Source organism: Homo sapiens, chromosome 5 (assembly GCF_000001405.40).
Source record: "Homo sapiens chromosome 5, GRCh38.p14 Primary Assembly".
NCBI lineage: Eukaryota > Metazoa > Chordata > Mammalia > Primates > Hominidae > Homo > Homo sapiens.
The window spans coordinates 173,589,208-173,828,234 of record NC_000005.10 but is presented as its reverse complement, the minus strand read 5'-3'; the positions used below and the strand labels follow the sequence as shown (position 1 = coordinate 173,828,234).

Here is a 239,027-nt window from a genome sequence, read left to right as displayed (position 1 = left end):
TCCAGGCATTGCACCCACACGGGACAGTGACAAACTCTCTTCATGTACTTCTTTACTTTGATCTGAAGCTCCCCAGGAGACTTCTTCTGACACTTTTTTAGATGAGACCATATCATGTGGCCGCTCTAGCTGCAAGGGAAGCTGATGAAGCACACATCTTGCTTTTCTTCTGTTAAGGTAAGGCTGGTGAGGGAGAAGTGGATTGCAAATGCCTGCTGAGTGGCTGAGCAACATTGGCTGCTACATCCCTAACAAACATCCCGTCCCTCTATCACACCAATCTGCTCAGTGTTCCCCCAAAACAGCATAGAATTTCAGGCCTCTCTATCATTTTATATGATGGTTTTCTCTGCCTATAATGCCCTTCCTTCCCTTCTTCATCTGGTAAACCCCTACTTAACTTCTAAGTTTCAACTCGGAGATGCCTTTGTTGAATATCACCTACATTCTCAAGTGTGTGTTAGATGGACCTCTGCTCTCTGGACAGAAAGTGTCCCTTTCCCACCTTCTGTATCCTATTGTCAAGCATATAACCATATAAAACAGGTGTTCATTAAATGTTCATTGAATAAATGAAGTTAATAGTCACTACCTTGCAGTCATTATGAAGTTGAAAATGAAATAAGAAATAATAGACATTTTAATAATAATCGACATACTATTAATAACTTCAACTCACATTAACTGTGTACTTAGCTAAGTGTCAGCCACTGGTCCAAACATCTAAAACGCCTAACTCATCAGATCCTAACAAAAACCCTATGAAGTAAGCCAATTTGTTGGCATGAGCTAGGTTTTGCTGAAGTAAATACCAAAGGTTTATTTCTCACTCCTGCTCAATATTCTTTGTGAGCTGAGGGGATCTCTTTTCACTGTAATTGCTTGAGAATCCAAGCTGGCCATCCTGTAGTTGCAACACTCAAATCACCTGGCCTGCCTCCTTGGTCAACATGGCAAGGTAGAGAGTGTGGAGAACCCATACCAGCTCTGAATGCTTCTATCTAGAAGTGATGTACACCACTTCCCCTTATATTTCCTGGTCAGGGCAAGTCACATAGTCCAAGTTCACAGTCCATGCCCAAGTTCAAAAGATTATGTGTGCTGAAAAAGTTGTTGGTGAGCTCTAGTGTATCTACCACATAGGTGCTCTTATCAGCTTTACTTAACAGATGAAGAAACTGAAGAAGAAAATGAGGGTGAAACCATTTGCCCAAGGTCACATAGCTAGTAAGGGGTTAATGCGGAATTCAAATTTGGCCTTTGTGAATTAGGGCAGAGGTCATCAAACTCTGTAAAGGGTAGGAGAGTGAATATTTTAGGTTTTGCAAGCCATATGGTCTTCGTCACAGCTACTCAACTCTACTGTTATAGCACAAAAACAGCCACAGATGATATGTATATGAGCGGGTATGGCTATGTTCCAATAAAACTTTATTTACAGAAGTATGGGGTGGGCCAGGTTTGGCCAGTGGGCCATGGTTTGCTGACGCCTGAGTGACAGTCCTTGCTCATGACCTCAAGGTTACCTTGAACTCTGCAAATTGTGAGATAATGAACCAATGTGAGTTCTTACATCCATTTTCCACCAAATATCAGCTACAACATGACCTCCCTAGCTGCTCAGAGTTAAATGATTTCACAGACTTTAATGGGTCACTGAGCTTTCATCTAGCCAAGGTTAAGGGTAACCAGCTTCTCTTTGGGGCCTGGTTAATTATTACCGTGCAAGTTTAAAGGGAATGACAGACAGGTAATTTTCTTACTAAAAATGACAACAGGAACCATACCAAGAACCAAGCAAGCCACTCTTAAACCCCCATTAGCTGGTGGGGTCATTTCTAATGGCACATTCACCGACGGGACAATCGTTCTGCTGGCCTATGCTAACCAGCAATTGAAATCAATGGGAGGCTCTGGGCACCAAAGCGGGTTTTTTTCTGGGCCACCTAACCCAGACCTTGTTTTTCCAGCTGACACTCTGCCTGTGTCAGCTAATTCCTGCTTTGGAAAATGCATTCCAGGGCTAATAAGGACTTTAAAGTCACACTATTTTCTCACCATGTTATTAAAACCCAAACGGCTTTGCTTATTCCTAACATGACCAGGAGGTTCTCTGGCTAGCTTAGAAATTGCCCGAATGTCACAGAAGCTGGGGTTTCAATTGGGAAGACAAATCATGAGGTTTATTTATTGATTTTATTAAATTAAGAATTTGTTTTTAAATTATTCAAGTGCTGTAATAGCAAAGCAGTGAGTTAGGTGCCATAAGAGAATCACATGAAGACCACGATTGGACTAGAAGGCTGACATGTTTGAAAATCTGCAAGGCAGCGTTCACCTGCACCACTTACTTACTTGTGGTAGGAAGCTGGGCAAACCTCTTCACTTCACTGAGCCTCAGTTTCCCCACGTGTGAAATGGCAACAATGAGACCAATTTCACGGTGTTGTCATTGATGGTGGCAACGTGTAAGTGCCCCTGAGGCCATTCCTGAATTGCAGCTAGCATGGAAGCAGGAAGGTCGTAGGTCTGGCCAAGCCAGAAATAGCTGAGAACTGGCTCCGGAAAACTGGCAGAATCAAACCCAAGCTGTGCTCCCCAGTGCTAATTGGGAATTCATCAGGAGAAACAATGACCAGCCAGAATAATTAGGAGAATGAGCTAATGGAACCTGCCCACCCCAAGCTTTGTTCATCCTAGGATGGCAACCAGTCCTCCCCCAGGCTGGTCCACAGCTGTCTCGAGGGAGGAGGGCTGTGTGGGGGCAGAGGCAGAGTGTGCCTCATTTCAGCATGCCTATCTTTATCTCCACCATCAGTTCTCACGAATGCTGCGCTGAGCTCACCAGACGGGGCAGCCGGGGCCAATCATCCAAGGCTTAGGGAGACCTGTGGATGCTGGCAGCAAGGCAGGGCCATAAGATGCAGACTAGAGCCAGGCGTTTCCCGGGCCCCTGCTCCTCAGTGGTGCAGCCACAAGCAGAATTTTCAGAAGCATGGATGGGATTTCCGACTTCATCTAGACTTCACATCCGCTTTGTTCAGAAAAGAAAACTCAGGCCCGGAGACGGATAGTTAGTGATTTGCCAAAGGTCGTGTAGACATCAGTATTGCTGCCATCCCAGGAGCCAGACTCAAATCTCCTTACTGACCTGTCTATCTCAACACCCTTTAGAAAGAGAGCCACCAACACTGGAGTTGGAGAGGCTAGGGGTTTGTTTGAACAGAGAAGGGATAGTGTGAGGTCAAGGATGCAAATTTCTAAAATTCTGAGCTGGGTTAAAAGAAAAATCTTTCTCTACTGTGGTAATATCCACATTGGAACAAGGGACCCTCCTCTCATCCCTTCATCACCAGACTATATTCAAGTCACGTATCCCCACCCAGAGGGAAAGGTTAGCTGCAGATGAAGAAGATGGAGCACAAACACTATTATTGCCTGATTCACTTTGTGGAAAATTTTCTAATCCTGGCCCTGCCATTTCCTGGCTGCGTGTCCTTGGGTAAGTTACTTCTCTGCTCTGAGCTCTGATTTCCCCACCTGCCAAACTGGGGTAGTGGTAGAATTGAGAATCTTTTGTAAGCTGTAATTTGTTAGATGAATGGAAGGTTTTGACCAAGGGGATTTTACATGTAAAGCAGACTGAGGCAGAGAATTTTTAGTTCATAGCAGGTGCCCCTGTTCCCTAAAAGAAGGCAAAGAAAAATAATGCCAGGCAGCTACCCCGCAGAGCCTGGAACCTCCTTCCTGTTTTAACAACCTCCCTGTAAACAGTCCAGGGGGTGATAAAGTCTCCTTCACTGAAATTCTGTGGTAAATTGCATTCCAGGCAGACTCACCAATCATTAGCCATGCGATCTTGTTTATCCTGCCCCAGCCTGGAATTTGGCCTCTTACAAAATCCCAGCTACAAAAGGAAAACAGGTTGGACCAAAACTGCTTAGTGAGTAAAGGAAGGCTTCCAAGAGGAAGGCTGGGGGATGTTTACTAAACAGATGCCAGGCCCAGGCCCACGCACCAGACCCTGGCCTGAAAGTTCCAGCTGACCTTCCTGTTGACATTGATTTGAAAGTTTGTGGTATGATCTGGCCCCCAGAGAGGATAGCTCCCAAACTTGGGTAATTGACTAGGCTCTGCCAAAAGTCAGGTCTCCGCTGCCAGTCATGGCCACATTGCCTTCCATTTGCCCAATGGAGGGATTAACATTTGTCGGGTACCTTGTATGGGGTGGGGATTGTGCAGTTCTCATCATTTCCCTCAGAAGTTTTGACAGAAGCATAACTTGAGTCTCTTCTGATCTATTGAGTCATTTGCCCAAGGTCATAGGGCCGGGAGGGTGAAATAGACAGGGGTGGCTGCTGTTTGTGTCGGCCGACACATTTCCTCCCCTCTCCACTTCTTAGGATAGCAGACCAAGATAGCCTGTCCACAGAGGCTGGGTGCAAGACCCAGGCTGATCCAATCCTAAGACCATATCCTCCTGGCAAAATCAGAGAGGAGCGTGCGACCAAGATGGGCCATTCAGATGCTGTTTCAAACATTTAACGTATGTAACTACATTTATGCCTCACGCAATGGACTGAATATTTCTGTCTCCCCAGATTTGTATGTTAAAATCCTAACCTCCAATGTGGTGATATTTGGAGATGGGTCCTTTGGGAGACAACTGAGTCATGAGAGTGGATCCCTCATGGAAGAGATTAGTGCCCTTATAAGAGGGACTCCAGAGAGCTCTCTTTCCTCTTTCCACCCTGCAATGACACAATAACAATCTGCAGCCTGCAGCAGGGCCCTGGAGCCAAACCATGCTGGCACCCTGACCTCAGGCTCCCAACCTCCAGAACTGTGAGAAATAAAGTTCTCTGGTTTATGGTACCTATTAGGTTGGTACAAAAGTAATTGCAGTTTTTGCCATTAGTTGTTTTTTTTGTTTGTTTGTGTGTTTGGTTTGTTTTGTTTTTCTTTTTTTTTTTTTTTTGTGAGATGGAGTCTCGCTCTGTCACCCAGGCTGGAGTGCAGTGGCATGATCTCGGCTCACTGCAAGCTCCGCCTCCTGGGTTCATGCCATTCTCCTGCCTCAGCCTCCCGAGTAGCTGGGACCACAGGCACCTGCCACCACGCCTGGCTAATTTTTCGTATTTTTAGTAGAGACGGGGTTTCACCGTGTTAGCCAGGATGGTCTCGATCTCCTGACCTCATGATCCGCCCACCTCGGCCTCCCAGAGTGCTGGGATTACAGGCGTGAGCCACTGCACCCTGCTTGCCATTAGTTTCAATCACAAGAACTGTAATTACTTTTGCATCAACCGTATAGTTATTGCAGCCCAAACTAAGATACCTCTTAGCAACCCAATGATATAGATCCTTACTGTACAGACAAACAGAGTTGTTATGTAACTTACTGGAGCTCACACAGCTAGTTAGTGGGAAGGCTAAGATTCAAACTCCAGAGCCCACACTCTTAGCCACTAGGCTAGCCTGAGCCTAGTGACTGTCCTCTTTCTGTTCCACCACAAAGCTTCTTGTGGCTTTGTTTTTCGTGAGAACGTCTAGTCCCTCCCCAACTCTGCTTTGAGGTGTTATTTAAACAATGTAATCGGGCCAATCTGCTTCTCATAATGCCTGACTCATTCTCTGTCTTCTACAGTGTCAAGTCCAAGTAGCATGTCTACTGTTGGGTCTGTGCTGCCTCCCCTCAATGGCTCACCCACACCCCCACACACATACACACCCACACACACACACCTGCTGACAGATCAGGCCACTGATGATTTCTGGAAAATGTCAGCTTCCTAGGGTGGCATCGTCCATACATATAATGCAAGTCACGTATGTAATTTTACATTTTCTAGCAGCTACATTAAAAAAGTAAAAAGAGGCCAGGCGCACCTGTAATCCTAGCACTTTGGGAGGCTGCGGCAGGCGGATCACGAGGTCAGGAGTTCGAGACCAGCCTGACCAACATGGTGAAACCTCATCTCTACTAAAAATACAAAAATTATCTGGGCATGGTGGCACGCGCCTGTAATCTCAGCTACTCAGGAGGATGAGGCAAGAGGATTGCTTGAACCCGGGAGGCGGAGGTTGCAGTGAGCCGAGATCACACTATTGCACTCCAGCCTGAGCAACAGAGCAAGACTCCATCTCAAAAAAAAAAAAAAAAGTAAAAAGAAACTGGTAAAATCCCTTTAGTAGCATATTAAATATATGTAAAATATTGACATTTCAACATGTAATCAACAGAAAACAAATTAGGAGTGAGTTTCTTGTTTTTGTTCTAAATTTTAGCAATCTGGCATATATCTTAAACTTATGGGCCATCTCAAATTGGAGTAGCTGCATGTTCCTAGTGGCTGCAGTACTGGACTGTGCAATTCACCAAATTTTTTAGGTCAGAGTACATCTAGGAAATGACCATACTTGTATGGTGTCCCAGGGTAAATAGTCGAGCCTGTTAGGGGCCAGAGGCAACAGGCCAGATGCCCCAAGTTCCCATCGCCCCACTTTCTTCACTGTTCCAAAAGAAACCCCCCTTAAGGGCTGGACATTCAGAGGCTTTATGCATATTAGGAAAAGGCATCCTGTCTGGGGATTTCAGTCCCACTACTCTTGAAGCTGAAGCTGGATGCCCTCGTTTTGTGCACAGCATGTACAACTACCTTCAGGCGTCTGCTGAGGGATGAGGGATCCATTTCTGGGCGCACATGTATCTAGCCATGGTAGCACAGGCCGGGAAGCTCTGTGCTGGAAATTCTGAGTTTGTGTGTGTGTGTGTGTGTGTGTGTGTGTGTGTGTGTGTGTTACCTTTCTTCCTTCTCTTTACTCTCCTTTTCTGCCTTCTGTCGAGCACAGCCTGCCTGTGACCTCACAGCAATAAGTTAGGCCAGTGGTTTTCAAAGTGCAGTTCCCAGAATAGTAACAGCAGCATCACCTGGTTCCTGTTAGAAATGCAAATTCTCAGGCCCCACCCTAGACCTACTGAATCAGAAACTCTGGGGGTGGGGCCCAGAGCTCTGTGTTTGACGAGCCCTCCCTGTGATCCTGATGCTGTCTACACAGAATAGAAATACTGTGATAATAACACCACCACCACCTGCCTTTCACTGAGTGCTTTCTGTGAACACTTACTAAATGACTATGACCCTCATAGCCAGTCTGATGAGGGTGCCATAACTTGCCCCATGTTACAGAAGGGAAACTGAGGTGTGGAGGCCAGTGGTTCGAACAGACCCCACAGCTGGTGTATGACAGTGCAGACACAGGATTTGAATTGAGTTATCTTTACTGGAGCACCCATGGTTGCAACTGTTTGGCTATGCAGCTTCTTTTTCTACTTCAGCCCAACTGATGGCTTGAAGTCTTTGGCTTGGAAATATTCTGTCCTAATCTCTCATTCGTTCATTCATTTATTCTGGATTGAGCTCCTAATCTGTGCCAGGTCCCATATTAGGCACTGGAGCTGCAAAGATAACTAGGACTTGGTCGTTACTCATAAGAAGCTTATAGAATAGTTAATTTGGGTCTTGGGAAGGCAAAACAAACCAAGAACAGTCCGGATTAAGATGAATTGGGGTCAATTGAATAATTGGAAATTTGGCAGTCATAGTGGTAATTTCTTAGTGGGAAACACATGTGCTTGGATTTTTCGGGATAGTATTGGTTATGACTCAACCCCTCCCCTTTCTCATGTAACCATTTCTTCCTCATTGATTGCTCTGGAAGCAGAAATTTTATTTTATTGCTTTAGATAATAACTTGGCCTCACTTTATTTGTCAGCTGAGTTCTAATGGTGCAAAGTGGAATGATTTTCCTGGACCCACTTTTTAGGGGTATGGATGTTGTGACACTTTGGGAAACTGGAAGTGATTCTATATGACAGTTTTGTAGGTCAGAATATACATGCAACCTGGAAGTCCACTGGGACTTCTCTGCTCCTTGGAGATAGATAAACATTATATCTGTTAGAAATGCCTTTGGATGCAAGTAACTAAAAACAAGGCCCAGTAGTTTATTCTTATTTATAACAAAAAGTCCAGAATGAACAGACGATAGCCTTGGTTCAGCAGCTTGTTAATGCCGGGGCCAGTAACTCTGATTCCCTTGGCCTCTCCCCTCATGCTTGTCTCTCAGAATCACAAGATGCCCTCATAGAACCAGACATCACATCTGTGTTCAAGGCAGGATGAAGCTGTGGGGAAAGTGTTGTTATAGACAGGTTTTCTTTCTTTCTTTTATTTTTGCTGGGTGCTATAGTTTGAATGTGTCTTCCAAATTTCATGTGCTGGAAACTTAATCCCTAAATTCATATGTTGATTAGAGACGGGGCTTTTGGGAGGAAACTAGGACTAGATAAGGTCATTAGGGTGGGGCCCCCATGATGGGACTGGTGGCTTTATAAGAAGAGGAAGAGAGACCTGAACATACACGCAGTCTCTTGCCCTCTCTCCATGTGATGCCTCCTGCCACATTTTGACTCAGAACAAGGCCCTCCCCAGGGCCCATGCCATGCTCTTGGACTTCCCATCCTCCAGAACTGTGAGCTACATACATTTCTTTTCTTTATAATTTACTCAGTATGTGGTATTCTGTTATAGCAAGAGAAAATGAACTAAGACACCACGTAAGCAAAGCTTTCCCAAAGCCCCCACAATAGGCTTCCTCTTAAGTCCTATTGGTCAAAACTGTGTCATGTGGCCTTAAGGGATGCTGGAAGAATATTTGTCACAATTGGCTCAGACTCATAGTGATTTATCACTGCAGCTGGGCATGGTTCTGTGAGCAAGAAAAAGGGGAGAATGGACAATCTGTAGGAGACTAAGAGTGTGTACTACAATCACCATCTCCACTATGGTTGTCTTCTTTTTGCCATGCTAGCAAACAATGCTTTTGCCATGTGCTGGCCGCGATAATAATTGTTTTGTAGGTGTTTCCTCATCTAATTCTCAGAACAATCGTAGAGATTGTTCTTAGAGATAAAGGAGGGAGATTAAGAAAGGCCACGTGATCTGCCCAATATCACTCAGCTACTAAGTGGAAAAACTGGGATTTGGATCCAGGCTGTATGTTGCCAGAGCCCACATTTTATTATTATTGTTTTTTTGAAATGGAGTCTTGCTCTGTTGCCAGGCTGGAGTGCACTGGTGCAATTTCGGCTCACTGCAAACTCCGCCTCCCGGGTTCAAGAGATTCTCCTGCCTCAGCCTCTCGAGTAGCTGGGACTACAGGCGCATGCCACCACACCCGGCTAATTTTTGTATTTTTAGTAGAGAAGGGGTTTCACCTTGTTGCCCAGGATGGTCTTGATCTCCTGACCTTGTAATCCACCCACCTTGGCTTCCCAAAGTGCTGGGATTACAGGCGTGAGCCACCGTGCCCAGCCCAGAGCCCACATTACTTACTGCTTCAAGAGACTGTCCCCAGAGAGATGGGCATCTCTGGGCTGGAGCAACCCAGGGTTACAGGCTTGAAAGCCACAGCCCCTTTCCATCCTTTTTTGTGATTTCTCCAGGGCCATGTCCTCAAGGTCCCCAGTGTCTCCGGCTTTTCCATGCTGATCTGATGCCTATTTTAGATCCATGTGGGCTGGAAACTGAGGCTTCATTATTAGTTTTTACAAGTTATCAACTGACAACAAGCAGTTGGTTGGCTGAGTAGCTTTTACTGAACATTTGGAGGGACCAAGAAAGGAGGATCACCTCAGAGTACACAGCCTTCCGCCATCTTGCTGACTCATATTGTCTTTTCCCTTCCAATCTCTGTTACTTCCTCCCTCCTTTCCAGAATTCCTCAGGAATTACAAATTCTTTTCCTTCTGTGATGCCGAGTATTTGGGCATCTTCTCCCAAATGTGCGTAGCAGGAAGTAGCGGTTGGCGTCAGCATGGATGGGAGCTTATAAGACCAGGAGTCCTCTGTATTATTCCTGGTGTCCATTCTGCTGTGGACTTCCTGTCCTAGTCTGAGGGTGACTGGTCTCAACTGGCCTTTGGGACATCATGTGGTCACCCATCACTGAAATCCATGGTCCCAATCATTGGCTTCTGGTTCTAAAGTCTACTCACCATCAGCCCTCCTCAGTGTCTGAATGTCCCTCATGGGGAGCCTGGGAACTTGCAGAAAACTTGCATACTGTCTGCTGCCTAAGGCTCATTTATCCAGCAGTTTCCTTCTGAAAAGGCTGTATGTTGTCCCTGCACCTGCTGGACATGGCCTTGTCCACACTCCCTTTCAGCCATGCAGCCTGCTTTCCAGGTCCAGGGGAACTGCCACAAGCTGCCCACCTCCCCCACCCCGTCCCATGTTCTCAGAATCCTCTTCCCACCTGGATGTTTCCACCATACCTCCTCCAGGCTCCTCCCTGATCTAGGAAAAACAGCTTCACATATGGCTGGTCTCTTCATCCCCCACCACCATCTTCTCTGCAGAACAGTCTCAGGGGAGCAGAAGGACCACAGCTGCCCTTCCTCCCCTCTTCTCAGCCCAACACTTCCTCTAAGTGGAACGCTCTTCTCTACCCTAAGGTGGCCTTCATCCTGCCCGCTTCCCTGAGTCCTTGACAGACAGGCTGCAGGTGAATAACAACAGCAACAAACCCAACAAGTTGCCAATCAATGATGGGAGATCCGCAAATGTGATTCTTGTTTTAGTTCGTTTTCCAAACCCTTCAAAGTGCTCAGCAGAATAAAGGGTCCCTATTTAACAGTCGCCACCCTTCTGAAAAGCCAGTAAGGGTTAGAAAAGACAATTTTTTTTCCCTGTTACGTGCATTCAGTGGTGATGATTCTGGTGTTAATTATTGATTTAGTCAGTCATGGAAGAGAGGTAAAATACAAGCAAAGCAATTAAGAAATGCAACTAGTGTCAGCATGTAGGTCTCCTCTTCCTGCATCTTAGTGAGACAAACCCCTCCCAAATCCACTACCTGCAGTCACAATTTCCTGCACTCTCTTGCCCTTATATCCATCCAAGAAATTCATTTTATTCAGTTTTCCCTGCCAAACAACTCATCAAGGAAATGGAAATTAAAACAACATTGAAGTACCAGTTTTACCTGTTCTGACAAAATACATAAAATTATGGTAATATCCAGTGTGTGAACCCTTTGACAACAACTCGGCAGTGAGCTGTGGGAGCTATTAAAAAATGTTCATACCCTTTGACCTAGAATTTATCTTGCAGAAATAATCCCTGAAAGAAAAAACTGTCACATGCATGTTCATTGTAGCAATATCTGTAATAGCTCTAAATTGGTAACCTCAAAATCAAATGACAGGGAAAAGGTGAAGGAAAATACAGTACTTCGAAGCAGTGTGATATTATGCAGTCATTAAAAATGACGGGAAGATTATGTAGCAACATCAGAAGTGCTTGTAATTTGATGTTCAGTGTGAAAAAGCAGAATACCAAATTGTGTCTCTGCAAGTTCTCCCAACCGCTCACAGCCTGTGTTAACCAAATCCTGACCCGTTTGCTCTTTCCTTTCTATCTTCCTGGCCCAACTCAGTTCAGGCCCCATCGCTGCCAGCACACATGTGATGGGAGTCCTTCGTATACCACACACTCACTGTCCGCTTATGTCCCCACCTCTGGCCCTAGATGATGCATTTTTGGAGGACAGGCACTCTGTCTTATCCTCTGCTCTCTGACACATGATAAAGACTTGCTAAACGTTTGTTGAATTACAGGATCAATGGAAATAATTTTGGCTACTGTTTATTAAGCACCTACTATGCAGCGGGCACTGTCTTTGGCATTTTCCATATATTATGCCACATTATTTTATTCTGAAATAATCCTATGAAGTAGATACTATTATTACAGCCCTTGTACAAATGAAAACTGAAGTTCAGAGACATTTGTATAACCTAGGCCATGCATTTGTTAAGGTAGAGGGACAAGATTTGAATCCGAGTCTGTCTGACTTCAGAGCCAGTGATCTGCTCATTTCAAGATATATAAATGTGTGAGTATGTGTGTGTGTGTGTGTATCTGCCTATGATGATACAAACAGGAGGAAAACATGGAAAAATAAAAAAGGATGATTTATTTGGCTGGTGAGGAGTGAGATGGTGGGTGGGTGAGTTTTTTCCTGTTTTGTATTGCTTGAAATGTTAAGGTGTGTTGAAAAGAAAGGGATCCACTGAAGTTCCAAGTCCTTCTGAGGTTGTCTCCGGTAGACTGAACATCTTAAAGGGAGGCAAACCATGTTGGTCAGCTAACTCCCTTTCTGTCTCCTTTTCAGGGCCCAGGGGACATTCTGTTCCAGAGACACAATCATATGCAAGACCTGGGCCTGGGGAGCAGAAAGTATCTGCTGCAGCGTAGCTTGCTGCGGAGCCAGCCTGGCCCACCTGGCCCGTGGCACAGGGGCAATTATTTTCTCCCCACTCCTGCCATTCTGCTCTCACTGCCTTTAGGGGAAGTTGCACAGTTGTTGTTCCAGGTCCCACCTCACTGCCGGGGTGTGTGTGCCGGGTTGAGGCAGGGATGCGTGCAGGAGTGGACGGAAGCATAAACCATGGCCACCATAGCAGTGGAAATCCTAACATTTAGAAGGCAGATATTATCTCTAAATGAATTGAGACCAAATTCAAAGGAGATATTCATCACACTGGTTTAAGCTTGTGTCACATTCCTGTATCACTCTGGCTGTGCGTTACGAATTAATACTTTCAATAAATCCTGTAATTATCTTGTGAATAGTGCATAATTATGGTGCTTTGTATTTTTTTCAGTGTTGAAAGCATACATTTGGTAAATGGAAATATTTAAAATATAGCTCAATTTTTCTAAATTTTGTTTCAGCATGTCTTCATTTGAAATATATATACTCAAATAAACTACAAAAAAATTGAAGTGGCCCAGGTCCCTTTCACTCTCTGAGAAATCCAGGCCCCTGATGTCCGAACATGTGTGGGACAGAGGCAAGCTCTTCTGTCTCACTGCATTTTGGAGTATTCAATGTGCTTGGAGAAAGAACCTATTATTTATATTAAAAACAAACTAAATGGGGAAAAATCAGGAAATAAGATGAAAAGAGCAAAATCTGTATTTTAAAAAGGGCACCGGGGAACTTGCATTTTAAAATGAAAATTACACGCATTCATTTATACCTGCTTCTTCCTCAAACCGCACTAAAATGACAATGATAATGGAAAAAGAAAGGTTTAAGTTTACAAAGACAAGGACAATAGGAGATTAGGCAGGTCAATTACTCTTTTACTAAAAAAATTTTAGTGTGTGCGTGTGTGTGTGTGTGTGTGTGTGTGTGTGTGTGTGGTGGAGGAGTGGGCTTAAATAACATTTATTTCTTGCAGCTCTGGAAGCCAGAGGCCCAAGATCAAGATGTAGGCAGGGTTGGTTCGTTTTGAGGCCTCTCTCCTTGGTTTGCAGATGGCCACCTTCTCGCTGTCCCCTCTTATGGCCTGTCCTCTGTGTGTGAGCATTCCTGGTGCTTCTCTGTGTCTAAATTTCCTCTTCTTATAAGAACACCAGTCAAAGTGGATTAGGGCCTACCCTAACAACCTCATTTTAACTTAATTACCTCTGTAAAGGCTCTATTTCCAAATATAGTCACATTCTGAGGTAGTAGGGTTTGAGGTTTCAATATATGAATTTGGCAAGGGGTGTGGGATACACAAAATTTAGCCCCCAACACAAGCCTACCCTGAACCAGTGACGGCAGAATGTGCTGATTGACATACACAGTCCCGCTCTGAAGCTAAGGGCGGGTGAGAGCCCTCCAATAACATAGAAATAAATGTTATTTAAGGCACACACACACACACACACACACACACACACACACACAGGTTGTGTGGGGTGGAGAGAACACTGGGTCCTACTGGGATGGAGGAAGGGAGAAATGGGACACTGGAGAGTCATCCAACAATGGCTGAAATAACTATTGCAGACTCAAAGCTGACCCAGGGAACCCATAGCAGTTCTCTAAAAGCAGCAGAAACAAGGTACAAAATGAGTCTTCTACCTAGGAATGCAGGTGAAGGAGCTGTGGGGGATAATGAAAAGGGTGGGGCTTCCATCAAATGAAGAAAGGTTTACCTGGCAGAAAAATTTCTCTCCTCTACTTACTGTCTCTTCCAAGTTGAATCTTCTTCCTTTTTTTTCCTGTTAAATTTTTTTTTCTCCTGTTTAAACTGTTATTTTTAGCTTGAGGGTACATGTGCAGGTTTGTTGCATGGGTATATTGCATGATGCTGAGGTTTGGGATACGAATTGTCTCATTAGCCAAGTTGTAAGCATAGGACCCAACAGTTAATTTTTCAGCCTTCGACCCCTCCCTCCTTGCACTATCAAGTAGTCCCCACTGTCTATTGTTCTCATCTTTATCCCCATGAATACCTAACGTTTAGCTCCCACTTATAAGTGAAAACATGCGGTATTTGGTTTTCTGTTTCTGTGTTAATTCCCTTAGGATAATGGCTCCAGCTGCACCCATGTTGCTGCAAAGGACATGATTTCATTCTTTTTATGGCTGTGTAGTACCCCACGGTGTATATGTGCCACATTTTCTTTATCCAGTCCACTGTTGATGGACAGTAGGGTTGATTTTATGTTTTTGCTATTGTGAGAAGTGCTGTGATGAACATGTGAGTGAATGTGTCTTTTTGATAGAATGATTTGTTTCCTTTGGATATATACCCAGTAATGGGATTGCTGGGTCAAATGGTAGTTCTAAGTTCTTTGAGAAATCTCTAAATTGCTTTCCACAATGGCTAAGCTAATTTACATTCCCACCAACAATGTGTAAGCATTCCCTTTTTCCACAGCCTCACCAACATCTGTTGTTTTTTGACTTTTTATTAATAGCCATTCTGACTGGTGTGAGTATCTCATTGTGGTTTAGATTTGCATTTCTCTGATGATTAGTGATGTAGAATATTTTTTTCTGTTTATTGGCCACTTGTATGTCTTCTTTTGAGAAGTGTCTGGTTATGTCTTTTGCCCATTTTTAATGAGGTTGTTTGGTTTTTTTCCTGTTAAATGGTTCAAGTTCCTTGTAGATTCTGGATATCAGCCCTTTGTCAGATGCAAAGTTTGTAAATATTTTCTTCTACTCTGTAGGTTGTCTGTTTCTTCTGTGGATAGCTTCTTTTGCTGTGCAGAAGCTCTTTAGTTTAATTAGGTCCCACTTGTCAAATTGTTGTTTTTGTTGCAATTGCTTTTGAGGACTTAGTCATAAATTATTTCCCAAGACCAATGCCTAGAATGGTATTTCCTGGGTTTTTCCCTAGGATTCTTGTAGTTTGAGGTCTTACATTTAAATCTTTAACCCATCTTGAGTTAATTTTTGTATATAGTGAAAGGTAGTGCTCCAGTTTTATTCTTCTGCATATGGCTAGCCAGCTGTCCCAGCACCATTTATTGAGTAGGAAGTCCTTTTCCCATTGCTTATTTTTGTCAACTTATTCAAGGATCAGATGGCTGTAAGTGTGAGGCTTCTTTTCTAGGTTCTCTATTCTGTTCCATGTGGTCTATGTGTCTGTTTTTGTACCAGTACCATGCTGTTTTGGTTACTGTAGCCTTATAGTATAGTTTGAAGTAGGGTAACGTGATGCCTCTGGCTTTGGTCTTTTTGCTTACGTAGCTCTGTCTATTCAGGTTCTCTTTTGGTTCCGTTTGAATTTTAAAATAATTTTTTCCAATTCTGTGAAAAATGACATTGGTAGTTCAATAAAGATAGCGTTGAATCTGTAGATTGCTTTGGACAGTATGGGCCATTTTAACAATATTGATTCTTTCAATCCACGAGCATGGCTGTTTTTTTTTAATTTGTTTGTGTCATCTATGATTTCTTTCAGCAGTGTTTTGTAGTTCTCCTTGCAGACCTTTCACCTTTTTGGTAAGGTGTATTCTTAGGTATTTTATTTTTTGTATGTGGCTATTTTAAATTAGATTGTGTTCTTGATTTGGCTCTCAGCTTGAACATTATTGGTGTATAGAAATACTACAAATTTTTGTACATTGATTTTAACCTGAAACTTTACTGAAGCCATCAATTAATTTTTAGAAAAATGAAAGCAGATGGGTGAATACTAATTCCTTTGGCAACTGGAGAAAGCACATAAGAGAGAAAGCAGAGGACCCTGAAACATCTCAGGAATTAGAGATATCAGGTGGCTCTGTGGTAGGGTGAGGAGTAGAACTGAAAACAGTAAGAGTCATTAAAGCAAAAGATAGCACCATCAATGTATTACTCCATCCTCACATTGCCATAAAGAAATACCTGAGACTGGGTAATTTATAAAGGAAAGAGGTCGAATTGGCTCATGGTTCTGCAGGCTGTATAGGAAGCATGGTAGCAACTGCTTGGCTTCTGGGGAGGCCTCAGGAAACTTAAAATCATGGCAGAAGGCAAATGGGGAGCCAGCACTTCATGTGGCCGGAGCAGGAGGAAGAAAGAGAAGCCAGGGAGGTGCTACACACTTTTGAAACAACTAGATTTTATGATAACTCACTCATTCACTATCACGAGAATGGCACTGAAAGGATGATGCTAAACCATTCATGAGGACTCCGCCCCCATGATCCAATCACCTCCCACCAGGCCCCACCTCCCATATTGGGGATTACAGTTGGACATGAGATTTGGATGGGTACACAGTTCCAGACCATATCATTCACTATCACTACTAGTGTCATCAACAGCACCACCACAACCAACACCACCTCCACCACCACTGTCACCACTACCACTTCCAACACCATCACCAACCACTATCACCACCTTCACCATCACCACCACCACCACCATCACCACCACCACCACCATGACCATCATCACCTCCATCACTATCACCACTGCCACCACTACCATCACCATCACCACCTCCACCACCATTACCACCACCACCATCATCACAATGACTATTGCCACCTCCATCACTATCACCACTGCCACTGCCACCATCACCATCACCACCTCCATCACTATCACCACTGCCACCACTACCATCACCATCACCACTGCCACCACTACCATCACCATCACCACCTCCACCACCATTACCACAACAACCACCACCACAATGACCATTGTCACCTCCATCACTATCACCACTGCCACTGCCACCATCACCACCACCACCTCCTCCACCATCACCACCACCATCTCCACCACCATAACCACCACCACCACCATCACCATCACCACCTCCACCACCATTACCACCACAATGATCACCACCATGACCATCGCCACCTCCATCACTATCACCACTGCCACCACCATCACCATCTTCACCACCATTACCATCACCACCACAACCACCACCATGACCATCGCCACCTCCATCACTATCACCATTGCCACTACCACCATCACCATCACCACCTCCACCACCGTTACCACCACCACCACCATGACCATCGCCACCTCCACCACCATTACCACCACCACCACCATGACCATTGCCACCTCCATCACTATCACCACTGCCACTGCCACCGTCACCATCACCACCTCCACCACCTTTACTACCACCACCACAACCACCGCCATGACCATCATCACCTCCATCACTATCACCACTGCCACCACCACCATCACCATCTGTTGATAGTGCCTCCACCACCATTACCACCACAACTATCACCACCATCATTACCACCACCATCATCACTTCTACACTGCTACTACCAGCATCACCACACCATCACCATCATCACCCTCACTTCTTCCCCAAATAGTGAATCCAAGAAAATGTTCCTCCTCTATCATAATAAAATACTGGATGCTTTTATTTGGTGGACGATAAACCAGAAAAGACACGGGGCTTCACTCAGGACAGGGGCAAAAGTCTATTTTAGAGGGGTATTAAATGAAAGTTTCATATTGAATAGTGAGACCCACACTGGCTCCCAGAGTAATAGTTCCCAAGCAGCAGACTGGAGAAGCGCTTTCTAGGGAAGTTGACCAACCTAAGAGCAAAATCACTAACTTTTCATCCAATAGTAAAGCTCATCAGTCAACAAGATTATTCATGAGCTTCTAAACAGCTTTTTGGCTCTTAGATACGAACATCAGCCACAGTCACTGGGCAATCAAACAAAGCCTCTGGAACAAAACAGAGAAAAAGGAGCCCAAAGGTGATAGAGACATTACTGGGAGCAGAAGAAAACTGTGAACAATGGCTAAGAAGAACAATAACAGTATTAAGCTCAGAAAGAGTGGATATTACAGAGGCCAGGCATGGTGGCTCACGCCTGTAATCCCAGCACTTTGGGAGGCCAGGGCAGACGGATCACTTGAGGTCAGAGTTTGAGACAGCCTGGCCAACATGGTGAAACCCTGTCTCTACTAAAAATACAAAAAAATTAACCGGGCGTGATGGCTCATGCCTGTAATCCCAGCTACTCAGGAGGCTGAGGCACGAGAATCGCTTGAACCTGGGAAGTGGAGGTTACAGTGAGCCAAGATCGTGCCACTGCACTCCAGCCTGGGTGACAGAGTGAGACTCCCTCTCAAAAAAAAAAAAAAAAAAAAAAAAAAAAGAAAGAAGAAAGAAAGGAAGGAAGGAAGGAAGGAAGAAAAAATTACATCCCTAAGATTAGACTAAGAGGCTATAAAAATGAAAGGTCAGAGAATAAGAAAGAGCTCTTGTGAAAAGAAAGAATAAAACAGAGAAATTCTAAAGTGCTTTGACCCTTCCAGAATCTAGGGAGGGTAACACATTGGAAAATTAAGCAACCAGATTGGAGAGCAGAGAACCTCATTCCCATCAATATGTGGCAAAGAGATACATTTGAAAACCAGTGGGTTTAGCTATCAGATTTGGTCCTGGCATTTGTTGATACTTAATCTCCAAAACAGTCCTGCTAGATATAGATTAATATCTTCATTTTATACACAGACTCTCAAAAAGGTATGTATTAGATTGAACCACATGAAATAGTTTTGTACGTCAGAGATGGTTGAGTGCCTGCAATTTCAATGATTCAACCTAATATACGGCTCAAGGTCACACTGCAACTTTTTTGGCCAAAGATATGAAATGTTAAAAGATAAGTCATTATCATCTGGGGCCTTGAACATGCTGTTTTCATGTGTCATTCTTTTTTTTTTTCTCTTTTTTTTGAGACAGAGTCTCACTCTGTCGCTGAGGCTGGAGTGCAGGGGTGCGATCTCGGCTCACTGCAGCCTTGACATCCCAGGCTCAGGCGATCCTCCCACCTCAGCCTCTGGAGTAGCTGAGAGTACAAGCACATGCCGGTATGCCTGGCTAATTTTTGTAAATTTTTTTTTTTTTGGAGAGAGGGGGTTTTGCCATGTTGCTCAGGCTGGTCTCAAACTCCTGGGCTCAAGCAATTCTCCCACCTCACCCTCCCAAAGTGCTGGCATTACAGGCATGAGCCACCGCGCCCAACCTTCATGTATTATTCTTGAATCTAAAAGGAAAAAAGAATATGTATTTTTGTAGTGATTGCTGGAGCCCTCTTTCCTAGGTTGGCTGTGGTCAGTTTGCAGCACAGTCCTAATGTTAATGGTGAGTGTGTGGGGAGGCGGGGGAGGTTGCGGGGCGGGGATGGGTGTGGGTGTATGTTTTCAGTGAAGAAATCAAATTATTGTGTCACCCAAAGTTGCAAGGAGCCTGAGCATACATATTGGTGAGAGTGTGGGTTGGAAACAGGAATCTCGTTGCTGGATCTTTCTGCCAGGCTGACTGTGTAAGTAGGTGTAGTGCTTCACAGAAAAGCAGAACTCCTTAGGTTCCAGGCGCCAAGGAACTTCATTTCTCCTTATGACTGTCCTCACAAACCGCCAGCTGGACTCGGACTCCCTGACCCCTGGGACAAAAACCTTTGAGGGGTAGAAACTCAGCCACAATTTCTCTGATCATTCATCTTAAACAATAAGTCCTCTAGGGAGGCCAGCGAGGCTATGGAGGGAGCCTTGTGTGGTGCAGCAAGTGGGGCCAGGGGACAACTGATGGTTTAGCATTTGCAGATGAGTTCCCTATGAGCATGTGTAGTCCAAGTACACACTCCACATGCAGAAACACGCAAATGTGCATGCATGCACCATGCCCTTATGTAGAGATCATGTGTACAACTGCAGAGATCATTTCCACACACCATGCACACAGGTGCATATCTATGCATTTACATCCCAGCCTCATATTCTCTCCACAGGCACAAAGACTCATACACCAGCACCTTCTTCCAATATATCACACCTACCAAGCACATACTTGCATATGTAGTACATTGATATAGCAATATACCCACAGAAAACATTTCTGTGGTAATTTTGCAAAGATCCCAAGAAGCTGAAAACAAACATTAGGTGGCATATTCTCTGTCCATTCTAAAGTGAGGAGCTTGGGCTCTCACCAGCTTGAGAATCCTGGCATAGCCAGGCCATGTGGAGTAGCGGGCACGCTGTGAGGGACAAGAGATTACAGCGAGCTCAGAAGCAGAGCAAGGTATTTATCTTCCCCCTCCCCATTGAGTAGAACTAGAACAAGGATTTGATTTTGCCTTAAATCAAAAAGCCTCTCTTTTGGTTTTGCCTCTTAGCTGAATGCAAGGGGGAAAAGCGGGAGAGATTCCTGCCAAGATTATCGCATTTGTGAATCGAGGTTACTTCCCCCTCATCTTTGCACATGGGCCACATGAGCAGCCCATGTGAGTCTTAAGTAGCTGCCATGTGACCCACTCATTCTCGTGTCTGCGGTGTTACAGGGCAATTAGAACGATCGCATCAAGGTCACTTTGTGTGTATGTGTGCGTGTGCGTGCGCGCATGTGTGTGTATGTGTGTTTGGGCCCTCGGAGAGGACAATCAGGTGTGTGAATGAATGTCACTGGAATATGTCTTGGAGTCCAGTGGTCCATTTCCGTGGCAACGCAAAACGAAAGCCTGGGAATCAGGGAAATGCTGCCAGTTGCTATGGTCAAGGCCTGGCTCACTATAGGGGAGGAAGGAAAATCCCAGCTCAAGTGGGGAGGTTTGCGGAGAGGTTTGTTCTCTGCTTGTAAAGAACATGCTGTTCTTTCTGCTGCGTGTGACCGGCAAATCCAGTGTCTGGGGGACCAGCATTTGCACTTCTACTGACCTTTTCTCAGAGGATCCAGGACCCCACCCCGGTACCCTGGACAAACCCAGCCCTGTTAGTAAAGGTGCTAGCTGAAGGGTCTAGTTGCTGGGCAGGCTCTTCAGGAGATCGCTAAAGAAATGGGGAAAAGATCTACTTCTGCAGTTTGGGCCAATGCCATGCAATTACCCAGTAAATCCACCCAGCACAGTTGATTGTGAGGCAATTGCAACAGCAATGCCCTTTCCTCTAGGAAAGATGCAACACGGAGAGTCTCGGCCATTCATTGACTCTTACAGCTGGAAAACTCACGCAGGTCACAGCCTCTTTGCAGACGTGCACACTGATTCACTGGATACATATTTACTGAAGATCTACCATGTGCTTGGCACTGGGCTCTTGAGAAACATCAGTGCAAGAGTCAGGCAAGGTCCCTGACCCCATAGAGCTGACATTTTAGGGAGTCAATAGACAATGTAAAAGAACAGTCAGTGAGACGTATAGTGTATCAGATGGTGATAGACAAGTATAGCAAGGTAAAGGGTAGAAAAGGAGGTAGATCAGTGGAGGGATATGACTCCTCATAGAGGGGGCACAAAGATCTCTCCAATAATACGGTCTGTGAGTAGAGATCTGCACAAATGGAGGAAGCATACCATGGTTATATCAGCAGGAAGAGGGGCCCTGGAGAGGGAGTGCAAAGGCCCTGGGGCAAGAGCCTGCAAGCATATGCAAACAACTGCAGGAAGGCGGAGAAGCTGGAGCAGGGTGAGCCAATGGGACCATGGTAGCAGTTAAAGTCTCAGATATGACAGTGCCAGAGTATGTGGACTTACAGGCACTGCAAGGACTTTGCTTTCACCCTGAGTGAAAAATGAGGCCATAGGATGTTTTGATGGGAGAAAGGATATGATCTTCAGTTTTTAAAGGATCACTCCGTTTGCTGTGTCAGGAATACATTGTTGAGAAGGGGGTTCAAGATAAATGCAAGGAGATCACTGACAAGTCAATAACAGTAATCCAGGCAAAGGGTTTTGGGCTTGGAATGAGATGATAGCAGTGGAATGAAGTGGGTAGATTCTGAAGGCTGAACAGATGGGATTTACCGATAGCTCAAATGGGGGACATGAGAGAAAGAGAGAAGGTAAGGATGATTCCCAGATTTTTGGTCTAAACAATTGGAAGTGGAGTTGTCGTTTACTGAGATAGGATTCTTTTTAGATGTACTAAATTGGATGTCTTCTATTTGTTTATTAAAATGTTGAGTTAGACATTCAAGTGGAAGCATCAAGGAGAGAGTGGATATATAATGGTCTGGATTTCAGGGGAGAGGTGCAAGGTGGAGAGCTGTATTATGTATGTATCTATGGTATTAATGTATGCATTAATGGGATGTGGAGCCATGAGTCTGGCTGAGGCCTCCTACGGAGTACGTACAGATAGAAAAGGGAAGAGAAGGAATCACTGGGTCCCAAGCACATTAGCATTGACGGGTCAGGAAGCTGAGGAGGACCAGCAAAGGAGATTGAGACGTTGAGGGTGGGGAGGTACAAGGAGAACCAAGAGAGAGTCCTGTCCCTGAAGCCAGGTGAAGAAAAGGTTTCAGGAAGAAAAGAAGGAACAACTGCAACAAAGGCCACCGACAGTCAAGATGGGACTCCTGGATTCAGCACTGGAGAGGCCCAACAATAGCTCCCAACACAAAGCCTCCTTTGAAGAGTGAGTGCTGTTACCTTTTTAAACATTTGTTTCATTCATTTATTTCAACCGATGTTTATTGAGCATTCAGGATAATACAAGCAAAGATATAACATTTGTTAAGTACATACCACGTATCAGGCACTGGATTTTACATTAGTATCGCATGCAAGACTCAGGTTCACCCCAAGAGACTGGTAACGTTGTTCTTTCCATTTACATCAGAGTTCAGGTTGTAACCCAGGCCTCTCTTCTCAAAAGTCCAGATTCTTTTTCTTTTTTAAAATTGTAGTTTAAAAAAAAACACATAACATGAAATTCACCATCATAACCATTTTTGAGTGTACAGCTCAGTGGTGTTAAGTGTACCCGCATTGTTGTGCGACCCACTTCCAGAACTCTTACATCTTGCAAAACTGAGACATATGTATGAAACAACTCTCCACGTCCCCTCGCCCAGCCCTGGCAACCACCATTCTACTTTCTGTCTCTTTGAGTTTGACTACTTATATAAGTGGAATCATACAACATTTGTCTTTTTGTGACTGACTTATCGTAGTACCCTCAATTGTCTTTTTGTGACTGACTTATCATAGTACCCGAGATTGCACTACACTTAGCGTAGTGCCCTCAATTTTCATCCACATTGCAGCACGTTATCAGAATTTTCTTCCTTTTTAAGGCTAAATAATATTCCATCGTATGGATATACCACATGTTGTTTATCGACTCATCTGTCAATAGACACTTGGGTTGCTTCCTCCTTCTGGCTATTGTGAAGAGTGTTGCTATGATCATTTGTGTACAAGTATCTGTTTGAGTCCTTTCTTTCAATTATTTTGGATATACAGTCAATCCTTGGTATCCATAGTTTCTGCATTCGTGGATTCAACCAACTGTGGATGTAAAATATTCAGGAAAAAAGTGTGTCTGTACTGAACATGAGCAGACACTTTTCCTTGTGATTATTCCCTAAACAATATAACAACTATTTATACAGAACTTATATTTATTAGGTATTATAACTAATCTAGAGATGATCTAAAGTATACAGGAGAGGTTGGGCATGGTGGCTCACACCTGTAATCCCAGCACTTTGGGATGCCTAGGCGGGCAGATCACCTGAGGTCAGGAGTTCCAGACCAGCAACATGACAAAACCTCATCTCTACTAAAAATACAAAAAAAAAAAAAAAAAAAAATTAGCTTGGCACGGTAGCATGTTCCTGTAATCCCAGCTACTCGGGAGGCTGAGGAACGAGAATTGCTTGAACCTGGGAGGCGAAGGTTGCAGTGAGCCGACATTGCACCACTGCACTCCAGCCTGGGTCACAGAGCAAGACTCCATCTTAAAAAAAAAAAATAGTAAAAAGAGTATACCGGAGAATGTGCCTAGGTTATAAGCAAATACCAAACCATTTTATATCAGGACTTGAGCATCCTTGAATTTTGGTATCTGAAAGAGAGTCTAGAACCAATATCCTACAGATCAATACCAAGGGATGACTATATACTGAAGTCTGGATTTTATTTATTTATTTATTTTGAGACAGGATCTCACTCTGTCACCCAGGCTGCAGTGCAGTGGTGTGATCTTGGCTAACTGCAGCTTCAACCCCCTGGGGCCCAAGTGATCCTGCCACCTCAGCCTCCCAAGTTGCTGGGACTATAGACACATGCCAACATGCTTGGCTAATATTTAATTTTTTGTGGAGATGGGGTCTCCCTATGTTACCCTGGCTGGTCTCAAACTCCTAGGCTCAAGCAATACTCCCTCCTAGCCCTCCCAAAGTGCTGGGATGACAGGTGTGAGCCACTGCACCTGGCCAAGTCTGGATTCTTAATCTGTCCACTATTAACACAACGATAGCCAAGGGAGGGGTGGTCCCACCTAAATAGAGCACCTCTGGCAGGAAACACAGACACCGAACAGGTAACTCCAGGAATTCTGAGTGCTATCCACAAAAATGAAGGTGTAGAGTCACCACAGACAGGAATGCCTACTGTGTGACTTGAAGGAGAAGAGAATGATGAAGAAGATCCAAACACTGCCCGCAAAATTCTCCCAGAGTATTAAATGGTAGCCAACCTCACTAATCAAAGGGACTTACAAGTTTAGATGGGAAGGTCTTATGATCTTAATGTGCCTGGGGCAGATGGAGTAAATATTTTAGATCTAGAATAGTAAAATAATGATGATGATAATGATGATAACTATCCTTTACTGAGAGTTTATCCTGAGCTGGATACAGTGTTAAAAGCTTAAGACGCATTATCCTGTTGAACCCTTACAATGACCTTGCAATGTAAGAACCGTTATTATCCTCCTTTTACAGATGGAGAAACTGAGACTGAGGGAGGTGAGCTCCTTCATTCAAGGCGTGCCGCTGGCATCAGAGTTGGGGTTGAGCCAGCTCTGCTGACCCTCAGGCCAATGCCCTTGGAAACCACCACCCTGCCCACCCTTGGCCCCTGCCCACAGACCCCTGCGCCAGTGTCTCCCATGGCAAGCTGAGTGAATGAGGCTTAGGTCCAAGGGGCAGCATGGGCCACGCCCCATTCCCCAACAGGGCAGAGCCTTTGCCATGCACAGCCACAGTGGATTTCAACACTCTGATTTCCTCATCTTCCTTTCCCAACGTGTGACCTGCTGATCCAACATGTGACCAGGCAGGGGCAAATGGGCTGAGATATGAGAAGGGGACAGGCCTCACCTCTTTCCTGGACTCCCACACTCACCTCCCCACAGCTCCCGTGGATTCCAGTGTCTTCCCTGGCAATCTCTGCTCCACAGCAGCTCGAGGGAGCTTGTATTTTATTTTATTTTTATTTTTATTTTTTTGAGACAGAGTCTCACTCTCTCTCTCAGGCTGGAGTGCAGTGGCGCGATCTCAGCTCACTGCAAGCTCCGCCTCCCGGGTTCAAGCGATTCTCCTGCCTCAGCCTCCCGAGTAGCTAGGATTACAGGCATGAGCCACCATACCCTGCTAATTTTTTAAATTTTAGTAGAGATGGGGTTTTGCCATGTTGGCCAGCCTGCTCTCGAACTCCTGGCCTCAAGTGATCCGCCTGCCTTGGCCTCCCAAAGTGCTGGGATTACAGGCGTGAGCCACCATGCCTGGCCTGAAGGAGCTTTTAAAAGTGTCAGTTTGATTATGTCACCCCGCAGCTACATTTTTTTGTAATTTGTCTGCTGCTTAGAATAAGAGTCACACTCCCTGCTCTGGCCTCGAGGCCCCACATGCAACTGCCTCCCCCCAACCTAGCTCTCCTGCCTGACCTCTCTCCACTCTGCTCCAATGTCCCTTCCCAATGAGGCCTTCCACAGCCATCTCAGGTGCATTCACTCACTCTCCATCTCCACCCAGTTACTCTCTAGCACATAACCTTTTTTTAAAAAAAGTCATTTTTTTAGCTGGGCACGGTGGCTCATGCCTGTAATCCCAGCACTTTGGGAGGCTGAGGCGGGTGGATCACAAGTTCAGGAGTTCGAGCCCAGCCTGGACAACATGGTGAAACCCCCATCTCTACTAAAAATACAAAATTAGCCAGGCATGGTGGCGGGCACCTGTAGTCCCAGCTACTCGGGAGGCTGAGGCAGAAGAATTGCTTGAACCCAGGAGGCAGAGGTTGCAGTGAGCCGAGATCATGCCACTGCACTCCAGCTTAAGCAACAAAGGGAGAACCCATCTCAAAAAAAAAAAAGTCATTTTTTTGGTGGTAAAGCATACATATATAAAATGTATCTTTTTAGCCACTTTTAAGTATATGCTTCAGTGGCAGTAAGTTCATTCCCATTGTTGTGTGACCATCACCACCATTTGTCTCCAGTCGTTTTATTCATGCCAAAGAGAAACTCTATACTCATTGAACAATAATTCTCCGGCCCCTGGTAACTTCTACTCTACTTTCTATCTCTGTGAATTTGACTACTCTGGGAATCTCATATAAGTGGAATTACACGGTTTGTGTCCTTTTGTCACTGGCTTATTTCCCTTAGCATAGTATCCTCAAAGTCCATGCATGTTGTAGCATGTGTCAGAATTTCCTTTCTTATTAAAGGTGAATGTAGATACCCACATTTTGTGCATCCATTCATCTGCTGATGAACAGGAAGGTTGTTTCCAACTTTGGGCTGTTGTGAATAGTGCTGTACGCAGCTGTGAACAAGTGTCGGGTGTTGCACAAGCTTTTGTATTGTGTCTCTAACACACCACTGCTTGAAATGATTTTGCTCATTGCTTTGTTTGCTGACTTGTTTTCTGTCTCCCTCCGGTCATCTCCTTGGATACAGGAGCCTTGCCTGTTTGGCATTCGATTGTCATCACAGGCCCATAACGGTGTCCTGCTTATGCTAGGTGCTCAACAAATATTTCCTTTTTTTTAATCGAGACAGAATCTCACTCTGTTGCCCAGGCTGGAATGCAGTGGTGCGATCTCGGCTCATTGCAACCTCTGTCTCTTGGGTTCAAGTGATTCTCCTGCCGTAGCCTCCTGAATAGCTGGGACTACAGGTGTGCACCACCATGCCCGGCTAAGTTTTGTATTTTTTGTAGCACTGGCATTTTGCCATGTTGACCAGGCTGGTCTTGAACTCCTGACCTCAGGTGATCCGTCCAGCTCGGCCTCCCAAAGTGCTGGGATTATAGGCATGAGCCACTGCACCCGGCCTCAATAAACATTTTTGAATGAAGGATGAATAACACTGCAGATGGCCCAGCCTGTTGGGCACAGGCCTAATCACCACTTCTAAGTGAGTACGTGTCTGAAACACTAAAATGCTCACAGGCATTCACAGGCAGCATTTTAAAAATTTCATTTATTTGTCAAATTTAATATAACATTTCCAAGAGTAACATGTACCCTGTGGTCCATGGAAACGAAAGGTGTGTGTGCAATCAACAAAACCACAGGGACTGAGAGAGCAAGGTTAAATGTAGGAATCCAAGGAGTATTCCACCGATCCGCCAGAGCGTGTCTGTGCTGCTTAAGTCAGATAAGGCGAAGGTTTGGAATGTCCTGAGACAAGGGAGTGGTATTCGCCTCCCTCATAAAAACTCACCACCATGTTTTGGGCACATGTTCTTTGCCAGTGTCTGATTATCTGGGACTGCTGTGAATAGGAAGATCGTTTCAGGGGAGAAAGCAGCCCCTTAAGCACCAATGAAACAACAGCATCATCATGCCCAAAACTCTTTCCTCAGCATAGCAGTGTCAGAAATAGCAGCCAGGACTCCTGCATTCAGCCTGCTTTGCCACCCTTGGTTGGGACTGGATGGGTGTTGCTTGTCCTTTTTGCTATTCATGGCTTCTTGCTTTTTCTGAGCCAACCAAGGTCCAATCTCCCGTATATCCTTTTCCTCGCATGTGTGTATGTGAAAGTGTGTGAGACAGAGTGCCTGTGTGTATGTATGAGTGTGTGAGTATGTGTGAGACTGTGAAGGGATGTGGGGTGGAAGGGTGTATAGAAGTGTATATATGGGCTGGGCGCGGTGGCTGACGCCTGTAATCCCAGCACTTTGGGAGGCTGAGGTGGGTGGATTATCTGAGGTCGGAAGTACGAGACCAGCCTGACCAACATGGAGAAACCCCGTCTCTACTAAAAATACAAAAAAATTAGCTGGACGTGGTGGCACATGCCTGTAATCCCAGCTACTTGGTGGGCTGAGGCGGGAGAATCGCTTGAACAGGGGAGGCGAGGTTGTGGTGAGCCAAGATCATGCCTTTGCACTCCAGCCTGGGCAAGAAGAGTGAAACTCTGTCTCAAAAATAAATAATTAGTTAATTAATTAATTAATTAAAAAATAAGTGTATATATGTACATGTGTGTGGATGTGTGTGTGTGTGTGTGTGTGTGTTTTAACTGCAGTGACATTGGATAAGTCACTTAAACTCTTTGAGCCTCTTTTTTGTTGTTCATAAAAACAGACAAATGAAAAAAGCTCCTCCCTGCCCGGGGATGTGTGAACTCAGTGGGTAACATCTGTGGGCATTCCACATGGTGCTGGGCACATGGCAAGTGTTAATAAATGATACCTGTCACTTTCAGACTCTCTATCACGCAATCTCCTGACCAAGAATCTAGCTGTCAGTCACCTCTTAAGCTACATAAACTACACTCTGCTTTTATTCAGCTGGGGGTAGAGTGCAAAGAGGGGATATTTGTTGAAGGAATGGAAGAGACAGTTTTCTATGCTGACAGCATATCAGAGTGGCACATTTTCTCACTTCACTTTGTGTTTTATGTCCATTTTCTCACTGGATCCTCACTTCAGCCCTGTGTAGTTGCTTTAGTGATAACCAGTTTACAGATGGGAAGCTTGAGGCTCAGAGAACAACAGATCACACATCCAGCAAGTAGCAGAGCAGGCATTTGACTCCAGACCTGGGCACTTCAAAGCCACCGTTCCCTCTACTCTCCAACACTGAAGGATGGCTCTGGAGTCAGCCAAAATGCCTGCTGGGGAGGTTGTGTGCCAGGCAGGGGACACAGGATAACCAAAGGCCAGGAGAAGAGAGAAATAATATGTATGTGATTCTGGAGCCCAAGGAGAATGTGAGGAGAGAAAGGGTGAGGCTTGAATTTAGGGTGAGGTTGAATTTTGCAGAGCCTTGAAGTCTGCATTGAGACGTTTAGGATTTATTTCAACAGAGAACCTAGACCAGATTTGAGTTTAAGCAAAGTGATTTTGACACATCCAATAAAAATGATCATAGAGCTACCCCCAAGGAAGAATCCTGGAGAAATAGCAGTGGCCTGGGCTGGGGCAGCTCTCGGAGAAGCTGGCTGGGAAAGCCACCACCCGCCAGGATCCTGCTGGAGCCTCATGCTGACCACCCGGCTCTAGGGCCCAGTTGCTCCCTCTCCATCTCTCACTGCTCGGAGCAAATGGATCTTGTGCTGCAGGCAATAACTTCAGGAACCCACTCAAATGTCAGTGGGGGATCTATGTTCCATGGCCACAGGGGCCTTCTGGAAAAGAGAGGTTTCCAGAAGCAGTGGGTACTGTGGCCAGTAGGAACACCCTAGCTGATTGCCATGATGACCAGTGGGGTGTTGCCTTTCCTTTCTGTGCTCCTATACTCCCTCTTCCTTCCTCCAGTACAAACTAGCCCCATGCTACTAGAAGGTACTCAATGACAGGCTGCCTCCTCTGGCTTTGAGTAAAAGCCTGAACTTGAGTTATTATGCTGCAGGGGAGGGAGAGAGCCAAGTGCCTTTGAGTGCAGTGAGACAGAGGGAGACTGACCAGGACTGGGTGGGGGTGGAAACTTCAGTGACCAATGGAAATGGCTGAGTGGCACATTTAATTCAGGGAGGCTAGACCCTGGCACAGCAGTACAATAGATGCCTACCTATAGGGGCCCCCACAGAAGGGATGAGGAGAAGATCAGCAGTAGCCAAGTCTGCAAGGTTGGACTGAAGACTGATTTCAGGTGGGAGCTTCACAGATGGTGCATTGCCCTGAAGAAGAGGGGTCCTGGGCCAGGCGCGGGTGGCTCACGCCTGTAATCCCACCACTTTGGGAGGCTCAGGAGGGGGATCACTTGAGCTCAGGAGTTCATGACCAGCTTGGCCGACATGGCGAAACCCTGTCTCTACTAAAAAATACAAAAATTAGCTGGGTGTGGTGGCACACACCTGTAGTCCCAAGCTACTCCACTTTGGATTTTATGTCCACTTTGTCACTGGATCCTCACAAGAGGCAACAGAATCCCTTGAACCTGGGAGGCAGAGGTTGCAGTGACCTGAGATGGCACCACTGCACCCAGCCTGGGTGGCAGAGTGAGACTCTGTCTCAAAAAAATATAAAATAAGAGAGGTCCCCCCCATCTCATCTCACAACTGAGATCAATTTTTCAGCTACCTCAGCAAGAACGTGGAGTCGGGGTCAGATTTAATTAGACCTCAAGGAAATAAAATAATGTAACATTTCTTATGCAGTCAAGTTTATGGAGTAGGATGCATATCCCAGGATCTTAATTAATAGGACACAGACATCGTCATAACAGTGAGGTCTTTATCAGGGACTATCTGGTTGCTAGAAATGACCTTTTACTAAGAAAAGTTTACATAAATGGGAACTAGCCATCAAGATTCAAAGCAATCTCACAACTGAGGCTGCAGAAAGTGGGCGGGGCTTCCAGAGAGCTAAAGTGTCCTCCCCATGTCTCGCTGGGGCTCCTGGGGTGCTGCCCTGCTTCTCTCCAATCACATGCTCCATCACTGTCTCTGCAGATCCACATTGTCTGTAGGTTTTTTCTTCTTCCTTTTCCAGAAGTTCAGCCCACCTGGGATTTTAATGTACAGGGCTCAGATCTGGTCCAGCCCTCAGCCACCTCTGGGGGAGGCAGGAAAGTCAAGTGATAAAGACCCAGGTCATATTCTGTCTATGGAACTTTGTTACTGCAGGTGCCAGTGGAGTAGCATTGCAGCCAAATTGCAGCAATGCAGACAAACTACATCCACATCCCTCCTTTCCCCACCGATCTATCCCGTGTGTCCATGTTGCTGAGAAGAGGCCCGTGCTGAAAACGTCAACCAACAGATGCTAACGGTAGATATAGGCTCAAAAGATCTCAGGGAATGTCCTTCCCAATATATAAAACCCATGTTCACTTCACGCCTTAAATTCTTTATCTGCTGTGTCAGTTCCAAGAAATGTTTTGTTTCAGAGTTAGTAGAACTTATTTGGAATTTCCTATTGGAATTTCAGTCCATGGTATATAGTATTTACATAAACAAAATAATATAGGTTCCTCTAGAGATACCTTACAATTATTTTTAGTATATACTATATATACTAAAAATGGAAATATTTAGCTTCTGGTATATTTTTAGTATATATAATATGTACTATACTCAACTATACTAAATATGTACATTAATATATACTAAGCTATACTAAAATATTCTAAAAGCTAAATATTTTGATTTTTACTTTAAACTTTTTTCTTGGAGAATTGGGATGCATCGTAACCAGCTACATGCCATAATCTGACAAACATGGTCCTTCATTAAACTTGATTTCCTCATCTATAAAATGGGTATACAAACAGAGCTTACTTTGCAGGGTTGATGTGAGAACGAAATAAAGCTCAGCAAACACTAGTCTTTCTTCTTCTTATAACCTTGCATCGAAGGGCTAACACTATCTAATTGATCCAGAGCCTGGATCTCTTGGTTTAAATTCTCCAAAGGATTCATCTGATTGGCTGTGAAGTGTGTCTCTCCAGGTTCAGGAATATTCCAGAGCCAGGTTGGAGGAGAAGGATCACGTGAAGCAAGCATGAGCGCACAAGCTAACCTTGCGGCTGGTGGGGAGGGTGATTGCTGAGAAGCCAGGATAGGCAGGACTGCCACGGCAGATGCAGAATTGACAATAAGAAGATTCTAGAGTCCTAGAGCTGGAAAGGCAATTGAGACCATCTGGCCCAGTCTCTCCAGTTTTCCATGTTTAGAAACCAAGGCTCTGAGAAACATAGTGACCTACTTGAGTATTGACCTACACAGTGAATCAGAGGCAGGAGCTCTGCTCTTCCCACCCTGCATCCTATCTAAAGGGGCAGGAGGACTGCCAGGCAGGGAGGCCAGCCCATCACTCACCCTCCTACCTCACCATCTCAGAGCTCTGAGTTAGCTGGTGTTGCAGCCTCCTCCTGTCAACACCCTGGAATCCAGGCTGCAGGAAGTGCTCAGTCTCCTGGCCTTCTGCTGCCCAGCCCTGGCCACCTGTACAACCAGGTTCCACCCATTCCTTCCAGCTAAGCAGGTTTGATGGCCACATGCATGCCTCCCTCCATACGTTTGCTCAGGTAGTTCCCTTACCTGGAATGCCCACCTTCCACTCCCCACCCTCCTGAGTTCCACAGACTCTGCTGGAGGCCACACCCTCTGAGAGGTCTTCCCTGACGCATATCCCTACCCTACTCCAACCTAACAATTTCTGTGTCTTTTTCTCTCTCTGCACTGTCAACTGCCACCTGCCCCATCCAGGGGGCACATAGTCACATATTGCCTGCCAATTTTAATTCAATTATAAGTTCTCTGTTGAGGTTCAAAACCTTGTCTCAATCATTGCAACAACAAAGCACCCAGTGCTGTGCTGGGTGCCTGGAAGGTGGTCAGTAAACATTCGTTGAAGGAGTGAGTGAATGGAGTGAGTGAACAAAGTGAGCGATTGAGTAATTGATTGTCAGTTGGGAACTGGACCAGCAGGAGCCTTCCTGCTCCAGGATGTCCCCGGAAGGGTGGTGAGGTCCCTGCTTAGAGCAGTCCCGGCAAGTCGTTCACAGGGGCTGAATGCAAGCTCCGTATCACCTGCTGCTCACCACAGCTCACAACAGCCCCGTTATGAGGACACTGAGGCTCAAAGATGAAAGTGATTTGCCGGGGGCCGCCGGGGCAATGTGCACCTGAATGGGGATCAGGCTGACTCCTTGACTTGGGCTCTGACCACCTACCCCATGCACAGATGCAAATGAGCAGGACACACTCTTGACCTTCAGGAGCACCTGGGGTGGGGGTTGTGGGGCTGGCAGAGTGTGGCTGGAGGCCAGCCCTGAAGAAACCATTGAAACCCAGGGGCCCACACACCCCTGGGAAGGAAGCAAAACCAGGGGCAAGTGACCTCTCTCTCGGCATAGCAAAGTCTCTGGGTTCCCTTTGACCTTCAAAACCTCCCTATAATACAGGCAGGACGAGGGTCATTAAATCTGATTCACAGGATGGCAAAATGAGGGTCAGAGAAGTTGGCGGGTGGCCTTGGGAGCCACTCACAAAGACTAGATGGGGAACCAACTTTCCCAGCCTCCTTCCTAACCACCCTTCTCCCCACTGTCCTGTGGGGGAAACCCTGTGCCAGAGGGTCAGTCAACACTTGGTTCCCAAACACACTCTTCGTTATCCAGCTGCCTGGCCTCTGTTACCCTTGCCTGAATGCCCTTTCCCCACCCCAAACTCCGCTACTGCAGGGCCCAGCCCAGATCTCACCTCCTCTCCAAACTTTCCCAGGTCTCCTCTGAGCGAATTGCTCCATCGACCTCAAAGTCTTTCTCTCTATATCATACTATGATTTAGTACCTTTTAAAATAGGAACACAAGTGCCTGGCACAATGCCTGGCCCATCGTAGAGCCCGAGGCAGTATTCTCTGGAATGAAGTGGTACTCAGCAAAGTTTGGTGTAAAGAACGTGTGAATGAGTGAATGAACAAATCAATGGGTCTCTTGCCTACATTTCACTGCTGTTAAGGGGATTCATTTCCATGAAGTAACCTCCAAAGCTCCCAGCACAGAGCTGGGCACAGAGTGGGTGGCTAGTCAGTGCTCGCTGGCATGAGTTGGTTTGAGGCAATGCTGTCTTCTAGGCCACACCTAGCCTAGACTTCCTGACTGGGCCAAATGCCAGCATGAAGGCCCCAGTAGGCATAGCGCCGGGGAGCTGCCTACGGATCTCCCAAAAGGAGCAAAGTCTGCGGCCCTGCCCACCTGCCCACCCTGTCCTGCTAGCTCAGGTGCAGTCCATATTGCCCCAGCCTCCTTCCTGGGCATGCAGTCTGGGGAAGAAAAAGGAGGAGGAAAAATCAGGTTAAACCATATGGCAAAGCTGTTCTTTTAATCAGCAGTCATGGAGCCCTGGAGCGGGGGCCAGGAGACATGGTTGTGAAGCAGGCCACAACAGCTAGTGGACAGGGGCAAAGGCCCTGGCGTCTTCAGGATCTGGGTTCAAATCCTAGCCTGTGGGCTTCAGCTGTCGTGATGCCGGACAAAGCCCACTCCCTCTCTGAGGCTCGGATTCCTCACCTGTAAAATGCAATAACAGTAACTTGCCACATGCTGGTCTGCAGACAAAAACTGACTTGGGATAGGTTCTTACCCTATGCAACATAAACTAATGACAAATTACTGTATCTCCATATGTATGTGTATATATGTCAACATAATAGGTCACGAATTGCCCTCCCTTAAGAAGGATTGGCCCTTATTCTGTGATTATATTCTTTCTTTATTATTATTCTATTTTTATTACAGAAACAGGGTCTCACTCTATTGCCCAGACTGGAGTGCAGTGGCATAATCACAGCTCACTGCAGCCTTGAACTCCTGAGCTCAAGCGATCCTCCCACCTCAGCCTGTAGCTGGGACCATAGGCACACACCGCCATGCCTGGCTAATTTATGCTTTTTAGCGACAGTCTTGAACTCCTGGCCTCAAGCAATCCTCCTGCCTCGGCCTCCCAGTGCTGGGATTGTAGGCATGTGCCACCTCACCTGGTCCCTTCTTTGATGATTATTTTTTCAGTGGAAAGGACTAAGGGCCTTTGAGCTGTTGTTCCCTCTGCCTAGAGTCCTCCCCCACCCACCCCCACCCACAAGACTCACTGCCTCACTAGCTTCAGAACTTAACTCACACGTCTCCTTTTCAAGGACACCTTCCCTGATCACCCTATTGGAAATTGCCATCCACCCACAGTGTGCCTTTCCCCCTTGCCTGACCTGTTTTTCCTCCATAGCACTTAGCCCATCTGACCTATGATTTAGTTCCTGCTTGGGCCACTGTCTGACTCTTCCCAAGAGGGCAGGGATTTTTGTCTGTCTTGTTCACAGCTGTATCCCAAGGCTTGAAAGAATGCCTGGCACAGAGCAGACCCTCGATAAGTATTTGTCAACTGAATAAATAATTGAGTGGATATTTGCTTTATAATGTCTTTCCATGGCAAAATAAAAAGTGAGCAGCCCTATGTCACCTCCCAAAATTGAGGTCTTGGAAAGGAGAGGATTTCACTGGTCTATGAGGTCCTTACATTACTGAGAAAATGGAGGTAAAAAAAATGCAACATGGACAGGCGCGATGGCTCACGCCTGCAATCCCAGCACTTTGGGAGGCCAAGGCGTGTGGCTCACAAGGTCAGGAGATCGAAACCATCCTGGCCAACAGGGTGAAACCCCACCTCTATTAAAAATACAAAAAAAGAAAAAAAAAACTAGCTGGGCATGGTGCTGCACACCTGTAGTCCCAGCTACTGGGGAGGCTGAGGCAGGAGAATCATTTGAACCTGGGAGGTAGAGGTTGCAGTGAGCCAAGATCGCACCATTGCATTCCAGCCTGGTGACAGAGCGAGACTTGATCTAAAAAAAAAAAAAAAAAAAAAGCAACACGTATTATGGCACCTGGAAAAACTCACTGAACAGTAATAATTATTCTCCTCCTCCTCTGGTCCCCTTCCTCTCCCCACATTCAGTGTAAGGCCTTATCTGTGTCCAAACACTGCAGAACTTACGGGCCCATACACCAGCTTTTCCCTGCACTAAGCCAGCAGCCCTCTGTCCTCTCATTTTGCTTCATTCATTGATTTTCTTTAAAGATCCTGATGACAGACCTGGCTTGGGAGAGCCAGCCAGATCTGTGAATGGGTCTGATGGAGGCCTGTCCTGCCTGGAAGACCTGGACACTGGTATAGGTGAGCCTGGTCAGGACTCCACAGCGTTCATGATCCCAGGTCACAGGTGAAAGAAATAAAAGGTTTGCATGCGTTTGCTTGCTTTTCAGTTCCAGGCCTGCTGCTGAGGGAAGTCCAGGTGTCAAATACTAAGGCTAACTGTAGCCCTGGAGGTGCTGGCACCAGGCAGAAAGGTTTTACAAAGCTGATGACCCATATCCACTGGCCTTAGGAAGGACAGGACCAGCTTTAGGACCCTGGGCCAGAGCCAGAAGGAAGCACAGAGACTAAATTGGTTGACTCTGGGAAAGACTAAGGGCCAGAAACGTTGTGGGCCTTACTTCAGATCTCACTTGGAAATAGCAAAATAAAAAAGCTGATTTCCTGCCGGGTGTGGTGGCTCACATCTATAATGCCAGCACTTTGGGAGGCTGAGGCAGGCAGGTCATTGCAGGTGAGGCATTCAAGACCAGCCTGTCCAGCACGGTGAAAGCTCGTCTCTACTAAAAGTACAAAAAAAAAAAATTAGCAGGGTGTGGTGGCGTGCACCTGTAATCCCAGCTACTCAGGAGGCTGAGGCAGGAGAATCATTTGAATCCAGAGGCAGAGGTTGCAGCGAGCCAAGATTTTGCCACTGCACTCAGCCTGGGTGACAGAGCTAGACTCAGTCTCAAAAAATAAATAAATAAATAAATTAATTAATTAATTAATTAATTAAAACCCTAATATTCTTGCATCTCCAATTCCCTGTCCAGCACTCTCTGATCAGGGTAAGAGGGGCTCCAGCCCTGGGCCCTGCATTTTAGAAGGTCTTGCTTAGACACTGCCCCTCCCTGCGAGTGAGGAGTCTTGGGGAACAAAGGGCTGTGCCCAGTTGGAACTCACATGCCTCCCTTCCAGAGGACGCTCTGGATTCCCAGGACCCTGGGGTTCCCCGTCCAAATGACCATGCCCACTTCTGAGGCCTCCTGGACCTCTCCCATTTTCCCTAGTGTGAACCACATGGCCAGTGGGTGCTCCAGCCCTGAAGGCTGGACAAAGGGCAGCTGCTTTGTGGGACCCGGGTAGAGCTTGGCCACGTGGGCCGAGTGCCCGGTTTCTGTTTTTCTCCCGGTGCAGGAAAACATGAAGAACGGGGAAAGTAGCTGCCGCATGCCAATGTGAAACTCCGAGGAGTCTAGCCATTCTGATCTGGCCTTCCAGGTCATTAGGAGGCTCTGCCATCGTGTGAGGAGGTATGCTATATTTTATCTAGCAGTTTGTTAGCTTGCTTTAAAACTTTTAATACTTAGACATTTGGTTTGTGACCCTGCCAGGGAAAGCCTGCTGTCTGGAGAGCACACTGGTCTCCAGCGTGGGGAGAGAGAGCACTTTCGGGCTTTGCTGAGGAGGGTCTTCAGAAAAAAGAGTAAGTTGGCATCTCCTCGCACAGGTGCTTGGCTTGCCAGACCTAGGGGCATTCTCACATCACCTTTTCAGCTGAGGAAACTGAAAGTCCCAAGGTCACGCAGCTGGGAATATATGACCAAACGGCCTTCACCTTCCCCTAAATGATGTTTCAAATGACAAAATAAGGGGACAAGGAGAGATGGTTTTGTCTTTCTTCTGGGGGCGCCTTCAGCACCTGCAGGCTTTCCTTCCTGCGCATCTGCCTGGCCACTTTGTCCAGCCAGCCCAGGTGTGCAGGGGCTGCGTGTCTTTCCACCTGGCGGCTGCAACAGTCCAAACCTCCACTGTTGATTTGACTTCCTAGAAACGAGCCTGATTTGGGGGCTCTGGGGTGAGAATGCAGGAAATATTGGGATGTGGTTTCCCAGAAAGTCACACATCCCTTTAGCTTTCCCAGAAAGTGCCGAGTCCTTGCTAAGACGATTTCCTATGGAGGGAGACACTGGGTCTGCATGAGTTTCTGTTTAATTGTTTTAGAGAAAATGATCTGGACCAGAGGGAATGAGTCTGGACCAGACCTCGACACTGCCCCAATGAAAGAACTTGAGAACACTGGTCCCGTCTTCCCCTCTAATCTCCCCTCTTTCCATCGCCTCTCCCGGTGCCCTGGGCTCCACTTACAGGCCCCTGAGCAACCACTGCATTTTTGCACATGCTGCTTCCACCCAGGATGGATGGCTTTTCCCTCCTTTCTTCACCCCACCAGCTTTCTCCTTCAGGTGCCAGCTTAGTCCCTGGCTCCTTGGGTCCCTCCCACTTGTCCCCCGGCTGTAGCTTTCATGCCTCCTCTGTACTTCCCAAGCTCTAGAGTGTCCTTCTATAAACAGACTCTGTGTACCGTACTGTGGGCTGATTGCTACCTGTCTGTCTCTTGTCATTGCTGGCAAGCAATTTGGGGTAGTGATTACGTTTTATTCACCTCTCTGTTCCAGTGTGCAGCTCGGACATGGAGGGCAGAAGGTGCTCAGGAAGGATCTTCTGCATGCAGGAGCCTCCTCTCTCGAAGGGTGTTCTCCAATCATGAGCTTATTTGCTGTTTACATGCCCGAGGAGGACTGACCTTAGCAGCTATGATGACCTCATTTATCACTGTGGATAAGCACTTGGCCAGGGTCTCAGCCAGCACCCCAGGCCCAGCCTCCTGGTTTACTCATTTCTGGGGGTGGTGGCATCTGCCCACTGTCCTGAACTTTCCTCTGCTTGGGTAGGGACAGGGAGCCCCAGCAGCACTTGTTCCAGGATGACCCAGCAAATTGCAAGGTGGCATTTGGCCTTTTCCTCAGCAATTGCCAGACTTTGTCCCAGGGTGAGGAGGAAGCCAATGGAAGAGCTGGGGTGAGGAGATCAAAGACCTTTCCAGAGATTCAGGCAGGGGCCCAAACCAAGGGCATTTCCAGGCGGGCACTGGGACCAGCCCCAGGGACACGCCAACGCACTGCTGGGGCCAAGGGGAAAGGTTGGTTTCAAAACCACATGTGCGGCAGCCTCACCACTGAGTCATGCTTGTGAGGCCTGCTGGAGACCAAAGACAGGGGCTACAAGCTCAAAACCGCCTGGTTAGTGCTGACTCTATTGATTTCCTGGCCTTCCACTTCCAAACCTTCCTTGGATGGCTAAACTCCTTCTGGAAGACACACCTGTTTTTTATATTTGCCTGGTATACCTCACTTCTTTGAGTGACAGCACCCCAGAGATCCCCTTCTCCACTCTCACTCTTTGTAGTTAAGGTGAGGTTGGATTCTCTCCTCTCTGCACCCCTCAACCCCCCTACCCCCAGCACTAAGGACCCAGGCTCAGCCAATCAGAATATCTCTCATGCCCATCATGGGCTCTAGGATGGGAGCATGATGGAAGAGTGGCCATTGAGGATCAGTTCCAAGACTTTTGTGAGAAATGCGGGGGAAGAGACCCTCTCTTTTCCTATAGGGATTGCTCACTGTGCAAATATGCCAGCCTGGAACAGCTGGGGCCTCCATGTGCACAGTGGAGAATCAGAGAATCAGGTCACCCCACAGGAAAGCAGGACCATAATGGGGTACTAGGCAGAGACCTAGCCTCCTGGCCATGCACCTCTGAGCTGTGTGGACTGATTCTTTTTTGCTTAAGCATGCTTTTGTTTTCATTTCATTTATTTATTTATTTTCAGACACAGTCTTGCTCTGTTGTCCAGGCTGGACTGCAGTGGTGTGATTTCAATCTCAGCTCACTGCAACCTCTGCCTCCCCGGTTCAAGTGAGTCTTCTGCCTCAGCCTCCTGAGTAGCTGAAACTACAGGCATGTGCCACCACGCCAGGCTAATTTTTGTATTTTTAGTAGAGATAGGGTTTCACCATATTGGCCAGGCTGGTCTTGAACTCCTGACCTTGTGATCCACCCGCCTCAGCCTCCCAAAGTGCTGGGATTACAGGTGTGAGCCACCGCGCCCGGTGAAGCATGCTTTCAAGTGGGGTTTCTGTCAATTGCAAACAGAAGATTTCTGACTAATATTCCCTGGATAATATTTATTCTACCTTCCTCTCCATTCTTACTCTCTGCCATAGCTTAAGCCTCATCATCCACTTCCACATCTCCTACCTTAGATGATTTTAGCAGACTACCAACTCAGAATTACAATGGAATCACTGCAGTAGATGACTAACTGCTATTTGCATGCATGTTTTATTTGTGAATGTGACCTTACAAATCGATTTTCATGTCTCACTGATGAAGGCACCAAGCGTCAGGGAGACAAGGGACTTGTGTGCAGCCAGTAAGTAGCAGAGCTAAAATTTGAGCTCAGATCGTCTGACTCCAAAATGCATGCTCTTTCTCCACAGCTCACTGTCATGTCTTGCTTCTTTCAACTCTAGGTACTGCCAACAAGAAGGCCCAATCAAGATCCTCCCACAACAAGAGCAGATTGTGAGGTAAGAACACTTTGATCCCTTGGGAACACAGAGCCATGAGTGTGGCCAGACTCTCTCAAATATCTTAGACTTCATGGCTATAAGGCACAAATTCTAGTTTTGGTTTATCCTTTTCCTCCTGCCCTCATCTGCCCTCCACTCAATTTCCAAGCTCATCTTTAATTTTGTTGCCATGATCTCATGGGCCAGGCTTGGGTGACATGCCCATCACTGAGCAATCTCTCAGGTCAGGGGATGCGCTGTCCAATGGGGTTGTCTTGGGTCATATGCCCTGCCGTGCATTTCGGTCAGTCCTATTCAAGCCAGATGGATGGAAAGTGGGGAAGATGGTTCTCCAGAAGCAAATAAGGTGCTGTTACCAGGAAGGGTGGCCACTCCTTCTCACTCCCTTGCCTAAGACCTCAGCCACCCAAAGCAACAATCGTCTATTTGGTTCTATAGCGTGGCAAGCTCTATGCTGAGCACTGGAAGGACAAAGAGAGATTGGGCACAGACTTCTCACTGATCCAGGTGATGAAGAGCTCACATCTGAGAGGATGTGACCATGGATGACCCACCAGAATGTCATGGGATCCAGCTACAGCCAAGGAAGCACAGAGCACCGTGGGAGCGATTTATTGTGCTTGGGGATGGGGAAGGGGACATGGGAGGAGCCATATTGAGAAAGTAGCATGGGTACTTGGCTTCACAGAGTGTGGCAGCTTTCATCAGGAAGTGATGGTGGGGGAACAGCGTCTCTGGCGGAGGGAAGCAGCAGGTGCAGAGGTGCAGAGGTGTGAGGAGTCTGTCACATTCTGGGAAGGGAGTATGGTTGGGTGACAATGCAAGACAGAGAAAGCAAGGAGGGAAGGAGGGGCCTAGCCTGAGGAATAAAGAATAATAAAAGCAGGAAAACAATTGCTGAGAGTTTGGATACCTTTTTCTGGCCTTTCATCTAAGCTTTGCTAGCCAGCCAAGAGAAAGCTGGCACTTCCCCTCCCCGAGCTTCCCTCGAAAGAGGAAGGGTTAATTCAGAACAAGACAAAGAAATGTCTGGGGACCTAAGTGTGAAAAGGAGAGACAGAGTCAGCCTGAAACCTGAAACTTGAGCAAGTGAAGGGGGCTGGAGAGGAGAAGAGCAAGCCAAGGAAGGGACCAGTCAGTAGCTGAATCCAATAAAAACTGCCACGTCTAGCCCTGCACTGGGCCTTGGGGCTATGGAGACAATAAGACAGGGCTCCTGGCCCTATGGCTCACAGGCTGCCTGGAGAGGCGCACAAAGACCCAGGCAAAGACAAAAGAGTGGGCTGCGTTCAGTGGCAGCAGAAGGCCAAGGGGCTTAGGGAGCACCAGGAGCATCTGCTCCAACACAGGGTCTAGGAAAAGCCTTCCTAGAAGACGGGACATTGGAGCTGGGCCTTAAAAAATGAATTGGAGTTTGCTACTTAGACACTGAGGAGCTCTTAATTCCCTGTATCCCACCTTGCACTGTGACTGACCACACTGTACTGCCGGCCTACGTCTCTCCTTTCTGCTGAGCTCCATTGGGTGGAAACTGCAGCTGGCTGGTTCATTGAGTTATCTCCCATGCCTAAAAGGGCACCTGACATATAGAAGATGCTCAATTAATGCATGTGAGAGAACAGCCTGTGCAAAGGCCCAGCAGAGGGTGTAGACATGGAGCTTGGTACAAGGTGGGTGGAGCAGGTAGTGTCCAGGGCAGGAATGACCGTTTGCCTATCTGAGTAGTTTGGATTTTATCTTCTGAAAGGGGAGGAAGGTGATCAAATCTGCATTCATTCATTTATTTGACAAACACTTATCAAACACCTGCTATGAGCCAGGTATTGTATTAGGCCTTACAGATAACATGGGAACAAGACCAACTCCTTCTCCACGTGGAGCTTACATTCTCATGGGAAAATAGAGACCAACTTGTGAGCAATTCAAAAATCATACCTTGTCAGCCAGTGATGAAGTACTAGGTAGAAAAATAAAGACTGGTAAGAAGCTAAAGTGATGGTGGAAGACAAGGGAGGCTCAGTGGTAGGTGGGAGTGTCTCAGATAGCATTGTCAGCTGCAGGGAACAGAAAACCTGCTCACAGCCGCCCAACATGTAGCAGGTTATTTATATCTTGCAACAGGAAGCCCGAGAGGTAAGTAGTCCCAGGCTGGCTGGAGACTCCGTGGTGATATGAAGAAACCAGGCTCCTCCTTCCTGGTCCACCTCCTCAGCGTTATCTCTGATGCTTTAACTCTTTTTTCTTTGAAATTGACAAATAATAATTATACATATTCATGGGGTACATAGTGATGTTTTGGTACATATAATATATAGTGATCAGATCAGGGTAATTAGCATATCCATCGTCTCAAACCTTTATCATATCTTTGTGTTGGGAGCATTCAATATCCTCCATCTAGCTATTTGAAACTATATACTATATTATATATTAACTATAGTCATCCTGCAATGCTATAGAACACTACAACTTCTTCGTCCTATCTAGCCATCTAGTAATTTTGTATCCTTTAACAAATCTCTATCCTTTCCTTCTCCCTATTTTTTAATGAAGAGAATGAAACCGTGTATGTTATATTTAAAAGTATATAATTGAAAACACTGAAGTTGATATCTTGCTGACATGTGAATTTCTCCATCCAGAAATATTCAGAAAAGCCTGATGCTCACAAAAATAACCAGCATGAGCCTTCTGGTGTGAAAAATAGGGGAAAGGGGCCAAAGCCACATCTGGGTGGATGTGATGTGTGATTGGATGGCACCTGATAGGTATATGTGTGTGCGTGCTTGTGTGTGTGTGTGTGTGTGCACACATCCATGCAAGGTGACTGATTCCTATACTAAACTAATTCAGTGGAAGCAAGCCAGAAACGACCATGAGAATATAGCTCCCATCTCTACTCATCTCCCACAGAGAAACATGGAAACGTTTTAGGAAGAGCATCTGGCTTCCTAAAGCTCATAGAATGGGAGCCGTGGGACAAGTCAACAGCTGCTGAGACATGGTTCTCAAAAGGATTGCTCTGGGACAGTGGGGAAGATGGATTTGGAAAGCAAAGTCTATAGGCAGGGAAATAAAACAGGCCTGGAAGAGATGGGGAAGCCTGGACTAGGGCAGGTGATGGGGATGAAGAAGAGGGGGCAGCTTTGAGAATGATGGGGGGAGAATGCTGGAACAGTGGCAGCTGAACAAACATAGAAGTGAAGGATGGCCACGGGGGTAATGGGACCCAAATGCAGCAGCAAGACTTGGCAAAGCTGCTTCTAGTCACCGATAATGTCAGGCTCTCCGTCAGAGAGTTGCTTCTAAGAGGCAAGCCCCAAGAGTTCTCCAAGGAGTCCCTGCAGGGGCCTGAACTTCTTTTGTTGGTGATGCCAGCCAGTGATGGAATCCAAATACTCAGTACTCGGCACTCATTACTGCCTTGGGAGCCAATGGCACATTTGTTAAAAAATAAAAACACATAGCAGCAGCTCTTTGGGGAGTTTGGGGAAAGGCATATCAAGCAACCTGGGTCGCTGGACACTTGAGTGAATGGGTCATGGTTAGTGGAGACTCCTTTGGGAGGTGGTGTAAATCACTCTAAAAAACTTAGGGCTATGACTATACCTTAGCAAGAAAGGGAGGTGGATTAGTTCCAGAAAGGTTTCTTTCCCATGCCTGCCTGCCTTTCTTTCTTTCCTTTCTTTCCTTTCTCTCTCTCTTCCTTCCTTCCTTCCTTCCTCTCTTTCTTTCTTTCTTTTTCTTTCTTTCCTTCCTTCCTTCCTTCCTTCCTTCCTTCCTTCCTTCCTTCCTTCCTTCCTTCCTTCCTTCCTTCTTTCTTTCTTTCTTTCTTTCTTTCTTTCTTTCTTTCTTTCTTTCTTTCTTTCTTTCTTTCTTTCTTTGACAGTGTCTTGCTCTGTCATCCAGGCTGAAGTGCAGTGGCATGAACATGGCTAACTGTAGCCTTGACATCCTGGGCTCAAGGGATCCTCCCGCTCCAGGCTCCCATGTAACTGGGACCACAGACATGCACCACCACATCTGGCTAATTTTTTTATTTTTTTGCAGAGACAGGGTCTTGCTTTGTTGCCCAGGCAGGTCTTGAACTCCTTGGCTCAAGCGATACTCCCACCTCAGCCTCTCAAATTGCTGAGATAACAGGCATGAGCCTCTGTGCCTCACTGCATTTATTTTTCTTTAATGTAGCTAGTTAAACTGGTTTCAACTGATCAAATATCCACCCTTCCTGGGCCAGGCACTGTTCTCAGTCCTGGGGAACAAAACAGGCAAAAATCTTTCCTCTCAGAATTTAGATTTCTAGTAGGAGGAGACACCCCAAATCAAAAATAAACACTGTAGTCTATTTATGGTATGCTGGTTCCTTTTGTTTTTCTGTGTTAAGCAGGGCTCTTAGAACATATTAGAGCTAAATGTTGTGCACATACATTCTTTATTACATAATAAAGCATGTAATAAATAAGGATTTACACTTATAAATTATTCTACTTGTTTCTTCTTTAACCACAAAATCAAAAGGAGATTTGGCCTATGACACATGCCAGTCAATCAGTAATAGGCAACCTTTTGGGCTTCTGTTGCTCCTATATTTTTCATTCAAGCATTTGAGAGAATTCAAGATGGATGCATTGAGGGCTCAGAAGCGAAATGTGCAAAGATCAGTCCATTGACAAACAAGACCCAGGGATCTCAAATCATAGACTCAGGTGGTACACATTCTCCACTACCTGCCTGAAACTACCTGTTCTATGCTCCAGACAAAGCTGGTTGTCATGGGTACACATGCATACGTCTCATGGAAAAGATATCATGAAGTGTACAGCTTTCTGTAGGTGACAAAGCATTTTTGCGTTTGTTATCTGACTCCACACTCCACATAAGGTTGCCAGATTTAACAAATAAAGTCATGAGACACACAGTTAAATTTGAGCAATATTTGGGACATGCGTACTGAAAAAAATCATCATTTATCTGACATTCAAATGTAACTGGACTTTCTGTATTTTATCTGGCAACCCTAACTCTACAACCCTCAGAAGTAGACAATATTAGCGTCCCCATTTGATCACTGAGGCTGAGAAAGTAAATTGCCTAAAGTCAATAAAGGATCAAAGGGTGAAAGAACTGCCCCTTTGCCCATTCACTGGTTGCTGGGAGAATGATCACTCCTGGATCTCATCTTCAGGCATCAGATGTGCTGGGGCCAAGTGTGGGGATCTCAGGGCAAGGAGGGAGGGGAGAAATGGAGGGACTGGCCATCATGAGTAGTGGACTACAAAGACTTCATAACAGAGGGCAGGGGCAGGGAGGTGTTGATGCTTTGTTGCAACTTAGTTTTGGTTTGCTTACTTTACCAGGGCCTGGGCACCCCAGCCAACAGGCTGGAAATGCAGGAAGCCATCTGGAGCCATGTGCTGAGTCACAGGGCCCAGAGAAAAACAAGAACATCGTGACGTCAGAGCAGGGGTGGGGAGAAATCTCCCTCGAGATCTCCGTGGGCACCGGAAATAGAAACTGCTCCCTTTGAAGCATCTATTAGAAGATCCAAGTCTCTAACAGATCACCATGAGATTTCAATTCAGTTCCTATTAAGCACCAACTGAACGCATGTGAGAATGTCAGGGAATCAGTTGGTGAAGAGGCAACCGTTTTAATTTAATTTTATTTATTTGAACAGAGTAAGCCTCTGTTCAATCCTGACTCATCTTCTTTCTTCTCTTACTACCCATTTGCCCTTGAGCAGTTCACTTAAACTTTCTGACCCCATTTCCTCTTCAGTAATAATAATTCTTGTCTCATTGAGATAGTGTGAGGGCTTAAAGGGAATTACATTTTTCAAAAGCATCTTGCACAGATCTGGCACAGTCAGTGGTAGGTCTTCTTAGCATAAGGATATAAAAAGATCTTTCTGTAAGGTTGGTGTGGGGATTAAATTGGATGACATATCTTTACTTTCAAGCAAGCTCTGGACTGAGCTCTTACTAAGGTTTCAGCTAAGGAGAGAGATTTCTTTCCTCCTCTCTAGACACTGGGGTAACTGGTTCTGGTCCCCCAGTGTTCTGGTTAGTAGAACTAAATACGTACACGCACAATGAATGTTTACACAACATCCGCTCATTCCATTCCACAAATATTTCTTTTAACATTGTACACATTACTGGCTCAGCCTTTGTAGAGGTCTAGAAAAACAAAATTAGGATGAATATCCCCATTTTGTTGCTGTTTTTTGTTTTTGTTTTTGTTTTTTAAGACGGAGTTTCACTCTGTCACCGAGGCTGAAGTGCAGTGGTGCCATCTCGGCTCACTGCAAGCTCCACGTCTCGGGTTCAAGCAATTCTCCTGCCTCAGCCTCCCAAATAGCTGGGACCACAGGGGCACACCATCTCGGGTGGCTAATTTTTTGTATTTTAGTAGAGACGATGTTTCACCATGTTGCCAAAGCTAATCACGAACTCCTGAGCTTAGGCAATCTGCCCGCCTCAGCCTCCCAAAGTGCTGGGATTGCAGGCATGAGCCACCGCTCCCGGCCTGCTGCTGATTTTTTAATAATCATTCTGTGGGAGGCACTATGCTAAGTATTTTGCATGCATCGAATTCTTGGAGCAATCTTTTCAAATTCGTGCTATAGTAACCCCCATTTTATAGATGGAGCAACTGAGGCTCAGTAGAGTTGACTGTGCTGCCCAAATGCACAGAACTAGTGGGTGGCAGAGTTGAGGCTCAATCCCAGCCCTGATTATCTCAAAGGTTCTGACTGTCACACTATGCGTGAGCTCCCAGAGAGAGAAAAACACTCAGTTGAAAATTTAGAGTTACTCATGCACAAAGGTATATAAACAACACAAAGTGGTTAGATGGGCAAATGCTGACGGAGAGGCTGGTAATCAGAGTTATGGGCAGTTCTGGGCTGGGAGATCTCCCTGAGAGCTGTACTATGAAAAGGGGCTTTCTAGAAGGTGAAAGTTTAGGTGGGGAGTAAAGCTAGACCTTGAAAAATGATGTGGAACAGGTAACAAAGCAAAGGCACGTTGAGCAGAGGCCCAGATGGTTTGGCCAAATATGGGCTGAGCTTAGTGAAGGTCAGGTAACCAAGGCAAGGTGTGCTTTGGAGAACAAAAGGAGGAAGGTTGAGCTGGCACAGTCTGGCTGGCTGGTATTAGCTTCTTGAATGATAAGCTCTTCAGCCTGGCTGGGGTGACTTCTAACTTCGGAACATCACTGCTTAGGGGATTCCTGTGTATCACACATTGGGCCTGAGCAGCAGAGCTAGGAGTTGTTCCTGTTATTGGAAAGGGAGGAAGTTTCTGCAGAGTAAGTGGGCATGATCTGTCTTGCTGGAGGGCCTCAACCTTTACTCTCCTGGGTAAGAGGAGACAATGATATTTCCATGGTCTTCAGAGCATTCTGCTGAGAAGCCCACAAGCTAAGGGCCATTACAGCAAACTCAGAGATGATACAACCTTTCTGCAGACCATGGTAATATATATGAAGAGGATTAAAACGATGTAACCCTTTGTTCCCTCAATTTTACTGCTAGGAATTAATCCAAGGGAAGTGGTCATGGAGAGATGAGAAAATGTGTGTATGGACAAAGATGGTCACTGTAGAATGTAGTATTAACTTACAAACACAAGAATCAGAAATGTCCCACCTAGTCAGTAATGGGGGCTTAGTTAAAAATTATGATCCAGGCCGGGTGCAGTGGCTCATGGCTGTAATCCCAGCACTTTTGGAGGCTGAGGCAGGCAGATCACCTGAGGTCAGGAATTCGAGCCAATATGGTGAAACCCCGTCTCTACAAAAATTAGCCTGGCATGATGGTGTGTGCCTATAATCCCAGCTATTCAGGAGGCTGAGGCACAAGAATCACTTGAACCTGGGAGGCAGAGGTTGCAGTGAGCAGAGATCGTGCCACTGCACTCCAGCCTGGGTGATAGAGTGAGATTCAGTCTCAAAAAAAAAAAAAAAAAGAAAAGAAAAGAAATTTTGATCCACCCATACAAGGGAATGCTACACTTCCATTCAAAGTCAAGGTGGTCACACCATAGCAGGGAAAAATCAGTTATAAAAACATTAAATATAGTATGATCCTAGCTCACAAGTACATTAATCCAATTCATTCACTTATTAACTATGTAATGAAGATGTGCTGTATGCCAAGCACCATTCTGGGTACTGGGAATATGGACAGGAACAAGCTCAGGGTGGGAAGTTGTTTAGGGAAAGACAGGTAATACATATATGGACTTAAGAATACACAAGATAATTTCTGAGCATGGCACACAATGCCATGAAGAAAGGCATGCAAGATGGACTAGTTTAGTGTGCGTGAAGATGGAGGGACTATCCAAGGAGGTGACATTTCGGCCATGACTTGCACGCTGAAAAAAAAAAAATCCAGTCATGATTTCCAGAGTCATGAAATCCAGAGCATTTCAGGCAAAGAGGCGAAGGCCTTGAGGGGAAATGCCATTGGTGTATTAGGAGGGAAAAAGAAAGAGAAATAATGTGTGAGTAGAGAGAGAAGAGGTAGGAGAGGCAAGCAGGGCCAGATCACACAGACTGAAAGTCAAGGTGAAGTGTTGATAAGGAGTGTGGATTTCCTTCCAAGTGCTGTAGAAAGCTACCGGGTTCTATGTAGGCAATCATCATACAGTTGACCTTCAAACAACACAGGTTTGAACTGCACAGGTCCACTTACAGGTGACTTTTCTTCCACCTCTGCCACCCCTGAGAGAGCAGGACCAACCACTCCTTTTCCTCCTCCTCAGCCTACTCGAGTTGATGATGACAAGGGTGAAGACCTTTATGCTGAGTCACTTCTGCGTAGTGAACGTAAATATACTTTCTCTTCCTTATGATTTTCTCAATAACATTTTCTTTACTCTAGCTTCCTTTATTGTAAGAATACAGTATACAATACATATAACATACAAAATATGTTAATTGACTGTTTATGTTCTCAGCAAGGCTTGCAGTCAACAGTAGGCTATCTGTAGTGTTTTGGGGAGTCAAAAGTTGTATGCAGATTTTCAACTCTGAGGGGGGTCAACACCCCAACTTCCATATCGTTCAGGGTTCAACTCTCTTTATGTATCCGGAAGGAAATACACCAACAGGTTAGTAGAGATTATTAACAAGTAGTGGGGTAATAAACCGTGTTTAAAAATCTGTGTGCTATTCTGTAACTCCTGAACTTTTGTAATTAGAAACAAACAGTAATTTCCATTTTTAAAGAACTCACCAGAGAGCAACATCGACAGATGACAACCATCACCTGGAGCTCCAGTTTGAAGAGGCTTTTCCCTGAGCAATCTCTTTTGATTTTCACGATAACCCTGTGAGTGAAGCCAGACCATTGTCATTAAGACCTCCATTTTGGAGGTGAGGCAATTGAGGCCGGGAGTTGCAAAGAGGCTGAGGCAGGAAATGACAAAACTGGGACAGGAATCAAGGTTCCACAACACTGGTCTAAGCTTCCTGATTTTGTGGCCCAGCCAGGCTAATGGCTGAGTCTGCATCAAATTCACCCAGAGACCCCAGGGCCCTAACAGGAAGTCTACAAGGTTACTCTCCTGCTTCGGGGAGGGCAGGGATGGACCTAGAGCCCCCAGCTGCCGATGACTGGAACAAAAAGAGGGTCTTTCCCACATAGTAGATGCTCAACAAACATTTGTTGAATTAATGCAATAGCTTGCTTTTGGGGGAAATGCCACCTTGGGGAGGATGGTTTTGCTGACTTTACAATTTAGTAGCTGTGCATCCTCCTCTGTCACTCCCCTCCACAAAGTTGGAGTGTAGGCTCTGGAGCCGGAATGTCTGGGCTTGAATCTGCCTCTACCACTGACCACCAGCTGTGACCTACCCTTTCCACCTCAGTTTTCTGATCTGTAAAGTGGGAGTAATAATGATGGTCTCCTTGGGTTACTGTTTGGATTAAATGAATGAATGAAGGCTTTGAAGAGATGTTGGCATACAGTGTGTGCTCCATAAGCGTCAGAGGTTACTAGCATCAGCATGAAAGGGCTGTTGAAAGGGTGAGGTGAGGCTCCTGGCAGCACAGGCAGAGCTGAGCAGGGTCTCAATGGGTGATGGCTACCGCGGCTGTCCTTCTACCCCCATGACTCCCCTTGCTGGTGCCTCAGTGGTTATTCACAGGAAACATACAGAAATGCACTGCACATCATTTTTTAGAGAAGGGACACCCCTATCCACCAGAAGGGTCCTTTGCCAAGTCAAATAATAGACCTGTACTCTCTCATCTCAGGAGGTTTCTGTCTGTTCAAGGTCACGTGAAGAATTTCCTGGCACTTTCCAGTGTCTCTGACTCTAATTCATTTAAAGAGCCACCTTTTAAATTTCAGGCTTGACATTTGCTTAATAACATGTGTGGAGCCTGCTCTGGTGAGCGGCCCCAGGGTCACCAGCCCATCCCTCTGTCCTCCACTCCTGCTTTCAAACTTCAATGGTTTAAGGTCTACCGATAATTTTGCTATCACTGCATATCATGTGGTCTAGTCTTTCCCTCATTATTTTTCCTCAACTTGTCTCCCATTTAAAACTTAAAATACATTTCTTCAAAAGGAAAACTTACTACCATAGATGGAAAGCCAATCCCACCTGCTACAAATAGAAGCTATCCAGAAAAAGATATACCACGAAAATAAAATGATATTATGAAACTCTAGAATATTTAATTCTAGAGGAATAGGGTTGCCTGTGGAAGACTCTGGGCTTGAGGCCTGTTTGATTCCCATTTGAAAGGGAGATTTGGAGAGGTGTTAAAGTTTGAGGGAGGCGTTAAAGACCTATTAGTACCAAAGTGAGATTTTCTTCTTGGTGTAATGACAAGGATTGAAAGAGAATTTTCACAGGAGAAAAACTCTCTTACCACAGGATGCAATCTATTTGTTTCCCTGTCTTTTCACTTTCCCCTACTCCCCAGGGGCAAGGGGCTCCCTATTGTATGATTCAGTTCTTTATTGAGAAGAGTTAAAGAGAGAGCAGCCCAGCCCCAGCTTCTTGCTTATTATATCATGCAAATAAGATTCTTTCCCTGCTTTGAAATGAGGGAGCCGAATTAGAGAGATGTTCTTCTCAGAGGATCTCCAGGCCCTGAAAGTCTGCGAGGCCCCATCCAAAAGTTCATTTGGCTGCTGTCTTGGTCATTCCAGGCTGCCATAGCAGAATACCATAGACTGGGTGGCTTATAAACTACAGAAATTTATTCCTCGCAGTTTTGGAGGCTGGAAGTTGAAGATCAGTCACTGGCAGTTTGGAATCTGACGAGGGTCTGCTTTGTGGTTCACAGACAGCTCCTTCTTGCTGTGCCCTCACATGGCAGAAGAGGCCAGGCAGCTCTCTGGGGTCTCTTTCTAAGGGCACTAATCTCATCAATGGGGCTCCACCCTCATGACCTAATCACCTCCCAAAGGCCTCCCTACTAATACCATTGCCTGGGGGTTCACTTTCAATATAAGACTGGGTTGGGGGCAGGCAGACAAAAACACTGTCGATAGCACCTGCACATAAACGTGTTCTCATCCGCTCAGCAACAGAGTTGAAACCTATCAAGAGGATGGCCCCGTGGCATGGGTTGTGTAGCTGAATCTTCCTAAGGAGTAAAGACGTAGGATCCATCACATACCCACAAATAAATTCACGTTTCCTGGGGGTGGATTTTCTGCTTGTTGAACTGAGCAGATGGCTGTGCTTGAGACGAAAAAGGAAGTTGCTAAACCCTCTCTCTGCCCAGTGCAGAATTTGGAAAGAAACAACCAAATAACCCGCTCACTTCAGGTTCTGTCCCCTGTTTCAGTAGCCCCTGCGGATTCCTCCTGCAGTGGTTTCCTTATCAGAGTCCCTGGGAGGCGCTGCCAATGCATCATTCCTAAATTACTATGTTTTCATATCTCCTCCCTTCTCCTAAATCAGAGGGGACCTGCCTCATCTGGGTGCTGCATGCTGGTTTCTTAGCCTGATGCTCAAGACCTCATGCAGTGTGATTTCAACCTACAATCCTATGGCAGCCCTGGCTGCTGGGATTTCCTTCCTTGAATCTTCTGCTTCTGACAAGCTGGTTACCTGGCACACAGCAGGCATGAAGAAATGTTTTTGCATGAAAGAATATGCCTTCTGCTGTGCTGCAGTTTGCCTCCGTTCATCTCAACATATATTCCTTGAGTGACCGGGACAACTGGTGCTTGAAGACTTCCTATATGCCAGACACTGGTAGGGTGGGCACTGCTCCAATTTGCCCTGGACTTTCCTGATTTTAGCCCTGGAAGCCATGTCTCAGAAATCCCCCACCCCACCCCAGGCAAATTGGGACAGTTGGTCTTCCTAATAAATTGGGCTCCATGCATTCTATTTTCATGGGACTTCCAACATAGAGTAGATGACATTAAACAAATTATCCCACAAAGAAATGCATAATTATAAACCATGGCAGGTGCAGAGGAGAAGTCAACCCTGAGCTGGGCACTGTGGATATGAAGAGAAAAAGACACAGTCAGGCCTTGGCAAAGCATCCTGCTTGTAACTAGGAGAGAGAGGGACACACAGCTTATTTAATGTAAAGTGGTGAGCACAGTGAATCAGAAACCTACACTCTCTTATCCCTGTTCACATTATACTGTTTCTATTTTAATTGGGGTTTCAAACATTGGAAACCCACTCTGGTGAATTAAATAGAGGTGTATTGAAAGGGCTTTGGAAGGAAAAGCTGAAAAATAGGCCTTGGAAGAGAGAGAAACAATTGCTTCTTAGGGAGTTGAGATAGTCAAAAAATTATGCCAGAACAAAAGAACATGCTTTGTTCCACTTCCATTAGAAAAACTGACTCTAGCCATTCAATGCCCTTGGGTTTCTCTGGCCAATATCCTGATTCCAGGAAGAAAGTATATGGTGGCCAAGCTTGGGTCTCATGCCAGCCCCTTGGCCAGTCTAGCAGGGCACCATAATTAGAAATTCCACCAAAACCGCGTGCAGCTGGGCATGGGGACAGGCAGTTGCTATGGGCAATGGAGGGGCGGGAGCTGGGAAGGTGAAGGCCACAGCTGCCTGCTCTCTCCTCTTCAAAAAGGGGCCCAGACATTGCCTTCTCCAGCATCTTTTTCACCATGGCCACTGCCCTTGGAGTGCCTCTCTGCTTGCTTTTGGTCCAGAATATTCTGTTACCATGGATAGCATCAGGCTGACAGCTGTTGTGTCTTATCCAGCCACCCGACTATTATCACCTTGGAGCATGTGCTGTGTCCTTGGGCACAGCTAGTACAATGCCTGGCACAGCAAAGGGACTCCATGAATGTTGCTGAGTACTTTCTGGAGAGTTTCACAGAGCAAGTGGCCATGATGATCCTGCCATCCTTCCCTGGCCCATTGCCCTCCAGCCAAACCAGCCTTCTTCCTGGATCTCAAACACTTTGAGCAGCTTTGCAGCCCGCCTGGCTATTCCTTCATCCCATGTTGTCCGCTTTGCCAGTCTCGTGACTCAGGGGTTCTCAACTGGAGGTGGTTTTGCCCTCCAGGGGAACACCTGGCAATGTCTGGGGGCATTTTTTGGTTGTCACCCTGGAAAATGGGATGCTACTGGCATCTCGTGGGTAAAGGCCAAGGATGCGGCTAAACATCTTATAATGCATAGGCCAACCCCCCAACAAAGAGTTATGGGATCCACAATGTCCACAGTGCCAAGGTCGGGAAAGCCTACAGCAAGCCTCAATCCCCTCAGCCCAGAGACCCTCCCGTTCAGGAAGGCTTCCCTGAGCATCGCCCGTTTCTTTCTCTCTTTTTTTTTTCTTCTTTGAGACAGAGTCTCACTCTGTCACCCAGGCTGGAGTGCAGTGGCGCAATCTCGGATCACTGCAAGCTCCGCCTCCTGGGTTCACGCCATTCTCCTGCCTCAGCCTCCCGAGTAGCTGGGACTACAGGCGCCCGCCACCACGTCCGGCTAATTTTTTTTGTACTTTTAGTACAGACGGGGTTTCACCGTGTTAGCCAGGATGGTCTCAATCTCCTGACCTCGTGATCCACCCACCTTGGCCTCCCAAAGTGCTGGGATTACAGGCTTGAGCCACCGCACCCGGCCTCATGCCCCCCACTGTATTTCCTTCATGACACCTTGTCACAGCCTAAAATGATCCTGCCTGCTTGTTCAGTTGCTGACTTGGTGCCTGTCTTGTGGACTAGATCGGTCCTATGAGAGCGACCCCCATGGGCCTTGCTCGTGGGGCGCTCCCCTGCATGGAGAGTGGCACATGGCATATGGCAGGCTGCTCAGTAAAACGTGTTGCAGGAATGTTGAATAAAGAAATATGACCTCAACTTTTCTTTTACTTTACTTTTTTATTTTTTGAGACAAGGTCTCACTATCCACCAGGCTGGAGTACAGTGGTGCAATCATAGCTCACTGCAGCCTCAACCTCCTGGGCTCAAGCGATCTTCCTGTCTCAGCCTCCTGAGTAGTTGGGACTACAGGTGTGCACTACCATGCCTGGCTAATTTAAAAATATATATATATATTTGTAGAGACAGGGTCTCTGAGTCTTTCTATGTTCCCCAGGCTAGTCTTGAACTCCTGGGCTCAAGCAATCCTCCTATCTCAGCCTCCCAAAGTGCTGGAGTTACAGGCATGAGCCATTGTGCCCAGCCTCAACTTTTCAAAGATCAGCAGTCAGAGAGCTCCGCTGTGAAGTCCAGCTTCTTTCAGGCTGGCTATCTTTGTGTGTCTGTGTTCATTTCCGCAGCCAGTTCACATTCAGTCTCTGTTGTTGGCTGGCTGTGTGGGCCTTTGGCAAATTTCTGAAGCCTCCCAGGCCTCAGTCTCTGCATCTCTAAAGTGGGGCTATTATGATCAGCCCCTTCATCACAGAGATGTAGTGGGAAGTAAATAAATGAATCTACAGCACTTAAGAAAATGCCTGACTCAGAAAGGCCTCTGTAAACGTCATCTATCAGCAGCAGCATCATGTTTTGGCTGGGGCAGGCAGTGGGGGCGACAGAACGAGCTCTGGGGCCCTACCAGAAGATTAGGGGATGAACGCAGCTTGCAAGGCCAAAGCTGTCCCCATTTGGTTTTGCCAGCTCTTGCTCATCCATGAAATAAACCGGATGAAGCCTTCATCCAGCCCTTGTTTTGAGAAGGAGGCAAGCAGAGAGCGTGGATTTAATGTGGCAGATGGTGCTGTCCTTGAATTATGAAACCAAAGGAGGAAATTAAAGTGCTCCATTGCAACAGATATGGGCCAGCCGGGGCAGAAGGCAGGAGGTGGGGCAGAAAGGAGGGCAGGAAGGAGGTGCTGTATCAACTGGGCAATGGCTATTTTCAAGGGTAGCTGGAGTCCTAAGATAATAGAATTCCGTAGCCCCATATAATTTTAGAATCTTCATCTTACATAGGCAAATGAGGCTCAGAGAGGGAAAGTGACTGTGAAGGTCACACAGCCAGTTAGTGGCAGAGCAACTCACACGTCCTGATTCCTTGAACAGTATTATTTTCTGCTGCCCCAAGCCAAGGCCAGTGGCAGACCCTGTCTCAGGGCTTCCTGATTTTGGGCAGCTCTGCTTTTCAGAGGACTTCTCTGGACAGGCACCCAGTGTCCAAAGAGAACCCAGGGTCAGGCAGCACAATCCCAGGGGCTTCTCTGCAGCTGCTCTCCTCCCAGCACACAGGGAGATACCAGCCACCGTCCCGGAGCCATTCGGCCTGGGTCTGAAGCCCAGCAACCCGAGGTAAGTTTTTTACTGTCCTGGAACGTCAGTTTCCTTATCCGTAAAACTGGAAAAATAATAGGCTCTTCCTTATGGAGTTGCTGTGAGAATTTGATGAGCCATCATCACATACAGTTTTCGGTCCTCAGCTTGGCACATAGTAAATGTTCAATAAAAATGTTAGTTCTCTTTGCAGCCCAGAATCGACTTCAGAGTCTAACGGCCCCCTAGGCTGTAAGCCCCTCAAGGCAGCTGTGTATGGCACAGCTTTTGTTCTCTGTGCCTTGTACAGCACCTGCCACCTGCTAGGGGCTCGGGAAATGGCGGTGGCCAATGCCAGGTCCCCTCGAAGACACCCATTTCTCAGTGGGCACCGTGGAGCACCGGGAAATGCTGCCAGCGATGCATGTGACTCTGTCACTCGTTTAGACTTTAATCCTAAACGGATAAAGCAACCTTTCCGTCCAACGGTGAACCAGCCTCGTGATGAGGGCTGTGTTTGTTTTTCCAGCCTTCCTCTGTAGCAAGGCGCCTTTCCCCAACGACACCGTAGGCTATTTGCATTTAAATTGGTTTTCTCTCATTATAGAAATCTCTTAGGTCAGCTGGAGTTTCCATTTTCCTCCCAGTCAGTTTGGAGCCTCCATTTCTCGCTTGAGGGTCCCTCGTGCTTTCCTCCCTCTCCCTGGCAGTGAGATGTGATCACGTATTCTCACTGTGGAGACCAGATATCCTGAGAAAGGCGTCTGCGTCCCATACGAGCTTGGAGTGTGTCTCACAGGAGAAGGGGGAGGGGAGGGAGGCGGGGAACGGAATATCCTGGCCCCTGCAGTTGCGGGAGGAGACCCCGTGGTCCTTCAGCTTCAGGATTTAGAACTCATTTTCTCATTTATTCCAGAAACATCTACGAAGCATATTGCTGGGTGCTTGGAATGCGGAGATAAATAAAACACACTTGCTGCCTTCTAGGAGCTCCCTGTCTAGTGGAAGAGACAGAAAAGCAAAATTTAAAAAATATATATGTTCAAATAATTGCTTTAATATGGGTCAGAATATATTCCAGCCAGACTAGAGGCTTTCAGATAATGTTCATCATAAACTAGAGTCTCTCTCTCTCTCTCCCCTCTCTCTCTCCCCCCTCCCCTCTCTCTCTCCTCTCTCTCTGTCTCCCCTCTCTCTCTCTCTCCCCTCTCTCTCTCTCTCCTCTCTCTCTCCCCTCTCTCTCTCCCCTGTCTCTCACACACGCACACATCACTGTACATACATGCACACACACGCACACACAGGTGTGCATACATACTAGCTAACATGGTTATAGCACTGCTTAAGTAAACAGGTAGTCTTGTAAGATATATAGATATAGATATAGATATAGATATAGATATAGATATAGATATGCACACACACATACATACACACACATATTCACACATTCACATATGTATGATATAAATTATATGCTTATATATTAATGTAATATACATTATTCACTTAATCTTCATGAGAAACTATGAAGAAAGTACTGTCATTATCATTGTTTTACAGATGAGGAACTTGAGACACAGAGAGATTAAGTCACTTACCAAGGTCATTGCTAATATTAGGTTGGTGCAAAAGTAATGGCGGTTTTTGCCATTACTTTTTAAAATGGCTAAAACCGCCATTACTTTTGCACCGTCCTATAACTATAGAGCCAGACTGGAACCCAGGCAGTCTGGCTTCAGAGCCAGTGTTCTTCATCCTATGCTAGAACCACACAATAAAGAGTGATGTGCTCTTGCATTTTCTCATCTAGCTCAACTTTCAAAAGGTGCTGGCCAAGATCCATGACCCCAATTTTCTGACCCATTTATGGGCTGTGAGCCATGGTTTGTGGAGACTAAAGTGAACCCTGGAAGGAGTGCTCAAGTCCTCCCAGAGAATCAGGAAGAGTGTCACAGGGAGGAGATGCTTGTGTTGGGGCTTCAAGGATGACTTGGAATTTGGCAGATGAAGAAGAAGAAGGGCAGAATAATTCATGAAGAACAAGCATATGCCAATCCCCAAAGTATGAGCAAGCATGGAGGCCTAGGGTCTAGGGATCCCCCATTGTAGAGCAGTGCTCAGGTGTGGTGGAGGCCGAGCAGGTGGTGAGACATGAGACTGGCAAAGACCAGATCACAACAGGCCTTGAATGTCACACGCAAAAGCATGGGCTTTTCCTGAGGGCAGTGGGCATGAATGAATTTGAGCAGGAGAGGGACATGGCCAGTTAGGAAGATCACTGTAGCTCTAGGGTGGATGGCCGCCTGGACAGGGAGAAACTCAAGGCTAGGAGACAGTGTAATCAATAAACCTGGCCAATGGTTGCAAAGGCTGTCAGTCATTGGGCATAATCAACAGGGTTTGGGGTTTTTGCCCAGCACACCAGTGTGTGACATGGAGCTTCATCTACCCAGAGGGATGTCTTTGTCTCATTCACCCACAGACACTTTACAGGATGGTGGTGGTCCTGACTTGTGCTAGTCAATGGGAGTTGGGACAGGGCTGAACTGAGCAGTGGTATTTGAGGAAGCGATGGGAGATTAGTCGCATGAGATAGAATGAGGCAAAGTAATCTGGTGGCCAACCAGCGTCAGGGCTGAGGGAGAGCAGAGAGGTGGGAATGGTGCTCAGGTTTCTGTCTTGCTCAACGAAATAAACCTTTAATCCTTTACTTTTACACAAGGGGTTGGCAAACTTTTTCTATAAAGAGCCAGATGGAAAATACTTTAGGCTTTTCAAGCTCTGTGGTCTCTGTCATAGCGACTCCACACTGCCATTTTATTGCTAAAGCAGCCACAGACAACACATAAATGAACTGTGTTCTAACAAAACTTTATTTAACAAAACAGGCAAGGGGCCAGATTTGGCCCTAGGGCTGTCATTTGTTGACCCCTGTACTATACCATGAGGTAAGCAAAGTGCCAAGTAGACTGCCAACTAGGTGTGCCAGGTTGCTATTAAGTGAGAGAAAGGCAAGAACCCTTCTCAGACACAGAGGAACTATCTATCTCTCCTTGAGGGTGCTTCATGATCATAAAAAGATCCATCTGAAATTGTAGAGTAATTCCAACATCTAGCCCTGGGAAACCAGCTCTGGCAGGATGGAGGCAGGGTGTCTAGCCAGACGCTCAGTCTCTGTTACAGTCAGAGTGGAGGTCCTGGTCTGATACTACCATTGGGTACAAATGCAACACAATAGTAACACTAGCAAAACTTCATTAAATATTCTTTCTACACCAGCAACTGATCTCATTTAATTCCAACAAAAACCAGCAGGGCAAGTAGGTACTATTACACATCCCCGTTTTACAGATGATTAGACTGAGGCCCAAAGAGGCTCAATACCTCACCCACATCATATGGCTAGCAAGTGGCAGAACTGAGGCTTGCAACTCAGGCAGTCCAATCCCAGAGCCTGACTTGCCAACCACTCTCCAAAACGGAGGCCGTCAAGCCACATGGATGCCCACTGCCATCACGGCAAACCCACATGCTAGACCTGACACTCAGGCTGAAGCTACTCAAGGACTTGGGAACCTTTTGTCCTCTGGCCTGCGTGGTGCAGTTGTTGAAAACAAGCAGATGCAGGGAGACAGACCCATCTGCTTCAAAACCAACATCAGCAGCCACAGAGGAGGCACAGCTCTCTGAAATCTCTTCTATTAAGCCAAATGGTTGTCAGAATTAGTTCGGATGAACTGAATATATTTATATGTGAAGGTATTGCTGGAGGGTGTGGGGGCAGAAAACGAATGATCTCTGTGTGCTTGCTCTGCAAACATCCACCGAGGACTGCTGGATACCCTGTCCCTGACCTCCTGGAGGGCACCCTCTGGGAGGCGGCCAGGCACAGAAGCAGACGGTTCAAATGCCCTGGACGTCATGCACAGTGGGGTGAATGCAGGGTGCACTGGGGACACAGAGCAGGGATATCTGCCTTAGCCTGGGCACAGGAACCTGGATCCAAGCCCAGATTGGCTGAAGGGTCGAGTGGCAGCCAAGGATATTCCAGGCAGGGGGAACAGCATCTTCAAAGACAAGGGGGATTTGAGGTTTTGCTGAAGGTGAAGACGTCATGTAGAAAGGATCCAGTTGGAGAGACTGGGGACAGGTACTAGGGAAGTCTGCCACCCAGCCAGCTGGCCTGGACCACTGTAGGCCAGAGGCCACCTTGTTCTCAGCTCCTCTCTGCAACTAGAACAGCCTCTGAGTTCTAGATGAAACGCAAGGTGCTTGCCAAGAATGCGGTAATGCCAAGAACACTCTGCTGAGGTTGCATCTTGAAATAGTAAAAACGAGAGATAGTAAATCACTGCTGTCACACTATGCATTCATTATACCTGCGCTTGCAGAGGTTTAATTTGCTACACTCACTGAAAGTGTGAAAGTGGGCAGACATTAATATTGCTGTCAGCCCCTTTGTAGTATTAAAAATGTTAACAGCTCCCGTTTTAGGGGCCCTCACATTGGCCAGCACATTGCCTTAGTGCTTTATATATGATGCTATCCTATTTAACAGAGGGACAATCTGAGGCTCAGAGAGGTCCAGGAACTTGCTCAGTGTCGTATGTTGAGGAAAGGAAGAAGTCAGGGCCCAAACCCACATCTCCCTGACATCTGCGCCCAGGGTCCTCCCTCTGGGCCCCCTTGCCTTGACATCCTATGATTTAAGGACTTTGTGGATTTCTGAAAACGTTTTCATCTATTGTTATATTTGCCCCTCCAAGGAACCTTCTCATAAGGTAAGGAATCTTGGCTCAGAGAGCTAAACTGTCTTCTCCAAGGTCACACAGCTTTTGAAGGGGCAGACTGGAGACTTGAACCGAGCTCTCACCACTGCAAAGCCAAAGCTGTCTCTTTACCATGGCTCCCAAGTTCACAGCAAAGAAAATGGACAGCTAACATTCCATGCAGCTATGATTTTTTTTTTTGTTCTTTTTTTTTTGAGACAGTCTTGCTCTGTCGCCCAGGCTGGAGTGCAGTGGCGCTATCTCGGCTCACTGCAAGCTCCGCCTCCCGGGGTCACACCGTTCTCCTGCCTCAGCCTCCCGAGTAGCTGGGACTACAGGCGCCCGCCACTACGCCCAGCTAATTTTTTTTGTATTTTTAGTAGAGACGGGGTTTCACCGTTTTAGCCAGGATGGTCTCGATCTCATGACCTCGTGATCTGCCCGCCTCGGCCTCCCAAAGTGCTGGGATTACAGGCATGAGCCACCCGGCCGCAGCTATGATTCTTTAAAAAAAAAAAACCCACACTCGTGTTCTCTTGATCTTTGGCAGGTATTCGTTAAGCAATCAAAAGACAAATACCTAGGAGAGCGGAATGTGCAGGTCACAGCCAGAATGACATCATAAGGAGCAGACTGTGCCAAGTACATTTCATTTCCTCTGACAGGATGGCAGGCTGGGAGATAAAGCCCAAGCCACTGACGTTGTCAGTTCCCTTTGTTCTGAAGGACAAGCTAGATCAGCTCCACAGAAACGACTGAGGACAGAAAAGGAGACAAGTCATGCCACACACCCACAGAGGCACACCCACATAGACCTTCACAGACACACCAACACACACTCACAGGCACAGAGAGACACGCAGACAGGTAGACACACTGAAAGACATATCAAAAGGCACACGTGTATAGAAACACACAAAACACCCACACATCCCCAGAGACACACGTGCAGACTCACAGATACACACACACAAATACACACACACAGTCATGCAAACACACCTGCCTCTCTTCCATGTGTAGTCATGCAAATACACAGACAGGCGCATATACACAGACATTTTACACACTCACAGAAATGGGTGCAGACACACACACACACACAGACACACATACATGCATATATCCACATCACCCCTTGCTGCCTACTCAAACCCCCTCCTCAGTAGTCCCGGAATTATATTCTTCCCACATTGGAGACTTGGGAAAAGGAATACCTCTGGTATTTGTGCATTTTCTTGCCCCTTTCTTGCCTGATGTCTTTATCTCAAAGCTTTGGCAGTCAGCGAGGGAGGAGCTGCCTATACTACTTATTTGTAGTTTTTTGAATGTCTGTCTCCCTTGCCAGCCTGGGAGCCTAGCACAGTGTCTGTCAAGCACGTAGTAGGTGCTCAGCAAATATCTGTGAAATGAATGAATCAAACAAGTCTATATCCTTGGTGTTTAGCACAAGACTTGGCGCAAAATATGTGCTCAACTGAAGTGTGTCAAAAAAAGTAATACATGATTACGTATTATGTATGATTATGAACCACGTTCTGTTATATGCCAGGCACCTCTATGACTTCATTTTATCCTCTCCAGACCAAGAAATAGACACCAATTTCTAGACTAGGAAAATGAGACCCAAGGAAGTTAAATAAGTTACCCAAGTTTCCCAGATTCCTGGGGAAGCCATTCAAAGCCAGGCCTCTGATTGCTAAACTGACACTCAAAACAACAACTGTAGACTCTACGAAGAAATGGATGAATGAATTTTTCCCTGTGTGACACAACTCAGTGATGACCTCCACAGCCGGCTGTGACTTATCCAGGTGTGAGGTAACTCTGGAGAATGAACCGTCACGTTGTCTTCAATCCCAGGGTGACGGCTCAGTCTCCAGCCTCTGTCTGGAACCTTCCATGGGATTGTATTTTGAACATATTACATTACATTTACAGATACATATAGTGGATATCCATAGATCTATATCTATATATAGATATAGATATCCAAAAGCTGCTGATGTTTGCATTTCTGCGTGCTTCCTCTCAGCTTACACACACGCACACGCACAAAGCACATATATATTATATATATGTTTGTGTATTATATTACTATATATCTGAACATTTGTCGTTTGAGGCCCATTCTAGCCCCAGATGTTTTTCTTCTATGTTTGTGTAAACCACACAGCCCCACCCAGAATCTGTCAAATATTTTCATTTCCTTTGCCTTGGTACAATCCGTGGGTTTAAAACTCAACCAACCTGTAGGCCAATTAAGCTACTTTGCATAACAGCTGCTTTTGGCAGTGATGGATGGTGCCTGGTTGAGCATCTTGCGAATCCCGAAAGGCTCCTACCTCTGTATTATCTGCATGCCTGAGACCTGCTCAGATTCCCCTCTTTGGCCCCCTCACCCCCACAGTTTCCCTGAAAAAAGGAGGGCTGTGCAGAGAACCTTTGCCTCTGTCTGGGACAGGCAGAATATGGATAGAGACACAGAGCACAGAGGTCAGACTCTTTCCCCACAAAGGAAAATAAAAATGTCCGGCGGTAGTGGCCTCCTGGTAGGCAGGGGGCCAGGGCAGGCGGTGGTGACTCATCAACACCAGGCGGCCTGACTCAAGGCAGAGCAAGAGAGTGTCTCCGGCTCCTGTAATGAGCTCCACACTTACTCATAGCTTTGCCAGGCTAAGCACGGAGACATCTGAGGGCAAGGGAGGCTCTATTTCTGATAGCTTGACCCCAAAGATGACGTAGGTTGTTGTCTATCACTTTCTTTAAAAAAATCACTCTGTTGTGGCCAGGCACAGTGGCTCACGTGTGTAATCCCAGCACTTTGGGAGGCCGAGGCGGACAGATCACCTGAGGTCAGGAGTTTGAGACCAGCCTGACCAACATGGAGAAACCCCGTCTCTACTAAAAATACAAAAATTAGCCGCGTTTGGTGGTGGGTGCCTGTAATCCCAGCTACTCAGGAGGCTGAGGCAGGAGAATTGCTTGAACCTGGGAGACAGACATTGTGGTAAGCCGAGATCATGCCACTGCACTCCAGCCTGGGCAACAAGAGTGAAAGTCCATCTCCAAAAAAAAAAAATCACTCTGTCGCTTCCCAGTTGCACACTCTATTCACTGGGGAGCCCTGCGTGAACAGAGCAGAGTTTTAAACACTGCTTTAAAAGCAGTGGCCAAGTAGCCCATATTTTCCCTACCTTAGCCACCTCAAATGCCTCTCCCCACCAGCAGCTACCTGAAATTCCCCATTAGGAGTTCACTTCATGAGACTGAACTTAGCCCTCTCCTGGGGTTGTTCTTTAAACTATACCCTCATGAGGAGTGAGATGAGATGGAGGGAAAGGGTGGTAGCAAAATAAAGGAGAGAGCTACTGCTGGCCCAAGCCAGACACGACAAAATCATCTTCTGGACACCCACCATCCCTAAATCTCATTTTCAGAGATACTGCAAGGGACAGAAAGAGGACGTGACCTCCTGAACATTCACAGAAAGGCTAGATTCAAATGCAGGTGTATGTGGCCCCAATATACTCTTTCCACATATCCCTGCTGACTCCCGAATGCTTTACGGTCCTACGAAAAGACTGCAAGACACCACACTGTGTCTGCATCGGGATTACAGATAAGAGTCCACTCAAGTGTCAAAGCTAATACGCTGGTAGGACCCAGAAAAATGTAATGCTTCAGGGAACACTGGTCTATTTCATGGAAATATTGAAATTTAGAATACACCACCCATCTTGCTAGCAAGGTGACCAAAAGCCCGCAGCAAAGGATGGCAGAGCAGAAGGAAAGAAAGAACGTGGGTCTCCTGATGGGATAGTGAGCTGCTGACTCCAGCCCTGGAACTCTCTTCTTCAGCGAGTCTTAATGCCTTATTTATCTGGGCCACTGTCAGCTGCACTTTTTTTTTCCTCTCTGTTGAAAACATCCTAATTGACTACCACCCATGGCAACTATGGCAAAGTACTAGAGTTCCACAGCTGCCTCTTGCATGTACTTCCAATCTGGGCTTTTCTGCTCCAGAACCTTCTGCTAAGGTTCAGAACTGCAACACTGAGAGGTTTCTTATCCACGGGATCCTGACTCCTTCCTGGACTTCAGACTAAACCAACCCTCTCCTCCTCCCCAACCCTTTTTTTTTTTCCAGACACGGTTTCGCTCTGTCACCCAGGCACCCAGCCTGGAGTGCAATGGTGCAATCAGGGCTCACAGCAACCTCGACCTCCCGGCCTCAGGCGATCCTTCCGAGTAGCTGTGACCACAGGGGTGTGCCACCATGCCTGGCTAATTTTTAAAAAAAAAAATAGTTATATAGATGGTTAGAAGTAATTTTGTCCAGGTTGGTCTCAAACTCCTGGGCTCAAACAATTTTCCTACCTCAGCCTCCCAAAGTGTGGAGATTACAGGCTTGAGCCACTCCATCTGAACCTCAACCTCTATTTCTTTGGGTGTCCGTCCTGTCAACTTGGCAAATGGCACCATTAGAGGGCTTGGAGTTGCCCTGGTTACCCACATCCCCTCAGATACCCAGTCTTGCCAGCCCTACCCTCCAATCTGGGAATTTATCCCCTGCACGTCCCATCCATCTTCCCAGTGCAAGCTTCAGGTTGCCTTGCCGGTATGGCTGTCCCAGGCTCCTCACTAATACCCTATCTCCAGCCCATCCTCTACCCTGGCCCAGGAAGAAAACACTTTCTAAACACAAAGCCTGCCATATCACCACATGCTTAAAACTTCTCCCATGAGTCTACATTTCCTGAAGATAAAATCCAAATGCCTCAGCCTGACATCCAAGACGTCTTGTTACCTGATTCCTACCCACTTCTCTCCAACCTTATCTGCAGCCATTCCTGGAGACACAACCTGTGTTCCCTTCAAAGAGACACACCCACACCACTGACTGTTCAGAGGCTGTCTTCCTACCACCCCCCCGCAACCTTCGGACGTACTCCTATCTCTGCTGAACTCCCCTTTCCTTGATTCTATAACTCCAGTCCATCCTTCAAGCTCAGTCCTGGGCTCCCAGAGGGTCAGCCTGCACGGAGTGCCTCCTCTGGCATCTCTTATCACACTATGCCTGTCAATCTGTTTACAAGACTGACCTCCACTTTTCCTCATTAGGCTGCAACTTCTGAGGACTGATGCTAGGTCTTTATTTTGTTTTATTTTTATTTATTTATTTATTTTTTGAGATGGAGTCTCGCTCTATCACCCAGGGTGGAGTGCAGTGGTGCAATCTCGGCTCACTGCAATCTCTGCCTCCTGGGTTCAAGCAATTCTCCTGCCTCAGCCTCCCAAGTAGCTACAGGCATGCACCATCACACCAAGCTAATTTCCGTACTTTTTATAGAGACAGGATTTTACCATGTTGGCCAGGCTGGTCCCGAACTCCTGGCTTCAGGTGATCTGCCCACCTCGGCCTCCCAAAATGCTGGGATGAACCAGTGTGTCCAGCCTTGGTGCTGAGTGTTTTACTGTTTTTGTCTTTAGCACCCAGAACAGTGACTGACCCATGGCAAGAGCTAGTAAATGCATATTGGATGGATGTGAGGGGCAGATAGTGTTAAGAAGGTCTGTGGTTTCCTCTGGCTTTTTATTTTCCTGCCTTGGCCTTCCCTGCTTGAAGTCAGTTGAGGCTGTTCCCTGTGACAGCAGAAAGGAGACAAAAATGAGTCTTCGTTGGCTTTTCAGCTTTGAAGATGAGTTTCTCAGGAGATTGGAAAAAAATCATGGCTTAGCCAAAAAATGCTGGAGGAGGACATCATGAGCAAAGGCTCTCCCTGGGGGCCTGTGGACCAAGAGAACATTCCCAGGCTGATGTGGAAAGGTTATCACAGCAGGAGTGCTGAGACTGTCAGTGTCCTCGAGAAACTGATCTTTGTGCTCTGCTCTCTCGGCCAGGTGTCAGGGCAAAGACAAAAGTCCCTAGAGGCATGGCCCATGAAATCTCACAGCAGAAAGGAAGAGGGGGTGCCTAGGGATGAGGGAAGCGCCAAAGGAAGTGGCCACATAGTACATCTAGGAGACTCGGGGCTTACCTGCCTCATGGATCCTATGAGAAACAAGAGATAGAACAGTGATGACTGTGAGCCCCAGAATGTCACAGAAGCACAGAGTCACCTGACTGGAGACAGGTTGCAGACGGGAGCAAGGGACAGCTCCATGGTGGCCTGCATTGACCCATGACCCAGAATGATAAATGCCAGGGACAGGTGGCATGGGAGAGCAGGTGGCCATCCTTCTATCACCTTTGTATAACACGCAGAAATGCAATCTCTGGGAAAAGGAGGGGCAGATCAGCTGAGACTGATTTGTTACCTACCTGGGCTGAGTGGAGGCTCAAAATAGGAACTGAACTCAATTATGATAGAGATATTTCTATCTACCCCACACCTGAGTTTATGGACTGAAAATTATACCTTCTACAAGCACAGGACTGAACTCAGATGATAAAAAACAACATGCCCCAAACACACACATATTCAGAGCTGGGGCCTGGCCTGAAATAAGGTCCATCTCTTTCCTCCATTCTGACTGCCGGGGCAGTGCAGCATGACATGCCAAGAATCCGTGAACTAGATCCAAAGCCTCTCTGGTTGAGGATGACAACTACAGCTGAAGGTCCAAACACAGTTAACCATACAAGGAACGAGAGTTGAACAGTCAGGGCCCAGACTTCTGTTTGAAGGCAACCTTTTGGGGCTACCCAGTACTGAGTAGGGCTTCAGGCACCCCTCCTTCCTGTGACTCAGAAGCAGGGTGTCCAAGAAAGTCTTCTTGGAAAAAATGAGTTTGGGGATGAACTTTGAAAATGAGTAGAACTATGAAGGGAGAGAGGGAAGAGTCACCAGGAAAACAGAACTACACAAGCAAAGGCCCCACGGGAGGAGGAGTTGGGCTTGCTCATGGAAGGAAACAGGCCCCATGTCTGGAGCCTGGGAGTGGAGGTGGGTGGATGAGGCAGGACCTCGCTTGGCACTTCCAAAAGCCAATTGGCACCTCCCTGCCCCGAGTGATCCCTTCTTCTGATGTTCATGCCCATGTGGAATCCCCTCACTTGAGTTTGGGCTGGACCTAGTGACTTGCTTCTGATGAATGGAATAAAATAGAGAAGGATGCCCCTTCTGGGGTTTCGTTATAAAAGACTTCCATCTTGCTCCCATTCTCTGTCTTCCGTTCTCACTAGCTCATTCTGATGAAGCAAGCTGCCACGCTGTGAGCTGCACTATGGAAAGGCCCATGCTGCATGGCACTGAGGAGGCTCCAGCCAGCAGCCGATGAGGAGCTGGATCCTGCCAGCCGCCACGTGAGTGAGCTGGGAAGCAGATCCAACCCCATATCAGCACTGAGATGGTCACAGCCCCACGGACAGCCTGCTTGCAGCCTTGTGAGGGACCTTGAGCCTGAGGACCCAGCTAAGCCACACCCAGCTTCTCAACCCAGAGAAACAGTGAGATGATAAACTGAGCTGGCTTTTAAGCCACTAAGTTTTGGGGTAATTTGTGACACCGTAATGGATAATTAGTACAGCCAGTAACATAGGCAGATATGAGACAGTGCAAAATATTTTAGATTTTAGTGGTTATCCTTTGGGTTTTAGAGTTCTCCAGGTAGGTTCTCAACCTGGTACCCACATGTAATCCATCTGAGCTTCTGGTTCTGAACCTTCCTGATGCGTAAAATCTATGTATCATCTGAAGTTGGATGAAAACCGATGTTGCTTTATTAACATCGAGGTGGTAGGTGGGCAATGGGAGGTTGAAAACGTCGGGGACTAACCTCAACTGACAACCTATTGGACTCTGGCCCTTGCAGGATATTTTGCTGAGCGTTCAAGTATCTCACTGATCCTTAAGGGTATCCATGAATCCTGAGATGTGCAGTTAAGTAACTCACCCAGGAATAGCCAGCCAGCCAGAGGTGTGGCCAGGACCTTCCTGCAGCTCTGCCTCTGAGACCACCTGTATGCCACAGGGTTCTGACCTTACTCTCACCAGTGGCCCTTTCCAGAAACAGCTGGTCCACTGAGTGAGGACTGACGGTGGAGAAGGCAGAAAACCTGAGATACTTTATTGTTCCTGGGGAAATATGCCCAGGAAACCTTTCCAGGGAAGTTGAAGAAGCTGCATGTTGGCTATGGCAGAGGTGACATTCTGCCATTGCTCTCTACTAACAGAACCCCTATTATTACTGGGAGCGTCTACCTGCCCCATAAATTTCCCAGCCCCTCTTGCCATAGAGGGTACCCAATAAGATGTAAGTTGAAGTCATTGGGAGAAGCTTCCGGTAAAGATTTTTTAAAGTGCTGACTCATCTGAGAGGTGCCTCCTCTTGCACTGCTTGCCCCTTCTTGGTGCCAGGAATGTGGACATAATGGCTGGAGCTGCAGTAGCGTTTCATGACCATGCAGTGACCTTGACAGAGGAAGCCACTCTCTAAGGGTAGCAGAGCACAAAGATAGAGCCTTGTCTTCTTGGAAGGGATGACTGAGGAGCCATCATTCTAGCCTTTGACTTTTTGCATCAGGATTTATTTTATATGAGAGAAAAGAAAGTAAACTCTTTTGTTGTTTAAGCCACTGTTATCTGGGTTTTCTGTTACAGGTATCTGGTACCAGCCCTGAGTGATATACTTGCATTCTTAGTAAGGTGTTTAAGCAGGATTTGGGGATTTCATTTTTAAATGGCCAGGATCCCAGACTCTCAGAAAAAAAGTTCCCCTTCTCCCTCTCTTAGTTAAATAATTATTAGAGTGCTCTCCAGAATACAGGGACACTGAAATTTCCTGAGCACCTGCTCAAGGAAAAACCATACCCCACGCACTGTGCTCAAGTTGTATTCTTTGTACTTGCCTCACAGTGAATTTGTGAGATGGGATCACCAACCCATTTTATGGACGAGGAAATGGAAGTTGGACAGACTATACCACTGTTCAGGGAGACACAGCTAGAATCTGAACCCAGACCTCTCTGACTCCATGGCCCAGACTTTCTCTGTCTCCTGGGTCTAGAACTCTGTGTTCCGGTTTGGGCAGAAGGTGGGGCCAGTTGGACCATTCAGAGGGCCCTGGCTCAGGGTGCCATCCCTACCCCCAGATCTTCCACCTGCAGCCACAGGCAGAAGTCTTCTCCACTGCAAGGTGATAAAGCAGACAGCCCAGCTGGCCGTCCTCTCCTCACTCGCTGCCATCCTATTTAGTGGCCATCTGGCTTTCATCTCTGTGATTCTCGGACTGTCCCTCCTCGAGGTCCCTCTTAAAGAGGCAGACACACTGGCTTCAGTAAAGGACCTCCACTCCCAAGCCAATGCATCCCCAGCCTTTACCAGGACAAGCCTAACAAAGAAAAGGCCACACAACAGGGGTTTCTGGTAGCAACACAAGTCTATTTCAAACCTCGGATTAGAGTATCCGAAAGAATTACCTGTTCCAAGCAAACACGTTCCCACCCTCTGGCAGAAATGCGGTTGGAGCAGCCTGACGCCACGGCAGACTCCAAATACTCTCCACTGAAGCTTGCTTTATCCTGTTTGAAACTCCTCTGTCTGTCCCCAGAGAGTCTGGAAATACACTCTTTCTAGGAGCTGATGGAAAATTAACCCACATTATGAGAGAGCTAGTTGATGCTGCATTGGGGACAGGAAGGTCCATTTGAAAGGGGGAAAAAACAACAACAAAAAAAAAACATGTTCTTTGTAACCAGGACAAGGCTAACCATGCCTCCTCTCTATTGGTCCAAATCTATGCCAGCCTCCCACTGGCATCTGCGGGTGTGCTGAGAGCAAGCTATGGATTTCTATAGAGATTGTCACCATGGTACTAGGTATCTTATTCTGTTATGTCAAGAGGAAAAATAATCAAAAGGTCAAAGGAAGAAAATCTGCCAGAGGGCTTTTCTGTCTACAAATATTTATTAATGCTTTGGTGTGTTCCCGGCATCACATTAGATGCTAGCAATAGCAAGATAGGCCCAGAGAACTCACCTGTATTGCAAATCCACCGTGCGGCTATAACACAAGCCTAGCCACTGTTTATCCGTGATCCCATTTCTCTCTCATGGCAGCATTGAAAGGGCAACAGCATAATCCCTATTTTCTCAATTGGGGGATAAAATGAAGTGTAAGTGACTGCCCAGGTGCATCTAGAATTTGGGATGAAGGGTGTGGTCTGGACCAGGCCATCTCACTTGGAAATAGACAGTATGTGCGGTGGGGATTTGGAATATAAATGAATGAAAGGTCTAAGATGTGAGACAAGGGAGCCCACAAGGGTGTTGAGCACCTGCACCTAGCCACAGGGAGACTCTCTTGCCTCCCATTGGCTTGAGAGGCAGGAAAGGAAACTGCATTACCAGAGTCAGGTGGGGGCTGCAGTGGAGGAAGGGGCCTGGGCTTGGAGCAGGTGAGGGTTGGGCAGAGAATGGACAGTGGGTGAGATGGGAAATCAGGAGTCGTCGGCACAGATACGCTTCCTGACCAAGCTTGGGTCATGGTCCCCACCCTGGTGTTGAAGGCCTGGGACAGGGGATGCACCCCTGTAGTCATTAATCAGTTATCACTGCACTAATTCTGGGAAACAACTACAAAACTCAGTGGCTTATGCTAACAAGCCTTTCTATTTCTTACTCATGAATCTGAGAAAAAGTTGTGTCCCTGCTGGGAGGGACTGGGCTTGACTCTAGACTAATGTTGGGTTTGGGTCTGTACCGTGTCCCTCTCATCCTGTATAGACCAGGACACATGTTTTTCTCACCGGATAATAGGGGCACAGAAGACCAAATCACACAAACACATTTAGAGCCTCTGCTCAGCTCGCAAACACTCATGTGCCACCGGTTCACAAGAGTCACATGGCCAAGCTCGACTTCAGTCCCTTGGAGAGACAAATTCTCCCCTTCAATGGAGAGATACTGAAAAGTCATGTGATGAAGGGCATGGATGTCTAATTCTCTTAAAGGGGAATGAAGAATCGAAAGCAATATTCCAATCTATTCTATTCCCCAAAGTAAATAAAATGTTAACCCCAAACAAGAAATAAACGTAGGTTGAAAACCACCAATGCCCACCACAATGGTTTTGCGTAATACCCACTCGGACAAGTTGAAGAAGTTTGGTGGCAGGGGGCGGGAGTGAAGATATTTTCACTGGATTCTTTCTTGTCCTTGGGTCAAGACATGAAAAGTGCTGGTCAGTGCGACCATAGAGACTGGGATGGGGCAGGTCTCTGATGGAGACTTCAGGAGTCTGAACACAACACTGTCCCATTTGTGACATTTATGAATGCCATGATGATGAAATTCAGAGAAATGATGAAGTTGGGGATCATACCCCAACTCTGGGTCCTGAAACATTTGGAACTCCAACATATTATGAATGTCACGTCTGAGAAACTGAATCCAAACTCACTATTTTCACAGTGGTTGTTATCGGTCCTGCCCATTGGGCTTCAAAACCTGACCACATGGGCAAAAAGATTGGGAGATTTTGCTTAGTTCTGTGATCCTAATTATAGCCCTTCTCTGAACCTCAGTTGACTCATTTGCAAAATGGGACTAATAAGACCTGCTTCAGAGACATATGGAGACAACTCAAAGCAACACTGTGTGTGAACTAAGCTTGGAACCCATGAGGTGCTCAATGCATGTTGGTGCCTAGGCACCCTCCCCTTTGAAGCACGCCCATAACTGGTGGTTCCAGAGGACTCAAAGATCATGTTTTGTAGGGTGTGCCCAACAGAAAAGCTGATGAAGCAAGCACTCACTATTGGAGATGGGAAGCCTGCTCATTCCCGCACTTTAGCCCTCATTGGAAGTGGCCCATTCGACTTCAGGCATACTGCTTAAAGGGACACTTTGACAAAGGGTAGCAGGTTCAGCAAGAGCCACAGGAGAAAAAAAAAAAGGAACTCAACATCCTTTCTAATAAAAAAAAGTTGGAAGAGCAGAGGAGCATTAGGAAAGACAGAAATATAATGCCAAATATTTGCCAGAGTGACTTCTATTTTGAGAATATAGAACACTATCAGATGCAAATGGCAGGCTGGGGATTTTAGCTCAAAGTAGGGAAGGAATTTGCACCCATAACAGTTGCCTGAGTTTAGAACACACGGCCTTATCATGGGGCTTGGGTCAGACATATCTAGTTCAAATCCTGCCCTAGCTCCTCACTCCTCAGACAGCCTTGGGGCAAACATGTCTACTTCTCTAGGCTTCAGTCCAGACCAGAGTTTTGATCACATTAAAAGCTAAGAAAGGGGCAACAGACGACAAAGATTCTTGGATTTGGCCTTCCAATCATTCCCCCAACCCCCAGAACCAGAGACAAGGCAGAAGCCATAGGAGGGGAAATACTGATCCTCCTGGTGCCAGAGGACACGGAACAATGGGAAGGTCATGGTTTATCGCCTGCACCTTGCAAGATGGCAGGTTCACAAGAGAGAGTGAAGGAGAAGGCAGCATTTGCCTGGTTCACGCCATCTCTCCAGGACCAAGCACAAGACCTGACATAATGGCAGCCCTTGATCAATATTGGAAAGCAAGAAAGAAGGCAGGAGGGAAGGGAAGGGAAGGGAAGGGGAGAGAAGGGGAGGGGATGGGAGGCATTCTATGTGCTAAGCCCTCCACTTTACAGAATCTAACCTTCCCAAGTACCTGGTAAATCAGGAATTATTATCCCTTATTTTCCCAATATGTGGAAATTGGGCTTAGCAATTTACCTTTTGCAATTTATGTGACCTTGCGATTTGCCTTTTGCAATTTATGTAACCTCTCTGTGCCTCAGTTTCCTCATCTGAAAAATAGGAGGGATAATAATAACATATTTTGGCTCATAGACTTGTCATGTGAGTGCCTTGTCTGAGACACGATGAACTCAGATTCAATTAAGTTATTATTATCACATTGCAAAAGGCAGCTTTGGGACTCAAGACCTGGTCTTTCTGATTGAAAGATTCTTTTTACCTTACCATGCACTTCTGCAAACAAACATTTAAAAGAGTCTACACTGTAATCAATGCCCAATATATAAATTAATTTCCATTTAGTTTCCTTCTCCCAAGTTGAGGCCTGAGCACAATTTTGATAAGCTACAGATTTATAAATTACTCAGAGCTGGATTTACTGGGGAAGGGTGGTGAAAATGTGGCACAGGGCAGAGGAGGAGAAGTAATTCCTATAAAGTAGTGTCAAAGCAATAAATGCAGATCGTGGGATTCATGGTGATGACAGCTCATCGGCTTCCATGAATATTTGATCAGGTTGGGTTGCAGGAGTGTGGCCTGGAATTTCCAGGCAGGCTGTGACTTGGGCTTATAAATAGTGAACATGCAGGAATGAAACGGACTCCCAAACCTGAGTATCCCTCCCACCAGAAATTTGTGCTGCGTCAACTGGGGGAAGGTGGTGGGTCAACTAGAGGGACCAAGGGGCGAGGAGGAAGAGGGGAGCTGCTAATCACCCACCATCACCCCACGCCTCTACCCTGCTCCCTCCAGTGCCCCCAAATGACCAGTGGTTCCCCTGGCACTGATCTGAGATGGCGCCATTAACAAGGGCCAGAAGCCATTTAGTCTGCGTTGGAATAGCTGGGATAGTGTGAGCCAATCTCCAAGCCCCAGGCTGTTTTCCAGCCCTCTCAGGAGCAGCTCAGGTTTCTGGCCCAGTGAATGGCGCAAGCTGGGGCCTCTCTAAGCAGATCCGGTTACGCTCCCGCACTGCCTGCCGAAGCCAGGGACACTCCGTTAGAGGAGATCAGACTCTGGCTTGTTGGTGACCCTGAAGTGAGGGCCTATCAGCCCTAACCATCTCCACTGCTGCATCCAGGCTTATGACTGTGACCTGAACCTTTGCTTAAGGGGGAGACCATGGACGCAGGAAAATTTGGTTTTCCAAATTTCCAAATCCTAGATCTGCCACTTTCTAGCTCAGGGACTTCAGCAATCCTTTAGCCTCTCTGAGTTTCAGTTTTCTCATCCTTAGTGTAGGGATAATATAAGTATCCAGCTTGTGCCTTTATCAGGAGATATAAGTGAGATGGGCCATGCAAAAATTATTTTGCTCAGTGCTTAGCTCATACTACGTGCTTCATAAATATTAGCTACTTTTATATTTTGTTATCATTGCTGCTGCTAAGAGTATGTTTCTAGGAAACAGAATTTTGTGCCACATTGGCCAAGGTAATCTTTTTTAGACTCAAATGGAAAAATGAGATCTTGTAGTGTCCAACTATTTCTTAGGGACAGACTGCAGCCCAGATAAGCAACTTCCTCCAGGTCACACAGTTAGCTGGGGGCAAAGCTGAGCCTGAAACCAGGCCATGTGAGCCACATTCTCCTCCTCCTCCTTGTTGTACACTATCCAGTGTACAAAATGTTTTCGCATTTATCTGTCTCCATCATGCCATGCCGCAGCAACACACATGCAGAACAAAGAGAACTGGGCCCGTGCAGCCTTGTCTGCCTCACTCACAGTGCATTCTGGGAAACTCCTCCAAGCCCTGGGAAGCCTTGTCAATTAGCATCCTTCTGGCAGGCTTTTTAACGTCCAAAGGAAATCAGCATAGTCAATCTCTTCAGGATTTTAGTTTGAACTTTAATTTCAGCCCCAAGCCTCAACAATATCTCTGTTCTTTGCTCCCTCCATTTCATTTTTTTTTTTTTAAGACAGGGTCTCAGTCTGTCTCCCAGGCTGGAGTGCAGGGGCGCAATCACAGCTCACTTCAGCCTCTGCCTTCTGGGCTCAAGTGATCCTCCCATCTCTGCTTCCCGAGTAGCAGGGACTACAGGTATGTGCCACAATGCTTGGCTAATTTTTGTATTTTTTGTGGAGACGGGGTTTCACCATGTTGCCCAGGCTGGTCTTGAACTCCTGAGCTCAAGTGATCCACTCGCCTTGGCTTCCCAAAGTGTTGGAATTACAGGCGTGAGCCACTGTGCCAGATCTTACTCCCTCCATTTCAAAGGAGAGCTGGAGAAATGAATCTATCCCTGGGTGTGTGTGTATCTGTGTCTGTGTCTGTGTGTGTATGTAAAAATTAAAGCAAATGCTCATGGCACAGGATGTTTCCCCTCCCAAGGAAGAGCAAAGGAAAACCTGGGCTGTAAAACTTGCGCTCTAGGCACCAACCTTGCTGCTACAATTTGGAAGTCACCTGTGTTGTTATGAATTTTAAAATAAACCTGAACTGAATTGTAATTCAGACAAAACAGTGTTTTGCCTAAAAACAAAACCCTAAAACTGTAAGCCACGAGACACACGGGGGGTCAGGGTCAGGATGCAGGAGACACAGACTTCAAACCCAGACAGACTTGATTTCAAGTCTCAGCTCTACCATGCACTGGCCATGAGGACTTGAAAATACCACTGAGCATCTCTGGGTCTCTGTCTTCTCATCTGTAAAATAGGGACAGTATCAACCACCTCATAGGCTCCTTGTCAGACATAAAATGAGAGGATGTATAGAAAGTACCTGATATAGGAAATGTGCAGTCAATAAGAGCTGTCATTAAGTGTGACTGTCACCATGGCATGACTTCCCCCAGTGACATTTCTGGCAGAATTCCTAGATGGTTCTGCTGTGGCGGGGAGGCCTGAGAAAGCACTGACCCCTTCTACCCATTTTTTCAAATGAGGAAACTGAGGTCCAGAGAGGTGATTTAGAAGGGAACTAGGAAAATTAAAAGCTGGAAACGTCATGGAAAGTCTGTTCTTGAGCTGTTTCAGGGCAGTCCTGCTGACTCAAGGGGCTAGGGAGGGACGGAGAGTGGAGTCAAATTTTTGAGACTTATTTACAAGACCAGGGCCCACAGCCTGGACCGCAGTGATGTCAGTGCCACAGCCAACTGCACCACCTGCTCCACCAGAGGATCGGGGGCAGAACCAGCCAGGGGGTGGTGGTCCCTTCTTCAAGGCTGTGGGTTGACTGGCTGGTCACCGCAAGGTGCCCTTAGGTCAGGTTTCTTGCATAAAATGGGGATAACGTCTCCCCCTCAGACTCATTGTAAAGACAAATGCTACATGGGATGAAAGGGTTGCTAACCTCATCTGTGTTCTGGGCTGGGCTGAGTGTTTCTCACACGGTCACTCATTTGGTTCCCCGGTCCCCCCCAGGAGGGAGGAACCTTCACTTCCCCTTATTGCACAGATATAGAAACTGAGGCTTGGAAGGTGTAACCCACTCAAGGTCACACAACTACTAAGTGGAAGGAAGAATGGGGTCTTGGCCTCTGCCTGTCAGGATGCAGATGTCTGTGATGCTGTTCTGGACATGCCCAGTGGGTCCTCCGTGAGTGGCCTCCACAACCAGCAGAGAGTCATAGAGCAAGGCAGGTAGAACAGCTAGCTCTGCTCCCCCGAGATGGAAAGGAAGGCCACCTCAAGGCAGCTTCTAGGACCTAGACTGTTTCAGTGACAGTAGATCATGCTCTCTAACACCTCTGCATGGGATGGGAGGGCTGGGGGAATGGAAGGGCAGGTTTCGTGCCTCCTGTGCTAGCTTGCTCCAGCTGCCACGACAAAATACCACAGTCTGGGATGCTTAAACCACAGACATCTATTGCCTCCTAGTTCCGGAGACTAGAAACCCAAGATCAAGATGTCAGCAGGGTTGGTTTCTCTTGAGGCCTCTCTCCTTGGTGTGCCGATGCCATCTTCATTCACTTGGTCTTCCCTCTGTGTGTGTCTGTGTCCTAATTTCCTCTTCTTGTAAGGACACCATTCATACCAGAGGAGGGCACACCCTAATGGCTCCATTTAACTTCTTACCCTCTTTCTTTCTGCCTGGGTGCCGTGGCTCGTGCCTGTAATCCCAGCACTTTGGGACACCAAGGTGGGTGGATTACTTGAGGCCAGGAGTTCAAGACAAGCCTGGCCAACATGGTGAAACCCCATTTCTACTAAAAATTACAAAAAAAAAAAAAAAATAGCTGGGTGTGGTGGTGCCCACCTGTAATCCCAGCTACTCAGGAGGCTGAGCATGAGAATCACTTGAACCTGGAAGGCAGAGGTTGCAGTGAGCTGAGATGGTGCCACTGCACTCCAGACTGAGTGACAGAGCGAGACTTTGTCTAAAAAAAAAAAAAATGCTCTCTGTAAATGTGGTCACATTTTGAGGTACTAGGGGTAGGACATCAACATATGAATTTGAGGCCAGGGGGACCCAGTTCAGCCATGACACCTCCCTTTACTGTGAGGGGTCAACGTGCCTTTCTGGGTCCACCCACTGTGGCCTATGGAATCTTTCACAGCCTCTCAGCAGCACAGTCCTCGGAGCCACAGCCTGGCCTCCTTGGGTCTCCGGCCAGAGAAGGCTCTGCTCAAGTGTCATCTCCTCAAAGAGGCCTTCACTGACCATCCTGTCTAAACAAGAGCTCCCCTCCCCTAGCCACACAAATTCTCTTCACAGCCTCTATCATCGCCTGGACTTGGGTGTGTTATTTGCTGGCTTACATATTATCCCTCTCCCTACTAAAATGTTAGCTCCCTGAAGACAGAAATTTTATTTTGTCCTAGCTGTACTCCCAGCATTGAAAAAGTCACCGGAGCCATGGGTTGGAGGGAAGGGGCGGGAAGCGGGGAGGGCTGAATAGGTGGATCACAGGGAATAGTGGCATCATGCATATCACGATGCCTTTGTGCAAAGCCATAGAATGTACAACACAAAAAGGGAACCGTAATGTAAACTAGAGGCTTTAGTTAATAAAAATGTATCAGTATTGGCTCATCAGTTGTAACAAATATAGCACACCCATGCAAGATGTTAATAACAGGTGGTAACGGGATTGGGGGGCTTTGGAAGTAGATGAGAACTCTGTATTTTCCACTCATTTTTCTATAAACCTCAAACTGCTAAAAAAAAAAATGAAGTCTACTAATTTCTTCTTTTTTTTTTTTTTGAGATGGAGTCTTGCTCTGTCACCCAGGCTGGAGTGCAGTGGCACAATCTCTGCTCACTGCAAGCTCCACCTCCCGGGTTCATGCCATTCTCCTGCCTCAGCCTCCCGAGTAGCTGGGACTACAGGCGCCCGCCATCATGCCCAGCTAATTTTTGTATTTTTAGTAGAGACAGGGTTTCACCGTGTTAGCCAGGATGGTCTCGATCTCCTGACCTGGTGATCCGCCCGCCTCAGCCTCCCAAAGTGCTGGGATTACAGGCGTGAGCCACCGTGCCCGGCCGAAGTCTACTAATTTCTTAAACAGCACGTAGTACATAGTAGGTACACAGTAAATATTTGCTGATGACTGAAGGATTCAAATCATCAGCCTCAATTTATGGAGGTTTATGCCATGCCCCACATGGTACTGCAAAAAACCCAAGTGAGGTACAAGGCATAGACCCTCCAAAGAGTGACAGAACTCACAGGAAAAAAACACAAGGTCAATGGCAATTAGGTCAATGATAATTAAAACACAAGGTCAGTGGTAAACACAATGTGAGTGGTGATTAATTCATTCTGAGGCTCCTGTAAATTGCCTGCAGGGAGGCTGTGCTACTGGCCACCTGCAGACAGTACCCCAGCCCCCACCTGAGGCTGTGGGAATGCCTTGTAGTCAACAAAGCGAGAGTGACCCCCAACCACTGAGGATTGCCTGGGTAGGGTATTCCATGGCGTGAGCCACATGACTTCTCAGAGGTCCCCAGCAGGCTGGAGCCCAGCTAGCCTTGGCAATTACCTGTCCATCACACACCATCCCATGGTTTTACTCTGTTCCCTGTGTCACTTCCCTAGTCTCTCACCAAGATGCCTGGGGTCACCTTCCAAATAAAAACCTTGCCCCAAATCATTGTCTCAGTGTCTGCTTCCTGAGGGACCTAAACTAAAACACTACCCACTGTAAAAGGCGGTACAGAGAAGGCTCTCCATAAGGGGTAATCACTGTTATCATGTTACTAATAGCAACAGTAATAACGAGCATCATAATGATGAAATAACTGAGACCCCAAGAGGGAGGGTCTCTTGCCCTAGTTCACTTCAGAAGGTAGATGGCATAGGGGTTTCTAATCTAGTCTGTCTGACTTCAACATCTGTGAGATCCCACACACCCACACACCTATGCACTCTGAGTTGAAATGCCTGCTGCAGATTCCCAGGGCTCCCAAGGAGCTGCTCTTGGGGGTTAGATGATAAGGATGGCTGGAGTAATCCCAGAGAGCTTCCTGGAGGAGTTGGCATGGAGTCTCAAGAGAAGAACACAGATTCTGGAGTCAGGCTCAGATTTGTGATTGGGTTCTATGTCCCTGAGCAAGTCACTTTAACTACTTGGAGCCTCAGTAATCCCATTGGAAATGGGAATAATGGGGCCCAGCTCACACAATTGTTATGAAGAGTAAATGTATTGGTGAAGAGAACAGGTTTTAGACTGAGAGAGCTCTGAGTTGGGATCCCGGTACTGTCACTGACAAGCTTAGAAAAGTCTTTTTTTTTTTTTTTTTTTTTTGAGATGGACTCTCACTCTCTCGCCCAGGCTGGAGCACAGCGGCACGATCTCGGCTCACTACAAGCTCTGCCTCCTGGGTTCACACCATTCTCCTGCCTCAGCCTCCCAAGAAGCTGGGACTACAGGCGCCCGCCACCACGCTGGGCTAATTTTTTGTATTTTTAGTAGAGACAAGGTTTCACCATGTTGACCAGGATGGTCTCAATCTCCTGACCTGGTGATCCGCCTGCCTCGGCCTCCCAAAGTGCTGGGATTACAGGCATTAGCCACCGCACCCCGCCTAGAAAATACTCTTAATCACTCTAAGCCAAAGTTCTTTCATTTGTAAAATGGAAATAATATTAGTTCCTACCAGTAGAATTATAGTGAGAATTAAATAAGATAGCACATGTAAATCCCTTAACATGGTGTATGAAATACAGTCAATGCTCACTAAATGTTTGGTACTTTTCATCAAGATGTTAGCGGCAATGGAGTAAATTGTACAAACTATTTTGGATATAATGTGGCACATCAAATTAAAACTGAACACACCTATGGCCCAGTGATTCCACTTTTAGGGGTTTATCCTATGGATATATCAAGATACATGTGTGAGAATGCTGACTGGAATACTGTTTGTAACAGCAAAACACTGGAAACAACTCAACTGCCTCAGTAGTGAGGGAACTGGTTACATCAATGGCAGCAATACCCACAAAGAAATGCCACGTAGTTGTCAAAGGAGAAATGCAGATTCATGAGTGGGATGTACAGAAAGATGTCCAAGGTATACTGATAAGTAAAAAGGCAAGTGATAAAAGAGGTGTATATATTAACCTGTCTCTTTAAAACTTTTTTTTTGAGACAAGCTCTCACTCTGTCACCCAGGCTGGAGTGCAGTAGCTCAGTCACAGTTCACTGCAACCTCCTCCTCCCAGGCTCAAGTCATCCTCCCAAGCAGCTGGGACTACAGGTGTCTACCACCACACTTTACTAGTTTTTTGTATTTTTAGTAGAGATAGGGTTTCACCATGTTGCTGAGGCGGGTCTCAAACTCCTGGGCTCAAAGAGATCCTGTAATCCCACAGTGCTGGGATTACAGGGGTGAGCCACTGAGCCTGGCCTTGTCTTTTTGTTGTCGTTGTTTGGTTTTGTTTTTTAAAGGCATACACATGTGCTTAGAAGTATTCTAAAAATATTCTCAAGGAAGTGTGAACCCAAAGTATCTGAGACAGTCTTAATCAGTTTAGAAAGTTTACTTTGCCAAGGTTAAGGACGCACCCATGACATAGCCTCAGGAGGTCCTGAGGCCAAAAATTGTTTGGCCCCAAGGTAGTTGAGATACAGCTTGCTTTTATATGTTTTAGGAAGACATGAAACATCAATCAATATGTGTAAGATGTACATTGGTTTGGTCCAGAAAGGTGGAGGGGGTGGTTTCCAGGTCATAGGTAGACAAGAGACAAATAGTCGCATTCTTTTGAGTCTTTAATCAGCCTTTCACTGAATACACAATTTACATGCGGTGGTGGGGGGCGGGGGCGTAGAAGAATAGTCACTTATGCCTTAGTCTGGCTCAGTGAATCAGCATTTTTACATAAACAATAGGGCAGAGGAAGCAATCGGATAGGCATTTGCTTCAGGTGAGCAGAGGGATGACTTTCTGTCCCACATCTGTGAAGATCAGCTGTTGGTTTACATTGCCAGGGTGAAATTCAACAGAACTAATTTAGGGTGAAGATCTTGAGGCCCACAAGGAATTTCCTTGTGGGAAAATTGTGAGGAAGGTAAGTAGCTTTTAAAAATCTTTGTAGCTATCTTCTTCAGGAAGGAAATGGGTGGTGGGTTTGCCCAACATGGTTTCCAGCTTGACTTTTCCCTTTGGCCTAGTGATTTTGGGGTCCCAAGATTTATTTCCCTTTCACAAAATGATTAACAGTGATTATTCTAGAGCAGTGGTTTTGCAGGGGCGATTTTTGCCTCCTACGGGACATTTGGCAATGTCTGGAGTCATTTTCTTGGTTGTCACGGGGCGGGGAGGGGGGTGCCACTGGCATTGAGTGGCTAGAGGCCAGGAATGCTTCTAAACATTCTACAGTGCACAGGTCAGCCCACGACAAAAAAAAGAAAAAAGTTTGGCCCAAGATGTCAATAGTGCTGAGGCTGAGGAATCGCTGAGAGGTTTAAGAGGTTGAGCGCTCTCAAATGTGGGGAAGAAGACTTATTTTTCATATAATGCTTCTCTGATGCTTGCATTACATTAATAGCAACAGCTACAAAATCTGCCCACTCTTAGCTATGAGCTAATGCGTGTAAGATGCCAGCATATAGTAGGTGCTCACAAGGTGTTCCTTTCTTGCTGCGCTCTGGCTTTCACATCTGCAGAAATGGGTGTGCCAACACCTGCTCTGGGGGTGGCTGCAAGGCTCATTTTAGGCTACAGTTCAGGCCCTGACCACCTGGCTCTGGGTGCAGCTGTTAAAAGCGTCACCAACCTGCCCGGGGGCAGCTTCCCATATCCCTTCCTCTGCCACTGGTTATTCTGCTGAAGTTCAAGGGCCCCCAGCTGCTTCTCAAAGCAGGAACACTTCTGCAAAACACATCCTGAATTTGAATAGCCATGTTGCTGTGTCTCTGACAGACAGGGCTGCCAGATAAAATTCAGGACATCCAGTTAAATGTCTCATGCAATATTTGGTATATACTTATACTAAAGAATTATTCATTATCTGGAATTCAAATTAAATTGAATCCATATGTATATAGCTGTTGTTGTTGCTGTTTTAATCTGGCAGCTCTACTGTCCAAGCAAGGTAGAGATGAACTGTGTGCTCTTTTCCAAGGAGCTAATCTCATCAGATAGAGATTTTGCTTTTGTTCCATCAAAAGTCTTGCTCACTTACCAAGGGAGCTTGGATCCTGCTGGGAGACTAAGATGGTCACTGCCTCTGACAATTTCGTAAAAATCTCAGGCTCCTGGGGCTTATTCAGGCAAGTTGGGAGGGACGTTTCTGAAACACGTTTGGCCCGGTCATTACGGAGGAGGAGGGATTGAGAGCAGAAAGCAGAAGCGAATGGAATTCAGGCCTCAGGATGCCTCCCCGGCATAGGCCCCATCAGAAGCCCTATTGTATGTTTGTAAGTTCAGAGGCTCCTTCTTAAAGAGGCGCTACACACTGTATGAGCCCCAGGGTCCACCAAGTCTGGGGTCTGGTCCTGGCTGAGAGGGCAGTGCACTGAAGCTGTTTATCCAGTACCTGCTACGTGCCCAGCCATGAGCACACTCCTGGGCCAGCATCCTGGGCTAGGGCTCACTGTGGGTATTCTACAAAGGGGGAAACCAAGGCTCGGAGTGGTGGAGTAACTCCCCCAATGCCACCCAGCTGGGAAGTGGCAGAAAAAAAAAAAAAAAGGATTTGAACCTGGGTTGAGTTTCCTCTTTGCTGGGAACAGCACCTCAGGGCCCTGGTTCCTTGGGGCCGGTTGAAAGGAGAGAGTTGCCTCCCTGAGGGTCTCTGCTGGGTGTAAGCACTGCAGGAAGGGGCTGTCTCCTTAGGGGAAGTTAGGGCCCTAGCCAGGGCCAGAGCAGGAGTAGGTTCTGGGAGGACAACTGAAAGTTTCAGAATTATGCTCAACATCTAAAAATATCAAGCACCGATTTCATGGCAGGCAAAGTTGCTAAGAGACTTCACAAGCATCATCTCATTTAACCTCCCGGCAACCTTGTGACAGTTTGATCATGTGCTGCGTTTTGCAGATGAGAGAACTGAGGCCCAAAGAAATGCTGCATGTACCCAAAAGCACCCGGTGGGTAAGGAGAACAAGGATTTGAAGCCAGGCCTTCTGAGAGAGGGGAGGCAGGAGAGAGGCAGCACTGGACTCCCACGCGGGGCAGTTCGGGGACTGTTGGATTAGTCTCCTGTTACTGCTGTAAAAGATTACTATAAGCTTAGTGGCTGAAAACAACACAAATTTATTACCTTCCAGTTCTGAAGGTCAGAAGTCCAAAATAGGTCTCACTGGGCTAAAACCAGTGTGTCAGCAGGATTGCATTCCTCCTGGAGGCTTTAGGGGAGAAGCCATAGCTTTGTTTTTCCCAGTTTCTAGAAGCCACCTATATACCCTGGTTCACGACCCTTCCCTCCACTCCAAAGCCAGCAGCATAACATCTTCCAGACTCTCTCTGACTCACTTTCGGCCTCCCGTCTCCATTTTTTAAGGACCCTAGCGATTACCCTGGGCTCAGCCAAATAATGCAGAATAATCTCTCCATCATGAGATCCTTGACTTCATATCTTAAAGTCTCTTTTGCTATGTAAGGCAACATAGTCACAGATTGTGTGGATTGGGACATGGATGGCTTTGGAGGGGCCATTGTTCTGGCTATCACAGTGCTGCCTTGGCCTTCGTTGGGCTTTGCCTCTGTTCTGGGAGTGAGGGGTGAAGTCATAGAGCTGGAGGAGGGGGTAGGAATGGGGCTGGGCTGGTGGTTGAAGAGCGGCAGTGAAACAATGATCCTTGATGTGGGACCACGGGCATGGGGGTCACAGGATGGCCTCCCTGAGACGTCTCCAGCCAAGAATCTGAGGAGAACACTCTGGGCACTGCCATATTCCAAGGGGCATGGAACCATGCCAGGGGCCACATGGCTGGGCTCAGCACCTCTCAGAACTGTCGCCCAGGTCTGCATCATTGGGTGGGACTAGGGAGGGACTCAGACAGAAGGACATGTGGAGTGGCCCAGCGGTTCACAGCCAGTTATGCTAGAATAGTATAACCCTTTCACCCAGAAGTTCTATTCCTATGAGTTTATCCTGCAAATAGATCTACCCCTGCATGAAGTGATATATGCAAACTTAATTACAAGATTATTTATAAATTAGAAATAACCTAACTGTCCATCAGTAGGGGACTATCCTGGTGGTACAATCATAGAGTGGAGTTCTACGTTGTCATCAAGAAGGCTCTTTACATATCACCATGAAAAAAATCTCAGAGAAAAATACGGATCAGGATACTATGTTGAGCATGCTACAATTAGTGCAAAACTGGACAAAAGGAAGAATGTATTATATATAAAATTTATATTTGCATAAAACATCACTGCAAGATGACGCATGAAACTGAAAGCATTGGCTGCCTTGAGGGAGGAGGAGGAGTGTGTGCCTGAGAGACAGGGTGGAAGGGAGGTTTGTCATGATTGACTCGTTTCACTTTTCAAATGTGGAACAATATGAGTATGTTCCCTACTAATAAATGAATGGTTAAAGTGTTTTAAAGAATCCTTTGAAATCATATGTTCAAAGAAATACTCAATTGTCTAAGTTGGAAGAAACTGTGAGCCAAGCTACCCCTGAGTGATGGTCTTGAGCATGAGTTCTGCCCGTGACCCTCTTTAAGAGCCAGGGAATTTTTCCTTTTTTTAATTTTTTTTATTTTTTTTGAGACATGGTCTTGCTCTGTTGCCCAATGGAGCAAGCTCTGTTGCAGTGGAGTGGTGCAATCACAGCTCACTGCATCCTTGACCTCCTGGGCTCAAGCCATCCTCCCACCTCAGCTTCCTGAGTAGTTGGGACCACAGGCACGGGGCACCACACCTGGCTAATTAAGGGCCAGGGAATCTTGTTGCCCAACATAGTCACTTCCCTCCCACCATTCCCCACTCCTACACCCAGGGCCAGACAGCTGAGCATGTGGCGGTGCCCCGGTTCACCTTGTTAGTATTCCTCCAGACTTTGGCACACAATGATCCATCTATCTGGGGTACCCTCCCACCTGCTTCTTGCACTGCTTTCAGCAATGGCCATGCTCTCCTTGTCTGCCTGAGCACGCAGCTGAATTGCATCTTCTAGGCTCCCTTGCAGTTAGGTGTGGTCAAAAGTTAGGGCTTTTAGGAGGTCACTGAGGTTAAATAAGGTCATAAGGGTGGGGCTTTAATGCAGTACAAGTTGTGGCTTTATAAGAAGAGGAAGATCTCCCTCTCCCTCTCCCTCTCCCCTTCTCCCTCCCCCTCCTCCTCCTCCTCCCCTTCCTCCTCCTCCTCCCCCTCTCCCCCTCTCCCCCTGTCCCCCTATCCCCCTGTCCCCCTGTCCCCCTGTCCCCCTGTCCCCCTGTCTCCCTGTCTCCCTCTCCCTCCCTCTCTCTCAGCATTATTTTTATTTTCATTACCATCATCATGTTTATTGGCTTAGTATATATTTTTTGGCCACCCAACATCCCTCCTGTTCCTTCCCTTTCCCCAGGAGAAGCTGATCCAGGTATCCATTCTCTCTTCCTCCATGCTGCCCTGGGCCCTGGGGAAGCTGATTTTTCCACCTTAGCTCAAGCAGTGCCTTCGGTTAGTCAAGGGTCCTTCCCACCCCTGCAGCAGTGATTGGGTCTGTCTCCTTGTTGCCTCTTCCTGGTTCCTCCTCATTCCCTGACTCTGCAGGTCGCAGAGTCTGGCAGTGCTCAGTCTCTGACCTCTTTGCTTCTGTAGCTGTATTCTCTCCCCAGGCCGTCACTGCCAGATCCTTCGATTTAAATCCCATCCTTATCAGAGGTTCTCAACTCTGGCTGTACGATGGAACCACTTGGTGAGCTTGTAAAATTCTCAGTGCCCCACTGCACCCCACCGGTTCTATCAGACTCTGAGGACTCAAGCATCCACAGTTTTGAAAGCTCCCCCGTGAATCCACAGAAGCCAGGCTTGGGAAGTGCCGCTGGAGGCAGGGGCAGAAGACCTGGAGGTCAGGAGGACCTCGGTTTGGGTAGCGGCAGTGGATGTGTGAGCAGCCGTGCTTTCTGGGTATGTTTGAAGGTAGGGTGAGCATGGTCTTCTAAAGAATCAGATGTCAGGTGTTAAAGCAACAGAGGAACCGAGGATAACACTAAGGTTTTGGCCTGAGGAACTGGACAGAGGACACCACAGGAAGAGCAGGCTTGGGGAGGGGTCAGAAATCAGATTGAGGTTCAGTTAATTTGGAGACGATTATGATGATGATTTGACATCCAAATGGAGACCCTAAGTTGGAAGCCGACATCAAAATATGGACATCAAGGGAGAGTCACGAGTCGAGAGTCAGAGATAAGGATTTGGGAGTCCTCGGCACACAGACCCACGCCTCTCAACCTCATCTGCACATAGACTCTCCTGTGTCTTTTAAAAATCCTGATTCCCAGGCCCTATCCCTGACTGATGACATCAGAACCTCTGTGGGTGGGCCCCGGGCATCTGTATTTTCTAAAAGCTCTCCAGGTGATTCCACTGCGCAGCCAAGATTAAACACCTCTGTTTTAAAGCCTAAATGAGATTGGGACATTTCTCCATTCAAAATCCTCCATGGGCCTCCTATCTAAGTCGAAGTAGAGGCCGGGTGTGGTGGTTCACACCTGTAATCCCAGCACTTTGGGGGGCCAAGACGGACAGGTCACCTGAGGTCAGGAGTTTGAGACCAGCCTGGCCAACATGGTGAAACCCTGTCTCTACTAAAAATACAAAAATTAGCCGGGCAGGTAGCAGGCACCTGTAATCCCAGCTACTCAGGATGCTGAGGCACGAGAATCACTTGAACCTGGGAGGTGGAGGTTGCAGTGAGCTGAGACGGTGCTACTGCACTCCAGCCGGGGCGACAAGAGCAAAACTCCGTCTCAAAAAACAAAACAACTACAATAAACAAAGTAGAAGCCAGAATCCTCACCACAGACCTCAAGGGCCATAGCTCCTGCCCCCACTTACTCCCTGACCCGGCCTCAAGGGCCATAGCTCCTGCCCCCACTTACCTCCCTGACCCCTCTCCTACAGTATCCCCCTCCCTCATTCTGCTTTAGTCATCTGGCTTCCTTGTTGTTTGTGAAACATACCAAGCATACTTCTGCCTCAGGGCCTTTGCACTGCTGTTGCCACTGCCTGGAATGCCCTTCCCCTCGATGCCCTCATGACTGACTCCCTCACCTCCCTCGGTCTCTGCTTAGACCACTCTAGTTAACATGGCTACTTCCCCAACGTGCACTCGCCTTCTCCCTTCCCTGCTGTATTTTTCTCCCTAGCACTGATCACATCTAACAGTATTGCATATTTTACTCATTTGTTTTTTGTCTGTATCCTCCTGCTAGTTCTAATATGTCAATTTTTAGAACTTTCTTCTATTTTGTTCATAGCTATGCTGCCTATAGCAGGTACTTAATAAATATTTGTTGAAAGGAGAAATATGTTAACCCAGTCCTTGCCAATAAGAACCACAAGGGCTGACTTAGGAATGGGCACGAGACCCAATTTAGGCAACGGAGATGCAAGGGAGGCTGACTGGAGACTTCTAGGAAAGCCTGGAAGAGACGGTGTGTAGATGTGTAGCTGCAATGCCACAACCACTGCTGCCTTGTGGGGTGAGGGATTCGGGTCGGGGTCAGTGCTGGCGGCACCCCAGCAGGGTGGAACTGAAGGAGAGGGGACACCAGACTCGGCCAGTCCCCAGCTTACCACTTCTTTGTTGTTTATGCCAATCAGAGACTTTTTGCTTTTGTTTCTGTTTGTTTTCATTTTTAAGATTGTCTGGGAGGTGGTTGTAGCATTTTTTTTTTTTGAGACAGAGTCTTGCTCTGTCACCAAGATGGAGTGCAGTGGCGCAATCTCGGCTCACTGAACCTCCGCCTCCTGGGTTCAAGTGATTCTCCTGCCTCAGCCTCCCAAGTAGCTGGGACTACAGGCGCATGCAGCTAATGTGTGTGTGTGTGTGTTTGTGTTTTGTAGTTTTAGTAGAGACGGAATTTCACCAGGTTGGCCAGGATGGTCTCGATCTCTTGACCTCGTGATCCGCCCACCTCGGCCTCCCAAAGTGCTGGGATTACAGGCGTGAGCCAGCATGCCCGGCCAGTCATAGCCCTTTTAAACAAATTAAAACTCTCCAAGTATGACCTGACTTTTTCTCCGGACACAAAAAGGATTCCTTTCTGAGGGCAGCACTCCCTTTAGGGCTGCAGCTCTGGAAGCCAAAGCATCAAGGAGTGAGTCCCAGTTTTGCCATCAACTTGCAAGTCTGCTTCCCAAGGGAGGCCTCAGTTTCCCCGTTCTTGAAGGAGAAAAGCCTGAATGTCTCCTCCCAACTGGGAGAGTCTATGATGATCCCTGATGTTTTGGGATTCTGTTCCTTATTTCAGCTTCACACTGCTCACAGAGTAGGCAACAGGACCATGCTTGCCAAATGAACTATCTGACCAAGAAAACCAAATCAAAGTGGTCCCACCCTTCTCTCCAGCACACCATGACGGGATGTAGCTATAGCTCAGCGTAGGGTGGCAATGCAGGAGCAGTAAAGGGAGGTGTTGGAGGGGTCTCAACTGAAGAAGACACTGGATGGCCTGAGAGGGAGGTTGAAGGTGGCATCGCTTTTCATGTGAGTTCATTGCTCACTTAACAAGCACCTACCAGGTGCCCGCTGTGGTGGGCCAGCACCCTCAGCAGGTGCTGGAGCCATGGGCTCTGATGTTAGTGTTGAGTCCTTATGGAGTGCCAGCACTTTCTATGCATTGTCTCACTCCCTCTTCACAATATCCCCATGGGGTAGCTACCGATATAGTCTGTTTGGTACTAAGGAAATTGGGGCCCAGAGAGGGTAAGAAAAGTGCTCTGTCTACTGAGTGAGAAAGTGTCACAGCTGAGATTTGAACCCAGGTCATCAACTCCTGACTCCCGAGCCATGCTCTTAACTACTTCCCAATGGCTCCTGCTACAGGAATTTGACCCTGTCCATTCACTGGACATAGGCATGCCCAGTTTCTGGACATCGACTCTGGCCCTGTGCTGGCAACTGAGGGTACAGCCAAAAATTGGACCCTCCAGAGCCCATGGAGGGGCTCCAAGGTCTCAGCACAAGACCCAGCTGTCGAGATGCACGTGAGAAAACCCATAGCCTATTGGCCTGGTACCACACACAGAGGCCTGTTCCCACTTAGGTTCAGAGAGTTTGGCCCACTCATCCATCCATCCGTCCATCCATCCATCCATCCACTTACTTATTCATAGCTCACTCATTCACTTAACAAACATTCACTCAACCCCTGTGGCCCACTCTGTACTAGGCTCTGTGCTAAGACTTGGGGATAAACCTAACTAAGAGAGACCGGGTCATTGACTCACAACTGAGGGTATAAAGGAGAGTCAGGCAGTAAACACAGAAGAAGATGAGATGGTTCAGGGTGGGGTGAGTGCTGGGAGGTCAATAAAATCAGGCGGAGAAGTAGAGAGTGACTGAAGAGAGACCAGGAATGAGAGAGGCAATTTAGGTGGGGTGGTTAAAGGAGGTCCCTAAGGAGATGACTTACAATGTGGCCAGAATGAGGAGAAAGGGCCAGCCCAGGGGAGAAGCGAGCACAAAGCCTGCACGGTTCAGAAGAATTGGAGTGTGCTAGGAGGTGATAGAAGGCCTCTTTGGACTGGGAGCAAGTGGCCTCTGTGATGCTGGGGTGTGGTCAGGTCCAGACCTGCACACCCTGTATCTACAACTGATGCTCACTCCAGCAGCCAGTGCCTGGCTCCTTCCGCAGGGGCCTCTCTTGGAAACATTCCAGCTCATAGCCGTGACTGTGGTTGAGGCCCTTCCTTCTCCAGGGTGGGGCTGGCAGGTGTCACCAGTCTCTGCCGTCATGGGTCAAGGAGTGGGGCCTTCCTGAAAGGGCGTCAGCCGTGACTGACCTTAGCTTGGCCTCTACATTCTTCAGACCGTGGGTTTCTTCCCCCAGCCCCAGGGGTGGGGGCTTTCTGAAGCCTTCTGTGCTGCAGCAGAGAGAGGCTAAGAGACTGGCCTGAGGTCGCTCAGCAGGTCCGGGGGACAGATGGGTCTAGAATTCCTCCTTTTTTGTCTCCAGTTTCTTTCCATGATCCTCCATCCTAGGTGGTCTCTCTCTAGGCAGAATATAGCCTTCCTTATTCCTGAACGTTTAACCCAGCCTGGGCTTGAATAAAGCAATATGTGGGGAAAAGGGCACAGTTTCCTTGGACCTGTGCTTTTCTTATATCAGTGTTTAATGTTCCCTATAATCATCCATTTGTCCATTTATTTGTTTCCAGCAGTCATATATTCATTCAACTCAAGAATCACAAAACATCCACGCTGTGAATTACCAGGAAGAACAAGTAGAGGCCTTATCTTTCATGATCTCACAGCCTAGCCAAGGGCTCAGGGTACATCAAGGATTGCCGGTGCAGGGTGTGGGGGCAGGGCGGAGGGCAGTGGGAACAGTTACAATAGTTACCATGCAATGACTGGATTGCATCAAAAGCAAAAGCAAATTATGTTGGAGTACAGATGACAAAGTAACCAGCTGCTCGGGTAGTCAGGGAAGGCTTCACAGAGGAAGGGACATTTGAGCTGGGTCTTGGAGAATCAATAGGAGTTTGCTAAACAAATCATTCAGGATATTGATATTCTGGGTAGAGGGACCTGCATGGGCAAAAGCACAGCCAAATGCTGGAAAGGAAACAGGATGGAACCCGGCTAAAGAAGGTAACAGCTGGGCTGGGCGCGGTGGCTCACGCCTGTAATCCCAACACTTTGGGAGGCCGAGGCGGGCGGATCATGAGGTCAGGAGATCGAGACCACGGTGAAACCCCGTCTCTACTAAAAATACAAAAAATTAGCTGGGCGCAGTGGCGGGCGCCTGTAGTCCCAGCTACTCGGGAGGCTGAGGCAGGAGAATGGCGTGAACCCGGAAGGCGGAGCTTGCAGTGAGCGGAGATCGCACCACAGCACTCCCACCTGGGCGACAGAACGAGACTCCGTCTCAAAAAAAAAAAAAAAAAGAAGATAACAGCTATCATGTATTATTTGGAGTGATTAGTGTATCCAAGTGTTTTGCATCTACTTAATCATCATAACAAGCTTCTGAAGTGTCATTTGCGCCATTTTTACAGGTAGAGAATTTGAGGCCCAGAACAGGGAAGTCACTTGTCAAAGGTCACACAGCTAGTAAGAGGCAAAGCCAGGATTCAGGCCAGGTCTGCCTGACACTTGTATCCTTCACTCCTCCCTCTCAGGCTGAGATGTCAGGGTGAGGACAGTTATGTCAGGAAACCCCAAGAAGACCTAACTTGTTTCAGAATCTGCAGTGCAGTGGCCTGGCAGCCTAGCAGAAGACGCTGCAGAGTTCTCTTTCTGGATCCCTTCCTTGCCCTCCCTGCCGGGACTAAGTCTGTGTTCTGTCACCTGCCTCTCCATCCATCCATGTCCTGCAGGTCTTGTCTCAGCTGACCCCAAGTGAAAGAGGGTCACAGGAAGAACAGACATCACCTCATTTCCAAGGATGGCTCTGTGCACGGAGATGAGGTCTCGCCAGCAAATAAAGGGGCCTCTGCAGAGGCAGAAGAGCCAGGGGTGCTGACAGGCACATTCTCCAAAGCCAAGCGACAGTCTAATTACAGGCCGGCTCTGTAATGAGAAGCGCAGGCTGGTTGGGGCAATCCGGCACGGCTCATGGCTCACGGCTCTGAGGCAAAGAGGGGCAGTCAGCATCCAGGCCGGCAGGAGGGCCCTGGGGAGAGACCACCAGCTCAGCTGTCTCCAGACCACACACGTGCTGACTCTGGAGAGGGTGAAGGGGAGATGAGAGAGAACCAGGCTGAATACTGGTCGTGGACCAGGTGCTAAGCTGGGACTTTTACCTCCATCTCTCATGTAATCCCCCAACAGCCAGGAGAAACAGGTGTAATTTGCTGTTTCGTAGAGGAGAAAATGGAGGCTCCCAGAAGTGAAGCAAATTTCTCAAAGCTCATGCACCTGAGAATGGTGACGTGGGCTTCCGACTAAGGTGTGAGGGAAACTAAAAGCCTGTTTTCTTCCCGGGGGAAATAAAGGAAGAGGCGGTTCCATTCTGGAGCTGAGAGAGACCATGAGGAACAGGAAGAAACAGGCTTGGCTGTGGCCCAACCAGGTGCGCGCCCCCACCACCAAAAAAAATATGTGAGTGAGACAGGAACGTGAGGCATCATTTTGGATATTAAAGCACAGAGTGACATCAGAAACCTGAGTAACCTGGGAACATCAGGGGTACAAATTTGGGCTCCTGACTTTACCTTTCTTTCTTTGCGCACCTTTGCGTTTCTTTGGGGTATAAATCCCTAGGGAAGTGAACCGCCTCTAGGCCCCCATGCCAGGCTATGTCTCAGATCACCTCCCTCTGACAATCCTCGGAAAACTTCTCCCCCACACACCTGCCTCCCCAGAACATCCAGGTGGTTCTTTGGGAAGAGAGCCATGCTTTTTCAGCTGGGCCTCGGGTCCTTATTTGGAAGGGATTGCGGTGGGCAGGGGCTTGGATGCAGCTGTGTGGGCCGAGGAGCTATGACAAAAGTCCTTGAGCAACTGCTGGGGCCCTCATGGCACAGAAAAAGCTGCCACCACAGCAGGGTAAGCATTCTCAGCCCCTCTCAGCGTCACCTGCTTCTCTTCTGATTCACCTCGGGGCCTGCCCGGGTGTGTGGATGCAGCTGCCTCTTCCGCGCTCATGTCACGACCTCCACTCCAAGCTCTGGCTGGAATCTGGGTCTCCCCACCCTGTGGGACCCCTCGTATCATGTTTTGGCCGTGCTTGGGAACTCAGGAGGGGGTTTCCTGCTTGCAAAATGCCCACGCATAACAGGACAGCCCTGTGTCTGATACAGCTGAGCAAAGTCTGGGACACGACAGAACAGGTGTCACATCCTGGCTTTGCCACCAGAGCCTCAGTTTATGTAAATTGGGGAAGATCTCCACCCTCACACTTGTTCACAGCAGAGCTGTGGAGCCGTGTAAGACCTCAGGCCCTGCCGTGATGCTTCTTCCCTCCCAAGCCCGGCTCCGGCGCCTGCCAGCAGTGCCGCCTTGGCACCACCTTCTTGGCCCTCGCCAAGCCTCAGCTTCCTCATTTATGAAGTGGGCATAGTGGTCCTATCTATTTCACAGGATGCTGGTAAAGATCAAACGAGCTGATCCAAGTGTCCCCTGAAGTGCTACACCAGCCATTTAGCAACCTCGCCATGCGCCACCTGCATGCAGCCTGGAGTGGCAAAGGCCCTGAAGACGCTGAAGCTGTTGACCTTTTCCTCTTTTTCAGGAACATGGTCCCTGGGAGTCATTTTCTTTCATCATCCACAAATAAGAAAAGACGTTGTTACATTAGCTCCAAGATAGCTCTTTCCACAATGGGAAATTTCTGCTGACAGTCACTAAGGAAACACAGGCCCACCGGGTGGGGCTCTCGGCCAGCATCTTGAAGGCGGGTACAGGAAGCAACTCACTAGTGACTTTGAGTGTCACCTAGCAGGTCACCACTGCCTCAGGAGTGGCTGGCAAGGGCAGCGCAGGCCTCCACCTCCACGGAGGGGGCTCCATCCATTGTACCAGCAGGTTGGCTGCAGGATGGCACCCCTGGGAAAACAGGGTAGTCTTGAGGGCCAGGAGAAGGTTGGCATTAGAGGAGACTGGGATGGGCCCCAGATATTTTGTTCTCAGAGGCTCCGACTCCATCTGGTCAGCTCCATGGCCACTCTTGCCTCACTGTGGAGGCAGAAGCAGCTGGCATTGCCATGGTAACCAGGCAGCACCAACTTCCAACTCACCTCTGAATTTTCTATGACAACGAACATGTTTGCAAAGTGAGAGCCATGAGCAGAAAATTATGCCAGGGAGCTGTGGGGAGCTGATAAGGAAGGGTGGTCAAATTTCCTACCTCCTTGATTAACGAAGAATGCAGAAAAAAGGCACAGGACTACCCCAAATTCAGGCCTGAAAGAAACGTTAGCTACACTTCCCCGTGTTGGGTTAGAGAGTACAGTAACTACTGTTCCCTTTACACATAAATGCTATAAGCAACTGTGACCTCTCAGGCTCTGGTGCAGATGCTGGGACGAGGAGCTAAGGAGATGAAAAGACAGACGGGACCTGGTTATCAGTGAGATGAAAGTCCCTGGAACCCAGATCGGAGAGGGCTTCATGGGAAGGAGGGCTTCACAGATTTAAAAAATTCAGGCTGGGCGCAGTGGCTCACGCCTGTAATCCCAGCACTTTGGGAAGCCGAGGTGGGTGGATCACCTGAGGTCAGGAGTTTGAGACCAGCCTGGCCAACATGCTGAAACCCCAGTCTACGAAAAATACAAAAATTAGCTGGGTGTGGTGGTGCGTGCCTGTAATCCCAGCTACTCTGGAGGCAGAGGTTGCAGTAAGCCAAGATTGCACCACTGCACTCCAACCTGGGCAACAAGAGGGAAACTCCATCTCAAAAAAAAAAGAAAAGAAAAGAAAAGAAAATTCAGATTCCCAGAAGATGCAAAGGGCATTCCCTATGTGCCTGGCAACAGGAAGGTAATTCCACATCTATCCCACACCCATCTCATGATGGGCCTGGTCTCTCCTCACCACTGTAGAGTCAGCCACATAATTATTTTAACATCTCTAGTATCCACATTAATAAAAGTAGGCAGAAACAGGTACAATGAACTTTAATCATACATTTTATTTCATATAATGCATTCAAAATATTATTTCAACATGGAATCAATATAAAAGTGATTGCTGTGATTTTTTTCTTTTTTGAGACATGGTCTTACTCAGTCACCTAGGCTAGAGTGCAGTGGTGCGATCTCAGCTTACTGTAGCCTCTACATGAGGATCAGGTGATCCTCCCACCTCAGCCTCCTGAGTAGCTAAGACCATAGGTGCCTGCCACCACACCCAGTTAATTTTTGTATTTTTTGTAGAGACAGGGTTTCAACATATTGCCCAGGCTGGTCTCAAACTCCTGGGCTCAAGCGATCCAACAGCCTTAGCCTCCCAAAGTGCTGGGATTACAGGTGTGAGCCACCACGCCCGGCCTACTGTGATGTTTTATGTTCCTTTTCCTTTCTAAGTCTCAGAAATCTGCTGTGTCTTTTACCTTGATAGCACCTCTCAAAATGGACTTGCACATTTCAAGTGCTCCATGGCCACATGTGGCCAGTGGCTACCATACTAGATGTTGTGGTTCTGGATGCTGAAGGTGGAGGTGTGGCTACGTGATATACTTTGCCTTGGGTTGGAGAGCTTGTCCACTTCAGAGCTGAGAATCCAAGCCAGGACTGTGCCATGGGAAGGGGTCCAAGCAGCAGGTGTGGTCCTGGGAACAGGGAATCTGCTGCAACAGCTCTGCTCAACCTCTGCGGACATTTTGGGCCAGGTCATTCTTTGTTGTGGGCGGCTGTCCTGTGCATTGTAGAATGTTTACAGCATCCTCAGTCCCTGCGCACTAAAGGCCATTAGCAGTCCCTGAATTGTGACAGCCAAAAATGTCCCCAGACGTTGCCAATCTGCACTGCAGATTCTGGAGTTGCCAGGCCCCATAATTGCGTGAGCCGATTCCTTAAGGCAAATCTCTTTCGAATACATGCACCCCCTATCAGCTCTATTTCTCTGGAGAGCCCTGATTAATACAACAGATTTTCATTAGCTACTTTTTGAAGAAGTAGGAGAAAGATAAGTTAGGTTTTCTGTAAGTGCCAGGAAGAAACACAGTGTTTAAAGAAGGAAAGTCACAAGCGGAAACAGCATTTGGTAAGGAATCATCTCATGATCAGATACTGGAGATGCTGGAATGCCGGCCAGGGTGGGAGACAGCTTTAAGTAAGACCAGGTTGAGGCATGGAGTGGGCCGGGGCAGGTCCCAGCTGGACTGGGTGAGGTGACGGGCCTGTGGGGAGCTGAAGGTCTGAATGTTAGTGCAGTGGTAGCTAGGACCAGCTGGACTTGACTGCAGATGTGTGGGAGGGCAGGAGATGGAAGCAGAGTCAGTCAGCTCAGCAGCTAGGCTGGGCCCTGGGGAATATGAGCAGGAGCAGGTGACAGGAGAGATGAGAAGGTTCTGACAAACAATGATCAATTCTTAATGGGGACCCTGCTTGATTGTACTTAGTTGCTGGGCACCTGAGCAAGAATAGGCCGGGTGCACTGAGGAACGTGGCACCTGAAATAAAGCAGGCCGGTGGCGGGGGCGGAGGGTCCCGGAAGCTCTGAGGCAGATGAGCTCTCCGAGGAGAAGAGCAGAGAGGCCTGCGCTGGATGCCTGGGGCACCGCCCCTGGGAAGCAAAGGATAAGAAGCCAGTGAGGGAAAAGAAGAGGCTTGACCGGCAGTGCCAGGAAGGCCCCACCAAGCAGCAGAGGCTCTTCCTTGAGACCCTTCCTCTGCTCAGGAGCCTACGGGGTGCAGTAAACTGAGTCTGGGCTCCCGCGTACCCCACCATGTGACCATGTGACCTTGGTTGATCGCCTCCCTAAGCTGCAGCTTTTCATCTGCAACTTGTAGGTAGTAATTGCCACCCCGCAGTTACTGCAAAGATCGGATGAGGTTATAATTGCTAACCCTGAGGCACTTAATAGGTGCTTAATAAACCTCTTGGCCTGTTGGTAGCTGTCTGGTCATAGCAGGTGTCCCATCCTGACCTGTGTGCAAGGAAGAGCATGCTGGCCTCTCCTGCTCTAAAACACTATTGTCAGTCACTCCCTGGGGGCAGAGCGTATGCCCTAACTCTAACAGCCCTCTCGGGAGGGACTGGTGTTATCATCCCTACTTGACAGATGAGGAAACTGAGGCTCAGAGACTTACCCAAATGTCCACAGCTGGTAAGTGCTACAGCTGAGTTTCCAATCCAGGCTGCTGGACTTGACAGCCTGCGTGGCTCTGCTCAGCCACCCTATGCTGTTCTGCCACTAGACTCTGAGCTCCTTGAGGACAGGGATGGCCTCACTCAGAATCTCACCCTGCGCCAGACATAGCAGTCAGGACAAAAGCTCTGCAGAGAATTCTGGCAGTGCATTGACACAGAGCAGGACCAGGCTCCTCCTCTGGGCCTTCAATGCCTCTTCTTTTCATGGCAGAGGCTCTGGGGGTCAAACAGTCATTATGCCCAGAAAAACAATGATCAGGATGGTTTGATAGAGGGGAGGCAGAGAGCACTGCGGTGGATAGATCATAGGCTCTGGAGACAGATGCTGGGGTCTGAATGTTGAACCCATCACTTCCTAATTAGGGGGCTTGGAGCAAATTACCTTACCTCTGTGTGCCCAGTTAGCTCAGATATAGAACAGATCATGAAAATGCCAACAGCCAGGACTGTTGTGCAGGTTAAATGGGATCATATAAGTAAAGCCTGCTCCACAGTGAGTGCTGAATAAATGTGATTCATTTGGAGATCAAGTAGGGAAGACTAAAATGAAAGATAACACTTGCCACTTATCAGACATCTGAGATGTTTCCAGTAATTTCTCTGCATTCATTCCAATAACCCTCACCACCTGCCCGGGAGGCAGGGGTTATTATACCATGTGGCTGACAGATGGGGAAGTTAGGGTCAGAGATGGCATGAAGTGTCCGAGGTCACACAACTGAATAACAAAGCCAAGACCACGTTTTGTTTTTTGCCTGAGAATGCCACGCCCACTCCTGCCCTCAACAGCTCCTGGAATGCTAAGGAGGAACACAGACCTGCTGGCCAGGCTACATGGTTGGGAACTCACGATTGGAGGGAGAGGAGGAGGGTAGGGGAGTAGAAACTCTCAAGGGTTGGACCTGGGAGAAGGGTTTTTGAAGTGCTCTATGTGTGCCATTCCTATCCCGGTTTCACAGGTGAAGAATGTGAGGCTCGGCCACTTGGAGGGCCCTGCCCAAGGTCACAGAGCCAGTAGGCGCCCAGTGGGGATTCAAGTGAGATCTGACTCTGAACTGCCTGAACGTGAGGTCTCACCTCCGCCCAGGGCACCCCGGAGTAGGAGTGGCAGGTGGATGGGGAGTGGGCTGGGGAGGTTACTGTCTTCATCCACAAGCATCCAAGGAAGTGCCTAGAGCATTCAGAGGACAAGGATGCTGCTAAGTGGATTTCTGGATCCCACGTGGATTGTGATAAGCATTAGCTCCCTCCCAGGCGAGGACAGGGGCTCCGGACAGAGCCAGGATACACTAAGCCCATGGGCCTGTGGAGAGACCCCGCACGCTGATTGGAGCTGCACTCTTCCGTTTCAGTTCTAACCACACTGTTTTCTGCCTGGCATGCCAGTTCCTAGAAGAAGGAGCTCCATCTCTGTCTGTATCCCTGGCAATTCCTACACCGACATGTAGTATTTGAACTCACATCACGTCCTCTGCTCCACACACCCACCTTTTCACTCACTATCCCCACACCCTTTGTTTTTCCTCAAAGAACATGTCCCTACTTGACACCAGGTGTTTATTTACCCATTAGTTGGTTGTCTACGTCTATCCCCTATGCGAGAATGGGAGCTGCAGGCTGAGAGACAGCCTGTCTGTTTTATATGTGGAATTCACCTAGGAGAATTCCTGGCACATGGGAGGGGCTCCATAAATACCTGCCGAGTAAATGAATGAATAGTAGGTGCTCAGTATGGTTTTCCAAAATCAGTGATTGAGCAGACACTGTATGTTAGGCAGTTGCACATGTTACTGCATTTAATTCTCATGCTCAGCTTTGAAGGGAAGAACTATCTGTCTTTTACAGATCGGATGAGAGAAGAGAAGTGACTTCCCCATGGTCACATGTCTAGTTGGCAATGGAAGTGGGATTCAAGTCCAGTTCCACCTGACTTCAAAGCTTATTCCTGTTTGACTTCACCCTGCTGCCTCTAAGATAAAGGGGAGATCAGGAGAGCAGAATGGTTGCTTCCCCAGAGGAACATGTGGTCTCATTTTCTGCTTAGGGATAGCTCACAGGATTCATGAAGTGGTCACCAGAGGATAAGGACCAACCAGGTTAACGTGAAGAAAACACCCAGCTGCAGCTGTTTAATGAGCAACTCGAAGCTGTGGATAAGGTAACTGACCTCATTGGAAGGCCTAGGAACAGCCCTGCTGCTTTCAGCTCTTGGTTTTACAGGGGCTCGGAGAGGTGAGGTGACTTGCCCAAGGCCACACAGCTAGCTCCTAGAAGAGCTATGTGGAGATCTGATCTAGCTCTGCTTGGCTCCAAAGCCTGTTTTCTCCCAAGCCGTTTCATGGATGCATTGACAGGTCCCAGGGCCAAATTGCAAAGCCATCTCACAGGCGCCGGGTCTCATCCCACTACCACAGGATTCTGCTGTCAGATCCTTGGCAGCGAATGTCTTTCTTTTTTTCTTTCGACTTTTATTTTAGATTCAGGTTGTACATGTGCAAGTTTGTTACCTGGGAATATTGTGTGAAGCTGAGGTTGGGGGTACAAATGATCCTGTCACCCAGGTACTAAGCATAGTATACCCAACAGTTAGTTTTTCAGCCCTTGCTCCTCTCCGTCCCTCCCCACTGTAGTAGTCCCCAGTGCATAGTGTTCCCATCTTTATGACCATGAGTAGTCAATGTTTAGCTCCCACTTATAAGTGAGAACATGTGGTATTTGTTTTTCTGCTCCTGTGTTATTTTGCCTACAATAATGGCCTCCAGCTTCATCCACGTTGCTGCAGAGAACATAATTTTGTTCTTTTCTATGGCTGCATAGTATTCCATGGTATAGATGTAACATATTTTCTTTATCCAGTCCACTGTTTATGGCCACTTAGATTGATTTCTTGTCTTTGCTATTGTGAATAGCGCTGGGATGAACAGGGGAGTGCATGTGCCTTTTTGGTAGGTCTATTTGTTTTCCTTTGGCTATTTACCCACTAATGGAGTTGCTGGGTCAAATGGTAATTCTGTCTCAAGCTCTTTGAGAAATCTCCAAACTGCTTTCTACAGTGGCTGAACCAACTTATGTTCCTACCAGCAGCGTACAAGCATTCCATTTGCACCACAGCCTCATCAGTATCTGTGGTTTTTTGACATTTTAGTAATAGCCCTTCAGACTGGTGTGAAATGGTGACTCGCTGTAGTTTTGATTTGCATTTTTTTTTATGATTAATGATGTGCGGCATTTTTTCATAGTTTTTTTTTTTTTCGGCCACTTGTATGTCTTCTTATGGGAAATGTCTGTCCATGTCTTTTGCCCACTTTTTGATATTTGGTTTTTGCTTGTTGAATGGTTTAAGCCCATTGTCAAATGGCTAGTTTGCAAGTATTTCCCCCATTCTATAGGCTGTCTCTTCACTTTGTTGATACTTTCTTTTACTGTGCAGAAGCTCCTTAGGTTAATTAGGTTCCATTTGTCAATTGTTGTTTTTGTTGCAATAAATTATTAATTTATTATCATAAATTATTTCCCAAGGCTGATGTCCAGAATGGTGTTTTCCAGGTTTTTTTCTAGGATTCTTTTTTTTTTTTTTTTTTTTTTTTTGAGACGGTCTCACTCTGTCTTCCAGGCTGGAGTGAAGTGGTGCAATCTCAGCTCACTTCAACATCTACCTCCCAGGCTCATGATCCTTCCACTTCAGCCTCCTGAGTAGCTGGGACCACAGGCATGCACCATCACACTTGGCTAAGTTTTTGGTTTTTTTATAGAGGCAGGGTCTCCCTGTGTTGCCCAGGTTGGTCTCAAACTCCTGAACTCAAGTGATCCTCCTGCCTTGGCCTTCCAAAGTACTAGGATTACAGATGTGAGCCACTATGCCCAGTGTTTCTAGGGTTCTTATAGTTTGAGGTCTAACATTTAAATTTTTAATCTACTCTGAGTTAATTGTTGTATATGGTGAAAGGTAGGGATCCAGTTTAATTCTCCTGCATATGGCTAGCCAGCTATCCCAGCATCACTTATTGAATAGGAAGTCCTTTCCCCATTGCTTATTTTTGTCAGCTTTGTCAAAGATCAGATGACTGTAGGTGTGAGGCTTTATTTCTGGTCTATGTGCCTGTTTTTGTACCAGTACCATGCTGTTTTAGTTTCTGTAGCTTTATAGTATAGTTTGAGGTCAAATAATGTGATGTCCCTGGCTTTGTTCTTTTCACTTAGGATTGTTTTGGCTTTGGCTATTTGAGCTCTTTTTTGGTTTCACATGAATTTTAGAATAGATTTTTTCTAATTCTGTGAATAATATGTTGGTAGTTTGATAGGAATAACATTGAATCTGTAGATTGCTTTGGGCAGAATGGCCATTTCAATGACATTGATTCTTCCCATCTATGAACATGGAATATTTTTCCATTTGTCTGTGTTATCTGTGATTTCTTTCAGCAGTTTTGTAGTTCTCCTTGTAGAGATATTTTACCTCCTTGGTTAGCTGTATTCTCAGGTAGTGTGTGTGTGTGTGTCTGTATGTGTGTGTGTGTGTGTGTGTGTGTGTACTGTAAGTGAAATAAATGCTATTGCATTCTTGATTTGGCTCTGAGCTTGATCATTATTGGTGTATAGAAATGCTACTGATTTTTGTGCATAGATTTTATATTCTGAAACTTTACTGAACTCATTTAACAGTTCCAGGAGCCTTTTGCTGGAGTCTTTAGGGTTTTCTAGTTATAGAATCATATGGCCTGCAAAGAGAGATAGACTGACTTCCCCTTTTCCCATTTGGATTCCTATTATTTCTTTCTCCTGCCTGATTGCTCCTTGGCATCTAATTTCCACTTCAGTGTGGATCTTCTCAGCCTTCTTTGAGTTTTAATAAGTGTCTCTAGAAACTGAAACACCTTGTGGGTCTGATCAAATAAACCTCTGAAGAAAATTCCAACATTTGGGCCCAAAGATTGGGTGCAGTTGATAACCATGACCCTGTCTTCCCAGCATCACTTCCTTTTCCTGGAACTTACTCTGCCCCCACTCCAAACACTACCTCTGGCTGAAGACACCATGTCTCATATGATCCTGCTCCCTCATCACTATTGATTGGTCCAATACAAACTGAGCCAATCATGGTATTTCCTACCTCGAGGACAGTTTTGATTGGTCCAATTCAGACCAATCAGAGACTTCCTGTGATACTGGCATATAAGAAATGCACACATTTGTTCTTCCTCCTCAGTTTCTGGCACAGAGCTCCCAAAACCCTTGTAATTTTCCAAGTGATAGGGGTGACAGGAGCATCTTTTGTTATAATATTTAGTCTTAGTCCCTGGTTCCTGACACATGAGCTTCTAAGACCTTTGGAATCTCCAAAGCAGTAAGAGTATCTTTTTGTATGCTAATGAGCTGGGATCTCTAAGGAGCCTCAGGATGGGGCTGGTCACCAGAAAGACCAAGGCAGGACTGGAGGGTTGGAACTTTCAGCCCCACCTTCCAACCTCGGGGAAGGGGAGAGAGGCTGGAGACTGAGCTAATCACCATTGGTCAATAATTTAATCAAGCATGCCTACCTAATGAAACCTCCATAAAATCCCTGGATGATGGGGCTCAGAGAGCTTCCAGGTCAGTGAACACATGGGGACACTGGGTGGAAGGGGTGCACCTGGAGAGGGCATAAAGCTCTGTGCCCCTTCCCTCCTACCTTGTCCTACATATGCCTTCCTTCCAGCTGTTCCTGAGTTGTACCCTTTATAGTAACCCGGTAATAATAAGCAAAGTGCCTTCCTGAGTTCTGTGCGCTATTGTAGCAAATCATCAAACCTGGGGATGGAACCTCTGATGTATAGCCAGTTGGTCAGAATTATAGGAGGCCCAGGACTTGTGAATGGCATCAGAAGTGGGGTCAGTCTTGTGGCACTGAGCCCTTAACTTGTGGCATCTGATGCTAACTCCAGGTAGATACTGTCAGAATTGAGTTAAATTGTAGGACATCCAGTTGGTATGAGAATATTGGAAATGGGTTGTTGGTGTGGATAAAACTTACATGTCTGGTGTAAGAAGTATTCTGTAATTAGAAATAGGTTGTACTTTCCCTAGGAATTTTTGAGTGGGAACTGAGGGAGGGGGAATGTTTCTCCCTGGTGATAGAATGTGTAAGATGTTCAACTTAAAAACCAAGAGATAACTAATTATCAGAGAGAAATTTGAGAGTTGAGACAGTCTGCCACAGGACCTTTAAATCATCTCAAACAGGCATCACCTTCCTAACTTCCTTGACTTGGGAAACCAACCATCCTGGGGCCACTCAGTCCCTGTGGCATCTATATGGCTCATTATCCATGCCCCCAGAGCACAGAGGCAGTCCGGAGCCATGGCTGAGGTGCAAGATCTAGAATCAGGATGCTTGGGCAACAGTCCCAGCCCTGTTACCTATGGTGTGTGATGCTAGACAAATCATTTACCTTCTCTTTGACTCAGTTTCCTTATCTGAAAACAAGAAGGATTATAATGGCTTCTTTCTATAAACTTGTGAGCATTAAAAGAGAGAAGATACTAGAAGGTGCCCAGTAATAGTAGGTGCTATGATGATGATGATGATGATGATTATTATTATTATTATTATTATTATTATTTGAGACAGAGTCTCTCTCTCTTGCCCAGGCTAGAGTGCAGTGGCGCCATCTCGGCTCACTGCAAGCTCCGCCTCCCGGGTTCACACTATTCTCCTGCCTCAGCCTCCCAAGTAGCTGGGACTACAGGCGCCCGCCACCACACCTGGCTGATTTTTTGTATTTTTAGTAGAGACAAGGTTTCACCGTGTTAGCCAGGATGGTCTCGATCTCCTGCCTGCCTTGGCTTCCCAAAGTGCTAGGATTACAGGTGTGAGCCACCACGCCTGGCCCGTAGGTGCTATTATTAATTGCAAACATAGTAAATTTTCTTTGTCCCTGTGGACACACTCTTTGGTGCCACAGCCTGCTGTACTAGGGTATTTCTCCATGGAAATGTGGACCACCTAGATGCCAGCCTCACTTTGGCCCCACAATGTCCTCTGAAGGCTCTACCCGCAACCCCTTCCTAGTCCAAGCCTCCCCCAGCTGGGCCTAGCATGGCGAAACCCAGAATTCCTGGCTGAGCCCAGAATCCTCCTGTTATCTGAAATCCGCCCGCAGAGAAGCCCCTCCCAGCCAGGCTGCTCACACCTCTCTCCAAGATGCCTGGCACACGCATGCACCAGCACACACAGCCTCCTGTGCACATGCACACGCATGCAGGCAAACCCCACCCCCTCACAGGCACACTCCTCTTTATAGACACAAATTAATATGTTCAACAATTATATTCATACCCTTGAATTTAGACCTCATACTTCCACTCATATGCACCATACTCTCCTTCATTGAGCACATGGATACAGGATTATCCATAAATGCAAGTGTCACAGCCACGCACTCACGCATGCCCACGCACATGTGCTCGTGTGCGTGTGTGCACACATACACACACACACCTGCACATGATTCTGATGTGGGACAGAAGTTGACTTTCCTTGGGAAGGACTGGTAGCCCAGACTGTGCAGTCAGGAGGGCAGGAGGAAGTTAGCCAATGGGCAGTGGGCTGGGTAGCGGAGGATACCCTGGCGGGAACTGAAAGGTACTTCCGTGGTGGACAGAGGTGGTTCTGTTTCTTAGTTACTCTGAGAGTACCTTTTGCTGAGTGCTCCCTCCTGGCCAGCCCTGTGCTCAGGGGCTTTAGTCAAAAGACCTTCTTGGGGAGGACTTCCCCAGCATCCCAACACGAGCTTGCAAACCCCCCACGTTACCCACACAGAATCACATGAATGTCCCCTCGCCCTCAGCTTGCCTTTCCCTCCCAGCACTTATCAGCCCTAAAACACCGATGCTGTTACCTTAAAAAGGTTGTTTCCATTGTTCATTCCTTCCCTCTAGAATATACTGCTTCCTAAAAGCAGGGCTTTTTTTTTTCTCTGATATGTTCCCTGCTTAATTTCCAATACTACAATGCCTGGTTCATAGCAGGCAATCAAGAAACAAGTGGTTTTAGGAATATCTTGTTTCATACTCTGTACAGCACCCTGAGGTAGGTGCAGTTCAGAGCCTAGTCTTACAGAGAGCAGAGGCTCAGAGAGGGTAAATGACATACCCACAGGCACACAGCTCCCAAGTCACCACCAGGTTCTGACGCAGGCAGGTTAGCTCCAGAACCTGGGCTATCAGGGCCATGGTCTACCTCACCAGCGTATGAGAACAGGGAAGTTCACTACCCTTATCTGGACTCGGTTGCTCATCGGCAAAATTCAGTTCGACGCTATATTCTTTCATGTTTCATCCAGCCGGGGGATGGTGTGATTTCACGCTTCACGGGAGTAAAGGACTTGATGCTTGCCAAAGCATTTCCAAATAGCTTACCTCATTTCATTCCTACAACCCAGGCTTTCCCAAAGGTTCCTTTTGGCAAGGAGCCTTCCTGAGCCTCAGGAAGGTGAATACCTGGCCTGAGGTCCCATCCTCGGGAGGGGTGGGGCCACCCTTGAGCAACTGAGTGTCCCCAGGGCCCTGGGTTGCCAGAATGGCATAGACTTCTTCCAGCCCCCTCTGTCCAGGGACAAGTTTGGTTTGCTTCCCCAGAGAATTATCAATGCTTGCTACCTTCTCTTCTCTCTCCTGTCTTTCATTCAACTTATTAATAATATCAATGAGTATCAATATCAATGAATATCAATATCACCTACTAGATGCCAGGCACATCACTGGCCACTAGGGCTGCAGCTCATCTCTGTCTCCATAAGCTTGCATTCCAGGGGAGGTGCAAACACAGCCTGATGTGGTGAGTGGGCTGATGGCAGAAGTTCGGGAAACATTAGGGGTGCATGGGTATGGCCCCCAAGGGTCCAGGAAGGCTTCTTTCCCCAAGGAGGAGGTGATGCCTGAACTGAGACTAGCAGATTTGTAGGAATAAATTAAGCGACAGTTGGGGAGGGTGTCCCTGGCCGAGGCCCAGAGGTCAGCAAGCCAGGCCATCGGGAAAACTCACCCCACCCACCTATCCACTCTGGGACTCAACCCTGCACAGTCAGTGCCTCTGGAAGCCACCGACTGTTGTCGGAAGGGAGCTCCTTCCAGTACCATCGAAGGGCTGGCTGCTGCTGGAGCTTCTCTGGGCCCTTCCAGCTTCCCTGCTGCCTGGCCTACCTCCTCCATCTCCAGGGAAGCAGGATTCATTCTAGGCCTGATTTATTAGCCTCATCCTGGAGTCATCCCAGATGCTGTCGCTGGTCTCATTTACTGACCTGCCTGAGGGTGGAGGAAGGAAATTCATTAGGCCTGCAGAGCCCATGGCCAGGCCCATCTGTCTGGGCATCTGCCTCCCCTCCCCTCCCCTCCCCTCTGTTCTGCTCTCTTCTTCCTTTCTCTCCCCTCCCCTCTTATTCTCCCCCCGCCCCACAAAGGAAGGAAGCTCTGTGCCTGAGTCTTCGCTCGGGATTACCAAGGCAGTGACACTACAGAGCCAGGTCCCCAGGGGAGGATCCTGACCAAGGAGGAAGGGAGGCACAGAGGTCTGGAGAAACTCCTGTGCAGCCTCCAGCACTGCACCCTGAGGCTCCCCCAGCCTCCTGCCAGATCCAGGAAACACACATTCTCCATCTGGGGATTTGGAAAGCTCTCTCCCGGGTACAGCAGACCTGCCTGTTTTTATGCAAAAGGTGTCTTCCTGGGCAAGTTGTAAGAAAATAAGATCTCCTGAAATAGATTGCTACCTTTAAAACAGAAGGCAAGAGGCAGCCTCGGAGGCATTTTCATTCCCGACACAGGGCCAGCAAGGCGATGTGAGGGAACAGAGGGCTCAATGCTTTTTATTTTCATATGTTTTAAGGATATAAAAATATATATAAACTTATAATTAGCATATCTAACCCTTGATCACACAAGATAAAATTGCTTTGAATAAAGCTAAAATAGGTACTTACGTTTCTAGAAGCAGATCAATTTAAAGAAAAGCGTAAGGAGAGTTGCAGAAGAGAGTTACAGAGGAGAGTTACAGAAGATACACAGTGGTTGACAAAGACACTAGAGTTTAGGACACATTACTCTGAAAGAGTAGGTCAGCGAACGCATTGCCAAGGTTAAACTTCTTGTGAGATGAAGCAAACCTTGATTTCAGCAGCGCATCTCACGGAGGGAAGCTGCAACCCCGGGTACCTTGCCAAGCCGGCACCTGCTCCCCTCAGCCTGCAGAACAGAAGCCATCCAAAACAGATCGCATGTGTGCAGTGACCCCGGAGGTTTAAACAAACATGGCCTCAGGCCTCAGTAAATGTTTAGCCTTAGTGACTGGCTGGCAGGGGGGTGAGGCCTGAGGCCCTCTGTCCCTGACAGCTGGCACTGTGGGGGCAGGCTGGGGCGGTGAGGGTGGGGAGTGAGGGCCTGGGTCAAGCTCCTCGCCCTGTGCTCATCTTTTCTGACCTAAGGAGAGGCTGACATTCTTGGAGGCTGAAAGAACACATGGAGAGCAGTGTTTTTCCAGCTTCTGTGTTGGTAAGAGCCTGGAGTCTCTCTCTCTGTCTCTCTCTCTCTCTCTCTCTCTCTCTCTATCACACACACACACACACACACACACACACACACACAGAGCAATCACTGCACCCAGCCACCTCTATATACATGTACACAAAGCCACACAGTTTACACAGTCACAGGTATTTAAGTACACACTATTCACACACAAATACATATATAGACACACATGTACAGTCCGTCCAAAATATATGTACATAAAAGCACACTATTACACCTTCATATGTGCACACACACACACACCCAGACTCACTTCATACACACATAGATACAACAGCCACAGCTCCCCATCACCTACACACACACACACACACCTGGACACCCAGCTCTAATATAATCAGATAGAGATATGCATGCAGACAAATTTGCCTGTATAGTCAAACACATAGGCAAATAGAGAACGAGACACCACATGAACAAAGGCAAACCTACACACAAAGACACAGAGCACACTTACGCATATATCTATAGACCCACCATGGCACATATGGGTAAGTGCACACAGGCAAACTCACACACACGAGCATGCACAGGCAGAGAACACAAATGTACACTCCCAGGTGTCATAAAGAACAGCCCAGCTTCGGCTTGGGAACGTCACATCAGACAATAGGAACGGCTGCACCGCGCGTTTCCTCGGCTGCCAGCTTCCCAGCCACAGAGGATGCCTCACCTGCTATGTCAGCTCCCCTCTGCCCCACCTCACAAGAAGCTCAGAAGCTGAGGAGTCACAGAGAGACCTCCCTACTGTGTCAGAGGTAGGTAGGCACGACCAAGATCACATCCAGGCCGTTCCCACCCACCAACTCTTTGTCATGAGGTTTGTATCAGATGCCCTGTCTGCTGCTACAGCACAGAGCCAGCTGGCCTACAAAGACCATTCGGTGTAGTGAAGTCAAGCAGACCTGAGGTCAGGTGCCGCCTCTGCCCTCCACAGCTGTGGACCGTGAGCAAGTCACTTCACCTCTCCGAGTCTCAGTATCCTCACCTGTAAAGTGGGTGTAATAATAACACCTAGCTCAAAGAAGAGTGTGAAGGTTAAATTAGTCCTGCATGTGCTGACCACTTAGCACAGCTCCCGTCGTGCCGGAAGCACCCTATAAACCAGGCATTTGTGAGAAACACGGCACTATGGACATTTTGAGCTGGATAATTTTTCGTTGTGGGAAATTAGCAGCTTCCCTGGCCATTACCTGCTAGATGTCATTAGCACCCCCTTCCGAGTTGTGACAATCAAAAGTGTCTCCAGACATTGCCAAGTGTCCCCTGGGGAGGGGGGCGTGGCACAAGAGCTGCCCCGCTGAGGGTCACTGCTATGCATGTTGACTTTTATTATTGCTGTTGGCATCATCATTGCTAATACACTGGCTATGAGATGCTCAGAACAAAAAGGGAACCGGAAGCTGGAATGAGGATAAGCTCTGGGTGGCTCCCGTAGTCATTTCCTGCCTCTTTCCTCCTCCCTCCCGCTTTCGCCACCTTTGCTGCTGAAGCCACCTTGCAGGGCCAGGCCTGGCCTTGTGAGCAGCTGGAGGGAAGAGAGTTGAGGCACCCGCGCACGTTACTGTGGGAATGGAACTGAAATGGCTTCCCATGGGTGGGTAGTCTGGCCAGGCGCAATTCTGCACCTGGAAACTGGGCCTCCTGGGAAGTTAGGATGGACCCCACTTCTGGGCAATCTTGGGTGGGGCTGCGGGGGAAGGGGGCTGGGGAAATCAGGAGCAAAGAAAGCTCAGGACAGCAAAAGGGCAGAATACGTGACATGTTGAAATAACCTAGCCTCATCTATTAAAATACAAAATGCATGTATCTTTTGACAAAGGGATCCCTTACGTGGGAATCTGTCCTATAGAACAACAATCATTTATACGATTTGTAAGTACAAGGTGTTACTGCAGTACTGTTCATAGTGGCAAAAATCTAAAAGCCACCTTTGCTTGTCTGTCAGCTGGGGAATAATTGAATAAATTGTGGGTCACCCACACAACAGAATATTTTGCACCTGTTAAAAAAAGTTTTCTACATATGCAGTTATCTGGATTAATGTCCAGCACATAATTGTTAAATGAGAAAAACAAGATACAGAATACTGTAGGATCCCACTTTTTTGGTAAAAATCAACTAAGAAGCCCTATTTTTTGTATGTGTCTGAATATGAGGACAACTAATATTAGTTGCTGGAAAGAAAGGTAGAATGAGATGAATATGGAGAGATTACTTTTCATATATGTGTGTGTATAAATGCATAGACCTATGTGATTATCATATGTTTTATGCATTGTTATGAGTGCAAGCTACTTCACTAATTTCTGCAGAGGAATTTAATAAGGAGTTGTTATTTTTTTTTCTTTGAAAGAGAGTCTTGCTGTCACCCAGGCTAGAGTGCAGTGGTGCAATCTAGGCTCACTGCAACCTCCGCCTCCCGGGTTCAAGAGATTCTCATGCCTCAGCCTCCTGAGTAGCTGGGATTACAGGCACACACCACCACATCCGGCTTATTTTCTGTATTTTTCATAGAGACAGAGTTTCACCATATTGGCCAGGCTGGTCTCGAACTCCTGATCTCAGGTGATCCACCAGCCTCAGCCTCCCAAAGTGCTAGGATCACAGGTGTGAGCAACCGCGCCTGGCCAAGGACTGTTTTTAAATGAAAAGGAAAGAACTCATTCCTGAACCCATCTCTCACAGCGAGGTTTTAAAGCATGGTGTGGACTCCTTCACTCGTAAATAGGTTCAGCAATTCTATCTTGAGAATCTGCTATGTGGTGGGCACAGCTCTGAGCACAGTTAACCCAACAGGTGAAAAGATGCATCCCTACCCCAAAGCACTCACCTTCTGGTGGAAACACAGAGAACAGAGGAACACATCCATGTATAAGGCATTGGGAGGTCATGTTTACAAGAAAAACAGAGCAGGGTGAGGTACAGCCAGGAGTGGTGGCCTGTCTTCTGGACAGGGTGGTCAGAGAAGATCTTGGGCACAGACCTGAACAGACTGAGGGATGGAGGAGCCTGGGGAAGGAAAATCCAGGGAAGGGTGACCCTCCAGAGGGCCTCTGAGGGTGAATGTGCAGAGGCAGAACGTGCCTGAAACGCTGAGCAACCAGGAGGTCCGTGCAGGAGCTTGTGTTATTTTGGTGCAGGAGCTGGTGTTATTTCGGTGCAGGAGCTGGTGTTATTTCAGCATAGGAAGGACTTTGAATGTCATTCTAGGGGATTTGTCTTAGAAAAACAGGTTTCATCATTCCTGGACTTGTTCAAGACTGCGGTCAGCCCAGGCTATATCCTGGAGGGTCTGAGCAGAGGTTCAGCAGAGGTCCTGGTGGGCTCCAGGCAGGAACTGAAGGTGCTGAGCAAGACCTTGGTCATTCGTGCGAATGAAAGCCACAGTGGGGTACCCCAGAGGTTTGAGCAAACATGGTTTAAACCTCTGCAGAAATTAACGAAGTCACGTACACTCATAACAATGCATAAAACATATGATAATTACATAGACTTATGCACTTATCCACACACATATATGAAAAGTAATCTTTCCGTATTCGTCTCATTCCACCTTTCTTCCCAGTTGGATGTGGTAGAACAGACACTGCTGGTGGGAGAATCCTTGTGGAGCGAGCCCTTTGGCAACAGTTGGTGATTCCTAGTCAAGCTGAACATGCGCACACACTGGGATCTACCACTGCACTCCTAGGTGTGTCCCCTCCAGGAACTGTAGCATTCCAGTGCCAGGAGACCCACACAGCCTGCGCACAGCAAGATCATTCAAGATAGCAAAACCAGGAACAGCCCAAATGTCTACAGAGAGTAGAATGTGTGAGAAAACTGGGCTACCTTCCTCCGGGGCAGTACGATGCAAGCAGTGGCAATGAATAAGTGGCTGCTGCAGGCACGGGCTTGGGTGAATCCCAGATCCTCACGTGAATATAGGAAGCAAGTCACAGAGCACAGAGAGTATGATTCCATTTGCACAAAGTCCAAAACCAGACAAAATAGCTAGACTTTGTTTAGAAATCCATAAATAGGTCATAAAAGTATACAGAGAAACAAGGGAGTAATTGACACAAAATTTTTTAAAAAGTGTTGTAGACTGTAATTTTTTAAGTGAAAATGGTTGATATTTCATTGTATGACTCATTTAAACAGAAGCCAAAATGGATGAATGTCTTTTACTTTGTCGTTGTTAAGTAGGTGATGAAGGTGAAATTGTCAGTGGATGACATTAATCCTTCTCTCTCCACCGTTTTCCATAGGATTGTAGGTTTAAAGCAAAAGAGTGTTCCGTGGGATTTTCCATGGGATTGTAAGTTTAAAGCAAGAAAGTCAATACTGATGATGCCTTGAAATAAGTTATACAATTATACCCATTTCAGAGATGAGCAGAATGGGGCTCAAAGAGGTGACAGCACTTACTCAAGGTTACCCGGGATTCAGATCCACATTGGTAGGACTCCAAAGCCAGAAAGAACTTGACATATTTGAGGAACTGAAAAGAGGGCAGGGGTGGCGGGAGCACAGTGTGTGAGGGATAGCAGAAGGATTTGTAGGTCATGGAGGGAAGCTTGCAACGTTATTAATGGTGCCCTAGGGAGTCACCAAAGGGTTTTTAAGCAGAGGAGAGACAGGGCCAGATCTGCATTGTATAAAAACTTCTCTAGCTGCTGTGTCACAAAGATACTGGAAAGGGGCAAGGTGAAGGAGGAGACCAGCAGAGCAGCCACGGCCGGGACAGTGCAGAGGAGGGAAGATGACACAGCTGTGAGACATTTTGGGGTGAGTCACAGAATTTGGCAATGGACTGAATTTGAGACTTGAGGTAAAAGAAGAGGTCAAGAATGACGCCAGATTTTTGACTTCAACAGCTGAGTAGAAAGAGGCGACATTTGAAATAACTGAAGGAACGGCAGTCTGTGGGGACACAGGCCTGGGTGCTCAGAGTGGCACACTTTAATGCAAATGGCCTTCTGCTTTCTGCTCCAGTCCCCGCACTTAAGGAAGGAACAGCCACTGAGCTGTATGAACAGCCACCCCTGCCCTCCAACAGAGGCCCTGTTCTTGACATGCTCGTGCACCTCACTTTTCTCCTGGGGTGAGTTCTTTCCTCTGCTCTTCTGCTGACTGACACCTAGTCGGCCAGTCCAGGCCTGTCTGAAGCCTTGGGTGAGACCCCTGGTGCATCTCATGTTGTTGATTCCTCTGGCCTTTTGCTAAGTCCTCTACTCCTCTGCCTTTTATAAGGTCGAAGGGAACTCTAAAAAATCTATACTGGCCCATCAGCTGCAAAAATTAACTGTTTGGATCTCTTAGAATTTGGGTGGTACATGAAGAGCAATAGAAAACACTCCCCTTTCCTGGAGCATTACCTGAATTATTTAATAAGTTGCTTTCACTGGAGTCAATATAGTACCTAAGTCAAAGGCCTTTGAAGTCAGACAGGTGTGAGTTGGAATCCAGCCTCTGCAACATCAATAGCTGTGCGATCCTGGGCAAGGGACTTAGAGTGAGTAACACAGGGTCTGGCAGATAGGAGGACCTCAATCAACAGAAGGTGGTAGTGATCTGGGAAAATTGTAAAAGAAGAGACTTTTGGCTGGAAGAGCCAAGATCTTGCCGCCATTATATAGGTGGAGGAACGGAGGCCTGGAAACATTACAGGGTTTGCTCAAGGACCCACATTAGAGGTGGAACTCTACCAGGAGTTAACGCCACAAATGACTCCCAGCCCTGTTCTCTCTCCAGACCCCCTGGGGAAAAGCCGCAGACATGAGTGAAGGCAGCAGGACCTGTGTGACGTGGGTTTTCAGTTGATTGCAAGGTTGCTGGGGAGCAGAGGGACCCACTGCAGTCCCACAGGCTGGATGGTTTTGTTTTATTACACAGGGTAAAATCTGAACTAGCTGCTACTATTTACATATCAGGAGGTTTCCTGAAAAAATCAAAATTTCTGAATTTTTTTGAAAAATCAGAAAACATGGCCACCCAGCCCTGTATTCCTACAGGGTGGCAGTAGTGGGAGCTGACCTGCTGCTGTGCCCTTGTGGATCTGTGCTCTCCAGTTTGCCACAGTCCCTATCCCTCTCTATTGTCTCCTGGACACTATAGCCTGGTGTCACCTGCAGCTGGCTATCATGCTTGAGCTATTGTGTTTTGAATATGTGGTCCACTTTCCTCATTTGTGTGACCTGCTCTGTCCACAAAGACATGCACTTGCGATTCTGGCCTTAGAGTGTCTCCTTAAAAAAATGTTTTAGAACATAAAGATATATACATTCTCCAATCCATTGCTGCCCTATTAGCTATTGTTGTGGAACCCTGAGTCATTTCTCTCAAAATTCTCCTGGCAAATATGTTCCCTCTGAAATCTTCCTCCCCACATCCATTTGGAAATAGAAACTCCTGCCCACGGCTGTAGTGGTCCCTTTCTCTGCATCCTCCACTATTCCTCTTCTTTTGGATCTTGCCAAGGGTTATGGTCTGCAGTTTTCCATGCCTTTTCCTTTCCCCACCCTACCCCCCTCGCCTGCTCGCAGGGCCACTCCTTCTCTCCACATCGTGGAAACCTGGCCCTATGCTCTGCCTCGCTGCAGCTCTGCATGGCTGGCCCTCCTTTCTGCATCCGGTGGGCAAGAGGAACCAAAAACAGACATTTACAGGGAGCGGGGGATGGGGACAGGTCAGGTTTCTTGAGTTTCTTGGAGCAGGAATGTCAGTCACCAACCCTGTACCCTTACGATTCGCTCTGGACAGTGGCATACTAAATCTGTACTTGCCTCCCTTTCACTTTCAGAGATGAATAAACAAGCATGTCCTGCCTAAGATGTTTGGGGCCTCTCCTCTTTGACTTTCTATTCTACTGCCTCTGTTTAGACCTGTGCCAACTTGCAAACTTGCCATGGCCTCCCATCCAGCCTCCCTGCTTCCAACTCGCCCTCTCCTGTCCCTCTTCCACCCTGCCTCAAGCTTGATCAGGTCTCCCATCTGCGTGAATCCCATCAAGAGCTCCCTATTACCTTCAGAGGGAAGCCCAGGCCCTTGGCCAACCAGGCAGGGCTCACCTAACTTCCCAGCCTCATTGCTCATTTCTCCCCACCAGCACTGGCACTCAGTCTCGAAAGCCAGGAAGCTCTCACCCGGTTTTTCTCCTTGCCCTCATTTTTTTTCTCTATCAGAAAAACTTCTCTCATCAGGATGGAGTTGGGGAGGGGGCTACTCCCACTGATCCTTCAGGAATCAGTTTAAACACCACCTCCTCCCCACCCTTTGTCTGACTGCTTGTCTCCACCAAAGCGTTTAGATTGTTTTGTTTCTCCTCTGCTCACACCTCTGCTGTGGCCTGCCTGGTTGCACAGTTTACAGATCTGTCTCCCCCAGACTCTGAGGCCTCAGGCAGAGACCCTCTGGCTCATCTCTGTGTCCTCAGAACATGGCCCAGGATCTGGCATGACGACAGCCTAATACAAGCTTGAGGAATTGAGTGATGCAGTACTGAATTTCAGCAAAGACATAGAGAGGTTGTTCATAAAAGGCTGTCCTTGGGTTTTTTGAAATATGTTTCCTGCTTCATAGAAGCAAGGACCATTCTTCAAGAAGATGACCATGGGCCTCTCTCCACCCTTGTCAACCACAAGGCCCTTTCTATTCCTTTCACAGGAATAGGTCCTTCTGTCACGGGGCACAGGACCCTTGACCGCAAAATGACGTGAGTTACCACTGACTATTTTCTGGGTCTTGATCTTGTGACTCCAAATGGATGGTAAGCTCCTTAAGGGAAAGTCTATGATATTCATCCAACCACCCATCCATCCTTTCATCCACCCAACCATCCATCCATCTGACCATCATCCATCCATCCATCCATCCATCTATCCATCTTCTATCCATCTGTCTACTCACCCATCCACCCATCCATTCAATTATTCATCCATCCCTCTTCCATCCATTCACCCATCTTCCATCCATCTGTCCACCCATCCATTCCACCATTTATCCATCCAACCACCATCTATTCATCCAACCACTCGTCTATTCATCCCTCTGACCATCCAACCATCCATCGATTTGTTCAATTATTTTATCAAGCATCTACACTGCACCACACACCCTAATGGGTGTTGGGGAGAAAATGGAGAGTAAAATCAGATGGGACCTCTGACCTCAGTGCGGCTGACCATCAGTCCGGTAGAGGAGACACGTAAACTGACAATTATAAATAAACACAATGTGTCAACTCTGACAAGTGCTGTGAGGGAGAAATCAGCAGTACTGAGAAAGCCTTTATGGTCCTGGTGTGAGAGGTGGGATGAGCCCAACACAGCAACAACAGCAAGACCATGGGGGAGTGTGGTGCAGATGGGCAGGTGTACAGAGCATGCAGGCCATGTCTGCCAGCCCTCTCTTTGTGCATTAGCAACAGTAAAACGGGGCTTGTGTTTGGGCAGATTATACCACTGGTCTTGCATCCCAAATGTCTCTTTGTTCACTCGTTTATACAAACATGCTCAATAATATTTATGCATTTTTACTGTGACATCATTTTCTTATATAATAAAAGTGCCTATTTATATACCGTATATGTATATATATAATACACAGATGCACACACACAAGCACACATGCACAGAGCTTCTTGACAGTCAGTCCCTCATAAGGTAGTCCACTGAAGTGCAGTCATCACCATCCTCAGACCTCATGATTATATAACTAGAGCACCTTATATTTTTATATTTTATTATGTATTTAATAATCACATAACTCTTTAGTGAATGCCAATTAATTAGGAGAATGACATGCCTTCTCTCTGCTCCTCATAATATCCCCCTTAGATAGGTTTTATCTCCCCACTTACAAGATGTGGAGACTGGGCCGGGCACGGTGACTCACGCCTGTAATCCCAGCACTTTGGGAGGATGAGGCGGGTGGATCACATGAGATCAGGAGTTTGAGACCATCCTGGCCAACATGACAAAACCGTCTCCTCTAAAAATACCAAAATTAGCTGGGACTGGTGGCACGTTCCTTTAATCCCAGCTACTCGGGAGGTTGAGGCAGGAGAATTGCTTGAACCCAGGAGGCAGAGGTTGTAGTGAGCCAAGATCGTGCCACTGCACTCCAGCCTTGGTGACAGAGCAAGACTCTGTCTCAAAAAACAAACAAACACACAAAAACAAAAAAACAGAAAAAAACAGACTTGGAGACTGAGGCTCTGAGATGTGAAGTCACTTGCAGACAGGTCAGACAGCCAGGTCAGGTCAGACAGCCAGAAGCTGGGGAAGGCAGCGCTGGAGCTAGGTCTGTGTGACACCTCCTCCATCTATCCTGCCCCCTCTCTAGCATTTTAGGACCCAAAGGGACCTAAGAGAGTGCTCAGACAGCTGGCTGCGTTAGGAGCTACCTGTGGCTGCTGAAGAAGAGTTTGCGTCAATTTAAAGAAAGAGCCATTCAAGGAATGAGGACCATGACCTTGGCTGCACTGACCAGCTGGGCTCTGGAGACTCAGTGAGGCTGCCCAGCCACCAACAGGCCCTGCACAATAGATCCACGGACCCAGCAGTCAGAGGTGACCCTAGGGGTCACTGGCCCGTGGCTAAGGAGGAGGAGCACAGACCTGCGACCCCCTTTTCCCATGGACCACCCAGGGAGGCTGAGCGGGGACTCTGAGCTCAGATGGACAACCTCAGAGCCACTGGGAATTTGCCTGAGGCCACTGGGGCCAGGGTTAAATCCATATGAAGCAGCGCGGGCTGTGCACCTGCCATTTTCTAGGCTCTGTCACATGCATCTTTCTGCCAAATCTCATGGTGATCCTTCAAGAATAGTACTATTAATCTCCCCATTGACAGAGGGAGAAAGGGAGGCTCAGAGACGTTAAGTGTCTCACCAAAGCTCACACAGCTTCCAAGCAATAGAACTTTACTCAGTACTCAGTACAGGTTAACATTTATTCATTCACTCGATAACCATTTGCAGCACAGCTACCATATGCCAGGCAGTGTTCTAGGCACTTAGAATACATAGATGAGCAAAACAGGCAAAACCTTTCCCTCAGGGCGTTACCATTTGAGTGCCACCATGCCACGGCTGGTACAGTTGCTATTGAGACAAACAAAATAAGACCCAGTTTTTGCCTTTGGGGAGTAGGTAGTCTAGTGGAGGAGGCACATACACAGAAAATTCCAAAGTACTGTGGAAATCTCAGGGTACTTTGATAGGGATTACCAGAGGAGCTGTGAGAATAAAGGCTGGATATCAGGGAAGGCTTCCTGGAAGAGGTGTTGCCTGAAATGAGCCTGGAAGGATCACTTAGGGACAGAAAAGTCATTCCGTGTAGAATTCATGGTGAGTGACAGAGCCTAAACCCAGTCTCTTTTGCATGCTGAGCACTGAGACCCAGACGCTGGTGCTCAGACCTGATGACTTATTTTCCCAGGTACAGCTTGAGCAAAGACACAGAAGCAGAAGGCAGGTTTTTGGTTCCATGAACTCTACATCTGGCTACATACAAATGGTGAAGAGGAACAGGGAGAAACATGGTTGAAAAGAACAGGCTTGGACTTCAGGAAGCAGTAAAATGAGCGAATGCCATTTATGGTTACAAAGATAACTCAGCTGGGGGCCAAACAGAGACTGAAATGGAGTGGGTGAGGATGGAGGCCGGGAGGAGATGGCTGCAGAGGTCCCAGCAATGACAGTGGTTGTGGGAAGGGGCAACCCCAAGTCTTGTGCTCCCAACTGCAAATCCAGTGCTTTTTCTAAAAAAATATTTAAATAATTTATTTATTTTTGAGATGGAGTCTCGCTCTGTCACCCAGGCTGGAGTGCAGTGACACAATGTCGGCTCGTGCAACCTCTGCCCCCCGGGTTCAAGCGATTCTCCTGCCTCAGCCTCCCAAGTAGCTGGGATTACAGACGCACGCCTCCACGCCTGGCTAATTTTTTATATTTTTGGTAGAGATGGGGTTTCACCATGTTGCCCAGGCTGGTCTCGAACTCCTGACTTCAAGTGATCCACCCACCTCGGCCTCCCAAAGTACTAGGATGACAGGCGTGAGCCACTGTGCCCAGCCTTATTTTTTTTTTTAATTTATATTTTCAGAGGCAAACGATCCTTGCTCATTAAAAAAAGGAAATAGAAATTCAAAACAAAAATGCCTGTATCTGATGGGAAAGATGAGCCCAATGTTCTTTTTTAAAAAACCTTTATTATGAAATATTTCAACTGAACATATGCAGTTTATATTGTTATAAAGCATAACAAGCAATCAAACAGCTGTGAACCCACCACTCCATGTCAGAACTAGAACTTCCCAAAGCAGTCGGAGCTGAGGTGAGATCCACTCTGATGCCCTTCCCCAACTCCACGCCACCCCCCAAGACCTGACCACCTGATTACTCTGGGATTTCATTTTTGTCTCGTTCCCTTGCTTTGCTTTATGTCTTTACCAAATGTGAATGTGTGCCTAAACAATACAGTGCTCGATTTGCTTGTGTTTAAGCTTTATTACAAATATAACTTTGATCCTTCTGCTACTTGCAATTCTAAATTTGATATTACGAGTCTCAGCCTCATCGGCGTTGATGCGTGTGACCGACATTGATTCACTCTCACCAGTACGTGGTGTGTTCCGTTGCATGCATGCACCCCTGCTGGGGTATCCATTCTCCTGTTGGTGGACCTTTGGGTGGTATTAGTTGCTGGTCATCTCCATGGTGCTGTCCTCTTGCAGGTCTCCAGGACACATGTGCATGAGTTCCTCTAGGAAACCACGGTGTACAACTGCTGGGTTGCAGGCCCAGGGTTCTTTCCACTTCTCTATCCTCCCAAGTAGGGTCCAGCTGGCCTTAGTGCTGCCATGCTGAGAGCTCTGGGAGGGGCAACCCAGGGCAGACAGGCCCAGGCCAGCCACCCTGCCCCAGGCATTTCCCAGGACTCATCAGGCACCCAGCGGCCCCTCAGCAGTGAGCAATACCAGAAATCTGCCAGCTGGCTACTAACTGGGTCACAAGAGAGTACTGCTGTCTCACTCAGGGTGCGTTCCATTTCCTTCAGCACTTGCGCCAAGTAAGGCTGTGTTCACAGGCCACAAGACCCAAGGGAGATGGAAATCAGCTCACAGATGCTGAGCTGACTGCACACCAGGCAGTGTGCAAAGCACCTTACACATATAACTCACTTAATCCTCATCCCTGACTGCACGAGGTGGGCACTATTATTAACCCCACTTTACAGATAAGAAACTGAGGCGCAGGAAGTTGAAAATTTTGCCCAGACCAACACGTACAACTTCAAATCCAGACAGCCTGGCCGCTCTGCTCCTACTACTCTGCTACCCCATCTCTCAAGAGGGGAAAAGGACTAGCTCCTTGCCCAATCCTGAGGTTGTCAGCATTCTTTTACTGGCAAGGAAAACAAATGGAACTTCAATGAATATATGTAGAAAGAAAGACTTATTAGCTGACAAAAATCAATAGAGAAAAGACAGGTTAGAAGCAGATCTCAGGGCCCACTGGGTCCAGGGAGGCGAAAGCGCCCCTCCTTCTCCGTCTTCCTCCTCCACGTCTCTCTTTGTGCTGTTTTCATTCTTTCCTATTGCAAAAGGGCCTCCTCCCCTGGGCAGGTAGGTGGCTGCCTGCAACTCTCACCTCACCTTCTCACAGATCTGCCTATTTCTATTTTAAAATACAAACAAACCAAAAGCCAGAGAAGGTTCCTGACAGGCCCAGGAAAGGATGTGATTAGCTTAGTCTGGGCCACCTGCCCATTTTTTATGGACTAAATGTTTGTGTGTCTCCAAATTGGTATGTGGAAGCCCTACCCCCAGTGTGACAGTATTAGGAAGTGGGGCCTCTGAAAGGTCATTAGGTTTCAATGAGGTCATGAGGGTGGGGGGATCCATGATGGAATTAGTGCCGTTATAAGAAAAGGAAGAGACACCAGAGTTTTCTCTCCACCATGTGAGGTTACAGCAAGAAGGCAGCTGTCTGCAAGCCTGAAGAGAGCCCTTACCAGGAGCCAAATCTGCCAGCACCCTGATCTTGGACTTCCAGAACTGTGAGAAATAAATTCCTGTTCCTGAAGCCACTCAGTCCGTGGGATTCTATTAGCAGTCGGGACTGACTTGGACACTGTTCCTGGAGCAACGCTAGTGGCCTGGGGAAGCTGGGCCCTGGGACTGGTGCAGGGAGGGCCACAGTCCCAGCCTATAGCAGCTGAAGCTGCATTTGTCCCCAGGAAGAGGACATCACAGACACAACCCCAGAGGCAGTGGGAGGGGGCATGATTGATTGGGAGCAAGGCAACAGTCTAACAGGGCCCATCTGTGCCCAGGAGTGGGAGAAGCTCCTGGCCATGAAGAGAGCCCTCACCAGAGGCCAAACCTACTAGGACCTTGATCTTGGACTTCCAGCCTCCTCCCTGGAAACACGTGACAGCACATATGGGTGGTCTCCCTTCTTGAGCGAGGCCTGAGTCTTCACCCAGGATCCAACTAGACTGAAAAGAACTGTCTCCCTAACAGCACTCCATCAGCATTCAGAGAAAAGAGATTTCCACCTGGTGTTTTTAACCAACACAACCTCCTTCTACACCCTAACCCATAGAGGGCCCTGGGACCAGTATAAGAAGTGTGGGTGTTAAGCTGGGACTGCTAGAAGGAGCAGCAGCCCCATGGGAGCAGGGCAGGAGGGTCCCCTCTTGACCTGCTGACTGCAAACACTGCAGCCGGAGAGACACTCACTCAGGCCACGGTGGGGAGGCCCAGGGGAGGCACGTGTCCTCATTCTGCTAAGGCGATAGGGCTCGGGCACAGGACAGGCGATTTGACATCAGAAAATCCTGCAGGGGCTGGCCTGGCCTCTAGATGCACGTCCTCCCCTTCAGACCCACCCCACACTCACCCAGCCCTGGGCTCCGGCCACTCCATGGAGCCCGTGGCAAAGGCCTGATGTGTCCTCAGTGAATCCAGGTCAGAGAGCGGTCGAGCAGCAACTTGGGGAGCCAAGTGGATGAAAATCTGGACAAGAGAACAAAGCCAACCTGTTGGCCAAGGAAACTCAATCCGATTATACCCCAGAGCCCCCCGTGGCTGGGAGCAGCCGTGTGACAGAGAAGAAAGGGTGCTTTCATGGGCCCGGCCCTGCCTGCTGGCAAATGGGCCCCACGAGTGCCCTGCCCCTTCTCCAGCGGCCCCACGGGATTGTCTGGGTGTGGGGAAGGAACCCCTCCATTGAGTCTCAGAGGAGACAGGATGGGGGAGACCGGCATCAGGATAAGCCTTGGCCAATGAATACCTTCAAAGTTAAGGCTCTGGAGATTTAAAAAAAAAAAAAAAAAAAAAAAGCCTGTGCGCGTTTGTCCTGGAAATTGGCTCATGGACAGATTAAATTTAGGAGTAACTGGGGCAGATATGCAGGGAAGCATGTTTCCTTAATGAGCCTGTCTTTATTTAACTGCTTAATCATTTACTGGGCCAAAAAATCTGGAGGTGACTCCGAAAGTCACGACGGTTAAGACAGTGACGGATTGAGCCCTTGTCAGGCCATTTCAGGGCCTGGCTCTGGTGACATCAATTCCCTGCTCCTGTCCTTGTCACCCCTGATGGGGCAAGGAGGGGCTACACTCACCGCCAGGATAACCCCAGCGTGGGTTATCAGCCATTTGGTTCCAGAACAGTTTTGCTTTGCCATTTCATTGTCCTCAAAGGGAGGCTCCTGGGATGGGCAATGTTGATTTGGGTGAGGCTTCCTCTTCTTGCCCTGACACCTCCTTCCTCCAGCCTCCTTCATTGCCTCTACTTCACTTCTCATTCACTCATTCATTCATTCATTCATTTGTTCAACTGTTTACACTAACATATGCCATGCACTGTGAGAAAGCCCAGGAGACACAGTGTGGCAAAGCCCGACGTAGCGGTTGCCCTCGTGAAGCTGCTTACGGTCCCGTGGGGAAGGCCGATTTTAATCAAGTAATTCCAAATTCGATCTTTACAACTGCAATAAATGCACTGAAGAAAAAGTGAAGAAAACTGGGCCCAGGGTAGAAGGAGGGGGGTGATGCGTAGCCGGAGCAAGGGGCAATTTTAAGGCAGAAAAACAATTCTGTATGGTACCGTAATGATGGGTGTGGAGACAACGCATTTGCCAAAACCCGTAGAACTGTCTAACACAGAGAAGGAAGCCTAAAGTAAACTATGAACTGGAGCTAATAATAGTGTATCAATATGGGTTCACCCATTGTAACAAATGTACCACACCAATGCAAGAGGTTAGCAATGGGGCAGACAACTGGGATAGTGGGCGGAGGGGATATACTGAAAGTTTCTGTATTTTCTGCAAACCTAAAACTGCTCTAAAAAATAAGGTCTACTTTTTTAAAAAGTGAAGAGAGCTATGAGATGATATTAAGGAACTTATCTACACTTGCGGGTCTGCAGAGGTGCTACTCGAAACCAGACTTGGATTGACCTTCATCTGGCCATGGCTGCAGGGTCTGCCTGCAGGTCTCCTTTCCTCTGCAGGGTGTGGGGACCCACTGTTTCGTGAGTGCCTGTCACCTGCAGCTCATCACCGGGCACTGCCCACCTGTTCCATTTGTGATGTGGGGGTGATCTTCTGGGGGTATACTAGAACTAAGATAAGGAAGGCGAGGGGAAGCAAAAGGGTATAGCTCGGAACAACAGAGCCAGCATCAAAACATAATTTCATATTTTTGGAAGACAAAAAAAACCCTTTCATTTCATAATACAAATTGTGGGAAAGTTGGACAAAGTGTTCTTGGCTGGTAAATGTGCATGAAATACTTATCAGTGGGGCGGTATAGAAAGGTGGAGTCTTCCACAAGGAAGGCAGAGATGTCTGTGTTTAGCAAAAGGGACATGGGCTAGAAAAGTTTGGAAACACTGCACCATCTCACGTGAACTCACTGCCACATGGTGAGCAAGATAACAGAGTCTTCGCTTTCCAGAAGGGTCAACCAAGGCTCAAAAAGTTTATGTCACATGCTCATGTCACACAACTAATACATTGCAGGGGCAGAATTGGAACTCCAACTAGACACACAAATGTAATATCCATCACTGCTGACAGGGTCGTGTAGAGGGCTCTAGTGGACATTAGGGGCATTCTTTGGGGGACTTAAATTCATGGACAGAGTGTCAACTGGGGATTGGGTTCTGGGCTCGTCACCCTCTGCCTTGATAGCATGTGTGGGACAATGGCAGGGAGTCCCCCGTGGCAGACAGTCCTTCAGGAGAGAGAGGAACCTGTGATCTTGATGCAGTCTAGACGCTGGGGGCACCAGCCTAGGAAGTAGAGTAAAAGCCTCATTCGTCTGGACATCACTAACGCTGTGGGACACTGTTACCCTGAGCTGGGCTGAGCTGAAGTCCAGGCTGCTCCTAGGTGCTAAGAAAGGGCTATAGAGCAAGTGATAGAATAAGATGGGTGAGAGAACACCTAACCAATTTCAGCTAACTCTGCAAGTGTTTTGGATATTTGCATCTAAAAGAAAACTAGGTGTGATCAGACACAGCGGCTCCCGCCTGTAATCCCAGCACTTTGGGAGGCTGAGGTTGGAGGATGGCTTGAGGCCAGGAGTTCAGTGGGCATGATCACACCACTGCACTCTAGTCTTAGTGACAGAGCAAGCCCCTGTCTCAAAAGTCAATCAATCAATCAGTGTAGGAGCAAATAAAATCATGTAGTGGATGATTTCAAATGCATGTTCCCCTCTTTCTCCAAAAAGCAGATCCAAGGGGACTTCCACTAGGCTATGTGTCATGAGCAGTGTTAGGACATGAAAACAATAAGCATGACAACACAGTGGGACTTGGTGCAGTCCCATTGGGATCTTTGCCATGGTGGACATGTCCCCATCTGCACTGTCCAATAGAGTAGCCACTCTCCAGATGTGGCTACCGAATACCTGTGATGTGGCTACTGTGCAGAAGGAACTGTGCTTAATTTAACTTAATTATCTGCTGAAAGTAAATAGCCACAGGTCTAAACTGGCTACTGCTTCAGACAACACAGACTTAGATGGCTCCCTGAGGTGGTGTGACTTCTCTCCCTGTTTAATTCAAATTCTTCCTCTGAAGGCTGCAGCCTAGCAGCAGCTCACCTCCATGGGATGGCCCACCGTCCCAGAGGCTTGCATGCCTCCTGGATTGGCACAAAAGCCTGGGAGGGAGGCCCATGAGAATACCTGTGGCCCAGAGAAGAAAGGGACTTGCCCCAGGTCTCGCAGCTCTGAGGGGGCAGAATGGGACTCAGAGGTGAGGCCCCTGAGGCCCGTGTTTTCACCTATGCCCTTGTGCTCCAAGCTACCTGGCAGAAGAGGCATTTATTTCTCCAGGTCAGCAAGCAAGACTGGCTGGCTTAGGATGGCCCTTCTGGCTACTGAGAGCTATAAGAAATAAACATTTGCTACCAACAAACAAATATAAATACATACATATGTATATGCACGCGTGTGCGTGTGCGTGTGTGTGCGTGTGTGTGTGTGTATCAAGCACCAGGCCCTGGGGCCACCACACTGCAGAGAATAGTCAGGCTCCCTCCTGCCCCGTCTGGAGCTTCCAGCCCAGTGAGCACACCACAGGCACCCAGCTGCCTGAGCTGTGAGGATGGGGCTTTGGAGACAAGGGGACAAGCCAGGAGTCCTTGAGTCCCTAGTATCTGATTCCCAAAAGGCACTCTGCACTTAAAAAAAAAATGAGAAAAGAAGGAAGAAAATAAATGAGTTTCAACTGACAAATAGGCTTGGGAATCACTGAAAACAATATTTCTCCTCCAGGAGTCTGACAAATGCTCCTTAGCATCTTAAAGAAAGGGACAGGGAGGAGAGAGGCAGTCGGAGGAGTGGACAGAGGCCTGGATTTAGCCTGTGTCACTCCAAGTCCTTGCTCTGTCCCACTTACCAGCTGGGTGACTTTTGGGAGGAGCCTCTCCAAGAGTAAGTCTGTGCATCTGTGAAACAGGAATGACGTGAGTACTACGTCTTTTATACGCCAGGGTGTAGGTCTGCGCCCGGTCTTGGGTGATGCTCAGTGAATTACCAAGTCTCTTTTTCTTTCACCTGGTTGGGAAGTGGAGGGCAAGGAGGGGAGGGGAATAAAGGGAGGTTGAACAATGATTATCTCTCTGGCCAGCCTGGGCAGACCTTGACCATTAGGTAAGGAACGGGGACCTCTAATTAGCAGTCACCTGCCTCCTTGCAGAGCATGCAGTATCCTGGACAGCGGAACTGAGCAAAGCCCATGCACTCGGCCCCAAACCTCCCAGCTCTTCACCTGCCCAGGGTTCTATCCCAGCTTGGTGTCCTTGCCTGCAAGCACAGGGTAGCTTCACAGCGAGACCTGGCCTGCCCTGCAAGTCCACACAACAGGAGCCCACCATGGCCCAAGCCATGCCGGCCACACCAAGTCCTGCAGGAGAATGTGAGCGACCTCCCGGGACCATGAGGCAAGCCGTTAGGAACGAGCATTGACACACCCTCCAGTTTTCTGGCAGAGGCAAAATTAAAATGTAACACCACCTCCCCGAGGCCACCTCTTTGGATGGTAAATCAGGAAACCTGGGCTGAGTTCTAGTTTTACAAACTTTCTGGCTGTGGACACAGTCACCTCCTTTCACATCCTATGTCCTAGGTAAAAGACACTAGGAAAGCAAATTCACCTATCCAAGCTTCCATTTCCTCATCAGAAAAATGAAAGTGAAAGGCCGGGCGCGGTGGCTCACGCCTGTAATCCCAACACTTCGGGAGGCCGAGGCGGGCGGATCACGAGGTCAGGAGATCGAGACCATCCTGGCTAACACGGTGAAACCCCGTCTCTACTAAAAATACAAAAAAATTAGCCAGGCGTGGTGGCAGGTGCCTGTAGTCCCAGCTACTCGGGAGGCTGAAGCAGGAGAATGGCGTGAACCTGGGAGGCAGAGCTTGCAGTGAGCCAGGATCGCGCCACTGCACTCCAGCATGGGCGACAGAGCGAGACTCTGTCAAAAAAAAAAAAAAAAGATGAAAGTGAGGATACCTACCTCTCCTATTTGGGCAGTACTGGACTTACAGTAAGGATCGGCTAGGCTGGTGGTCTTCAAAGTGTGATCCCGGGACCAGCAGCACCAGCATCACTTGGGAACTTGTTAGAAATGCAAATTCCTGGGTCCCACCTCAGACCTGCTGAATCAGTAACTCTGGGGGTGGGACCCAGCAATTTATGCCTTAATGAGACCACCAGGGATTTCTGACACTTGCTGAAGCTTGCCAAGCACTGCATTAAGTGGTAGCTGTCTGGGGGTTGTTGATATTCTCAAAAACCCTGCAAGCTGAGTCTGACTATAGCAAGGCTTGTGGTCAGACAAACAAGGGAGAAGTCCTGTTATCTCCACTTTTCGCCAGTGGCCTCAGGCAAGCTGGTTGGTCTCTCTGAGGCTCAGCTTTCTCATCCTCCAAATGGGAGTAATACTTGACTGACAGATTGCCCTAAAGCACCTCAGCTTATGTAAAGCCCTGATCTGGGCGCCTGGAACATTAGAACTGCTTGCTAACTAGAAGTTACTATTATTGCTGTTGTGGTTATTGTTTTCTTCTTAAACCATCAGGTGCCAGAGGTTTTTGTTTCTTTTTTTTTTTTTTTTTTTTTTTGAGACAAGGTCTTGCTCTGTCACCCAGGCTGGAGTGCAGTGGAGCAATCTCGGCTCACTGCAAGCTCCGCCTTCCAGGTTCACGCCATTCTCCTGCCTCAGCCTCCCGAGTAGCTGGGACTACAGGCACCCGCCACTACGCCCCGCTAATTTTGTTTGTATTTTTAGTAGAGACGTGGTTTCACCGTGTTAGCCAGGATGGTCTCGACTCCTGACTTCGTGATCCGCCTGCCTCGGCCTCCCAAAGTACTGGGATTACAGGCATGAGCGACAGCGCCCAGCGCCAGAGATTTTTGTTTCTAAAAATGGTCAAGTTTCTCTGGCATAAATCTCCGCTCATACTGCCATCATACCCCAAAGAAAGTCCCCAAAAGGACTGGCAAGTAAATTGCCAAAGGGCCCTCTGCTACCCATCATATGGTGGGCTTTCCAAGTTTGAATAAGGCAGAGGATTTCAATTACCCAGGATTACAAAGGAGGGCCTCGGATGCACCATATGGCCCAGGCCTGGCCGCCCATCGTCCTGCATGATCGGAGACTCTCGTGTGAGATATTAACATAATATCCCTTCCAAAAGCGATTACAGAGTTGCAGGCAGCAGAATGTCATTTGGTGGCCGTGGCCCGCTCTCATCAGCAGCGATGACTAAACAAACTAATCAAATCAGCACAAATTTGCACACAAGCCCAGCCGCTGGGCCTGGATATCATTTCGGTGAAGGCATAATTCTGCCTAGGATGACTTGACTAATGGGCTCCCGGTGGGCAGCCAGGCCAGCCTGCAGGGCGAGGGCGGCAGCACCCACAGGCAGCCACAGCCAGGGGCCCGGAAGGTACAGAGGCTGTGGGAGCAAACAGCAAACAGAGGGGGAGGAGAGGCAGGGAAGACACCTGTGCATTCATCACTCCAGTCTCAGTATGGGTGTATGAGCACGCGCGCACGCGCGTGTGTGTGTGTGTGTGTGTGTGTGTGTGTGTGTGTGTGGCCGCCCCATGCACCTCCCCTAGCTTCCTGAGAACACTGGCTCCAGAGCTGCTTTGTTTCAAGCCTCAGTTCTGTATTTTACTGAGTGTCCTTGAGCAAGATACTAAACATCTCTGAGCTCAGTGTCCTCATTCATAAAAATGGGGATAGTGTTTGATCTTAATTATTGAGGCTGCTATGAGGATTCAATAAAATAATATAAATAAAGTCCATCACGCAGTGTCTAATGCAAGGAGTATTCAGTGAATGGCAATTGTTACAACTATTATTACTGTTCAACAGTCTTCACCATGGACCTTCCACGGGTCAGGCCCAGGTCCTGGGAATGTCAAATTAAGGAAGGCCCTGTACTTGCCTCAAGGTGTGCACAATAAAATGGGGTGATGGACCCATAACCAGATAGTCACGCTATCCTGTGGGAAGTGCTGTGGGAGTCGCAGGGGGCTGAGAGCAAAGCGGGGGTGCCTTCACCCTGGGGCCCCAGGAAATGGTACTAGAGAAAGTGAGGCTACAGGTGAGTTCTGGACACTGAGTGGAATTTCCATAGCAGCCTGGCCAGGAAGTGGGAGTCCCGTGAGAGGGCAGACAGGTGCCTGCTGTGAGGGATGGAAACTGGGGGCGTTTACCTTCCTGCTTACACGCCAGCAGGCCATCTGCCGAAAGACTGAGGGCTTCTCAAGTATGAGGCAAGATCAGAACTTGCAGCAATGTCTGAAGAGGCTGGGATAAAGAGGACACATTTCCAGGTGTGTAAATGACAGAGGGTGCAGAGGGAGGCATTGCAGGTCCTCAGGAAGAAAAAGGTAGTAGGGGAGGTGTCCGCTGGCAGCCTGGAGGACTGGCTTCCTGCACGTTTCGGGGCAAACCCCGCCCTGTCTCTACACTCCATTTGCAGAGTGGAGGGCCAGCAGGCTCAATGCCTCCCACCTGCACTGACTTTCCTTCTATTCCACAACATTGCCACAGCCTAGGAAGCCTGCAGCATTCATGACTTAATACTTGTCTCCCAAACAGCAACCTCTTAAAACCTAAATCACTAACCTAAAGGAGGTCTTTATAATGTTACTGTCATTAATGAGCTGGGACCATTTGCCACTGATAGAAGGTAACAGTAGAAGTAAAATGAAAACTGAATGAGGAAGGTTACAGGCTTTAGTTAGAGGCTGGTCCTTCCTAAACACTTGGAGGGTGGGTGAAAGGAGACTGGCAAGTGTTAGGGGACGTGTTAAAGAAACGCCAGCACCCAGGTGAGACCCTTCTCCCTGCGTGATCACAGGCTTGAAGGAGAACTGAAGAGGGACTGCAATCCTCACTGCTTAACATGTTATTTAGAACCAGGCTTATGCACCATCTCCCTGTCCTCGCAGACCCCAAGTAATCACCCCCATCTATTGCCCCCCCTACACACACACTTTGGGAAATGCTGGTCCCAATAATCTGGATAAGCTATAAGCCCTTCGATGCTGTGAATTCAACACTTCGGAATAGGTAGGAGTGACTGGATGTGAACCACCAGGTCACTGCACCTGTCCTCCTCTCTGAGCCCCTCCCTAGTCCTACCCAATGAATGCAGACCTGGTGCCACTCCTAGGAGGTGCTGAGCCCAGCCATGGGGCCCTGGTATGGTTCCATAGATGGCAGTGCTCAGTGTGGTCTCCTCAGATTCTTGCCTGGAGGCATCTCAGGAAGGCCATCCCGCGACCCTCTCATGGTCCTACATCAGGGATATCTGTTTCCATGGCCTCCCTTCACCCACCAGCCCAGCTCAACCCCTACCTGCAACTCTAGCCCTGTGACTTCCTTCACCCCTCACTCCCAAAATGGAGGCGAAGCTCACCAAAGGCCAAGGCTGCCCTGACTACCCAGCTCCAACTGGTTGCCTCATCCGACTCCCCAGCTGCCTCCCTTTTCTCCAAAGACCTGGCTTCAAATTCTACCTCTGCTACTTGCCTGCTGGGATCTTGGACCACTTGCTTCACCTCTCTGAAACTCAGTCTCCTCATCTGCATCTTTGTCTCATCAGCTACAATGTAACTGATCTCATGAGTTTTTATTTTTTGAGAATCAAGTGAAATGATATAGGCAAACTCACTGAAATGCTGCTCAAGGGACTGAACAAATGAATGAGTGAATAATTGAATGAATGAATGAACCTAGGAGGCTTCTAATAGATGAAGAACTGGATGCAAAGTCTAGAGACCAGGGTTCAAGCCCCAGTCCAGAACTTTTCCTTCCTGAGCTTTAGTTTCCCTAACTGCCAGCAAAAAGATTAAATTTAGATGACCACAGAGATTGTTTCCAACTTTAAATGCTAAACTATGATTCAGGGTGTGAGACCAGCAAGCATACTTTTGCGAGCCCTTGCACAAAACCCAAAGCACAGGCTACACCTATAATTTCTCCAAAGCTGGGAGGCATAGGCAGGAAGGTGGCTGGCTGAAGAGTCAAGGCCAGATGAAAAAGCAGTCTCCCTTTTGCAGCAGAGTTGGCAAATGTTTAATAGCACAGGTAAAAATCACAGCCCTGCCATTTCCTAGCTGTGCAATTATCTGAAGAAAGTAATGTGAGTTGCGGGCCTCAGTTTTCCTCATCAGGATAATGGGCATAATTTTACCGTCCTCCCTGGCATGTTATGAGGATGGAAAGACAGTGTTGACTCTTACCACTTGCTCATTCTTGCTTCCTACATGTAGCAAACTCTCAACAAATGGTAATATGCTTACTTTTAACATTTTAAATGACCGTTATCCTGTTATAAGCAACAACCTTCACATTGAATACAACGGTCTAAAACTAAAGGCAGGAAGGGCCCTTTAGTGATGGCAAAGGAGTTTGGAGTTGCTCTGTTCTTCCACATCCTCCCCCCCACCACACACCTGGTCACCTGACGCAGCCAAACCTGCATAGGCCCAGAGGGATGGCAGAGGCGACCCTGCTGAGAGAGGAGCCCGGTCTTAGGGATGGACAGTGGCCCCATCCAGCTCCTGCCCCTTCTCAGTCCAGCTGAGCACACTCTGCCCTGGGGCCCTGGAGGCTGGTGTGGAGACCCCCAGCCCTCACCCTTCACACACTCACATCCCTGACACCTCTCAGGCCCACGTCACAACCTCAATAGACAGAAATTGAACATGCGCAGGCAGATGTGTGTGTTGGTGAGCACACAGCGGGCTGAGAGGTTACCAATATCAGAGGGAAGATGAGACCCTGAGTCTGAATCCTGCTGCCACCAACTCTGCAACCAGTGCAAATGACTCCACCCCTCCGGGCCTCAGTTTCCTCCTCTGTAAATGAGGAATTGTTGTAAGAATGAAGTTAAAAACCATTCAGGGAGCCCAATTAGCACAGAGTCCAGGTCACAGTTCACACTCCATCGATCCCGTCTTTTTAAAAACATTTTTAAGGGATCGCAGGTATATTTCCCTTCCCTACCTCACAGGTGGAAACCTGGGATTAGTAAAGTAGAAATCAGGAAGGAAACGTCAGCTCTTAACAGCTCCCTGGCTTTCTGAGCGAGGAAGCAGTACAACAACTTGTGAAATGGGGTTAAAGCAGGGCCCTTTCACCCTGACTGCAAATTTGAGTCGCCTGGGAAGGTTTGGAAAACCCAGTGCGGGGGCCACATCCCTGGCCAGCTACTTCAGACCCCCTGGGGTGGCAGTGGTGGAGGATTATGTTAGCCTCCCCAGGGACTTTCAGTGTGGAGCCAGGCTTGAGAACCAAAGGTTTAGATCCAAAGGATGAGCTTGGGTTCAGACCAGGCCAGCCCAGGTTGAATCCTGGCTCTATTCCTTATCAGTGTGGTCCTGTACGAGCCACTCAATGCACTCGAGTCTTGGTGCTTTAATTTGTGCAAAAAAAATGGGAATGATATAGAGATTCAGTGAGACATCCGGTGAAAGCGTGAGGCCAGGCATATATTAAGCACTCAATAAATGAGAGCCTCCTACCCTATGGGGCCTTCCAACCAATTTATATGTACAACAGATAGGACATTTAGTGAAGGCAAATGCAGCCGCAAACCATTACAAGACCATTACATTTACCTATGTATTTATTTATTTTTATTTGCTTGTTGATGTTTGTTAAACCCTACTTTGTTGTATTAATAGAAAAAAATGTAAGACTGCCAGGTATGTCTGCATTACAAATATCTATCCTGAAGTTATTCAAAATAGCACCTTTCGCTAGCAGATGTGACTGCCTCTGGTTTGGTTCCCCATTATTGAAAGGGACATCTAGCCGGGCACAGTGGCTCATGCCTGAATCCCAGGACTTTGGGAGTCCAAGGCGGGCAGATCACCAGAGGTTGGGAGTTCGAGACCAGCCTGACCAATATGGAGAAACCACGTCTCTACTAAATATACTAAATTAGTGGGATGTGGTGGCGCACGCCTGTAATCCCAGCTACTTGGGAGGCTGAGGCAAGAGAATTGCTTGAACCCAGGAGGCAGAGGTTGCGGTAAGCCAAGATTGTGCCTTTGCACTCCAGACTAGTCAACAAGAGCAAAACTCCATCTCAAAAAAAAAAAAAAAAAGAAAGAAAGAAAGAAAGGGACATCTCTTTGAGCTATGCAGTGGAGCTGGGTGCTAATGAAGTCAGGCGGGCCTGATCCCCGGTGACAGCTGCTCCTTCCCATGTTCTCAGATGGGCCCTCATGCCCACCAGCCATTTGCTTGGTATTGGGAGGAGCTGCTTTGGGACCCTGCAAACCTGTCCTGGTTACAGAGACAATCACAGCTCACAGGCCACCAGTGCCTGGTGCAGGGTGGCTGGCAGAATGTTCCAGAAAGGACAGTGCATGGAGGAGGACTCAGGAGAGCCAGGTTCCAGGCTTGACACTGGTGAAGCTCACTGGCTATGTGGCTCAAGCAGCTCCTTCTGCCTCTCTGAACCTCAGTGTCCCCTCCTCTCTAAAATGGGGATGGCCAAGACTGCCTGCCTACTCCACCCAGTCCTCATGCGGTTTCAGGGTGAAAAGGGTGGAGGGCACTGGATTTGTTTGCTGTGGCTGCTGTGACAAACTACCACAAACTGGGTAGCTTCAAACAACCATTTCTTATCGAAGCATTCCAGAGACCAGAAGTCCAAAGTCAAAGTGTGGGCGGGGCTGCACTCCCTTTGCAGGCTCCGGGGGAAAATCCTTCCTTCCTCCTCCAGCTTCTGGTGCTTGTTAGCATCCCTTGGCTTGTGGCTGCATCTCTCCAATCCCTGTCTCCAGTCATTATCTCTGCTTCTCCTGTCAGGCTTCTCCTCTCTGCGTGTATTGTAAGGACACTTGTCATTGGATTTAGGGACCACACAGATAATCCAAGATGACTGCATCTCAAGATCCTTAACTTAATTACGTCTGCAAAGACCCCTTTTCCAAATGAGGTCACATCCATGAGTTCCTGAGATCTGGATGTGGGCATATCTTTTTTTCCAGTGGCAGGGAGCAGCGTCAACACTCAGCCCGCTGCAAGCAGCTCATAAGTCATTTTAGTGAACATGAACTGCATCCTGTTGCTAGGGGCAGTAGATTTGAGAGTGCATGCCAGCCTGATGGGTTGGTGATGGTGTCCTGGAGAGTAAGAGCACATGATAAAGGAGCAGCTGGTATCTGCCAGGCAGTGCACTGAGTACTTTGACAATTTATCTCATTTTATCTTCACAGCAAGATACATTTATCTTCCCCTTCCTCAGATGGGGAAACTACCTGAGGCTCAGAAGCACGAAGTGACTTGGCCGAGGTCACTCTCACAGTAAGAAGTGGAGCTGGCATTTGAACCCAGGCAGGCTGTGATTTCACAGGCCATGCTCATAAACACTGCTATCCACTGCCTCCCACAGATACAAGCGGGCCTGAGGTTGGCAGGGAAAGAGGCCACAACTAAGGACCACATGTGGCAGGAGGCCTCGTAGGTCATATCCGTGCGTAGTTACAACAATAATGGTAACTAATGTTAATAATCACAATAATAATCACAGCTAATGATGATGACACTAACATTACATGTGGTGTTGTGATCATGGGATCTTCCTACAGCCAGACACCGTGCTGTGTGCTTTTAGTGTATTATCTCATTTAATCTCACTAGCACTGCGAGGAGGAACCTACTGTTATCCCCATTTACAGGCTGGCCCAAAAATCCATGGACTGTAATATGACAACTCACAAAAACAAAGAACTCACAGGGAGAAGAGAACAGGGTGGAGAAGCCACAAAGCTGGGGCAAATTACTAAAAAGAAATGTGTTTCAGAATGTCCTGGTTTTCAGCTTGGCCCTTGCCCCCTCACTGAGTAAGACTGCAGTACCTTGCTGTCTGCATCTCATTTCCAGAGAGGGCTCAAGGAAGCCCCAAGTCCAGTCTGCCCAGAACCGAGCATGTCATCTCCCCCGCCAAGACGCTCCAACCGCCGCAATCCTTGTCCATCAGGCATCCAGGCCAGAAACTCTGGCTGCCCCCACCTCCCCAATGGTCCCCATCAAGTAGGTAACATCCTGCTGATTTTAACTCCTGTGCAGCCCTCAAATGCACAACTGCCTCCCATTCCTGCACAGTGCCCCAGTTCAGGCCTTCACCACCTTGTTCCTGGGCCACTGCCCAAGTCTCCCCCGACTGCTGTCTGGACTTCTAATACTTTTCCAACTCCCCACTCATTAAATCCATCCCCCTCTCATTAGCTGGTGTGAATTGAGGAAAACTGAGTTCCAGCCATGTCATCCTCATACTCATGACCCTTCCAGGCCTGCAGGACCTAGTTCAAACTCCTTAACTGCATGTACAGTACATGCCATTATCACCTGCCACTTCCTCCCTTTTCATCCTTATCTTCCACCCCTCCTTCAATCATGACTCAGCTCCCCAGCACTGACCTGGTTGTAGCTCCCCATCTACAATGTGCTGTTTGCACCTCAGGGCCTTTGCACAGGCAGGTCTCCCTGAGGAAATGCCATTCCCACCTTCCTGGTCTCTCTGTCCCATTTTCCAGCTTGCATACTCTTTGAGGGCAGGGACTGTGTCTGTCTTGTTCACAGTTTTATCCATAGTCTCAGGATAAAGCCTGGGTCATACATAGGAGGGGATTTTTTTTGTTTTTCTTTTCCTTTTTTTTTTTTTTTTTTTTTGGTTTTTTGTTTTTTTGAGACACAGGCTTAGGCTGTCACCCAGGCTGGAGTAAAGTGGGGTGATCTCGGCTCACTGCAACCTCCGCCTCCCGGGTTCAAGCGATTCTCCTGCCTCAGCTTCCCGAGTAGTTGGGACTACAGGCGTGCACCACCAAGCCCAGCTCATTTTTGTATTTTTAGTAGAGACAAGTTTCACCATGTTGGCCAGGCTGGCCTGGAACTCCTGACCTCAAGTGATCCACCTGCCTCGGCCTCCCAAAGTGCCGGGATTACAGGCAGGGGCCACAGCGCCTGGCCTTTGGGTTTTTTTTTTTAATGTTTTAATTAATTGCCAATATTTCAATGTTGGGTGATTTCATAAAAATTCAAATTCAGGCTTCTCTTGAAGATATTGGGATCTGGCAACCCTGAGCCTGGTCCCTGAATGACAAGAATGGGCTGGGTTGGAGTAGCTGCTGCCGCTTCCACCAGGTCACTGGCTGTCCAGTCCTCACTGGCCCACCCAGCCCACTTCGTTCATCTTTGTCACCTGCCTGGCCCTTCTGGTGTTTGAATTTTCAGGTGTCGGGCACATCGAATTTAGCTATGAAATCCTTCACTTATGCACATACTTATTTGGTCTCCGATATGTGGCATGCCACATATCGGAGGCCAAATAAGCTGACACTTACATCAGATTAAACCTGCTTTTCTTAGCAAAGAGAGAAACAAGATCAGTCACAAAGAGTCATTTATGCCCACGAGATTTTAAAAAGCACAAGCTGTCCAAAGTCAGCGCAGGCATCCTCATAATGAGGACAGAGGGACGGGTCCTCCAAAGCAGCGCTTCTCCAACTTTAATGTGTGCAGGAGTCACCTGCGGCGTCTGCTAAACTGCAGGTTCACATGCAGTGGGTCTGGGACAGGGTGTGAGACCATGTTTCTAACCATCTCCCAGGTGAGGACAATACTGCTGGTCCCTGGACACACTTTCAGTAGCAAGGCTCTGTGACATCCCTGCAACAAACTAGAGGGTCCTAACCCCCGGATACCTCGGCCATCTCCTGGAGGCAGTGCCACCACCCCTCCTGCCTGGACAGAATGTGTTGTAGGTCATTCAGGTATTCTTGGAATCCACCTCTGGTGTCACCACTGGTGCTGAAGGTAGGAAGCCCTGTGCTTGGAATTCCCAGCTGCTTCACTGTGGTCCAGGACAGGGAAGCATGGGAAGCAAGGGACACACAGCAAGTGGAGTGGGGTGACGGTGGGGGTGAGGGTGGGGGTGATGAGTAGGGTGGGATGAGGTTGGGTGGGGCGAGAGTGGTGTGAGGATGGGTGGGGTGGCAGGGCCCAGCAATTTATGCCTCTACAGGTGCCCTTCCCATTCCCCACTCCCTACCACCCTTGAGTCCCAAAGTGGGTTGTCTCACGGGGTCTGAGATGCTCCCAGAGGGACCAGAAGACCTGGGATCGAATCAACCTTAGTCACAAACCCCAAATTGCAAGTGTGTCGTTTTGAGCAGCCTTCACAGGCAAGCTCATGTTCCCGGCCTGCATATTATTTTTCCAGGCGGCGGGAGGGAAACCCTTTGCCCTCCCACATCACGGATCTCAGAGGAAGCAGAAAGAAATTGACACAGGCAGAATGGGTCTCAGGGGCTTCTCACCCTGAGCCTGTAAACAGGAAGTGCAGCTATACTCTCAGGAACACCCTGGTGTTTGCCGGTTTGTTTTGCAGCCTTTGGGCCCATTCAGATAAACAGAGGAGAGGATTGCCAGAAACTCACTGAGCCCTTCATGGCACTCCCTATCTCGGCAAGGTTTGGTGATACCAAGGCTGCTGGCCAAAGATTTGCATGGGGGGAGGGACGGGGCCCGTGCTATTGGCTGCAGGGAGGGTCCCACCTTCCCCAAAGTCCCCTTCTGCCATGCCCTGAAAGAAATATTTCTCGGGGCCATCAAGGGTGGAGAAGCCAACCTGTCCCTGGTGGCTGCAGCTGGCATAAAGCCGGCTGCAGCAGCGGGCAGGAGGAAACAGGAGATGGGGTGCCAGGCCCATATCAGGCTGCCTGCTCTTGGCTTTCATTATTGTCCTATGTTTTCAAAGTACCAGCTCCGGAGGGGGCAGGAGAGGGTAGAGTTTTGAGACTTGTTCGGCCTAGGTATACATAAACAGCAGCAGACAAAATGTCCTTTATCAGCTATTTCCCAGGAAACAGGGAGAAAATTCTTCTCAGCTCCAGATGATTAAAGAAGAGACTCACCCTTCTGGGAGACAGCCCTCTCTTTTTCCCTCTCCCCTTTGCGGAACACTAAGGCACTGTTCCGGATACCCACCAGGAGGGTCCCTGTTGGAGAGGAGGCAGCCACAGGGCTGGAGGAGGAGGTCAGCTGCTAAGGGGACCAGTTCACTGCCAGCCGGGGCACAGAAATTCTTTCCCAGGAAAGGGGATGTTACGTAGCCTGCTGGGTAAACTGGAAATTATTAACCAGGGGATGAGTAGAATCAAAAGGTTTTGAAAACTGGTTATTGGCTCTACTGGGAGTTGCAAGCATGCTAGGGAAAAAAATATCACAAACCTATTTGGAATTTTTTTTCCCCCTGAACCAGGAAGAGGCGTTTGTAATAATTCTGTCAAGTGAAGCTCTCCAGTGTTCTTTCCTGCTGGTATGTCAACGGTGGTTTTGTTATTTCTTCACACAGATGGCCAAGGAAACAATGTATTTTTCTTTTCTTTCTTCCTGGTTTTTCCCCCCGCAAAAGAATTTGAGTCTTTCTAAGCTGGCCATTTCTTATTTTTTTCCTATTTCTGATTTAGATAAAATGGTGACTTCAAAGGGCCTTTGAGACCACTTACATCACAGTAGAGTTTGAGGTTCCCTCTCATCATAAAAATAAAATAGGTGCCACCTCCCACCATGGTCAGTGAGTGTCTGGATCTGCGTGGGTGCCTCACAGCAGGGCTTCTCCAAGGCATGATGTGTGTGCAGACCACTTAGGGATCATTAGAAGAGCCTGACTCAGCAGTTCAGGGCCCTCGGTGTCGGCATTTCTGACCACTCCCATGGGGTGCCCATGCTGCTGGTTTCTGGACCACTCATTGAGAAGGAGGGCTTCTTCCCCCAATCTCATCTAATCAACCCTCATCTCTAGTTGGCAGGATTGAATTTATTTAAAGAAGCTGAGGGATTTCCCCTTTGAAAGAGAGGCAGACAGGCCTTAAGCAATCTTTTTTTTAATTTTTATTTTTTATGAGATGGAGTTTTGCTCTTACTGCCCAGGCTGGAGTGCAATGGTGCAATCTCGGCTCACTGCAACCTCTGCATCCCGGGTTCAAGAGATTGTCCTGCCTCAGCCTCCAGAGTAGCTGGGATTGCAGGCATGTGCCACCACGCCTGGCTAATTTTTGTATTTTTAGTGGAGACAGGGTTTCACCATGTTGGCCAGGCTGGTCTCAAATTCCTGACCTCAAGTGATCCACCCACCTCGGCCTCCCAAAGTGCTGGGATTACAGGTGTGAGCCACCGTGCCTGGCCGGCCTAAGCAACATTGAATCTGCCTTTGGAACAGGCGGTGCTGACATGGCACAGTGAGCAGATGTAAGTAAGATACCTGTGGGTACAACACGCCCGGGCTCGAGACATCCTCCCTGAGCTGCGAAAGAGGGGCATATAGACTTTGGGTTTTGGAGGCAGAAAGGTAAAAGTTCAAATCCCAGCTCTCCTACTTACTAGCTGGATGGCCCTGGGTAAGTCATGTCACCTCTGTGAGCCTTAGTAAATGGGGCTGTAAAATGGGGGTAAACTCTACCCCCGAGGGTTATGGTAAAGAGCAAATGAGAAAACACACATAGAGCACCTTGCATCTGCCCAGCGCCTCATATCTGCACAATAAATGGTAACTTTTCATTTACCCAGCAAAGTCAATGAATACCTACTAATTTCCTGGTCTGTTCTCCACACTAGACATATAAAGGGAAAAAACAGATATGGTGGTCAGAATAATGCGCCCCAAAGATGTCCATGTCTTAATCCCTGGAATTAGTGAATATGTAATCTTACATGGCAAAAGGGATTGTGAGATGCGATTAAGGCTAAGGACCTTGGAATAGGGAGATTATTCTGGATTATGCAAGTGGGTCCAATGTAATCATGTGGGGATGAAGGCAAAGAAACTTTCCCGGCTATGGTCAGAGAGAGATGCAATGGCTTGGAGGACGGAGCAAAAAGCCACGAGCCAAGAAATGTAGGCAGCCTCTAGAAGCTGAAAAAAGAAAAAAAAAAAAAGATTCTTCCCTAGAAGCTTCCAGAAAGGAATGCAACTTACACCTGTGTTGCACTTCCAACCTACACAACTATAAGATAATATATCTGTATTGTTTTGGCTGGGGGCGCGGTGGCGCATGCCTGTAATCCCAGCACTTTGGGAGGCTGAGGCAGGTGGATCACCTTAGGTCGGGAGTTTGAGACCAGACTGACCAACATAGAGAAACCCCGTCTCTACTAAAAATACAATTAGCCAGGCATGATGGGGCATGCCTGTAATCCCAGCTACTCAAGAGGCTGAGGTAGGAGAATCGCTTGAACCCAGGAGGTAGAGAGCTTGCAGTGAGCTGAGATTTCGCCATTGCACTCCAGCCTGAGCAACAGGAGTGAAACTCCACTTCAAAAAAAAAAATTATGTGTGTATATATATATATATATGTATGTATTGTTTCAAGCCACAAAATTTGCATTACTTTGTTACAGCAGCAACAGAAAACATCCAACTGACACGATTTCTGCTCTCACAAAACTCACACATCTGATGTGGATAGATGAACTAATTGGGTAAATGAATAAGTGAGCAAGGAAAGATGGAGTTACACACCATGAACACATGCAGTGATGTGACGGGAAATGAGTTTTGGGGACTGGGTGCCCAAAAGTCCTCTCTGAGGAGCTGGTGTTTCTGCCAAACCTCAGTAACAAGCAAGACCAAGGCAGGAAAAAAACAGACCCATGCAGAGGGCTCGGCAAGTACAGGGTCAGTAGTAGGAACAAGCTGGGTGTATTTTCCCATGGAACAGTGGCCAGTGACGGGGGAGTGGCATGTGAAGTTGGAAAGGCCTGTAATGGGCCAGACCAGGAAGGAGCTGGATTCTAAGTGTGATTTCTATTCTTCTGGTGTATCACCGAGCACATGCTGTATGTCAGAGAGAGTCACCGAGACCTAGCAGAGCAGCAGAGACGTGGCATATTGGCTTGCCTGAGTGCTTTGCCATAACAAAGCGCCCTAGACTGGGTGGCTTAAACAACAGAAATGTATTGGGGTTTTTATCCCAATACATTTTATTCCAAATGTAATATCAAGGTATCCGCAGTGTTGGTTTCTCCTGAGGCTTCGCTTTGGCTTGTAGATAGATGGCTGTCTTCTTCCGGTGTCTTTATGTGCTCTTCCTTCTGTGCGTGTCTGTGTCCCATCTCCTCTTCTTATAAAGACATCACTCACGACTGGGTGTCGTGGCTCACGCCTATAATCACAACATGTTGAGAGGCCAAGGTGGGATAATTGCTTGAGCCCAGCAGTTCAAGACCAGCATGGGCAACATAGAGAGACCTCATCCCTATAAAAAATAAAAAATAAAAAGTAGCCGGGTGTGGTGGCATGCACCTGTAGTCCCAGCTACTCCAGAGGCTGAGGTGGGAGGATTACTTGAGCCTGGGAAGTGGAGGCTGCAGTCAGCCATGATTACCGCCACTGCACTCCAGCCTGGGTGACAGAGTGCGACCCTGTCTCAAAAAAAAAAAAAAAAGACATCAGTTATATTGCTCATTAGGGCTCACCCATATGACCCCATTTTACCTTAATCACCTCGATAAAGTCCCTGTCTCCAAACACAGTCCCATTCTGAGACACTAGGGGTTGGGTCTTGAACATGTGAATCTGGGGGAGATACAATTCAGCCCTTAACGTCTGGAAGTGTTGGTTCCTAATGATGGTGGGGATTGCACGGCCAAGACCCGTCTTTAGAAAACTGTGTTTGAAGGAGTCCCCCTTCACGAACCACTTGACTGGGGTGGAGGAGGCCTCCCAGAGGGCAGAGATTTGGATGTTCTTTTGAGAAGATGGTGCTTGGTTAAGCACAGAACCGAGCAACAAGAAGCCTGGGGGTGTGCCAGTCTGGGGCAGAATGTAATTGTTCTACAGAGGGAGGGAGAGAGGAGACACCAAGGTTGCGTGATGCCATGCCCAGGACTGCTCAGTGGAAAGGAGAAATGAGAATCAGCAGCATGGCTAACGGTAAGGTTTTTTTTTTTTTTTTTTTTTTGAGACGGAGTCTCGCTCTGTTGTCCAGGCTGGAGTGCAGTGGTGCGAACTCAGCTCACTGCAAGCTCCGCCTCCCGGGTTCACGCCATTCTCCTGGTTCAACCTCCTGAGTAGCTGGGACTACAGGCGCCCACCACCGTGCCCGGCTAATTTTTTGTTTTTAGTAGAGACGGGGTTTCACCATGTTAGCCAGGATGGTCTCGATCTCCTGACCTCGTGATCCGCCTGCCTCGGCCTCCCAAAGTGTTGGGATTACAGGCGTGAGCCACCACGCCCGGCTGGCTAACGGTAATCTTTAAGCAACTTACTGTGCTATAAGAGCTTCTCTTCTTGCTTCCCCATGAGACCATCAGTAAATTCCACATTCTGTGAGCAAACTATTTGGAAAAGCTCAAAGGAGAAGATGGGGAGATCCCGATGTACAGTTTACATTTACAATGCTGTACACAATATAGAATATGGACATATCGTGTCCAGAGTTGGCTCCTGCCGGTGGGTTGGTGGTCTCACTGACTTCAAGAATGAAGCCACGGACCTTCGCGATGAGTGTTACAGCTCTTAAAGGTGGCACAGACCCAAACAGTGAGCAGCAGCAAGATTTATTGTGAAAAGCGAAAGAACAAGGATTCCACAATGTGGAAGGTGACCCGAACAGATTGCCACTGCTGGCTGGGGGGTGGCCAGCTTTTATTCTGCTATTTGTCCCCTCCCTTGTTCTGTTTCTGTCCTATCAGAATGCCTTTTTTTCAATCCTCCCTGCAATTGGCTACTTTTAGGATCCTGCTGATCAGTGCATTTTACAAAGAACTGATTGGTGCATTTTACAATCCTCTTGCTAGCTACAGAGCGCTGATTGGTGCGTTTTTACAGAGTGCTGATTGGTGCATTTTACAATCCCCTTGCTAGCTACAGAGCGCTGATTGTTGCATTTTACAATCCTAGCTTCAGAGTGTTGATTGGTGCATTTTACAATCCTCTTGTAAGACACAAAAGTTCTCCAAGTCCCCACTCGACCCAGAAAGTCTAGCTGGCTTCACCTCTCAATATTATGTAGGACCTCCTAACATTTGTATAGTGTATGACAGTGGGTTTCAAACTTTTAATAACAGAACATTTGGTCCATATTAAATTTTATGCCAACCTAAGTAGAGCAGCTGCCCGTCTTCCCCCATCAAGACTTTTCTGAATTTACTGAGGCTTCAAAGGCACAGTTTCAAAAGACTGGAGCACTGAATACTTCTATAATTTTCTAAGCAGTAAAGGGACCCTGGATGAGAGTGGGATGGGACCTCTCCAGAATCGCTCCTGATACCACTTCAAACACTGTGTCCAATCCCCAAACTGTCCCCACTAGAAGAGCAGGGGACACATGCACTTTGAAAACGATCAATATATTGTGGTTTTAAATAAAAACCCGGCTGGACGCAGTGGCTCATGCCTGTAATCCCAGCACTTTGGGAGGCCGAGGCGGGCGGATCGCCTGAGGTCAGGAGTTTGAGACCAGCCAGGCCAACATGGCAAAACTCCGTCTCTACTAAAAATACAAAAATTAGCTGGGCATTGTGCATGCCTGCAGTCCCAGCAACTCGGGAGGCTGAAGCAGGAGAATCGCTTGAACCTGGGAGGCAGAGGTTGCAGTGAGCCAAGACTGTGCCAATGCACTCCAGTCTGGGTGACAGAGTGAGACTCCATCTCAAAAAAAAAAAAAAAAGGAAAAGAAAAAGAAAAGTATATAGTGATTAAATAAAAATCCTGTCACAAAGAGGATTGGGGAATGTCCATTGTCCTCAAGCTTGAGTGAGGTTGAGACATGGTATGTCCCTATGGCAGGGAGCCTGAATCCTGCCTGGCTCTAGCATCTGCTGTCATCTTGAAGTTCAATTGAATAAGAATACTGCAACTTCTGGGCTATTTTTCCAAAAGTTGGAAAATGTTGGCATTACTGAATCCACCCTGGCTAAAGTTAAGAAAAACTGTGTCCCAGCTTGCTGGGCCCAGTCACCTGGGCTCTCTGGCTAATGGTGCCAAATCCACGGTGTAATCTAGCCCTTTGTGAGAATTTAGAGTGACTGTCTCACAAAGTGCTTTTCACGGTTCATCTGCTTAGCGAGGATCTAGCTATTAGCTATTCACCCCTTGCTAGAAATATAGAATATGACATTCAGTATAAAATCCATGACAAAGAAGAAAGGCCCATGTCCCTTGCTAGAACAAAATGATTTAATCCACCAAAATTTCTTTCAGGGAATGCACTTGAGGAGTTAGAACAAATATTTGGGGAGCAAGTGGGTAGGGCTATGGATGGCGAGGGCTGCTACTATACAACCTAAGAATACACTGTCTCCTGAAGTTATGCAACTCGTGGGTACTGGGAGACCCCGATGGCATACATTGATAACAAGTGTGGCTCCTATGTTGCCTTCTGGCAAGGTCAGCCCTGTTTCCTAGAGGGCCCAGTTTTGGAGAAGCCCCAGTAATTTACTTAAATAAAAACCCACCTGGGCACAGTGGCTCATGCCTGTAATCCCAGCACTTTGGGAGGCTGAGGTGGGCAGATCGCCTGAGGTCAGGAGTTTGAGACCAGCCTGGCCAACATGGCGAAACTCCATCTCTACTAAAAATACAAAAATTAGCTGGTCGTGGTGGTGCATGCCTGCAGTCTCAGTAACTCGGGAGGTACTGGGAGACCAATTATTGTACTGATCATTATCAGTACAATATCAAATCAGTATCCGTACCTTGTAGGGAGCAGTATTTCTTTGCACAACTCAAGGGAAGAAGGGCAGATAGAAGAACACTACTTGGTGGTTGCATGAGATTCTTTAAGATTTTGATGTGAACTGTAGGATCAGACCCCACCCTGTGATCACAGAGATCTTCTGAAAAATCTACAGGTCTACAGGAATGCATCTTTTTTTGTTTTTGTTTGTTTGTTTTTTGGTTTGTTTTTTGGTGAGTAGCAACAAGGAGGCTGAGTTCCAAGTCCAGACCGAACCTGCATCAGGGAGGAGGGACATCTGGTTTACATCAGTGATGACTCTTTTTCATTCATTTATTGAGCACCTACTGTATACAGGCAGTGATGGAGGAACAGGGAGCATACCTATTCTAAATAGATAAGTCCACATTGTTGTGTGTGATAAAATACACATAACTTAAAAGTTACCATCTTAACTACTTTTAAGTGTACAGTTCAGTGGCATTAAATACATTCATATTGTTGTGCAGCCATCCCCGTTGTTCATCTCCAGAACTTTCTCATCTTGCAAAACTGAAACTCTACCCATTAAACAAAAACTCCCCCTTGCTCTCCACCCTCGCAACCACCATTCTGTTTCCTGTCTCCTTGAATTTGACTGCTCTAGGAACCTCATTTAAGTGGAATCATACAATCTTTGTCCTTTTGTGTCTGGCTGATTTCACTTAACATAATGTCCTCAAGGTTCATCCATGTTGGAGGAACACAGATCTGAACATGGATCTGAACATGGATGATCAGAATTTCCTTGCTTTTAAAGGCTGAATAAAATTCCCTTGAATGGATAGACCCCATTTCATTTATCCATTCATCTGTCTATGGATACTTGGTTTGTTTCTACCTGTTGGTTGTTGTGAATAATGCTGCCGTGATCATGGATGTATACAGATTATCTCTTCAAGACCCTGCTTTCAATTCTTTTGTCTATAAACTCGAAGTGCAATTGCTGAATCACATGGTAATTCTGTTTAAATTGTTGAAGAATGGCAAGATTATTTTCCACAGTGGCTGTACCATTTTACATTCCCACCAATAGTGCACGTGGGTTCCAATCTCTCCACATCCTTTTTATATTTATTTATGTATTCATTTATTTATTTATTATTTTTGAGACAGAGTTTCGCTCTGTCACCCAGGCTGGAGTGCAGTGGCATGATCTCAGCTCACTGCAAGCTCCACCTCCCAGGTTCACACCATGCTCCTGCCTCAGCCTCCTGAGTAGCTGGGACTACAGGCACCCGCCACCACGCCTGGCTAATTTTCTTTTTTTTTTTTTTTTTTTTTTTTTTTTTGTATTTTTAGTAGAGACAGGGTTTCACCATGTTAGCCAGGATGGTCTCCATCTCCTGACCTCGTGATCTGCCCGTCTCAGCCTCCCAAAATGCTGGGATTACAGACATGAGCCACCACGCCTGGCTCTCCACATCCTTTTTAATGCTTTTTAAACAATAGTAGCCATCCTAATGGACAGAGTTTTGATTTGCCTTGCTCTAATGATTAATGATGTTAAGCATCTTTTCCTGTGCTTATTGGCCATTTGTGTATCTTTTCTGGAGAATTGTCTATTCAAGGCCTTTGCCCATTTGTAATTGGGTTGTTTGAGGGTTTTTGTTGTTGTTGAGTTGACAAGTTTGAATTTTTGAGTCCTTGTAAGACCTACTTAATTTTTCTGGCCTTTGACTACCAAGATCCTAAGACAAGCCCCATTGACAAAATAAATAATCGATGACAATGACTTCCACACGTCACAAAATGCGTAGTATTTCTAAATCTTCCAGACTTATCATGCTTAGACCCTGTTCGGAACAACTTTCCGCTTCTGAGAAGAAACTGGGAATATCTAAGGCCCAAGCATACGGCTTATATTCCTCTCATCTAAACAGTTCTCATCTGGGTAGCTTTCATTTAGCCTTCATTTTGCAGAGGGTGGAAATACCCTTCACCCAGTTCCAAAACTGCAGCTGCTGATGTGTGAAAAAACCCCCAGAGTCACATGTCCCACAGGCAGCTGCCCTTTGACTTGAGTGTTTCTATGCAGAAACACTTTTCCTTGAAAACAAGGGAGATTGCATGATAAGTATTGAGAAAAATTTCTCTCTCCTGGTACCCCAAAGCAAAATTGAATTGGTGCAGGATTTAGGTTGTTTATTCTTAAGAATATGTTTTTTCTCACTCTAATACTTGCAAATTGGAGTCTACAGGGCAGTTATACAATAGTATACCTAAATGTGTGGTTTTTTAGCTCCAAGACATTGGTATGGTCCTTTGCACAAGGCCTGCACACTGTCTTCTGACCTGTATGCACAGCATATTGTAGAATGCATGTTGTGTTGTGTACTGTGCATTGCATTAAACAGCTGATCATCAGGGCCACAGTGTGCCAGTCATGTTGCTAAGCATTTCACATGTATTGTAAATAGTAACCAGGAAGAATCAAGAGCAGGAATCCCAACTCTGACCACTACTAGCCTTGAGATACTACCAAGCTACTGAAGTCTCAGTTTCTTTATCTGAAAAATGAAAATAATATTGAGAGGTGAAGCCAGCTGGACTTCTGGGTTGGGTGGGGACTTGAAGAACTTTTCTGTCTTACAAGAGGTTTGTAAAATGTGCCAATCAGTGCTCTGTAAAAACGCACCAATCAGGGCTCTGTGGCTAGCTAGAGGTTTGTAAAATGAGCCAATCAGCACTCTGTAAAAATGCACCAATCGGCGCTCTGTGGCTAGCTAGAGGTTTGTAAAATGGGCCAATCAGCACACTGTAAGATGGACCAATCAGTGCTCTGTAAAATGGACCAATCAGCACTCTGTAAAATGGACCAATCAGCAGGACATGGGCGGGGACAAATAAGAGAATAAATGCTGGCCACCGCAGCAGTGGCAACCCGTTGGGGTCCCTTTCCACTCTGTGAAAACTTTGTTCTTTCACTCTTCATAGTAAATTTGCTGCTGCTCACTCTTTCGGTCTTCACCACTCTTAAGAGCTGTAACACTCACCACGAGGGTCCGCGGCTTCATTCTTGTAAGTCAGTGAGACCATGAACCCACTGGAAGGAACAAACTTTGGACACAATATTATCATGTTTCATCTATTCTAAGATGCGTAATTTTTCACATTTTAGCAGATCTGGAACCACAGCATGTCACACAATCAACAGTTTTAGATTTAATAAAAAATAGTATAAACTGTTCAAGATGTTGTTATGAAAATTAAAGGAGATCCCACGTATAAAATGCGGAGCACTGGCTCTGAGGCATGGTAGTCCTGAAATGCGTATTAGCAGATACAACTTAATCTGTGTCTTCCCACTCCAGACACCCCCATAGCCGTCGAATGGACATCTCAACCTGCCCCAAGCAGGACCCTGATTTCTGTGCCCCACTCCTACCCTTGCCCAGTTTTTTCCTTCCTCGTGTACAGCTCTACCTTACACCAGCTGCTCCAGGCCAAATATCTAGGAGTCCTCTCTGAGTCCTCTTTCCTCGTTCTGAGATAAAATTCATCCCAAACCCTGTCAGCACCGTCTTCAAAATCTATCCAGAACCTGACCGTTTCTCACCACCCCCTCGACTGCCAGAGTCACCATCACCTGTTACCTTTTCATGACATCAGTCTCTTCACTCAGCTCCTGTGAATGCCGCTTCCCTCCTGGCTGTGCCCCTCCCTTCTCAGATACTCCATCCACACAGCAGGCAGAAGGATTCTTTAAAACCCAAGTCCCTCACCTCCTCAGAGCCCTCTCATAGCCTCTATCCCACTGACAACACCATCCTCGTCTCCCCACCTGCAGAGTGCTGCATGACCTGGTGTCATGAATTGAATTGTGTCCCACCAAAGTCATATGTTGAGGCCTTACTCCCAAGATGACTGTATTTGGAGATGGGGTCTTTAAGTAGATAATTAAGGTTAAGTGAGGTCATGAGGTGGGTCCCTAATCTGATGGGATTGGTGTTCTTTTAAGAAGAGGTGGCTGGACGTGGTGACTCACACCTGTAATTCCAGCACTTTGGGAGGCCAAGGCAGGAGGATCACTTGAGGCCTGGATTTCAAGACCAGCCTGGGAAAGATAGCAAGACCTGGTCTTTACAAAAAAAAAAAAATTAAATTATAAATTAAAAAGAAGAAGAAATAGCAAAGCACTCTCCTCCTGCTTATACAGAGGAAAAGCCGTATGGGAACACAGCTAGAAGGTGGCTGTCTGTAAGCTGAGGAGAGAGACCTCACCAGAAACCAACCCCACCAGCACCTTGATCTTGGATTTCAAGTCTGCAGAGCTGTGAGAAAACAAGTATCTGTTGTTAAAGCCATGCAGTCTGCAGTAGTCTGTTATGGCAGCCTGTACTGACCAATACATGGCCCCTCCTGACCTCACCTGCCCTTCCCAAGACTCTTTTCCTCTGGCAACGTGTTCCTCTGAACACACACTTACACACTGGTCTCATTGCTGTTTCCTGAAGCTGCTAAGCTCATTCCTGCCTTACAGCATTTGTGATTGCTGTTCCCTCTGCCTGGAATGTTCTTCTGTCTTGTTTTTGCTGAGCTCACTTCCTCACCACCTTCAGGTTTCTACCTGGTGTCACCTAAGAAGGCATCTCAATTCATCCTAAGTAAGACTTTCCTTTCTGGATCACCTTGCACCCCCAATCTTGTTTTATTTTTCTCCACAACACTGATGTAATAATATGTACTCATTTGTTTATTGTCTCTCTCTCTGTGACCAGAATAAAACCTCCTCCCAGAATAAAAGCTCCAAGATGATCAGTCTCAGATCTCTCCTTGAGAAGATCAGAGACTGATCATCTTGCTCCCTGCTGTATCTCAGCACCCAAACGATGCCTGGCACATAATAGGATTGCAACATATATATGTTGAATGACTAAGTGAATGAATTAGTATGTATCATGCTTGCTTTGTAGACATATGAGTATATGTATGTATGTATACATATATGTAACATGTGTATGTATTTACACACATATATTCATCTATATATTTGTATCTATATCAACACCTGCACCTGCCTATAAAGCAGGACATGTTCATTTGTAAAGAGGATACAGACCAAGATTTTATTTCTGATTCTATATGGATGGAGGAATTCTAGTGGCAAAATGATGTTGTGTTTGAAAACCAAAAGCCCAAGGTCACACAGCTTCCGGTCCATCAGAGGCCAATTTCCTTATCACACTAGATTGGCTCTTGAAAATCTCACTATAAATTATGAGGAAGAAAGAAATTCAAACCAAAGAATAGTAGAGCTAAAGGGTTATTTGAGATTCTCTAGTTCAGTCAACAAAAAGTGTGCTAATCCTCTCCCATCTCACACCCTTGGCAGACATCACTAATGGATTATGGCACTTTCCACCATTGAACTTCTGAGTCGTCTTTAGCATAATGCCTCAGGCTGACTTAGCTGCTCAAATGAAGTGATTTGTCATCCCAAATCTAACCCACCCCAATCAGTTTTTGGATTGACAGTCTGAGGCCCAGAGAGGAGCATTCATTTGTCCCAAATTGCACAGCATGCCAGAACCAAGACCTGGGTCACCCAAAGCTGACCTGGCTTGTGTTCCTATGGTGCAACATTAAGCTGGAAGGGAACTTAGAGGTCATGTTCAATATAAAATCACATAGAAGGTTATTATTTCTAAATGATCTTTCATTACTTCTGATTACTTCTAAAAATTTTAATCACTTGCTGCCAAAAGTTAACTTACCAGTAAAATGAGCTACAGGAATCAGACCAATTCTGGCTACCAGCAAGATGCTAAATAGAACCAATTGTAGTCAAGAGACCAAGAAGAAATTCCTGCCTTTTGAGATCAAGGAAAGCAAAAGACAGTTCAGCAAAAATAGAGAGTGAGAACCTTGAATGGTGAAAAGTGAGGACGGATCAACACGTTTTTCAAACCCGTGCAGGCTGCAGAAGACACTATTGCCTTCCTCCCAAGAGCCATCCTCCACTTTTATCTCTGCTAACAGAAACCTAGTCATATTCTGATCTCCACTCCTCAGGCAAGGTAACTATTCCTAGCTCAAGACTAAATCCCAGTTGTCCAAGCCGAACATGCAATCTCATTCCCCCTGACAACGATGAATACAAAACTGCATGTGATCTGATTTTGACCACAGTCCTGCTAAAGGACTCTGGGAAAAACTGCTCACTCTTAAAATGAGAAACACAAAAATGCCAGTCTCTTTTTGCCTTTGAACATTAGTACATTTGAGTGTGATGACTGGGCTATGGCAACCATCCTGGCACCATGAGGAGAACAACTTGAGGCAGGACTGACAGGCCCAGGACCCCAGAAAGGAAGGACAGTAGAAGAAACCTGGATGCTTGGAAATGTGGAGAACCCCAGGAGACACCCTGCCTTGGGTCATAGATCTTTCTTCTTCTTTAAACCATTTGGCATTGGGGTTTCTCTTACCTGCTACCTAAAGCATACCAACTGGTACATGAGATACCTCCCATTGCTTCCTAGAGACTGAAACAGGCTTAGTCAAAGCTCCAGGCCTTTCCCAACTCCCAGACATTGCACCCTCACTTTCCCAGTTGTCTAAGGACAGAACAGACCCTTATATCTGAGGGCACCTGGGGAAGCTCCACCATGACCCACATGTATTCCAGGTGCCTGAAATACCACCCTTAGTGAGGTATTGTTCTGTTTAGATATGCAAATCGTCCTGGGGGTAGATTAAGTCCCCTAAGTGAGAAAGAACTAATTGCATCTCTTTCTTCTTCCAAGAAACTTTGGCAGACTGTTATTACAGGAGAAACAGATGCCGAGATGGGAGTTAATGCACAGGGGTTTCATGAAGGCAAATGCCTGTGAGAGAAAATGGGTGGAAGGGAGGGTAGAGAGAGCAGTCAGGCCATGTGATGCAAGACCCTGAGTGGAGGACAGAGGGAAGGAAGATTGGGTAGAAGCATTCTAGGCAGTTGTGCCAACTTGATAGGCTTGGCAGTGCCTTCCTTGAGCCAAGGTCTAGTAACAGCAGAGTTCCGTGTCTGCCAGTGATAGCTCCCCTTCAATTCCTGCCAGGCAGTCCTGGGTAGGAGGAGCCTCTGGGAGGTGTGGCCTCTGCACAGACACAGCTGGAAAAAATGGGCTCCTGGGACAGAGGGGAAGGAGACTTGGGGTGGGAGATACCTCCGCAGGGGGTCATGTCTGTGTGATGGTCACGCTCTGCTCCATCCAGGCACTCACTCAGTAAACCTCTTTCAGTGAAGCCAGCTTAGACCAGCAATTCTTCACATGGTGGTCATGTCAATGGCTGTCGTTGCTGACGAATGGAAACTAGAGAATGGGCTAGGTCACTTGAGAACATTAATGTGTCAGGCCAGGTTGGCACAGGAGAAAGCTGAGCTCATGAGGCAGAGGCTCCAGGAGCCACATGTGCCTGGGGATTAGTGCTACTCTGGACTTTACAGGCCATGCCGTTTGGGGCAGTTTGAGGCCATTTTCTCTGGTTCTCACTGGCCAGGAAGAACCCCACCCAATCTCTGAGTTACTCATTGTAAGCCTGGTTGCTGCATCAGAGATTCAAAACACTGGGCCTTAGGTGAGAGTGCAGTTGCCTTCTCACATATTAGTGCAGGTGCAGGTCTGGGACGGGGACCCAGGCTCTTGCCCTCTTGTTGCTCTGCCTTCCCCAGAGTGCTGCGAAAGAATACCGTCCACAGAAAATTATTGATGAGATGATGCCTTGGCAGCCCATGTATGTGCCAGGCACTGTTCTCAATACTTTATAAGTATCAAGCCTTTAACCCTCAAAATCTCTCAGAGTAGATAATATCCTAATTTTACAGAAATTGAAGCCAAAGAAGTCGAGTTGCCAGCTCCACAATCTATGCTGGCGACAACCACGCCTGCTAGCCAGAAGGAAGGGGGGCGGGGGTGTGCAGACAAATGGAACCCTCCTTCCCTTTAAGGACTGAGACAGATACCATGAGTCAGGTGGCCATGCTTGGTTTCCAGGGTGGCTGAGAGATGTAGTCTTTAGCTGGGCAGGCATGTGCAAAGTGCCCAGCTAAATTACTACTCTGCCTGGAATGGCTCTTCCAATCATTTACACCATCATTCATGATTTACCAGGCCATGATTTAGGCTAACATTATCCAAGATTCAGTTCACCTGCACTGGGAAGATACTCCCAACTCCACCCTTGGCTGGGTTAAATGCCCCACTTAGGGCTTCCATTAGCCCCTGGGATGCCTTCTATGTCACTCTTATTATATGTTATTAGAAGATCCTCTCTGGTCCCAATAGGCCTACAGACATGGTTTGTTTGGCCCACACAGTGTTTAAAGAAAAAAAAAATAGAAATAAAAACCACACGCGCACACACACACACACACACACACACACACACAAGCAATTCCAAACATATGGCTTCCCCTTAAAAATCATAAGGCACAATACAGGACAGTCAACTGAGACTGAATAGCTCCCCAGTCCCTGTACAGAGGACACATGCACTTCGTTCTCACAGTCCCCACCGCTCCCTAATGTCCCACACCCTCCCTAATTCATTCATTCATGTTGCCTGCCTGACCCTGGTAGGTAGTAGCCATTGCAACTCCATTGGACCATGGGTTTTTGGGGGGCAAAGTGTGCTTCAGCTGGATGTGCCTTGCACTTGGCACACAGCAGGTGCTCAGAAATGTTTATGGAGTGTGTGAATAGGTTTGCTGAAACTTTCAGGATTAAATTGCATTGCAGCACAGACATACATTCCACCCACACCCTTCCCAACCGTCACCCCAAAGAAATCTATATTTAATTGGGTTTGCAAAATCAGAGCCTCCAAGCAACTTCACACTAGAGATCCTTTCTAAACGGCAGAAATGCGACAGCTTCGCCCTGTGTGCTTGAGCCTATTCATAGCTCGGGTGTGTTTCCTGGGCAGCTGCATTGTTCTTAGTGGGAGAGCAGCAGAGGCAACCTTCTAAGTCCGACTCCCCCTCTGCCTCTCCCAACCCTCCCTCATGCCCTTCCACACTTCTCTTTCTCTGTCCAGCTTGCCTGCCCGCTGTCTATTCTGTTGGATGGTTATTTATTTATCGTCAGCACTAATCAGAGGGTGGGGAGGGGAAATAGGAGCTCTTGCCGATGCGAAAGTGCTTCGCCAGGGTCCCCAGGGAGAATCCTGTGCGGTGTGCAGCGCCAGAGGTCACTGTCACCTTGGCCTTGAGGTGGCCTGTTTACCAAAGTGAAATGAAGATATCAGTCAGATGTCAGGTAAATGCTAATGGCCAGCTCCTGGGCAGAGAGCTGGCACAGGATTGGCCGGGCTGGGTGAACCCTTCCTTTCCAATTCTGCAGCACAAAGGCCCCAGTGACTTAGCAACTCCGATAAGAGGTCAATGGGCAAATGTCAGTCCTTGATTGAATGCACCTCTTGGCCTGGTTTCAGGAGCCCCAGGGCTGCCTCTCTGCATTTCCCTCGGCTCTCCCCACTCCTATGCAACTGGAGGAAGGTGAAGCATTTGTTGGAAAGCCCTCCCATCCACCCTTTCCCTATCTCTGGCAGGAAAGAAAGCCTATCCCTTCATGTCCCAAGGTCCGAAAGCACAATGAAAACCGGCATCATTATCCTTCAGCCGTGAATGGGAAAAGCAGGATGTTGACTATGGGTCGTCACCTAGGAGGACGGATGAGACTGGATTCAGTCGCAGAAAAGGACAGGAAACAGTCGCTGCCTTGTTTATCACTGTGTGATAGATAGCATCCCGGGGCCACCTCTCCACGCAGGGCCTCATTAGGAAGTCAGCACCTGAAACAGGAACCTCCGCATCACATGGTCCAAGATGAAACAGGGCCTGTTAGCTCGGTCTCCCAGGACTGTGGATCCTTTTTGCATTCCTTCTATTGTTTTTCCAATGTGGGGGCTTGGCACTGGGCACAGTGAGGGTCTCACACCTCTGCTGGTTCTCACCAACAGGAAGCATCTCCCACATTGACATCTTCAAGCAGCCCCTCCCCAAGCCCCTCGAAGTCACTTAGTCTTCATTCTCATCTAGTCTTTTCTGCAAACTCTCCTGCTCCTCAGTCAACGCTCTTTTATTCTTCTTTAGACTTTTTCTCTGCATCCTCCTGCCCCTGCCAGCATAACAATTGAAAGAACTGTCAAATCTTCTCAAATAAATTTTTCTGCATTTTTTTGCTTCTTCTCATATTTAACCTTGTTGATATTTTAATTTTTTTCAGCTTGTAAAAGATTAGAAATCAGAAAGAATTTAAGAAGTTTGTATAGTATACAACACCACGTGCAATAAAATGGGCACAACTTGTCTCCCTTTTATACTATGTAGCTACTGATCACTTTGGACTGCTACGAAATACATAGGACATCAATATGTAACATATTAGCTGTATGTTGATTTCTATAGACAGCGAGGCACCTGACCTTTGGTCTGGAATGCATCTTAAAAATCGGACGTGGATTGTATTACTTTGTCTTGCTGCACAGTTGTTCACCACAAACTGTCACAGGTGCCCCTCACAGCCTTTTTGGTACTCCAGTGGGGGCCTGCTCTGATTAGACGCTGTGCTCAAGGCCATTCTCACTGACTTGCTATTGCAGGGCTGCGAATGCTCGAGAAATCAGACTCTTACACACAGGTGAGTTTCTGGGATCTGGTTAGTAAACCATACCTTCAAGTAAACCACCATAGCCTCCACCATATTCAGAATAAGCAAAACCCTAGAAATGTTGACTTGAAGAAGGATGTCCTGTCCCTTTGGTGACAAGTTGCCTTGTCACAGGAAGATAAAAATGGCTTCATTTGCCCATTTGCCACAGTAGCTCTGATGATCAACCCTGCTTCCTGTCTTGTGCTCCCTTCAATGGATTCTCCATGCACAAAGCAGAGTGATCCTCTTAAAATACAAATCAGGTCAGCTGTCTCTCCCCTGCTTCCAAAAATTCTGCAAAATATTTAGCATCTCAGTCAAACTCCTTCCTACGATAGTGCCTATCACTCTGACTTCATCTCATGGCATCTTCTCCCCCTCGCTCATCACGCTGGAACCACTTTGGCTTCCTCACTGTTCCAAAGACATGCCAAGCTGGCTTTCTGCTCAGTGGGGTTGTAGTTGCTGTTCTCTCTGTGTGGGATGCTCTTCCCTCAGATTTCTGCATGGCTGGCTCTTTCTCATCAGGTCTCACCTCAAATGTCACCTCCTCCGAGAAGCCCTCTGATCTCTCACATCACTCAGTCTCATTTTCATCACATCCCTTATCATTACCCAATATCTTTCTGTTCATTTCATCATGTACTTCCCCTACCACCCGCCGCTGTGAGAAGATAAGCTCCGTGAGAGCAGCAGCATGGTCTGGGGTCCCATAAACGGGCTCCTCCAAGTCCGGATCCATCTCCAGGCGGCTTCCAGTCCAGAGTTCTAGGCACAGCACCAGCCAGCTTCTTGAACGAGTGTTGGCATTTCTTTCTCAGTGGCTTTGAAATCAGACGTCAGCCCCCAACCTCGTGACTCAGCCGGCAGCATGTGAGAAGGCTGGCTTGGGGACACAAAGTCCTTCGATCTTTAGAGAGATAGCAGCCCTCCTGGGAACGGGGCCACAGATGAAGGCTGAGCATGAAGCCTGGGCACTGGCCTGCCACTGGAAGCTGACCCTCTGCTGGACCATGCCAACTCTTGACATTTCCCAAACTAGGCAATGGCCCAGGCTTTTGAAAGCCAGTATCGCCTAGCTATGGAATCGCCATGCAGATAGTGCTCAGGGAATGAAATTAAATTTCCCTTTTCAGAACAAAGACAAACACACTCCTCTCACCCATCCTACGAGAGCTGGGCCGGGAGCGCCTGCCTCCGTGCCAGGATTCAAAGCCCACGGGCTCTCCTGCTTGCTTCAGCAGTTCCTGGCAAGTGCAACGGAGTTCTCCCGCTTTAAAATCTAATTGCCTGCCCACGCCCGTGAATCCCATCTCCAAAGGCAAGAAAAAAAAAAATTTTAAAAAAAAGTTGGTGGGGGTGGGAGGGGCCGGGGTTCTCACACATTCAGCCCAGATGAGCCCATTTAAGCTTTTGACATTATGCCTTTTGGGGAGGCCGATTCAAAATAAAACCAGCCCGAGAAGCTCCTGTTTTAAACAGAAAGATCCATAAATGCAGCTTCTGTCAGTAATGAGAAAAATGGAAATCACAAGCAAAACCAGAAAACTCATTCCCCCAGAATCTTAATGATCTCCAGAATAATTGTGCTGGTCTCTCAAATCAAGGAGTGGACGGTGACAGCCCTGGGTTTTCACATGAGGGTCAGATGGGTTCATGTTTTTTTAATTGGGCTCATTTCTAAGCAATGTGCTTGTCATGATGCCTTAATCCCTTCCCTGTGCCCAGCAAAAATGCTTTCTCTCTCCTTGTCTCCCTCAAACAAATGCAGCTTCTCAACAGGGAAATGAGCTTCCCTGTCTTGCAAACAGATTTCTTATCATATGACTGATCCACTGTGGGTGAACTTGCATTTCTCTTGCATAAGAAAGCAATTTCCTGAAGAGAGAAAGGGGGGAAAATCAAACCGCTTACCTCTCCTTGTTTTCCATATTAGCATCCTTAGCTGAAGCTCCTGAAGATAATGGGAAAGAAACGACTTTATTTCAGAGGATGAATATCAATCTTTCAGATAGCAGTGGGATGTTTAGGGCTCTCTAAGAGGCAGCCAGGTTTTCCTGCATTTGTTTTATTTGGCAGGACTCACAAGAAGGAACAAATTCTTTGACAATTTCAAAGTTTCTCCAGACAAACTGCTACCTTCTGATAAAATCTAGCAGGCTAAAGTTCAACAATGACAAACAAATTAGAAAATTCTGCCATTATAGCGGAATATAAATTGGCAGGTTCATTTAGGAGGCTTAAAACAAAGAATGAGATCTTAAAAGTAATAAAAAATAATAATGAGCTTTGGGATTAAAAAAAAAGAAAGAAAAGGGTAATTTCTCAAGTGTGCGCAGAGGTGTGAAAAGTGACAGCAGCCATCAGTTAAATAAAGAAGCACCAGTGATTTGGCAGACAGTAACCATAGCACACAGTCTCAGGGGGGGCCTCAGACCTGTCTTGGCCATTTCACTTCTCTTGTAGGTTCTGGCTTTCAGCTTCGTTGCACCAAGAGAGGGTGGTGAGCCCAGCACAGGCCCAGCATGAGGATCAGCCCTGAGAGTGGGCTGGGGGTGGGGTCAGAAAAAGAGGAAAGAAGGAGGGAAGGAGAAGGGAAGGAAGAAACTACTGTTTTACCTGCGTTGGTTGATTCAATTTGAGAAATGCTTGTTGTACACCCACTATGTGCCAGCTGAGGCCAGAGGCCAGGAGAAAATGGTGAGCAAAGCAGGAACCCAGCTCAGCCCTTTTGGAGCTCCTGGAGAGGATGACTTTAACCACATGCTATGGTTTGAGTGTGTCCCTTCTGAAACTCATGTTGAAATCTGATCCCCAATATGGCAGTGTTGGGAGAGGGGCCCTAGTGGGAGGTATCTGGGTCATGGGACACCACTGTCATGAATAGATTAATGCCGTCTCTCAGGAGGGAATTCTGACTCTTGTGGGAATGAATTAGTTCCCAAAAAAGAGGGTTTTTTTTAAGTGAGCGCAGACTCTCATGCATGTCTTTTTGCACATGCCTTCTTACCTTTCTGCTTCTCCACCACCTTGTGACCCAGCATGAGGCCCTCACTGGAAGTGGAGTATATACCAGTGCCATGCTCTTGGACTTCCCAGCCACCAGAATCATTAGCCAAGTAAACTTGTTTTCTTTATAAATTATCCAGCCTCCGATATTTTGTTATAGCGACACTAAACAGACAAAGGCACTAGACAAACACACAAATAAATGTAAGGTGGTCATCTTGCTGAGTGCTACCAGGGAGTGCATGAGCACGTGGCTCTGTGCACAGGAATAACCAGGAGAAAAGACCAGGTGTGGTGGCCAAGACAGCATCCCTAGAGCACAGGGAGGTTGGAGCCAAACGTTCATTATGTTTGAGTGCTTTTCTATGCCAGGTCCTGGCTAAGTATTTTATAATCATTATCTTATTCACTTCTTGCATTAGCCCAATGGGACAAATGCTCTTATAACCCCATTACAGATGAGTACCTTAGGCTCAAAGAGGTAATATTGCTTGCCTGAAGTCACAGAGCTGTGGAGGACTCAGACTCAAAGGCAGGCAGCCCTGTCTCAGAGCCCAGGGCCCTGACCACCACAGCAGACGCTGCCCTCCCAGGAAGGGTGGGCATGGCAAGACCAGCCTTCCATCTCCAAACCTTCCTGCCCTTGCCTCCTCCTCTCTCAGGCAAACACACACATGCACACACTCACACTTATATGTGCTCTTACACACTCTTTCAAAAACTCTCACACTCTCTCCCACTCACAATACTCTCAATCACTTACAGTTTCACACTCACACACTCTCAAGCTCACACACTCTTTCTCACACACACTTCCTACCCTCCTGTTCCCAGAAGCCAAGGTGACTGCCCCTGAGGCTGCCGTAAGCCTTACCATCTCCTTCCCTCCCAGTGGCAATGCTCCTTCCAGCCTAGTGTGGTTCAGATTGCAAGCAAAGCGAGGTGTGGGCTCCCACCAGCAATACACAGAGGAATACTCCTCTGTGTAGCCCAGAGGAGGGGGAAACTGACCCAGACCTTGGAGCATGAACAGGTCCTTGTCCAGAAAGCTGAGAATGGCTTTCCAGGCAGAGAATGCTGCCCATGGAAAAGTGTCTGGGAGATGCGGATGCCATCTGTGCTGGCTCAGATGCACCCCTGCCCACCACAGCACCCCCTCAATAGCTGCTTCCCCTGCAGCATTCCCCACTTCAGCAGAGGCACCACCAGCCACCCCATGGCACACAAACCATGGACATGGGCAGCCCCCTGGCAGCTGCTTACTTACTAACCAGACTGTCACCAACTCCTCCTAAACACAGTCTGAGTCTGCCCACGTCTCTGCCACCCCGTCGTTCCAGCACCCACCCTCTCCCCCTAGATGACTGTCAGCCTCTTAACACTTCCCCGACTCACCATTGTACACCCACCACCCTCCAACATGCTGTCACACAGCAGTCAGGGTGGCCTTCCGTTCTGCTAATCGGACTGCAGGGCCCCCTATCTAAAACTAGTCCCTAAGGCTAAGTTCCAACAGCTGCCCTCACAACCCCCTTCTCCCCTGGACTAGGTCAGATGCCCTGGTTTACTCTCCATGACGTACGGTTCTTTTCCTCTGTAATGCTTGGCAATGTTCTCACCTAAACACTTAAATGTCTGTGATTATTTGGTTTGAGACTTGGAGCTGCAGGAGGGCAGACACTGCCTCCACCCTTTCCTAAGTTCCCTGTACATAGCAGGCCTGCAAGAAGACTTTGTGAGTGTGTGGATGGATGCTGACGCCCTTGGAGGTATGGGGGAGATGGGGCCTGGAGCAGGTGGAAGGGGAAGAGACAGATTCCTGGGGAGTCTCCATCGCTGTGCTAAGGCATGGGAAGAAAGGGGGGACATGAGGGATAGCATTGGCAGTCTCCCTGGGACTGGTATGGTGGCTTGCCCTTCCTGGACACAGCCAGCTGGGTTTAAACTCACTGCAAGGCCCCTCTCTCTCTCCAGCAGGTTTGAGTTGCTGGTGAAATAAGTGGGTCAAGGGAAGTTACGATGTTTGGGAGATGCTGGCATCTGCTACCAAGAGCCTACCACCTACAGCCAGGCAGTACCTCTGTGCTGCCCATGTGCTGAGCTGCCCAAGGATGCTCAAGGCTCAGGCGAGCCCTGGACACTGGCAAGGAGGCCAGCACTTTCCTGGGTCTCTGGAAGGCCCAGGGAGACAGCTAGGGAAGATGCCTCAGAGGGTGGCACTCCTTCCAGGCGTAGGATAGATGGTAAAAAGCACTATACAACACCCACAGCATTTCTGCAGCCACCACAGAAGTGCAATATTGGTTTCTAACATTTAAAAATCAGAACACCACAGCAAAGTCTAAATTTCTGGCTTCTCTTGAAAAACTAGAAGATTCCAGCCAGGTGTGGTGGCTCACACCTATAATCCCAGCACTTTGGGAGGCTGAGGTGGGCGGATCACTTAAGCTCAGGAGTTGGAGACTAGCCTGGGCAGCATGGTGAAACCCTGTCTCTACAAAAAAATACAAAAATTAGCTAAGTGTGGGAGCTCATGCCTGTGGTCCCAACTACTTAGGAGGCTGAGGCAGGTGGATCATGGTTGCAGTGAGCCGTGATGGTGCCACTGTACTCCAGCCCAGGCAACAGAGCAAGACTTGTCTCAAAAAAAGAAAATAAAAGAGTTTTAGAAATGTTTTCCAGTTCTGTGAAGAATGAAGGTGGTATTTTGACGGGAATTGCATTGAATTTGTAGATTGCTTTTGGCAGTATGGTTGTTTTCACAATATTGATCCTACCCATCCATGAGCATGGGATGTCATCTGTGATTTTTTTCAGCAGTGTTTTGTAGATTTTTTTCTAGAGGTCTTTCACCTCCTTGGTTAGGTATATTTCTAAGTGTTTTATTTATTTATTTATTTATTTATTTATTTATTTATTGCAGCTATTGTAAAAGGAGTTGTGTTCTTGATTTAATTTTCAGAGTAACCACTGTTGGTGCACAGGAGAGCCACTGATTTGTGTACTTTAATTTTGTGTCCTAAAACTTTGCTGAATTATTTTATCAGTTCTAGGAGCTTTCTGGAGGAGTCTTGAGGGTTTTCTAGCTATACAGTCATATCATCAGCACACAGTGACAGTTTGACTTTGTCTTTACCAGTTTGGATGCCCTTTATTTCTTTCTCTTGTCTGATTGCTTTGGCTGGGACTTCCACTACTATGTTGAATAGAAGTGGTGAGAGTGGACATCCTTGTCTTGTTCCAGTTCTCAGATGGAATGCTTTCAGCTTTCCCCCATTCAGTATTATGTTGGCTATGGGTTAGATGGTTTTTATTACATTAAGGTATGTCCCTTGTATACAGATTTTGGTGAGAGTTTTAATCATAAAGGGATGCTGGATTTATCCAGAATCTACAATGAACTCAAATAAATTAGCAAGGTATCGGCTGGGTCGAGGAAACCGAGGCTCAGAAGGGCCTAACACTTGGCCATGTTGGTCTGTGCTGTGTTGATGTGGACAGGTTGGAGCTGTGTTGTTCAGAATCCCATTCCCCAGTACAGCTCTGGGTCTGAGCTGGCCAAAAGAGGCATGAGAATCCAGAGGTGGGGGAGCAGCAGCCTTCACTCTCAGGCCAGCCTCATTGGATGTGGTGGCAGCAGGTTGCAGAGACGCCAGTGGGTTTCCATGGGCCTTTGCCTCCTTCTGCCCTGTGTCCAGCCCAGATGCTCAGTGGCAGAAGCTTCCTGGATTCTCCTCCTTCAACTTCCCCACGTGGCTTCCAGATCGACTGGCCCTTGTCCCCTCGGACCATCCACTCTGTAATCCAGACCTTCCTTCTCCCACACTGTGAAAGGTCAAATTCCAATAACAAGTCCCTTATTCCACTCATTCTAGTGGCCTCTTCCCTCATTGAACCCTCACTTATACCTTGCTTAAGGCACAGCTATTAACAGACAGAACCTAAGTTTTCTTTACCGCAGTTTCCACCCAGTCTGTCGGACTGGTAAGCCTATACTCTTCCCATGGCGTTCTCTAAGAGTCGATGAACCCAGAGTGACTGGGCAGCCAGGTGCTTAGTGCTGTGGCAGAGTGCAGATGACACTGAATTAAGAGAAGCCAACCATGCCCTCAGGGAGCTTTTGTCTGTTTAGAGACAGAAGATGAACAGACACCACACTTTGAAAACATACATATGTCAGGGTCTCTCCTAGCAGAGACAATGCCAATTAAGACGGTTTAATTCCGTAATGCCGATACCTGGCATTCAATGATTATTTATTAACCTTTGCCAGAACCTTTGTTACTTATACAAAGTTTTGGCCCTTCCCTCTTACCATGGCAGTGCCTTTAAGAACTTCTGTCCCCAAGGCCCACGGCAGTGGCCTCTGAGGGCAACCGTGACTTAATTTAAATCTGGAGTTTTAAACAACGTTAAGTGATGCCCCACAGGAGTGGCCTAATGTCTGTGATGCTCTGGCTTTTTGCTGAACCAGGTTCCTCTGGTCAATGGGCCCATTTGGAGCTCACTCCATTTCCCACCAGGCCTGTTTCTGGGGTCATCTTGTTATGAGGATGGGACAGGTAGCATGAGGTTCAGCCTTCCAAATGTAGGGCTAGTCACTACTTGCAATTGGGGAGAGCCTCCACTTCCTTGGGGAACCCTGACTCCACAGCTCCTAGCTACAATTTGCCTCCCCAAAGGGTGACCAAATGAACGCCTTGCCAGGAGGCAACATCCATTCTGTGATTTCAGCAAGCATCTTTCTCTGGAGCTTACAGAACTGGCCCTTTAAGGCCAATGGGCTGCCTCCCGGGCGGGGTGGATGTAGGGGGCAGGGAAGAGGAAGAGACTTCTCTGCTGCCTGGGAGAGGGAGCGGAAGCCGTTGTGATACCATGGCAACGCTGAACACTCCAAAATGGATTTGTCTAATTTGCAGGTTAATAATCAGGGAAACAGAAGGGCAACTTTCTGTGAGCTGCTCATGGATCCCTGAAGGCTGCTGCAGAAGAGAAATGGGCTAGGTGGGTTGAGGCCTGGCAAAACGGTCCCACCCACTGGGAGATGCAGAAACTGAAGCTCGGTGAGAGGACTGGACCAGCCCAAAGTCACCCAGTATGTCAGCAGTAGCTCCAGTCAGCAGGTCAATGGTTCATTTGTTCATTCAGCAAAAAATATTTACTAAGCACCTACTATGTACCAGGCACTATTCTACCAGCTAGGGGTAAAGAGTGAAGGGTTAACTGGTGTTACAGCAAACTTACAACCTGAACATTAATTTCAGGAATTACTGCAAACATCCATGAAGCCTTTACTCAGCACCAAGCTCAGTGCCAGCAAATGCAGTGCACCTTCCACTAGATACCCCATGAGACCCCTGCAGCAGACACTGTTCTTATTCCCGTCGCATTCGCGGAAAAACCGAGGCCCAAGGAGGATCAGGTGCTTGCCAAGGTCGCACACTGAGTCCCTCCGAATCAAGGGGCCATAAGGTGCCCTCATTCTGCCACATCTCTGCCCCCACACTGGGCTGGAGTGACTGAACTTGGGGCAGAGAGAACCTGGGAAAGTAAACCCCATGGTGCTGGATCCCTGAGGGCTCTGAGACAGGTGAAGTTGGCAAAGAGTGCTGGAAACACAGGACCCCAGGGCAACAGGCCCCACTGCCGCAGAGCCCACTCAGGTCATTCATATAGTGGGATGCAGGCGGGCTCTGTAGTCAGAAGGATCTAGGTAAAAAGTGAGTGACGTGACCCCTGAGCCTCAGTTTTCCTGTCTGTACAATGGGGATGATATGGTGGTGTGAGATTCAGAGGATCAGTGCCCATGAAGGTGCCCGGTTCAATGCTGGCTGAGTTGAGAGTTAGCAGTCACTAACCGGAAGCTTGAAGACATCATGTGTAAAAGGGCACAGAGGCCTGGCAGGACCCATTCCACAGGTACTCTCTGTTCTGACTTGCTGATGTGTCACATTATACACCCCCTTCCTTCTCCTGAAAAAGCAGGGGCGGCCAACGGTTGCAAGGAGTCAAATACAGCCCTGGCTTGGTTTCCACTGGCCAGGGGCTAGGATTTATGAAATGTACACAATGAAATGTACACAATGACCACAGCACTTATTCCCATCACTGTTACCTTTCCAGACTGAATCACTGATTGGTGACACTTCACTTCTGGTGGCCCCTACAGTTTACCCACTACTAACACATATGTTTGTTCACTAATCCCAGGACCTGAGCTTTAGAGTTGAAAGATCCTAGGGCGAGGGAGGGTGGCAATGAATCGTCTCACCTAGTAGTTACCAAGCCTGGATGCGCACCGGATTCACCCGGGAGCTTTTTAGACACGAACGTGAGAACAGTTTTCTTTTGCATGCACACTGTAGAACTTTCCAGCTGTACCAAATAGCATTCAGTAAGTAGTCCCCCAGTGTCTTCCCCAGAAGCAGCCACTGTTTCTTTCTTACTGTCAAGGGGACAATCCATGTATGTGTAGGGGAATGCATTCAGTGCAAGCACGGACAGCCACTGTACACGCCTTCTGTTGCCTGTTCTCATTTATCAGTGCATCTTAGTTGTATATATCAATATATCAGAACATGAAGATCCAACTGGTTTCTTCTTAATGCTGCACAGTATTCCTTTGCTCAGCATTGGTCTCTCACTGATGGACGTGGATGGACTTTCCAATCCTATGCTGATACGGTTTGGCTGTGTCCGAACCCAAATCTCATCTTGAATTGTAGCTCCCATAATTCCACCATGTTGTAGCAGGGACCTGGTGGGAGATAATTGAATCATGAGGGCAATTTCCCCCATACTATTCTCATGGTAGTGAATAAGTCTCACGAGATCTGATGGTTTTTTAAGGGGAAACCCCTTTCACTTGTCTCTCTCTCTCATTCTGTCTCTTGACTGCTGCCATTAAGACGTGCCTTTCGCCTTCCTCCATGATTGTGAGGCTTCCCCAGCCATATGGAACTGTGAGTTCATTAAACCTCTTTTTCTTTATAATTTACCCATTTTCAGGTATGTCTTTATCAGCAGCATGAGAATGGACTAATACATACACTAAGTCAAACAAGACAGCAGTAAGTTTCCTGGTACATACATTCCTTTACGCACAAAACTTAGCGTAATTTTATGTGTGTGCTAAAGGATATTGTATTAGGGAGGCTTAAGGTGACAGATTCCTGGGCCCTCTCAAATACATTCTGATTCCATTGGCCTGGGGTGATGCCCAGGAATCTGAATTTTGAAAAGCACCCACATAATTTGGATGGGCCCCCATGCCTGGAATCTCCTGGCTCATCTAGTGAAAGAGAAGTGCATGTCCTACAAAGCTGAGTGGACTGTGCCAGGCTCCCGACTCCTAGGTCCAGCCCAGTCCATGGCAGCACCTGGAGAAGGCTCTGTGTGGCCACCACCAGTGCCCCTACATGTGTGCCTGGCTCCTGCCAAGGAACCATGATCATTAGCCAAGTGACCCTGGAGCCTGGCTAATCATGTCCCTTCCCACTTCATGTAATTTTATTGTTTTTAATAACACACAAGGCTGGGCGCGGTGGCTCACGCCTGTAATCCCAGCACTTTGGGAGGCTGAGGCGGGCACATCACGAGGTCAGGAGATCGAGACCATCCTGGCTAACATGGTGAAACCCCGTCTCTACTAAAAACAAAAAATTAGCTAGGCGTGGTGGCAGGTGCCTGTAGTCCCAGCTACTCAGGAGGCTGAGGCTGGAGAATGGCATGAACCCGGGAGGCGGAGCTTGCAGTGAGCCGAGATTGTGCCACTGCACTCCAGCCTGGGCGACGTACGAGACTCCGTGTCAAAAAAAAAAAAAAAAAAAAAAAAACTAAATAACACACAAGAGGTCAGTAAGAGTGGCCGCCCCTGGGGAGAAGAACTGGGCACGTGGGAATCGGGGTAAGGAAGAAGACTTTTCCATGCTGAACATGGGTGTTATTACCTTAAAAAAAAAAAAAACTGCTGCATAAAAAATATAAATAACAATGGAATCACTGGGTCTAGCTTGTTCTCTAACCACATGATCTTGAGCAAGTCGCACACACTCTCTGAGCCTCAGTTGGGGGCAGCTACGACATTGGGGGGTCCCATCAAGTGCTGAATGAGTGAATGGAGGTGAGACCCTGGGCAGAGCCCTCAAAAGCCATGCCAGCTGCAGCCCTAGGCAGAGAGAAGCTGGCAAGGCTTTTCTCATTGTGCAAAAGGGCAGAACACAGAGAAACAAAGGCCAACTTGAGGATGGCCATAAAGTCAGGACAATAGGGACGAGGCCTCTCTGAGGGCCTCTGTAGCTGCTGTAAGCCTGCCTCTGTCTCCCTGGGGAGGTCTCTGCCTTGGGGCCTGGACCTGGTGAGTAAAGTCATTCCGTGGGATGTTTTCTGCTCTCTCACTGTGGCCTGGGATGGCACCCTCAGATCCCTTGGGGGCAGAGAATGACACCCCTCCAGACTGTCTCAGAGGCCTGGCAGGCAGAGCCAGCCCAAGCTCCAGGTGGGACTGGAACCGGGTGCATCTGCCCGTGGCCGACCAGGCCTGGGAAAAGAGAAGCCGCCTGCCTCTCAACACAGACTTTCTCCGACCGCCCTCCCCTGGGAAGCAGCGATGACAAAAGCAAAGAGAAGAGGAGCAAAAGCCCACTGGGAGGCGGAAGATGGGCCAGGAGTCCCCAGTGAATTATCTTAACTATGGAAAAAAATTGGAACATTTTGCAACCATTTATGGAGTTTATAGTGAAACAAAAATTGCTTTTGTTCTACGAGAACAAAGACAGATGGGTTCGTTTTCCCTGTTGGGGCCCTAAACTGGGATGGTTCTCTTGAAAGAAAGTAAAAAAGTGAGGTTCTTTGGGTCAGATTTGGCATGTAGATGTCTTCCCCAACCCCCTTCCTCTCAATTCAGACTAACTGGGGACTTAGAATACTTGGTGCTTTTGAAATATTGAAGGATCTGGTAGCCTTAGGCCAACCTACAGCCCTGGCAGCCCTGGGCAGGGCCTTGGTAGTGGTTGGCTTTCTAGAAGGGGCAGCTCTCTCCTGTTTGCCACAGTCCCCCGCCTCCCCAATTGCATCGCATGCAGACTGTGTCTCTCATGCTCACATTACTGTTCTAGCTCAGAAAGATTCAATACATACCCAGTATCTGAAATACATTTTGGTGATTTTGCTAAAGCAATAATAGGTCTGCCTTTCTATTGCTCCTTTCTACCATTTGCTGTTGGCAAACAAGTGTCCCAAGTGCATCCTGGCTAGAAGTCTGAAGCTGTACTGTTTCAAAACTATGATCTGAAGAAAGCTACTTCCCGTTTCTGAGTCTCTATTTCCATAGAATTGATAAGAAAATGATATTTTTAAAATTATTATTTAAGTTCATAATTATGATGTTTTGTGGTTTTGTCAATTGACTGGGTTTGCACCACATGGTGCCAGTGGAGGCCTTGGGAAAGTTGGAAAGTCCAAATGTCCTGGGTCACTTGGCTGGCGGTTGGCTCTGGCTGCCAGCTGGGAGCTCAGCTGGAGCTGTCACGTGGGAGCCTGGCTTCTCCTCCTTGCCTCTCCACGTGGCTGCTTGTGCTTCCTCATAACATGGCACTGAGGGATGTTCCAAGAGCGAAAGACAGAAGCTGCATCTCTCCCAAGGCCCAGCCTCAGAAGTTACCCAATTCTACGTCCATCATAGTCTATTGCTCATAACGGGTGTGAGGGCCTGCCCCAAGGATTCCAGAGGAGGACAAATGGACTCTACCTCTTGATATGCCATGGCAGAGGAGTCTCCTCACAAAAGAGCATGTGAGGTCGGGGATATTTTTGCAACCACTTTGGAAACACGATGTTGCACAAATGGACTTCCACAGTGCCTAATGCACATGAGACCCTCGACTGTTAGTTTCATTCATTCCTTCCACACACAAGTCAGATTTGGCATGTAGATGTCTTCCCCACCCACCTTCCTCCCAAAACTGGGGACTTAGAATACTTGGTGCTTTTGAAATATTGAAGGATCTGGTAGCCTTGGGCCAATCTACATCCCTGTCAGCCCTAGGCAGGGCCTTGGAAGGGGCTGCCTTGTACACCTGTTGCATGCCAGGTCTTACACTAGGCTCTAGGAAGATGGAATTGGTTTTAACCATCATGGAACTCACAGTTCTGGGTGGGAAACTGGCAAGTAAAGCAGGAATTACAACACAACATGGTAATTGTTTTGCAAAAGGAATGCCCTGGAACTAGCACCTGGACCCACGCTGGGCCAGCAAGAATTAGCTTGGGAGATCCACTGGCCCTATTGGGAAATAAAAGTTCTTTCTCACAGGGGTGTTAGGCTGGCAGCAGGATGCCTGGAGCTGCTGAAGGCAGGCTTGCCATCATGTGGGATCTACCAGAGCCCATCTTGCCATGGCTGGGGAGGGCTTGCCTGCAGATGAAACCAACGCAGAGGAATGCAGAGCCACAAGATGGAGGTGAGACTCCTGAGAACACCTTTGGGGCCTCTGAATCCAACTGTTCCTGGACTTTGCCTTTGGACTTTTTGGTTCTATGTGTCAAGCAGGTTTGTTTTTTCCTGGAGTAATTTAGGTTAAGGTTTCCCTTGCTTCTTACCAAAAGGAATCATGACCCCCAGCTCTTAAGGAACTCATAATCTAGTAGAGGGGACTCACGTGCAAGCAAACAATAATGCTTCAATGTTGTAAGGACTGTAAGGAAGAAATGTGCGTGCAGTTTTATGAAGAAAGCATTTGGGTTAATTTTCTTGGATGCAGGAAAAGAAGTTCTAGAATGTTTCCCCCACATACCTATCACAGAGCTGGTCACACCAACAGATGCTCTGTGTGTATGAGTGGAAGAAAAGGCAGAGTCTTATGACAAAACTAGTAGAGACCAGGCGATCCCATGTGAAATCATATCCCCTTCCTAACTTTCTAAATTCAGGGGTTTAGAATTGGCTGCCCTGGTGTCCATGTGACAGTAACAGAATCTCCTTAGCAGAAGCAGAGTCTTTTAATAGACCTCCAGAGGTTAATGGGCCTGACATATCTTTGACATTTATTGGATTTTACGAGCTAGTGGATCTGACTCAGAAAGCCGATCAGATGTTCCAAATCGATGGCCCCTTTGGGGTGCTGTCTTCGCACAGAGCCATAATGAGGTGACCTTGGATGCCTGAGTCCGGAAAGAACAGAAAGAGGATGTCAGAATCGTAGAAATTGCTAAACTGATCAAGGCCTACACAGTGCCTTCAGGCTCGCTCCTGGCCCCGAGATGCTTTGCCCACGGATTCTGTAACTGTACGTTCCTCTTGCCTCACCGTGCCCGAACAGTTACAATCATTAGTCTCTGAAAAAAAAAAAAAATTCCTTCCCTTATTCAACAGATATTCATGGAAAAGCTTCATCGTAATGTCACTTAATAAATGAACATTTCCTGGCACAGGGAACTCCAAGAAGATTGTAGGATGTCCCTTGTCCTCTACCAGCTTAAGAGTCTTGCAGGGGAGACTTCAAGACACCCAAATTCTATTAGTGCCCGCGATGGGGCTGGCAGAGAGAACCATAAAGAGAACAGAGGCAGTGGAATTGAAAGCAAGCTTGCCCTCTGGATGTTAGGGAAGCTTCCCAAAGTAGGGGGCATTTTTGTTGAGTTCTGAAAGTCAAGTAGAAGCTGTCCAGACAGGGGAGAAGAAAAATGACACCTAGGTGGGATGAAGGGTTTACGACATATACAAAAGTGTAGAGATGCAGAGATGCTGTTATTGGAAGATGCAGAGTAAGTGTCACAGAAGACAAATATAAGGGCTGGAAAGAATAGAAAAGGATACTCTCATACATTGCTACCAGGGGTGGGAATTTACTATGGAGCATTTTGGGAAGTGATTTGGCAATATCTATTCACTTTTAAAATACACATGACATTTAACCCAGAAATTCCACCTTGGTTTGCTTGTTTGTTTGTTTTTTGAGAAAGAGTCTCACTCTATTGCCCAAGCTGGAGTGCAGTGGTGTGATCTCAGCCCACTACAACCTCTGCGTCCCGGGTTCAAGTGATTCTCCTGCCTCAGCCTCCCGAGTAGCTGGGATTACAGGCACCCGCCACCAGGCCTGGCTAATTTTTTGTATTTTTTAGTAGAGACAGGGTTTCACTATGTTGGCCAGGATGGTCTTGAACTCCTGACCTCAAGTGATCTGCCAGCCTCGGCCTCCCAAAATGCTAGGATTACAGTCATGAGCCACCATACCCGGCCCAGAAATCTTGCCTTTGGAGCTCAAGCCTGTAGATATTAAAAACAAAAGCAAAAAGCACTAGTATCAAAAGCTTATATTATACTTAAGCTGATATTTATTGTAGCATTGATCATTGTGGGAAGATAAAAAAGAAACCACCTGAAGATCTGCTGACAAGGGATTGGTTAAATAAAATGTGGCATATTCATATCTTGGAATTCCATGGAGCTATTAAAAAGGCAGAGAGAGTAGTCTCTCTAGCCACTGGTCTATAAGAATAAGTCTGGTACATCACGGAAGCTCTCTTCTTCAACATAATGGGGATAAGAGTCAATTAAAAGTCATAAAAAAGACACATTGCTTTAAAGCTTAAAAACCTCTGAGTTGTTTGCCATTCTTTGGATGTAAGGCCCAAGTCTTTTTACTGGACATTTGCTGCTAATTGGTATTCCATGTTACCTTTCTTGCACAAACCATTTCTATAATATGTAATCTACAATTTTCTGTTCTGTTTTCTTTAAAGTGGGGTGAGAATTTAAAGGCAGTGGTAAAGCAATCTGCATATAGAACACCACTAGATTTTTATGATATCCCCTCTTGTGTTAAATTGTGAAATATTGCCAGAGCTTCCTCCCATGCCAGTAGGCATAAGCTTTTGTGATGTGGTGTTGCTGCTCCTCCTATCAAGAGGTGAAGCTTATTTCCCATCCCTCAAAGTGAGGATGACCTTGTGACTTGCTTTGGCCAACAGAAAATGAGGTCAGGCTAGAGCTTAAGAGAACTTGCTCTTTTCTGGTTTGGGCCCTGTTGGACTGCTGCCCTGAGGCCACCATGTGAGGAAGCCCAGCTAGTTCAGGATAAAAGGCAATGTGAGGGGTCAGTGGATGGCCAGCATCAACTGCCAGACAGATGGAGAAGGTCATCTCGGACTTTCCAGCCCAGTCAGCTCCAGCTGAATGCAGCCTTGTGAGAGAGTCCAGGCAAAACCAGCAGCCCATGAAATTATGAGAAATAATAGACCATTATTGTTCCAAGCCACTATGTTTTGGGGTGGTTTGTTATACAGCAAAAGGTAACTGATATACCCCAGATCTTTATTGTCAACTGGGTAGCAAATGTTTTTAGAAAGCAACATTGAGCAAATATTTCCGGGGCATTTAACTTGATTTTCATAGAAACGTGATGGTCTTCGTTTTCTGCTCTAATTGCACTGATTTATAAAGTATTTGATGAAAGTATAGAATTACAGTTATAATCCCAGTGGTATAAACAGGCTTAAGGACCAATACAACCTGACTCTGATGAGCCCAGAAGTCACCTGGTGGGAGCAGAAGGATGCAAACATACCAGAAAGCAGCCAAAGCTTGTTAGCACCATGGGTGTCCAGGAGCATCAGAGGAATGGAGAGCACTGGGGAATCCAGCCACTCTCTGTAATAGAGGTTGGTAAAGAGAGCTTTTACCCTGTTGTTAAGAAAGAAAATTAGCTACAGAGAAATTCACTTGGTAGGATCCAACTGTAGAAAAACAAAACCAACATGTCTGTTCATGTTAGTATGACAACACGGAGAATGATCTAGAAGGATACATGCCAGACTTGTCATGGCTACCTCAGGGCTAAGAGTGGGAATAAAGAGGGAAAGGAGACATGGGGCAAAAGCACTGTAGCAAAATGCAAAATGTACATGGCTTTAAGTAAAAACAAATAGAAAGTAAAATCAATGAAAGATGATGGGATAGTAGGCAGTTCTGAGCTTGAATTTTCTTTCTTTAGTAGTTTTTATAATAAAGAGCAGAGGAAAAAAAACTACACTCTCAGATATATGCCATAGTATCTTGTGATTTTTATGCCAATGACATATTGTTATAATCCACCAAAAATAATTTCCCTCTGCCCTATATCTGCATATTCATTAGTTGGTATATTTTCTATAATATTTAGCACTTTCTAACTGGCTTTATTTGCATATATTTTTATATTTTGTTATTTGATTATAAGGTACTTGAGGGTACAAAATGGTACCTTACATAACTGGGCATCTTCAAAGTGCCTTGTTCATAATAGGCGATCAATAAATGTTTCTTAGATGAAAGGGGAAAGAAAACCTCACTCTGATGGCAGTTGACTAGGGAGAGATCCAGGAGGTAGTCAATTCAATCTCCGGAAGAGCTCGCAGCAAGTGCATTAGTCAGGGCACAGCAAATGACAACAGAGCCAGACTCTCACCTGCTTTTTAAGCAATGAGGAAATACATTTTCTCACATAGCCTGATGTCCGGAGGCAGGAGAGCTGCAGTTCCCAGCAACTCACCCAGATTCAAAGTGCCCCAGAGAAGATGAGAAGTACTTTCTTTCCGTGTTATTTTCTTAGAAATATGGAAACCTGGTGGAGACTCATATAAAAATGGTGGATAGGAGGCAAGACTAACTTGCAGCTCCCATTCGGATGGACAGAGTAGCAGGTGGAAACTCACGTGAACTTTCGCTCTAAGAACTACCAAGGGAACATACCAGGAAAGCCAAGAGAATGAGAATCCACAGACCCTTTAAAGGAGGTGGATTGCCACCGCGGGCTGCGTGGAACTGCCAAGGAACTGTGAGTCTGCTTGTTTTCTCGGCTGGGAGGCTTGTAGCCTGGGGCAAGTTCTCAGCCCTGCTCACCCGCTGCCTGTAAATAAATCCTGTGCTGTTGGGGGTGCATGGTGAGAGTGGCCTTTCAGGCTGTGGGCTGCATGGGAGCTGGGTGAAGCCTGTGGCTGCCAGCTTTCCCCCAATTCCCTGGTAACCTGTGTGACACAGCAGAGGCAGACATAGTCCCCTGGGAACATAAATCCACTGGCCTGGGAATCACACCCCCATCCCCCACAGCAGCTGCAGCAAGCCTGGCCCAATGAGAGGCTGAGCTCAGACATGCCTAACCCTTCCCTCACTTGGTGGTCTTTCTCTACCTGCCCTGATAGCTAAAGACAAAGGACATAATCTCCTGGGAGCTCTATGGCCCCGCCCACTACCTGACCGTAGGGCAGTCTTGTATCTTTCCTCTACTACTGTAGCTGATGAGCTCTTGAAAATGTCACCTCCTGGCCAGAGGCCAACCAACTCAAAACCAGTGCACTAAACAAAAATACAACCCAGGGCCCTCAGAGTCGACTTCACTCCCCTGCTACCTCCACTGGAGCAGGTTCTGCTATCCACAGCTGAGAGACCTGAAGACGGTTCACATCACAGGACTCTGTGCAAACACCTCCAGTACCAGCCCAGAGCCTGGTGGCCCTGCTGGTTGGCTAGATCCAGAAAAGAAATAACCCTCATTGCATTTCAGCTCTCAGGGAGCCCTATCCTTGGGAGAAGGGGAGAGCACCAAATCAAGGGAGCACCCCATGGGACAAAAGAATCTGAACAGCAGCCCTTGAGTCCCAGATCTTTCCTTTGACATAATCTACCCAAATGAGGAGGAACCAGAAAAACAATTCTGGTAATATGACAAAACAAGGTTCTTTAGCACTCCCAAAAGATCACATTAGCTCACCAGCAATGGATCCAAACCAAGACAAAAATCTCTGATTTGCCAGAAAAACAATTCAGGAGGTCTACTATTAAGCTACTCAAGGAAGCACCAGAAAAAGCTGAAGTCCAACTTAAAGAAATAATAATAAAAAAAGATACAGGATATGAATGGAAACATCTCCAGTGAAATAGATAGCATAAATTTTAAAAATTCACAACCTCTGGAAATAAAGGATACACTTAGAGAAATGAGAAATGCACTGGAGAGTCTCAGCAATAGATTGAACAAGTAGAAGAAAGAACTTCAGAGCTCGAAGACAAGCCTTTCAAATTGACCCAATCCAACAAAGAAAAATAAATTTTAAAAAATTAACAAAGCCTCCAGGAAGTTTGGGATTATGTTTAAAAGACCAAACCTAAGAATAATTGGTGTTCCCAAGGAAGAAGAGAAATCTAAAAGTTTAGAAAACATATTAGAGGGAATAGTCAAGGAAAACTTTCCCAGCTCTGCTAGAGATCTAGACATCCAAATACAAGAAGATCAAAGAACACCTGGGAAATTTGTCATAAAAAGATCATTACCTTGGCACATAGTCATCAGATTATCTAAAGTCAAGACAAACAAAAGAATCTTAAGAGCTGTGAGGTGAAAGCATCAGGTAACCTATAAAGGAAAACCTATCAGATTAACAGCAGATTTCACAGCAGAAACCCTGCAAGCTAGAATGGGATTGGGGTTCTGTATTTACCCTCCTTAAACAAAACAATTATCAGCCAAGAATTTTGTATCCAGTCCTATGTTTGCCCTCCTTAAACAAAACAATTATCAGCCAAGAATTTTGTATCCAGCAAAACTAGGCTTCATAAATGAAGGAAAGATAATCTTTCAGACAAACAAATGCTGAGAGAATTTGCCACTACCAAGCCAACACTATAAGAAATGCTAAAAGGAGCTCTAAATCTTGAAACGAATCCTCGAAATACACAAAAATAGAATGTTCTTAAGGCATAAATCTCACAGGATCTATTAAAACACACACACACACACACACACACAATGAAAAAAAAAAACACAAGGCATTTAGGTAACAAATACCACAATGAATAGAATAGTACCTCACATGTCAATACTAACATTGAATGTAAATGGCCTAGATGCTTCACTTTAAAGATACAGAATAGCAGAATGGGTAAGAATTCATCAACCAAGTATCTGCTGTCTTCAAGAGACTCACCTGACACATAAGGACTCATATAAACTTAAGGCAAATGGGTGAGAAAAGATATCCCATGCAAATGGATACCAAAAGTGAGCAGGAGTAGCTATTCTTATATCAGACAAAACAAACTTTATAGTAACAGTTAAAAAAAGACAAAGAGGGACATTATATAACGATAAAAGAACTAGTCCGACAGGAAAATATCACAATCCTAAATATATGTTCACCTAACACTGCAGCTCCCAAATTTATAAAACAATTACTACTAGACCTAAGAAATGATATAGATGGCAACACAATAAAAGTGGGGGACTTCAGTACTCCACTGACAGCACTAGACAGAGCATCAAGACAGAAGGTAAACCAAGAAACAACGGACATAAACTATACCCTAGAACAAATGGACTTAACAGATATTTACAGAACATTCTACCTAACAACTGCAGAATATACCTTCTATTCAGCAGCACATGGAACATTCTCCAAGACAGACCATATGACAGGCCACAAAACAAGTCTCAACAAATTTAAGAAAATCAAAATTATATCAAGTGTGCTCTCAGACCACAGTGGAATAAAATTGAAAATCAACTCAAAAAGGAACCCTCAAAACCATGCAAATACATGGAAATTAAATAACTTGTTCCTGAATGATCATTGGGTCAGCAATGAAATCAAGATGGATATTTAAAAATTCTTTGAACTGAAAAATAATAGTAAGCCTATCAAAACCTCTGGGATACAGTAAAAGCAGTGCTAAGAAGAAAGTTCATAGCATTAAATGCCTACATCAGAAAGTCCAAAAGAGCATAAATAGGCAATCTAAAATCACAACCCAAGAAGCTAGAGAAACAATCAAACCCAAATCCAGCAGAAGAAAATAAATAATCAAGATCAGAGCAGAATTAAATAAAATTGAAACCAAAAAATACAAAAGATAAATGGAACAAAAAGCGTGTTCTTTGAAAAGATAAATAAAATTGATAAACCATGAGATTAACCAAGTAAAGAAGATAGAAGATCCAAATAAGCTCAATTAGAAATGAAACGGGAGATATTACAACTGATACCACAGAAATACAAAAGATCATCCAAGGCTACTATGAACACCTTCAGTTGCATAAACTAGAAAACCTAGAAGAGATGGATAAATTCCTGGAAATATACCACCCTCATAGATTAAACCAGGAAGACATAGAAACTCTGAACAGACCAATAACAAGGAGCAAAATTGAAAAGGTAATTAAAAAGTTACCAACAAAAAAAAATCCAGGACCAGACAGATTCACAGCTGAATTATATCAGACATTCAAAGAAGAATTGGTACCCATCCTATTGACGCTATTCCAAAAGATAGAGAGACAGGAAACCCTTTCTAAGTTATTCTATGAAGCCAGTATCACCAAAAACAGGAAAGGACATAACAAACAAACAAACAAACTACAGACCAATATCCCTGATGAACACAGATGCAAAAATCCACGAAATACTAGCTAATTAAATCCAACAGCATATCAAAAAGATAATCCACCATGATCAAGTGGATTTCATACCACGGATGCAGAGATGATTTAGCATACACAAGTCAATAAATGTGACACACCACAAAAACAGAATTAAAAACAAAATTCACATGATCATCTCAATAGATGCAGAATAAGCATTTGACAAAATCCAGCATTCCATTTATACATCCAGCAAAGGACTAATATCCAGAATCTATAAAGAACTCAAAGAAATCAACAAGTAAAAAAAAACAAGCAATCTTGTCAAAAAAGTGGAATAAGGACACAGACAATTCTCAAAAGAAGATCTACAAATGGCTAACAAGTATATGGAAAAATGCTCAACATCACTAATTATCAGGGAAATGCAAATCAAAACCACCATGAGGTACCAGCTTACTCCTGCAAGAATGGCATAATCAAAAAATAATACATGTTGGCTTGGACATGGTGAAAGGGGAACACTTGTACACCGTTGGTAGGAATGTAAACTAGTACAACTACTATGGAAAATAGTGTGGAGATTCCTTAAAGAACTAAAAGTAGATCCACTGTTTAATCCAACAATCCCACTACTAGGTATCTACCCAGAGGAAAACAAGTCATTATATGAAAAAGATACTTGCACACACATGTTTATGGCAGCACAATTTGTAATTGTAAGAATATGGAACAAGCCCAAATGCCCGTGAGTCAACAAATGGATAAAGAAAATGTTATATATATATATAAAAAATGAAATACTACTCAGCTATAAAAAGGAATGAAATAATTGGAGACCATTATTCTTTCTTTTTTTTCTGTTTTTTTGAGACAGAGTCTTGCTCTATTGCCCAGGCTGGAGTACAGTGTTTCTACCTTGGCTAACTGCAACCTCCACCTCCCAGGTTCAAGCGATTCTCCTGCCTCAGCCTCCCGAGTGAGACCATTATTCTAAGTGAAGTAACTCAGGAATGTAAGTAACTCAGGTATGGAAGTAACTAAGTGAAGTAACCCAGGAATGGAAGTAACTCAGGAATGAAGTAATTCAGGAATGGAAAACCAAATATCATATGTTCTCACTCATTAGTGGGAGCTAAGCTATGAAGATACAAAGGCATAAGAACCATACAATGGACTTTGGGGACTCCGGGGAAAGGGTGGGAGGGGGCAACGGATAAAAGACTATGCATTGGGTACAGTGTACACTGCTCGGGTGATGGGTGCACCAAAATCTCAGAAATCACCACTAAAGAACTTATTCATGTACAAAAACATTAATTAATTTTTTTAATGTAAAAAAAAAACAGAGATATGGAAACCTTTCCAGTAGCCCCATCAGACTCCTCTCATGTCTCATTGCCCAGATTTGGGCCACATGCTGAAACTGAGACCAGTCACTGGTTCATGAAAGAGGATTAGCCTGATTGGCCTAGACCATCCGTGGGTCCATATGTGGTCCTATTTTGCACATGATAAGCATGCAGTTTTATCATATGGAATTTACCAGGTAATTTTGACAGCACCTATACCCTGTTCAACAGAGGAATCCACTGTTCACATGTTTGGATGCCATAGCAAAGTCAAATAGCTATAAAAGTTTCTAAACACTCTCCGTTTCTATACTTATTACACAGCAGTAGTAAATAAATAGTTCGCTGCAGAACAGCACTGCTCAATGGACCACACTTTGAGTAACACTGGCTTAGACTGCTCAGAATCACCTCCTACACCTAGGATGGAGTCAGCTCCCTGACACATGTGAAGCTAGGGTGGAGAACTTAGAAAATCAGGGATATGTTGTCAAGGCACAAAGGCAGAAAGGAAGCTGGGTAGGCAACTTGTAGTTCATTACACTGCACTTCAACAACCAGCTGAGAGCGGGTCACCATTCATACACAACTTTGAACACAACTCCACACACTGAGACGGTGTCCTCACTGCATACAGCCGCCTTGTCCTTCTCTAAGGCAGAATGAGATAATACTCCTATTCCTGACTAGAAGCAAAGAATCTGGCCACAGGTGGTAGGGAGGGAAAAGATTATTTGGAGTATCTGGCCTGGGTTAGTTAGGCTAGGCTAGGCTGCCATAACAAACAACTCCAAATTCCCAGCAGTTTACGACAATAATGGATAATTTCTCACCCATGCTACATGGCCACTGTGAGGTGGCTGTGGCTCTGCCCCACATCTGCCTTATCTGGGGACCCAGGAGGATGGGGCAGCCTTTATCTGGAACGGTGCTAATTTTGTGGCGAAGGGGAAAAGAATATAGGAAGCCACAAGATGATTCCTTAAGCTTTTCCTAGAAGTATCAATCTTCACTTCCCTCACATTGCATTAGCCATAACAAGTCACATGGCAAAGCCTGAAGTTAATGGGACAGAGAAGTAGAATCTTCCCTAACGAGGACCATGGACATTTTTGAACAAGATCACAATCTCTCATGGCCCCTTCCTGAGCCCAGGTGCCACATCCATGGAGAATGGTTTTTTTCCCTACATCATCTAGATTGGAAAGTCTTTCCTGGTTGAAGACACCATCGATGTTTTGTTGTGACTCTCCTCACAGAATAAATACTCCGAGGTGGCTTTTCCCAGCGAAATAAATACAGAGGTGCAAAGTGTTGGGGGTGGGGGGTGCTGTGTACCTACTATGTTCTAGATACTCTGCTAGATTCCTTCCACATGGTTTATAAACATTCTTACAGTCACCCTCTGAAAGCAGGCATAACTTTACAGCAGAGGAAACAGGCTCAGGAATAGTGCATAACTTGTCCTATCTGTTAAAGCTAGAAAAAACCATGGAAATAGTGATTGTTTATACTATCATCAGTATTATTAAAATGACTGCCTTTTATCAAGAATTACTCCATACCCTGTAGTGTTATTTACTTCACTTGGATAATCTCATTTGAATTTTACAACAATCTTATGGCAGAATTGCTATTATTTTTATTATTCTATCGGTGAGGAAATTGAGGCTTAGAAAGAAAAAGAAAGTTGCGCCCAACTTGTGAAAAAGGGGCAGAGTTCAGAGCAGAACCCAGATGCGCCCAGGGTCATTCTCTAACCCCCAGAACACAGCATTTCTCAATGAGTAAAGAACTCACGAGGGCATCAAAGCTTTCCCTGGACCATATAGGAAGGAATGGGGAAAAGCCTCCCCTGCAAGCCAGAGAGGAGAGGAAAAGGAATGCCTGGTGGGGATATGAGTGCAAGGACAGGCATTGGGCCATTTGCATTCCACATCCTTCTAAAGAAGACCCCTCTGCGGCCAGGTGTGGTGGCTCACGCCTGTAATCCCAGCACTTTGGGAGGCCGAGGCGGGTGGATCATGAGGTCAGGAGTTCGAGACCAGTCTAGCCAACTTAGTGAAACCCCATCTCTACTGAAAATACAAAAAATACCAGACATGGTAGCAGGCGCCTGTAATCCCAGCTACTCGGGGGGCTGAGGCAAGAGAATCTCTTGAACCTGGGAGGCGGAGGTTGCAGTGAGCCAAGATCGTGCCATTTTTACTCCAGCCTGGGCGACAATGCGAGACTCCGTCTCAAAAAAAAGACCCATCTGCGTCTTCTTCAATGTGTTGTTTTTGTTTCGTAATATCGTGGCCATAGGATGCCCCAGCTGAGGTGGACATACGTTGTTTTCCTGCCTAGAGTTCCCTCTTTTAAAAACAGCACCTCCCTTTTCCTTTGGGGAACAGCCTCTTCCACCTGGGTCTGTGTGGGCCGCATGGTCATCGTGGAGCAGACATCTCCACTTTGAGCAGCGTCACTTGTGATTCATCTTAGCTATGGAAATGCCAGCCAAGGAGACACCCATTGCCCTGGGGGAAGATAGGATTTATTTGAGAGCCATTGTCTGTCCCTCTTCAAATTCTTTGACACACAGAGGTCAGAAGTCACCAAGGAGGAGGGGGGCAAATTTGCCCGGAAGCCGTGGTGGTCATGGATCATGTGTTTGGGCTGCTCATTTTGGGGGGAACCCTCTACCACAGAAGCCTGCATGGTGGGTAAAGACTTCTACTACAAAAGCTGACATTCACTTCCCAGCCTCCTTCGTGGCTAGGAGCTGGCACGTGGACTAGGGCTTCTCCAATCAGACACGCCCCTCTCAGGACATCAGCATGGGCACTAGTGACGCGAGAAGCAGGGTCTTCATGGAATCCATTCTGGCAAGGAGCTGTTCCTCCACTGGGCAGAGACACAACCCCCTGCGTCACCAATAACACCCGACAGCTACTGCTTGATAAATATTTCGTGGGTGAATTAACCAATAATACTAGTAGCAGCCCTGGTATTATTGGTGATGCAGGGTGTAGCGTCTCTGCCCAGTGGAGGAACAGCTGTGTCCTCACAGGACTGGCTCTGAGGTGTGGTTTGGGAACTTGTTCTGCCTGGGTGACTCCATGCCTGGGTCTCTGGCCCGCCCAAAGACTCCGGGAGCTACTCGATAAACAGGCCTTTAAGAAATACTTTTCTGCTTCACCTGGCCAGGTTTGGCTCCTGTCATGTGTGTAAGGATCCTGGCTGAGGATAGAGAAGGCAAAGCGGGTCACGAGCAAAAGGATCTGAGAGGATGGGGCCCTCCAGAGCTCACGTCACCTCTCTCTGGCTGCAGCCTGAGCCCTGGAGAATGATGGTTCTTGCATAATGTTAAGGGAGGAAGGGCTGAGGCCAGAAGAGAGATGCTGACCATGCTGCTCAATTAGGCAATGGGGCTTCAAGGCACAGGTTAAAAACACAAGTGACCTCTTTTGGGCACCAAGCTGGAGAAAAAGTTATACCAGTTACCCTTCATCACTTCAATAATACCTCTTCAGAGGTGAAATTCAAGCACTTGTGGTTAGTTGAAGGAGGGGGAAGATGTGAAAATTAGGGACAATGGAGCGCCCCCCGCCACCCTCGAACTGAGAAAAGGGCAAATTGATCGTCAACTCCACCCACAGGTCCTGGAGCTAAGTGATTGTCTCAAGTATGAGCCAGACATATGAGGAAACTGGACAAGGGCCCTTCACGAAGGGCAGGGCACCATAGTCCTGGGTGCAGAGAGCCCCCAGGGCCCCCAGCGACAGCCCCTTCTGTGTCAGCACATGCCACAGAGTCAGGCTTCCAGAAAGCCTTGAGCTTTACAAACACAGGGTCTGGGGAATTCCAGACATTCTGAGTGGCCACATGGTCAGCACACCCCGTGTTCCAGCTAGGAAAGCCCTCCAAAGGCTCTCCTGGAATTTGAATTATTTGCCTGTAGGTTGTTTAGAGATTTTCCGTGGAGAATTGGGGTTTTAATTCAGAGATGCCGAGCATACACATTTAAAGTGCCAATAAGCAAAAAGCTAGTTATTGATATGTCAAGAAAAAGTCAGGCAACCCACACAGAAATCTTCAGCTCTAAATTTACAACTGCAGCCAACTTCTGAACTTCGAGTCCTCCTACAAAGCCGAGGTCGGTGGGCCCCCACGCTAGAGAAATGAGCCTGTTTTTTCTGATGCAAGTGTTCTAAAATGGATGGTTCTGATGTTTGCACAACTCTGTGAATAGACTGAAAAGCATTTGCATGTACACCTTAAAAGGGTGAATTGTATGGTATGTGAATGATATCTTAATAAAGCTGTGACCGCATTACATACAAGGGGCACAGAGAGTGTAGAGTAGGGTTTGAATCTCAAACCTCCCACGCACTGGCTGCGGGACCTGGAGCAGGTCACTAACCCTAGATGAGCTTTGCTTCCTCAATCTCTAAAGTGATGATCAAATCATAGTTATGTCTTGGAATCAACATACAGGGGAAATGAGAGCTGTCTGTGACATTGCCTGGCCCATGGAACGCACTCTATGAATGTGTGCCTTACCAAGTCCCTGTTATTGCCAGACATAGGGGACACAGAGATAAATCAGGCTGCACTCCTGCCTTCAAAGAGGAAGCAGCTGTTTGGAAGACAAGTTTGGGAGACAAGCAGTGACATTTTAGGGTCATCAGTGCTGTGATTCAAGGACAAAATCCATGCAGTGGAACCAGAAAATGGAGGGGAGGAGGGCTGGAGGGCTCAGGGAGGACAATGCCACTCCTTGGACCCAGCTTCCCTGACCACCGAGTCTCCACAACCCCATTACTGCCTGTCTATTGCCCTCCTTTGTTTCTCCCCGGCATCACCTGAATGTGTTCTCATTCATTTACTTGGGCGCTCCCTTGATGCCTGTGTCACTCCCACCTAGACTGGCAGCCCCATGAGAGCAGGGACCTTGTCATTCTTGGCCACTGCTGTGTCCCTGGTGGCCAGAATGGTGTCCTGTGCTTAGTAGACACTTGGTATTTGCTGGAGGAAATACAGCATTAAGATGAGGCTTGGAGGGTACCTGGGAACTAGCCAAGTGAAGAAGCCAGAAAGGGCATTGCAGGCTGAGAGCACAGCAGCCAAGCTACCATTGCTGGAGACTGCACAGACTAAGGAGGGGGACAGGAGGGGGATGGCAGGGGATGGAGATGGAGACACAGGGAAGGGCAGCCCCAAGATGAAGCTTGGCTCTCACTCCAGGGCTCTCACCACTACAGAGTTCCCCTTCTCTGTTGGCTCCAGTCTATGAAAAACCCCCACAGATCCTGGTAGGCGTGCTGAGTGCAGCTGGTGCATTTCTATAGCAACCGTCACCATGGCACCAGAGGCCTGGATCCAACTTCCGGCTCTGCTGAAGCCCTGAGCTCCTGTTACCTGCACCCCCTACCCTGAGCATCCTTTATCCCACAAGGTAGAAAGATGTGGCTGGGGTCCTGCCAGGAGAGCTGTGGCCAGGATGCAGGGCACAGGGTCACAGGATTAAACATCACATGTGTTAGGACAGACAAAGTTGCCAAAGGTGGACACAGACTGAATGCTCACTGGTGATTCCAATTTGCATTGCTTTTCTCAGATGGGGGTAGGGGGTTGGATTTGAATATGCAGCGAGGCGTGGAGCAGACTGGCCTCCATGTGGGCTGGCAGGGAGTGGTGGGGGGCTCTGGGTAGGAGGCCTAGGATGTAACCCCAGCCCCAGAGGCCCCCAGACCTGTGGCTTCTCTGAGCTTCACTCTCCCAGTCTATAAAATGGAAAGGGTAAACACTGATACTATCAGCCCGTTTCAGATATCAGAGAAATAAGCACATGCCTTGCACCTTGTAGGTGCTTGATAAATATGCCATGAGTGAATTAATAAGTAATATTAAAAGTAATGTCACCTCTCAGTCAACAAAGCTGTGAGCCCCAGTCCCCTTCTCTCCTCCCCGCTCCACATTCTGTTCAAACCCAATTCTGTTGCATCAGCTTCAGACCCATCTCCTCCTCTCTGCCATGTCCCTGCCTCTCACCTTAGAGGTCAGGTCGCAGAGGAAGCACTGGTTACCAAGTCGCAGACCTGAGTTCTAATCCACCAATATAAGTTGCTGGCCTTGTGACCCTGGGCAAGTTGAGTCACGTGCCTGGGCCCCAGTTGCACAACTGCCTGCTTCTACCGAGATCCCTTTGGTTGAAAGACTCGGAAACCAAACCAGGCTGGCTTAAGCCCAAAGGAAGGATAAGGTGAGGGTTGTGAGATTTAGCAAATAAAAATACAGAATGCCAGCCCAGTTTGAATTTTGGATAAAGAACTAACAATTTTTTGGCCAAGCATTGTGGCTGACACCTGTAACCCCAGCACTTTGGCGGGGAGGACGAGGCAGGAAGATCACTTGAGGTCAGGAGTTCGAGACCAGCTGGGCCAACATAGTAAAACCCCATCTTTATTAAAAATACCAAAAAATAAAATTTGGCCGGGCGTGGTAGCATGTTCCTATAATCCAGCTACTCAGGAGACCAAGGCAGAAGAATTGCTTGAACCTGGGAGGCGGAAGATGCAATGAGCCAAGATTGTGCCACTGCACTCCAGCCTGGGCAACAGAGTGAGACCCTGTCTCGAAAAAAAAAAAAAAAGAACTAATAACTTTTTTAATATAGGTATGTCTCAAATATTGCACAGGGCATACTTGTATTAAAAAAATCATTATCGGACAATCAAATTGAACTGGGCAACCTGTTTTCTCTGGCAACCCTAGGTGGGCGGATACTTACCAGCTCATGAAACAAGCTGGACCCAGGAGCTCAGGTGACATCGTGACATCATGAGGAGGCTCTGTCTCCCCGACTCCCATCTCTGGGCTTTGCTTCTGTAGCCTCAGGGAGGCTTATCCCCTGTGAGGGTAAAAATAGCCATCAACTGCCCCTGCTCCTGAGGACCGGTTACAGAAGACTTCCTCCCTCCTCCTCTCCTTCCCACCCTGTGCCCACGCAGAGCCCTAGCCCTGCCTCAGGGATCACCCTTGTTTACCAAGCTGCAGCTTTCTGCTTGGGCAGCTCTTCAGAGGCCGCCTCTGACCTGGCCATCCACAGCTAGCTCTCCACACCTAAGCCACTTCGCCTCCAGATTTTAGTTTCCTAATCTGTGGTGTTAGAGGACTTGACCTGCCAGGGGTCACAAACTCAAACAACACTAGAGTTTAGGCCAGGACTTTAAATAAATAGGCTCCTGGAGACAGCAGCCTCATCTAAAGGGAGTAGGTACAACTCAGCTCTTGTTCTTTGCTGTCAAGCAGGAAAGCAGGCCCAGGATTGCCAACACTTCAGATTCTCTGAAAGAACTAGAAATCTGGATATTTAAGGAAAAAATTCCCAATTATGAGTGGTGGTCCCCTATTGCAATCTAGAGCTGGGCTCTCAGAGGGATTGCTGGAAACTGCATGCCGTGGAATGCCTGAGGGTGCTATTTAAAATGCGGATTCTCTGGCCCCACACAGAACCTCTGGAACCAGCACCCAGAAATCTGCCTTTTAGCAGGCACCTTCAGATGAGGCTTAGGCCCATTAAAATGTGAGAACTACAAATCCTGGATTTTCCATTTTAATAAAGTTGGCCCTTCATTTGCACCCATTACAATGGGGACAGGATCACCTCTCGTTTAGCATTTTCTCCCCAATCATTCCACCCTCCATCCCAGTGCAACCTCAGAGCTTAGCAGGTGAAGGAACCAGGGCTTTGTGGAGCAGGAGCACCTGCCACCTGCACAACCCAGAGGGAAAGGACTTCGATCCCCATTTTATTCACAGATGAGAAACCTGAGGCTCCAAGAGGGGAGGTGACTTGCCCAAAGTCACAAAGCCAACAGTGGAGGAGCTGGAGTTCAAATCCCAGTCCATGTGACATCAGAGCCCCCTGGGGAACTTTCCACCAAGCCAAACGGTCTCTTCTCAAGCGGAAACAGAAGAAAGGCAATCATCATGTTGAGAGAACACTATTGGTTCAGAGATCTTCTCTCCCAAAGTCAGCTGCTAGCATGACCAGTGCAGAGCGGCTGATCATCTGTGACAGAGGAGGGGGAACTCACCAGGGTCCTGAGAAGGAGAAGGGGGAGGCAAGGCAACCTTGATAAAAGCGAATGGCTCCCGGGGACAGGACAAGGGCTGCTACAGACATCAGTTCTGATGCACCCCCATGTCCATTCAGTGCCCACGGCATCTCCCAGAAACACGGGGAGTGGCTGTCTGGCTCTGATCTTCACCATCTAGCCCCCACGCCCACCACCTGGCAAGTTTAGCTTGAGTTAACTATTGCAACTGTGAAGTCTTAAATCACAGGGAGATCAGGCATTTGGCAGCTGGGGGTCCCACTACACTTCGTTGTGGTCTCTATGTCTGGCTACCATTAGGTCAATCAGTGCACATGCATGTCATCTGGCCATGGTTTAGTGAGGTGCAGATTTGGAGTGAACATTCGCTGAGTACCTCCTGTATGCGCTGTGCTTTGTTAGGCACAAATGACTGGAATTTGATGTGCTGTGTTCCAATAGAACACAAAAGGCAAGCTGCCCCCAAAGCGCTATCAGAATAGACAGGAGAGAGGTGACCTTCACGTGGGAAGAATGCAGGGCAAGCTTGTGAAGGAGGTGGCCTTGGAGCTGGGATGGCAAAGATGTGTTGGAACTGAGCCACACAGAAATGAGAAGGTTAGGGCATTCTCTGTGGCATAAACTGTGAGCCAAAGGCATGGAACCGATTCTAGCCCCATCAATTCTGCCTCCCTAACACTTCCTGTCTGTCCCGGAAGCCCAGCACATCCCAAATCTCAATTATTCACACAAACCCCTCCTGGTGGTTGCTCTATTCACATACAAATTGTGCTCTTATTTGTTTCACATTTTTCTTTAAGTCAACTCACCAATTTTTATTTTATAGAATTTATGTGAAGAAGAATCTCTCACAACAGTAATTGGAAAATAGGTTGCACTTGCTATAAATAGATGGCCACCATAAAAATAAGAATACCCAAAGCAAAAGAATGCTACTGAAATGCAGCCAGATTTCTGCTGCCCTGGAGAGATGCTGAGTCTGCAGCCTGTTCTCTCTCCGGTAAAGAGAATCATGAGTGTTAAGAGGCATTAGGGACACCCCAGCACCGTCATGAGACTCTCCTTGATCTAATCAGAAGGATAGAGAGAGGACTGAATAAGAGAACTACTTTCTTTAATGCTTTATCTGTGTCCCTGAAGAAACTCTAGATACTACTAGCATTCCCCACCCTCATTTTGGGAAACCGAGTCCCAGCTGAAACCTGAGACCAACTACATGTGTACCTCCATGGTTTCCATATACTGTTACAATCGTGCCCTGGGAGACCTTAAGCTCCATGGCTCATGGTTACCTGAGGGCTGCCATGGTGGGTGAGCATTGAGCATAATAGTAATAACAACGACCAAGAACCGCCACAACAGCAGCATCCACCAAGCACCGTAGCAGGTAGCACTCACTGATTTCCTACTGTACTTCAGACACTGTAATGACACCGTATTACATTATTTCATCGTCACAATTGTGCCATGCCCATTTTTCCAAATGAGAAAACTGAAGAGAGGCACAGAATGGCCAAATATTTGCCCAGGAGCAATTCTGTCCTCCATATGTCCTGAATTCCCATATATGACTTGATTTATTTACTCATTCTTTCATTCGAACATTCATTCAACAGATATGCCTTCTGTTTCCTTTGATTTCATTAGAAACAATACTGATTTCATCTTAAAATGAAACTTGAAGTCCCTGCTGTCTCCAGCTTCCTGCAGGCTTTGACTCTCATCCCTCTGCTCCAGGCCTTCTCAGATGGCTTCCAGTTGCCCTCTGTGAGCTTTGCCATGGTGCGGCTTCCGGATCTCCCATAGGGACCCAGGCACCCATTCCTCTGGATTCTGGGAATGTTGGCTGCTGGTGACTCTTCACTGAGTCCTTCTCTGGGGTTGGCACTAGGCTGAAGAGGACTGCGTGGCCTTAGGTTCTGGCCCCACCCCAGGGGGCAGCCACAATCGCGACTGATCTGCATGGGGGAAAACAATGCAGACCCCTTGCCCCTATTCAAGCCAACTCTATGGGGCCACCCTGGCTCCTGAGCTCCCGGGGGACCAGCTGAGGCCTCAGTGGCAGCTGCGTCACTGTCCAGCTGCTCCCTCTGCCCGGCCTTGCCCCCTATACCCCCTCACAGGTAAGCTTCTCCTGCTTACTCCCCAAAACGCCATCCATCTCAGTCTGCTTCCTGGGAAACTCAACCTAAGGCCCCTTCCGAGGGCGCTCATCACATTCAGAGCTGCCACCTGCTCATCTCCCGGCAGCCCCTTCCCAACTAAGACCCCAGCAGAGGAAGCCTGGGAACCTCAGACCTTCGCAAAAGGCCTTGTGGCACCAAAGCCCCAGGGTCACCTCAACCTCCACAAGCTCAGAAAGCCTTGAAGGTTGTTGGGCTTCTTTATTTATACGTTTTACTACATTAGCTAATTAGCTTTCTTCCCAGGCCCCATTACTGTTCCCTCAAGTGTATCGTGGCCTCAGCTCTAATGACAGGCAGCCACTCAGCCTGGCCAGAGAAGACATTCTCTTTCAGGCCCACAGGGATCAGTCGGGAAGGAGAGAGGAAGGAGAGGGCAGATTGGATTACGGGGTGTCAGGCAAGGGTCACTGCTCCCCCCACCTATTTCTGCCTTCCAGCAAGGACAGGGAGATCAGCATTTCCCTTCTTGCAGTGGGGCGTCCTTCCTGAGCCAAGAGAAGAAGACCCACGTGGTAAGTGGTCTGCCTTTGCTTGATTCTGAAATGGTCCATTCTAAAAAAGAGCCCACATCTGCCCCAGACTTGACCTCTAATATTTCTTAAGTTTAATTGCAAATTACTGTCTCAGCAATTCCATAGGCTTCCCAATCTGGCCTGAGCCCAGAGAAAAAGGCAGGAAACAAACGGAATTAGAACCTGCAGGCTGCAGAAGCAATTTGGGATGTGGCATGAGGCTCACGGTAATCATACTTAGCATGAACCAGGCAGGAGAACTCAGCCTACAGAAGCTCCCAGGCCACCAAGTGCAGCCCCTGCTTAGAACCACAGGAGGAGACAACCAGGCAGTCCAGACAGTGTCTTAACGAAGAAAAGAGAACCAGAGAGAAATCAGTACAATGCAGCCTGGCATGTCATCATCCCCAAAGGCCTGGATACCACAGCTATTTAGTGAGCACCTACTGTGTGCCAGGCCAGCAGCTCTCAGGCTGTTTGGTCTCAGAACTCTTTTACACTCTTAAAAATTATTGAAGACCTTAAAGTACTTTTGCTTCTATTTACTACATGATAAATTAAAGCTGAAGAATTGCACATTTATTTATTCAGTAATTTAGAAAACGTAACAAGTCCATTCCATGTTAACATATAACATTTTTATAAAACTAAACTATATTTTACACAATAAAGACATTTAATAAAAAGTACAGCATTGTGGTACATGATTACAAATCTATTTAATATCAGGCTTACTCGAAGACAGCTGAATCTTCATATCTGCTTCTGCATTCAATCTGGTGCCACATCTTGTTTTGGTGAACACGAATGAAGAAAATCTGGCCTGACAGACATGTAGTTGGAAAAGGGGGAAGTACTTTAATAGTCTTTTTGGATAATTATGGATATTCTTCTTTGAGACTACATGAAAAGTTGACAAGTGGGTAAGCGATGTTGCAATGTAAAATCTGAAATCATGTGAATGAACTCTTTCTACTCCGTCACTTTAAGATGCAGTGGTCTGGCTTGCCCTTTGAATGGGTCTTTTACCCATGCACGATTTGATAACATCACGTATTTTATTCATTTGGAAACTATTGCTTCGCTGCCTCCCCCGCAGATCTTTCAAATATTGACACATTTCATTATACAGTATCAAAAACCATATGCCTCCATATCACCACAGATCTCATGGGAGAAGCGTAATGGGAAGTTGCCACCCTCATAGTTGCAGATAAAATTTTCCAAACTTCTAATTTTCACTTAGCTTGAATTTTATCATTGGCAACAAGTACTGTTAATTGCTTTCTTTGAAGTGCCAGCCTCATTTTGTTACTTTTTGGGAAAACATCTGCCAGAAAACCTATCTAAATAACCATGGGTTGTGCTGTCTGTGTGTGTGTGTGTGTGTGTGTGTGTGTGTGTGTGAATTCTTTCAAGTAAAATGAGTGTTCCATGAAAAAAGTGGCTATTTCAGCTCAAACAATCACATGTGCTTCTCCTTGTCATTACCTTCAACCATTGTGCTTTGGTAGGCAGCCGGAGTGAGAAGTGCTTTATGCATACTTTCCATTTTTTCACACAGATTATTAAAAAGACATGCATTCAAGGGTTGAGAATTTTTTAATTAATAATTTTACTGCTTCATTTGGGAGGCCGAGGCATGTGGATCACTTGAGGTCAGGAGTTCAAGACCAGCCTGGCCAACATGGTGAAACCCTGTCTCTACTAAAAATACAAAAAAAAAAAAAATTAGCTGGGCATGGGTGGCACATGCCTGTAGTCCCAACTACTCAGGAGGCTGAGGCATGAGAATCACTTGAACCCGGGAAGCAGAGGTTGCCGTGAGCCGAGATTGGCCACTCCACAGTCAAGCCTGGGCGACAGAGTGAGACTCCATCTCAAAAAAAAAAACAAAAAATCAACAACAACAACAAAAAAACAAATTTTACTGCTTCATTAAGAGTATTTCTAAGTGAAACTGGCATGTGTTTTAATGCAAGTAGGTGATAAGAAGAATACAATGAGTACCTGTACACTTCGGGGCCACTCCCTTGATTCATACTAAGGTGTAAGCAGTTTTACCACCGCAGGTGTAAATGACAACACAATGAAAAAAGAAATAATATCCCGGAGTTATTATGAAAATAGTTTTCTTTTCTTCTTCTTCTTTTTTTTTTTTTTTTTTTTTTTTTTGAGACAGAGTCTAGCTCTGTCATCCGAGCTGGAGTGCAGTGGCGCGATCTCAGCTCACTGCAAGCTCCACCTCCCGGGTTCACACCATTCTCCTGCCTCAGCCTCCCCAGTAGCTGGGACTACAGGCGCCCGCCACCATGCCCGGCTAATTTTTTTGTATTTTTAGTAGAGACGGGGTTTCACCGTGTTAGCCAGGATGGTCTCGATCCTGACCTCGTGATCTGCCCGCCTCGGCCTCCCAAAGTGCTGGGATTACAGGCTTGAGCCACTGCACCCAGCCCCGAAAATAGTTTTCACTGTGAGGCCCTCTGAAAGGGTTTAGGAGGTCCTCCACGGTTCTGCAGACCACAGTAGGAGAACCATTTAAGTGAGGGGAGTGTAGCAGTCTCTGCACCTCCAGAAACTCCCAATCTGGCTGAGAAGAGAGACCATAAACAGACGTAATTACCATGTCATGTGATGAGGGCCAGTTGGAGCCATGGCAGATAGAGTGATTTGTTTTCCAATGCGGAAGTTAGCAAAGGTTTCACAGTGAATTTTTAAAATGGGTCTTGAGGATTGAGTAGGAGTTCATGCAGAAAGAAAGTGGATCTTTATATTTCTGGTTTCAGAAGGACAGGTCCTAGGAAGGCAAGGCACCAAAAAAATGAAAATAAACAGGACAGTTCATATGATTTTTTTTTTCTTTTGAGATGGAGTCTCATTCTGTCGCCCAGGCTGGAGTGCAGTGGCGTGATCTCTGCTCACTGCAACCTCTGTCTCCCAGGTTCAAGCGATTCTCCTGCCTCAGCCTCCTGAGTAGCTGGGATTACAGGCGCACGCCACCATGCCTAGCTAATTTTCATATTTATAGTAAAGATGAGGTTTCATCATGTTGGCCAGGTTGGTCTTGAACAACTGACTTCAAGTGATCTGTCCCCTTTGGCCTCCCAAAATGCTGAGATTACAGGTGTGAGTCACCTCACCCTGCCCATATGATTAATAAAGAAGAATATTGGCCGCCATCATGGAATACCTATTACATAACCTCACACTTTGCATACATTATATTTACCTCCAAAAACCTATGAAATGCATACAATTATTGTCTTTGTTCAGAGAAGTTAGGAAACTTCCTTAGGGACACAGAGCAAATCCATGAGGAAAATCAAGATTAAAATCAGAATTGGCTTACTCCAAAGCCCACTTTTGTTCTGTTTGCTTACTTCCCTAGAGGAAGCCAAGAGGAAGAGCAGCCTCCTGGGCCACCACTGCTCCAAACTTTAGCTGTCCCCTGATGTTGACCAAATCAAGCCTAGTTCCCCCGACTTGGCATTCAAGGCTTCCCAATGCAACTCCACCTCCCCTTTCTAGCCCCACCTGCTGTGAATTCCCAGTTTAGATACACTGGAATTCTTTCCTCTTACCCAGAGCTATGACCTCCACCAGGAGTCCCTTCCTCCTTTCTCCTTCCATCTTGATTTACTGCTTGAATCCAACCTATCTTTCCAGGCTTACACATCCCTCCTTTCCAATCCTCTCCCCACAATCCCTTTCCTCAGCATTGCTTTTCTGCACTGATGTCATGCATCAAGGTCTGTGCACCAGACTACAGGCTCTATGATGGCTGGGCCCACATGAATCTAAGAATATTATCTCTTGGTTCTTATTCTTGCTTTTTGAGCCTCGGTGTTCCCCTCTGTAAAATGGGGATACTAGCACCCTACCTCATGGGCTTGTGGTGATGATTGAATGCACTAAGGTGTGTGCTGAGAAAACCGCCTGACACATACTGAGTGCCCAATCAATGTGAGTCACTTTTGTTATTATCACAATAATTATTGTTGTTAAATATCACCAGGGGAGGACGAGCCTGTTCCTGCCCCACATCAGTTTCACAGCACACTTTCTCGTAATAAGGGCAGGCTCTGTTAGCACCATTCATTTCAAGCCTGTGAAGAAGCATGAAAATATATTCAGATGTATGTTCCTTTGGTTTGCCTGCAAATAGTTCTTGGTTTTTTTTGTGTTTGTTTTTGCTTTTGTTCTTCCACCCAGGCTGGAATGCAGTGGCTCGATCATAGCTCACTGCAGCCTCCACCTACCAGGCTCAAGCCATCCTTCTACCTCAGCCTCCCAAGTAGCTAGGACCACAGACGCGTGCCACCACAGCTGAGTAAGTTTTTGTATTTTGGGTAGAGAAGGGACTTTGCCATGTTGCCCAGCCCAGGCTGGTCTTGAACTCCTGAGCTCAAGTGATTTGCCTGCCTCGGCCTCCCGAAGTGTTAGGATCACAGGTGTGAGCCACAGCACCCAGTCATGCCTGCAAATAGTTCTATTCCTGGGGGCTTATTTTAGTCGGGTCCCTCTGTTGTGTCCCTAACGAACCCTCCGGACCTGAGAAATGTGGAAATGCCTGAACCAGGCCCTATAGCCAGGTTCTGGGGACAGCTCAGGGCACATGGAGCCCTGATCAAGAATGCAGCGGTGTTGCCATCCTATCAGCTGAGTATCCTTCCGTTTTCAACTTCACACACCCACCCTCCATGGGCTGCTTGGATGAGGTAGCCCATTCAGTCCTGCCGGGCACCCGAAAACAGAAAGATAATCGGCACATTAAACTTTTATCTCCATGGCTGTCACTCTAATAAGCAGACGAGGAAAGCTCCTCTGTCCCCAGGCTCTGACCTGCCTGAAGCAGGCTGATGGGTTGTTGCCAGTGTGCTGGGTTGCTGGGTTTGCTTTTAAGGTTAGCGAACAAAGCACCCCAGAATGCCAGCTGCCCCGGGTTTGGTTACTATGCTCTTGATCCGCGATGAGCTCTTGGCAGTGTGTGGATTCTAGGGAGGACCGGATGTGGTGAGTGGCCTCCAAAGGGCAATTCAAGAAGATCAATCCCATGGAGGCGCCCAGCTCCTGTTTCCAAACACGCTTCCTGGCCTGCAGATACCTTGACGGCAAACTTCATGTAAAGACTTGGTAGAGATGATTCAGCGTTTCCAACATGTTTCATCATCTTTCTAAGGTTGGTACAAAGCTCTAGCCCTATACTGATGCCACCAAGGGGCACCATATCTGTGACCTTGACTAAGCCAAGGTCACCACGGCAGTGATGCCAGCACCTTCTACACGCCACCAATGGGTTCAACATTTCACATGCATTGCTAGTTTCATGCTGAGCACAGCCCTCCGTGGAGGGGGGGCTCTGGATATTTGTTTTACAGATGAGGAGACTGCAGCTCAGAGAGGACAGTTCACTTGTTCATAATATACCTCTTCTGGAACCAGAAACAGAGACCAAGCCCACGGTGAACAGATTCCAGAGTGTGAATTCTTTCATCTTCTGTGTCCCCTGAAGGTTTTATTTGCCATCGTGCTTAGCTGAAAAGAGCTGAGAAAAAGTTAGAGCTAATATTTTGGGAGCATCTCTATCTGCACCTTACTGCTTACCCAGGCATTGCCTTGTTGAATCCTAACAGCAGTCCTGTGAAGTAGGATTATCACCCCCAATTTTCAGGAGCAAACTTGGACGCCTCGCTCAACTTGTCGATTGAATCTCCTAAGTCGATTGAATCTCCTAAGTCCACGAATCTTGAGCGGAGCGGGGATCCAGGCTCAGGTCAGCATCCATGGCCTTCTGCCACATGCACTGTTTTGCTGTTGTGCCTAGGACATTTGCTTCTCCCTGGAGTGCTGAGGTCCCACATAATGAGCAAGATTGAGAGGAAAGGGAAGAAGAAAGGGCCGATACCAAAACCAGCTCAGGGTAGGGGACTGCAATAAAGGGGAAGAAGAGCAGGACATGAAAAGGCTGGTCCCTTCCCCATGGGAACAGGGAATTAGGGGAGAGAGTTTGGTACTATGATCATGACTGTTCTCCCTTCATCAGAATTAGAAGTACCTAGCCCTCCAATTCTAGATCTTCCCAAATTTCAGAACTTTGTTAAAGATGAACATTGTCAGGCTGGGTGCGGTGGCTCATGCCTGTAATCCCAACACTCTGGAAGGCCGAGGCAGGCAGATCACAAGATCAGGAGTTCGAGACCAGCCTGGCCAACATGGTGAAACCCCATCTCGACTAAAAATACAAAAATTAGCTAGGCGTGGTGTCAGGCGCCTGTAATCCCAGCTACTTGGGAGGCTGAGGCAGGAGAATCTCTTGAACCCGAGAGGCAGAGGTTGCAGTGAGCTGAGATCACGCCACTGCACTCCAGCCTGGGCGACAGAGTGAGACTCTGTCTCAAAAAAAAAAAAAAAAAAAAAGATGAACATTGTCTGTGGAGCCTCCCTCCAGCCCATACTGAGCCTGATCTCTGCCAGCATTTAGAGCCTGTGCTTCAATCACTCACAGCGTGTACTGTGGTCTGTCTCAGGTGTCTTGGGGTAGAAAATTCCCATTCGATAGGCGGTCTCCATTGAGATAGGAAGTTGCTAAGAGGGAGGACATTGTCCTACTCATTCCTTTCTTGTTCCTCACAGAACTCAGAAGACTAGTGAAAATAGATATGGGCCCAAATAAATACTTGTATTGTATTGTACTTGTATTGTACAAAAAACTGTTCCCATTTTATACAGAAAAACAGAGGCAATGGCAACTCCTATCAATTAGGTCAGTGGCTCTGGGCTTATCCGATTTTCCTTTAACATCAAATCTCCTGATCACTACTAAATCACAAATCAAAAGCCAAGTAAATCTGGATTGATTTTAAAAGGAGGAGAAGGCAGAGAGAAAGAGAGGGAGGAAGGAGAGAGAAGGAATGAAGAGGAAGATGAGGTGGGAGGAAGGGGAGGAAGAAGAATAGGAGGAGGGAAGAGTTGCGGTGAGGGATGAGGAAGAGAGTGGAGAAGATGAGGACTGGGAGGAGGAGAGGGGAGGAGGAAGATGGGGAAGAGATCGTGAGATGGAAGAGGAAGAAGGAGGAGATAAGGAGGAGGGGGGTAGGAGATGAGGAGGAGGGGGTAGGAGATGAGGAGGAGGGGGGTAGGAGATGAGGAGGAGGGGGTAGGAGATGAGGAGGAGGGGGATAGGAGATGAGGAGGAGGAGGGGGGTAGGAGATGAGGAGGAGAAGGGGGGTAGGATATGAGGAGGAGAAGGGGGGTAGGAGATGAGGAGGAGAAGGGGGGTAGGAGATGAGGAGGAGGAGGGGGGTAGGAGATGAGGAGGAGAAGGGGGGTAGGAGATGAGGAGGAGGAGGGGGGTAGGAGATGAAGGGAGGGAGGAGGGAGGACTTGAGGAGAAAAAGAAGGGGGCAGTGGGGGAGAGGAGGAGAGGAAGGAGAGGAGGATTTTGCTCTGGAATGGGGCACAGCTTAAAACTGAAAGTGGGTACAAAATCGGATTGGAGACAGAAATAGCACTCTTTTCTCCAACATGAATTCTATGTTTCCTAATCTAAAAAGGGATTGTTCTGCCACGCAAACCTCCTCTTCTGTGCCTGCCTCACCATGATGCAGGTATATTGACTTCATCAAATGCGGAAGCCTAACTCGCTGTAGAATGAACTACATCAGAAACTCTGCCAGGTTAATCTTGACAGAAATCTGGCGACAAGGTCAAATCTTGAAGCAAAACAAAACAGACAGCCCAGGAATGTGCAGCCCAGCCATCCCTCACTTGGCACAGTGCAGGCAGTCACTGTGAGGGGCTTCCGGTGTGTGGGTGGGAGTGCTTTACTTCCAGGCAATGCCAAACAAGCAGGGTGCTTATCCTTGGGCCCCCAGTGCCCACCACAGTGCCTGACACAGAAGAAGCTCCACAAACATGTCATCTGTTCTCATTTTTGTGTTTACAAACACAGTAAACAGACCACTACATTTAACAACTTTCGTTATGTCAAGATTCGCCAACGAGTCTCAATACTAGCCAGACAGACTTTCTCCACAACATCGTTTTCATATTGATTTATTTTGGCAGTTATTGTTAATAATGAATTTCATATATGATACAGGCATTCTGGGAATGCATCAGTGCCCTTCAAAATGGTGTTTTATGATTCTGATCTTAGCTGAGCCATTCATCTCTGTACCGTCGGATCCAGTTTGGCCACTCCTGGATCTGGAACATAAGCCCCATGCTTTGTTTCTGTCTTTTCTGTCACTTGTCATGGTTTAGAATTATGTATTTGTAGGTTGATTTGTTCTGTGTCTGTTCACCCCCCTAGAAATACAGATGTCCATGAGGGCCAGAATCATTTCTGCTTTGGGCGCCACAGAGTCCTCCATCTTTAGTATATAACCCTGTGCTGATATAATGTATGGCACATCATAGAAGCTTGACAAACATTTACTGAGTGAATGTATGAGGCTGGATTCAATGCCTCTTAACTTCTTAGCTCCCTTTCAATGGGGAGAATCTCAAGCTCCATAACACAGGGAGCTCTTGGCTGTCTGACCCCAAGGGTGCAGTGCTTTGTGAACTGGCTGGTCATGCTATCACAGTCTTAGGACTCCAGATTCCACCCCTAGGGTGGCTGCAGGGCCTATGGCACAGCTTGGACCAGGGGCATCTTGGCTGAGAGGGTGGACTCAGCCTGGGGGGATGGAGGACCGGCCCACCATGGAGCTCTCCTGATACTGCCCCCATCAGGCCAAGCCTGGGAAGAGCATCTCTGACTCCAGTAGGTCCCTGGCTGCTATAGCAGCATGTGCTCCATGCCAGGGCAGGTGTGTGGGGAGCAGCAGGGGGTCTACTCCTCCATGCAGGGGTAACCCTGAGGTTGGGGGAGACATGCACTTCTGAGAAGGTGGGCCACACATAATAATGCTGAGTTAGGTATTGCTGCATCACTGTTCTGCAAGACCTGCCCTGTCATGCAGAGTTGCAGCATGTGCAAGGCAAAGAGGGGGCCAGATCCAGCCTCCAAGGAGAGGTTGGTGAGAGCCAGTGACACCCAGCACACATTCTGGGCTCCAGCCCCAATCCTCCAGGCCGACTTCCTGCTTTTCCTGTTCCCAACACTGTGAAATAACCTCTCCAGTGGCTCCCCAGAATTCTTAGAATGCAACCTGAACTCCCGCAAGGCCTCCCCCTGCAGCCATCCTCGTCCCCGCTGCCCCTCGGTCAGGCCAGGCTTGTTCCCATCTCCAAGCCTTTGCTATTGTTCCCTACCTTGGGACCCTCTTCCTGCCTTGTAGGTCTAAGTGTACCCAGCTCCTTCTTGTTATTTAGGTCTTAGCTCAAATGTCACCTCCCAAGAGAGGCCTCCTCTGATCATCAACTTATCTGCACCCAAAATGATTTTGATCTTGATTTTGCATGTTTGCTTTTTTGTTTGTTGCTTGCTTGCTGGCTAAGCTCCAAGTACTGAAACTGTGCTACCTTTTACTTACTCTTCTTGCCCTACCCCCTAGCACAGGGTAGCACGTGGAAGGCATTAGATAAGTATTTGTATGAATGAGTGAGTGAGTGAAGGCTCAGTTAAATAGCGAGGGCCAACACAGCTTCCCAGGGTCCATTCAATACCAGGCCTGTCCAGCAATGAGACTAATTCCAAGATGCATGGGGACTGAGCATTGACTATATGACAAGCACTTTACATGTAAGACTTTATTTAATCTGCCAGCCCCCCCAGTGAGCTACCACCACGGGGAATCCCATTTTACAGATAACTCACTCAAGGTCTCTTGGCTAAGACATCACAGAGCTGGGACTCCAACCTCATTCCGCCTGTCCCTGGAGACTGAGCGAGGGCTCAAATGCCTCTCTCTCCTGCGACCCCTGCACATCACAAGATCCATCTGTAAGTCCATGCCCGAACAGGGCAAAGGCAGGAAAAAGGGCTCCCTGAATGCAGCTGGTCCTATCCCTTTGTCCAACAGGTATCTGCCAGCCCCTTGCTCTGTGTGGGTCCCGAGGCCAAGGGCTGGAACACAGACAGCAACAAGGCTGAGCCTTACCCTCCTGAGCTCAGGGACCCATATCACATTGAGCCACACTGCAGTGGTCTTCTAGAACATTTTTCCTTAATTAAGGGCAATTAAAATTCCTTGGGTTTTGAGGATTTCTTAAAATTCCTTGGGGGCGTGGACGATGTCTGAATTCAGGGGAGACACATGAGATGGGGGGAGGAAAGCCAGCTGGCTAGGTAGACTGGCCTCCCAGGGCTTGCCCCAGTTTGAAGTCACTTCCTCTCCCAAATTCCAACTCTCCAGCTTTCCGGCCCCTAGCTCTGAACCCAGGCTGAGGGCCAGAGGGCACTGGTGTGGGGAAATGTGCCTGCTCAGCATTTTGTAGCAGGTCTGGGAGTAAAGGCATCAGGGCTTCTGCTGAGACACTGGAATTTTTCAGTTTAAAGCCCGAAGTTCACTCTTTCTTTCTCTCTCCCTTTCATTCATTCATTCCTGGCAAACTGCGCATTCTCTCCTCCTCCCACTGCGAATCCCATTGTCATTCCAGCAGCATTTCAACCCACTGCAGGCGAAGTGGAGGCTCTCTCTCTTCCAGATTTCTCTGTCGAATTGCTGGCAAGGACAAAGCCGTTAGGAGCAAGATTCGGTAACTAGCTTTTTAATTTCATGGCTGGAGGTTGTCAGGACAGTACAGAGAAAATTGCCAACGATTCAGAGAGCGGCCCATGAATCTGGGGCAGAGCAGGAGAGAACAAGGGAGCGCTTCAGCTGGGGGTGAGGTGTTGGCAGCCACTTGGATGAGAAAGTTCTCTTCTTCCGAATTTCTTTGGTTCAGATCCGCGTTCATTTAAAAAGATCAATTCAGCAATTTTTCACCCTTCCTCAATAAAGCATTTTAGACAGCGGAGAAAGAAAAGGAGAAGGGGCCCTCTCGGGATCTTTCTGTAGGACGGAACGAGCATCAGTTGGTCATCAGTTGTTATGAAATAGGGCTGTTAATTTGAGAGAGAATCGTCCTATTTCCAGTATATTTCTGCAGACTTGGATTATAAAACAACCCTACCTCCAGATTACAACCCCAATATCAGGTTCAAAAGTTCCACATTCCAACCCCCAAGCTCAGCTACAGAGTTGCTGTGTGGCCGTGGGTTAGTGGCTCCCTGTCTCTGAACTCTGCAAGTTGAATGTTGAATAAAACGGTCCCTAATATTCTTTCCCACCTCTATGCTTCTCTGTTTTTACCAAGTTCACAAGGAATTTCTTCGTATCTAAAGGCTGGGGTTTTTAGGTCTCTTGGGCAGAACCTCACATGGGTCTGAATGAAGAGGAATGAACTGTAACCTCCAAAGAGCTGAGTGACAGAGTGACATTAGGAAGGGTCTCAAGATGCCACTTTACCTTGTTATGCCAACTGCGATTCCACAGCTGGATATACTCATGCAAGCTAACACTTGACAATAATAACATGGTAAACTTGTACTGGGGGTCTTGTTTTATCATTCCTGGAACTCTCTCAAATACATTCTCTTTCAAATGCCTTCCTCATATCCACCCTAAAAATAAGGTCTTTTAGTCACTCTATTCTACAGATAAGGGAAGTGAGGCTCACATGCCCAAAAGGTGACCAAGTCTGACCAGAAGACCCTTGCTTGCACTGGGCTAAGATATACAAGGCCTGCCCCTGGAGAAGCAAGTTTGAGAAAAGCAAGGGAAGGCAGGTGCATCTTGCCAGTTTCTGCCCTCCCTTCCAGCTTCACATTGACCTCTAACTGGCAGTACTGCTCCAAGGCTCTTAGTTGCAAGCAACATAAATGTATTCTGGGTGATTTAAGCTGAAAGGGAATTCATTGAAAGATTCTAGGTAGCTCACGGAATTGACAGGAAGACTGAAGAACTAGGCTCAGGAAATAGGTAAGAAAAAGGGCGGTCTCGCAGCCAGAATCACAAACAAAACTCTTGCTCCAGAACCAGTCCAGTGACATCATTGCTGCAGCTGCTACAAACACAGGGCCCCTGTCATTGCAGCTGGAGCACTGTCCCTTCTGGCCATGGCTGTGCACAGAGCTGCAAAGGAGGCTGGGAAAGTGGGTATCTGGTATTTTCTCTACCCATAGGAAGGCTCTGCCACCTAACAAGCCTCAGGGGGTACAGAGTTCCCCCCAAATAGGAAGGGCATTGAGAGTTGAGATGCCAGGTAACCAAATCTCAGGCAAATGTGCACGTATCAATCAGGTTAGGCTCAGTAATGCTGTAGTAACAAAAACATCTTAAATCTGAGGGGCTTAAAAACAACCAAGGGTTATTTCTGGGTCACGCTTACATGTCCAGCAAGGGGCTCCATTCCAGGACTTTCTTAACTCAGACCTCAGGCTGCTGGAGCCGCCTGATCTCAAATATTTCCCACAGTCACCATGGCATTGGGAAGGGGTGATTAGAGCAGCAATTACAGGCTCCCAACCAGAAGTGACATATGTCACTTCCACGCATGGCTCACTGGCCAGACCTAGTCACATGGCCCTGCCTTGGGGCCAGCAAGTGCCGTCTTGCCTCAGATCTGGAGGGCAGAGAGCTGGGGAAATCTGGCAAGTAGTGTTGACAATGCCCAGGGTCCACTGAATGGGGCCTGCCAATCAAAGCCCACCTGGAAAGGGAACAGAAGACAGAGCACTGAAATGGAGGTAGGAGAGCAGAGTTTCATTCCTGGTTGAGCCCCTGAGAACTGTACATGTATCTAGCAGCACCTAGGGGCTAGAGGAAACCCTTACTTCTGGGTGTGGCCCCAGAAGACACTCTGCTCAAACTGCAAGTGGCAGCAGCAGATGTTGGAAGCACAGCCCACGAATGAAGCACTGGAGGGCCCAGAGTAAGGGGAGCTGGGAGCCAAGCCCAGCCTCTTGGAGCTCAGGCAGGCAGCCTTTTTCCTGCCTACAGGCTCCTGAGCCACTGTCTCCTAAGGAAGATGGGTGCTTCACTGTAGCCCCAGGCTCCCTCTGGAAATAAATCCTCTTCTTGTAACTGTCTGACAGGCAGCAGGAGCCAGGATGCCTAGAATATCCACAGGCTTCTTGGGCCCACACTTTGTTTTGGTTGCAGAGAGATGACAGGCCAGGGTGTGTCCCCAAGAAGATCCGGGGGAAGCGAGGCACTGTGAGCTGGATAGTGAGTGGGTGGGAGGCTGACTATGGGTCCCTTGGGACATGGAATGTCCTCTAAGAACAAGGTTGAAAGTACAATTTGCCACTTGTTTATTTGTTTTTAATGTGGCTGAAACATCAGTCCCTCCTCTGATACCTTCAGAAAGTCAATCAGTACCAAATAATCCAGGTGCTGAGATTCGTATAAAAGCCCCTAAATTTAAAAGAATACAGTAGAGGCAGGACTTCAATGCAGAGGTGAAGAATTTGAAGAAATCATGGAGGGGGTCAGGATTGGCCTTCTGCAGGACCTAGGATGGCCATGGGGAGAGGTAGGTTGGGAGGCAGTGAGCAGGCTGAGCCAGATCTCAAGGAGCAGTGATGCCCTAGCCAACACCCGCCCCATGAGATGATCCCTGCAGCCCCCTCTCTGGTCTCCCTGCCTCCAGTGTCACCCCATCCACTCACACTTCCGTGCTGTCCCAGAAGAATCTTCGTAAATTTTGTATACTATGCTGCTCCTGCCCTATTGAAAAGCATTGTCTTTACTCCAAGGTCAAATTCAATCTCTGAAATTGCAGCATTTGAGGTCCCAGGCTACTTCATCACCCTATCTCAAACACATGCTCTGCAACCTCCACGCAGCTCATGGGACCAGCCCCACCTTTTCAGAATATACTGATACCCTTCAAGCCTCTGAGCTTTTGCTCAAACTCTTCCTTCTTCCTGGGGCCCTGAGCCACTCCTTCCTCCACCTACTTACCCGGGAAAGGTTCTTAGTTGTAACAGAAATGAATTCTGGCAACTTTAAGCAGCAAAGGTATGCAGGATAGAATATGAGTGACTCTCAAGATCTCTGGGAAGGCCAGAGATTCAGGCTGAGAGACTACAGGGATAGGATCCACACCCACATCACACCACTGGAGATCCTGTAGAGACGTCACTACCCTGATGCTGAGACAGACACGACATCAGATGCCTCCCATGCTGCCCACTCAGCTATTACACATCTCTGTGGGACTTCGCCCTGGCCCCTGGGAAGGCTGGCTGCATTCAACAACAGCCACCTGTGCCCTGAGAAAGCTTTCTGAACTCAGGAGTCATAAAATCTATACGCATGTCCCTCCTCACCCCGGCATGGCCCCTCCCCTCTACAGCAAATCACCACAGCTGAGTCCCTTTTCTTTCTAGAATCATCATGGGAGCATGGTCTAGAGCCTGGCCCTTACCAGGCATTGTCTCATATAATTCTCACAGCATCCCTGTGATGTAGGTTCTATTATTGTCCTCATGTCACACACAAGGAAAGAGGCTCCAAGAAGAGAGAGAACCTCTCCTGGTGGTGGGGCCAGGATTCTACCCCAGACCTATCTCTGAAGGCCACAATTCTCCTGATATGTTATAGCAGGAGGAACCCAGGCTTTAGGTATCAGGCAGTCTTGTTTGAACCCTGGCTTCAACACCAGGCAACTGATGTCCCTTCTCTGCCCCTTAGTCTTCTCATCTGTAAAATGGGAATAACATCTGTTTGCCTTGCAGAGCTTTTGTCTCAACTAGAGGTGATGGGAGTAAGGAGGGTAAGGACCAGGTATGTAGAAGGTGCGTAATAAATATTACTTCCCTTCCCCTGGCTGGCACCATCTGCTGTTCTCCTCTCCCCATCCCCTGAATCTCTAGGATTTCAGCTGCATTTTCAGAAACATCCAGCACATGCTGGGGCCTGCTCAACCCTCGGAAATGAAAGGGATTCCCACGAGCATCAGCTCAGATACTTCTGCTTGCCTCTGACACAGCCTGGCCACAGAGAGGTGGTACCTAAGCCACACCCAGCCACACCTGAGCCACACCCAGACACCCAGAGCTAGGCTTCCCTGTGCTCTCTTGGCACAGGATGTGGGAAGTCCTTGGATGAGATTGGATGGCAGGAGAGCTATTCCCCTGGGCCTCACGGTCCAGAGTCCTCAGATTTAGATATTCTCTCCAAATAACGCTAAACATGCAATTGCAGATAAATATTGGCAGGAGCAAAGGAGACATTTGTCCGCAGCTTTAAACTTTGTCCCATCATTATGCCCCAGGGCGTGCAGCACACGTGAATGTATACACATAATACATATTGGCTGGGTGCGGTGGCTCACGTCTGTAATCCTAGTACTTTGGGAGGGTGAGGCAGGTGGACCACGAGGTCAGGAGATCAAGACCATCCTGGCCAATATAGTGAAACCTTGTCTCTACTAAAAATACAAAAATTAGCCAGGTGTGGTGGTGTGTGCCTGTAGTCCCAGCTACTCAGGAGGCTGAAGCAGGAGAATCATTTGAACCCGGGAGGTGGAGGTTGCAGTGAGCCGAGATTGTGCCACTGCACTCCAGCCTGGGCGACAGAGTGAGACTCCATCTCAAAAAAAAAAAAAAAAAAAAAAAAAAAAAAAATATATATATATATATATATATATATATATTCTTCATTATCTTAGAAGTAGCACAATCACTCATCACACTGTATTGTATGCGTGGCAGCAGTGGAATTGTTAGATTGTTCAATGTTGTCTCTCACAGATCTACTACTCTTCTGATCACCCTGTTTCAGCTCCTTTCTTTTACAGGCAAGAGGTGCAAAGGCCAGAGAGGATACATTGCCAACAAAGGTCGTAGAGCTTGACTTTTGCATTCAAGTAAATCTTTACCAAAGGTATTCAGTTTTAGGCAGAAGTGGCCAGCCAGAAACAAGCAGGCAGGATGGGAGTAGGAGTTGAGGAGAAAATGATTTCGAGAAACCCACGTGCCGAAAATAATCTCTCTTTCTGCTCCGTTGACGGATCTGATGTTTCTACCCAGAGAAACAACAGTTCCCCACCCTGGCCCACTCTCAGAACCCCCTTGAAAACTTGCTTAAAAATGTAAACGGCTATGGCCTGTCTCTACAGATCCATTCTGTGGGTTTGGCAGGATGACTGAGCACCTGTATGTTTTGACGACGTCCTCAGGGAATTTCAACAAACACCAAAGTTAAAGAAGGACTGACCTAAGCTGTCTCAAAGAGTTATAGAGTAAACTAGGTTGAGTCACTCATAGAAATTATCTGGGCCGGGTGTGGTGGCTTACGCCTGTAATCCCAGCACTTTGGGAGGCCAAGGCGGGTGGATCATGAGGTCAGGAGTTCAAGACCAGCCTGGCCAAGATGGTGAAACCCCGTCTCTACTAAAAATACAAAATATTAGCCGGGCGTGGTGGCACGCGCCTGTAATCCCAGCTACTCCAGAGGCTGAGGCAGAGAATTGCTTAAACCTGGAGGGGCGGAGCTTGCAGTGAGCCGAGATCACACCACTGCCCTCCAGCCTGGGCGACAGGGCGAGACTCCGTCGCAAAAAAAAAAAAAAAAAGAAAAAAGAAAAAAAAAAGAAATCATCTGAAGGCACAGGGCCCTGGGGAAGAAATTTGATCCACTCATGCATTTATTCACTCATTAGCTTTCATATTTGGTCATTCCAAAAGTGATGGCGTTAGTGGAGGAATGTGCTCAGGGTTGTATCAGGCAGGATAGGCTAGGTTACGCCACAGTCAAAAACAACTCCAAATCTCAGTGGCTTAAAACAAAAGGTCTCTTTCTCACTCATGTTACATGTCGGGTTATCTGGGGCCTCTGCTCCACATCACCTCACTTTGAGGCCCAGGATGATAGATTAGCCATCATCTCAAATTTTCCTGGTTACCACGGCAGGTGGAAAGAGAGCTCTGGGAGGTCTTATGTTGGTATGAAAATGGCCCGGCCTAGAAGTGACACAAGTCACTTCTGCTCACAACTCTTTGGCCGGAACTAGTAACATGGCCCCAAATAACCCTCAGGGTGTTGGTTCTTGAGTGCTGAACCTCCCTGCAGGAAGAAGGAAGGATGCTACAGCAGGAAGGAGTGGTGCTTCTATCAGCAAGGCAAAGCTTTCCCAGAAACCCTCAGTTTCTCTCTCCTCAGCCAGAACTGGGCCCTACGGTCACTCTTAGCAACAAGGAAATCACAGATGTATATACTTTAGCCAGATGTGCTGCAGCCCCAGACAAAATTGGATCCTGTTTATAAATTAGGGGAAATGGATATTGGGTAGGCAACTAGAAGTAACTGGGGGCAGAGGAAGTGTTGCTAGAGAACACCAAGTGTGAAGACAGAGGTAGAGGATGGATCCAGACCCAGCAGCAGTAGCATGCAGGATTTGGCCATGAACTTGGCTTCACTGAGTCCACCACTTTAGAGACTGGCTGAGTCAATCCCTACGTCATCATAAGATTGAAACTATCAAACTAATACATTTATTAGTGTTAACTCTAGATACACATTAGCCAAGACTTCTGCCCAATAATAGGCTACAATTAAATACATCGGGTTGTTGTATCAAGTCCACATTATTAGTTATTAGCTATTGAGGGCCTACTCTGTGTCAGGTTCTACACAGATATTGTCTCTAATTTTTGTGACAGTTCTTCAAGGCAGGTATTACTATCCCCACTTTACAGATGAGCAAATGGAGGCTCAGACTGGCTAATGGATTGCCCTAGGTCACACAGCCAATAAGCAGAGGGGCTGGATCCAAACGTAACCCAAAACCCAAACGTCTCACCTTTTTCTCTGTATTGTATCAGGTTTCCTCTTTCACTATACATCCTCTATTACTAATAATTTGACATGACAATGTGTTAAAAACACTGTAGCATGAAATCTTGTCCAAGATGCGTATTTGGTTGGAGAGATGCTAGTAGTGTTGCTTGGTGCTGGGGATTCCTGTGTATTAAAGCCCTGTTTTTGTTGTTTTTGTTTTTGTTTGTTTTTTTTTGAGACGGAGTCTCGCTCTGTCGCCCAGGCTGGAGTGCAGTGGCGCGATCTCAGCTCACTGCCAACTCCGCCTCCCAGGTTCACGCCATTCTCCTGCCTCAGCCTCCTGAGTAGCTGGGACTACAGGCACCCGCCGCCACACCCGGCTAATTTTTTGTATTTTTGGTAGAGACGGGGTTTCACTGTGTTAGCCAGGATGGTCTCGATCTCCTGACCTCATGATCCGCCTGCCTCAGCCTCCCAAAGTGCTGGGATTACAGGCGTGAGCCACTGCGCCCGGCCCCTGTTTTTCTTCTTAATGCGTATCAGATCCAATCTATCATTAGAGATGCTGGAAAACATCAAAAGGAAACAAACAACAACAACAAAAAAGCAGGGATCAGATGGTGCAGATGTAGCCAAAATGCTATAGACAAGGCAATCTCAAGAAACTCTGGATGCTGTTAATTAAGAAATGAACAGCTGTCCAGACTAAGAATTGGCAAGACTCCTTGGATGAATAAACATAGGTAAGAAGAAAAAGAGCCACCTCATGATCACAAAGAAGGACCAATAACTAGTCTACCCCAAGCAGCTTTGGTGTCTAAATGCAGCCCTGGGCTCAGTCTTAGGGCTCTGGAATGCTCTCGCTTCAGGACCAGGATCTTCGATTAGAAGGTCGGAAGGTTACCAAGGCAACTCCCAGATTATCTTCTAACCTTGGGCCTGCTCCAAGCCCCAGACTCTTAGTCCAGTTTAGTCATATATTATGGACAGATTCCTAGATTGTACTTGACCCCTCTGAATATTGACTATATTCTGACATTTGGTCCAGGGCATTATCAAAAGTCTTAAATGGCCTTATCCTATACCTAGAAGAGTAAATTTCCCATTCACTCATCCTTTATTGTTTTTCATTCATCCGTCATATATTTGTGGAGAGCCTGATGTCCCAGGCACTGTTCTTGGTGCTAGGGATGCAATGATGGTTGAAATGGACAATCCCTGCCTTTGTGGAATTTAGAGGCTAAGAGGAGAAATAGAAGTTAATTAAATCACCTCCTGACCCAAATGTAAATTCATGATGATAATATGTTATTAAACATTTGCTAAAGACCAGGAATTGTGCTAAAATGGATTGCCGAAATGGCACTTAAGCCTCTCCACTGTCCTGGGGAAACTAAGGTTCAGAGGGATGATCCAGCTTTGCCAGCTGGGATTCCAATCCAGTGTCACCTGATGCAAAAAGTCCATACATGTGACTACTTTCTTATATCTCCCTTGGCAAATGATAGATCTCATTTCTTTTCCAGTTTCAGTGAGGTCTAGATTTGGGCTTGGGGAAGTTCTACTTTTTCATGTGGCCTTCAACAAAAAATATTCCAGCACCTAAAATGCGTAATTCTTTGGGGTCGGGCAACTTATTACAGACAAGTTTTAATACTGAGAAGCAACAACAATTTGCTACGTGAAGGATACCTGAAAACCAGATTACTACCTAAGCCAAAGTTAAAACAATGTTCCGCACAGCCATTTCCGAATGTTTTGGATTATTAATACAGCAATGGCGCTCTCTGATGACTGCTGGTGTGTATTACATGTCTCTTGAAGGGAAGAATACATTTTGGATGTTGTGGAGGCCTCCTATTCCACGGTTTGGATAAATAATAAGCCTCCCTTCAGCTTGATCATCTTCACTCCTCATCCCCTTCCCCTTTTATCCCTCATCATTTACTTTGATTGCAGAGGGAAGGTCATGGATACAGAATGCAGCCTTTTGTCAATGTTCAGAGACCCAGCAACCAAGACACAGGTCCCCATGACAGATAGTGAAATTGTCACAGTGTGAACCAAGTGCAGACAATCTCCAGGATCACTTACCTATTTAAGTCATGACAGATTCATCCATCATCTCCTGCTAGAATGCTCCTTCTTTTCTGAAGATTATGGCTACACATAATCCTACCCACGCACTCTGTGATGCTATCCCACAGCTTTAGGAAACAGACAGGAATTTATACATTCTCTTTGAGCTAAGAACTATCGTGCTAAGAGCTGGAGACACAGTGATGAACAAGTCGTGGTCCCCATTCTAAATATTACACCCTATCAGGGGACTCAGGTGGCCAATTTGTCTGTAAATCATTCACTTCCAATTATAATAATTGCTACAAAAAATGAGGCTTTGAGTTTCTGTAGCATGGAGGAAATATCTCATTGGATCTAGGGGTCAGAAGAATTTTCCCTGAGGAAGGAGAGTAAGATGTGGGGTGCCAAAAATGGAGAAGGGACTAGTCAGAGTGATCAAGGGCTTGCAGAAGAAAGAACCTGGGGCTGAGGCAGCCTGAACTGGGCTTCTCCTGGGGTTAAAGGTGAGTGATCAGTGTAGAGTCAACCAGTAGGAACAGACATTAGGTAATCTCAAGGATGGTGAGCTATTAAGAGAGAATGTTTGTCATTAACTGACCCATTGTGAATGATTGAGCTGGTGTTAGAGGATGAGTATAATCCAACACCTGAATGTTTCTTTTGAGGGTTAATTTAAACTCTCTTGGACAGGTGTGGTGGCTCACACCTGTAATCCCAGCACTTTGGGAGGCTGAGGCGGGTAGATCACTTGAGGTCAGGAATTCAAGACCAGCCTGGCCAACATGGTGAAACCCCCATCTCTACTAAAAATACTAAAATTAGCCAGGTATGGTGGCATGCGCCTGTAATCCCAGCTACTCGGGAGGCTGAGGCAGGAGAATTGCTTGAACCCAGGAGGTGGAGGCTGCAGTGAGCCAAGATTGCACCACTGCACTCCAGCCTGGGCGATAGAGTGAGACTCTGTCTCAAAAAAAAAAAAGAAAAAAAAATTAAACTGTCTTGAGTACTAAATATTGGTGTGGAGAACATCCTGGATCTTTGCCAATTCTGCATCTTCGCAGGAGCCAAGGATATTGCAGAATTTGCTATTTACATCCCCTCTGCTGCTTGTGTAAGATGAGGAAACAACAATAGCAGACATAATTGCTGAGGTTGGGAGGGGGAGCTGAGCTAACAATAGGCAAAAGATGAAGGGAAGAGAGGATAATGGTGGCAGCTATAGGATTCCAATGGTGAATTGTGGCTACTTAAAAAAATCAGGATATAAAGCCTTACCTATTGTGGGATACCAACTAGCTCTCAGGATACCTCAGGCTAAAATGCAAGATTTAGATCCTCAAAACCTGGGTTCAAATCCTACTTTTCTACCTCTAGGTATGTGATTAGGTTAACAAACTTTCTTCTGCCTCCATTTCTACGTCTGTAAATAGCAATAATAGTAGTATGTATCTGCTTTTTTAAATTATCGTGAAGAAGTGCGTGGAAAGTGCATAGCATCACGCCTGACACTTTTCAATTATTCAATATTGGCTTATGATTGACAATATTTAATATTTGGGAGGAAATCCACACACATATAAGACAGACTTAAGGAAAACTTTTATTTTCTTCTTCACACTTTTCCGTTATTTTCCAATTTTCTAAAATGAGTATGCATTGCTATTAAAACCAAAAGGAGGGAAACTCACAAATTTCTGAACAATAGAAGTTTGACTGTTCCACTGTTTCCGGAATTTCCCGGAACATGTTGTTCAAGAAGGACGTGGGAGTGCATGCTGAAGCACAGATTGCTAGGTCTCGACCCGTAAATACTGGATAAAAATCTTTAAGAAATAATTCTGGTAATCTATACTTTTAATCAGCTCCACAGATGACTGTTATAATCGGGCACTGCTGGGACGTGTTGATTGAATGGGAAGTGAGCAGAGAGTGGGCGGGGAAGGCCTGGCGGGGAAGGCCTGGCGGGTTGCAGCGATCACGAGGCCTGCGCCTACAGTTCCCATATTACCCCGCGAAATCGCGACGAGCAAGCACGAACCCTGCCGGGAGTTGTAGTTTCTCTCGGCTAGGCCGCTGCCTATAAAGAACGCCGGAGATGGCCACAGAAAACTTCCCGCCCCACAATGCAAAGGTCAACGTTGACGCCATCTGGGGTGCGCCTGGAATCGAGCAGGCCGTTTCTGCCGCGTCCACCACAACCTCTGCTGTATCAGAGGGGGCCTTCGCCGCCGCCGCCCCCACCACCGCCCCTGCCGCCATCGCCACCTCCGCCGCTGCCGCCTTGGGGCCCTCCTCCTTCACCGCCCCCTTCACCACCTCTACACGTTCTAGGCCTTCTGTCCTGGAGAAGAAGCTATAGTCGTTCTCCCTTGTGGGCCCGGGGCGCAGCCATGGCGGACGGCGGCGGCGGCGGGGGAACTGGCGCGGTGGGCGGCGGCGGAACTAGCCAGGCCTCTGCCGGGGCAGCGACTGGCGCTACTGGGGCCAGCGGGGGCGGTGGCCCCATCAACCCGGCCTCGCTGCCTCCCGGCGACCCGCAGCTCATCGCTCTCATCGTGGAGCAGCTCAAGAGCCGGGGCCTTTTTGACAGCTTCCGCCGGGACTGCCTGGCCGACGTGGACACCAAGGTAGCTGCGGCCGCCTGGGCGTTGGGGAGCGGGGCTGCACGTGAGGCCGCCGGGTGGCAGCTTTGATTTTCGAAAGCCGAGAGCAAAACAAAAGATAGCTTAGAAATCTCAGCGGTGAGGTCTTACACCGCTTGGGGCAGTACGGAGAGCTTTCTGAGCGATGCACACGTGGGTTCCTGCCTGATACATTTACTACTAGTTGTGATTTTACCCAGTCCCTTCTCCGAACTTGGGGTTTCAATGTGGGTTTTAGAGCCTAGACCGTATCATTCCCAAGATGGAACTCCTCTGAGGCCCTTAATAACAAACTTCGAAACCAAGTAGATAAGCAAGCGTGCTTTAGAATTTCCACCTGTTCCGTACTCACCACTGAGAAGCTGGCATTAAACACAATGATTTGAACACACAGTCATCACCATTTTATAGCTGTTTATTCCTTTTCTCTAGCTCATTGTTTTGCAGACTAGTACGGCGTTGAATTAAGATAAATTGTAGAAACAGCACCCTTATTTTGCACTTCATCATTGATAAAAGGAGATTTGGTGCCTAGTTGAGATCCTAATGCCATTGGTCAGTCCCACCAGTAAAACGCTATTTCACTTTACCTACTCGTCAGGGTGGTTTGGATTCAATGAAATAATGGGTGTTAAGTATCAGACATACAGTAGTTGCTGGAATGTTCATTTTCTTCCTTTTCAAAACTTGTCTAGCCACGACTGTGGTTGTAGGTTAGGAGACCCTGTCACTGGACTCCTGCAGGGTAGTGATTTCTCCTACCAGAGCCTGTCATGGAAACATTTTGCTTACCTCACAGCAAGATTGTGAGCTTAGAATTAGACCTTAAGATAGGGAAAAACGTAGTCTGTTTATTCGTTGAACGTTTATTGGCCTCTAGTTGCCAAGCTGTGCGATTACAGGAATAAGTCACTACCCCATCCTCAAAACTTATAGTCTAGGTTAGAAAACTGACATGTAAATAAACCAGGTGGTAAATACGGATGTAGAGAGAGAAAGTGGTATACACTGTTCCTTCTCCAAGATGAAAAGCCCAACTAGAAGTCTGTCCTTGAAACAAAGTAATTTAATACATATACATCCCAGATCTGTATTGACAGAGCTTTCACCTTTCCTAGGACAAGTTCTCCATTCATATTTCTTATATTCCGTTAGGTTTTGTGTGTGATTTTAAAACAAAAGCGACTACAGTAGCCCGCCCCATCCAAGGTTTTGCTTTCTGCGGTTTCATTTACCCAATTGTTGCGGTATGGAAGTACTTGTGTTCAGGTAACCCCTATTTTACTTCATAATGGCCCTCAAAGACATTCATGCGTAGTGTATATAGGGTTCAGTACTACCTGAGGTTTCAGGCACCCACTGGGGATCTTGGAACGTATCCCCTGAGGGGGGAGGGGACTACCCTCTTGAGCGGCTGGTGAGGGAGAGTGGTTGGAACCTTCCCATGTACAGCTCCTTAGCTGTTCCTTCTGAGAATTCCAGGTTGTTTTAGTTCTTGAAGATAGTGTTTTTTCAGGCATATCTTATCTGAGACCTTTGTTGCTTCAGCCCAGTGGTTCTCAAAGCGTGGTGCTTGGATTAACATCAGCATCACCTGAGAACTTGTTAGAAATGCACATTTTGGGCCCCACCCCAGACTGCTGAAGTATTTAGGGGAAATTGAACAGATGTCTGTAATTTACTTTGCACTGTAATTTACTTTGAACTGATAAGTGAACAGGTGGAGGGGTTGGTAGTACAGTAAAACGTTATGAGTGGGCTCATGAGTTCCTTTGACTTCTTGAACTGAGATGATTCTGTATCGCCTGGGTTTGTTACGTGTTTTGGTGGTGATGTTCACTGTCCTTTGTCCTTTTTCGGTAAACAGTTCGTATCATCTCAAACCAGGTGCGTTATTTTGAGTAGACGGTATGGCATCAGGATTTATGCTTACAAGGGACAAAAATAATCCTAACTGCTTTATGCAAAGGGGAGAATCTATTGTCTTACGGAATCCAGGGAAGGATTGAACGAACAAACTCTCCCAGAGGGTGGTAGGCGTGCGTTTGGAACCAGATATTCCCCATTCGTTCTGTCTTTCATCTCTGTTGATATCTGTTTTACTGTTGGTTCAGAGTGGAGTCATCCATTTGGTTACTAGTATCTCTTGATTACATTTTACAGCTTCTTCCTCTAGAGAGAGGCTGTCAGCTCCAATCTGGGAAATCCCAGGGAATGTCTGCATTGTCTTAGCGTGGCTCAGGCACCCACTCCTGTGGCACCCTCTGCCCTACCCTTGTGAAGAGAGGAAGACAGTTACTAGAAAGAAGGCGTTACTAGGCAGATAGCACATGGTATCTGTGAATTTTACTCCTCTGCCCCCATTTCCTTGCCTTTCTCTTTTCCAGGTTTAGTGGAGTCTTTGAGTTTGCTCTCTCAACCTTTTGGAAGAGGCCAGTCATGGAATTGAGGCCTGCTGGTTCCTTTGTCAACTTCATTTCCCTGACTGTTAGCAAACTTTGCCGCAGTAATGCTGCATAGCAAACTGAATCTCAGCAGCTTATAACCAGCACTTGTTCACATGTTCATGGGGCGGCAGGTCTACCAAAGTTCAGCTGAGCTAGGAAGGCTTCAGCTGGTGGCTTGGCTGCAGGCTGCCCAGGTGTGGGTCCAGGCTGTGGGTTGATGTCAGGCCTGCTGCATGTAGAGTTACTTAAAAGCAAATGGAATAATATAAGTAAAGCGCCTGGCATTGTGCCCACCCACCATCAGGTGGGCACTTGTGTTAACCATTAATTCCTGACTGCCACATTGCATGGTGATCTTCATGCACAGTGGAAGTGTATTTAGACTTAATAACGTTTCTGTGAAAAGCAGTGTTCTGAGAGACTAAGTTCAAAACTTTGGTGCATATAACTTCTGACCTTGCCTCCTCTTTTTAACATTTTAGCCAGCTTACCAAAACCTGAGGCAGAAAGTGGATAATTTTGTGTCAACACATCTGGACAAGCAGGAATGGAATCCTACGATGAACAAAAACCAGTTGCGAAATGGTCTGAGGCAGAGTGTGGTTCAGTAAGTAAGCAGAATTTAAAGCTTTTGAAAAGGCAGTCATCACAAGTGTGATGCACAAGAAGGTTGAGGTCTCTGTTTAGTCAAGGTTGATGGGACTTTATATCAAGTATCACTTAGGAGTTGCAGCAGTCTGCTCTTTTGTTATAATTAAGGTTAAAGGAAGCAAAGTACTCAGTTGAAATTCCAGTTTCTGCAGCCTGTGAAGGCCTCCTGTGTGCATCTCTACTGGGTGCATCAAAAGGCATTCCAAATCGTGAGACATTTTCCCTGCTCTTTGAAGTTTCAGTGTTGTCCAAACATATATGTGAGTTTTATACCAAGATATCAGGGTTTGGATCTTGGGCAAGAGGAGTTGGATCTTTATTCTCACAGGTGAATGTGAACTAAATAAATTCTTTGAGTCCACCAGGACTGCCACCTCTAAAGTGTAATGGTGACAGCTTTCAGGAAGGCATAGTCTTAATAAAGTATCGTACTTCACAGTAACAAACTGAACCTTAGTTAATAAAGGTGCTATTGATAGCTTATCTGAGTGACGCACAAAAGTGGAGGTGGAGGAGGGTACAGAAATGGGAGAACACATTAGTGATTGCCTGGGGTTACGGATGGGAGGAGGGGGTGAGTGTGACTTGCAAGTGGTAGCACAAGGGGGAGCTTGCAATGGTGCAGTTAAGTGTCACTGAATTGTGCTGTGCTCACGTGCAACAGCTCGTATGGTAAAGTCGCACGGAGCTACACACACAAATAAGTGCAAGTGTAACTGAAGTCTAAATAAGGTCTGGATTGGACCAGTGTCATTTTCCTGGTTTTGATATTGCACTAGTTACGCAAGGTGCTGACATTAGAGCTGGCTGGGTGAAGGGTGCGTGTGGAACTCCCTGGACTCTTCTTCACAACTTCCTGTGAATATGCAGCGATTTTAAGATTTCTAAAGTTTTTAAAAGTGTTTTACTAACAAGCTAGTACTTCCAATATGGCTGAATGCTGGGAAGAAGCCTGATAGCAGAAGATGCCCAGTGCCTTGTCATTCTGGAGTCAGTACCGAGTGCCTTTCCCTTTCTCCAGAGAACAGACTGGTGGCACCGGGCTCTTTCAGAAAGAAGGGGACAGTAGCTGCCCCTTACTGAGCAACTCTTTATTACATGTCTGGCACTGGTCTTTACATATATCACTCATCCTCATGAAAAGCCTGTTTCACAGCTAAAGTCACTTGTGTTTACCCTGTCTTGAGTAAATCAAAACACTGAACATTCTGAAATATTTGGAAAGTTGCCATGATTGTATGAAGGCTGTTAACATTGCTTTGATTTCTGTAATGAGCATGGATGTCATTCTAGAGGTATGCATGTGGCGCTTCCTCTTGCATTTCTTTAGTAGGAATTGTAATACGGAAAAGTGCACAGAAGTTCAGTGAAACAGATAATTAGAACATCCCTTGATCACCCAGATCGAGAAATGGACTCACACCCCCGAAACAGCCTAGCTCCGGATGTACTTTCCTCCTTTCGGAAGTTTTCCATATTCCTGACTTTTATACTAATCATTTCCTCTCTGCATAGTTTTTACCACCTCTGTGAAGTTGTTGTTTTTTTTTTTTTCCCTGCTTTTTGATTTGACTTAGAATGTGTTTAACCTGAAAACATGAACTTGGCTTTAATACTGGGACATTTCTCCACAATTCTTGCTAGCATTTTGAATTTGAGGCAAAATCTACTGGAGTTTCGAAACGCAGACTTTCTGCTTGCCCCCAGGTGCTCTCCCCAGGTGGACACTGCAGGCCTTCAGAGCATTGGCTCACTGGCCTGGCTGTTCTGGCCCAGATGCTGTAACCCAGTGCCACAGCCTAGAGGGTTTAACAGGAAATTAGCCTGTGCTATTGCACTGAATTATGACGAATAACTCTTGTAACTGTACAATATTTGTTTTTTCCATCTTGTACATTGGGCTCCTGACAAGATTTTATGTTTTCCTCAAAAGTTTAAGAATCTCCAGGAAAGTGAGCTGCACTCCCTTGGTAGTTTGTTTCCCCTGATCAGGGGTTTTGGTCAGTTGGGGATGCTTTAACAAGGCGCCGTAGACTAGGTGGCTTGTAAACAATGGAAATTTACTTCTCACCATTCTGGAGGCTAGAAGTCCAAGACCAAGATGCCAGCATGGTCAGGTTCAGGGGAAGGCCTTCTTGCAGGCAGCAGACTGCCAACTGCTTGTTCTTCTCATGTGGTGGAAAGAGAGCTCGCTAACTTCCTGGGGTCCCTTTTGTAAGGGCATAAATTGCATTCGCGGAGGCTCTGCCCCCATGACCCGATCGCCTCCCAAAGGCCCTACCTCCAAAGGCCATCACATTAAGGATTAGATTTCAACATAGGAAGTCTGGGGGACACAGGCATTTAGTTGATAATATCAAGCTTTTACATCTGGTAAAGGACCCTGTGAATCCGACTCAGGAAGTGGTTTGGTAAAGTTGGAAAGGTATTGGCTTGTGACTGAGGAGAGGTGGCTTTCCTTTGTTAGCATCCCATAGCCGGATGCTAACTTTGCTGTATTTAACGATGCTCATCACTAAGGGCCGATACTGTCTAATGCCTGGTCTACCTGAAAATGTGCCCTTCAGTGCTCTAGTGGTGGTGTATTTACATCTAGGCTTCCTGTCGATAAGCTGTTAGTTACCATTGAATCCAGGGAGCACTTTACACACTAATCATCTTTCCCAGTTCACAGCCTGTTTCTTATCTTCTTTGTCATGATGTACATTTACTCATGTCTTTCCTTTGCTGTACCCTGACAGACCATTTGCCCACTTGCTGCCCAGCCTATTTTTACCCGAAGGCTTAAATGGCCTCTGAAGTCTCAAGTCTACGGGAAAATAAGTAAAACCTGCCCACATGCTTGTGATGGTATTGGAATATTTCAGTCCTTTGAGAAGAACACTTCACTTTGAACCTTACGGGCTATTTTCCAGACTGTCCAAATATGATTTGTTTCCTCTCACCATCATTTCCAGTACCCTGTCCCAAGTGTTTGAATATAGACATTGATATGCCCTGATTTTTGCTCTACTTCAGAAAGGATCGGGGATGTAATTTAGCCCTCTAGGAGCTTGGAACTAATTTGTTTGTCTATTTCTTGTTTGCTTCCAAGTTGCTTATTATGTGTTACAGGTAGCAACTACAGCTGAAGGCCATGGTGAATTGCTGGTGATGTAAATACTCCCAGCCCTGACTGATCGGCCTTGTTTAAATTTTAAGGATTAGTAAACAGGTTGCTGCTGGAGCTACTTCTGCTTAGGCTATTAGGAGAATAAATGTTGAAGGAAATGGAGTCCAATTCGGGGCTTACTGGCTTTGACAGTACGAGGAAGCTTTTCAGTGCCACACGTGTCAAACTCTTTCTCACCATGCTGTCATTTGTTTGTTGTTTTGGAGCAACTCACTTAGTTTTGTTTTTGATTCTTTTGTACAAGGTTGGGTGATTGTGGGTGAGATTGTGCAGTAGGAATAACAGCTGCTGGTTGAGAATTACCCCTCAAAAGTGAAAATAGCGTGAGCTGTATATGGTAAGTGGATTGACCTCTAAACTCCCTAGAAGGGCTGTAGCTTTGAAGGTGGACATTTATTGGGCTCGCACGTGACACTTATTGGGGCTAAAGATGAATCCCGAAGGAACTAAATAACAGAATGATCTGTTTGTCTCCACAAGGTCAGGGATGTTGGAAGCTGGAGTAGACAGGATTATTTCTCAGGTGGTGGATCCAAAACTTAACCACATCTTCAGGCCACAAATAGAACGAGCAATTCATGAGTTCCTGGCGGCCCAGAAAAAAGCAGCTGTGCCAGCACCCCCTCCAGAGCCCGAAGGCCAGGACCCTCCAGCTCCATCTCAGGACACTTCCTAAGGTCCAGTATCCTATCTTCTGTCCAGGAGTATGCATCTCTGGCTTGTAGATATGTAAAATGGATAGGAATGGGGTAGGCCGTAATTGAGGATCATTCAGGAAGTATTTACTGCAGATGGACTTCACCTACTGTTATAAGTCACTTTTTACTGAGAACTAATTAGTAGCAGTTTCCTGTGTCAGTGACTGATTTTCTGTTCCACCAGCGCTAAACATGTAAGCTATGGATAGATGCTTCATTAGAAATCAGCTGGGATGATTGGTGTGCATAAAGGGGATTCAAATGAAAGTCTTATTTTGCTGAAATGTTTAAATGAGTCTCTCCTGGACATGAGTTAACTTAGGCTTGCAATTTTATTTAAAATCAAGCAGTGCCTTCTGAAGTGATATCCTAAATGGGATTCAGAGTCTGCTTTGAGTGCGACTCGATTTCCATGAATTTAGAAGGAGTTTGTTTACCACTATCAATTACCATGGGATTCTTCTGTTAGGAACACTCCCCCTTTTTAAATTAAATTTGGAATTAAATGTAATTTTAAACAGCTGTAGATGTACAAAAGAATGCTTTTTGCAGGTTTTGGGAGACATTAGTAGGAGCAGCGATGAAGTTAGCAGTGGACTTTTCGCCGTTGTTGGTGACTGCTGGGATATGTTTTATCCCTTCATTCTGATTTGGTGTTCTTTTTAAGATTCTCTGAGATGCCTGTTATAATCAGTAAGTGAGGTGAATTGACTAGGGCGTTTTGAGTGTCAGTGATGAGCAACGCAAGAGCATCAGGACTGTCTTTTTGTTCCTCTATTGAGAGAAGCCCTTGAGTCCAATATGGAGTGTAAAACATTCATTTTAAGTCTTTCTTTTTAATTGTAAATTCCTTTAGGAACATAAAAGTGAATATAGTCTGTTATCAATAAATAACATTTTGATATGATTATCTTTCCTTTTTAGAATACGCCAGACACCTTTTGAAAGCTAATTTTTGGTGAAGAAATGGATTCGGTTACATAAGAGTGCAACTTCAGACTGAAGATAGGCCAAGGTCGTCACTGATCTCAAGATTTCAACCTTGACCATGGGCAGTGACCAGATTGAAAGGGGAGCAAGTTCGGCAGTGGGAGAGTTGACCGTGTCACCCCCTGCATTGTGCTGCCATTTGGCCAGCCTGTCCAAGGGCATGACACCAAGTAGACACTACAGAGAGAGAAACACTACAGCAACCCAGGGTTGTCCTGAAACAGACTTTTATACTTGAACATGGAGACTGCACATGGACTTTAGGGTTTGTGCTGTGGGATAAACGGAAGCTACAGTGAGAACATAGCCAGTCCCAAAGACAATTTCAAAGAAAAATGACAGTAAAGATTAGCTGGGAGTAGTCTTTGACAGTGCTTATTTGATACTGTCTCTCAGAGTTTGCAAACCAGATTGTACAAGTCATTAGCGTCAGATAGCTTTAAAGTTGTGACCTTCTTGTACATGAATCTTCTAGCCAGTTTCCTTTCCTTTGTAACGAAACATGAAATCCTAGAATGTATGAGAAGTTCAGACATTAGGCATAAGGAAACTCGTTTGCAGGCTCTCTGTCCAGGGCTGCTTCCTGTCCTGGAGGGGCCAGTGAGTCTTAGGTATGTTTATTTTATTCTCACATTTGTGTTTTTTTAGAAAAGTGAATGGTCAATAAATGGCTTATCTTTCATAATAAAATTATTTGATACTTTTACTCCGAAGCTTCAGCTGAAGCTTAAACCTCAGGTCTGTGAAGGGCAACCTTTGTCTTCTGCCTCTGTGCACCACACATGATCTACTGGCAGTGAAGATTGGTACATATAACTTGGAACTATGAAACTAGTAGGTGTAGCTAGTAGTGGGCTGTTTCTCTCCTCCCTGAGCCATTACTGACACTGGTCTTTAGTTGAGGTAGTCCGTGGTATGTGTCAGTGTTTGTCATCCTTGTGTGTGCAGAAGTAGCACCTGGGGATTTAAGGGAAAATGCATATTTCTGATTAAGAAGTTCTGGGGTGGGACCTAAGAGTGAGTGTTTCTGACAAGCTGCCAGGTGATGCTGATGCTGCCAGGCCTCTGAACATACTCTGTATAATAAGCCTTGGATAATATATCCAAGATTATGTCTAACTAAGTCTGTGGTTCTTGGTTGAGTCTACTACTGCATATTGCTGCTAATCTGATCAAAATTTTAACCAATTCAGTTGGTTCCCTGTTAAGACAAAGGCTCCACTTCCACCTTTACCATGAATACCCCTGTATGAGCACTGCAGTGCCATATTCAGCAAGATGCTTGGTAGCATGTGCCCTAATTTTAAAGCAAACTGGCCACACGTTTAAGGCAGGTGCCAGTTATATCTGACGTGTGGTCTGTTCCCACCTGGTAGGTGCAGTTCCATTTCAAGCTGCCTTACAGTTGCAGGAGTCAACAAAGTTCTTAACCCCAGAAAATGGACCCTCCACTCCTCTCTACTACTAGGCAGACAGGGAGTGGCCAGAATTAACCAGTCCTGTGCTTGCAGAAAAGCTGCTCAGACTAACTGGAGTGTCTCCTCTTCAGGACCACATAGCTTTAATGGGAAGTTCCTTCCCTGTGAGGCATCCTTCTGGGAGGGAGATCTCCACACAACTACTTTGTGTTGACCCTCCCAACATCTTGCCTATCCCGCACTGACCTCAACTAGCAACAAAGGGCAAAAGCCCAGAGAAGGCTTCACCCTTTCTGCCCCCAAATGCTCAATTAACTGCATTTTATATATGTTTTTGGCAGACAGTTTTTGGTTCATCTCAGTTCTCTTACTTTGCTGCTGCTTTTACTAGAGATGGCTGGACCAGTTGATGAGAAACACCCGAATTTTCACAGAATGTTAAATGTGCCACATACCAAAGAGTTTCTATTTTTTTTTAAATCATTCTGTTATATCCACCAAGATTCACCTAGATTCGAGATTATTTCATTTGAGAACGTGAGATTATAGAAGTAATTGGGCACATCGTTACTGTTGGGATGGACGGTGGACTTTTTGGCTCTTAGCAACACTGAAAGGGAAGACGTGCCTAGATTGGTTTGGGTAACCATATTCAGACTGGCACAGGAAGGCGAGTCAAGACAATAGCACTAGAAGGCTTAGGGGAAAGAAAGCCAGCCTCTTCCTCCTCAGGAACTGGTCACCAGGTAAGCCTCTTTGCATCCTCAACTGAGTTCTCATGTTTTAATTGGGTTCGTGATATAGAATCTAGAAAAATTGTGTATGTTCTGAGATCCTGAGGAAGACAAGACCACCACAAAATTCCACCTCTTAAACACACCCTTGCTTAATTCAGTCCTAAACAAATTAGCTGTCACTGACCTCAAGCCAGTTAGGCCTCTCTCTAGTTGGGAAAACTGCTGTTTGCAAAAGCCCAGTAAAACACAGTTAATACATGAACAAATATTACCAACACTTGCAAGCCGATTGCGGTCATGAGTGTCTTAAGAGCGCCATCGTGTACGGTGGGGGTCAGCCAAGGTGGGAAGAAGGGTATCATTTTGAAGCCCAGTTCTTTTGTCTCGGACGGCATCTGTGATTGCTGCTGGAGATTCTTGTTTCTGGCATGTTTCCAGTTACCAGCTTAGATATTTGATTGGTATTGCCAACTCGTCTCAACCCAGTCCTGATTGTTTTAACTTTTGGCCTTTAGTGAGGTTTGTGACTCCTATAGCAAAATTGAAGGAATGGTTTTATCCTGTTTCCATCATTTTGCTTTAGCCTCTATTTACTCATCAGGTGGGTGGAGGGTAAAGGTTTCTGTGCATTCTGTGTCACTCACTAGCACCGTGAACTGAATAAGTGCTAACAGATCCATTGCAACAGTGGTTCTGAACGTATAATCCCCAACCAGCAGTATCAGCATCACCCTGGGACTTGTTAGAAATGTGGCCCCCACCCCAGACTCGGAGATGTGGAGGGCCCCAGCAAGCCCTCCAGGTGATTCTGGTGCGAGCTAAAAAGCACGTTTGCTCAGGAAACATTTTAATTCATAGTTGTGTGTGTGTCTAACAGCTCCTGAAGGGCAAGACTAGTATGTCATTTTAAAAAATTCCATAGTCCCTTGGAAGTGCCCAGAACAAGAGGAGAATCAAGTATGGGTGAGTACTAGAAGTCTATCTTAGCCTTTCTGACTGCCAAGTATATGGTGTATTTTCCCCACAAAGATACTCATCCTGCTCCATGGAAGATGATCCCAAAATACCGTCTAGTCACTGCATCCAACCCAAGGTTCAGGACATCTCTACAGTGGGGACTAGGCAGCTCCTCTGTTAGACCTAAGAAAACTCGGGTTGTCTGCCCAACATCCCACCTGATAAGCAACAGGAATCATTAGAACAGGGAGGAATGTGAAACCTTGCCATTCCTGGCCCGTAGCAATTCCAAAATCCCAGTAGGCAGCCACTGTGGGGCCACTTCACCTAGGCTGGCAGATGTTGCTTGTTTAGGACTGGGTTCCATTCTTTAGCAGGGGTCTCCCCATTCCATTGTCCTCTGTGGCCTCTGGCTTCACCCTCTGCTAGGTTCTTTCATTTCCATTATCCTCCCTTTCCATCCTCCTTTTCGGCCACACCCAAAAGAGACATTCAAGAATTTCTTGGAGGTTGTGCAGCCTTCTCAATCCTCATCCTCTAGGCGATTGGAGACCCAAGGAATATTTTAAGTTTTGAACAGACACTTCTGGAACCTGGGCTTGTGAGTTTGTTTTATTTTTGTCAGAATAAGCTTCAAAAATGTAGTAGGAATTTTACCTGATTGATTGCAATCAGTAACATGGGCCAGAAGCCACACTCAGTTCTTTTTTGTGACTCAGTTCTCAAATCTGCTGTATTTCTTCACTCCCTTACCCTTATGCCTCTCTAGATTTAAACTTTGAGTCTAGATTTAAACCTGTGGGGCTTCTGTGCAAAAAAAAAAAAAAAAAAAAAACCAGACTATTTTCCCCCTGAGCCATTTTGTCCAGCTGGAAAGTTTGCTTGGGTGCCTCCTCCTTAATCATCACACTGAGGCCTTTGTCATTCCACTGTTCTCTGCATTTGTTTCTTGTTGTTTGGAGCCGAGTCAGTTTACTTATTCAACATTATAGGTCCTATTCAACATTATAGGTCCTCGAATTATCTGGACTGTCCCTTAATTTCTGCTGATAAACTGGAAAACTTGTCTGCGGGCTCATTTCTTTCTTGTAAGATCTTTCCAAATATAGTCAACCACCCATACCATTGGCATTCTGCTTTCCACCTCTTCCCTTACAGCCACTGGCTCATAGGTGCGTGACCTGCCCCGAGTTACTGCTGCCCAGTACATACTCCTTCTATGTTGGTTTATTTGCATTTTTGCAGCTTGCAACTAAAAAATGTCCCGACCGATTGTCTCATAGCATTTGTTTGATTTACCCATTAATGATCCTCCAGTTGGTAGATGTTTTCTTCAGCTGACAGATCGGGTTTGTACTTCCTGCTGTATTTAAAATTAAACTTTTTACATGCGAATAACTGAAGATGCACATGTAGTTTTTAAAAAATAATAGACTGTATAAACATTGATATTTACCCGATTTCCCCAACGGTAATGTTTTGCAAAAAGGTGGTACAATATCACAACCAAGATTGCTTTATTTAAAAACTGATGGCCTCTGCCTTTATTTCTGGCTATTTGCACATGAAGATGTCTTTTGTGAGTTTGCCAGTGCTATCGTTGAGCCTACTTTTGTGTTAAGGTTGGTCAGGAGGTTTTGTTTTGATTTTTTGTGTGTGTGTGTAATGGCATATGTAATATATGGCACAAGTGTGCCAAGCAATGCACTTGGCCATAGGACTACATCAGTGGCCAGGACAGACGTTGGCCCTTCCCCTAATAGTGGATATATCTCACTGGTTTCTGTGAAGCTCAGGGAAATAGTGTTTGAAATGTCAAAATGCCACAGAGCAGTCAGGAAGATCAAGGGAGAAATTTGTTGAATTTGTCAACAAGGGCAAGAGCAGTTTGAGTGGAGAGCTGGGGGCTACTGCAAGGTGGCAGTGGGCTGAAGGGTGTGAGAGAGAAGGGGAAAGGGAGGGGTCTCTCTGGCAATTTGATTATTGTGAAAGTTGTCAGAGTCAAAATAGAGTCACTTATGTCAAAAAGCCATACACGGCCAGGCACAGTGGCTCACGCCTGTAACCCCAGCACTTTAGGAGGCCAAGGCAGGTGGATTGCCTGAGCTCGGGAGTTCAAAACCAGCCTGGGCAACATGGCGAAACCCCATCTCTACTAAAAAAAAAAATTAGCCAGGCGTGGTGGCAGGCGCCTGTAATCCCAGCTGCTTGGGAGGCTGAGGCAGGAAAATTGCTTGAACCCGGGAGGCAGAGGTTGCAGTGAGCCGAGATGGCACCACTATACTCCAGCCTGGGGTGACAGAGTGAGACTGTCTCAAAAAAAAAAAAAAAAAAAAAAAAAACGTAACATGTAGAGCTGGGGAAGGCCATGAAGGGAGAGGTTCTCATGCCGGAATGCCTGATAACAAAAACTATCACAAGACTGCAAAAACCACAGCTTTGCAGAAAGGCCACTGCAGCCTTATTACCACACAAATTCTTCTGCAAGGACAAGAGCCCAGCAACCGCCTCTCCAGCCTTGGACTGACGCCACCCTTGGTCAGTGTTGTTATAGCCAAGGATAATTATCTCAATGATGCAATCCTCTCATTTTTTCTTTAAAAACCTTTTTCTTTACCTGCCCTAATACGCACATAGTTTACTATGGCATGAATATTCCCATTGCGGTGTTCTGAATCATGTTATTTTCTTTCCGATAGACTGTTGTTTAGGTTGACACTATCCATTTATTTAAATAGATAAGCTTGTAGTGGAAACACATTCAAAGGGTACAAATGGGTTTAGCAGCGAGAAGTTTCCCATCAGTGTCCCTCCAGTCTCTCAGATACCCTCCCGAGAAGCTGTTACCAGTTCCATCCTTGTCTCCAGAGACATCAGTGCCTGTAAATTTTTACATATGCCTTTAGCTGGGACACACTTCACCTCTGTCTCTGGTGGAAGTTCCTAGAGAGTTGAGGATAGCAAGTCCAGACTTTGGGTGGCCAGCAGTTGTTAAAGATAGGAAGGGAGGGCACTGGGGAAAACAACAGCAGCCTTACTGAGCTATGGAGTCCATGATGAGCGATGATAAGAGGAGTTCACCCAACATGAGTGTGTGCCGTGTGTCCACCCCAGCCCTGCACTCCAGGGCTCCCTGCAGGAGCTCTAGCTATGCACCACAGAGACAGCACTGTCGTCCCCACTGACAAGCGCTTGTCAGTGACAAGTATTAAAGCTGAGAGTCCAAGCCAGGGTTCACTTCAAAGCCTATTCCCCACCTCTCCCCCCCCATTTTTAAAAGAACTATAAGAGACACATCACAAAATTTACCTCAACTATTTTTATGTATACAGTTCAGTGGTATTAAGTACGCTCACATTGCTAAGCAACCATTTACCACCATCCATCTCCAGAACTTTTTATCTTCCCAATCTAAAACTCTGTACCCTTTACACAGTAACTTCCCATCCCCTTCTCCCTCCAGCCACTGGCAGTGACCGCTGTGCTTCCTGTTGCTATGAATTCGACTACTCGAGGCACCTCATATAACGTGGAATCATACAGTATTTGTCTTTTGTGATTGGCTTGCTGCACTCAGCAAAATGTCCTCAAGGTTTATCCGTGTTGTGGCAAGTGTCAGAATTTCCTTCCCTTTTAAGGCTGAATATATTCCATTGTATGTATGTATCATATTTTGTAAAGCTAGCTTTTAACCACAACTCTGATCTAAGATGCCCAACTGTTAGTAGACACTTAATAACTCTCTGAAAGCTTTTTTCTTTGAAATGAGTTCAAACTTACAGAAAAGTTGTAATACAGATAAAAATAACTTCTTCCTGAGCCATTTGAAAGCAGTTGCCGACCCGATGCCCCATCATCCCCAAGTACAAACAAGGATGGCCTCAACACAGCCACAACAAAAGCATCAGGAAAGCAACGTGAGCGCGTCGCTACCATCGAATCCTCAGACCTTATTTCCGTTTTGCCAGTTGTCCTAACTACATCCTTTTTAACAAAAGGATCCAGTTCAGAATCACACGTTGCATTTAGTTGTCACGTGTCTTTTGTCTTCTTCAATCTAGAACAATTCCTGGGGAATTTTTTAAGACTATAGGCCAGATCTTTTGTAGAATATCCCTCAAGTTGGGCTTGCCTGAGGATTCCTCATGATCCAATGCAGACTCTGGACCTTTGGCAGGAACATCCCGGATGTGACGCTGTGCTCTTCTCACTGCGTCCTGGCAGATGCATGATTTTGTCCTTTGCTGGTGAGGTTAACTTTAATCAGGTGATTGACGTAGATAATGCTTTTGCCCCTGTGTAATTAATTAGTGTTTTGTAGGGAGGGACTTTAAGCCTTTGCAAGTATCTTGTTCCTCATTAAACATTCACACCCATCAGTATTTCTTGGTTGGATAAAGTATTGCTATGATGGTGGCCAAATGGTAATTTCCCATTTCCATCATTCCTTCTACATTTATTAGTTGACATCCTACTGTAAGTAAAAGCTTTCTCTTGTCTGCATGTGTGCATGTATATGTGTACATAAGTATGTATGCATGTATTTATTTTGAGACAGAATCTCGTTCTGTCGCCCAGGCTGGAGTGCAATGGTGCATTCTCAGCTCATTGCAACCTCTGCCTCCTGGGTTCAAGTGATTCTTGTGCCTCAGCCTTCTGAGTAGCTGGGACCACAGGCACGTGCCACCACATCTGGCTAATTTTTGTATTTTTTTGGTAGAAACGGGGTTTCACCACGTTGGCCAGGCTGGCCCTGAACTCCTGACCTCAGGTGATCCACCCACCTCAGCCTCCCAAAGTGTTGGGATTACAGGCATGAGCCACTGCACCCAGCCTTCTGTGTATTTATTCACCTATTTGTTTCTGTCTGTATGGACCTATGGATTCCTATTTTATCCAGTGGGTTCTAATATCTAGTGTTACCATTTTTCTTTTGATGCCCAAATTGTCCCAGATCTGGCCACTGGACAGCCCCTCCTTCCAGCTGGGGTTTGCATCATTTTACATCTCTCCATCTGTCTTGAGCTCTTGCTTTCTGGCACGACAAAGTGCTGCAGGCTCATCTTGTACTTTCTCTACCCCAGCCCCAGATCTGCTGTTGCTCCAGGGAGCTTTGGTTCCTTTGACTGGTATTTAAAAATCAGTTCTGGGTGCTGGATGTGCCATTGTTCCCAGGTCCTCTTGAGGTTCGTTCTAATTGCCTCCCATCCTTTAATTCTCTTTTTCCCAGCAGTCTCTCATCATCCTCTATACGTTTACATTGGATCAGTCTCCTCTATACAAAGCCAGTCTCTGGTTACCACCACCCCAAGCCACAAAGATGTCCCCTCACCCCGTTTGGGCTCTGACACCCCATGCTGGTCCACTGCTGGCCTCCATCTCCATGGACACTACCTTGCCCAGCCCTACCTGGTGACTCAGAAACCAAGGGTAAGCCCTTGATTTGATCACTACTTAAGGTCATACAGTATGAGCTGCAGAATTAGCTAGAATCAGCACCATGTGACAGGTGACAGGAGGCTCAGCTGCCTTAAGGCTTGGCCACAGAGGAAACAGTGGGCCACCGCCTGGACAGGGTAGAACAGCAGAAAGAGAGGAGGCTATGCAGCCAGGCTCATCACACTGTCTTCTGGTCCCCGCCACCCCGCCACCCCTTCTGCTTTACAGGGCCCCTGTTGTGGCTCATTGTCAGCCACTCGGTGGGACCCTGCCTGTCTCTGATGCCTGCCCAGGGCTTACTCCTCATACACCAACTTAGACCATCTAGAACATACCTACCAAATTTGGTGAAAGTCCATGCAACCATTTTCACAAGCTGTGGAAACTCACAGAAATATATTTGTATTCCATAAGTTATTAATAAGCTAAGATTTTACTGGTTTCCATTCTCAACACAAATCTCTCCATAAACACTTGGGCCAGGGGTGATGAAAACACAGGGCACATTATTGGATGAAGCCCCCATAAAGGGAGTATTGTAATACGGCACTCTGCTTTTCCTCATTAAGTCTACGCTGGGAACGTCTTGTGGTTTGCAGTTGTAAAATAGGACTCATTTGACTTGGAGACCCAGGACCACTTCTGTCCTGCCTTGGCCCAGCTTCCTGCCTCCCCACAAGTCCCCGAGGAAGATGTTTGCACAGGAGATGCTGGTAAAGTGGCTCTTTATTATCAGTTGAGACACTGGCCCCAAACTCTGATACACAAGTCCAGGGGGCAGGCTGGACCACACAGGGTGTGTTTGCCCAAGCCAGTTCTAGGATGACGTGGCCTTGAACCAAAGCCAGCCTTAGGAAGGCAGCTCGGCCTGTGAACCCTGCCTAGACCCAAGTCTTGGAACTTACCCCTCTGGTGAGATGCAAGGCCTCTCCCACCTGGGGCAGAAGAGAGCAAGAAAGATGGGCAATAGGAGATGGCCATGGTCCCCGGGCCCGGAATGGAGCCAAGCTGAGGCCTGGAGCATGTCAGGTGGCGGAGGAGGACAAACGGAGATGGAGAAGGCCTTTCCAGAAGCAGTAGAGCTTATTCACACCACTTGCCTCCTAAGTGGAAAGAGAGAGGGGGGGATCCTTCCCAGCCCCCCGAGGGAGCAGGGCCAGCTCTCATGCCCACCCTCATCTCACAAGATGGTCATCAAGAGGGGCTGCCCAGGAATGTTGAGTCTGTGCATGACACCACCAGCCCTGTGGCCCAGCTAGGGCCCTGGGATGTGGCCAACCCCACCAGGGCTCATTCTCGCAAGCAAGTAGGATCTCCTTAGTGGGATCCATCCCTAGGGGTGTCAAGGGGAGGTGGGAGCTGGCCTTTCACAACCTGTCAAGGAAAGAGGAGGTGCATGGTTCCCAGCGGCTGCTTTGAAGAAGGTTTTTAGTTGTCCTCTGTGGGGACTGACTGTGGACTTGTGGCCCATCTGTGAGGAGGAACACAGCCACATCCTTGAGGGATCAGGTCGCCCCCCTTAATCTCTGCCTTTTTTGTCCTGCAGCTTTGCTTGTTCCCTGGGCTCTGAGGCATGGTGGTGCTCTCATGGCCAGGCTCCTTGGGAATAGGAGAGGGATGGCATGGGATGGGATGGGATGGATGGATGGATGGAGGGAGGGAGGGAGGGAGGGATGGATGGAGGGATGGGTGGGTGAGTGGATGGAGGGAGGGATGGAGGGAGGGAGGGAGGGATGGATGGATGGAGGGAGGGAGGGATGGATGGAGGGATGGGTGGGTGAGTGGATGGAGGGAGGGATGGAGGGAGGGAGGGAGGGATGGAGGGATGGATGGGATGGATGGAGGGAGGGAGGGATGGAGGGATGGATGGGATGGAGGGAGGGATGGATGGAGGGATGGGATGGGAGGGATGGATGGATGGAGGGAGGGAGGGATGGATGGAGGGATGGAGGGAGGGAGGGATGGAGGGATGAGTGGGTGAGTGGATGGAGGGAGGGATGGATGGAGGGATGGATGGGATGGATGGAGGGAGGGAGGGATGGATGGAGGGATGGGATGGGATGGGATGGGATGATGGAGGGAAAGAAGGAGGGAGGGAGAGGAGGGGAAGGGAGGGGAGGGGATATAAGGTAGGGTATTGGAATGGAATGGGGAGGAAACAGCAGATAACAGGGACCTCTACAAAACCAGCATCACTTTCTCATCTCTTTCCACCATTTATGAATTGAGATGCTGCTACCAAGCACTGGCATGTACAGGGCACAGAATAAGCCCAGGAGTACCAGGAGTTGTTGCTGACTCCTTTGACCATCGTAACACCCCAGAATGCAGAGCAGCCATCATCACCCATTTCACAGGTGGATAAACTGAAGCCCAGAACTGTGATGTTACCTGGCCAAAGTTGCCTAGCCAGCCGAGTGGTGGCACAGCCAGAGCCAGAGCTTGTTCCCTGCGGGAGGTCACAGGAACCCAGCTCAGGACATGGACTTTATCTTACAGGGAACTAGAGCAGGATCCAAAAGATGTGGGAAAAGGGGAAAGAGAGGTGGAAAATAGTGGGTGTGGACACACCAGGGGCATGGAAGGGAGAAGAAACAGGAGAGCTGGGGGAAAAGGAGGCTGGAGGCAGGCTTACCTGTTGGAGAGGGTGCACCTGGACATTGGTGGAAAGCCAAGGCCCCCCAGCCATTTGGAAGATGTGCAGGAGGGAGGGAGGCAGCGGCTGCCTGAATCGGAGCTCTGGAGTGAAACCACCCTGCGCTTTTATCCTCAGCAGCCAGGTGACCTTGGGCAAGTTCTTTGGACTCTCTGAGCCTTCACTTCCTCGTCTGTAAAATGAGGGAGATGGTAGTAGCTGCTTCACGGGGATGCTGTGGGAATTAGCGAGATGATGTCACTCACATGCACAGCTCAGAGTCACCACCCAACCAACAATGGCAGTTATCATTGATGCGAAGAGTGAGGCTGAGCCCACGGCAGGGGCGAAGGCCCAGCCTTCCGCCCTCAAGTGCACTGAGGGGCGCACTCCATGTTGTCATGCCAGCAGAGGAACCAGCAAGGCTCTACCTGTGTGGCAGGCCAGGAGGAAAACACCCTGCGTTTTTCCTAGAGGAAAAGTTTCCACCGGAAGAGAGCCTCTTGGCCTGACAGCCAGGCTCCTTCCCTCACAAGATGGAGGAGCTGGGTGATGTGTCCCAGCTCTGTCACTTCCTACCATACACAAGTCATGGGTCCTCTCTGAACCTCAGTATCCTCATCTGTAAAATGGGCTGCTTTGAGGATTATAGAGAATCTTTAAACAAACAGTATTGGTATTAATTTTAATCAGGGAGGCAAAATAAAGTGGAGATAGCCCAGACTCTGATCTCAGATAGATCAGGGCCGAAAAACCCCAGCTCCCCCAAAAAGCCGCTGAGCAGCCATGGGCAAGTTTCTCAGCCTCTGTTTCCTAATCCTTGTGGAATAAATAACTGAGATGGATGCGAAGCCCTTAGTTCAGTCTGGGATGTAGTAAGGACTTTTAAAAATGGTTGCTGTTGTTATTACTGCCTGTCTGTTTCACTCAGCTGGAGCCAGCCCCTGGCCTGACCTTGCTTCCTATCTCATCATGCTCATGTCCCTAACTTTCCAGCCCAGTGTGGCCTGAAAGCTGTCTTTGTGGGGCAGCCACCCAAGCCCAACCGCAGCGTTTGTCCCCTCAGTGCCACTGCTATAAACAGGACTGAGGCAGTGTAAGTAAACACCCACTCCCTGGTGGCCCTGGAGGCCACCTGCCTTGCAGGAGGTCAGTTGGAGGGGGGCAGCTGGTTTGATGGAAACAACAAGAGAACCAGGGAAAGGGCAGACCACCAAAGACCCTCTGCGAGCAGAGCCACAGTGGGGGTGCTGAAGCCAGAGGGCATGTAGCCTGCACCCCTGCTTCTGCCTCCCCCACCCCTGCTGAGCCTGGCCATCACCCTACCCTGGGTTCTTTGCTCTTCTTCCAATTCGGCAGTGACCTCCCCAGAGTGAGCACCTGCCTCTCTGTGCTCTCGGAGTGCCTGTCCCCCAGGTGAGGTCACAACGCAGCATTGGCAACGGGATGACCAGGCACCTCACATGCACTTTCACCTTTAATATGCCATCCCATGTGATCACAGATCACAGACAAAGAAACGGAATCTCCGGGAGATAAATAGCCCCAAATCTCAGAGCTGGTAAGACACAGGGCTGGGATTGGAATCCAACTCTGGCTCCAAACCTCAGCTCTCACCGCTGCTTCTCGCTGGAAAATCACTTCTGCCAGCCCCGGAGCCAACCCTCTGGGAGCTTCCCAGACTCTAGTTTACCCCTCTTTGGCCAACACCCCCAGTGAAATAGAGCGTGTTTATGGAATGACTTTACGAATGGATACAGAAACAAGAATTTGAGTGGGAAAATACTCTCTGAAGGAGGAGATGGATTGAATACCTATCAGTGCTCTGCACGCTGCTTTGCAAACACTCATTCATTTCACCGCCAAACCACCCAATAAGGCGAGTGTCCTGATTTTCATTTTACAGTGGAAGAAAAGGAGACTAGAGATTAAGAAATATGCCCAAAGGTCAGACTTAGGAGGCTGATGTGGGGACCCAGGGCTGGAATGCTGGCACCTCACTCTGCCATGGTCAGGAGCATAGGATGAGACCACTCGAGTACAGGCCCCAGGTGCCTTCCGTTCTGTGCAGCTGACACCCCGTGCAGACCTGGCACAGCATTGGTGATCACAAGTTTGGCCCGTGAATGAACACACAGGTAGATAAAGTGATGACCTCTTAGGCTTCTTGAACTTCCAGAAGCATAGTACAGGTGTTAAAAGCATGGACCCTGGAGCCACATTGCCTGGATTCACAATCCTGGCAGCCCCCTACCAGCTGTGTGTTCTTGAGTGAGTTACTTCATTCTTCTGTCCTCCAGTTTTCTCATCTGTAATATGGGGTTATAGTAGTGCCTGCCTCATAAGGTTGATAGGAAAATCCAATGAGTAGTCAGTATTCATAACACCTTAAAACATTTCCTGGCACAATTAATTGCTGGCACAAGATAAGTGTCAATAAGTGTTAAAATCTCTCTTACATATTTATTTAAGAATTTATAACTCAACTCTATAGCTGTCTCAATTTGTTTTTGGAACAAGTCATGATTGAGTGTACCTTTAAAATTAGGCATTTATCTAAGCTAGTAGCTGACCAAGCTGATATAAACATGGTCTCTTGGTTGCTTCTGGATTTGGATACATTTGCACAAACTCTTCATTTGTTTCATATAGGAGATAGACATCAGGACTCCATCATGAACATTTGGTGGGATAGGGCAGGGGTGGGTGTCGCCAGTTAGACTTGGCCCATGAGTCAAAGCTTTGCTATCTTTCTCTTTAAGTTGAAACAACATGAAAGGAATAATTTTAAATGCCAAAGCTTTTAATGTTCTGTGTTGCTAGGGAAAAACATAAAGCAGAGCTTCTCAGAAGCCCCAGGGTGAAGACAAAAATGGAAGTGACTAGTAGGTGCTAGAAAAATGTCATTCCCAGGAGGAAGTTCAGCACATGGTTGGGGTGTGGGGTGGCCCGGGGAGCTGTTCCACCACGAGAACAGGGGAAGGACCTGCAGACCTTGCCACAGGAGCCAGCAGAGACCCAAGGCAGCACCTGCTCATTGATCCCACACAGGCACATCATCTGTACCTCTGGGATCCCAGCCCTGAGGTCACTAAGTGCCACCCCAGCCTTTAAGGAACTCAAGATCAGATGCAGAAATGATAGCGCAGCAACACCTCATGGGCACACTATGGCCCTGCTTCCACTTGTGCCATAAAAGGATGAAGAAGATGTTCTCAACCAGGATCTTCTGAGGGAGAATATACATTTTTAAAAAATTGAAAAAATTATTTTGTTAGAATGATTGGGCTGGAAGGTAAGAGCCTAAGAACACGTGCACATAAAAACAGAAATGACAAAATGGCACAGGGACTGGGAAATAAGGAGACAAGGAGAGGGAGGTATCTTTTCCCATGTGGAAGGGAAGGAGAGTGAGGACTGGCTAGGAAATGGTGGCCCGGGAAATAAGTGCACCCTAGAGGCCCTGCGGGGAAGGACCAGAGGGACAGCCTGCTGGGAGATGACCAAGGAGAATATGGTGACAGAACTTTCAGAAAGGACACCTTTAGGCTTTATGTTGTGGGGCATGCAATGCAACCCCAGACATCTGGCCCACTTCCTAAAACATGAGTAAAGTCCACACTGATCACCACTGCTTATGTGTGAGTAGATGGTTTTGAGGGCACTCAAGAGAGGCTGAGTCTTATTTTAAAAAATTAATTTCTGCTACATGCTGTACATTATTCTTTGTGCTTTCCGTGGATTGATGCATTTAATCCTCACCACAGTCCTACGAGGCTAGGCCTATCATTATCCCCATTTGCAGGTGAGGAAAGTGAGGTGCCAAGAGGGAAATATCCTACCCAAGGCTCACAGTGAGTGGATGGCAGAGCTGTGATTTCCAACCTGGGCAAAAAGGATCCCTGCCCCAGGCTGCTCACATTAGAGGGCCTGATACTGTCCCCCTCTGGACATGCCTCTTTCCAGGCAGCAAGGGCCAATGGATGTGCCCACCTGCATCCAATTTCCTCCGCCCTAACTGGGTACTCGGTACCCCAGAATTCTCTACCCAGATGGATCTGTCAGGTAAGACCAGGTTGACCCTATCAAAGTATGTTGGGAGGGAGGGACACAAAGCACTGCACAGAGAAACTCACTGTCTTAGTCTGCCTGCACTGCTGTAACAAAATACCATGGACTGGGTGGCTTCAACAACAGACATGTACCTTCGCTCAGTTCTGTGGGAACTGAGAAGCCCAAGATCAGGGCACCATGGCTGGGTTCTGGTGAGGGCTCTCTTCCCGGCTTGCAGACGGCTGCCTCCTCACTGTGTCCACACATGGGGGAGAAAGAGAGCACACACACAAGTTCTCTGGCATCTCTTATTAGGATACCAATCCTACAGCATCAGGACCCTACCCTTATGACCTCATTTAACCTTAATTACATCCAGAAAGTCCCCATGTCCAAATACAGGGATTAGAGCTTCAACGTATGAAGGGACACAAATATTCTGTCCATAATACTTGCCTCTAAAACATGTAAGTGTCTAGGTCAGTAGTCACTGATTTGGGCTCAAAACCTAATAGTTGATGGAGGTGGTGGCCCTAGAACTATGATAGCTGAAGCTGAAAGCTACTCAGGGTCTCATTTGGGGGAATAATGTCTGAACATCAACCAAGGGAGCCAACTTTGGACCCCAAATGTGGGACACCACTGCAGAAACGAGAGATACAAAAGAGTGAAGATCTCAACAAAGCAGTGTGAATGTCCATGGAGCTGTGCAGGACTGGTGTTCAACAGTGCCACCTTGTGGTGAAGAGAAGCAGGCACAATGGAAGGCTGATTGCAGTTTTTCTCTACATCTGGTATTTCAGAAATAAGACTAAGTAAGGCCTCAGGGGGTATTGGAAAATTCAAAAGCAAGATATTAAACTTTATAATAACAGTGTGTGAGGGGGAGAGAGGACTCAGTGATTAATTAGAATAAAACAGAGATATGACTAGATTTCATACCCCAAGCTATAGGTCAGACCAGTTGTACAGGAAATGAATGTATCTCCAGAGCTGTTAAGCTCCTTGGTGATAAAAGCTTTTCAGCTGTTCAGATTGGCTGATCTTAACGTATCTTAATGTATCCGCAGCACATAAAAGCATAGGCACACCTAAATATCCACAAACTAGAAGGCAAGACTTTAGGGTTCTCTCACAAACGAAAATGCCTCAAATACTTTCTAAAATGTGAAAAAAATTAAGGTCTACCTGTGGTAAATTACCATGTTTGGATTTGTGGGAAAATTGGGATTTTTTAAAACCATCTCAATACTCTGTTGAATTGTGTACTTTAAAAAAAAAATAGTAGAAATGGAGAACAGGTTAGCTTTTTAAGAATCAAGAGCAGGAGGTCTGTGTCAAAAGAGGAAATCTATCCTTCCCCATTTACTATTTGTTTTTTGCAATCTGCTATTTTTCAGGCATTTTGCATATACCACTTCATGTCATCTCTGCCTGCAGTTAGAGAAATTGATGGAGAGATTACAGTGATAGATCTGGGATTCCAATCCAGCCTTGTCTGACTGCAAAGCCACAGCTGCCTTGGCGCCGCTCTGCCTGTCTCTCTGTAAAGGAGGGAGGCCTGCAGCGAGCATGAGTGAGAAGCACCAACTGCATGCTGATTTCATATGTCTCCTAGAAGAGCCATGGCTCTCAGGCCCACTTATCTGATACTTCTCAATTCAGAATGCAGGAATGCAGGGATCTCAGCTCTAAATCTGTCTACAGACAATCATCAGAAAATATTTTCTGTCCAGTTTGAAAGGATGTGTGCACAGGGCATGTGACCTCAGCAAGAAACTCGCCTCTCAGTGCATCTGCAGAGAGCTCAAGGACAGAATGACCCAGAAGGCAAGGTCCCCTGTGGCCTGCGTGCCGGTGTGTGGGCGGCAGCTCCGGGTCCGGGACGGCTCTGAGGAAGGATGGCGATGTCACTTTAACAAATGAAACCTCAGTCTCCCCTTCTGGAAACAGACTTCAATCCTCAGGGGACACCAACTCAGTTGGCAGGGACTGCTCGACCTTGGCTGTGGTCTCCCTGAATTCGTGAAACATTCACCACAAATGGGCTCCACAGTCAAAAGGACAGACCCTTAAGTGCCCGTAAAGTTCCCCGGGGGCCGAACAAACTTTGGCAATTGCAGCATTTCATTAGATGGCTTGCTCTCCGCAGTAAAAATAACCTTTTTATTTTGTAGCCAGATCTTGTTTTTCCCAAATTGCTTTTGCCTTTCATTAAAGATCCAAAACTAGAAGAGTTCTTTCTTCCCTCCCAGAGTGGAAAAATTCTTGGTGGTTTTTTCCCCAGAGCTGGGACCTGTTCACAAGTCCCAAGGACCCCATTTCTCCTGACCAGGTGATGCTGGGGCATTCTCTGGGGAACATGTTCCTGAGGACTTCCCTACAGTAGGTCTGGGCACACAGCTTAGCGCCCGTCACTCATTCAGAGAGAGGAGGGAGGAGGAGAGACACTTTTGAAACAGATGATTTTGCTGTGGTCTTATAACCATATGACTCTTTTTAAAAATAGTCTGCTCAGAACAAAAGAAGGAAAACTTTTCCACTATTGTTTAGGAGGCTCACCAATATATTATTTCAAGATTCTGGGGCATGTTAATGGGATCTGAGGTACAATTGAGACAGCCTGGAGCAGTGACATCGGTGGGCTGCCCAGCTTTCGCCGTGCTGGTGAGCAAGCAGGAGGGAAGGCACAGCCACCACCTGCATGTGCCCTAGCTTGCGAATTCTCCTTCCTCTTTTCTCTTTTCCTTCTAGATTTGCACCATCCCTTCATTTCCCTAAAGGGTAGAAGAGCAATTCCAAGCTTGGAGACATTTCTCCCCCATGCCATCCCCATTGCCCCCTGCTTTGGTTTGTAACAGATTTTAAATGAATGGTTCAAATATCACAGGCAGAAGAATTCCGAATAATCATGGAGCTACTTAATGTAGCCATCTTCAACCAGGAGGAACATGACTCCCACTCCTTAAATATTGGCCACGTATAGTGACTTCCTTCCAAAGAGTATGTATAGAAAGGCGGGCAAAGAGTCACTTTGCAATGGAGAAACCTGACAGACACTACCTCAGCCAGGTGGTCAGCATCAACAGTGATAGGTCATGCTGATAGTCTGTACCCTTGATAGAATGTGATGTGAATGGAACTTAACCTCTGTGATTCTCCACCCCCAAACCTATTACCCCAGTCTAATCATAAGAAAAATAGCAGACACGTTTCTAGTCGAGGGACATTCTACAAAATATCTGACGAATACTCCAACACTGTCAAGGTCATCAAAACAAGGAAAGTCCAAGAAACTGTCACAACAAAGAGAAGCCCAAGGAGACATGGTGACAAAATGTGGTGTGGAATCTAGATGGGATCCTGGAACAGAAAAAGGACATGAGGGAAAAACTCAAGAAGTCTGAATTAACATTAGTTCCTAACATGTACCAACGTTCATTCATTAATTGTGACACATGTACAATAATAATATAAGGTTTTAATAGTGGGACATGTGGGAAGGCATCTGTATTGTCTTTGCAATTTTTCTGTAAATTGAAACTTTGCAAATTAATTTTTTTAAATCAATGGTTTGATTTCATCTTTGCCTTACTTCATTCCCTTTTTTTTTTTTTTTTTTTTTTTGAGACAGAGTCTCATTCTGTTGCCCAGGCTGGAGTGCAGTGGTGCAATCTCGGCTCACTGCAATCTCCACCTCCCAGATTCAAGCAATTCTCATGCCTCAGACTCCCAAGTAGCTGGGATTACAGGTGCCTGCCACTATGCCCAGCTAATTTT

The 239,027-nt window shown here is 47.1% G+C and overlaps 1 protein-coding gene and 7 long non-coding RNA genes across 15 annotated transcripts, besides 29 other annotated features; 5 read left to right on the top strand and 3 right to left on the bottom strand.

The window, feature by feature from the left end:
- Positions 5,411-5,813: a transcriptional cis regulatory region, noted in NCBI's record as "candidate enhancer chr5.4552 targeted for multiplex CRISPR interference". NCBI's record gives its function as "positively regulates CREBRF gene expression with high confidence in K562 cells {active_cell/tissue: K562}" and the evidence as "EXISTENCE:mutant phenotype evidence [ECO:0000015][PMID:30612741]".
- Positions 25,195-25,489: an enhancer, noted in NCBI's record as "tiled region #2476; HepG2 Activating DNase matched - State 5:Enh". NCBI's record gives its function as "activates a minimal TATA promoter and a strong SV40 promoter by Sharpr-MPRA in HepG2 cells {active_cell/tissue: HepG2}" and the evidence as "EXISTENCE:reporter gene assay evidence [ECO:0000049][PMID:27701403]".
- LOC107986482 (uncharacterized) lies at positions 34,351-49,959 on the bottom strand. Of its 2 annotated transcripts, none has more exons than XR_001743004.2 (2): positions 49,794-49,959; positions 34,351-34,555 (listed from the first exon to the last, which is right to left on the bottom strand). It is a non-coding gene; the product is annotated as an uncharacterized LOC107986482 (long non-coding RNA). The 2 variants fall into 2 exon arrangements; XR_001743005.2 differs by lacking the exon at positions 49,794-49,959 and adding an exon at positions 38,560-38,645.
- Positions 37,293-41,445, top strand: LINC01485 (long intergenic non-protein coding RNA 1485). Its single transcript, NR_108028.1, has 4 exons — positions 37,293-37,426; positions 37,508-37,599; positions 40,490-40,546; positions 40,988-41,445. It is a non-coding gene; the product is annotated as a long intergenic non-protein coding RNA 1485 (long non-coding RNA).
- Positions 41,181-41,230: an enhancer, noted in NCBI's record as "active region_23666". NCBI's record gives its function as "activates an Ori minimal core promoter by ATAC-STARR-seq in GM12878 lymphoblastoid cells {active_cell/tissue: GM12878}" and the evidence as "EXISTENCE:reporter gene assay evidence [ECO:0000049][PMID:35858748]".
- Positions 41,301-41,380: an enhancer, noted in NCBI's record as "active region_23665". NCBI's record gives its function as "activates an Ori minimal core promoter by ATAC-STARR-seq in GM12878 lymphoblastoid cells {active_cell/tissue: GM12878}" and the evidence as "EXISTENCE:reporter gene assay evidence [ECO:0000049][PMID:35858748]".
- Positions 45,895-46,039: an enhancer, noted in NCBI's record as "145 bp enhancer 276 fragment used in the MPRA reporter construct; PK_construct_3110". NCBI's record gives its function as "activates an SV40 promoter by MPRA in HepG2 cells {active_cell/tissue: HepG2}" and the evidence as "EXISTENCE:reporter gene assay evidence [ECO:0000049][PMID:23512712]".
- Positions 45,962-45,972: a transcriptional cis regulatory region, noted in NCBI's record as "NFE2L2 motif; enhancer activity is reduced when this motif is scrambled". NCBI's record gives its function as "necessary for full MPRA enhancer 276 activity {active_cell/tissue: HepG2}" and the evidence as "EXISTENCE:site-directed mutagenesis evidence [ECO:0005528][PMID:23512712]".
- Positions 49,170-49,389: an enhancer, noted in NCBI's record as "active region_23664". NCBI's record gives its function as "activates an Ori minimal core promoter by ATAC-STARR-seq in GM12878 lymphoblastoid cells {active_cell/tissue: GM12878}" and the evidence as "EXISTENCE:reporter gene assay evidence [ECO:0000049][PMID:35858748]".
- Positions 49,170-50,465: a biological region, named in NCBI's record as "MED14-independent group 3 enhancer GRCh37_chr5:173204773-173205972".
- Positions 49,215-49,509: an enhancer, noted in NCBI's record as "tiled region #6355; K562 Activating DNase unmatched - State 5:Enh, and HepG2 Activating non-DNase unmatched - State 23:Low". NCBI's record gives its function as "activates a minimal TATA promoter and a strong SV40 promoter by Sharpr-MPRA in K562 cells, with weaker activity in HepG2 cells {active_cell/tissue: K562 | HepG2}" and the evidence as "EXISTENCE:reporter gene assay evidence [ECO:0000049][PMID:27701403]".
- Positions 49,266-50,465: an enhancer, noted in NCBI's record as "MED14-independent group 3 enhancer chr5:173204773-173205972 (GRCh37/hg19 assembly coordinates)". NCBI's record gives its function as "activates an origin of replication core promoter dependent on BRD2, BRD4, P300/CBP and CDK7 cofactors, and independent of MED14, by STARR-seq in HCT116 cells {active_cell/tissue: HCT116}" and the evidence as "EXISTENCE:reporter gene assay evidence [ECO:0000049][PMID:35650434]".
- On the top strand, positions 55,778-69,591 carry LOC124901138 (uncharacterized). The gene is made up of 2 exons (XR_007059060.1): positions 55,778-56,281; positions 68,204-69,591. It is a non-coding gene; the product is annotated as an uncharacterized LOC124901138 (long non-coding RNA).
- Positions 55,956-56,946: an enhancer, noted in NCBI's record as "H3K4me1 hESC enhancer chr5:173198292-173199282 (GRCh37/hg19 assembly coordinates)". NCBI's record gives its function as "activates a minimal SCP1, AML or CMV promoter by ChIP-STARR-seq in primed H9 embryonic stem cells {active_cell/tissue: H9 hESC(primed)}" and the evidence as "EXISTENCE:reporter gene assay evidence [ECO:0000049][PMID:30033119]".
- A 12,434-nt stretch (positions 69,592-82,025) lies between the features above and the next one.
- On the top strand, positions 82,026-120,636 carry LINC01484 (long intergenic non-protein coding RNA 1484). The gene is made up of 3 exons (NR_108027.1): positions 82,026-82,215; positions 116,287-116,389; positions 120,360-120,636. It is a non-coding gene; the product is annotated as a long intergenic non-protein coding RNA 1484 (long non-coding RNA).
- Positions 83,904-84,073: an enhancer, noted in NCBI's record as "active region_23663". NCBI's record gives its function as "activates an Ori minimal core promoter by ATAC-STARR-seq in GM12878 lymphoblastoid cells {active_cell/tissue: GM12878}" and the evidence as "EXISTENCE:reporter gene assay evidence [ECO:0000049][PMID:35858748]".
- Positions 84,204-84,253: an enhancer, noted in NCBI's record as "active region_23662". NCBI's record gives its function as "activates an Ori minimal core promoter by ATAC-STARR-seq in GM12878 lymphoblastoid cells {active_cell/tissue: GM12878}" and the evidence as "EXISTENCE:reporter gene assay evidence [ECO:0000049][PMID:35858748]".
- Positions 90,940-91,099: an enhancer, noted in NCBI's record as "active region_23661". NCBI's record gives its function as "activates an Ori minimal core promoter by ATAC-STARR-seq in GM12878 lymphoblastoid cells {active_cell/tissue: GM12878}" and the evidence as "EXISTENCE:reporter gene assay evidence [ECO:0000049][PMID:35858748]".
- Positions 93,697-93,756: a silencer, noted in NCBI's record as "silent region_16641". NCBI's record gives its function as "represses an Ori minimal core promoter by ATAC-STARR-seq in GM12878 lymphoblastoid cells {active_cell/tissue: GM12878}" and the evidence as "EXISTENCE:reporter gene assay evidence [ECO:0000049][PMID:35858748]".
- Positions 94,187-94,296: an enhancer, noted in NCBI's record as "active region_23660". NCBI's record gives its function as "activates an Ori minimal core promoter by ATAC-STARR-seq in GM12878 lymphoblastoid cells {active_cell/tissue: GM12878}" and the evidence as "EXISTENCE:reporter gene assay evidence [ECO:0000049][PMID:35858748]".
- Positions 106,649-107,149: an enhancer, noted in NCBI's record as "H3K4me1 hESC enhancer chr5:173148089-173148589 (GRCh37/hg19 assembly coordinates)". NCBI's record gives its function as "activates a minimal SCP1, AML or CMV promoter by ChIP-STARR-seq in naive H9 embryonic stem cells {active_cell/tissue: H9 hESC(naive)}" and the evidence as "EXISTENCE:reporter gene assay evidence [ECO:0000049][PMID:30033119]".
- Positions 107,150-107,650: an enhancer, noted in NCBI's record as "H3K4me1 hESC enhancer chr5:173147588-173148088 (GRCh37/hg19 assembly coordinates)". NCBI's record gives its function as "activates a minimal SCP1, AML or CMV promoter by ChIP-STARR-seq in naive and primed H9 embryonic stem cells {active_cell/tissue: H9 hESC(naive and primed)}" and the evidence as "EXISTENCE:reporter gene assay evidence [ECO:0000049][PMID:30033119]".
- On the top strand, positions 113,272-120,162 carry LOC107984118 (uncharacterized). The gene is made up of 2 exons (XR_007059059.1): positions 113,272-113,409; positions 117,967-120,162. It is a non-coding gene; the product is annotated as an uncharacterized LOC107984118 (long non-coding RNA).
- Positions 120,510-121,010: an enhancer, noted in NCBI's record as "H3K4me1 hESC enhancer chr5:173134228-173134728 (GRCh37/hg19 assembly coordinates)". NCBI's record gives its function as "activates a minimal SCP1, AML or CMV promoter by ChIP-STARR-seq in primed H9 embryonic stem cells {active_cell/tissue: H9 hESC(primed)}" and the evidence as "EXISTENCE:reporter gene assay evidence [ECO:0000049][PMID:30033119]".
- LINC01942 (long intergenic non-protein coding RNA 1942) lies at positions 122,386-138,776 on the bottom strand. The gene is made up of 3 exons (NR_146727.1): positions 138,682-138,776; positions 126,549-126,706; positions 122,386-122,645 (listed from the first exon to the last, which is right to left on the bottom strand). It is a non-coding gene; the product is annotated as a long intergenic non-protein coding RNA 1942 (long non-coding RNA).
- Positions 137,911-137,960: an enhancer, noted in NCBI's record as "active region_23659". NCBI's record gives its function as "activates an Ori minimal core promoter by ATAC-STARR-seq in GM12878 lymphoblastoid cells {active_cell/tissue: GM12878}" and the evidence as "EXISTENCE:reporter gene assay evidence [ECO:0000049][PMID:35858748]".
- Positions 138,061-138,140: an enhancer, noted in NCBI's record as "active region_23658". NCBI's record gives its function as "activates an Ori minimal core promoter by ATAC-STARR-seq in GM12878 lymphoblastoid cells {active_cell/tissue: GM12878}" and the evidence as "EXISTENCE:reporter gene assay evidence [ECO:0000049][PMID:35858748]".
- Positions 147,240-147,449: an enhancer, noted in NCBI's record as "active region_23657". NCBI's record gives its function as "activates an Ori minimal core promoter by ATAC-STARR-seq in GM12878 lymphoblastoid cells {active_cell/tissue: GM12878}" and the evidence as "EXISTENCE:reporter gene assay evidence [ECO:0000049][PMID:35858748]".
- Positions 157,636-158,232: an enhancer, noted in NCBI's record as "OCT4-NANOG hESC enhancer chr5:173097006-173097602 (GRCh37/hg19 assembly coordinates)". NCBI's record gives its function as "activates a minimal SCP1, AML or CMV promoter by ChIP-STARR-seq in primed H9 embryonic stem cells {active_cell/tissue: H9 hESC(primed)}" and the evidence as "EXISTENCE:reporter gene assay evidence [ECO:0000049][PMID:30033119]".
- On the bottom strand, positions 170,041-185,865 carry LINC01863 (long intergenic non-protein coding RNA 1863). Of its 2 annotated transcripts, XR_001743002.2 has the most exons (3): positions 185,834-185,865; positions 185,578-185,697; positions 170,041-170,395 (listed from the first exon to the last, which is right to left on the bottom strand). It is a non-coding gene; the product is annotated as a long intergenic non-protein coding RNA 1863 (long non-coding RNA). The 2 variants fall into 2 exon arrangements; XR_007059058.1 differs by lacking the exon at positions 185,834-185,865 and having other exon boundaries at positions 185,578-185,756.
- Positions 194,105-195,304: an enhancer, noted in NCBI's record as "P300/CBP strongly-dependent group 1 enhancer chr5:173059934-173061133 (GRCh37/hg19 assembly coordinates)". NCBI's record gives its function as "activates an origin of replication core promoter dependent on BRD2, BRD4, P300/CBP, MED14 and CDK7 cofactors, with strong dependence on P300/CBP, by STARR-seq in HCT116 cells {active_cell/tissue: HCT116}" and the evidence as "EXISTENCE:reporter gene assay evidence [ECO:0000049][PMID:35650434]".
- Positions 199,153-199,974: an enhancer, noted in NCBI's record as "H3K27ac-H3K4me1 hESC enhancer chr5:173055264-173056085 (GRCh37/hg19 assembly coordinates)". NCBI's record gives its function as "activates a minimal SCP1, AML or CMV promoter by ChIP-STARR-seq in primed H9 embryonic stem cells {active_cell/tissue: H9 hESC(primed)}" and the evidence as "EXISTENCE:reporter gene assay evidence [ECO:0000049][PMID:30033119]".
- Positions 211,309-211,388: an enhancer, noted in NCBI's record as "active region_23656". NCBI's record gives its function as "activates an Ori minimal core promoter by ATAC-STARR-seq in GM12878 lymphoblastoid cells {active_cell/tissue: GM12878}" and the evidence as "EXISTENCE:reporter gene assay evidence [ECO:0000049][PMID:35858748]".
- Positions 211,409-211,668: an enhancer, noted in NCBI's record as "active region_23655". NCBI's record gives its function as "activates an Ori minimal core promoter by ATAC-STARR-seq in GM12878 lymphoblastoid cells {active_cell/tissue: GM12878}" and the evidence as "EXISTENCE:reporter gene assay evidence [ECO:0000049][PMID:35858748]".
- Positions 211,585-221,090, top strand: BOD1 (biorientation of chromosomes in cell division 1). 6 transcript variants are annotated; one of them, NR_164700.2, is made up of 5 exons: positions 211,585-212,035; positions 214,980-215,104; positions 218,565-218,657; positions 218,801-218,997; positions 219,943-221,090. NR_164700.2 is itself a non-coding variant. In NM_138369.3 (4 exons), exons 1-3 carry the CDS (start codon positions 211,799-211,801, stop codon positions 218,994-218,996), a joined length of 558 nt encoding a protein of 185 aa, NP_612378.1. In that variant the 5' UTR covers positions 211,585-211,798; the 3' UTR covers position 218,997; positions 219,943-221,090. The 6 variants fall into 6 exon arrangements, 2 of the variants coding, with proteins under 2 accessions (NP_612378.1, NP_001153123.1); NR_164703.2 differs by having other exon boundaries at positions 214,980-215,108; NR_164702.2 differs by lacking the exon at positions 218,565-218,657 and having other exon boundaries at positions 214,980-215,108.
- Positions 211,649-211,718: a silencer, noted in NCBI's record as "silent region_16640". NCBI's record gives its function as "represses an Ori minimal core promoter by ATAC-STARR-seq in GM12878 lymphoblastoid cells {active_cell/tissue: GM12878}" and the evidence as "EXISTENCE:reporter gene assay evidence [ECO:0000049][PMID:35858748]".
- Positions 211,729-211,778: a silencer, noted in NCBI's record as "silent region_16639". NCBI's record gives its function as "represses an Ori minimal core promoter by ATAC-STARR-seq in GM12878 lymphoblastoid cells {active_cell/tissue: GM12878}" and the evidence as "EXISTENCE:reporter gene assay evidence [ECO:0000049][PMID:35858748]".
- Positions 221,091-239,027: the final 17,937 nt, after the last annotated feature.

What these genes read in the sequence shown, in the direction of transcription:
- BOD1 (NM_138369.3), top strand. Translation starts at nt 211,799, where the DNA reads ATGGCGGACGGCGGCGGCGGCGGGGGAACTGGCGCGGTGGGCGGCGGC. An exon ending in TGGCCGACGTGGACACCAAG is followed by an intron (nt 212,036 to 214,979) that starts GTAGCTGCGGCC and finishes TTAACATTTTAG; the next exon opens with CCAGCTTACCAAAACCTGAG. An exon ending in CTGAGGCAGAGTGTGGTTCA is followed by an intron (nt 215,105 to 218,800) that starts GTAAGTAAGCAG and finishes TGTCTCCACAAG; the next exon opens with GTCAGGGATGTTGGAAGCTG.